Source organism: Pantherophis guttatus, chromosome 5, assembly GCF_059756535.1.
Source record: "Pantherophis guttatus breed Tessera chromosome 5, ASM5975653v1, whole genome shotgun sequence".
Taxonomy (NCBI): domain Eukaryota; kingdom Metazoa; phylum Chordata; class Lepidosauria; order Squamata; family Colubridae; genus Pantherophis; species Pantherophis guttatus.
The window spans coordinates 88,763,301-89,051,658 of NC_142067.1; the positions used below are offsets into that span (position 1 = coordinate 88,763,301).

At 37.7% G+C, this 288,358-nt stretch overlaps 1 protein-coding gene, 1 long non-coding RNA gene and 1 pseudogene across 8 annotated transcripts; 2 read left to right on the forward strand and 1 right to left on the reverse strand.

Moving 5' to 3' along the window:
• Positions 1-8,761: 8,761 nt before the first annotated feature.
• On the forward strand, positions 8,762-200,951 carry NLGN4X (neuroligin 4 X-linked). Of its 6 annotated transcripts, none has more exons than XM_034431449.3 (7): positions 8,762-9,298; positions 51,596-52,446; positions 119,113-119,172; positions 122,097-122,249; positions 189,219-189,404; positions 191,032-191,821; positions 197,187-200,951. In XM_034431449.3, exons 2-7 carry the CDS (start codon positions 51,975-51,977, stop codon positions 198,028-198,030), a joined length of 2,505 nt encoding a protein of 834 aa, XP_034287340.1. In that variant the 5' UTR covers positions 8,762-9,298; positions 51,596-51,974; the 3' UTR covers positions 198,031-200,951. The 6 variants fall into 6 exon arrangements, with proteins under 6 accessions (XP_034287340.1, XP_034287346.1, XP_060542650.1 ...); XM_034431450.3 differs by having other exon boundaries at positions 8,771-8,965; XM_034431455.3 differs by lacking the exon at positions 119,113-119,172.
• Positions 60,298-63,181, forward strand: LOC148113512 (uncharacterized; annotated as a pseudogene).
• Positions 123,017-159,956, reverse strand: LOC117673811 (uncharacterized). Of its 2 annotated transcripts, none has more exons than XR_004593575.3 (5): positions 159,812-159,956; positions 150,952-151,027; positions 148,857-148,969; positions 148,641-148,772; positions 123,017-123,181 (listed from the first exon to the last, which is right to left on the reverse strand). It is a non-coding gene; the product is annotated as an uncharacterized LOC117673811 (long non-coding RNA). The 2 variants fall into 2 exon arrangements; XR_004593576.3 differs by having other exon boundaries at positions 148,641-148,775.
• Positions 200,952-288,358: the final 87,407 nt, after the last annotated feature.

The following is a 288,358-nucleotide window of genomic DNA, read 5'->3' on the forward strand; positions in this document are numbered from 1 at the left end:
GACAAACCTAATCCAAGAAGTGACCTGAATGCATCAATTCAACAAAGAAGGAATCTGTTACAGCTCCTATAAGAAATCAATGAGAAACCATATGAGTTTGGAGACTGCAGCAATGTTTAGGCTAGTGCACACTGAACAAGGCATTATCTTAAAAGCTAGAAGAGGAAACTACTTTAACTTTAGGTGCAAGTATAGCAGTGATAAGAAACTCTGAACCAATCAAGTTCCAAGCCCTAGACCAAACCACCTTAATGGGACTGCAGTGCAGACAGTTGCTAAAAGTCCCTGCCAGTCAAACAAATCTAGAGAGGGAAAGCAGACAGAAAGCCAAGCTAGATAAACTTTGCCCAATGATTAAAGCAATCAGCTTCAACCCAGCTGGAGTATCACATATATATTTTTATTTTTATTTTATTTATTTTGTCAAGCATATATAAAATAACAGGTAAAAGTATAAACATAATTTGAATACATGAAAAGAGTAAGTAAAAAGGAATATTAGGACAGAGATGGTAGGCACGCTGGTGCACTTTTGCACGCCCCTTACAGACCTCTTAGGAATGGGGTGAGGTCAACAGTAGACAGTTTAAGGTTTTGGGGGTTTGGGGAAGAAACTACAGGGAGTGCATTCCAGGCATTATTTTCTGCAATCGAGTTTGGAGCGGTTTACCTTGAGTTTGTATATATTGTGTGCTTGTGTATTGTTGTGGTTAAAGCTGAAATAGTCATTGACAGGTATGACATTGTGGCAGATAATTTTATGTACTATGTATATTATATTCAGTGTGGAGAGGGCAGAATGTTCTACTAGGATAGCTGGTTGGCATAAATGTAGGAAAGCGGATCATTTTGCAGACATTTGTCATACCGGGAAACAGACAAAGTCAAAAAACCTTCATGGGAAGCATCTTTGCAAAACAATATTTTAAAATGGATAGAGGAGCTGATGCAACTGTTTACAGTATTGTTTACAAAAGCTTCCAGAGCTTGCCTGATTCCAGCAGCTAAATGCATTCCCTACAAGACCTGACAAGAACATATTACATGGTCAAGGTTACTTTATAGCTAAATCACAGTACAGAGTTAGAGAACTTCAAGTATAACTGCATTCTCAAATAAACAATCTTCTGCTTCAAGAGGTGTTTCCACATCGTGTAAAAGAATTAACCGGAAAAACTCACCTGAAAACAGGAAACTTGAAAATGTTTCCAATAAAAATAATGCTTAAGAAAAGAGTTGTTTTGTGTGAAGTCAGAATGATTACAGTCCCACCATTTCCCAAAGAAAAATAAATAAAAACAGAGACCAGGTGCCAGAAACAATGTGACTGAAATAAGCTCTGAGCCAATGTGTCCCAGTGGTGTAAGTAAACAAGGAAAATGGTACAGTTTCCATATGTGTATGAAGAAAGTTATCCTATGGCTAAATAAAGCCATGAAAAGACAAAGGCACGTCCTTCTCCTATTGCTACAGATAACAGTTTTCTATCACTTGCTTGATTATTCATGCTGTTGGGTACAGACAGACACTTTTGGCTGGTCCAGTCAGACTCACATGGTGCCACTTAGTCACCTTATTATATACCATTCGTTTTTTTGTTTTTTTGTTTTTAAGATTAGCTTTTTGAATTTCTGGGGTGCTTAATTTGTTTCAAAGAAAAATGTCTACACTCATTCCCCTGGAAGTTGTTTCACTGAAAATCTTGGTTTATAATCTTTCTGTGGATGAAGATAAATCTGGTTAGAGATTATCTAAATTTCTAGCAACCAAGGCTTTAAGTGTAAAACTGAATAAAAGCAAAAGCCTCTTAAGCCTAAAACAAATATATATCTTGGACATTATGTAAAATGATCATTGACAATCATTGAAAACAGATCCAGAAAAGGTAGAAGCAATTTTAGGAATTAATCCCACTGAATGTTTCTTGAGTTTTTGGTACAGTGCAATATCCTGAAAGATTAATATCACAACTGGGAGCATTCCTTTTTAAATGAACTGCATAAAATATTTGTTATTTTGCAATAGGAATATAATTAGGATGACACTTTCAGAAATATAGAACAGATCTCAATTTATGCTCCACTGCTTACATTTTATAATGTTGTGAATGTTGTTATTAAGATTCACCTAACAATAGTGGAACATAATTCTTCAGTAACAGAAGAATTAAAGCCAATAATCCATGTTCATGATCCAGAAACTTGGCATATTGACACAACAAAAAAGTGTGACAGGCCCGCTGGGGGATGAAAAACACCTCTTGTATGGGTTACTCATCTTATATATATATATATATCATCTTATATATATATTAAGGATGCAATGTAAAGCCAGTCAGTCTTTTACCAGGACAGGGCAGCAGGGCAAGTGGCTGGATGACGGCCGTGGTTCATCAGGACAAGAGACCAAAGACACAACCCATCTAATTATATTATTAAGTGTTGGGTACCAATGCAATAGGCCAAGTAATTCCTATTGGATGCATGTACACAGAGAGCTTTTTCACTGGAGACAGATTCCTTGTGTGTCAAATCACACTTGGCCAATATTCTGTTCTGTTCTGTTCTGTTCTGTTCTGTTCTGTTCTATTGGATTCTAACTGCACTACACTATACTATACTATATAATACTATACTTCAGTACGTCTCTGACAAGTCCCAAGGAGAGGTTAGATGGGGTCAGCAGAGCTTGGAAGCAGGATCCTACAAAGAGGAAAGTTGGCAGAATGAGGATCAATGTCATCAGAAAAACAATAAGGAATTCATCTAACAAGAAGGAAAGAATGACAATGAAAGTCAATGGCTGAATTGATCAGTACAGAAACAGTCAATGCAACAACCAAACATCACACTAGCCAATAATCTGGGAGTAGCCAGGGAGTAACCATAAACCAGGTCAGGAATTGCAGACCCAACGCAGAATTGGCAGTGGTGGCAGAGGCCCCTACAAGGGAGGTGACTGCCTGGTGAGAGAAGGGAAATGGAAAAAATTCAACCACCCACCCCATTCAGACCTTGGGAGAGTATCCAGGCAAAACTAGTTCCATTATAGATTTAAAAAATCTTATAGTAAGTAGGAGGAAATTGAAAGTGAAATAATTGGAAGAGTAGAATTTTAAAGGGGTTATAGTGGTTAGTTTAAAGATATGGAAAACAAAATTAGGAACTAAAACTTTAGAATAAACAATGTCTAAGCACAGGAAATTTAGTTCTAGTCTAATGTCAGACCTGCCTCAGTCTGAGCCTTTAGGAAAGAAAGGGCCCCAACTCCATTTGATTGAAGTGATAGGTTCTTTTACTAAAAAATGCTGGCTGCAGTAAAGTCAGGCTAGAACTAACTTTCCCAAGCTGAAAAGATACAGATGGATTTTCTCATCCCAACCCTCCCACCATGACCAGTTTGTCTTCAGCCAATGAAGATTCACCTAGATCAGTGATGCCTAACCTTTTTGCCATTGTGTGCCAAAAGTGGGGGGAGGGGGGTCACGCGTGCATGTGCCCACACCCATAATTTAATGCGCCCCCACATCTGGCACCCCACGCATGTGCGCATGACCCCCATGCTTCCCCATGCTTTTGGCACATGATGGCATGGTGGGCCCGGTAGGCCTGTTTTTCAGCCTCCCCAAGCTCCAGAGGCTTTCTAGGAGCCTGGGGAGGGTGAAAACAGCATTTCCCCCCCCAGAGACCCCCCAGAGGCCAGAAATGGCCCATTTTCCAACTTCCGATGGGCCCAAAGGCACATTTTTTGCCCTCCCCAGGCTCCAAATGCTTTCTAGGAGCATGGGGAGGGCGAAAATGGCCTTCCCCTCCTCCCCGAGGCTCTCCAGAAGCTGGAAATAGCCTGTTTCCCAATGTCCGGTAGTCCGGAAGGTCCGAAAATCAGCTGGAACTGAGCTAGGGCAACACTCATGTGCCCACATATATGGCTCTGCGTGCCACCTGTGGCACACGTGCCATAGGTTCGCCATCATGGACCTAGATGTTTTGAGAATGCTGAGATGTTTAGGTTCATCCACATTCCTTTTCAGGGTGCATGGCCTAGAGTGCTGGCACAAACTGGTTCTGAGCTTCTCTGTTCTTCATCAAACTGTCATTTCCCCCAATCCCTATTTCCCATAACATAATGACACAGGTTTATAGCCCATTTGTTCATTACTTCGCCCTATGCCCCCTCCCCACTAGCCTTTGACGGCAGGATGCCAGTGAGGCACCAAACCAAAGATGGCAGACCTGACTGTCTTCCTCTCTCTCTCTTTTTTTTATAGAAATAATAGACCAGAGAGAAAGGATTTAATATTTTAACTTGCTTCTTTGTAAAAAAAATAATAATAAAATTTCCCTATGATAATTGATTTCTGTATTGCTTGAGAAATCATCCCTCTGGTGATCAGGTTATCCCTGAGCCTCATGGCCTCTTGGAAGCCCTTGAAAACTTGGTTTTGTGCCTACGTCTGAGGCCTGGTAGACATAAACTCTTGTTTAAGTTAATTGTAATTTTTTTATGATTCTGCTGTGGGTTTTTTAGGTTTTTAAAAAAATTAGGTGTTTTATCCATTTTATCGTAAACCATGTGGGAATTACCTATGTGAGATGAATGGCCATATAAGTTAAATAAATAAATAGCACAGATTTCTAAAGTTAACACTGGGTTTTTGATGTCAAATTTCTTTACTCCAAGTTTGCGATTTTATTTTATTTTTATTTTGGAGATTTCTTTTTAAAAAGGAATAATCTACAATATTTATTACAACATGGCTTCTGTCTTCAATAAACATATTTCTTTGTTCTAAGATTTCTCAACTGCAACACGAAGAAGTTTGTAAGACTAATGGCCCTCTTCTCACATAAATCATTTATTTGGTAACTGATACTCTTCCCATACAAAGCTGATCAATCTATTCCTAATGGGCCAGGAGGAACAACCACAATATGAACGTGTTTCATTCATTGCTGGGGTTTTAGCAGCAGCGCCATTAAAGAAAATTCTAGGACATATGGCTATGTGTCCATGTGTCTTCACAACAGAAGAAAACTATAACTTCTAGGTTGTCTCTGAAGCTTAGAGTAAATGAAGGTATATTTGATAAAATAAGCAGGAAAGTACCAAGCAATATGCAACAATTAGTCAGTAGGTGACAAACCCCTTTAACATAATTTAGGCTCTTTGAACATAATTTTCATTTTTTTGATTTTTTTTTTTGTCCTATTGAATTGAAGTGCATACATCCAACCTTGAGTCAGTGCAAAATGTACTACATTTCATCATATATCATTCATATATCATTGTTCTGCTTCTATTGTATCTATTCCAAGTCACTGCCAAATATTATAGACAAGGTGATTTCCTCTGGCTTTACTGTTGCTCTCCTTTCAAGATATCGCCAGCCAGTAAGTAAAACATTCACTTACAGGGCACTGCGGCGTGATTTGGATGAATCTGATTCTGGGACTTTTCCTGGGCTTCTCTAAGCTGCTTTAACTTCCTCTCCCCTCATCTTCAATCACTAGATTAAAATAAAGTGATATAAAGATACATATGGAAAAAATAGCCCCAGAGAAGAGGAACACTGAAGAGTCATGCCACTATCTAGATGCTATACAGCAGAATAAGTAAAATTGATTAGTTGTTATGCAATTTGATCTGCTACTGAACTGAGAAATATTTTGAAACTGATCTTTGAATTTGTCAATTTGTCAATTTGAAATCGACAAATATGGGAAAACTGACAAAATAAGAAATAACCATCTGTATCCCTCATTATTTTATGGTTTTGCATTTGGCTTCTTGAGTACAATTTACTTTAGTACATTTCATGATGATTTAAGGTTGTTTCACTCATAGGTCGTGATAAGATAAGGACGTATGAGACTGGAGAAAGATTGAGATTGTGAAAGTGCATGGTACCAATGAAATTGCTTGTCTCACATCTGTGTAAAAAGAAAAAGATTTTTTTTAAAAAAAACCTAACTTCCTCTTTTTTATATTATCCTAGATCAGTGATGGCAAACCTTTTAGAGACCGAGTGCCCAAATTGCAACCCAAAACCCACTTATTTATCGCGAAGTGCCAACACGGCAATTTAACCTGAATAATGAGGTTTTAGTTTAGAAAAAACAACTCATACATTGTTTTTGATTAACATCTTTCCTCTAGAAAAAAACACACAATAACAGAGGTTTCAACGAATCAAACAACTTTTTATTGAAAGGTAAAAGTTTGCATTTGGCATGCTTTTGATTAATGTGACTTTTGGTGTTGTATGCATGCTGATAATTTTTCTAACCTTGGCTTATACGTTGTAGGTTTGCGAGCAACACATGCAGCACTCAGGTCATCTGTTAGTCCAGAGTGTCAAACTCAATTTCAATGAGGGCCGCATCAGGATTGTGGTTGACTTCAGGGGCTGGGGTGGGCGTGGCCAGCTCCCACTGCTGCTGTGCTCGCTCTCCTTAGCCAGGTTGCTCATGGTGTGTGTGGGAGGGCAAAGTATGTGGGTCAGAGGAGGCCCACTCCCTCTCCTTATGAGGAGTCCTGGCTTTGTAACCAAAGTATCATCAGTGATAGGATGGGAGACCACCAGGAGGTCAGGAGGATGGGACAAGGGGATAGCAAAAGGCAGCAGGGCTGCTGGTGGTCAAGTGCTAAGGCAGGATTTACCTCAGACTCTCACTCTCCCTCATTATAATCTCCTTCCTTCTTTCCTTCCCTTCTTTTTCCACTCACTTGAGAGAATCCCTGCTTGTGCGTGCCCTCATAGCTCCACAACAGCCGGCCAGGGGGTCGCATGAGGAGGAGGAGGAAGCCACCGCCAGAGTTTGTGCTTGCTCCTCAGCTGTGGGCCTGTCCCCCTTTCCATCATACCCTCCTCCCGGATCCCATTTCCACCATGCCAACCCTCATGTTAGCGAGGTTGCCATCGGCCACAGCCAGGTTGGGCCAATGTCTCGGGGCACAGTGACACATGCCCACAGAGTGAGCTCTGCGTCCCCCTTTGGCATGAGTGCCATAGGTTTGCCATCATAGTCCTAGATGTTACTAGTGATTTCAAAAAAATTCAATAGGTGAAATTATTCAATTATTTTCCAAAGATATCATTTTCAAGATGAATAAATTCAAAATCCATTGCAGAATAGTCATGATAGGTCTATTATGAATTTTGAATTTGCTCCATCTTGAAAATGGTATCATTGGAAAATAATTGAATTTATTTATTTATTTATTTATTTATTTATTTATTTCAATTTATAATTTCACATATTGAATTTTTCTGAAATCTGTGTTTGATGTGATTTGGTATACATAATTTTTATACAGCTTTGCAGTGAAATAAATAGGTAGATGCAAATGAATATTAAAAAACTCTGAACTCTACAAGACATCCTTTTTCTTCCCATGTGTGTCATATTTTCTGAGGATACCTACATTAAAACAGTTTTCTGTTTCATGTTTCCTCACAAGAAACAAGAATCCTGGATCTCTTACATAAACTTCAGAACTGTGGTTCCTATTCTTTCCAAACCATCAAGGCAACGTCCAAAGGCTTGCACCTTTGATAATTATCTGTAATGTTCCACTTACTAGCCATGCTCATGACAGATGTCTCAAGCTATGTGGAACCTGATCCATAGACACAGCAGATTCCCTGATCAATTTTAGATACTTTTAAAGTGATAAAGAAGCTCCAGTGACATGAAGAGTAAGTCAAAGATTTGGTTTTAGAAGAGACCTAAACAAAATACACACACACAAAATACACACACACACACAGAGAATGTTAAAGCAGCTTGGCAACCCCAATTTTATTGATTATATCCATGACACAGGCCATGATTTAAGCATCCTTATCCTGCTCTTTTCTGTACTGCAAAACACCAGCTGGCAGCAAAACACAGAGGTGAGTAATGATAATGAGTAGGACAAATTATACTGGCAGTTTTTTCCCTTGCCACAGCAAGGAGTAAATTCCATGTAGGATTACTATAACCCATGCTGTAGTTCTGCTGGTGCAAACAATGGAACAAAACAAACAAGGTTTATTGATTTGCAGCCTTTATTTAATTGCTTTTTGTGTAACTTACTCCAGCATTTCAAAGAAATCAGGTTTTCTACTTGCTTTTCAGAATGAAACTTTGGTCACATTGCAGAACAAGCATGTGGAAAGCCACCACTTTTTGGGACTTATGGAAACCACTTTTGTACTTCCCATTTGTGAGGTGTGGCATAGAGAAAAGAAAGATACAATATCAAAGCAATGAATGGGGACACAGATCAATGACAATGCACCTGTTTTATAGTCCCACAATCAACCTCCAGCGATTCCAACAATGCCTCCTTGAAATACTGGAACTGCTCCTGGAATGCTGCTCCTGGAACAGCATGATCTTTTTAAATTCCCCCAGTTCAAGAATGGCTTTACTATTTGAGCAAGTTTATTAGCCGGTACACTTTGCTGCTGTGGAAGAGACCATTTTTGAAGTAGCCCTAATGGGTTAAGGGCGTGTATGTGTGCGCGAATGAAGCCAGAGATGTTCCGGGGCAGTAACAGGTGCTTTTCTTTACCTTTCTGTTTCAACATGTGTAGAAATGCCCACCTGTTCAGCCCTCCAGACATTAACCCCGGCTAATTCTCTTCCAGCCGGTTTGGGTTGAGGATGAGAGGCTCTTCGCCTTGGCTTGTAGATGTCGATCTGGTTTCTGTAGCGATGGGCCAGACTGAGGAGATCTATTGGCTGCTGGCTTTGTAAATTTCATTCAGTTTGGTCCAATAGCAGAAGGAGAGAGACTGGTACAGCCTGGACCCTCTCCCTGCTCAATCTCGCTTCTCCTAGCCGAGCAGTCTCTCGCGCGCTCTCCCTCCCTCCTCCCTACCGCTGTCTCCCCGCATCGGCGATCCGAGCTCTTTACTCAGAGACCCAACTCGCCTTCTTCCCGCGCGGTTTGTGCTGAATTTTCTCCTTTGAATGTAGGTCATTGGCAGCGAGGAGCTACGGGTTATTTCAAGCCTAGTGTGGAGGCCAGGTTTTGCGGGGTGCGTGGGTGCGCGTTGTTGTTTGTTTGATCGCCGTTCTTCCCCCCCCACCCCCCTTCCCTGCTTCCGAGGGGGCTGTTGCATTCCTCCGGACGAGAACGATCCTTCTGGTTGGATTTCACGGACACGGAGAGGGGATGGGTGGGGGGGAGAGACGCCGAACTCCGCTCATTCCAGCGGTGTGAGATTCCGACCAAATTTTTTTCGCCGGGGAGAAATCCGCTGGAAGGTCCTGTTCCGTCTAGAACACCAGTTCTTTCGGTAAAGGTAGGTGCATCTGGAAGTCTTTCCTTTCTCTCCCCCTTCTTGTTTTTGGTTTGCAGCCGATACTCCATAGACTAGAGGTATTGCTTTGCTGCAGTCATTTTTGCGCTCGGCCCCCCCTCCCCGCGTCCCGCCGCTTTGCCACCTTCGGGGGGGGGGGATTGGAGGGCAAAGACTTTCTCTTTTCTTTTCCTCTTCTCTCGCCTCCTCCTCTTCCCACCACCGCCACCACCGTTAGAGGATTTCACCCCCCCCGCACACACACACACCGCCCTCTCTTTGCACTCACGCACACACTCACAATCGCCCACACTTGGGCATCCACACATCCTGGACCCTGATTTGGAAGGTGGGGACCACTTTGCTGCAGTCAGCTCTTTGGCGAAGCTCGGGGCTCTATGTGAGATGTTTACAAAGTAGTTCTGCCTTTCGGAGAAATAAAGCCAGTGTGTGTGTGTGGGGGGGGGGGTGATATCTGCAGTACGGAGGGCAGAGAGAAGGTGGGGGGAGAGAGAAGTGCCGCCGCTTCACGGAGATTATGCAGGGAAGCTGGACCTCAGGGGTGGTTCTTGGGAACCGAGCGGGAATGGAGGTGGGGAGAAATGCAAAACAGGCGGCCGGAGCGTTGCTTTAGACCTCCCCCGCTAGAATGGGGAGGGGTTAGGGGCTCTCTGGAACCATTAAGCGGGTCCTCCTCCTCCTCCTCCTCCCCATCTCCGGAGGCTGCTTGGTGTTCTTTTTCTTTTTAATAGATGAGAAAACACACGTGATTTACGGACTGGCATTCGGGGTGGGTTTCCTCCTTATTTATTACTTGTTTATCTGAAAAGAGAAGCTGAATTAAATAGGAAGAACAACGGAAATAGCTTTGAAAAGGGGAGCGGGAGGGAAAGCTGGAGCGTCTTTGCGGGGGTGGAGGTGGGGGGTACGACGACGACAATAGGATTGCTAGATCCGCCGTATGCCCCAAAGTGGGTCTTTTTCTCCCCTTGAATTCTCTGTACCTTCTCCTGGTGGGGAGGGGGAGGAAGAAAACTCCGCTTTGGGCTGGAATGGTTGATCGACGTTCCTAAGGCTCGACTCTCCAGTGGAAAGTTAGCAAACCTAGAACTAAGACTCAAGTGATCGAACAGCCTGCCTTTAATGCCCGACATCAGGGCTGCTTCTACCCTTTTCATCCACCTCTTCCTTCACTGCACTGCAGCTGCCTTCCTTTTCCTATGCACCCCTCCCTTTTGGTCTGCAGGGCGTTGTGAATGATGAACTGTCCCTTCTGCAGCCACCCGTGAAGGGGGTCATAAGATCGGCAGCCTAACACGTTAGTCTCCTCCCTCTCTCATCCTTTTCAAAATTGCCATCTTGCCCTCAGCCCCTTTTCGACCTCAGTTTTCCAGGTCTAGGAGGATGTTTAAGGAAAGGATGATTCTAATTGGGAGGGAGGGGGGAAGAGGAGAGAGAGAAAGAGAGGTGGCTTCATCTTCTTTCCCCACCCCCAAATCACTGCAGGGGCTTGAAAGTTCCAGATGCTTCCAGGTCTCCAGTACAGGCTGCTAACTCTTTGGCACTCAGATGCTCTGGAAAGGTTGAGCAGCTGCAGCTGCCTTGTCCCTCACACCATACCAGGTCCAACTTGTCAGGTAAAATTATCTAGCTCTTCCAATGATTGACAGTATTCTTTATCCTTCACCAATGTCCAAATTCCCAATTTTAGTGTTTCCACTTTACAAAATGTCACCCCCCAAGTTGATTTTCCAATTACTTAACCACAATTTGCAACCATTTCCCTGGTAATCACAGCTGTCAATGTTGAAGCTATGGCCCAAGGATAAACTCAATTGAACTCACTCCCCAGTCCATTGGTACCTTTTTATCACAATAGTTATGGCCCTGCTTGATAGACTTCACCTGAATTTTAACCTGAGCTAGCTGCAAGATACCTGAAAGTTAAGAATATCTATTTTAGGCTTTGAATAGGAGATTAAGCAATATTATGAAGGTATGAGGTAAAAATTCTTCCGAAGTCTTGTTCTTACCATTCTAATCTTGAGTTGCTGCTCAGTTGCTAGTTCACTAGAGATGTTCTTTCCTGAATTTTGTTTTGCTAGAAAGATTTTTGGACTGCTGGGAGAAATTATTTGGAAAGTGGTTATGTTCAGTGCCTGGTTAATTTTAACTTTCAATACTTGGGGTTGGAGAAGTTAGGTATTTCAACAAAAGGCCCCATTAATTGTCTGACCTGTAGGCATTTATAAAATTCTGAGAGCCTACATGAGATTTTGTCTTCTCAGGTACTATGGACATCTATGTATAGTGTGTGGTGTATGTGTATGAAATTAAGAAAATACTATGTAGAAAATACTATATGTAATAGAAACTTTTCTACTTTTGGGTGGGGGGAGGTGATGGGAAAAAGCAGGTGTTCTTGCAAGAAAATTCCACAAGGTGGTAGTGTGGATACTTCTTAATGATGTGCATTTTATTTATTTTGGGGGGAGATTTCGTCAATTGCTTGAATGTTTTTTTCCCCTCTATTTCTTCTTGTATCTTAAAAGACCCATTGTATGTCTGTTCTGCATACAACAAAAGCAGGATTGTTTTGCAAATTGTGGTATATTCATCTAGGCCTGCTTTCCTACCCATCAGTTATGTCTTCTTGGGAAATAGGAGGCCTTCTGAGATTTCAAAGTTCATGTATGAGAATTGCAGGAAGTGTAGGATTTGGCTTGCTTGGAACAAGATATAACAATATGTCAACGGATATGCAGCAGAATGAAGAAAAGAGAGCCCATGCTTTGTTATAGTGTACATCCCCAGAGAAGACTGAACTGTAAAAGTCTATAGGTCTAATAATGAGAGACAAAGATTGATGTATCTGTTGAATCCACTACACTGGTTGTTTTTTATCAAATTCATGTTTTATTCTGTGTTATTGACAGGATTGCAGTAAACTTATTTGGTGTTTATATAAATAAATCAATTGATAAACATTGTCAGAAAGAAGATGATTTTGCTGAAAATACTATTACGAGTAAGAAAAGAAGGAAGGGTGTTTCTGAAATAAAGAAATCTTTTGAACTTGTACATAAGGTGGGGCATACATGTGGGAAGGTACAGAAGGTAAAGCTTTAAAAGATCACATTTGATGGCTTTAAAAATCACATTTGATGGCAAAACTGTCATATGAAAATTGCTTTTTTCCTATAATTTTCAGGAATCCATTCACTAAAAATTTGAAATTCAGATTCATAGAAGGCAGAAATATATTTCTTGCACGAAATGGGTACAAACTACTCTCTTGGTATTAGTGGAGTTAGAATATGGTGGATTGTATCATTCATTTTTATATTATTGTAATATTGTTTCTATCCAGTTATGCTACTCCCTTTGGTGTGTGTGTGTCTCTCTCTGTGTGTGTGTCTTTAGCAGAGATTCACCGGTTATTCTGGAAGAGAAATGTACATTTTTAGTTAGAATTATAGAGATTCTTATACAAGAGTTGCATGCTTTATGTGGCAGTAATTGCATCAGCACAAGTAATTTGACAATACAACAACACAAATAGCAATACAACACAAATAGCAATAAGTAGAATCTTATGCTTGATAAAAATTACCCAGCAAAAAAATTCTTTTGTTTTTTAAATTTTATTTAGTGGATCATGATTGTATGAGGTACTATTGTTTCATACTACTTCTCTCCAAAAATATTTGTTATTTTGTAATGTAGTTAAAATACAATATAGTTCAAGGATATAGTGTATCTCCAAAAGGAAAGTTAGCACTTCATTTCATTGTAAATAGCTACCTCCATATATTGAATTTGGTCAGAATTTCAGCTCCTAAATGACCTGTATAAGTTAAGTGCTTTGTTCTCATTAGTAATATAAAACTGAAATAATGTAAATTAAAACTGAGTTTAGGGTAGATAAAATTAAGGTCATTATTTCTGCATAATTGTGACCTCGTTTTATTATCATCTGAAATAAACTGGCTATTTTGCTTTAGCACAAAATGAAAAAGATCAATAAGACTATAATAATCTTTTATTGGCTGGCTTCATGATGAAAGGTTTCTCAAAAAAGAAATCTTAAAATGTGCATAGACAGTTCATGTTCAGCTGCGAAGCAGAAGGAAGTACTGTTTGAATCCTCTTCAGGATAGGATTTATTTTTTCACATTATCTTTTGCTATAGAAGTACAGTGCCTGGTTCTGATGGATTCTCAACAGAATGACCACATTAAAAGAGGAGAATGTTTTTGATTAGTTGAATTGTTTATTGTGTGGAATACAGTCACCTGTGTGGGACAGTATCATTGTCTTTGAGCCATTGTATGGTCAAGAAGGAAGGGAAGGGAAGGGAAGGAAGGAAGGAAGGAAGGAGGATTTATGCTTTATATTAAATACATTAAAAAAAAACAATAAGAAAAAGTAATATTGTGGGAAACTTACAAAATTTCTGCTATTGATGCTGCACCTATCTAGTTCCTGGAGTTGCAAGTTACCTCTGGGGGACCTGGGCTGGGTCCAGCATCAAGATGAATATACCTGCCTGCAGTACTCAAAAGAATAATGAAAGATGCTTTGTCTACATTATAGTGCTTGTATTCAAAAGATAAATATTTGTGAGGGTCTGGGGGTCGCAGACCCAGCACACTGGTCAGCATTGATTAAATTATGAAAAATCACTGATGTCTGTGTGGTGAGCTTGTGCCCTTGAGTATGTGGGAATTGTGCTTTGCAAGCAGGACAGATGCTTAGCTGCACAATGTGGTGGGCTAAGATGTGGGAAAAGAGGAACTTAAGTTGGTCACATATATAAAAATAGTTATGTTGTGACATTTAGGCTGAAGGAGCTAGCAACTGCCCCTGTTGCTATGGCAGAGTGGCAAATTCCAGAAAGTCATGTGGCTTTGTGGTTTTCAGGTATAAAAGGACTAGGATGATTGGTGGGAGGTTGTCAATCAGTTTCAAGCTGTCCCCTTGACTGCTTGTCACATTGACCCTCATTGCAATGTGATCAATGTAAGTGTTTTATATTTATCATGCTTTAAATGCTAATAAACCTCTGAATCCTAAAGCAAGACTTCTTGTGGTGTGCTGTCTGTTCAATTGTTATTAAGTGCAGCTATGCTCATAATCAGGTTTTTCCCCTGACGATATTAGAAACCTGTATCTTAAACACAGGGCTTACATCAAGCCATTGAAGCCCACAATGAAATTTAAATTCAGACTAAAGCTTTCTTCTATCACTATGCAACTCAGGTGTACTCAAGGTCTGTTTGTAAAGCACGGATATTATGAGCCATTTTGATATCTGAATCTGAGAGGGCTTTGCATTCTGCCTCCCAACCTTTTGATGAGTCTTATTCTGTTTGCTTTAGTAGTCCCCTTGCCTGAATTGCAACAGAAAAAAAAACCACCTTGTCTGATGGAAATGAGATTTCATTGGCAGTTCTGGAAATAATAGATAAAGAAGAAGGAAGAAGAAGTAATTTCCAAATAAAGCATTCTTAACTCCAGTGCTTTGTTTAATTACACATATAAAATAATAAATAGCAGTTTTTTTTAAAAAAAGGAAAACAAAAGTAATACATACAGGCAAATAAAAGCAGTAACTACTGTCTCCTTGAAATCAGCTGTTTTCTTGTAAATGTAAATTTTGATTTTTTAACAATTAGTTTTTCTTATAATTTAATTTTTCATTAAGATTATAAAATAGAGTGGGGCAGACTCAATTTTAATAAAGAGATAAAGTACTGAAGAGCAGTAGGCCACATATGAGAATTCTGCAAAGCAGATATAAGGAATGCAGTGGGAAAGCTAGGCAACAGAGTGCCAATTGAATGAGTGAAAACATGGATGATGTAGGTTTTTCACTATCTTTGCAAGACATGGAGGTATTTCATATATTTTGTAATATTTTACATGTTGCATTTGTCATTGAAAGTTTTCTAGGAAATGACTTCTTCAGTCTTTTGTTTCCTTGAGCATTCTGCTCAAATTATATATATATATAGTTTTCTCAGGTTTTCGCGGGTGTTTGTATGTAGGTCTTTGGTTATTCGGGTCTTCTCCCACGTAAAATTGGAAGTGTCTTGGCGACGTTTCGACGAAGTCTCATTCGTCATCTTCAGGCTGGTGAGATCATCTATGTATTTTTGCTATAACATACATCTGCTCCACCTCTGCTTTTAATGTACGCACATTAAGGTAGCTTCATTTAAGTAATATAGTAGCATTTTCTACCTCTCTCTTTCACATTTCATTTTCAAGACACTCTTCTACTTGACAGAGGTGTTGAAACTTTTAAGAGAGCCAAGCTTTGGAAATTAATGGAGCTTTCATTAGAAGCACATTATAGAAAATCTCACAATGAGCTGATTAAATGACTAGGGTGAAGGATGAGAAAAATGCAGTCATTATTAAAATGACTTTTTAAAAAAGAAACACCACTTTTTTTTGAAATGGAATGAGAGGTTTTCAGGGTTTGGTAATAGCATAAGAGAGGCACACTGAAGTGCAACTGATAGGAAATGGAAAATAGAGCATTTGTAATGTACTGGAATAATAAATATAGGAGAATGTAAATTGTTAAAATGATATGCTTAGGTTGTATATAGGAGTCGTGGTACACAGTGGTTAAAATGCAGTACTGCAGGCTAATTCTGCCTGCAGTTAGATTCCAGCAGTTAGATTTTGACTGGCTCTAGGTTGACTCAGCTTTTCATCCTTCTGAAGTTGGTAAAATGACCCAGATTGTTGGGGGCAATATGCTGACTCTGTAAATCATTTAGAAAGGCCTGTAAAGCACTATGAAGTGGTATATAAGTCTATGTGCTATTGATATATATTAATGTGTTATTTATATACCATCCAAAGCAGATTTGATTTTATATTCTTGGAATAAAATTGCCATAAGGGAAACATTATTAAATATAACTGGAAAGATTCTGGGTACTAAGGAACTCTATGAAATACTTGTTTTGGGACTGTTTATCCCACACATAACAATCAAAAGTTATTGGCAATAAATTTTGGCATTGCGGGATTTAAAAATAATAGGAGAGGATGACCTGGAACATAAAGCAATAATATATTTGAAAGGATAGGAACTTCTGGAGAATTTATGTAATCTATCACTGGTTGACCCAATATCAGGTTTAGGTTGTTTTTGTATTTTTTTACATGATTCAATCATAATTCATTCATCATGATTCCATGTACACCCCTTTGCAGGATGAGGACTATTAGATAGATTTAGTTGATATAAATTAGATAATAATGAAACTGATGAATGAATCAGTCTTCATGTCATAATTCATCATCCAGAAAGAATCAGTCAAGGAATCAAATTATGCCAGACAGTAAAAGCAAGGATGATATGCTTAATAGATATAGGGAAAGGCAAAGTCAAAACTCTACAGTAATGAGCTGAAAAGGAGGTCTTTGGAAAAAGCTGATGGAAGATTAGTTGAAAAATTAAATTAGAAGAACATAAATAATTATTTGAAATGTTGGGAAAAACTAATCTATGATATAAAAATGCTTGCTTATTATGTTGGGAAGACCTTAGGTTTCTCAGAATTTTAATTTAGTAAATAGCACTGTACAATATATAGTATAATGTATGTATAAGGTGTAATTTTAAGTTCTTTTAAAAAATACCCCAAATTTGAAGGATTGACTCAAGCTTTATAGCTATTTCATTTCAGCAACCATGTAGATAGATTTTTTCCATGACAATCTACCCCAAAATCAAATAAATATCCAAATCATTCCATCTCTCAGCTTTCTACCCTTCGGTATAGTAGTACAAAATAGTCAGGAAGACACTTTTTTTGGTTCTACTATTAAGCAATTGAAACTTAAAAATTATTTGGTGATTGACCTTAAAGAATCTACAGCAGATTTTGCAGTAGATGAGGAACATTGCTATCCACTCCTGCCTTTCTTGTTCTTTGAATGTACAGACCTCTGGCTGTTAACATGTCAGTAACACTGAAAATCGTAACTGGGATACAGTAACCCAGTCTCATCACTAATATGGCAAACAAAGTAAAATTTCTTGGTCCTATACTTTTATGTATGATTTGTGTGTATATACACTCATATACATATACTATATACAGTATAAGTGTGTAAGCAGATAGCTATGGATGTGAGATATAGATATAGAAATCTGAGAGCCAGTTTGATCTAGTGGTTAGGGTACCAGACTACAAAATGGGAGACTGTGAGTTCCAATCGTGCCATAGGTATGGGTGACCTTGTGTCAGTCATTCTCTCTCAGCTCAATCTACCTCAAAGGGTTTGTTGTGGAGAAAATAGGAGGTGGAAGATGTGTTGAATATATTCACTGCCTTGAGTTATTTATAAAAATAATAAAGGCTGGATATAAATAAATAAAAATATTGTTCTGAATATTCAAACACCACATTTGATAATAAATTATGTGAGATATATATATATATATATATATATATGTATGTATGTATGTATGTATGTATGTATGTATATGTATATGTATATGTATATGTATATGTATATGTATATGTATATATAGCAGTGTTTTTATATTAATCATGTTTTAGAGATGTTTAGTGAAGGGGGGTCAAAAAATGTCAAGATTCGGTGGGCAACTGTGTAATCAAAACTCCTCTCCTTTTTAAACATGTGTTTATGAATGTCACAAGTAAAAAAAGTGGAATTGCTATCACATAGATGCGCCCACAGTCTTGACTTTTATCAACCCACATCGATGTTCCTGTCATCATCTCTTTTTATAGAATTTCTTATCCACATTGTTGTTCAGAGTTTGTGGTTTGGAACAAAGCTGCATTTTCTGGCATAGGAAGCCATGTATTCTGTTGACACCAATGTTGGAATAAAATGCTTTATATTCTATCAGGAAGAATGATAGATCTCACTATTGAACTTCCCGTAAGATATGTCAGTGGTAATTAGGGATAATTGTGCTTATATGGAGATCTCTTACTTACCTCTTTTCCTCCTGTTTACATCATTCTGGTTCACCTTTGGATAGATAAATGACATAAAACTATTATAGTTGAAAGCTTTTAATGATCAGACTGTGGGCTAAATTAACCTTGCCTAGAGTGTATAATAGACATTTCCCACCTCCTAACAGTAAGTCCTAAGCAAATATAATCCATCAGATGAAATATTGTATCAAGATAAAAACAAAAACAAGTCTTAATCATATTGAATATGTCTTTGAAGAGAGACATGCCATTATGCTTCCTGTCAAATAATTATGTCAGAACAAATTAATTTACTCATATTAGGCAATTTAATGCAAGCTAATATTTGAATACATATTGTGTTTGTGGGGTTTCTTTTGTTTTTTGCTTTTTGATCTATAATTGTATTACATTTTATAAAAGTGTTTTTGTGGGGATAGAACTAGATAAGTGCCAAGAAAGAGTGGTCCATAGGTATATTGATGACTATTAGAGATAGCTTCATCTCAAAGGATATAGTATGTTGCTTTATATCAGCTCATTCATCTCATTCAGTGTTGACTATACTAGCCTTCGCCAATCTGTCTATCAAATTGACTGGAGCAATGAAGGTTAAGAGATCCAATTCCTCCATTTGTTAACAAATGGTTTTGTATATCAAATAGAGGGAAGGGAAGGGAAGAGGGTCACACCTCCAACTGTGAGGGCAAATTACTGTATATAAACAATATGCAAGCGAACTCCACCCTCACTAGTCCTAATGATATTATCTCATTGGGTAATAAAATGTCTGCAAATAAGCAGTCAAGTATCAAGGAATGAGCTGGAAATAGTTGGGTTTTTTTTTTTTTTACAATTTTACAGAGAACTTAAAACATTTTTTTATTTTGTAGGGATTTAAGAAATTCTGTAGTGAAGGTTCATAACTGGACTAAAATATATGCTGCAATTACATCTACTTTATAAAGAAATTTAAGCACTATTTGTGCTTAAATATAAAAGTTGTGTGTTTAAAACAAACTAATAAATGTAATATATATAATCTATACTTAAAACAGTTCATAAACTATGAGGTACACAATTAAATAGGATTATATAAATTTATTTGTGAAATATCCAGGAATAACATAAACCAGCAAAATTGTGTTTAGAGGTTTCATTGCAGACCATGAAATAGTCCCATCTAATTTGTGTGTTGAGTTCAGTATTACTCGCTATTACTATAAAGTGCTTATGTTGAAGATTGTAGTTGGATTTGTTTTTAATGTTGCTTGTATACATAGGCCTGAGAATAAACACTACTGTGGTCAAAGACTATTTCTGTTTTAAACTCTGTCTTTTGCTATGCAATAGAAATATTAGACTTAACTTGATAGATCTTGATTTTTGAGATAACAATAGTTCTGAAGCTGTAAGGTTCAGGAGCAGATCAATAATAATACATTTCTTCCCAATTACCAGGATGATATTCAGCATCAACATGTGTATATTAAAAAGGACCGCAGGTAATTTATCATTTTCAATCAATCATTTTCTCTTCAAATAAAGTTGACATCTTACACTAACACATCATTCCATGCCCTGAATAATATTTACAATGACCCCATGTTTCTTCCTTTCTATAGCAATTCTTAGAATTAATTGAGAGATCATACAATAACAATATAAAGCTCAATCAATTCCATATCCAACCGTTCCATATCTAATTCAAACTATTTCTATCCCAAAGCAACTATTTTGACACCTTCTTGGTATAGCTCAATTCTGGGATCAAAGTTTTATATTCAAAAACAGGACTGTTTCAATATCAGAACACTTCTAGAATGTTGATACAAACAGAAGAATACTTCCTGTAAAGTTGGAGCAATCCATTTTGAACTTTGATAAAAACCCAATTATAACAATGTTAAGATAAGAAAGTGGCATGTTTCTACACAAATTGAAATAGTATAGTAGTAGTTTGTGCTGATAATTTTGAGGCTGGAAAACTAATGGTGCATCATTAACCATAATACTCCCTGTAAGAACTGAAATCCTTTTGTTTACAGGAAATTTCAAGACTTTGGTTATGGAAATTTCAAGACTTCACACATATGACTGTGTGAATTTTCTTATCTTATTTGTTTCTGTTTATAAGTAAATTAACTATAAGCCAGGTATAAATAGACATCAACTGATGTTTGTGTTCAGTATTAGATAATGAGAATATCCCAAAATATGCTGAAATAGTTTAGCATTGTACAAAACATCATCCTTGGTTGCCAACCTGAGAGCATTAAAAAATATCACAATAGTTTAAAATTTTAGTAGAAAGTGAGTACTCAGATGCATAAATTTGATTATAAGCAGTATGTGTGTTTGTGTGTATATCAAAAATCATGATCCATGGGTCAATCACATTATGTTTTATTGGGTTTTTTTTCATAAAAAATTTGCAGTACATAGGATTGTTCAAACTTTGTCTATCTCTAGGAAAAAAAATGGCAACCAATTTTTCTGTCTAATGTAATTTATATAATTATCTATGGGGCATGGCTTTTAGTACTTCTGTAATATCAACTAACAGGGATATTACAATTTTTCATTAAGTAATTATATTGACATAATCTAAAAGAATTTGTAATGTAAAAGATTATATTTGTTTAAGAGATACGAAGTTAAAAATCATGCAGTTGATGAATCTAATAGGACAAGTTATTTAACTTTCCTAAATGATGTAACTTCCCTAGATATTTTTCTTCATTCTACTTAATTTGAGATGATGAAGATAATATAATTCCATTTGATTTCTTCCTACTTATAATTTTAATCCAGACAATTAATTTAAAACATTATTTCTCAACCTTAGCAACTTTAAGACGAGTAGACTTCAACTTTCAAAATTCCACAGCAATCCAACAGGGATATAAAGTATTTACATTTTTTCTTCTGTTAAATGAAATGCTGTTTAAAGCAAAATATGCAAGAAATTGAGATAACATTAATTTAAAAGCTTAATTAAATCAAAAGTTTAATATTTAAAGTTTTCTTTTAAACTGGGTTAACTAGAATTAGACACTAAAATAATTCTGAGAGTGGTTTATGTTTATTTGTTATTTGCAATATAAATAGCAAGAGCAATAGCACTTAGATTTATATACTGCTTTAGAGTGCTTTACAGCCCTCTCTAAGCGGTTTACAGAGTCAGCATATTGCTCCCAACAATCTGGGTCCTCATTTTACCCACCTTGAAAGGATTGGGAGGGCTGAGTGAACCTTGAGCCTGGTGAGATTTGGAGTGTCAAATTGGAGGCAGTTGGCAGGCAGCAGAAGTAGCAAAGAATGACCTACAAAGGTATTTAATTTTTTTCCCCATTCAATCATTTTAGATTCTTGGAGACTGCCTCAATAAGTCCCTCCAGTTTTCTTGGCAATGTTTATCAGAAGTTGTTTGCCATTGCTGCCTTCCTAGGCTGAGAGTGACTGGCCTAAAGTCAACCAGCTGGATTTGTGCCCAGGGCAGGACTAGAATTCTTGGTCTCCCAGTTTCTATCCTGATACCTTACCCTGGCTTTCTTTTTAAAAAAATAATAAGGCCAATTAACACACACTAACATTAATGAATTAATAGCACAGGTAAAAGAATTATTTTATAAAACTCATTACATCAGAATAATGTATAATAATAATGTATAACTTTTTTTAAAAAGTACAGTAATATACAAATTGTAAAAATTTATGAGATAAAAGAATGTTACCTTGTTTTTCTTTGCTATTTCTTTTTTCTTTTTTAAATAATGGGATGATATTATAGTGAAATCTTATAGTTGGTGGAGCTTCACTTATTGCACAATCTGCTATTTTTGTAGAACTTTGTGTGACTGACCCACCCCAAAACAGACTGACTGTTGACTGTTTTTGTAGATACAATCCTATGAAGGGTGAAGACAAGATGATAGGAATGAAATCTCTAATTTGCTTTCAATATAAGGTTCTTCTTAGCTGTTTTTTAGTGGTTGCTTTGTTCTTTAGGAGTAATCAGGTCCCACTCCAGTTGAAAGTGGCTCCTTCCTATCTTTCAGAGACTGGTGATCCTGGTAGGATAAAAAGAACAACAATGGAAGATGTTTTTATCTGCATGGTTTGTAATGAGAGATCAGGACTTTTCAACACTGCCTTTGAAGAGTTCTGGTCAATGTGGCATTGAGTTCTGCCCAAAAAGACCTTTTAAGTCCACCATAAATGGATTTCATGTTGTTTTCTTCTCCCCCAGGTCACTTATGTACTGTTGTTGCTAAATAAAAAAAAATGCTGATTGGTCCAATTGCTTTTGCCATAGGAAATGCTGGTGTGAGCATGATTGTCAAACATTGATCTTCCTGTAGCTCTAAGCCAGAAGAGATGTTGCTATTAGATGTCCTAAAATGCATCTTGACTACCACCTGCAAATAATGCTTGGAAGTAAAAAAATTGTCTAGCCAAGAGGAAGATGTTGAGAATACAGGATCATATTATGTTTGGAGATAATCTACTGGAAAAACAATCATGCCTTCCTGAAAGCTATAGCTAACTAAACCTACTGCTTGTTGTAGTTTTTAAAAACAAGTATTCTTAAACAATCATTTGTAATCAGCAGGATTAGTGATACCCAATAATTCTCTGCATTGGATCTGGTTAAATTACCTTGTACTAACCTTTCAAGAATATGAATATTCCATTTTCATGCACTGGGATTTGTTTTGTGGAAGACAAAAGTAATTGTTTTTCAGATTGTAGAATGCTAATGGAATGCTCTTTGAATGGACACAACAAAGAGCTATGACTAATGGAGATTAGCTATATTGTCATTAAATAGGGAAAAGAATAGAAGAGGCTTCTTCCTTTGCTGTACTAACTGTGTCTAAATTTTCTTAGTATCAGAATTTGGGGTTCCAACTCGACTTGGGGTTGCACAAGAATAAATAAAAATGGGATCCAGACAGCTGTGAGGAATGAAGAAATATTTATTCCTGTAAGCAAAACAGTTTGCCCTGGTGTGAAGAAGTGTCTATGTGCTAAGGTGTGTGTATATGTGTGTTCTTATGAACATACAGTTCTGATGGGAGACTTAATTTAATTAACTCTATTTGTGTTTGCAGACCTTATCTTTTGATATGTGGATTAGGTCTGAGTAACTTATTTCAGGGTTTGAGGACGTTTGCTAATTTGATTAACATGGAGACACTGATTGAGATCACTGTGGATTCTGTTAATATTTAAGGAAAGATGGAAATAGTATAAAAATAAAATATATTTGGATATAAAACTTCTCACCCTAGGGATTGAAAGAATGGCAGCAGCAAAGAAAAGCAAGTAAGCCTAAGGATCATGCCCACAAACTCTGAGTCTGCTTTAGTTTATTTATATAAACTAAATAAAACAGGTTTGTGACCTACATTTGAAATACTGGTTGTATTTGTACTGTGTTTGTATTTGTAATTTGTACCTTCAGTTGTACAAGTTGTATAAGTTTAACATGATTTTTTTCATGCAATCTTCATCCCAAAAATTTGAAAGATTCTGAAACTGCAATATTTTTTATCATTACATGTAGCAAAATTTAATATTGATTTCATACAAAATACAAAATAACATTGTGTGAAGATGTCCTTTTAAAATTTGTTTTTAAATAAATTGCCGCATCGGCATGATTATGCGATCAGAATTCAAATGCTTGGCAACTGGTTCATATTTACTGTATGACCATTGCTGTGTCTCAGGGTCATGTGATCACCTCTTGCAATCTTCTGACAAGCCTTCTGTCAATGGGGAAGCCACATCCACTTAACAACCAGATTATTGATTTATCAACTGCATTGATTCACTTAACAACTGTGGCAAGAAAGATCGTAAAATGGGGCAAAATTCACTTAACAAATGTCTCAACAACAGAAATTTTGGGCTCAATTGTGGTCATAAGTTGAGGACTATCTGTATACAGATTCTCTTTCATTTTTGTTTCTATTTAAGAATTCTATTTAACAAAAATCTGCCAAAAACTATCCTCAAAATAACAATACAGAGCAATTTATTGAAAATTGTATGCTAAATACTGGAATTTGGCAATAAAATCATCTTAGCCTTTTTTATATTTTGGGTTGTTTTTATTTAAATATGGGTTGTTTTTATTTAAATATGAAAAATGTTGAGAAAATGGATTTTTCCTTAGTTTTCCATTAACTCTTCCAAATCTTTCTCTTTATATGATTCGTTATATTGTAGCCTTTTTTAGACTTTTCACGGGGAACAGACAAATGAAATATTTCTACTTATCATAAGTTGAATGAACCTAAAAGAATAGCTGTAAGAATGTTAGAATTAGCACTTGGATGCAGTTGTGAATGTAACTTTAATTTTGATAGCTTTGTAGGTAGAAGACACAAATGGGAGTTATCTTTCCTAAAATATAGCAGTTTTTACTGCTACTAACAATGTTTCCTTTAAAAAATGTAATGGCTCAAGGGCGTGAACATGAAATTATCATATCTAAGTGAAAAGATAGTTGGAAGCTTAATTATATATTTAAAAGGTGAGGGAAAAGATATACTGTATCTTCAAATAGATTTTGAGTCCTGGAAACTACATAGAAATACCCATGTAATTTTCTTGGCAGCAGTTAGATTTGTTACTGCCCTTTTTTGAACTTTCTTCAGCTTTCCTGCATCGTCTACAGCCATAATATTTCCTGGAAATCTTCCACCCAAATATTAAGAAGTTCCATGTTCTGAGCTCAAGGAAAGTCAGGTATTGCCACCTCTACTTGGTTATTAAACAATCAGACTGGGACTTAAATCATGAACTCTTTCTACAAAAGCATGAATAATTGTGAAAAAATATATATTGCTGTTCCCACAGAACAAATTGTGAATTTATATTAATAGGACTTTTTAAAATTTCTGTATAAATTACCAAAACACACAGACATGCATTAGTACACTGACTTTTGAAGCAAGTTTTTAAAGATTTGAAAAGCATGAGCATTGGTATGCATGTTTATATTTTACCTCCTTTTCAAGATCCCATTAGGAAAAAAATTGTTTATAATAACCAAATTTTCTTTTATGAAAATAGTATTGGTTGAGGGGAATAATAAGAATAATGTAACCTTCAATATACTTACGATGTTCAGAAACATTGATTTGTTACATCATGTTTGACAAATTGTTCTTCGATTTCAAAACTTGGGTGCTGCTAGAACGGAGTGGTGAAATAAAAGGATTTTTAACTGATGAAACATAACTGTATCAGTGTATTTCCATGCCAAATGTAAGCAATCCACCTCAATTATGCTAATTGGTGCCCTAGAAGAAAATGATACAGCTGTTTAGTGAATTAGCAAAGTAGAGATATTTTCCTTTTCAGTAGAATAAATTTCAGAATATTCTTGCCAGAAGGAAATCTGTTGTGCACACAATTTTTTAAAAGACCAAATTATGGTTCATATTTTGACACCAAAAATTCATTGTTTCTATTATGTATTGAATATATTTTATGTTCTTGGTTACTCTGACCATCTATATTCACTATGTTTAAATAATTGTCTTTTATCTATTTGTGTAATTTTCCAAACTATTAGCATAAAAATTGGAGGAACATAAGATGGAAATTATAACCAGAATTTGCTCTTTAATTTTATTATTGAAATAGAATTTATATGTTGCTTTTCAGAATAGGCTCTCAGACAAGCTAGAATCTTATAAAATAAAATACAATATATTAACAACTGAATTAATAAAGTATACACTTGGGAAAGATATTTAAATAATAGTATGTGTAATGGAAAATATTATTTAGTTTGCAGTTCAGAACAAAGCAGCTCCCACAGTTGAAATATTTTGTCTGACTAAAAAAAATGTTCTTGTAAAATTTTTTAAACATTTCTAATGTTCTAGCCAGTGGAAACAATAAGTACCCAGAATAAATTTGTTCTCTTTTTCTCTTTATAGGCCACAAGGATACTGTGCCTGTTCATGCTGATTGCTATTAAGTAGTCTTCTTGCAAAAAATATATATCATTTTTTTTAAAAAAATAGGCATTGGTCACGTGGTGTGGCAGCCACTTGAAAAGGGCAGATTAGTGGAGCTGTGATTGGTTGAGGTAGATTGATATATTGGGATAGGTGGAGTCTGACCAGATGCTGTCTCCCTCCATCTCTGTTTCACAATCCACTGTTGAGAGACAGTGCAGGACCAGAACTCAGCTGAATGGTTCATCATTCCATTTGCATGATGTAGCCATTCATTTGCATGATGGCACACATCAAGCTTGGTCTCAAATGTATGCTTTAGTATAAGCATCTGTCTTTTCTTTAGCGCAGGAATCTAGCTGCTAGCTGATAACACAGATTACCTACTGCTACCAGAGCTGATAAACACCCTTGGATGATGATGTCTTAGCAAATCCTTATATTACTCCCAAAATTAAAGGAAACTTCTTATTCTTGACATTATTATTTGTACTTTAAACTGATAGCAGGCAGCATAGAATTGGTTTTTAAGCTTGTGCCTGAATCCTATACTTTGTGCACCTATTTTGGCAGTAGCTTTTAATAGCTTTCTGCCTTTATTAGGAATGAAGAAATAAGACATGATTCTGCCAAAAAGATGTAGACTTAGACTCAGATTTCTTATACTTCATTGTTATTTACTAAGTGTGCTTTTATTGACTGATTAAATCTGCCGATGCTTGGTTATATAGTTATCACACATACTGTATTTACCTTATGTGACATCAATTTGTTTTGATTGTGTCACAAAACAGGATTGTCTTGCCCTTTAGAGAAGAGTAGTTCAAAGAAAAGCAATTAGAACAATAAAATGTTATTGCAGTTATCCTTGGGGCTATATTGTTTTCCTGTAGCTCATTTGTATTCTACCCAGTGATGCTTGAAACTCTTGTGTGCTATCTTACTCAGGCAGAAAGTTTTCTTAGATAATTTTTATTTGTACCCATCCCTGGGGAAAGACCAAGTTGTATTCTGCTAATATTAATAAGCATAGGAATATGATATGGTGGGTATATTTGGAATGGGAGACCTGAGTTTAAATGCCCATTGTTTATTAGATGATTATGGTCTATTTACTGTTTTTGGCTCAACAAATTAACAAGACTATAATGGTAAATGTTTCCCTGTCCAGTTGTGTCTGACTCTGGGGGGCAATCCTCATCTCTGTTGCCTATTCTAGGGAGCCAGGTTGGTCTGAAGATACTTCTGTGGTTATGTGGCCGCAGTGACTATACATAGTACATCTAAAATGAGGAAGTTGTGAGACCTTGGAACAAGTAGGATAGATCAATATTGTATGCAAACTAACAATAGAAAATTCAGTTCCAAAGTATTTACAAATCTTTCATATTTAACTTTATGAACCTCTGTAAAACAGTTTCACTAAATAAGTCTAACTTTTCTCTAAACATACAAAATTACTTGCATGATGGTGTTGTAATGCACCAAATATATTGATGTGATTGTCACGTCTATTAAATGCCTAACATATTTGGTTTGGTAGCTTACAACAATGCACAAACTGCTTTTATTCCGTACATCCTTAAAATTCATTTATTCCATATAACAGCTATTGATCATTTTACCTGCATTCTGCTTGCGTAAATGAAAGGTTAAGAATAACATTTTGTATAATCAGAATATACCTGTCAACATGAATTCATTTATCCAAAATGTTAGAGGTGAAAGTCTAGGCATGTGACCATGGTTTAAAAGAAGTCTTAGGTTTATTTGTGCATGTATTTTTAATCAATACTTGATAACATTTAAACATAAAAGGAATAAAATATTTATAGGACTGGGGGCAATGGGAATTTAACTGTTATGCTCTATTGAGTCTTATTTTATCCAAATCAATCACAGCTCAGGAAAAAAGGTGTAGACAGCTTATCAAAACACCATAAGGATGTTGGATCCTTGTGAAGGATTCCAAGATAATAACATGGACAAGATTTTTGGATTCAGAGCCAATAGGCAAAAGAAATGCAGATAGCCCTTGACTTACAACCGCAATTGAGCCCAAAATGTATGTTGCTAAGTGAGACATTTGTTAAGTGAGTTTTTGCTCATTTTATGACCTTTCTTGCCACCCTTGATAAGTAAATAACTACAGTTGTTAAGTTAATAACATGATTAAGTGATTCTGGCTTGTGAATTTTGGTCACATGACCTTGGAGATGCTGCAGTGATCATAAGTGTAAAGTATGATCATAAATCACTTTTTTCAGTGCTGTTGTAATTTTGAATGATTACTAAATGTATATTGGAAGTCAAGGACTACCTATTAATTTACCACACCCAATTTAATACCTTGCCCCAATTATACTAACCATGGTAAAACATGGCCCAGCAGCTTCATTTTTTTTCTGCCATTTCCTTAACATATTGCCTCATCCCATCCTCAATCTCAAAATCATTCTTAGCTGTTTATTTATTTATTTATTTCATGTATTTGTATGCCACCCTTCTCCAGAAGGACTCAGGGCGACGAACACAAGTTAAAAACATGTACAACAAAATCCCATTTTAAACCAAATTAACTAATAAATAATAAAACCCAGAATCAGAGTCAGCCTATTTGCTTGAACAGCCAAGTCTTCAGGTCCCGACGGAAGGAGCGGAGATCAGGAGCCGTCCGGAGCTCAGTAGGCAACTCATTCCAGAGGGTGGGAGCACCCACAGAGAACGCCCTACCCCTGGGTGCCGCCAGACGACATTGGCTCGCCTTCGGAACCCTGAGGAGAGCAGCCCTATGTGAGCGAACAGGACGGTGAGAGGCAGGCAGGAGACGGTCCTGCAAATATCCCGGACCTAAGTCATGTAGGGCCTTATAGGTGAGAACCAGCACCTTGAAGCGGACCCAGAGAACCACTGGTAACCAGTGCAGCTCACGCAGGAGAGGTGTTATATGGGAGTAACGAGGGGCTCCCGTAACAACCCGTGCGGCTGCATTCTGGATCAGCTGGAGTCTCCGGGTGCATCTCAGGGGCAGGCCCATGTAGAGGGAATTGCAGTAATCCAAGCGGGAAGTAACCAGGGCATGAGTAATAGTGCGAAGGTCATCTCGGTCCAGGAAAGGGCGCAACTGGTGCACCAGGCGAACCTGTGCGAAGGGCCCCCTGGTCACGGCCGTCAGGTGGTCTTCTAGGGACAGCCGAGCATCCAGGAGGACACCCAAGTTGCGAGCCCTATCAATGGGGACAAGTTTTTCCCCACCCATCAAAAGTGATGGGGTCTCTGAAACCGGAGATGCCGGCATCCACAGCCACTCAATCTTGGAGGGGTTGAGTCTGAGTCTGTTTCTACCCATCCAGGCCCGCACCACCTCCAGGCAACGGGACATCACGGAAAGGGTATCTCAGGGGTGGTGATATATAACTGGGTATCATCAGCATATTGATGATATCTCACCCCGAAGCTACGAATGATCTCACCCAGTGGCTTCATATAGATGTTAAAGAGTAGGGGGGAGAGAACCAACCCCTGGGGCACCCCACAATTTAGGGGCCTCGGGGTGGACCTCTGCCCCCCCCACCCATACAAACTGCAAGCAACCTGAGAGATAGGAGGAGAACCACTGTAAAACAGTACCTCCCACCCCCAACCTCACAAGTTGCTGCAGTAGGATACCATGGTCGATGGTATCAAAAGCCACTGAGAGGTCAAGTAGGACCAGGATGGAGAAACAACCACCATCCCAAGCTACAGTTAGTTTTTAAGCAATACTTATTCCTTGTCTTAATCATGGATACTTAAATCAGTATCTAGGTGGTCATTAGGAGCTGAAAGCAACTTGATGGCACATATTCAATCAATCAATATTCCTGTAAGCATATGTCAAGTCATTTCAGCTTAATTTACTTCATTAACAATTTAGTTGATGTCAAGTATCCCCGAGGGTGAGGTTAGTCTGGTACTGCTTAGTGCAGAGGTGTCACATTGTTATCACATGACGTATTGTGATTTTGTCCCCTTTGCTAAAATGGGGGAGGGCATAGCCAGCGCATGATGCATCTGGCCAATGGGCCACAAGTTTGATACCCCTGTCTTAGCCACTTTAAGCTGTAGCAGGCGTGCTTCTTCCATCCAGCCCCTAGGCATTAGTTCCAGAGCCATTCTGTTTGGGACAGTTTAAAAATTCATGTTTCAATCTGGAGTTTCCTTGTGTGCCCATCATATCTTTAAACTGCTTTCTAGCTGAAAGGTCTGGATTGACTTGAATGTCATTTAACCAATGTAACAGAAAGGCTTCTTCCTGTGACTGTTAATTCTTTGTGTTGTTTTTATTATTTATTTATTTATTTATTTATTTATTTATTTATTTATTTATTTATTTATTTATTATTTAAATTTGTATACCGCCCTTCTCCCGAAGGACTCAGGGTGGTGAACAGCCAAAATTAAAATACATACAATATAAAATTTAAAATAATTTAAAAGCAGAATTAAATCGAAATTGGTTTCCCAAAAATTAAAACCCATTACCCTTAAAATAACTCATTAAAAATTTCAAGCCAGCCCAGCTTGCTGAAATAGGAAGGTCTTCAAAGCTCGACGGAAGGTCCGGAGGCCCGGGATTAGTCGTATTCCTGGGGGTAGCTCATTCCAGAGGGCGAGTGCCCCCACAGAGAAGGCTCTCCCCCTGGGGGTCGTCAGTCGACATTGCTTGATCGACGGCACCCTAAGGAGGCCCTCTCTGTGGGACCGAATTGGCCAGTGGGAGGTTATCGGTGGCAGAAGGTGGTCTCGTAAATAACCGGGCCCTAAGCCATGGAGCGCTTTAAAGGTGAGAACCAATACCTTGAAGCGCACCCGGAAGACCACCGGAAGCCAGTGCAGCTCACGCAGGCAAGGTGTCACATGCGCTGCTTAGGTAATTCAAGCGTGGGTTTTCTCTCGTCTGCTTGCTAGGGACTGAGTGTAGTATTTCTTTAAATCTGTTGTGACCATGCCTCCTCTGCTCTGCTGACCCTCAGTTGTTTCGCTCAGTCTAGCAATAGGGACATGTGTAAAACTGCTCTTGCAGCTAGTGTAGTTAATTGGTTTTCTTTAATTTTTCAAAACCAAAAACTTTTTCCTTTAAGAGTTGTTTAGGAGGGAGTAGAAGAGGAGTTGTTGCAGGGACCAGCTTGCGGCTGCAGCTGGTTTGCCTTTGCTGCAGAGTGGGCAGATTGTCTCTGGGGCTCCAGGTCAACTGCCCACAGAGAGAATTAATTTGCAACAGACGGGGTTTTGTCCTTTGTGGGCATACCCGTTGGGCTATTACTGCCCTGGAATTTGCCACCAGCGGTTGAGCTGGTTACCCGCTCTGCCGGCATAACTGCCTCCGCCATTGCTCCCACGTTGTCGGACGGCTCCAGAGTCTCTGCTTAGCATGCTAAAGCAGGCTCTGAGGATTTCTGGCCGTGCAGCGCCTTTTCGGAGCGGTTTTTCTTCACTCTGGCGCAATGGAAGACAGCCTTTGTGGACGGCAAGAAGGAGAGTCGCCGGAAGGTCCAGATTGCCGCGGAGGAGCATCAGAGGCTTGGAGATCGGCGTCGTGCCATTTTTGTGAGGTTTGCGAGCAGGCTGGGGGTGCAGAGATTTGAATCTCCACCCATTCGTTCTGACGGGCTGTTCAGCGAGATGGCTACTTGGAAGGTAAAAACCTCTTCCAAAGCCCAATTTACTCAGCGGTGAGCGGGGGTGCTGGGAAGAAGCTGGTCCTTGTGCCTTTTTTGGAGTGTGGAGGAGCTGCCTGATATTGTACTTCCACACCATTTTGAAATGGCTGGAGAGGTCCTGGGATTGTTTCTGTAAATCTGCAACCTGTGTGGTGATATAATTGCTTGTTTTGTGACCAATTCAGCTAGTTTAAAATTACTATGGGGGATCAGGAATTCTCTTCGGATATAGAGCAGCCTATTACCCCACCCCCAGAGCTAGAAGAAATAGATTTACTTCCAAAAGTAAATCTAAAAGCTCTGCTCCATTGTGCAGGAAGGAATCGTGGGACAACAGACCAGCTACACCCCTGTCTTTATCGAAATCCTCCGTTGGGGACAAGGATGCCCAAAGGAAACATGATGCTTTGGAAAAACATTTTGCTAGAGCACAGCAGAAGGCATAATCTTCCAGTGCTATTGTTTCCTTTTAGCCAGAAGTTCTGGACTCTTCTGTTCAGTCCAATGTACCCCTGTCTCAGCCCAGGGCAGATTTGCCAATCCCTGAGGTTCAGGATTCTTCTTCAGATTCCCACAAGGTTAACCCAGGAGGGATGCAGGTGGGATAGGCTTCAGGGCGATTGGCTCCAGAAGCTACATTTACCCCAACAGCAGCAGGGTTGTAGGGGGAGCAGGGATCTGCCCAACCTTTGGATTTTCAAACCTTGTTCACTAACGCCTTAGCTCAGGCTCTGGCTTCTGGTTTACACCAAGGGGCCCATATGCAGGCAGTAGTGTCAGGGTGGCAACCACAGCCTCAGGTCCAATTTGTTCCTAGACCGGTGTCACCTGTACAGCAGGAATCTATCTGTAGGGAGGAGGCTTGGATGGAGGAAGATAGCAGGGATCCTGAGTTTTCAAAGGATGAAGGGGGTGTTGCCAGACAAACCGGCTTTCACCACGCTCTTTCGTTCTTCAATGTTTAAACCTTACTTAGGAAAGCCAAGATGGCCACTAATATGGGTACTATTATTAATCCAAAGGATCGGGTCTCTGAAACAGTTAAACCTCATGAAGAGTTGTTTGCAATCCCTACTCCAGATCAGGAATTTATTCCTTGCCCAGAATTGTTTTCAGCAGTTATCAAGAGACAGTGGGATTAGCCGGGTGCTTTATCCGTGGTCATGATAAAAAGTTATATTGTGCTGATCCTGTATTGGACATCCTGCTCAATCTCCCCACAGTTGACCCACCTGTAGACAAAAGCCGTGACAGCGGCCTCCTTTTTCAAACATGCCACTCTGATTTGGCTGCAATAGTTGAGGGAACATCTTCCTCCAGAGGATGCCAGGATCCAGCAGGATATTAATAAGATGGTGGTGGCCACCGAGTAGTCAGCTGACGCCTGTTTAGATGTGGCCAAATTTGCATCTCATGCTTTGGCTTCTACTGTAACTTCCCATAGGCTTCTTTGGCTGCGCCCTTGGAGGGCGGATTTAAAGTCTAAATGGAAGTTGGCTTCAGCCCCTTATAAGGGATCTGACCTTTTTGGGCCAGCCCTTGACCCAATTTTAGTAGAAGGAAAGGACAAGAGGAAGGTGCTGCCTACTTCTTATAGGAGGCCGGACCATAGATTCTCTCCATATTCCCAGTGGCAGCCCTTTCGGCAGGAGACTGGACTCAGTGAGTCCTACTCGAACAGGCCTTATTCCCAGGGATTTGAGACAGGGGCAGATACAACCCTTCTGCCAAGAGACCATATAGAGGAGCTGGGCAGAGGCCCACTAAAAGGGGTAAATGACTCTCTGTCACATCTTCCCATTGGCAGTCGTTTAAGTAATTTCCTAGGCCAATGGGAAGTCACATCGTCTGACGCTTGGGTTCTTCGAACGGTGGGGCAGGGACTCACCCTAGAATTTCAGTCCAGTCCTCCAGACCATTATATCCAATGTCCAATTTCCCGTCAGCAGGAGAAAAGTCAATTTATAGATGCAGAAATCCAACATTTGTTAGACATACAGGCCTTAGAGCCTGTTCCTCCAGGGCAGGAAAGAACAGGGGTGTACTCAATTCTTTTTCTGGTGCCCACGTCTTCAGGGGGCTGGAGGGGGATTTTGAACCTCAAATCCCTCAACAACTTTGTCCAACACCGATGGTTCAAGATGCAATCCCTCAGGATTATCTTGGGATGGATACGGGATGGCGATGTAATGACATCAGTAGACCTACAGGAGGCGTACCTCCATGTTTCAATCCATCCAGCACATTGAAAGTTCCTTCGATTCGCTTATGCCAACCGTCATTATCAATATCGGGCTATGCTGTTCGGCTTCTCATCAGCTCCAAGAACATTCACCAACTTGTTGGCGGTGGTGGTGGCATCCATCAGATTGGTTCCAGTACACATTTTATGCTATCTGGACAATGTCTTAATTCTCTCAACCTCCCATCAGCAGGCCAGGCAGGACTTGAACACTGTTTGCCACATGCTCAACCTTCACAGCTTTTCTATCAACCTAAAGAAAAGTCATCTACAACCCACCACGTGTATCAACCATCTGGGGGCGTTGATAGACTCAGTGAAGGGTCAAATTTTTCTGTCATCCAACCAACAGAGGGACATCAGGGACACGGTGGCTCGCATATTGGCACAGAGACAAGTAACAGCTTGTCTCAGTTGCTAGGAAAATTTATCTCATGTATTTCCATCGTGCCCTGGGCACGCAGACATGTGAGGCCACTCCAATGGTTCCTGCTTCCATTCCAGAGGATCGGGCAGAGCAACTCCCGATCCAAGATAGCTCTTCCAACCAAGGTTCATGTTTCCCTCAATTGGTGGGCCTCAGGGGCCATTCTGAAAGGGTATGTGTTTCAGGACCCCAATTGCATCATGGTAACAACAGATGCGAGCCTTTTCAGATGCGGAGCTCACCTGGGAACCCAAGTGGTCCAAGGATAATGGTCCAGGCAGAGTGCAAAAACAGCATCAATTGGTTGGGAGTTGAGAGCTGTACACCTGGCCCTTCGCCATTTTCAGCCCACTCTTTTACATCATGTCCTTGTCTCGACCGACAATATAGCCATGAAAGCCCACATAAATTGGGAGGGGACACTCACTCTCGATCTCTGATGACAGAGACAGAGAGTTTGTTGAGCTGGGCGGAGACTCACACATTGTCACTGAAAGCAGAGCACATCTCCAGAACATCCAACCTCTGTGCGGACTGGCTGAGCAGGATGAGGCTGGATCCATCGGAATGGAGACTTCATCCAGACTTGTTTCAGGAACTGGTTCGCAGGTTCGGTCAGCCAACCGTTGATCTATTTGCCCAGCCAGAAATCGCGCAGCTTCCAAAGTTTGTTTCCCAGTATCCTTGCCAGGGGGCTCTGGATTGCAATGCTCTATGATGCACGTGGCCTCCAGGTCTTCTTTATGCCTTTCCTCCAATTTCCCTCATCCCGAGGGTAATTTGAAAACTGTTAACAGAACAGGCAGAACTACTTCTAGTTGCCCCTCATTGGCCAAGGTGCTCCTGGTATGCCAACTTCATGAGCCTCTCAGTGTCCCATCCTTGGAGGACTCCTCAGGACAGGATCTCTCTCAGCCAGGGGGTCGTGCTTCATCCAGACCCCAATGGCTCCAGTTAACCATATGGCACTTGAGAGGATCTTCCTGAGGAAAGGCAGTCTTTCAGGGAAGGTGATAAACACCATCCAGGCCACTAGGCGGCCTTCCACTACCAGGATTTATGACGCATCGTGGAGGACCTTCTGTCTTTGGTGTTTGCAACATCATGTGGATCCAACGACGGCGTCTAATTCTGACATTTTAGACTTTTTACAGTCAGGACTGGAGAAAGGGTTGGCCCCAGTTACGCTATGACGACAGGTTGCAGCCTTGTCGACAGTGCTAGCCCACGATGTTCCCCACTCTCTTGCACAACATCCGAGGATCAGGGGGTTCCTTCAGGGGGCCACCAATCTCAGGCCTCCTATGATACATCAATATCCTATGTGGGATCTGCCCTTAGTCCTTCAAGCCCTTACGGCTTCTCCATTTGAACCGCTGGCATCCACTAGTCTATGCCTTTTGTCATTTAAAATGGCCTTTCTCCTAGCTATTACTTCGGCAAGGAGAATATCTGAACTGGCGGCCTTGTCCATCAGAAGTGACTTATTCCATCCAAACACAGCAGTCCTGTGGATGGATCCCTCTTTCCTACTAAAGGTGAATTCTAGTTTTCACTGTGCCCAAGAAATAATGTTGCCTGATTTTTGTCTGGTGTCCAAACATCCGTTAGAAGTAGAGTGGCACACATTAGATGTCAGGAGGGCCCTCCGTAGGTACATTGCAAGGACTGCCTCATTTTGGAAAATGGAGGCACTTTTGGTCTCCTTTCACCCATCTTCCATGGGGAAGAAAGTTTCATCCACGACTATAGCTCGCTGGATTAAGGCATGCATTTCATTAACATACAGCAGCAAGGATAAGCCTTTATCTGGGAGGATGTTGGCCCACTCTACATGGACTACGGCTACGTCTGTGGCCTGGGCCACCCAGGCCTTAGTAGTTGACATTTATAGAGCAGCCATGTGAATATCATTAACACCATTTATGAGGCATTATAGGTTGGATAGCTATGCCTCGGCTGAGGCATCATTTGGGCATAGGGTGTTACAGAGTGTCCACTCATCTAGGACCCCGGGAGCCAGCCAGCCTCCCTCCCACTTAGTTTGAGCTTGGGTATATCCCACACTTGAATTGCCTAAGCAGTGCAATGGAAAATGGACATTGGCTTACCTGAATGTCCCTTTTCGTTGCGATGTGTGGCAATTCAACCCGCCTGTCAGGCTATCTGGTCTGTTCTGGCCCGGAGAGGGTTGTTTTCTGTTTGCTTCGTAGGACACATTGGTGGACGACGCCTTCGCAAAACAACTGAGGTTCAGCAGAGCAGAGGAGGCGTGGTCACAACAGATTTAAAGAAATACTACACTCAGTCCCTAGCAAGCAGATGAGAGAAAACCCATGCTTGAATTGCTACGCATCACAATGAAAAGGCATGTTCAGGTAAGCCAACATCCATTTCATGTCTTTAAAAGGTGAACATGGGTCTAGTTATCTGTCAAATATTGCTTCTGGACAATGAATGGTGGTTTTTTTTCCTACCAGCTGCTGAACTGGTTGGAAGAGAAGAAAACAAAATAAGTTAAATAACACCCATACCCTATAAATAAAGACATTATTTGGATGTTCTGTGACAGAATAGGCATTGCCAGTGGAAGCAGATCAACTGGTGGATATTAATTTAGCCTGGGAAAATACTTTTAATGCAATTATCTGGATTTTATTGTATGGCTGTGATCTTCCCTCTAGTGCATAATGTATTTCAGGTTCTGAACTCCTTCTTTTCCAAAGAATCAGTTCTGTTTACTGTAGTTCTTTTATTATTTTTATTATTATTTCTTTGTAAGTGTGTGGATATGAAGACATTGTTGTTTATCATAGCTGTCTGGATCACTGGTTGAATTTTAAATCTTTCCCTCAAAATCTGAGCACACATTCTAGAGATAGGGAATAGTCTTGATTTCACCTCTTCCTCATGTTCATGTTATGTTCTTGGAACATGAAATCATAAGATTATTAGCAGAACATTTACTTTCATGAACTATGCAATATTTTGTGTCTGAATATTGTTTTGTTCTCAAGTCTTTTTAAAAGAGATAAAATTAAAGGCTACTTAGATGTTAGGCATTCCAGAAATTCTCGTATCTAATATCTGACAGAATAATGGCAACATACAACTGAATAAGCTTTCATCTGAATGTCCAAAGTATTGTAGTGGTGATATAAAAAAAAAAAAACAATTCCTTAAACACACTAGCAATATGAATAGCATGTTTAGATCTCTGCTTTTTAGGTTTTCCATAAGGGTTTAACATAATTGATCAATAATAAAAATTCTGATGTTTAGGAGCAAACTTGAACATCAGGTTATATACCTTTTTGAGAGAAAATATTAATATGTGAATATGTAATTATCAGATTTAGCTGACCATATCTTAAAAGTAAAAGAGAAAGATGAAAAGAAAAATCTATTGATATGAATGTATAAAGGAACTAGGCATCCAGTGACCTATTGGGTCATCCTTTCAGAGATGTTCCCGTACGTAAATAGAGAAGCAAATGACTACACATGGGCAAAACAAAACAAAAAAATGGATGAGGGAGCAACTTCCTCATAATTAAAATTCCTTTTTAATTAGCAATTTTATGATGTTTGTGTATCTATATTTTTCTTGACTGTACACCGCCTTGAGTCCTACAGGAGAAAGGCGGTATAGAAATATAATAAATAAATAAATAAACTTCCAATTTCTTGCCAGCTTCCTCATTGATGTGGTTTGTGGGAAGCTGGCAGGGAGCTTCCTCCTCCTCCCTTTGGAACTGCCTGCCACTGTGCTGAGGGGAAGGGAAACAAAGGGAGCCACTTAGTGTGACGGAAACTGCATCTTCACTTTCCATCCTGGTGTGTTTCCAAGGGTCCCTTCCAGGAAAGAAGGAAGAAGTTCACCTGTTGACTGCCAGCACTTCCCCAGCCAGTTCTATTTCACATATAGGCGTGCAAATTTCATGCTTCCCTTGCTTTCCACTGCTGTTAAGAAATTTAAAATTTCAGCTTTTGTTCAAAAGCAGCCAATCACAGTGCATCTCTCAGGCCTTTCCACCAGCTTGATTGCCTGCAGGGGTCAGAAGAAGGTGGGAAAGAGGACAAGAATATGACCGTACCATCTTTTCTTGTACCATACAAACTTATATGTTTCTGGGAAGTATAATAGGAAGACATGTTGGATGAAGTGATCATAACTTTCCAAAATTTTATTCCCACAAGAATCAAGGGTCCCAATATTCTGCAACTTAGTCCATTTGAGTTACCTTGATTCAGTAATTGTTGCTTTATACCTTCTAATTTTGCCCAGTTGAAGGTGACAAATAAACATACTTAAGAGTTTTAGTAATATATATTTAGTTTTTCTACATGTGATCATTACTTTTCATGCATGTGGTCAGACTTGACCTTGAAAGGAACATTTCATAGTTCATTCTGCATAAGAATGGTTATCCTTAAAAATAACTATGGATATGTGTTCAGGATAGTAAGACAAAGCATAGTTACTTTTTTCTGCAGAACTGAAAGCTGTATTTGAACAAAGACTTCAGTTTCGGAGGTGAAAATGAACTGATAACCCTGTGAAGTGAAAATATGACTCTGCTTCAGGGAAAATAAAATATGGAGTAATACTTTCAAAAATAACACCAGGGGGCTGACAGAGATAGGAAATTTAGTAGTGAAAGTGAAAAATGACCAACCTCAGAGATTATTTAAAGGTCACAGGAAAGATTTCTCTCTCTCCCATCTCCCTCTTTATCCATCCCTTCCCCTGTCTTAACCAATCAATGAACCAACCAATCAACCATTTCCTGATAAGTGTCTATTGGTTCCATTATTGAAAGTCAAATAATATTAAGAGAACAAGATGAAACATGCTGAGGCATTTCAGAAATAATGCTAACAGAACTTACATTGTAATATAACCAGGTTAGCAAACGGGCTACTCATACTATACATAGTTCCAATTTTAACCCTAAAGCTGATCCTGAGTGAGGAGCTGATCTCCTAGCAGAATGCCTTCAGGTTTAACCCAATCCAAAACCTGTTGTGAAGTCCCAACTAGAGATGGAGGGTCAAAAAAGGGCACTTTTTGATCTTTCCTCTTGACTCCAGTAAGAAAACTATAAACTACTAGTTAGACAAAACACAAAACAAAGCAGTCTTCTTTTACTATTTCCTCCAGGAAAATAATAACCATACAAATAAAAAGAAAATAGCATAAGCTATTGAGCTATTGTTTGCATGGTGTGGGTTTCCTTGTGCCCTAAGAGACTTATTCAGAGTTGGCAATTCATGTGGACACAACAAAGCAGTCTCTTTAAAGTTACAGTAAAGCTTGTCTTCTTATTTCCTTCTGAATACTTGTCAGCATGAAAGACTCAGTAACGGATGGTTTTCCACACTGTGTGTGTGTCTGGTATATGATATATATGGTATAAATTATTTAAATTATAATGTTTATATAACATATAATACATAATGAACATATAATATAATTTGCTATAAAACTATTAAGGTGATTATATATTTTTTTAAAAATTAAATATACATTTTAATCTATATCATAATAAAACACAGATACCTGCAAATAGAAATAAAATGACTATGGCAAAAGAAAGCAAAGGTAGTACCAATAGTAATAGGTGCCCTGGCTTCAATCCCAAAACAAATGGAGTGCTATTTAAACATCATCAACATTGAGAAATTCACCATCAGTCAATTGCAAAAGGCAGCTTTACTCAGAACAGTTTACATCCTGCAAGGATACTTCTGACACCATTAAATATGAACATCTGCCTATTACAGGTCATTGGAAAGGACTCAATTGGGGGATAAAATCCAGTCAACATCTGGCTGACTCTGCAACGAACCACAATATATAAAATCAGTGACCCGAGTAGCAACATGTTGTGGGCTTGTTTATTTTAAGAATATAAATGCAAGTCCCTCTAATTTTCATTATTGATAGTCTTCACAATATATCTCTTTGTTAAAATATTTTTGCAGTATTAAGATTAACATAAAGTATATAATAATAGCAATGATGGTACTAATGGCATATTGATGGTCAGGAGAGTTAATGTGTGGGCTTTTTTCTTACAATTGTTATGGTGTTTAGGAGTTTAGGTTACACCTTTTCAATGGAGTGTTGTAGTTCAAAAAGAGCACTTCTGTAATATTTTTTCTTCAAAGAAAATGCAATTTACAATCCTTAAGAAGTTTGGAAATGTGCATAGGATTTTCAATTATTGGTTAAATTTTCAGCATTGCAACACATGTATTATAATATAAAACCGGGCTTGTTTCTAGCATGGAAAATACACCATATTTATTGTATAAAATGGTAAAAATGTTGAAATAGGGAGAAAAATCAAGTCTTTAGAAATACCATTCTGATTTTAAGTTGGAACACTTGCCAGACTTGTATAATAGAATCACTTTGTTTTATTGGCCATTGTTCCATCCTCACTACACGTTAGCCTGTTTGTAGCTCGTCATGCAGCTAAACCCTCCTATCCTTTAATAAATCAGAGGAAAAATGTAAATCTTGATACCTTATTAAAGAACAGGGTAAGGAAAAACAGTGGTGCTGGATATGGGATATAGATTTTGTCTTCAGAAGAACAGGTGTCACAGACCAAATTGGATTCCTCTGTTATCTCAGAATGTCACAAAATGGAGTCTGGCTTCTAAGAATGTAAGGGTCCTCCTCAGTAGGAGGTCAAAAATTTTACCAAACCAATGTTCTAAACTTTTAAAGTTTTGTCCATAGCCAGTAGATGTGGCTCAATGCATGCCAGAGAACAACAATAGCAATAAAATACACAAACTATATACACAAATTTTATGCTGAAAACAAAGACATTGCAATCACTGTCATATGTTTTGGATTATTAGTAAGTATATCTAAAGGCTATTAGGTGGCTTGGCTTTAACTCCAGATGTTTATGATTTGGAATAGTGGGGAGGAAACACAGAATATATCAATATGATAAAAACATTTGATAATGTTGCATATTGATTCCCTTAGTAAAAATGCTCAGGATAGTAGCATTACAAACTCTCTGCCTAATAGCACTTTTAGCACATTGCCTTAACAATGTCTTATAATAGTTGAAAACGTTCAGCAAAGAGAATAATGTGTGTGAGGTGGGAAATAATATATATTCTACTAAAATTATTTTTTTTTGTTTTTGTTTCTTGAGTCTCTCTTCTCCTGGAACAAAGATGCTGAATTGAGTTAAAATTTTTGAAAGTTCACTGATGTACAAAATGTAATTAAACACGGGGTGACATTTTTAAATTTTATGTGTTTGGCTGGATGATAAGGGCTGTCAAGCAAATCATTTTAACAGGTTTTGCTCTGTTATTACAGAAAAGCACTGAGACAGCATGTTTTCTTACCAGGGACTTGCCATGAATAATAAAATATTCTGTTTCTTTTCTTCATTATCGGTATTCCTTTCCTGCAAGGGTATAAAGATTTTAGGTCTCTATTTATCTAATTAAATAACATTTATACAGTGTTTTAGTTTTGCTACTTTGTGCTAAATATATCATAAGAGAAAATATTATTATTATTGTCATTTGTCCCACAGTCAGCCAAATGTTTAGACCAGGGGGACATTCAATTTTTTCCCTACGGGTTCTGTGTGTGTGGCTTGGTTGCAAGGGGAGTGGGTTCCTGTGACTGAGTGGGTGTGGCCAACTCGATGTCACTCATGCCCACACCCACTCAGTCAAATGACCCCCACCAAGCCACGCCCACCAAGCCCCGCCCTGAATAAATTTCTACCTACCTATTTTCTGCCCAGGCCTGGCCTAATTTGTTAAAGGCCTCCTGCTCTCCCTTCGCCAGTTCTGTTTCCCCTCCTTCAGAGGCCCCGTCCTTAGCCCTGCTTCCACCCCTACGGCTGCCTCTTTCTTTGGGCTTACCTTCCTCCCATGCTGGCTGGTGGCAGGCAGAGGGGTAGGCAAGCCAGGACTGAGCCGTCACCGCTGGGCTCTCCGCCAGCCCGCATCTTGTCCCTTGTTGTGAGATGCCTGCAGCCTCCACCTCTTTTTTTTCAGTGTGGCTGGATGCTTCTTGTGCCAAAAAAGAGATGGCGGCTGCAGTCTTGTTGCAGCGAAAAAAAATTACTGACCTCCATCCGCTCTGCTTCTCAAATGTGCCACCATTGTTGCCCTGTTATATGCACTGGCCATGCACCCCATTCCCTGCTGTGACTTGCAACAATTTTGGATATAATCTATTGTATACTTTCTCAGAATTAAAATGAACAAACTGACATTTTGCATTGTCATGCCATTTCAAGAGGATTTTGGAAAGGAAACAGATTTTTGCAAGCAGCAAGTTTTAGCCTTTTTTATAGTAAGACCAGCTGAAATGTCATACTTTTTCTAACATATGCTGTGAAGCCATATGTAATTTGGTGCTTCAATAAAGGAATTATCTTAATCACTTTTAATTTAATAAATAATTTAATAAATGCAAAGTTGCATGTATGACACACACATACCAGGGGTGGATTCTACTTACCACTACTACCGGTTCGCAATTATTTCTGATTCTGGATGTTGTTCTTTCCAGAACTGGTGCATTCATTTCAAATATCCTCTTGTTGGACTTGATATAGAATAAGAGATAATTTTTTCTTTGTTTTCAATCATTATGTATCGGTGACAGGTAAACACCTTTCCTCCAGTAGTTCTGTAGCTGCTGGTTCTAGTTATTCAGCCAACAGTCCTGAGTCTGCCTATTTTTCATCAGATTTCCAGGAACTCCAATACCCAGCATGGTCTTTTGTTGACCTGGGCAACAACCGAGCCAATATGGGTTTCTGTAATTTATATCTCACCATATTTTTTAAGGGACAGACATTCTTTGCCTGGCTCCTCTTGTTCTGTCCCCCTTCCTCACACAGGCAAATGTAATACCAAGCACGTCTGCCAATATTTTATTAGGTAAACAGATTAGAATTCTTGGCAGACCAAGGTTTTGGCAGCAAACTGCCGAATGCCTGCCAAGACCGTTTTCACTCCCATAAAGCAGAAGAGGACTTATCTTCAGTCCGTTCCAGGAGCAACAAATTATCCACGAGACAAAAGTTTAGTCAATGTTCAGTCCAAAATATATCCAAGCCAAATTTCAGAGATCACGATGTGACTTTCAGGGTTTAACTTTGTCCGTCACAAAGCCTGAAGAGCAATCCCACCCATTTTTATTCCTGGTGGGCTGTGGCTCTGTGACTCAGCTCAATCTCTGGCCCTCCCAAGCCTCTTCTGTTGCTGCGCATGCTTCTCCCTCCGACGTTGCCTGGGATCAAGCCAGGATTCATCATCCTTGCTCCCTATCAATTGATGCTCCGATAGGCCTTCCTCCTGGCACATCCCAGGCTGTTCTTCCTGGTCTTCGGATGGAACCTGAGGCATTGCCAGAAAGGAGGGTCCTGGAGAGGGAGGCCTTGTCAGTTCCTCCCCGTCACCTTCTGAGTCCTCTTCCTCTGTTAGGACAGGCTCGGGAGTCGGGGTCACAACACCTCTGATGAAAACTGTACAGTACGGTTGAACTCTGACATCTCATCTTGCTCAGAAGACACAAGCGCCACAGCCACATGAAGATGGTGCCTTATTGGGGGATAATTATTTTATTATTTTATTGCTTTTATCATTAGTACATTAAATCCCTTACAATATTTGCAATCTTCTGGTGAGGCATGCTCTTAGGTGGTTTCTTTTTTTTTTGAACTTCTTAACAGTACTCATAAAGTTTGATCGTAACAGCCATTTCTCAGATACCAAATTATCACTTCTGAATTTATATTTTGTATATTTTATTTTTTATTTTTATATTTTTTATTGTTTTGTATTTCCTATCACAAAATTCAAAGACATCAAATCAAATTGCTAGTTAATAAATCTGTGTTAAAAGCAGATGATCAAAAATAAGCAGGATAACTTCATGGCATGATTAAAGGTTCATTATAGAGGTGAAGATATTGTATGAAATAGAATCTCAAGCTATTTCATTCATAATGCCCTAATTGCTTTAAAAATTGAGTCCCTGTAATAGATGGGCAAATTGACATGGATGGTGTTGTCTTTTTAAATAACACAAATATAAACTATTGGAATCTTTAAAAGCCAAGGCTAATACATTAAACTGACCCTGGAAATATATGGCCCACTAATATATCCAACTGTGTGAGATCTAAGGAATATTAACAACAGTCATATTTTATACTAAGTGAATTCATCTAAGTGAAATCACCTTTCAAATCAATTTTCAAACCATCCCTGCACAAATCACTTTAGAGAAAGCCATTTCATCTGTAAATGGCCATATAGATAGCTGGATAAAAGGCTACCATGTCCATAAAAAATTATAAATGGCCAAACATTTGTGGCCACCATGAATATTTGAGCTTCCATTTGGCCATTAGGTAGAATAAAGTTTGTCCTAAATTTATCATGAGCTTCTGTCTCCAATGTAAATTTTAGTGTTGCTGATAAACTACTTTTAATTATTGGATGAAGAGTTCAACAGTGTTCCTGAAATCTGTACATGGTAATTAAAATGTTGAGTATAAGTTGAGACAAATTCTGATTGTTTCTCTGATCAATAATCATCTCTGATTATTTTCTTCATAGGTTTGGTATCAGCACAAAAAAAAAAGCATTGGCAAAGACACAGGTTCTGTGGCATTTCATAAAGTATTAACAGTTGAGGCAACTATAGAAGATACTGTAGATGTTTATCCATGTCAGTTCTTCAAGATAGTCATGAAAAGAAGCACAAGTCATGAGTACTAACACTGAGCATGCTGTTAAGGTTACAGTAACAGAAAGTTGCAAGTCTGAAAGCATTTCTCCCTTCCATTATTTTTACTTTCCATAAAACTATGATGAGTCCCTCTCTAAGAGGCTTCTCATGCCTCTTTTCCTTCTGTGGGCTGAGATTTCTTTTTTATGATGATTGTTCAGTCTGCAGCTCTTCCTCCTGTCTCCCAAGATTATTCCTTCATGTTATTCCAAAGCATTCTTCCTTCTCCATATGCCAATCAGAAAATTATTGTCTGCAAAATTACTTACACAAAGTCAATGTTTTCATTTCAAATTTTATAGTCTGACTATAAAACATTTCGAAGTAGTTTTAGTATGGTTTGTTACCATAATGTAAAGTAAATAAATACCACAATACAGCTACAAAAGCTTGATATATTCACAGATTGTTGGAGATGACTTAGACACCTTGTACTCAAAGTCAACCGATGGCAATAAATCTGAATCCTGGAGCCTCTTTTTAGAAGCTTCAGCTGAATGATTATATCACAAAAAGAGTAAAAGTTCAGTGACAAATTACTTATTTCACATGTACCAGAGTTTTTAGGCATTTCCAGGAAGAATTATAAGTCTGTCTGAGTCACATTTAAAATATTGCCAGCCATTGCAGGCCATCTAAATAAATAACAACAAAAACAGCAAACTATTATTTTCTTCTCCTCCCTTTTCCCTTGTGAAATAAACTACTGAAGGGAAATGTGAAGGAATGCTTCAAAACCACTATTTTATTGAAAGTATTACTTTTCCATGGGATTAACACTTATCTAGTTGTGAAAGCCACATTGGATAAAGCACTTTGCAATTCATCATCTTAGTTAACATAGTCAAAAGCTTTTTGGTGTTTGAAAAAAGAATATGCTTTCTGTCTTCATAAATTTTGAAATTTTGCTGGTGCCTAGAATTGTTGAGATTCTAGATTACAATGAAACAATAGCTGAGGCAAGTGCCTATCTGTTTGAATTCTAAAGTCCAGAGCACATTAGTTCTTCATTTTCTGTCTATTTTGTGGTCCCACTAGTTCTTGCTTGCAGGCAAATGATATTTCTTCTACATTTTCCTGTGTGCCATTGTTGCTACTTTATCACACTGTTGTTGGTAATCAGTCTATGTTACTTCTTGCAGCTAACAAGGTGTGGTCCACTGTCTCTTTAGCTTCTTTACAGAAGTGGAATTTGTTATCTGTTGCTGCCTTCTCAATTCTGGCTTTGCATGCATTTGTTCTTAAGGGTTGGTTTTGTGCTGGCAGAATTAGCTCCTTTGTCTCTTTTTTCAACTTTCCTGCTCTTAGCCATTGCCATGTCTTGTTATCTACTTTGCCTATTTTTTTTTAATGCATTGGTCATGTAACAGTTTGCCCTGCCATGTTTCTTTTCTATTATTCATTTGCTCTTCCTTGTAGGCCAAGGAAGAGCAAATGTATTTAATAAGTCTTTCTTGTATTTAATAAGTCTTCATGATATACTAGCTTCAGTGCATCTTCATTATTCTTCAGATATTCTTCCGATGTCTTTCTTTTTCATCTGTTTGATATACTTGTAACATTCCATACCTACCTATGGTCCTTGATACATAGAAGCTGTCAATGCCAGTGCATCGATGAAAGGTATGATTCATTTTATCCTTTTTCTGGTCTTTCTTTATATAGAGCTTTTAGTTTTGCTTCAGTCCAGTCAACTGTTCCAGCTGTCAGCTGCTCATCTTCACTTTCTTTGAAGCTTGCAAGCAACTGCCATCACCAGGGGGTTGGGGGCATCTGTGAGGGGAAACATGCTGGAGTTATGAAAGAATGCTATTGGGGAGTATGGATATAACAGGAACCATAGATGCCAAACTGAGCCATCTGCCGACCTTCAAGGGCGTCAGTCCTGGGAAAGGAATTTTCACTGGGCACCTGAGGCACTGAGTTCCCAAAACATTGGAATGAGACCTGATTGGACTACTCTCACTGGAGGGAGGATTTTGGACATTGGGGATTGCTTTTAATATATAGTTTTCATGCAGTTTTTCCTCGAGCTTGCCTCATCCATGCTGCACTCAACATCTCTAGTAAAATACCTTTTTTCTAACACCTATGGAATCGAGGATCATTCTTTCTTAGGGAATAGCTGGGGCCAGTCTCAAAATAGGGAAGCTCTGCTGTAGCAGTCAAACAGGAGACCGATGTCTACTGAGGGAACTGAGTAAAAGAAGACAAGCTATGAAAGTGGCCTGGAGGAGGCTGGAGCTTGTGGAGTCCCCCCCCCCCCGCCAAACTGCATCACCTCAAAGAGGAGCTCGAATGGCTGGGAAATGTGAGCATCTGTGAGGAGGCCCCGAAGCCCTGGTAGTTGCTCACACTGAGCGTGAAGGAGGAAGATATGGAAGAGAAAATCCTCAGTGTAACATACACCGTGGAGCCAGGAGATGGGAGCTTGATGGAGATCAGGGCAAAGACGAGCTCCCAAGGGAACTGGATGAACAAAAAGACCTGGTGGAGCAAGTGTGAAGGGTGTTGAGACATGCCTTTGGGAACTGGCAGACCAAATAACTATTTGCCCATCTAGCAGACCCTTGACTCCCACCAGGGCTGGCAGGAGATAGCATTGCAGCACAGGTGGCCACAATGGGGGGAGCAGCAGTCTCAGCTGGACCTAGCCTGGCCCAGGCAGTTGGGCCACCAGCTGTTCAGGCAGTGCAGCCCCTTCCTCGAGGGGGGCTGTCTTCCCAGATGAGGGATGCTAAGACTAGACTTCCTGCCCTGGCCTTGAAATATGCAGGAGAACCAAAACAACTGAGATTTTTCCTCACCCAGGTGTGGAATTATAAGTAGGAGTACAGAGTAGACATGGCCACCAAAGCAGCTCAGGTCTGGTGCATGACCATGGTCCTGGAAGGCACCACTGCAGAGTGGATGGTCTCTATCCACAATGATGATGTACAGACACTGAAGCTTAGACCGATTCATGATGGCCTCGCGTAAGCAGATCGAAGACCCACTCACCCAACACAAGGCCTGAACCCACATCAAAAACATCAATCAGCCACAGGGGATTGGCAGTGTACAACCAAGAGTTTTGCAAGCTGGTGTGCCAGCTGACCAATTGGCCAGAGGACATCCTAATAGAATGCTTCCAAGATGGGCTCAGTGATAATGTATGCAACACCTGCATCTCACAGCCCGCCCTGCATTTTCCACCAGTGGTATGTGCTAGCTAAACAAGTTGAGATAGCAACCCCTGGCTAGGTCCAAAGCCAAAACGCCCGTGGCTGGCAACATTCTCAACCAGTGGCCCAAAATCAACCAAGGCAGTATCCAAAAATTCCCAGGGAATATTGGGACCTAAACAACCTTTTTAGCGAGAAAGGGTCCAGTGCGCTTCCACCACACTGGTCAACTGACTGCGCCATTGTGCAACTGCCATAACCAGGGGGGAGGGGGCAACTGGGAGGAGAAACATCTGGAGATGTGAAAGAATGCTATGGGAAATTGGGGAGTATGAACACTAACAGGAGCCAGAAGTGCCAAACTGAGCCATCTGCCGAGCTTTAAGGATGCCAGTCCTGGGAAAGAAATTTACACTCGTGTCTGAGGCACTGAGTTCCCAAAACATCAGAATGAGACCTTATTGGACTGCTCTCACAGGGGGGAGGGGATTGCTTTCAATATACAATTTTCACATGGTTTTTCCTCAGAGCTTGCCTCATTCATGCTGCACTTGGCATCTCTAGTAAAAGTAGCTTTTCTCTAACACTTATGAAATCAAGGGTCATTCTTTCCTAGGGAGTAGCTGGGGTATAATCTGTTGTTGAGAATGACATAGTAGTAGTAGGTGGGACTAGAAGCAATATTAGGTAGATTGCTCCACTTCCCTCATCTATGGAAAGTCAAAACATTTTACAGATGTCAAAATATATTCTGCAGAAATAAATTAACACTTATTAATTATTGGTGCCTTTCATATTTTGAAAATAGTTTGAAACAAATGATTTGGTCCTCACATGATTATAAGCTAACAAAAAAAACTACAGTTGCTTTGAAACCACATTAAATATGTATTGGGTTTATTTACTTCTGAGTCATTTTTTGAAGCTTGTACAGTCGTGATAGCTCTACTCTTAAATATGGTTAATGGAAATGAGAAGGGGGACTGTGGCTTGGTATAAATGAGTCTATTTTTATTTTGTTTGTAAGGAAGAATAATATTTTCATGAATGAAAATTCACATGTAATTTTTGTTTGTTCTTTCTCTATCCAACCTTAATAAAAAGGCAAATTTGATTCTGCTTACTTGCTACGAATCAGGATTCTGTGGAAACCACTAGCTAATGGTGAATATAAAGAGCCATGTTAAAAATAGACTATACTCTCGGGACAAACTGGAAATACCTAGCCTGATAACATTTAGTGTTTATTTCTTCAAGATCCCCTGGAAATTTCATTTGCTGTATGTTTAGGTTCTGATGTAGAAAATTACTTGGACTGACACTTCTTATTCTTACTGCAAATAGAATATAATTAAAAAGATCAGTATTTTGCTTACAGGCAAAGATTAGGCTCAAATTACTTTTAGATACAGCAGGCTGAGGGATGGGCAATATATAAAAATGTGCATTGGATCAATAAAAGTGATAAGATGCCCAGAAGTAATAGAATAACCGTTGGCAGAGAGGATGTTAAGTATACAAAAATCTTCAGGTTAATCCTTGAACTGTTGTACTGGGCTGCAAAGATTCTTTACCTGAATTTTGGAAATAAGCTATTAGAAGACAAGCTAGATTTTTATAGATTTTGTAGGAGGAGAGCTGTTTCATTAGTCTAGAATGGTATAAAATGAGGAGGAGTCTGGAAGCACCCTTATCTGACTAGAAGATTTTATTTAAAATCATAAAGTCATTTCATGGACTGTGGCTCATTTCATTAGGATTCATAGAGTCCATGACTGATATAGACAGTTCTTGAGATATTTTGCATTGCAACTCCTATCCTCTCTATATGGTACAAACAGGAGTCTAAGTTACTGGACTACATATTTGTCAGAGCTTCATTAGCATACTGAACTATAAGTAGTTCTTGACTTTTGACCGCAATTGAACCCCACATTTCTGTTGCTAAGTGAGACAATTGTTAAGTGAGTTTTGCCCCATTTTACAACCTTTCTTCCCACAGTTGTTAAGTGAATCACTGCAGTTGTTAAGTTAGTAACATAGTTGTTAAGTGAATCTGGCTTTCCTCTTTGACTTTGTCAGAAGATTATAAAAGATGATAACATGACCCTGGGACACTGCAACTGTTATAATGGTAAACCATTACCATGGAGATGCTGCAACAGTCATAAGTATGAAAAATAGTTATAGGTCACTTTTTCACTGCCATTGTAACTTTGGACAGTCACTAAATGAACTATTGTAAGTCAAGGACCATCTGTATACAGTTGGTATAAGAGAGTTTCTATGCTCCTGTTAAACATTAAATAATGCATTTCACAAAAAAGGAAAGTCTCCTTGTCCTGATATGTTTTCAAGTAAAGAAGACTCACATCCAATATTTCTGAAAACTGTTCAACTATGTGTTTGATTTTCCAGAATAAAAGACAAATACAGTCAGTTTAAATATAGAAAAATATTTTGTACTTATTTTTCTGCTTATGAGAATGCATGCTTATGCATAATCTTTATCCTAAAGACGTTCAGGTTTTTTTTTTAATGCTCAAGGAGTATAGTTTGTATTTATATACTCCTTCAACTACAAAAGAGTAAATACTCTACCTTACAGGTTCACTGCAAATTCAAAATGCCTCAGATTAATTATATAAATTTGGTTTTGTTGAATTCCTTCCAACTTTTCTTTAAGTTTAAGTAAATTGGTAATGACATTGGGTTTCATTATTAGATTTAGGTTTTGTACATGGCACTTCTTTTCCAACGGACATGGTAGCTTATGTTTAGTATGATTATTAAAGCATGGCTGTTAGTGACCTACTGGAGAGGGATAGAGTATTCCAATATGATTCATGAATGAGCTATTCTTGCATCCTGATGCTTATTTCACAGTAATTGATAGAGGGAATAAAATTGTGGCAAAACAATACAACTGTATTTTTTTAAAGAACTATTTTAGTAAAATATAATTCTTTGTTTCTCTCCATTTCTTCCCTGACAGGGTTCTCCATCAAGATGGAATTAACTCAAATGGATTTGCATAGTAGGCTCTAAGTATCTGGGCATCTTATCTTCTTGGATAAGTGATATCAGCATTGAATACAAGAATCAAGGGATGGGCTGCAGCCAGAAGAAGTCAATTGCTGTTTGTGTTTCTGGGAACTGTCTATGTTTAATCTGCTGAGATACCTACCACATTTAAATTGGGTTTTCTCTGCTTGACCAAGAATACTTTACATTTTTGTTGGTAAATTATTCTTTTCCTCATACACCTCATACACTTTTCTAATTTTCACTGTTGTTTCTGTCTTTTTCTGCAAAATTTGTTTTTCTGCCTGGCTGTGAACGTCTTCAGGACCTGCTAATGCTGATGTGAAACCATGTCAAAGCCAGTGGGACTCTTATGGCTGTCTTTGATTTTTACTCCTATTTGTGTCATGCTGAATTCTAATTTCCTCCTTTGGATAACTGCCCTAGCAATACGTTTTACACTTATTGAGGGACAAGCACAATACCCAATTGTAACTACAAATTATGGCAAAATCCGTGGTGTAAGAACACCTTTGCCCAATGAAATCCTTGGTCCTGTGGAACAGTATTTGGGAGTCCCTTACGCTTCTCCTCCAACTGGAGAGAGACGTTTCCAACCCCCAGAACCTCCTTCTTCATGGACTGGTATACGGAATGCCACACAATTTGCTGCTGTTTGCCCACAGTATCTGGATGAGAGATCACTGCTTAATGATATGCTACCAGTTTGGTTTACTGCCAACTTGGATACTGTAATGACCTATGTGCAAGATCAGAATGAAGACTGCCTTTATCTGAACATCTACGTACCAACTGAGGATGGTAAGTACATTCACTAACCATGAACCGGCCAGTTGGCCAGTTTGCACAATTTATTGCAGCGTATGTTGTAGGAATTCTTCAGTGATCTGTGTGATGAACTATAAAAAAGTTATTGGTTCTTATTAGATTAAAAACATTATAAGAATAGCCTGTATTACTTGTTCATGCATTTATGATCACAGCCCAATTTTCCTTTCAAAGAGTGCATTATGTCAATGTCTGGTTGTTGATAGAGAAAAAGTCAAGATATACAATTAAAAAAATATAAATAGTTTTGTGACTATTTAAACAAAAAAAAATAAGGAAATTGTAATATTTTAAGAATCTATAGTAATATATTATGTAAGCCTTAAAAAGAACAAAAATGTCTATAGTTTATTTTAATAGAAAACTTTTTAATGATCATTGACTTTTTAGAAGTGCCTGACTTTTTATTATTTATTTAGAATAAATAATATATCTATATGGCATAACAATATTTTGATTTTTAAGCTGTCAGAATTTTAGTAGCTCTCACTGTGTATGTGTATAGATAGATAGATAGATAGGTAGATAGATAGATAGATAGATATAGATATATAATTCTTAATTCAGACAATTGCAAATAAGCCAATCAATAACTATAACAAAATAGCCAGGAGTTATTAATTGTTTCAAATAAATATCCTTCCCTAATTATTTTTCTATGGATTATTTCTATTACAAAAATTTATGTTTTTTCATATGATTATAATTGTGAATAATCCCTCATTAACATTCTTAGCAATAGCCTTAGTTTTGATCTTTATTCCTTACCCAAAGATAGTGATTTACATAGCACATAGCTTTTTGGCTGTATTATACAGAATAATATAAAATTGTCCTTTAGATGTGTATTAGTAAAATATTTAAAACGGATCATTTCAATTCACTTTTGTTCATAACTATAGATTTATCACCATCTATGTATCCTGCATAATTTGTTTATTTAATATAGCAAAGCACTTGAGGCCTCTGAGTATCACCATTCTGGTTTTGTTTTGTTTTGCTTTGCTTTTTTGCTTTGATATGTGCTTTTATTTAAGATTCTGTTGAGTGTTGGCAGTGCTGCTAGTATAATTAATTCTTACTTCATACCTTTAAAAAAGGAAAATGAAACATTACTATTACTACTGCTGCTACTCCTACCAATAATGTAAAAAAAAAACAACCCACTTAAGCTATGAAGTCTTAGCACCTTTTCCATCCCTATTCCCATTAGCATATTACAATGCATCCATTTATTTTTCTCTGTTTCATCTGAAGGAGTTAGTGGTTCAGTCTTTCCAAGGTCCTTGCTAAATGATGTTCCTCTTGTTGATGGAAAAGAACTTATTGGCCAAGATTGATTCAAGATGGATTATGGAGAAGTATGACCGATCATTTCACAGCAAGTGAAAAGAAGAGCAAACTGGCATGATTTTAATGGAGAGCTATGGTGCTGCATAAATAAAGAAAGGAAGAGTTCAGTTGTGACATTATATAAAGGAAAATAAAACACTTTCAGTCAGACTCCAATTTCCTTTTTTATTTTGTACAAAAAAACAGAGGCAATTTTACCAGCTTGTTCTTGAACATGAAGAGTTTTTATAAACAGCCTTTTTTTCAATTTACTGCATTTCATGCAAGAAAAATAAGCCGAAGGTGTACCTCCTATCTCATACAGATGCACAAAGCAAATGAAACCTGCGTGCATTCAAGCTGTTCAAGAAGTTCATACTAAAAATACTGTTTGTTTAATTTAATCTAGGGGAATCTTCTATTTTCACTATCATTTTGATACCAAGATTAAGGGACTCACTTTATATAAATATTAATATAAAATCAGCTAATTTATAGATAATTAAAAATAATCCAGAGGAAGAAAAGATTATAGAAAGAATTTATTTATTTTGTCTCTAACTTGAAGTGGGTTGATATCAAATTCGTCTAATTTTTGGAAATTTATGATCTCTGGCATGAATTTATGGAATGTACTGTAATTGCCAGAATTTTTGTGCTAGAGCCTACTTTCATGGCATTCTACTTTCATGAGAGCTTCTGCACTGGAGACAAAAGCCTTATGTGTATAATCACACTTGGCCAAAAAAAGTAATCAATTCAATTCAATTTTGTCTCTGATACTTATTTTATAGAAAAGGAGAGCATTGAAAAAAATTTCACTTATATATTTTTGGAGAGTTATCTAAACATCACTGCGCCAAAGTAATAGTATATAAGGCGATCCCATTTAAGTGATGACTGGGTGATGCTATGCGGATGCTATATCACTGAGGGAAATTGCCTCAAGTGGTTCAGAAGCTTGGAAAGCTTTCTAAACCATTAGTTTACAAATGCCCATTGAAATTGCCGCCTGAAAACTAAAATATCCTAATTGTTTTTATTTTGCTAGGCATATATTGGAGTTGCACAAAAATACTAAGAGGGAGGGAGATATTTGAAATTTGTTTTCTAAGATTTTTTTTTTTTTGGATAATTGTTTTCTGGGAATTTATTTGAGGTATCATCAATACTGGTGAGGACAGGGCAGCATTTTTCTTGGTCTGTCTTCCTGTCTTATTTTTTTCATATGGAAAACACTGGATAATTATGCAGTTGAAGTTGTTCTTACAATACATCAAGAAACACACCTTCAAGAAGGGATTGTCAAGATTGGGGAAATGTCAGTTATTGATGGCGAGACAGGACTACGTTGATTGAGCCAAGATGCCTCAGACAATAGTTCAGCAGAGTTCTCTTGATCGTGCCAATTGTTATACATGAAATTATATAATACAAAATATGCATTTATATAGGATAAAAAAGTGAGAAAACTCCTAATTGAGAAGAGAAAAAGATACTCTTGGGTTTGCCAATTATAAGAACAGTCAAGGATATGATGTAATAAATTCATTTTGTCAACAATGGTGGTTGATGACATCAGCAGGATTCAACTGGACAAGACTATACTTCTTATAGATGAAAGTTACTGCAATCTATGAGCAAAGACAAAGTTATACAAGTCTAGACATTTTAAACCAGTAGTTGAGGTCCAATATGATATTAATGAAGATCATGACATTCTTTTGGTTTCAGGATTCACATCTGATGAACCCATACATTTTTATAGTTAGCTTTTTAAAATCTATACAGTATTGAAATTCAGGTGAACATTGATTGCTTTTTCTGGGGATGAAGGTTTGTCTACAAGTAAAGACATTTTCATATTTTTAAACTACATTTTGAATTGTCTCCATTTTGGGAGTTCTAGAATATTTATTTTTCACTGTCCTAGAACATTTTACAGTTTTCTCAGTTTGGTGAACTGCCCGAGTTTGTTTATACTGTGATCTGTATTATATGGTAGCTCAGATATTTTCCTTAGTTTGGGAATAAATTTTGCTTTTATTACTTTCACCTCATGCAATTTGGGATTTAGGGTTTTTTAGTTTCTGGTATTCTCTTCTCTGGCAAGAATCATTTGACCGTTGAAGCAAACCAAGAGAGCAACCATCATAATTAATGATGGTTCTCACTATTCATAGTATGAGTATCAGAAGTGGGTTTCAGCAGGTTCTGACCAGTTCTGGAGAACTGGTAGCGGAAATTTTGAGTAGTTCGGAGAACTGATAGTAAAAATTCTGACTGGCCCTGCCCCCATCTATTCTCTTGCCTCCCAAGTCCCAGCTGATCGGGAGGAAATGGGGATTTTGCAGTAACCTTCCCCTGGATTGGGGAGGGAATGGGCATTTTACAGTATCCTTCCCCTGGAGTGGGGTGGGAATGGAGATTTTACAATATCCTTCCCCTGCCACGCCCACTAAGCCATGTCACACCCACCAAGCCACACCCACAGAACCAATAGTAAAACATTTTGAAACCCACCACTGATGAGCATACTGTAATCTAAAAACTAAAATTCAGAATGCAATTAATGAATGGAACATTAGACGGAGAGCCAGTTTAATGTAGTGGTTAAGGCCTCAGGATAGGAACCAGGAGACTGTAAGTTCTAGTGAATCTGAGCTACTCACTTTCTCTCAGTTCTAGGAAAGAGATAATGGCAAACCACTTCCCCCCAAAAAACCTGACAAGGAAATTTCAGGGACTTATTCAGGCAGTCAACGGTAGTCACCACTGAAAAAAAAAGGTTTGAATTTATAAACATTACAATATAACTTGGTTTGTCCATGTGGTAGATGTGAAATACCAATCTGTTCCAGTAGGCCCATTCTGGATAAACTGTTAGGATTTGAAATAATTCAGATTGAAAGAATCCTCCAACAATAATAGAAAACATTAATTATAGAATACATTTGTCTAAAATAGGTGCCTACTTTAGGTATAATTATAGAGAAAAATCAAAAGTCCAAATTTTGTTTCCATGGAATGGCTATATGAATGTTTTTAGTGACCCTGTCTGGTATGGCTGAAAAATAGACAGTTAAATTTATAAAAGAAGATTCAAGCTTGCAGAGAACCAGTATAGGAAGAGGTGATTTCTATTTAATATATCATTGGAACATTAAGTTATTTGTTGATCCTGATCAACTCAAGGTTGACTCAGCCTTCCATCCTTCTGAGGTTGGTAAAATGAGGAACCAGATTGTTAGGTGCTGACTGCTGACTCTGTAAACCACTTAGAGAGAGCTGTAAAGCACTATGAAGTAGTATATACAGTAAATCTAAGTGCTATTGCTTTAAGCATAAACACAAGCTACTCCGGCAATGTTTGTATATGGTTTGTAGGTTTGTATATGAAAATGTAACCATGCTTTAAAGAGACTAATTTCAACACTGTGTCACCTGTTCTCCAAAGTTAGTTTATATAAATAATGAAAACAAAGTTGAAGGTAAAAAATACAGACCATCCAAAACATATTTCAGGATTTTAATGAGCTCATTTTATCCTGGAAACTCTTGATCTCTCCCAATCACATATTTGATTATAATGATTGATTTAATGATCAACATTAGCTTTCTTGTGAATACAGACAATTCCCAATCAAGAGAACTAATTATGCTACTCTACTATGTATTGTCAGATTACATTTGCCATACTATATCCAGTCTGGACACTACTCATTAAAAAGTACAGTGAGAAGCTTGAACAATTCTATAAGATGTTCAAGATGACAGAGAGTCTCATATCTCTGTGAGAAATGGTTAAATGTTCTAGGAGGGTTTAGCCTGTGGGAAATACAGTAACAATTTCTAAAAGTCAGAAGGGAGTCTGCATAGAAGATGCAGTGAACCTAGTTTCTATCTTTCTAGCTTCAAAAAGTAGGAATGAGACTGTTTTTTTTTTTAAATTTATTTTTATATGCCGCCCTTCTCCGGAGACTCAGGGCGGCTTACAATGCATTAAGCAATAGCCTTCATACTTTTGTATATTTTATACAAAGTCAGCTTATTGCCCCCACAAACTGGGTCCTCATTTTATCCACCTTAGAAAGGATGGAAGGCTGAGTCGACCTTGAGCCTGGTGAGAATTGAACTCGCAGTAATTGCAGGCAGCTGGATGTTAAATGCTGCCTTAGTAGGAGGCATTAACCTCCTACGCCACTCAGGCTTTTTATTGAAGTTGTTTAAAACTTCAATAAAAAGGCTCAGGCTAAATATTAGGAAGAACTTAGCGGCTAATAAATGGACTAGGTATGGACTAAAATACTGAAAGTATTTTAACCCAGGATGGAATGATCATCTTCAGAGGTGCCCAGTGGATTTGCACTAAATATTGGGTTGAACTAAATGACCTTCTATGGTCATTTCTATCTCTTTATGTCTCCTGAGTAGACTACTTCCCATATAATTATTACTACTATTACTGTTATTATAGTACTGTCTCTATATTATGGCTTTTATGGTCCTTGTTCAGAAGTCAGTCAAATATTCACATCTTTCTGGAAGATGGAAAGATCTTTCAAAAGAACCTATAGCTTTCTGAAATGAGAGGAAGGAATTGCTGGCTATCAGAGTAACAAACAGGCTGGCACTTGGTCACTCTGCTGCACAATGCAGAATCAGCAATGTTCTTGTGAACTTCACAATTATGGTCCTGTTTCAGACCCTAAATTCTGTTCAGAATTTAAAAGTTAATTGCTCCAGTTTTCTAGGTTTTAGTTCACCAGTTTTTGTTCTTATTGCCCTTGTTTTGCTTTTCTTCCTCCTCTTCCTCCTCCTCTTCTTCCAGAAAAATATTAGTTTGAGATTTCAGTGACATTAAATGATGCTACTCCCTCTCTTCTAGATAATGGAGAATCTGTCTGTAAAAAACAGTTCAAATGATAAGCTTCCTTAGCACAATTTTTCAATATTTGGGAGATGAATTTGGAAATGTATGCAAACTGAGTCTTTGTTATTATTTTGGCTCTTAGACTCTGGAGGATTAATTTAAAAAATGAATGCATTTTTTTATAGTCACAGTTCAGTTTTGTTTTTTAAAAAGCACAGCTAGAGCTACATCAAAATCATTCTGATTGTGAACATGACAGTGAGGTGCAGATGCTATTTTTCCCCCAACGCTTCATTTGAAAGGGTAACAAATAATTCCTTAGAGTTTACTTTGCTCATCTGGTGCTAAAAAACTAAGAAAACATCTGGTGAATACTAAGAAATGTAAAAATATCTCTGTAATGTGATTGTACAAAACAAGGATGGAGAGAACAGTATGGGTAGGTGTTTTTCCCCCATTTAGTCACATAAGGTAGACAACAAAGAAACAACAAAGTTTCTGACAACAGAGTCCCCTGCCATGCCACTGAATAAAGTTATCAGATATATCTCACAATTAGATTATTAAACATTTATTACTTTTTTAATTACTACTTCTAAAATATATTATATTTAAAGAAGTTTGTTTAGAACTACTAAATATGGGTTCCAGAATTCAAATTCTGAACCAAGATCCAGTTTGGTGTAGTGGTTCAAGTGCTGGCCTAGAAACCAGGAGACTGTGAATTCTAATCCTATTTTAGACATAGAAGTAATCTAGGTGAATTTGGGCTAGTTACTCTCTCTCAGCCAAAACCAGTGGTGAAATCTAAAATTTGTTACCATGTTCTGTGGACATGGCTTGGTGGGGTGGTGGTGGTGGTAATGTGACTGGATGGGTGTGGCCATTTTTTTTAACTTTTAAAACCATTTTTTCTTTTAAATGCCTCTGACAATCCCAGCGAATTGCCTGATCGGCAGAGGTTTTTTAAAAAGCCTCTGCCGATCAGGCAACTCAGCTTGGATCGTCAGAGGCATTTAAAAGAAAAAAAGGTTTTTTTTCTTTTAAAAGCCTTTGACAATCCCAGCTGAGCTGCGCGATCATCAGAGCCTTTTTTTTTTAATTTAAAAGCATTTTTTGCCCGAAGAGGTTGTAGAAAAAATGCTTTTAAAAGTAAAAAAAAGCCTGATGATTGTGCGGCTCAGCTGGGCATTGGGGGGGGGGGCAGGGATTTTTGCTACCAGTTCTCCGAACCACCCGCCTCCATTGCTACTGGATCGGGTGATCCGGTCCGAACCAGAAGCATTTCACCCCTGGCCAAAACCACAGGGTTGTTGTTAGGAAAATAGGAGGAGGAAGGAGCATTTTGTATGCACTTATAAAGTAACAAAGGCAAAATAAAAATCTAATTGAGATAGATGGATGGATGGATGGATGGATGGATGGATGGATGGATAGTGTCAGACCTGCCACAAACCTAAATCTCTAAATAAAAGTGATATATATACCTTACAATTAGATAATTAAACATTGATTACATCTTTAATTACTACGTCTAAAATATATTATATTTGGACTTCCGGTTGGTTCTGCGTGCTTCGAGACGCTCCTCCGTGAGCGCCCGATCCCTGGCACTGTAAAAGCCTCCAGAACAGCAAAAAAACAGCTGTCTGGAGGCTGGAAACCGTCTCCCTGGGCAAAGGGGAGAGAGGAAAGCCGACAGACAGAGGTAGAGCCCACCAAGTGCCCTAGGAGAAATTCTGGGGCGCGAAGGGTGAGAGCTACCTAGAAGCCTGTCAATCCGCTCTGGACCTGGGTCAACTCTGCTAATTAGCGGAGCAAGAAGCCGCGACCAATTCTGCTAAATACAAATGAGGGGAACATCCTGAATTGCTGCAGGAAGAACAAGCCAGGAAAAGTCAGACTGCAAGTATTTAACTTAACTCCAATGTTTATTGCCTCCTTCGGAAGTAACAATTTAGTAAATTTGCAACAAAATGGCGATTGAAGCTTGAAAAGGGCGTGGAAAGTGAAAGTTAAAGAAAAGTTTCGTTTCGCTGTAAGCCTCTTGCCTGAAAAGAGCTTTTGTAATGAGAGAAGGAGGATTTTAAGACGTCAATTTAAGATTGGGGAAAACTTTTGACTTTGATGAACTTTTCCTTTTGGCTTCTGACTAAAATATAAAGATTAATTTAACCTAAACTGAGAATGGCCTCAAAACCTGTAAAGACTGTTTCCACTAAAGGAACTGGGAGTGCTGGAAGTTCCCCAGCTCACACTTTTAAAATGCAAGCCTCTGCACCCCCAACAGACCCACAGACTTTAACGATTGAAATGATTCAAGAAGCCCTAATAGCTACACAGACTAAACTTGCCACTGTGATTAACGAAAAAATTAATGAAACTAATGAAAAAATACAGGCAGTTTCAGAGGACATTTCAATTCGGAATCAGGAAATTAGGGAAGATATATTATTGGCATTTAAAGGTCTGGCAGGCAATATTGAAATATTGGATGACAAAGTTGAAGAAATTAAGCAATCTACAGAAATTTTGGATAATAAAGTAGCAGAGACTCAGAATAGAATTGAAAGGGCTGAAGCTGATGTAATCATGATTCAATACAGGGATATGGAATTTGCTTTAAGAATAAGAGGGGTGAAGGAAAATAAACAAGAGAATTTGAAAGAAATGATGTCAGAGGCATTGGCAGAGATGTTAGGGGAGAAGAAAGTGGAGTTAGGCTGGCAGATTGACAAGATATATCGTGTCAATTCATGGGTGGCCAGACAGAAACATCTACCAAGAGACATTGTAATATATTTTACTACAAGGAGATTATGCAATGAAATTTTACAGGCTACCTTCAAAAACAAGCTTCAGGCCAGGAGGTGATGACAATGAAAGAAATTCCTCCCAAAATGTTGAGAGCTAGAAGGGATTATGCCTTTCTGGTGGATGAACTGAAAAAGCGTGAGATACAGTATAGATGGGAAGTGCCAGCTGGCTTAGTGGTGACATATTCGGGAAAGAGATATCGCCTTAATACAATATGGAAAGCAAGAGTTTTTTACGTCAATGTGTTAAAGGCTGGGACATCCAAATCACCAGAAGGAAAAAGAAAGAAGGAAGTAATGGAAGGAGAGAGAAAAGAGCTGATGACAGTAGTCCAGGGGGGAGTTTCAATGTGTCAAGAAGAATTGTTACAGATTGCTGTTCAAGATTTGGATTTAATTGATATATCAGAAGAACCGAAGGATCAAAGACAGACTAGAGCAGCAACAGCTAAACGCAGGGAAGAATTAAGGCAGCAACAACTTCAGATGGCAACTCAAGAAACTACCAAAACAGAAGCTGTGGGAGGAGCCAGACCTAAAGGTCAAATGAGGCAAGACCATCAGAAAATGCTCCAGATGCTTCAGAGCCCCAGAGATGGGAACTAGATTTTTAACCTGGAATGTCAACAGTTTGAATTCGCCACAGAAGAGGAGGAAAATATTTCACTATCTTAAACAATTTAAGAATAATGTAATTTGTTTACAAGAGACTCATATTAGGATACAAGATCAAAAATATTTGACAAATACAAGATTAGGTACACATTATGTAGCAGCAGCACCAGAGAAGAAAAACGGTATAGTCATATATTTTATTTTATTTATTTTTATTTTATTTTTCAATTTATATACCGCCCTTCTCCCTGAGGACTCAGGGCGGTGCACAGCCAGAATTAAAAACATGAAATACAAATATTAAAAACAATTAAAATCTATATAAATTTGGCCCAAAATTTAAAAAACCACAAACCAATTAAACATTTAAAAATTTTTAAAAAATTTCTTCCTAAGCCAGCCCGGCTTGCTGGAAAAAGTGGGTTTTAAGGGCACGGCGGAAGGCACTGAGGTCTTGGATTCTCCTTATCTCTGGGGGCAGCTGAATTTGAAAAGAGACTTAATTGCCAAATTAATTGAAGCAGATGATCAAGGAAGGTTTTTAGCGATTGAACTTTTAATAAAAGGAGAAAAGTTACTGGTAATTGGAGTATATGCCCCGAACCAACAACAGGAAAATTTTTTATAATCTTCTACATTCAAAGTTGATACAATGGGGATACAAGACTTGTATCCTATTGGGTGACTGGAATGGTGTTTTGGACGTAAAAAAGGATAAGAAATGTAAGGCAAGTTGTTAACTTACTAGAGTGTTTAGGAAGGAACAACCAGGTCCCCGCAGTGCTAGTATTTTTGGATGCTGAGAAAGCCTTTGATAGATTGAATTGGCATTTTTTTATTAAAATTAATAGAAAGGATGCAACTTGGAGAACATTTTATACAATCTATTAAGGCAATATATCAAAAACAAACAGCGCAAATAATAATCAATGGTGGTTTAACAGATATTTTTAATATAGAATAAGGAACAAGGCAAGGTTGTCCCCTGTCTCCATTATTGTTTATTTTGACGCTGGAAATTTTACTGAGTAAAATACGTGGGACGGATACAATAAAGGGAATTAAAATTAGATAGCATGAGTATAAGCTACGGGCATTTGCGGATGACCTGGTTGTTACCTTAGCCCAACCGGTACAATCGATTACAGCCTTGATGGATATAATTAACTTATATGGACAAGTATCTGGTTTTAAAATAAATACAGCTAAAACAAAGATAATAGCTAAAATATATGACTAGAAGCCAAAAAGAAGAGATAGAATGGGTAACAGAATTTGAGATAGTTAAGAAGGTTAAATATTTAGGGGTTTATATTATGACCACAAATACGAAATTAAATCAGCACAACTATGAACCGTTATGGCAAAAAATACAGAAAGAGATGGAAAATTGGAAAAAACTACAACTGTCTTTGCTGGGAAGGATAGCCGCAGTAAAAATGAATGTTTTACCAAGGTTTTTATTTCTTTTTCAAATGATACCTATACTTAAAAAAGATGAAAATTTGAAGGAATGGCAGAAGGGCATAAATAAATTTGTTTGGGCAGGGAAAAAACCGTGAGTAAATCAAAAGATAATGCAAGATACACGAGAAAGAGGAGGTCTTAAAATGCCCAATTTAAGATTGTACTACGAAGCCGCTGCCCTCTCAGCAATTATTGATTGGATAAATTTAACGGAGGAAAGGATATTAAATATTGAAGGATATGGTCCGGTCTGCGGCTGGCATGCTTATTTATTGTATGATAAGAAAGTAAATAAGACTTTTAAAAGTCATATATTAAGAAATGCTCTATTACATGTCTGGAAAAAGTATAAATATAAATTAAATGATAAGTTACCAATATGGACAGTACCCAGACACGCGATAGACAATATAAATTTGGAGCAAAAGCAAGATAAGACGACATACAAAGAACTCCTTTATAAAGAAGGAGTCAGACTACAATTAAAACCTATGGAGCAATTAAGAGAAGAAGGAATAATTAGAACTTGGTTTCAATATGGGCAGCTGCAGGCCAGATGGAGAGAAGATCAAAAAATTTGTATTTCGCAACAGGATGAGAATTTGATAAAACAAATAAGAGACAAAAGTCAAATGCATATAAAAAGGTTGTATAATGTGTTAGTGGAAATAGATTCAGAAACAGAGCTAGTCAAGGACTGTATGATAAAATGTGCACAAAATGTAGGTGAACCAATAATGATGGAAACATGGGAAAAGATATGGGTTAGAAATGTAAGATTTACACAAGCTCAAAATTTAAGAGAGAACTTTTATAAAATGTTTTATAGATGGCATTTAGATCCAAAAAAACTAGCCTGTATGTATCCAAACTTACAACCTAAGTGTTGGAGATGTAGATGTGAAGATGCTACGTATTTTCATATATGGTGGACATGTAAAAAAATTAAGGCTTTTTGGATAAAAATATGGTGGATTATGCAAAATATTTTAAAGAAAAAGATTAAATTTACACCACAGTTTTTTTTGTTGGGAATAGTTACGGATTGTACTGTAATAGAAACTAAGTTGGTTTTGAATTTAATAACAGCTGCCAGGTTACTGGTGGCACAGTATTGGAAGAAGGAAGATCCACCTACTATTGAGGAATGGACACTAAAAGTCGTGAATTTGGCAGAGATGGCAACAATTTCAGCATATCTTAAAGATCTTTCAAATGAAAGATACATAACGGAATGGAGAAGATGGATTGACTATATTCAAAGCAAGTATCAGACTAAGAAGATTCATATAGTTTATGAGTGAAACATTTTTAACTTTTAGCTTATGTTTATAGTGTTTTGAGTTATAAGGAGTTAAAGACCTAGAAAGAATTTGAAGTCAACAATTTGTTAGCATATTTTAGTTTTATGTTTGTGGATGCTATACCCTGTGCTTGTTCTGGGAAGTCAAGGGAGGGGGATGGGGGGGAGGGCAAGGGGGGAGGGAAGGGCTGAGGGGGGAAGGGCGGGAGGGAGAAAATGTTTGTATTTCTTATAAAACTTTTCAATAAAAAAAAGAAAGAAAGAAAAATAAAATATATTATATTTTATTTTATTAAACAAACAAAGAAGTTTGTTTAGGACTACTGATTTATGCATAAAACTGAATTTCATTGCTGCCATCTGATAATTATCCATAACTTTGCAACTCCAATATAACAGTCCTAAACTTGGTTCTTATGCTTCTGGAAAAACCCCAGTGGAATCTGGTCCATAACCAATACCTTCCCGTAATAGCATAATAACTTCCTCCTCTTGCTTCTATTGTGGCCTTTACAATTCTAATGTGTAGAAATTTGTTCAGAATATTCATAAACATTTCTAACAATATTTTAATGACATTATTTCATCCTTAGTATGAACTGCCTGATGAAGACAAATCCCAACTTTCCTGCATGGGCATGGGGAAATGACTTGCTAGAGATGAGCTCCTAAATACTTTTGGTATTTATTTGAGAATTTTTGAAACAAGAGAATATGCCTTTTTAATAGAAAGTTGAAGTGTTAATTACACAATGTTTCTGTTAAAGGATCTTATTTGTGGTCCCTAATATTTACATAGTCTTTCATTGCTACATAAGTACTCAGTACCAGTTGTTTCTGGAACATTTTTTTCTTAACCCAATTCAGAAACTGTATAACTATTGCTTCCTCTATTCTGTACCTAGAAGAACATTGCCTCACCGTATGACTTCTTTTCAGAGCTTTTCAGAGTCTTCTTACCACAGAATAATTTGAAATCTAGGAGGCTGAACTCTTTCCTCTTTTGATTACCCATTCTAGTTCTTCTCCAAATGAAAAGGAACAATCTATAAATGGCTCATCCCTAATCATGTTTAAGGAGTTAATTTGAAACCACCCTCCCATAGCAAATTATTGGAGACTAGGGGGGTTTACTTAAATTAGGCAGCAACTGATTCCAGTTTCTCTTCTCTTATCCCTTGCTAGCAATGAAAGCATACTACAGTATTTCACCTCAGCATGCATCCACAGTTAATATGATCCTGTCCCTTCTCTCTCAAATCTGCCTCTAAGCACAGGACACTGCTTAGATCCATCTATCCTTTCATCCTTCATTTAATTACTTTTAAAGGTTTTTTTTTTTTTTTTTTACAATGAGTAACAGCATTATTTATCCAAACTGCTTGGTGTATTGCTTGAAGTATTCTCCTGCAAGAAGTAGCTCAGGAGATGCAGGCCTTGGGCAGCCTGGAAAGAGTAAACAGATTTGTAATGGATCTAAAATGAATGCACTCAAGAATAAGCACAGGAAAGAAAGAAAGAAAAGGAGAAAGAAAGAAAGAAAGAAAGAAAGAAAGAGTTAGTTTGTTGTTCTCATCAAAACAATGTTTTATCTGCTAAATCCAGTTAATGAAGGCCTAATTTAGCCCTAAGTTATTTGAGAATATTGTTATAAGCTGGGACTTTATGTACTATAAATAATGATAAAATAAGTGAGTTGTTGCTAGCTTTTGCAGAAGAACCCAGCCCAAAACAAAAACGTTAACCTCCCATAGGCCAAAAAGGAAGAAAAGGAAGGCATTTCATCTTTTCTTAGCACTGTTCTGAAATAGAGAGCATCTACTTCTTTTATCTGAGTTATTAAATCATAAGAGGTTCTGGTTTGTATCATGGCTTCTACCTTTACATTTTATCGGAACTCGGGCACATTCCTATGTCAAACTAGGTAAACATTAATCATGAGAAATTACCAGAGATTTGCATTAAAAATGATACTTTGAAAAAGAAAACTAGTGTTTCCAAACACTGTCAAGCAAATTATTTTAGCAATGTAATTGGCATTTTCATTTATTAAAATGTCTACATTTAAAATAAAGCCTATTTCTATAACTCTAATTCAAACATTTTCATAAAAACATTACAGCTGCTTTCAAAAGAGAGAGAAAAGATCCCTTTCTCAGTGTTTAGTTTTTATTTTTTCATTATTGGTGCATACATTTTAAAAACAAAAACAATTCCTTCTTCTTAGTTTCTAAATATTTCAATTATCTGCTAGTCAGGTGCCTAAGTATTTGAACAATGATATCTTTGTTTATAGTTCTAACCAAACACCTATCACCTTTAAAGCGCTCCATGGCATCGGGCCTAGCTATCTTCGAGACCGCCTGCCGCTACCGACGACCTCCCATCGTCCCGTGCGCTCCCACAGAGAGGGCCTCCTCAGGGTGCCATCAGCCAATCAATGTAGGCTGGTGACCCCCAGGGGGAGGGCCTTCTCTGTGGGGGCACCTACCCTCTGGAATCAGTTGCCCCCAGAGATAAGGAGAATCGAAGACCTTAGTGCCTTCCGCCATGCCCTTAAAACCCACTTTTTCCAGCAAGCCGGGCTGGCTTAAGAAGAAATTTTAAATGTTTTAATTGGTTTGTATTTTTAATTTTGGGCCAAATTTATATATATTTTAATTGTTTTTTAATATTTGTATTTTATGTTTTTTAATTCTGGCTGTACACTGCCCTGAGTCCTCAGGGAGAAGGGCGGTATATAAATTTAAAATAAATAAATAAATAAAATAAAATTATTTTTCCCATCTTAAATATATATGTTAAAATAAGTCAACAATAACAATATTTAGTTTAAATCAAGTAAGTGTTTGGTAATAAGCGATAATATCTTTCTGAAGGCTACTAGAGTAATTAGACATTATCTCCAGATGTTAAATAAAATTTTAACATTCATAATTTAGCAGTCAGAGTGGGTAAGCAAAAATACCGAGTTGGTTTTTATATCATCTAGTCACATTATATATGCAGTACATTCAGAAAGTATTCAGACCCCCTTCACTTTTGTCAATTTTGTTATGCTGCAGCCTGATTCTACAGTTGTTGAAATTCATTTTTTTCTCATTAATCTAACTCAATCCCATAATGACAAAGTGAAAACAGAATTTTAGAAATGTCTGTAAAATTATTAAAAATAAAAAAACTGAAATATAATATTGGCATAAGTATTCAGACCCTTTGTAGTAAAACATGAAATTTAGCTCTGGTGCCTCCCATTTCTTTTGGTCGTTGCTGATACGTTTCTACACCTTGATTGGAGTCTACCTGTGGTAAATTAAATTGATTGGATATGATTAGGAAAGACACACATGTATCTACAGAAAGCCTCACAGCTGACAATGCATACTGTAGCAGAGCAAAAGCCACGAGGTCAAAGGAACTGCTTGCAGAGCTCAGAGATAGGATTATTGCAATGCCAGATCTGGAGAAGGCTCCAATAAAATTTCTGCTGCACTGAAGGTTCCTAAAAGTACAGTGGCCTCCATAATTCCCAAATAGAAGAAATTTGACACAATCAGGTCTTTTTAAAGAGCTGTTTGCCCAGTCAAACTGAGCAATCGGAGAAGAAGGGCCTTAATAAGAGAGATGACCAAGAAGCTCTGACTGAGTGACCTGTGAGATCCTGTGTGGAAATGGGACAGAGTACCAGAAGAATAACCATCACTGCAGCCCTTCACTGATCTGGGTTTTATGGCAGTGTGGCTAGACAGAATCTTACCCTCAGTGCAAAACACATGAAAGTCCATTTGGACTTTGCAAAAAAGCACCTGAAGTACTTCAGACTATGAGGAACAAGATTTGCTGGTCTGATGAAACCGCAATTGAACTATTTGGCCTCAATTCTAAATGTTATGTCTGGAGGAAACCAGATACCTGCCCAATACCATCCCAACAGTGAAGCATGGTGGTGGTAGCATCATGCTGTGGGGGTATTTTTTAAGCAGCAGGGACTGGGAGAGTGATCTGGGTTGAAGGAAAGCTGAATGGAGCAAAGTACAGGGATATCCTCAATGAAAACCTGTTCCACAGTGCTCAGGACCTCAGACTGGGCTTAGGGACAATTCTGTGTATGTCCTAGTATGGCCCAGCCAGAGCCCTGACTTGAACCATATTGAACATCTCTGGAGGGACCTGAAAATGGCTGTCAACTGATGGTTGCCATCCAATCTGACTGAGCTTGAGAGGATTTGCAAGGAAGAATGGCTGAAAATTCCCCAATGAAGATGTGCAAAGCTTGTCATGTCATTCCCCAAAAGACTCAAGGCTATAATAGCTGCCATAGGTGCTTCAACAAAATACTGAATACTTATGCCGATGTGATATTTCAGTTTTTTTCTTTTTAATAAATTTACAGACATTTCTAAAATTCTGTTTTCACTTTGTCATTATGGGGTACTGAGTGTAGATTAATGGGAAAAGAATGAATTTCAACAACTATAGAATCAGGCTGCATCATAACAAATTTGACAAAAGTCACTTAGGAGGTCTGAATACTTTCTGAATGCACTGTGGATATTTTTTTCCTTGGATCAGGTACATGTGTGGGTGTGTGACATGATGAAAGCAGTATTGCACAACTGTTTCTGCAAGCTTCACTCATTTGGGATATGCATGCACATACAGAAGGGGTAGCAGTCGTGTTGACAGAGTTTTTCTTCTTCCATATCTAGATCAAACTTTAAACTGCCAGAATGAAGTCACCTTGGTTTTGTCAAAAATAAATTTATTGTCATTATCAATAAATGTTTCTGATAGTAACTGCCATACCAGCAGATGGTCTGGGCTTTGTGTCTTTCCACATTCACATACCATTTTATTATCTGCTAAGATCCTCCACTTGAGCATATTGGTTTTACATTTAGGCGCTCCAACTTTCAACCCTCTTCAGGATGCTCCAAGTAGTTTAAGGGAAATTAGATCCTTTAGCCATATCCTCCTTTAATGTTATTCCCTGCTGGATGGTCTGCTTCATCCATCTTTTAATTTGATTTTGTTCTTTTGTAGCTCAAGAATGTTTGTTCTTGCTACAAAGTTGTTCTTAGATCTGAGCCAGCAGGCTTGGGGCACATGCCTGTTCAGAGAATGTCGAGGATCATTCTCTTGCTGATAGGGTGTGCCAATACATTCATCATTCTGACACTTCTTACCCTTCACTACCCCATGTACTACTAGTAGCAGTCTTTGCAGAAATAAATGCATAAGCATAAATGGCATGGGATGCCTTCAAAGCAACCATGCTAAGCAGTTTAAATGACTTAGTGTTAGTCTTTTTCACTCAACTATTTGGAATAGCTTAGTATTCACTGCCTATTTATGAACAATGGACAAATAGTTTCACCTGGGCTTTCTGATACATTTGTTCATTTTTTTCTGTTTAGTACCTAAAAAGAAAATTGATTATTTTAATTTTCTCTATTTCACATAGATGCATGATCACTTGTTCATAACTCTGCATAATGACTTGTTTTCCTCCTTGTGTGATGGTTTTCTGTTTGGAAAATTTTCAGTTTTCAACCAGCTACATATTCTTTTTGGATTATTTTTCCTTTGGATATGTAATATTTATTATATTCAACCATGAAAGTAATAGCAGGAGAAGCTATTCTGGCTACTGTATTCAAACATTAGGCCTTATTTCATTAGATAATGCACTATAGTGGCACCTAGTGATACCATGTAGACATTTCTCAGTGATAAACTAGAAATCCACAAAGGGGACAGTTCATTCTTTTTCTATCCCAAAGAAATGCACATTTATATATAAAAAAGAAATTACAGGTGCTTATTCAGGTAACCAGTCAAACAAAAGAACCAATGCTGATGTTATAAATATTGAGTTCTTTGAAAATATTATTATAAAACTCAGGCCATGTGAAAGCAGTACGTTTTTGAACATGAAGAAAATTGAACTGAAAAGTACTATTCTAACCATGTGAGGAAGTAAAAATGCCCAACTCATTCTAGGGCCTAATTTAGATCTCATCGGCCAAAGAATTTCAGCTGGGGTGGGGTTCAGGAGTAGAACCTTTTCTGCTGTGGCTCCTGCTCTCTGGAATATTCTTCTGTCAGAAGTGAAATTCACTCCCACACTCCTGGCCTTCTGGAAAAGCCTAAAATATTGGCCCTGCCTGTCCTGGGGTCCTAACAGGACCCTGCTATTTTGGGGATGGCTAAGTGTAGTGATGGCAGAAGATGCTCACCTCCAATTTTAACAAAAAGGTAAAATTAAAATAAAGCTACCAAACATCTTGGTTTTTAATTTTAATTTTAACTTTTTGTTCTATTATAGCTGTTTTTGCACTTTTAATTTTTATTGCATTGTAACTTGCCCATCAGTGTGATGGGCAGCATAGAAATCCAATCAATCAATCAATCAATCAATCAATCAAATCTATAGATTGTGTTAAGTATCCATTGGTTTATAGAGTGTGGTTTATTTAAGTATTATGGACATTGTTTATATCAGATCTGTGGTTTTTCTATAAAGAACATTTCCTGTTCTATATATGTTTGATAAAATCAGTTTGGAAGATGGTTTAGAGCTGGCTAACCTTTTTGCCATCACATGCCAGGAGTGGGAGGAGCGTGGGTGGGGGTTGCACACATGTGCCCACTCCCATAATTCTATACGCCCCCCCACGCATGCGTGCGTGAACCCCCTGCTCCTGGCATGTGATGGCCCGGTGGGCCCATTTTTCTCTCCCCAGGCTCCAGAGCCTTTCTAGGAGTCTGGGGAGGGCAAAAACGGCCTTCCCCACTCCCCCGGAGTCCCTCTGGAGGCTGAAAATGGCCCATTTGCCAACTTCTGGTCCCACCCTAGGATTCATAACCCTAGGATTGGTAGGAGTGAATCATGTAACTTAAAGTGATCTCTCCCTGCTTTTGTCCATGCATTCGCTAATACAGTGTTTCCCAAACTTTTGACATATGTGTACCCCTTCTATAATTTTCGTAACATTGAGTACCCCTCATAAAAAACATATGCTTTAACTCTAACCGTTAGATAACACTGCAATTCTCCGGTGTTTAAACAGCTCCGCGGCTCAACGTCAACTGTTAATGTTCCCGCAGTTTAAAAATGGCCGAACCCGAGCTGTGCAAAGGATGCACAGAAGTTCCCGCCATAATGAGTTGCGATACGATGTACGATGGCCCCAGTTCCCGTGTAAAAACTGCGATACGCGCCTATTTCTTTCCTTGTTCTTTGGGCGCAGCTAAGCACGGCACAGTGGATATTCCCACGTGATCCCCACCAAACTCCGGTGCAACGCGTACCCCCACCAAACTCTTCCCGTACCCCTGGGGGTACGCGTACCACACTTTGGGAAACACTGCGCTAATAGAATGTTTGAGTTGTTAACTGAACATGAGGTATCTCAGGGTAGGAAAGGCCATGGAGGGCCTAGTGATTTCCTCCACCCACTGAGCTATCTTATGCTCCTCCCCCCCATTTTGCCCGAACGGGTCACTTACCTTATGTAGATCTTGATGATCAATGGAACTGTTTCCTATCCAGCCTGTCTGCCGCAGTTTCGCCTAGGCCTACAGGGATGAGAGATTGCAGTCCTATAGGCTCCTGTCATTTTTGCAAAAAGTCTTTGTTGACAAGAATGAAGCCTAAGACAGTTATATATGTTCCCCTGGGCCTCCATTCTCATTGGCAAAGGCTTCCTCAAGCCCTTTGCTGATGAGAACGGAGCCCTGGATGACCATGTGCATCCCTCTGGGCCTCCATTCTCATTGGCCAAGGCCTCCTCAAGTCCTTTGCTGATAGGAACAGAGGCCGGGATGGCGACATGCATCCCTCCAGGGCTCCGTTCTCATTGGCAAAGGGGTTGAGGAAGCCTTCGCCGATGAGTACAGAGGCCCGGAGGGATGCACATGCCCCTCCATTCTTGTCAGCAAAGGGTTTTACAAGTACAGCAAAAGGCTTTGCAAATGGAGGGAAGGTTTAGGTGCTTCAGGCCTGTCCTCTTTGCAAAGCCTTTCGCTGCATTTGCAGAGAACAGAGACCTAAAATACCGTGAGATCAGGTGAGATCTCGTGCTATTGATCTCGTGTGATCTTGCTTTACTTTAGGCCTTCATTCTCTCCAAACACACCAAAGGCCTGAAGCACTGAAGAGCTCCCTAGATCTTCGAAAGGTGAGTATCCGCAGGCCTAGAGCCTGTAGAGACCCAGCTGGGGAGAGGGGGAATAGGCGAATGTTGCAGAACTTCTGTATTCATTCATGAGTGTGAATGACTGCTGTGGCGCTGCAATATTCATACTTTCGGGACCATGTCATAAGTACTTGGGGGGAATTAGGTCATAACTTTGAAAGGTTGCTAAGTGAACTGTCATAACTTGGAGATTACCTGTATTTCAGTGGAAAGTTAATAGCACTCCATGACATCATGCTGGCCACATGACCATGGAAATATGTTCAGACAGTGCTGGCTCAATGGCCTTGAAATAGAGATAAGCACTGACCTCTATAGTCAGCAATGACTAACAGAGTCCACAGGGACTCCTTTACATTTACCATTGATTTCTTATTCTCCCCCAAATTCTAGATCTTTCCACTATTAATAGGTTCTTTAACATAGTTATTATCCTAATAGTATTTATTACTTAATTCTCTGGTTGTCAATCAATATATCCAGGTATTAAATTAAATCTTTACTAATTTAACACAGGGGTGTCAAAATCAAGACCTGCAAGCTGGGATCAACCCATAATTTGGTTAGATCTGGCCCACGGAGCCACCCTGGTAACAGTGAAGGACCGGCCCACAGCGCCTTGGCCCAGCCCAGGCCAACGGGCCCTGACCCACAACCCAGTAGTGGCCATTCAGACCAGAATGAGTCAGCCTTAGATCCATGGGGCTGCCCTGGAAACAGCAAGGGGCTGCCCTGCCCAGCCCCCTAGGGGCACAGACAAGAAACGGCAAGCGCACATGGGGTCTGGCATCCCTGGGACTATCTTCTCCCACAGGCTTGTAATTGTGTTCTGAGCATCTCCCTTGCCATCTCTTGTTTGTATGCCTAGATGGTGGGGCCAAGGCAGCTGGGTGGTCCCTCACTGGCTCCAGAGTGGCTGTGCATGTCGGATCTAAGGCCAGGTGCAGGAACAAACAACATCCGTGGCTAGGGTGTGCTGCTCGCTCACGTGCTCAGGCCTTACTGTTTGAAGGCAGGAATTAAGCCTTCTGCTGAGCAAGGAGGCACCACAGGACCAGGCCCCTCACAACTATATCCAGGTCGCCAGAGTTTGCTACGCCAGGGGAGGAATGAGATCCCATTGTTCCACAGAGCCCGCTAGCATTCAAATGGGGCATCTGTGTGCAAATGGGCATTTGGAAATGGAGTGATCTTTGAGTGCAATCCTGCTGCTGCGTCTCTGCTTTCTTCAGATGCTTTCTTCAGATCGGACATAGCCAGGGCACCCAAGCTCCTGGCAGTGGTGGCGGAAGCCACCTGAGCAGCCATGATTCCCCCCTCCCCAGCCAGCCAGTCAGCCCTGCCTTACCTACTCCTTGCCTGGCCAGCCAGCCAGCACAAAGCCTTGTTGCTCTTATCCTCCTCATCCTCCCTGCTCGAGTGGCAGGGGGCTCCGTAGGACAACGGGGTGTCTCATTGCTTCCGTGGTGTGGTGAGCTCCAGCAGGCTGGACGTGCATGTGAGAAGCCTGGCCCCGCAGTGCCTCCTCCCTCAATTGAAGGCTTCATTCCTGCATTCAAACAATAAGTCTGGCACATGCAAGCGAACAACGCACCCAGGCCATGGATATAATTAGTTCCTGTGCAAGGCCAATTCTGATTCAATGGCTACCTTACTGTTTGAGTCCCTACCACAGCAGTGGCAGAAAGGAGTTGATGAGCAGGAGACAGGCACCACAAACACTTTTCATGCAGAGAATGAAAGTTTCTGGGTCCCTGATTCTCTGCAAAAGGGGATGGTGCCTGAACCCACATGATATTATGGCACCAAGAAGCACCCATTCTCAGCGTGAAAAGCATTTCCAAGCCAACTCTCCTCTCCTTCTCCCAAAGGCAAAGAAACAGTGGCAGAGAAGAGACAGATCTTTGCAAGGTAAGTGAGTCCAGTGTGGCAGGAAGGGATGGAGAAGCATAATGCATCTTAGTGGGCCGGGGAAGCTTTGGGGGCCTATTCCATCACTACCCCCCCCCATGGCCTTCCCCACCCTTAGATACCTCAGGGTGCACTTAATGAAAGATGCATTAGATTAGCAAATGCATGTACGTTGATATTCTTAAATTGTGAGTTCTTAGGAAAGTATCCCCTCCTTGTGTGTTGCAAACAGCCATTTCCAGTAGGGAAAATAGGACAAAGCAGAGTGGGAAAAAATATTTTCCTTTGCTGTATTTCCAGTCTGAATTAGACCATGACAGGGTCCCTAGAGGAGAGTTCTTTTAAGGATTATGTATTAATAGAAAAGCAACTGACTTACCTCTGTTCCTAAGTGCTAAAGCTGTTTGCTGTACTGTTGTCTGTGGATGCCCCCACTAAATGCAAGCATGGGATAAACTGAGCCTGGTTTGTTCTCAGTCTTTTAAGTAGCCACAAACTACTAGCAAAAGTGACATTTGATCACAAGGCAAGGAGGCATCGAGAAATGTTTCCCCTTTTGCATTTGAGCATCCAAGAAGGGACAGGAAAGAAAAAAGGGAAAGAGGAAAGACAAAGGAAAGGAAGGAAAGAGGGGAAGAGCAAGGAAGGAAAAAGAAGAAAAAGGGAAAAGGAAGGAAGGAAGGAGGGAGGGAGGGAGGGAGGGAAGAAGGGAGGGAGGGATGGAGATTATAATGAGAGGGAGGGAGGGTCCAAGGGAAGTTCTGCCTTAGCACTTGGCCACTAGCAGATCTACTGCCCTTTCACCATCCCCTTGTCCCCTCCTCCTGACCTTTCCTGGTGATCTCCCATTCTATTGCTAAGGATGCTTTGGTTACAAAACTGGGCCTCCCTCTGACCCACACACTTTGCCCTCCTGCACACATCATGAGCAACTAGCCAAGGAGAGCGAGCACAGCAGCAGTAGCCTTGAGGAGGAGGTAAGTGCAGCCAGGCACCCCCTTGGGGAAGGGGCTGGGCTGGGCTGTGGGGTCCCAGTTCCCTGGGAGCTTGATGGCTGACTGGGTGCTTACCCTCTGTGCTGCCATACGAGGTTCCTCCGCATGGCCTGAGACGGACAGCGAGTTTCCACTGGTGTACAAAGGTTTGGTGCTCGCCCTACTCTAGTTTTCCTCCCCTGGAGACAATGGATCTCCCCAGCCCTACCCAGGTCACCAGAGATGTTCCCCACCACAAGTGATGTTGATCTGGCCCCACCCCCAGCAATGCCCACTCTGGCCACACACAACCCGCCCCCCCAAGGTCAACCACAACTCTGATGTGGCCCTCAATGAAATTGAGTTTGACACCCCTAATTTAACAGATTAAAAAAGTTCTTTAAATTCAAAGAAAAATAGCTTTTTCATGGTGTCCCAAGAATTCAGAATGAATACATTATACTACATTATATGGTTTCTGGCTGTCAGAAATTAGCAATGTTTTCGTAGAGATAGACCATGAAATTAGATTTGAAAGAAGCAACCCTCACAAAATTTACATTTCCCAGCCTTGTTCTAATACAGATCTGACCACATCTTCTCTAACTGAAGATAAGAACAGCATTTCACAGCAGCATTAATGATATAATTTTAAAACCATATCAATAATCTTAAAGTTTCTTTTTCTAAAAGAGTAATGCATTGCTTAGGATGTTCTAGCCAGTGCTTGTCAAATTTGCTTTCCTTTAAGTGCACTCTAACTCATATCATTATATAACTTGGCTATAATAGTTGTACATTGCTACCAATGCTGCTTTTGCCTTAGCATAGATTTCAAGGTTTTGTCTCCATTGCAGCAACAGGTTTGGAATCACAAATGAGAAGCTTTGCATAGAAGGAAAGAATTGGAAGCTATCTCTTGCAAATTCTCCAGCATCTATTCTGTTCTCTAAAATAAATACTTTAAAGTTTCTAGTATCTCTTGTGGAATTCCAAGGGCAAAGGAATATGTCAGTGATCGCTAACCTTTTTGTTGCGTGTTGAATGCCCATGCATGCATGCGCACATAACCCCCCTGCCCTTCCCTTCCCCATACACATGACCCCCGTGCTCCCCACTGCCCTGCACATGTGCACGTGACCCCCCGCACATGCGTGTGTGTCACCCGCATGTTCCCAGCATCCCGCACATGCGCAGCAAAGACCTGAAAATCAGCTGGCTGGCGGGAGGCATGCACGCATGCGCGATGGAACTGAGCTGTGGTGATGGCTCAGGTGTCCACAGAGAGAGCTCTGTGTGCCACAGTTCACCATCATGGGCATATGTGATTCAGTCAGCTACTAAGGTCACTGGATCAGTCTTTTCAAAACATGATTACTAATTTCACACTGTAAGCACTGAGAAGGTCAGCTCTTATGTTCTCATTTGGCCATATAAACTAAAGGTTCTGTGTTGAAAGGCAGTATCAGATTCAAACAAGTAAAATTGTATGTAGTGAAGAACAGAAAATAGGGCTATGTTATCGCTGTGCTATATGAAAATATCACAATTATCCCACCAGGCAATGCTACAAACAAAACACTTATGTAGGAGTTTTCTTGATCTGATGATGGTTGAATTTCAAACCTCATCTTCCCTGGCAATTGGCAATGCTGTCCATGGCTAATACTAAATAATAACAACAGAACTGCATTCCCCAGCTTTGCTTTAAAATATTTTATCTGATTGAATAATAACCTATTGAAGAAAATGGAGGCAAAGCATTTACTAAAAGGCAACTTCATTTGTTTTTTCACCAATTTTAATTAAAAAAAAATAGAGCTTAATTTTTGTTAGGATCCCTGAAAAATATGAATACATTTTCATTAGAAAGAATCTTCATTAAACAAACTTTTATAAATGGGCATGTGACTTAGATGTTATTGCCACTGAAATGTAGTGTTACAGAAAATTGAGATGATTTTAGATAACACAAAAACAAATCATTCAGAGCTAGATGGTAATATTGGAGGAAGACACATCAATAATCTGTGCTATGTTGATGGTACTGCTCTGGGAGTTAAAATATAAAATATAAATGATCTAGCATTAAAAGTCAAGATACACAGTGAAAAAAATGGGATTGAAATTAAATATAAATGCAACAACTATAATAAAAAACCTTAAAATTGGCGATGAAGATATTGAAATAGTGGATAGTTTTGCTATCAACAGTAAAAAAAAAAAAGACTCATAAAAAGGACTTCCCAGTCTCATAAAAAACTAATCTATGGAGTGAAAGTTGGACATTAAAGAAGCATATGTTGGGTTAGCAATGAAGTCCTGGGGAAGGTATTTAGACACTGTTACATATCTACAGATAGTATTGTGACCAGTTGCTTAATGATCATTTGAAGTGATGATCAAACAGATTCAAAGTTGCAAATGGTCTGACCCCCTTTGTGGTCATGTGAATCAACTACAGGCACTTGGCAACACGGCTGCATTTACAGCAGCATTTTATAATGGATTTGCCAAAAACTGGCACTTCTACATTTGCTATGACATTTGCTTAACAACCATAGTATTCACTTAATGATTGAAATGTAAAAGTGTAAAATCATTTTATAACTATCACGGCTTATGACTGTAATGGGAAAATTCCATTACAGTCATATTGAAGATTACCTGTATACCTACAAAAACCAAAATTCTGCAGGCAATTTCCCAATTTATGGAGGTAAAAGTTGGACATTAAAAAAGCAGAATAGAAACATTAATAATACAATAATGTATTGTAAAATATTCCTGAGAATACTTTGGATAGTCAGAAAAACAAAAAAGAATGAGAAACATTAGCCAATTTCTAAAGTTTATACAGTAAATTCAAATAGAGTTGATAGGCATATAGGAACATCACATCAGCAGGTTTTTCCCTATAATGAGATGAATATTAAGTTGTTTTTTTTTTTTTAAAAAAAAAACATTTTGGCTGGTACAACTGTGTGTGCCAATCCCTCTTTTGTCAAAGTATGAGAAATCTGTTTATTCAGAGTCCTGGAATGTGTAGAAAAAAACTCTCCATTCATTCAGCTGGGTTTGTAGCTCTTTTTTTTCAGATAATAAGGATGAACATATTACATATGACTATGTTTATTACACTCTAAAAAAATCTGTGAAAAAAGCCTTGAAATCTCTGACACTGACATTTCAGAATTATAATTAACGCTATATAATTCAAAATCAAATTCCTGCTTCTCAATCACACACAAGAATGTATTTATGAATAAACTAGGCATAAACTTTATGCGTTAGATAATTTTTTGTACAACTACAAAATCAGCTTTAAGAAAAGATTATTTTGATAATGAAGGACAGAATAGCTATATGTGAGAACACTATATTTATGAATTGATAATAACGACAGGTCTAATTTGTTTTTCTTCCATCAGATTGACACAAGATTCAAGATTATAAAATCTCATTTGTTTCAGGTGAGATTTAGATATGGCAGCCAGATATAAAGTAATATATGAATAGGAGCCAGCTGCTGTTATCTCCTTGAACAGTAAGACATATATTGACATGATTAAATACAATAAATACAAAATAATATTTGAATTATTACATATTAGATATTCTTCCAGTTTGGGAACAGGTAAGCCTGTCAGTTGTTGCTATCCAAAAATTAGAATGAAGTCAATCTTTCAATTGACTGCAAATCATCCAGCAATCCACTAAACTGTAGCAAATACCATTTTTTTGCTTGCACTGTAATGCAGGGGTGTCAAACTCACATCATCACGGCATCTTTACGTGATGTATCATGACTTTTTCCCCTTCACTAAACCAGGCATGGCCAGCACATGATGCATCTGGCCCACAGGCCATGATTTGACAGCCCTGCTGTAATGTTACTACATGTATTCATGGATTGACTGAATAAGGTAATTTGTGATTATTTTATTTTATCTTATGCATGTTATTTTTGCATGAGAAATAATACAAAATCGTTTCTCAAATAGCATGTTAATGCTGCCAATAAATCAAACATGTTTTCATTAGAAAATCATTTAAAATGTGCTGTGAAATTCTATATTGTCGATACTCTAGTTAACGTAAGTTTTAAGTTTTTGTCTTTAATTTACTAGTAGTGGGATTTTATATACAGAATAAATCACTCATCAGGGTTTGCAGGATATGATAAGTTGCTATCACTTTCTCTAAATACCCTATAAATCAGTTGGGGAGTGGATGCTAACCTGTTTTATAATTCTGATGAGGATTAGGGGTTTACTAACCCAGCTGATTGTGATGAGTTGCTTCCACATACTGTACTTAATACTAGTCCTTGAAACCTTTTCATAATTGAAAACTGAATAATAATTTTCAGCATGAAAAAATCAGGAATTTTCACACTTGTTTGCCCCATCGTCTCATTTTGAGCTGAGGGGAGCTAGGAAGTCTAGTTTCTTTGTTCAAATTAATTCAGCCTTCCCATCAGTGTTCAGATCTCTTGAATATTCAAATGAATATCTCTACATTGTTCACAGTTTTAAATTTAAGCAATTAATTGTAATTAAAAATTTGCATTTGAAATATTTGTCACACATCCTAATTTACACATGACACCTTTTTAACAATTTTACATGTTGTTCTACTTACTATTGCATGTAATGGAGTCATAAAAGAAGCAAAACTTTTTCTAAAGAAGAAGGCACAAATGAAATGTTTCTACAATTAAGATATAAAATATTGAATCTATCCACCCAGCTGCCTGAAGTCATTTGACAGTGAGATGGGTGGCATATAAATTTAATAACTAAATCAATAAAATATCCCAATTTTTTAAAAATATCACAGAATTGCACTAAGTTATTTTGAATTACAGCACTCTATTTTAGGACATGAGATATGATAATACTTTTTGTGCTCATAAAATGTTATGCCCAGTTGGGAAAAAAAAAAAACATTTTGTATTGTCCTACAATAAATGATAAGTTTTGCTTAAGGTAATCTCTGGAACCTCTAAATTGATTATATTCAATCTATTTTATACACCATTTCTGTACTCTAGCACAGGAGTCCCCAACCTGTGGACCATGAAAGGTTTGCAACTGGGCTGTAGAAATAGTTGGTGAGCACGTGTGTGCACATGGTCACTTGTGAAAGCAGCGGGCAAGCACGTGTGTACACATTCCATTTGCGTGAGTGGCAGGCAGCGTGCATGCCACTTGTGCAAATGGAGCTGGGAGCACATGTGCTTGTTGACTGCTTGTACAAACCATCCCCTCCCCCCCCCATGGTCCACAAAGCCGGAAATGTTGGGAACTCTGCTCTAGCAAGTAGTCTAAGTGATCAACATTTTTCTTTACCTTTTTCTCAATCTTAAATCTTGTTTCTTTCATCAATTCTGTTTCAGCCTCTATTTTCATGTTTTTATTAACAATCTTGCTTTCTGATTATTAATTTTAAAATCTGCTAGCATCAAATTCTTTTAATTTTTTCATCAATAATTCTATTTCCTCTAGTGGATCCTCCAGAACCAACAACAAGTCATCAGTCAATGTCCTTAACTTATAAATTCCTTTTTAAAATATTTATTAAATTGTTTCATCTTGTATCTTTATGTAATATTTCAAGAACTAGAATAAGCAGGAGAGAAGACAATGAGCATTCCTAACTTGTTCATTTTGTATATCACACAGTGTTTTGTTACATCACCAGTAACAAACAGTTCTGCTTTCTATAAAGAATAAATCTATCTTACCCACTTAATAAAATTCTCTCCAAAATCATATATTCCAAAACGTCAAATAGGAGGCACCAATTCAAATTGTCAAAGGCTTTCTCTGCATCTGAGAAAAATCAAAGTGGCTTGCGGTTTTTCATTATGTTTATACAAGTATTCCAACATGTCCAACACATTTCTTATGTTATCCTTTTATTGTCTTTTATGTAAAAGCCCACATTGATCATTATATATAAATTCTTGCAAAATTATTTTCAACTTCTGAGCCAAAATTATTGTCACCAACTTACAGTTGCTATTCAATAATAATATCAGTAGTTTCTTGTTAAAATCAAATCTTGTCTCTTTTTAAGTGTTAATGCTACATTAGCCTCTTTCCCACTTTTCAGCATTTTCCCCCTTTGTAAAAGAAAAATTGTCATTTTTTTGTAAAGATTGTAAACGTTCATCTTCAAAACATTTATAGTAAGAAGCTGGTAGCCCATCTGGTCCAGACAGCTTTCCTGTTTTCCTTTTTTTTTAAATAGCTTTGCAAACTTTCCTTATTATTATAGGTACATTCATAATCTCTCTTGGTTTCTCTGTAATCTTTGGTTAATTTAAATATTAAATAGTTGAATATTTAAATATTCAGCTATTTTCTCCAGGGAAATTTCTTGCTCTTTATATAAATTGGAATAACCGATGAAATAGATTTTCATAGCCACTTTATCTGGTATTATAATATCTCCTTCTTGTAATTTCAATATCACTTTCTTTTCTTTTCTTTTCTTTTCTTTTCTTTTCTTTTCTTTTCTTTTCTTTTTCTTTTCATAATTTGTACGTCAACCACTGGTTTATTTGTAGACTAATTTTTTATTTTGCATAATTCATTTGTATTTCCATTTCTCCTACTTGAACATAGATAATTGTTGCTGTAGAAGCTTAATTTGTCGAGTAATATTGGTTTTGTCTTTTTTAATTCTCTTTCTATCTCATGAAAAATAACTTGTGTTTTCTTTTGCCTCTTTCTTTTAAGCTCACTATTAAAGTAATTGCTCATGAAAGCTTTGCTTGTGTCCCAAATCATTCTTATGTCAGTAATTTTATTAAGACTTTTTTTTAAAAAAAAAACCCATCAATTTCTTTTTATAGTCTTCTGCTATTGCTTCTTTTTATAACACCATTTCATATATAATCCATCTAAAAGAACTGGGTTTTACTTTAAAAACCAAACCCCCTGGATTATGCTCTTTGGTAAATATCACTATTTTATGAATCTTGGTAGTCAAATTCTTTGAAATCCAAACCATGTCTCTTCTTGAAAAAGATTTATAAATTTCAGAAAATAAGTATACTCCCTTGAATTGCCATTTTATGTTTCTATGCATTAATAAACTCTAAATTGTCCATCACATTTTTTGGTAATTTATCTTATTTAATTTTAATATTTTTCTCAAAAGTTCTGTCTTCTCTAACGTCTTCACCAGAATCATGTCACATTGCTTTTAATCTCAAGCAAAATTCTTTCTCTCTCAACTTCAAAATGCCACACTATTTACATGTTTTTCCATTTGTCTATTTATAACATCTGTCTTACTTTCCAAAATTTCTATTTTGTTGTTCATTTGTTTTACAACTCCAGACACTTTATTTATAGAGTTTTCTATCTTAACCCTTTCTTTCATATCCTTTTTCATCTTTATAAGTTTTTCATCCATTCTGTCTTCAAAAGCTGTTAATTTAATATTAACTGATTCAGACATCTTTTTCCCCAACTATTCATACAGTGCCTGAAGGAGCTCTAAAGTGAATGTTCTTTCTGCAGGTTGCTCTATTATGCTCTCCTATCTTTTCATTTTTACTTCTCTGGTAATTTCCATTCTAATATTGTAATCCAAAAGTGAAAGTGTATCAATTACAAGAAGGAAAGTAAAAGGCAGGCTCCCCCCACTTTCCCTTATTTTTTCTTTGTGTCCTAATTACTTTCATCTGAAATGACATGAAATACTTTGTTACAATCACTGTTACAATCTGGTCCATATTACATTTATCTTTCCTTTGTAAATTGTCTATTCTCACAAAGTTAGGTCTGCTTGTCTGTTTAGTTCCAATATTTTCAAAAGCATTTTCATCAAAATATGATCTTTCAAAATTACTGGTCCACTTTATCCTTTATCCTTTATCCTCACATCCAATTCTTGTTAGGTGCTGAAAAAAAGAGGAGCAGCATTGTGTGTATATAAGAGACTGAACCAGCCAGAATTCAATATCTGGCCATTGATCTGTGTTGCAGCGCTTCCCTATTCCTTGAGGACATCTATTATGCCATAGAATCTTACTCAGATGCCTGTAGATTAAACTTTTTCTGATATCTTTACAGAATGAATGCTTAAATTTTACTCTGGATCATAAAATACTATAGTTTTTCTACCTAATTTAAATTTGTTTTGATTAAAAAAATCTAGTGAATTTTGTATTCTGTATCTGTTTTATTAAGAGTTAGCTTAGTGTAGTAGTTAAGGGACCCCACTGGAAAGAATGAGAGCATGAGTTCTATTTCTTCCTTAAACACAAAATCAGCTGGGTGACTTTGGGCCAGTCTCTCTCTCTCAGCTTTAGGAAGAAGACCAGGACAAACCATTTCCAAAATTTTGCCAGGAAAACTATAATATTACTAGTCCAGTGTGTAAACAGAAATCAAAAAGGGACTCCAGGGCATCAAAACAAAACAAATCCAAGCAACCAACCAACCAACCAAACAAAAATACCTGTTAGGCCAATAGAAGAGCTTTCTAAAAATATAAAGAATCACCTTATAGATTATGAAGATACTTAAATCTTACTAAAACCACTTCAGTAGTAGGTTTCAATTTCATTCGCTACTGGTTCGCTCATGGGTGCACGCACGCATACATGATGCTTCTGCACATGCACAGAGATTTCTGGGCCATTGGGTGGAGCCTCCTGCCACCACGGCTACTGGTTCGCCCGATCCAGGGGGAACTGGTAGCAACCCACCACTGAACCACTTGTATTTATTTCGTAAATCACACATTTTACAACATATCAAGAGTAAGTGTGCTATGCTAGGATATCTACAACATATTTCTTTTTAAAGTGTTTTAGCTTATTTCTCTTATACTGCTCTGCTACTTCATGATGGTATTGTCTGACTCTCTACCTATGGACATGCTTTCATATTATAATCTAAATTTTACCTCAATGGAAAGCAAAGTCTGTGCTGGTATCTCTCATACTTAATAATGTTACATCATTACCTTTGAATCCTGCCTGACTGGGATTCTTACTTTGTTCCATTCATTTATGAGTTAAATCTTTTCTTAATCTCAAAGTTCTGGGGTTTTCTTGGTACAACCCAACTTGCATTTTCCTTAACATTTGGATTATCTTCATCATTTCAGGGTATCCTGTCCATCTGACAACTTGCCATGTTATAAATGAGGTGTGTTTCAAATTTTCAGATGTCACAAGCTTTGAAGAGGTCTTTACACAAGCTCTTACAAAAAAAGAGCTTTCTGTAGATCTTTTTGGTCTGCCACAGCCATACTCAGATCAGGGCCATCAAACTTGCCGCCTGCAGGCTGAATGTGTCACATTCTGGCTATGCCCATGTCCGGTTTAGTGAAGGGGGGGGAGGGAAAGCCCTGATACATCACGTGATGTCCCCATGACCTCTGCTCTAGATGTTCTGACATTGCCTTGAGGCTCCTTAGATTTTATTGGATTTTACATTAAATATAAACTATTTAAGCAAAAGTTTTGTGGTGATTTGTGCCTATTTTCCATTTGACAGAAAATTAAGCTCATACTATGACGGTATCAGTTTATGATTTAAAGATGAAATGATCAACAGTAATTTTTACTCCTTTCAAAATACATATCTTTGTTTATAGTCATAACCCAATTCTGGTTTCCCAATACCAGTTATACAAAATTTATTTATTTGCTTGTTTGTTTGTTTAGGAAAATTTATATAGCTGCCTACTTGCTCACACCAACTCTAGGCGGCTTATAGAAGATAAAAACAGAATGTAGAAGGAATAAAAATAATAAATAATAAAAAAATAACCTCCACCCTGCCCCACAGGAATAACAAACACTCATTCCAGCCATTTAATGGATTCCATTCCACTCTGGGTTCCCCAAGCTCACTGGAAAAGCCACATGTTCAAGTGGGGGCCAGTCTAATTTCTGGAGAGAAGTTCCAGAGAGAGGGAGCCACCATGGAGAAAGTCCTTTTTCTGGATCCCATCAGATTTACCTCTTTAGGGGACAGGATCCACAACATTCCTTGCCTCTCTGCTTTAGTGGGCCGGGTGTATGTGTTTGGCAAGAGATAGTCCCTCAGATAACCTGGTCTCAAGCCATGAAGGGCTTTATAGGTGATAACTAGCACCTTGAATTGCATCTGGAAGCAAAATGGCAACTAATGCAGCTCCCACAGTAGAGGCGACACCTATACACATCAAGGTTTGCACAAAACCATGTGGGCCACTGCATTTTGAGCCAACTGGAGCTTCTGGATGCTTTTCAAGGGCAGTCCCATGTAGAGTGCATTGCAGTAGTCAAGATGGGAGGTGACTAGGGCATAGGTGACTGTGAGTAGAGATTGCTGGTCCAGGAAAGGGCATAACTGGTGCACAACCCATAGTTGCACAAAGGCCCACCTGATCATGACTGCCACCTTCTCTTTGATCAGGAGTAGCAAGTCCAGGAGAATCCCCAGATAATGCATTGGGTCTGCTTGGGATAGTGCCACCCCATCCAAGACCAAAGGTGGCAATTCTCCATGAACCAAAGAATCCCAAATCCCAAAATATATTTTAATGGTAAAAATTAAATTCACATTAGCTTAAATTCCTTCCCCACCTCCTGGTGGGGAAACAAAAATATATTATCTGTCAAGAAGTAGGCTTTTTAGACATTCTTAGGCTTCTTATGCTTAAGTGATAAACAATAATTCTTTTGCTATTTCCAGTACAACTTCTATACATGAGCTATATTTTATATGAAACTTCACAGTAGTAAGAGGCAAGATCGTATCCTGTGTCAGGACTGAAACAGGTGAATTTTCATTGCCTTTATATCTGATAGATTAAAAGAAAGATTTCAGTCAAGAAAGAGCTGTCACTGTGACATGCTTTAACGAGTTCTAAATGCCCTTAAAGCAGTTTAAATCAGAAGAGCAGTTACCATAGCAGCCATAATAATATGTTGGAATTAAGAAGTTTGTTACTATTTTCTTTTCCTTGGCTAATTTCAGAAAAAGCAATTTTCTTGGATTACTATTTTCTGGTGTCTTTACTTTCTAAGATACTAGAACATGAACATTTGTATTGTTTCTTCAACTCTGAATTCTTTTATGAGTAATGTGCATAATGTTTTAATAGATAATAATATAAATGGGCTACAGAAATAGCTGCAGAAATTTGCTACATGAAATGTGAGAGGTGTATTGTAAACAGTGCATTAATAGTACAGTGAAAAAAGGGAAAAATAATTGTTATAGTTTGTAGAACTAAGAGAAGAGAAAGTTTATATTGGGGTGAGTTGATAAATACATTAATCAACTTTCATGTTTGTGAAAGTGTAGGATTATTTATGAATGGAAAATCTTAATATATGTTAGAATATGAACTACACTGGAATGTTGGTACTCAAATGCTTTGAAACTCATCAAATTTGGTACTCAAAGCAATTTCATGTGAAAATTTTCATCATTTGTTTGGTTTTCAACAATATTGTCTACCTTGTGACTCACTACATTATTCCTTATGGGAAAAATTCGTTTGGTACTCATTGGTTTTGTTACTCATCGTGCCTCCCAGAACAAATTGATGAGTACCAAGTTACACTATAATGTACTTACATTATTGAGGATACTATGGATGTAACAATTCATAACTTGATGAGAATTGCAGACTATATTCCAATGCACAGTGATAATGAAAGAAACGGATGGGTTTTGGAGGAAAACATACACAATCAATGAATGGATGAAATCTATGGAAAATGTTGTTTTGTTATGTGACATAAATAGAAGGCAGAAAAAATATGATTATATAACTCAAGAATGAGTGTGTGTATGTGTGTGTATTAGTATTTGCTAAAGAAAAACAGTTTTGAATGCAGAGTTTAAGCATAAATTTATTCATGCATTCATATGGCAGTGGAACTCATCCAATAGCACACTGTTAATGGAAAGAATAAAAAAGATGATTTTATTTAAAATTACAAAATGAAACATGCTGTGAAAAAATTGCATATAGTGAATAAGAATAATGGAATGCATAAATAGTAAAAAATATTTAAAGCAAGGAACATTTAAAATTTTAAGAAGAGGAGGAAATCCAGAGCAGACACTCTCCCTTATGCTGTCTTTCACAGGCATTGGGAAAAATATATATCATGATACCATCATACAAATGGTTTGAACTCTGTAATTCATGTCATTTGCATCATGTTGTCAAAATATACACAATATGTACATGCCCCCTGGCAGATGCCCATATTCTCTTTTACCATCTTTATCATTTTCTTTAAGTCTTGTCTTTAAAGACTGAAATTTTAAAACATGAAATAGTTTGCCCTTAAGCTGTTCTTCCATCTTCTTTTCCTAAAGCGAACTACCCTACATTTTCTTAGGTTTGGCTGAAATACCTGTGAAAGATTTATGATTTACAAAACAGTTCTAGCCTTTGTTTAGTTTTAGGTTCAGAGCAGAGTTGTTCTTCACTGTAATGGTAATACTATCTACTTACTTCCCAATGGTTTTGTCACTCTAATTGTCCTCACAATAGAATAGAATAGAATAGAATAGAATAGAATAGAATAGAATAGAATAGAATAGAATAGAATAGAATAGAATAGAACAGAACAGAACAGAACAGAACAGAACAGAACAGAACAGAATTCTTTATTGGCCAAGTGTGATTGGACACACAAGGAATTTGTCTTGATGCATACGTTCTCAGTGTATATAAAAGAAAAGATACATTAGTCAAGAATCAATAGTAAATGTAGTATCTGATTTCCTTATGGATGATGTAATGGATAATGTAATGTATTTCGCAGAAAAAGGAAGAAAAGCAATCTATTATGGCTTTAAATGGTTTTTAAATAGTTGTATAGATGTGAACATTAAAAAATGTGTACATGAGAGAGACTGTGCATGAAATAATTGCATTCCAAGAGAAATTTAAAAAGTTTGTTTTGCCATTTTAATCCACTAGTTATTAAAGTTGAAATACTTACGTATTATTTTCTTTCTATACTACTAGATTTTTGTCTAAACGAAACTGTCCTTTATTTAAGCTGTACGAAAATCACTGCTAGTTAACAACCTGAGCTATGTATGTTTATTCCATCAGGTCTATGACTGGGAGAATGGTATGCAAAATTTTAATTAGAGTTTCATGTTTCATGAATTTTCATTAAAGACATTGTAGAAATGCAGTCATGTAAGTCTATGGAAACTAAACATCAACATCAGCCTGATACCAACTTTTGAGATCCACAGATTTTATTAAGAGGCACAAGCTTTTGTGATCTGTAGTTCATGTTATCAGATTTATGATGTGACTGAATTTATGCGGGATTTAAATTGGCATGAGGGGGTAGAAAGGGATGGAAGATAAGATGATTGTTAAAAATCTATTGTGGTTGTGGAGACCTTGTAAGAATGTTTTGATATGGGTGGATCTTGGTCTGATATTACTTTGTCCTTGTTCTGAATGCTCATGTCAAAATTTGTGCCCATTAATTTTTGAATTTGGTCTGTTTATAGAATTCATATTGGCAGATAATAGCTTATATCACATTAGAGGAAGAAACTATGACGGTGCCTATATCCATCCAATGAGATTTATAAACAAAAATCAATATAGTCAAATGTATTCCAGAGAGAACTCAACTACACTTCAAAAATAAATCAACAGAACACAACTGTTTGTCATCTAAAAATTCACAACCCAAGCAACTTAAATGCATTATTCATAAGCTACAACCCTTCCTGAAAAGTGGCATTGCATTTTCTCAGACTCTATACAGTAGGCTTATATATGCATACCAACAATGGTTCTTCCTGAAACATACAGAAAAAGCAACAGAATAATGATGCTAACTGGCAACCCAATGCTATAACAAGCCCAGATATCTATTTTGGCACCACATGTACACCAACAAAACTATCACACACCCCGATCACTACATATTCAATATTAGAAGTTGCTTGGGTAGTTTCATTGAAATATATTTAGCCATTTATTTTTTAAAAAAAACCTAATATGGCTTTATTGAAATCATACACATAGTTTTCCACTGTAAAATGCAAACTATAATGGTGTTGAAGACTGGAATGTTAAACACAAAGCCTCTATTAGTTTGGAAGATTATACTTCAGATATATAACTTTTAATATATTTTGTATATGTCTCTGCATATTGTATGGATATGCAAATAACACACACACTCCACTCCACTTTATAATGTGTCTAAAATATGATAATTTGAGCCTGATTAGTTGTACCTAAAATGAGAACTCAATGTTAATTTATCTGATGATTCATTTGTTTGCTTACCTGGCTATTAGTATTCTTTCTATACTGCCTGTTTAAAAATATTTGCTTCCATACATCACAGGGAAAAACCATTTACTGTATGATTCTCATCCTTGTAGATATAGATCTATCCCAGCATCTGAGTATCATCATCAAACCCTTCCTGGCTACTCTAGCAAGTGATAAGCTTAGTGGTGGGGTTCAGCCGGTTCGCCTAAACCGGTAGCTAACCACACTTGGCCACGCCCCTTGCCCCTCCCAGCCAGTCACTCAGATGAAGCTGATATGTAATGCCTTTTCTCTTGCCGCACTGCCCTCCCAATCAGCAGAGGTTTCCTAAATGAGAAAGCTGGCTGTGGTCAGTCCTAGCTTTGCTATCCATCGCAGCTAAGAATCTCAAATAAAGTCGAGAATAAATACTTGTGTTGCAGCCAATTTGGGTGCTAGCTAGGCAGGCGGCCTGCAAACTCCGTGGCCCGGCCAAAGTTTCACTCGCTGAGGCACCAGGACTCCTGATGACGGGATGGGATCCTTTGGGCACTTAGTTTGGCTACCTATTAGCTCCAGCCCCACCCTCCGCCTCAGCGAGTGGCGCGCAAAAGTTCGGCCGGGCTCCTTGAGAGACAGAGTTTGCAGGAGGCTGATCTAGGGGCTGGTTGTAGCACAAATGTTCATTCTTGGCTTTGAGATTCCTGTCTGCAATGGGCAGCAAAGCTAGGTTCGTCTCTCTGATCCAGCAGCTGGAAAAAGGGGTGGAGAGAAACAGTCCCATTGCCAAGGTACGCGTGGGTCGGAGTGGGGAAGAAATGCAAACTTCAGCCTCCTGGTGCAGCGCGGGGCTTTGGGCAAAGGCTGGAGGGAAGGGCCTCTGGCTCGCTCACGCTCTCTCCCTCCCCAGTCTAGGTTGACGCAGGTAGAAGTTCACATTGCCATTTCCAAGCCTGCTGTCGGTGTAGCTGGATGCTGGTGAGGGCTGGCTTTTTGCTTAGCTTTGTCCAGCTGTCTGGGGGGAAATGGACAGGGGCCTAGGGAGGAAGCCATGCCTCCCCGACAGCTGGACAAAGCTAGGCAAAAAGCCAGCTCTCACCGGCACGCAGCTTCTCCAACAACAGGCTTGCAAAAGGCAACGTGGCTCCATCTGCAATCAAGCTAGAGTGGGGAGGGGGAACACGAGCAAACACTGAGGAGACAGCAGGAGGAGGGAAGCCAGGCATGGGTGAGCAAGGGCATCTGCAGCATGCTGTAGCACATGCACTTTTCCTCAGCCCCCTTCTTTCGGAGGGCTCCGATCGGCTCCCCCACCTCTCCTCACCCCATTAGCCAGCCTGCCAGCAGGAGGTGAATTGGTGGGCTTTATTGCATTCCAGGCATTTCCCACCCAAATGGCATGCCACATTTGCAATGGGGGGAGGTGTTTGGGGAAGGCAGCGGGGGAATGGGGGGGGCAGAGGAGTCGCTTTCAAGCCATTGGTTTTTTGTGGGGTGGAGAGTCTCCCCCCCATAGAGAAAATACTTTTTTAAAAAACCCCATGGCTCGAGCTGGGCTGCCAGGCTAGCGGCAGAACTTCTGTGCCCTGGATGGACCTGCCCATGTCACCCATAGCATGTATCCACCGGCAACAGATGGTTTGTACAAAATGAGATACTTTGCCTCCCCTGGGCAGTAGAACTGCATCTCTCATTAGTACTGAGAGGCTGAGGAGAAGGCATTGCGTGCCTGCCAAAAAGTCTTTCTGAGAGCCTCACCTGTAGCAGAGATCAGAATGTCAACTGTCTCTAGCCCCTAATTCTCCTTAAGCATTGCCAAATGAGGAGCAGCACTGGCAGACTTTCTACGCCTAAAGCAGAGAGGGAAGGAGGGTGGGAGAGAGATATCCAATCCAACCTCTGTGTGTGTGTGTGTGTGTGTGTGTGAGGGAGAGGGAGAAGGAGAGGGAGAGGGAGAGAGATGTGGTTTCTTGAGGGTGCATTTTGGAGAAGTGTCAAGAGAAATGCTAAAAGAGCTATCAGTTTGGGATTAAATTCCAAATGAAATTGGGTCTTCAGGGTAAGGAGACATGAATTTTGAACTTCAGGTTTCTAAAAATCTTATTAAAAGGAATGTCTAGAGGCAGCTCTCTAACTCATTAGTCCAGAGGGAGCAAAAGAGATAGGGTCCCACCCTCCCAGTGGTGGGTTCTAACGGTATTACCACTGGTTCACTTTGTGCATGCACTTTGAGCACAATCTCTCCGAAGTGGGGAGAACCGGTAGCAACCCACCACTGGTCTTAGCTATTTATTTTAGGAATAACAGAATAACAGAGCTTAAAGGGACTTTGGAGGTCTTCTAGTCCAGGGGCCCCCAAACTTGGCAGCTTTAAGCTGGCTGAAGAATTCTGGGAGTTGAAGTCCACAAGTCTTAAAGCTGCCAAGTTTGAAGACCTCTGTTCTAGTCCAACCCCCTGTTCAGGCAGGAAAATTGAGGATGCCAAATCTGAGTGGAGGGCCTGGGAAAGGTGTCAGAATAATAGTTAGAAGTGACCTTGGAGGGGACCCTATACCATTTCAGAGAAATGGCTGTCCAGTCTCTTCTTGAAAACCTCCAGCATTGGAGCGCCCAGAACTTCTGAAGACAAGCAGTTCCATTTGTTAATTGTTCTCACTGTCAGGAAATTTCTCCTTAGTTTTAGGTTGCTTCTCTCTTTGTTCAGTTTCCATCCATTGCTTCTTGTTTTGCCTTCCGCCGCTTTGGAAAATACATTGCCCCCACATTCTTTGTGGCAGCCCCTTAAAAGCCTGTCACACTCTTGGGCAAAGCATGTGAGCCATTTCCTCCTTTCAATGGCCCATGAAAGTACATCTATAGTATGTAGATGCAGATAATAAAGTTGAAAAAAGTGAACAACATTTTACAGAACTATAGATACATTGAGGCCGGGGGTGACAAGGAGTGGCTGGGAGGGGAGGGGCTAGGCAAAGCGCCCCTTGACATGATTGATGTTGAGTTGGCCACGCCCACCCAGTCACATGACCACCTGGCCACGCCCACCCAATCACATGACCACCCAGCCATGACCACCAAGCCACGCCCACAGAACTGGTTATTAAAAAATTTGAATCCTACCACTGGATAAGCTGCAATGCATTTCTTAACCTCCGATTCTAAATAGTCTAATTTTGTAATGGAAAGGCATAAATCAGTGCAGTCTGAGAAATAACACAATTGTTGCAATATTCAAAGCTGGGCAATGTCCAGCAGATTTATGGCAGTTTAGAATTTCTAGCCATAGGACTTCAATTGTATAGAACTATTGACTCAAAATTTTATTATAAACATCCCTTCTTATAACCTCAATTCTAGCACAAACTGCTGAGAGGAATCCACAGTCAATCACACTGTTTCCCCCCAATGTGACAAAAAGCAATGTATTATTAGAAATGTGTCATTGTCCTCGCGTTCTAGTAAGACTATTTATTCAAGTGAGCATGAAAAATAAACTGAGATAAACAGAATTATTCAAGCATCTTTCTTCCATATAGTGTTACTGTTTCTGTAGTGCTTGAGTGAATGTAGCTTGTCACTGAAGGGATAAGACTTAAAATTCCAAATTTTTGTTTGTTATTTTTAATCTATGCTAGAATCATAATCAGAGTTTATGGACATTTCTGGCTCATTCATCCTGTGATCACCCTTTTTATGATGGTTACTGTTGTTTAAATAGCAATTAGTACATATCATAAAAATCAGGTTGACAGTTCCAATGTCTTGCCTTGTTGCTCTTGTGGAAGAATCATTAAACTAGCAGACTTTTTTTTTTTAAGCCTGGGGTTTGCAGGCTTAAAAGCAGACCAAAGCGTCGCGACCACACCAGCAAAGCAACTAGAAACATTATAAAGAATTTGGATTCTGGATTTTGGATGCTGGCAGAGTTAATCCAGGAGACTAAAAATGCAAGTATTGTATGTTAACTCCGTTTAAAAAGGGAAAGATGGCAACTTAGGGTGTGAAAATGAAACTTATAAGTGAAAGTCCTTGTTAACGTCAGTAACATTGTTAAAGCTATCGGGCTATTCAAGAAAAAGATTTAAAGTGGAAGTGGAATGGAAAAGACTGTGGTACTGATTTTAACTAACTTACATTTTTAATTTGCGTGGAAAATAATTGGATTTAATGACCTGATAGCCGAATTAATACAAACATAAAGAGACAATTGAAAAATGGCTGAAATTAAAGATGGATTATGTGAGTCAGCAAACTCACAAGTGGTGACTGCGAAGAATTTAAAAGACTTTTTAAAATCTTTTACTGTTGAGATAAGACAGCTAATTAAAAGAACTATTCAAGATTTTAAATTGGGGAATAATAATGACTTGCTGGCTGGAAAAGAGGAAGAAACTAATCAGGATAATGTGACTTTGGAGGATAAAAGAGACACTGTTGGGGCTAAAATGGAGGTTATTATACCAAAAACAGAGGTTCTGGAAGAGGCTTCCATTCAACTAATTGAGAAACAGCAAGAAGACTTTTTACTGCAGGTTGATAAATATTTTGACAAGTTTTGGCTCTATAGACAGAATCAATATTTAAGGAACGAACTGATGGATTACAAATACAGGAAGAGTTGAAATGGGGGCTTCAAATTAAAGGAAACAACCCCAAGAAGAGAACGAATTCCAAAGACACACCAACTACAATTTCAAACCCAAAAATTTTTGAAAATAAAAGCAGGGGGAGGAGCAATGCCGAAGAAGAAAGTATTATTGAAGAAGGACTGGAAAAAATATAGACAGAAAGAAAGACTGGTCATATTTTGGAGATTGTCTCATGATGTTAAAAGATTTAATTAAAGTTGGATAACTTTTTGAATTTTACTGTAGTTTTAAAGTATTGAAGTTTAAAGGTAGATAACTTAAAATTTAATGGATAACTTTTCAAAGTTTTGAAACTTATATTTTGGAGAATGTTCTGCTAATGTATTAAGAGATTTTAAAATGTTTAAAATAAGATGGGGTTTTTTTCTTTCTTTCTTTTTTTACAAATGTGAAATGTGATAAGAGAATTTATAAAAGGAAGGTTGAAGTATAATTTTTAAAAGGGGAGTTAACAAGTGTGAGAGAGTTTTGAGTTCTGTAATAGTTAGCATATTTTAGCTTATGTTTGTTAAATGCTATATCCTGTTTTTGCTCTGGGAAGTCGGGGGGGAATTGGGGAGGGGGGATTGCGTGTGGATAAAATGATGTATGATAATTGCTTTTGTAGTGTTTGGTTGTTTGAATATAAAAAATAATTTTTTTTGTTTAAAAAAAAATAGCAGACTCCAATAAGCAATTTAGGCTAGTGCAAGTGTAAAAAGATCTGATGGCCAGTCAATATCCCCATCAATAAAAATTAAAGCTGATGGGAAGTTGTTCAAAAGTAAGATAAAACACCTGAACAACTAGGAGATGAATGAAGAGCTAAGTTAACTTTCCTGTTTTTTTTTATTATTATTATTATTTAGTATATAATGGGAATATTGACAAATAGAAGTAAACATATACACACAATCCATGTAATTATATAAAAAACTTCTCCTGTGCACTGCTTGGAGAGTCCAAGCATAGGTTAATTTCAGTCTGTTCTAATATCACTGAGTTGGAATTTCTGTGGCCACACCTTCCTCTTCCGGCCGATCCTCAGTTTTTCAACTCAGTCTATCAGAAAGACTTATTTGAGTTGGTTCTTCAAATTAAATTGAATAAAAATTAATAAAATTAGAAAAATTGACTATTTCAAACAATAACTAAATTCTTACAAACAATAAAATTAGAGCCTCAGGGATTTAGCTTGGAGTGGTGAAAATGGAGCGCAGAGAGTGATGAGTGCTGCAAATTCTGCAAACTTGCCGCGTGGCTCCCGATCGTGCCAGAGATCGCACAGACCCAGCAGGCAGGCATTGTTGGCGCTGGGGAGGACCGAGGCTTCGGTTTTCCTTCCTTTCTGGCCCCTGGGGAGCAGCAGATCGGAGGAAAAGCGTGCTGACCGCTCGGCCATTAGCAGCCATTTTGCTGGCGGTGGTCATTTTGTTGCAGCCCACAACGCAACAAATTATTGTCGTTTGAGCAGCTGGACAGTTATTGGAGCAAGGGATCTTCTTTGGAGACCTGATCATGGCAGGGAATCATGGCCACACAAGTGAAAACCATTTTGCTGTTTTATAAAGTGTTGTTTGGGGTGTTTGGCTGCCAGGTTACTGGGATCAAGCCCTGCTAACACCTGAGCTGCCGGGTCATTGCTGCTGCTGCCTATACATGCTAATAAACCGTTTTGCCGGTTTGGCGTGTTTTGAACTCTGAACTGCGCAGTGAGTAAATCTTTCAGCTTCTAATTATTATTGGGGATTCTGAACCGTGTCTTCTGGGTTACATATGGCAAATAGTAGTGATTCTGAAGAGTCTTCACCCTCCCATCATCGGGCTGATTGTCCTGTAATTAAAAAGCCCAGATTGAGATCTAACAAGAATTCTTCTAGCACTCAAGCCAAATCTTCTAAATCTTCATCTGTAGCTGCTGAGAAAGATGCATTGAGGAGACAAAAAGCCTTAGAAAAGCACTTTGCAAAGGCCCAGCAACAGGCTGCAGTTTCTAAATCCCCTGAGGATTTTAAGGATCTGGGTGAACCTTCTAATACCTTAACTTCAGACTCACAGCTACAGGAAGTGTAGGAGGATCAGCCTAACTGGTCTCCCATTGTAGCTCAGGAATCACATGGATTTCATGCAGTTCCTTTTCAAGAAGGATTTGTCCCTGACCCTCCTCAGCCCCTTTCTGATTCCTCTCAGGTGCCTGGCAGGAAGCGTTCTGCACCATCAGCCATGTTTATGTCTACAGCAGCAGGCTGTGCCCCCCTAGAGGTGACACAACAAGGTTTATCCTCAGAGTTACGTTATGCCATTGTGCAAACCATTACTCAAGGTATTGATGAGGTGCTGGTACAAAGAGGATTGTTGGCTCCCTTACATCCAGAGCCTTCAAGATCAGATCCTATGCATCAACATTCACATAGGCACAGAGACTATAGGGAGGGATCACGTCATGCATCTCCATCACTTCACAGCGAGGCTTCTCTAGAAGGAAAGGAGGAATTAGGTGAATTTGAAATGTCTGGGGACAAAGGGCTTGCACAGGACAAACCTGCTTACACAGGCTTATTCCGTCCCCACCTTTTAAAGACATTATTACTCAAAGCTTAAATGACTGCTAATATGGGTCAAATAGAGAGATCTACTGCAGACCCTAAGGACTCCCAGGATCTTTGTGCTAGTCTCTTTACGGAGCAGGTTACTACTCAGGAAGTTTTTCCCTCCCCAAAATTTTTTGTAGATGTAATTCAGAGACAATGGGAACAACCTATCTCAATTCCAACACCTAGTGGAATGGACAAAAAGATGTATACTGTGGAAAAGGAGCTTGAGGAGCTCCTCCAGATTCCCACAGTTGATTCTCCCTTGACTAATTTGGCTTCAACAGCCATTCTTCCTTTTGATAAAGCAGAGGGATTGAAGACTTAGGATAGGAAGGTGGATTTGGCTGCACACAAAACCCACCAGTCAGCGGCTTGGGCAATTAGGTCTGCTACAGCAGCTTCATTCATTTCTCGAACATCACTTATATGGTTAAAACAGATGCAGGCCAAGATCTCCCCAGAGGATGTACGTCTTCAACAAGACATCAGTAAGCTAATAGCTGCAACACAGAGTACACAGCTGATGCTACTATTAACGTGGATAAATTTGCCTCTAGGGCTCTAGCGTCTAATGTAGCATCCAGGCACTTGTTATGGCTGTGCAAGTGGTAAGCAGTCGCAAGGTCCAAGTGGTGCTTGGCTGCAGCCCCCTTTAAGGGACGTCAACTGTTTGGAGAAGCACTAGATCCCATCCTAGTGGAAGGGAAGGATAAGAGGAAAGTTCTTCCACAGCTGACTAGGAGACCTGACAGAAGACCTACCCCTTATTACTGTAGGCAGCCCTTTTGGAACACTGAGGCGGGTTTTTCTGCCTCCCAATTCCATAGACAGTATTCCCATGGGGGGGACAGATCACAGGACAGGTCAGGATTTCAAGACAGATCTCGACAATCACAGTCCAGGCAGCCTTACAGGGGTTCAGGGGACGCCCCTACTGCAGTTCCAAATGACTCATGGACTCAGATCCCGATTGGTGGCAGGCTAAAACTGTTTGCCGACCAGTGGAGGGATACCACCACAGATGTGTGGGTATTACAAACACTAACTCTCGGACTGGCCTTAGAATTTTGTTCCAAACCCCCTCATCGATTCATTCAGTGTCTGGTATCCAGGGAACCCACCAAAAAAGCCATGATGGAGTCCGAGATTCAGCATTTGCTGGACATCAAGGCCATCAAACCGGTACCAATTGGACAAAGAGGTTTGGGGTTTTACTCCGTACTCTTTCTAGTTCCCAAGAGCTCGGGAGGCCAAAGGGCGATATTGAATCTAAAGGACCTAAATGTTCACATAAGATACAAGAGGTTCAAAATCACTTTATTCAATTCTGGGTTGCCTCAAACAAGATTATCTAACATCAATAGATCTCAAGGAGGCTTACCTCCATGTCCCCATATGGGTATCTCACAGGAGGTTCCTCAGATTTGCATTTGCAGGCCACCACTGGCAATATCGGGCACTTCCCTTTGGCCTATCCTCAGCCCCAAATACCTTCACCAAATTACTAGACGTGGTAGCAGCACATCTGAGGTCACATCCCATCCGCCTACAGTGTTATCTGGATGATGTGCTGATCCAATCATCGTCTCTCAGGCAGGCAGAACTAGATCTTCAACTCACGATCCAGTCACTGCAGGATCACAGTTTCTCAGTCAATTGGGAGAAAAGCTGTCTGACACTGTCCACCAGGCTTACTCATCTGGGGGCTTAGCAATAGTTCCCTGGGCCTGTTTACACACCAGGCCCTTGCAGTGGCTTCTTCTCCCCAGTCAGAGGTCAGGGCGTAGCAACTCACTGTGCAGGATCAGAGTTCCTCAACAGGTGCTTCAATCCCTGAATTGGTAGATGTCGACGGCCATGGAGGAGGGTTGCCTGTTTCACGATCCTCCCAGACTGGTCTTAACATCGGATACAAATCTCTTCGGCTGGGGAGCGTACCTGAGGACCCAAGTGACTCAAGGCAGGTGGTCTCAGCAAGATCTCCACAACGACATCAATTGGCTAGAGCTGAGAGCAGCTCATCTGACGCTCCGACATTTTCAGACCGAGTTATCGAATCAGCATGTTCTCCTGTTAATGGACAATGTCACAGCCAAGGCACATATCAACTGCCAAGGGGGCACTCTCTCCAAACTCCTTATGTGTGAGGTGAAGAAATTGTGTCTCTGGGCAGAACGACATCTACTGTCCTTGTGGGCGGAACACATTGCTGGGACATCCAACTCTATAGCGGATTGGTTGAGCTGAATGACAATAGACCAGTCTGAATGGTGACTTCATCCAGATCTATTCTACCTCATCACAGCTCGATTTGGGACTCCAACCTTGGACTTGTTTGCCACACCTCAAAACACTCACCTGCCTCAGTTCTTCACCCGGTTCTGGACTCCAGCAGCTGAGGGTATCAATGCCCTTCGTTGTCCATGGCCGGCCAAACTCCTATACGCCTTTCCTCTCATTCCGTTATTCCAGAGGGTGATCAGGAAGATTCTGGAGGAGGAGGCGGAGGTGTTGTAAGTAGCACCGTATTGGCTGAGAAGTCCATGGTTTGCAGACCTGATGTCGCTGTCGATAGCATGTCCCTGGATTTTACCACCGCACAAGGTCTCCCTCAGCCAAGGGGCCTTCAACATCTGGACCCCAGTGGCTCAAGTTGGCCGCTTGGCACTTGAACTGGAGATCCTCAGGAAGGGACACTATTCACCTGAAGTGTTTTCTACCATCCTTGCATCTAATAAAGCATCGACGACCAGGATTTATGACATCACCTCATTCTGTCATTGGTGCACCAAGGTGCATCTGGTACTGACCTCTGCCACAGTTCCACAGGTCCTGGAGTTCCTGCAACGACATCTGGAGAAGAAGTTATCGACTAATACACTTCAGCGACAAGTTGCAGCATTGGCTGCCATCTTGCCAGGTGAAGGACCTATTTTTCTCTCTCTCAACATCCCAAGGTCCATAGCTTTTTAAAGGGAGCTGCCAACCTATTACCACCAACAGTACATAGATACCCGACCTGGGATCTATCCTTGGTTTTACAAGTGCTCACCTTGCCTTCTTTTGAACCACTGTGGACTACGACACTTAGACTGTTTACGTTTAAAGTTGTGTTCTTAGTTGCGATTACATCCGCACGCAGGATATCGGAGTTAGCTGCCCTCTCAGCGTGCCAGGATTTATGCATATTTCACCCGGACAGAGTCATTCTTTGATTGGACCCTACCTTTGTGCCAAAAATAAATTCCTGGTTCCACAGGGCACAGGAGGTTATGTTGCCAGACTTTGCCCCAATCCAAAACATCCAAGGGAAAAGTGCTGGCATACATTGGATGTACACCGAGCCTTGAAGAAGTATATTAAATGCACTGCCTCCTTTAGGAGGATGGAGGCTTTATTCATGTCATTCCATCCCACCTTGATGGGGAAGAAGGTGTCTCCATCCACCTTGGATGTTGGCTCAAGGCATGTATTGCCTTAGCTTATGAACAATAAGCTCGTCCCATGCCACGTCGCATCATGGTGTACTCTACTTGTAGTGCTGCCACCTCGGCGGCCTGGGCTACACAAGCATCAATTTTGGAAATCTGCAGGGCTGCCACTTGGGCTTCCCCTTCACCATTCGTGAGGAACTACAAGCTGGATCAGTACGCATTGGCTGAAGCAGCGTTTGGGAGACCAGAGAATCCTCCAGCCAAGGGAACCCTGGACCAATCTGCTTCCTGCCCTACAACAATTTAGCTTGGGTATATCCCATGCTTGGACTCTCCAAGCAGTGCACAGGACAATGAACCTTAGACTTACCTTGAACATTCTTTCTATGTGCATTGCAGGAGAGTCCAATCCCATCCTGGCTTGTACTGGTCCGGGGTCCAGGAGTGGTCGGTTCTTCGAATGGATTGCATCTTCCCTGCTTCCGGTTTCGTTGAAAAAAACTGAGGCTCAGCCAGAAGAGGAAGGCGTGGCCAAAGAAATTCCAACTCAGTGATGTCAGAACAGACTGAAATTAACCCATGCTTGGACTCTCCTACAGTGCACATAGAAAGAACGTTCAAGGTAAGTCCAACGTTCATTCTATGGGGGTACTGCAGTGACATCATAACTGGATGTTCAATTTAGTTGAATCTATCCAGGCAATCACTTCTTCTTGCTTCCTGTGTTGCTTCCTGCAGATCATCTAAGATCTTTGTTTTTCTGATGCTATTTGATAGGAGAATGTGCTGGAGTCCATTAATTTACAATTAATTTAAATTTGGACAGTATTACAATTTAATTCACTATTTGGAACATACATGATGGGACAATTTGTTTTCTTAATTTCCAGAATGTTGTTTTCATATCTATCTTTATCCATCAGAATGTTCCAACCACTCCTTACAGCCCATTACTTCCCAATTTTAATACAATAGAAGTCATCTAACATCAAATGTTTTCCTGTTTCATTATTGGAAATAAATTATTAGTATAATTTAATCATTAGTTTGTAATAAATGACCATTGAATGTGTTCACTGGGGTTACTTTTTGTTAAAACATGCACACACTCTTAAGATTTGTTCAAGTCTCCATTCCCATTCATTTTTTTTCTCATGGTCTATATACAGATGCAATAGATTTGCAATACTTTTAGGAATATGTTATGTTGCCATCTATCTGTCTTTGGCATTATGTATATCATCACCATATTTAATTAGAAATATTGGTGAAGTATCCAGGACTAAATAGCAGAGGGATGGTCTATCAAACCTCTGAAGGGTACACTGGAACAGCGGTCACCAACTGGTGGTCCGTGGATCACTGATGGTCCGTGAGAAAATTTTGGTGGTCGCCAGAAAAATTATTTGCATTTTTTATATTGCACTAAATCAGGGGTCCTCAAACTACAGCCCCTGGGACGGATACATGCAATGAATGTTTGTGTTGCTGCAGAGAGACTCCCCCTTTGGGGTCTTTTTGTGTGGGTCAGAAGGGGCAGAAATTCTGACTTGGGGTCTGCTTCAGCCTCCTGGTGCGGGGCTTTGGGTGAAGGCTGGAGGGAAGCGCCACTGCTGGCGAAGAGCCGGAGGACCTTATTCCAGTGGGACTGCATCATGGCTTGGAACTGGCTGACTATCTCAGCCTGCTGAGCCTCCAGGTGCTGGTACCTGGCCTTGCACTCCCACAGGTCTTCCCTCTGTTTGGAAAGCCTATGGTTGTAGTCCTCAGTGAGGTGCTTCTGCTAAGCCACCTTCTCAGTCAGATCCAATTTGAACTGAGCCAGCTGTTTTGCCAACTCTTTCTCATGGTGGCTGCTTAGATCCAGCAACTGCTTCCTGTTGGGGCCCTAAAGAGCCTAGGCAGGCAGGCGAGGAATAGTGAGTAGAGGCTGGCAAGGTGCCCGTCGATGTGAGTGACATTGAGTTGGCCACACCCACCCAGTCACATGACCACCTTGCCACGCCCACCCAGCCAGTCATTAGGCAGTTCAAATTAGTGGTCCGCGGGATTTATGAATTTAGTGGTCCCTGACGTCTGAAAGGTTGGTGACCCCTGCACTGGAAAATCCTTAGCATACAAATAATTGATCAGCTACAAAGAAAGGAATAGAGTACATACTGCAAAGTATTGGACCAATATCTGAGATTCATGAGACTATGATAAGGAAGGAGAAAGATATTGGATAGCCAAACAAACAAACAAACAAACAAAAAACCCAATAGTATACTTTAATGACAGACATTCTTACACCAAAATTATTTATAACCTATAAATATTTTTCTTCTTATCTCAGCTGGGCCTTTCTTTTATTTATTTATTTATTCAATTTATATACTGCCCTTCTCCTAGTGGACTCAGGGCGGTGCACAGCCAAAACTAAAATACATAACAATACAAAATTTAAAATTAATTAAAAGAATTATATACTTTGGCCCAAATTAAAACAATGTGAATTAAATTTTAAATTCATTGCCAGAATTTTAACTACTGTATACAGCACAAATTAGTATTATTTATTATTTATTTATTATTTATTAATCAAATTTCTATACTGCCCTACTCCCGAAGGACTCAGGGCAGTGAACAGCCAAGATAAATACATATAATACAAATATTAAAAATCCCTTAAAATTATTAAATATTTTGGCCGAAACACAGATTAAAACATCCAATTTATAAAATCACGAATTAAAAATTTAAAAGAGGAGAGTTAGGCCAGGCCAGCCTGCTGAAATAAAAAAGTTTTGAGAGCACAACGAAACGTGCACAGGTCCGGGATCCTCCGTATCTCTGGGGGGAGCTCATTCCAGATGGTAGGTGCCCCCACAGAGAAGGCTCTCCCCCTGGGGGCCGCTAGTCAACACTGTTTGGCCGACGGCACCCTGAGGAGCCCCTCTCTATGGGAGCATACTGGTCGGTGAGAGGCTATTGGTAGCAGAAGGCGGTCTTGTAAATACCCCGGTCCAATGCCATGGAGCACTCTAAAGGTGGTAACCAAAACCTTGAAGCGCACCCGGAAGACCACTGGGAGCCAGTGCAGCTCGCGCAGGAGGGGGGTCACATGGGAGCGCCACATCGCTCCCATAACCACCCGTGCGGCTGCATTCTGGACCAGCTGGAGCCTCTGGGTGCTCCTCAAGGGGAGTCCCATGTAGACAGCATTGCAGTAGTCCAGGCGGGAAATAACGAGAGCATGAGTGACCTTATTTAACGAGTCCCAATCCAGAAAGGGACGCAACTGGCAAATCAGGCGAACCTGATGAAAAGTCCCCCTGGCCACGGCCGTCATGTGCTCTTCTAAAGACAGCCGTGAGTCCAGGAGGACACCCAAGTTGCGAACCCTCTCCATGGGGGCCAATGATTCGCCCCCAATAGTCAGTGATGGCTCCAACTGACTATATCGGGATGTCAGAAACCACAGCCACTCGGTCTTGGATGGGTTGAGCCTGAGTCTGTTTCTCCCCATCCAGATCCGCACGGCCTCCAGGCACCGGGACATCACTTCAAGGGCATCATTGGGGTGGTCCGGGGTGGAGATGTACAGCTGAGTGTCGTCAGCGTACTGATGGTACTTCACCCTGAAACCACGGATGATCTCACCCAGCGGCTTCACATAAATGTTGAACAGAAGGGGCGAGAGGATCGACCCTTGTGGCACCCCACATACAAGGGGCCTCGGGGTCGACCTCTGTCCCCCTGTCAACACAGACTGCGACCGGTCAGAGAGAAAGGAAGAGAACCACCGTAGGACGGTGCCCCCCACCCCTAACTCCTCTAGCCGGTGCAGCATGATACCATGGTCGATGGTATCAAAAGCCGCTGAGAGGTCTAATAGGACTAGGACAGAGGAACAACCCCTGTCACGAGCCCTCCAGAGATCATCAACCAACGTGACCAATGTCGTTATTATTATAGTAGGGTAAAAGAATATTTCTTTGCATTTATTTTTCATTATTATATGCTAAGAATCCAGGAGCTAAATTTGTTTGTAATGATGTTAATATTGTACATAGGCAACAAAATGCAACAATTTTCCCCAATTTATAATAAAATAAAAAATTATAGAAGAGATATGATTCCTAAGAATTTAATGAAATCCTACACATATTTTTATTGAGTTAGAACAGTTTAGTGCCTTTTCTTTAGTGTTTTTAATTCATCATGCACAAAGGTTCATGAAGCCACTCAGTCACCTGAATTACAAGATATGTGGGAAATAAATTTGATAGAGATAGATAGATAGATAGATAGATAGATAGATAGATAGATAGATAGATAGATAGATAGATAGATAGATAGATAGATAGATAGATAGGCAGGCAGGCAGGCAGGCAGGCAGGCAGGCAGGCAGGCAGGCAGGCAGGCAGGCGGACAGACACAGACAGACAGATATGGATAGATGATAGAATTAAAATTTAATTAAATAAATGAAATCAGTTTGATTTTGATGTAACTGTCTTTAAATATACATAATGAATCATAATTAATTTCTTTCTTTTTCTCTCCTGCTATCCTGACTTTTTGCTCATTAATTATGTACCTAAGGTTTACTTTATCAACATATTTAAGCAACAGTACTTTTTCTAAATCATTATTCCAAATTCTAAATTCTAAAAAGCTATCATGTTTAGTTAAATGTCTTCATGTACCTTCATATACCTATTTTTTTCTAGAAACAAACTCTTTCTTGGTTTCCTGGCAGAAATATCAATTCTTTTAGTTTATATCCCACAACAGTATTTTATACAGTATATGACTAATTTTATACTAAGATTTAGGAAATGTATTCTTTTTCTTTGTTTTCCCATTATTGCAGCATCATGCTAATGTAGTTCCGTGTATGTATTTATTTGGCCCTCCAATATTAAAACAGTAAGATGTTCATGGTGCATAATGTCCCTAATTTATAATAATATTAACTCTTGCTCTTTGTAACAGACTAGGATCCTTTCATATCTATTAAATCCATTAAAATGGAAATACTGTTGGAGTCAATTGAAGGTTATTGAAAGGCATCTTATTTTACTTGCGTACTGTTCCACAATTTATTTATTTATCAATGAGCAGCAACATAAAATAACAATCAAAAGTACATTAGGGAGAGAGAGTTTAAGTATTAATTACCAGTTGGGAGGAGGAGAAGAAAAAGGAGAGGGGTAAATATTAAACGACATTTAATATTAAACGTCGTTTAATATTTAGTAAGGCCACATTTGGAATACTGCATCCAGTTTGGGTCACCACATTACAAAAAAGATGTTGAGACTTTGGAAAAAGTGCAAAGAAGAACAGCCAAGATGATTAAAGTCCTGGAGAAAAAACATATGAAGAACAGTTGCAGAAATTGGATATGGCTAGTCTAGCAAAAAGAAGGACTAGAAGTGACATGATAGCAGTATTCCAGTATTTGAGGGGCTGCCACAAAGAAGAGGGGCCAACTTATTTTCCAAAGCACCAGAAGGCAAGACAAGAAACAATGGATGGAAACTAATCAAGGAGAGAAGCAAGCTGGAATTAAGGATAAACTTTCCAACAGTGAGAACAATTAACCAGTGGAACAGCTTGCCTTCAGAATTGGTAGGGCTTTCATCACTGAAGGTTTTTAAGAGAAGACTGGACAGTCACCTGTCTGAAATGGTATAGGGTCTCCTACTTGAGTGAGAGGTTGGATAGAAGACTTCCAAGGTCCCTTCCAGCTTTGTTCTGATTGAAATAAATGTGCAAATTTCTATATTTAAATCCAGATGATTGATTAGGCCAGAGAAGATCTGAATACAATCTAGCTAACATTATTTTTTAAGGATTTGAAGTTTAATTCTTTTTTTAAAAAAACTTAATTCTATCTTCACCCTAGATATATTGAACATTCTATTTTTACAATTTCAAGTTAATGTTCTTTAAGTTATGAAAAATGATATTAGCTAACTAGATTTACAGAAAGTTATTATCCAAGACACCCCAAATAGTAATATATATATGATGGATGGATAGATCAGTATCACAATGATACAACCACTCTACAACTGCTGTCACAGAGCTAAATTATTTTTCTAAATTTCTTCTGTAAACATTCATGTTATCCTGTGGAGTGCTGATTTACCACCAGCTTAACAGGTATTTAGGAGCTAAGGACTTGGGAAGGAAACAATAGCCAATGGCTTAATACCCAGCCATCAACACCCCAATCAACCAATAAGAAGCTACACCCAACTTGGCACCACAGAAATACAAGAAGTAGAATAGTCACACATTTCAGTAAACAGAAGTTCTCTGAGGATGGGCTCAAGCGTGAATCCAAAAGCTTAGAAGAACAAACTTCTTGTCTGGGTGACCGAACAAGATTATCCTGGGATACATATATTTGCTTTTAAACTTCTTCTAAACCACTCTCTAGAGAGCAATAATCAGAGAGCATGCACGTTCAATTTGGATCAAAAGTGTCAACTTTTATTTGTGTGTTGATTTCGTGAAGTGTAGTGTTTTATACATTTCAGAATGGATCGTCACTCTTTCTTTGAAATTAGGGCATTTTATATATGATTTTCCTATGTTGGCTGAAATTTAATTTTCATCCATAAAGCACATCGGTACCCACTTATTGATAAGCTTAGATTTTCCAGGTGGACTAATGCCGACCACTTAGCATCAAAACTTAGCCAGAATTTAGCTATTCCATAACTATATAACCCTAACTCTAAAATCAAATATAATATTCCGATGACTGATAAAATCAGTTCAAATAAACTAATTAACAAATCAACAAAAGGGTGCCCATAAAATAAGTTATTTCAATTATTCATATAATATTTTATCCCAACCTTTCTTAAAAGAACTCGAGCTAGATTTTGTTTTCTTCTATCCTCCTAAGAGCCTTTTGAAGCAGCTTTATTATTATGTTACTATATTAAAAAATCTAAATTACAGAGGCAGCCTTGTAGCTGAAAAGGAATTTGAACCCTATACTCTTTTAATGTTGAATATTCCAACCATTATAAACTTTTTCTTCTTAAAAACTTCACCCTCTGATCTTTCATATGAATAGTACGATTACAGAAATAACAATTGTAATTAATATACAGAGTGCTTATGGTGGGCGGGGTTGTCTTAAACGTTTTGGTTGCTGCTGGAAAAATGTGCCTTTCAGTGTATATTTCCACACTAATTATGTGTAAAATTGAATAAGACACTGTTTCGGCACTTTGGTTGTATGTCTCAAGAAGGTACCAGTTTGTATTTTGAGACTTAGAAGGAGTGTATTCTACCTTATGGCAGTGTCCCTCTAGTCAGGTCAACAACATCCTAATATTCTAACTTACTGACAAAATGCGATGTGTGCATTGCATTGCGACGGGTTACATCACTGGTCATAACATGATGTAACCCAACGCAGCATGATGTAAGCATCGTGATACATTGGAGGTTTAACGAAACAATTAAAATGTAACATTTAAATTGTAGCTTAGGAAACTTTATTTCTTTTTGTTATTATTGGCATGAGAAGCTTTAACAAATACGGAGCATTTAATAATGCAGTTCTGAAAGTGATTATAAATACATGTTTTATTTCAGAAATTATGAAAAATTATTCTTAATGGTTAGAATAATGGTTATCAGTGAGAACTGATGAACTATACTGAAGTGTATTACAATGCCTCTAATAGTGGATATTGTTATTTAAATAACCAACTTGCTTTATAAAGTAGATTATCAGATGGAATTAATGTTTTTATGATTGTAATCATCATATGACTGAATGTGCTGCTTGTCATACAATTGAATGTCAAGGCACTGCTTTTTACTAGTGGTAATGTACCCTAAAGCTCTTCTCCAGTTCAATTAAGCCATGTTGAGTTGATCTCAATAGGCCTCAATCATGTTTCAGAGTCACTCACAGAAGGGTCTGGGACAATTCTTCATGGCTACATGACCCTGTCCATTTCACCCTGGATTTTCCAGCATGGCTGACCCACCATGGTTCTTTGTCCATGGCTGGTCCTCCACCGCTGATATACTGCTGCCACAACATCTCTTCTGCTTCTCTGAGGCTGCCTAATCGTGGCTGATGCAGCGCAACCCAATTCTTCACGGCCAATTCCTTCCATAGACGATTAAATGTGCCTCTGGTGCTTCTAGTTTCTGGCATGCTTTTGGTGCACTCCCAGTGGTGTTAGGCACACTGGTGCTGGAAAGCAGCAGTAGTATAGGAGGGGCTGGGGGGGCTGCAGTCTCACATTCGCCAGCAGCATTTGGATGGCAACGGGAGGGGATGACAGAGGGGCTTTGCCAGCAGCCTTTGGATAGTGTGTGTGTGTGTGGGGAGGGGGTTTACAGAGAGGCTTTGCCAGTAGCATTCGGATAGTGCATGGTGGGACATGAAGAGAATGACTGAAATGTACTATTCTTATTACCAGGATCTGTTACCTACTTTTCTAGTGAGAGACACACACCAACATGCACACCACTTCTGTGGGTTTCAGTTAAACATTAATGTTTAATCACATTTCATTCATTGGTTTGCTGGGGTGAATTTTACGGTTGGCCATAGAAGTGTGCGTGCGTGTGCGTGTGTGTGTGTGTGTGTGTGTGTGTATGTATGTTGGTGTGTGTTTCTTGCTGGAAAAGTAGGTTTCAGGTTGCTGCTGAGTTACTTTAAAATGATTCCCAACTTCCCTTTTTTCTTTTTCTTTCTGGTTTCCTTTTCATCAAAGTTCAGCAGCTGTGACCACGTCAATCTATCAGATTCTGGTAGCCAAGCAACTGGGATGATCTCTCTCTCTCTCTCACTCTCCCTTTCCCTCTCCCTGTCCCTCTCCCTGTCCCTCTCCCTCCCTCTGTCTCTCTCTCTCACACACACACCATTTTGGAGCTGTGGCTGCTTTCCTGTCAACCCTCACACCCGTCTTTTAATCTCCTCTTGATTTAGCACAACAAGGGTGGTCCCCTTTTTTCTCCCATTCCCTGCCACTTCTCAAAAGCATTTTCCCTTTCTTTTTGTTCTTCTTCCACCTGGGCAATATCAAAAGATCACTGAAATGCTTGGTGCATCTTCCGGAGTTCTGTAGATCTCTATTGTTTGGCGCTTTTGCTGTGTCTTTACATAATGATGTGTTTAGTTTTGCATGCTTGGTTGTCTTGGGAAGTTTTGCTTGGTTGTGGGCAACCCTTTGGCTGGGAGGGCAAGGAGGAAAATTTTTTGCTGGGATGGTGATCCAACAACTTCACCCTCTCTTTTTAAGGGAAGCTATCAAAATCCCCCTCCCCCGGTGCAAAGAACTTCACAATACAAGGAAAAACAAGTGCAAGAGATATTTGGGGTGTGTAAAATAAAAGGAGGGGCAGTTTCTGAATGAAGAGATGTACTGGGTCGGGAGAAGAGGCATATGACATAAGACAACCAAGCATGCAAAACTAAGCACATCATTATGTAAAGACACAACAGTTTATTTTACGTTTACATTTACAAAAATGTAAACAAAGTGAACAAAAGAGAAATCCAAATCAAATCAATATTTGGTGAGACCACCCTTTGTCTTCAAAAATAGCATCAATTCTTCTAGGTACACTTCCACACAGTTTTTGAAGGAACTTGGAAGGTTCCTTCAAGGTTATTCCAGACATCTTTGGGAACTAACCACAGATCTTCTGTGTATATAGGCTGCCTCAAATCCTTCTCCTTATGTTATCCCAAACAAACTCAATGATGTTGAGATCAGAATTCTGTGGGGAAGAAACCATCACTTCCAGGACTTCTTGTTCTTCTTTATGCTGAAGATAGCTCTTAATGACATTGGGTATATCTTTGGGCCATTGTCCTGCTGCAGAATAAATTTGGGGCTAGTCACACATCTCTCTGATGGTATGGCATGATGGATAAGTATTTGTCTATATTTCTCAGCATTGAGGACACCATTTATCCTGTCCAAATCTTCATTTGCAGAAATGCAGCTGCAAACTTGCAAGGAACGTCCACCATGCTTCACTGTTGCTTGCAGACACTCACTATTGTACTTCTCCCCAGCCCTTTGGTGAACAGACTTGCTCCTGCTGCAGCCAAATATCTCAAACTTTGACACATCAGTTCAGAGCACCTTCTGCCATTTTTTGCATTCCAATTCCTATGTTTTCATGCATAGTTGAGTCGCTTAGCCTTGTTTCCATGTCAGAGGTATAGCTTTTAGGTCACAATTCTTCTATGTAGACCACTTCTGGCCAGACTTCTCCAGACAATAGATGGGTGTACCTGGCTCCCACTGGTTTATACCAATTCTCTGCTGATGGCACTGCTGGACATCTTATGATGTCAAAGGGAAGTAAGCATGATATGTCTTTCATCTGTTGCATTAAGTTTCCTTGGCCTATCACTGTGTCTGTGGTTCTCAACATTGCCTGTTTCTTTGTGCAATCTCTATCTTAAGATGTGCTGTTCAAAAGAGCTTGAACAGCATATCTTGAAACCCCAGTCTGCTTTGAAATCTTTGCCTGAAAGAAAACTTGCTAATGCGGTATAGCCACCTTTTGTCTTTTCCTGTGCTCAGTTTTGCTATGGTGTATGACTTGTGACATGAAACTGTCTTCCATAACCTCACCTTAGCAGCAGAGTTTGGTTGTTCCTCATCCAGTTTTAAGACTCCTACACAGTTGTTTCAGTTAATGACTGTGTTCAACCTACATATGAAATTGATGTCTATTAGCACCTTCTTGGTATAATGGTTTAATCATACACCTGACTCTAATCCTACAGTATTCCTGACTTTGTGCAAATGTGCAAGTATAAGAATTGATGCTATTTTGAAGGCAAAGGATAATCACACCAAATATTGGCTTTATTTAAATTTCTCTTCTGTCACTTACTTAATAAACTATTAACACTTCAATTTCTGAAAACATTCTTTTTTTTTATTGAAAAGTTTTATGAAAAGTACAAACATTTTCACCCCCCTTCCCCCCTCACCCCCTCCCCTTCCCACCCTTCCTTCCACTTCCTCCCCCCACCCCCCTCCCTAGACTTCCCAGAACGAGCACAGGGTATAGCATTCACAAACCAAGAACTAAAATGTGCTAACAAATTATTACATTTCATGTTCTCCCTAGGTCCTTAACTCCTTATAACTCAGAAAAAACAAACATAAACTACTTAATATTATTTCATTCATAAGCTATATGAATCTTCTTATACGGATACTTCTTCTGTATGTAATCAATCCATTTTGTCCATTCCGATATATATCTCTCATTTGAATGGTCTTTAAGGTATGATGAAATTTTTGCCATTTCCGCCAAATGCACAACTTTTAATGTCCATTCCTCAATAGTAGGTGGATCTTCCTTCTTCCAGTACTGTGCCACCAGTAACCTGGCAGCCGTTATTAAGTTCAAAACCAGCTTAGTCTCTATTACAGTACAATCCGTAACTATTCCCAACAGAAAAAACTGTGGTGTAAATTTAATTTTTTTCTTCAAAATATTTTGAATAATCCACCATATTTTTATCCAAAAAGCCTTAATCTTTTTGCATGTCCACCATATATGGAAATACGTAGCATCTTCACACTCACATCGCCAACACTTGGGTTGTAAATTCGGATACATACAAGCCAGTTTTTTTGGGTCTAAATGCCATCTATAAAACATTTTGTAAAAATTCTCCCTTAAATTTTGTGCTTGTGTAAATCTTACATTTCTAACCCATATCTTTTCCCATGTTTCCATCATTATTGGTTCACCTACATTTTGTGCCCATTTTATCATACAATCCTTGACTAACTCTGTTTCTGAATCTATTTCCAGTAATGCATTGTACAACCTTTTTATGTGCATTTGACCTTCATCTCTTATTTGCTTTATCAAATTCTCATCCTGCTGCAAAATACCAATTTTTTGATCTTCTCTCCATCTGGCCAGCAGCCATACTGTCCATACTGAAACCAAGTCTTAATAATCCCTTCTTCTTTTAGTTGTTCCATGGATTTTAACTGTAGTCTGACTCCTTCCTTATAAAGGAGTTCCTTATATGTAATCTTATCTTGCTTTTGCTCTAAATTTATGTTCTCTATCGCGTGTCTGGGTACTGTCCATATTGGTAACCTATCATTTAGTTTATATTTATACTTTTTCCAGACACGCAATAGAGCATTTCTCAATATATGACTTTTAAAAGTCTTATCTACTTTCTTATCATACACTAAGTAAGCATGCCAGCCATAAACCACGCCATATCCTTCAATATTCAATATCTTTTCTTCCGTTAAGTTTATCCAATCTGTGATTGCTGAGAGGGCAGCAGCTTCATAGTACAATCTTAAATTGGGCATCTTAAGACCACCTCTTTCTCTAGTATCTTGCAATATCTTTTGTTTAACTCATGGTTTCTTCCCTGCCCACACAAATTTGTTTATGCCCTTCTGCCATTCCTTCAAGTTCTCATCTTTTTTAAGTATAGGTATCATTTGAAAAAGAAATAGAAATTTTGGTAAAATATTCATTTTTACAGCGGCTATCCTTCCCAGCAAAGACAGTTGTAGTTTTTCCAGTTGTCCAACTCTTTCTGTATTTTATGCCATAATGGTTCATAGTTGTACTGATATAATTTCGTATTTGCAGTCATAATATAAACCCCCAAATATTTAACCTTCTTAACTACTTCAAATCCTGTTAACCTTTCTATCTCTTCTTTTTGGCTCCTAACCATATTTTTAGCTATTATTTTTGTTTTAGCTGCATTTATTTTAAAGCCAGATACTTGTCCATATAAGCAGGTTATATCCATCAAGGCTGTAATCGATTGTACCGGTTGGGTTAAGGTAACAACCAGGTCATCCGCAAATGCTCGTACCTTGTATTCATGCTGTCTAATTTTAATTCCCTTAATTGTATTCATCTCGCGTATCTTGTTTAATAAAATTTCCAGTGTCAAAATAAACAATAACGGGGACAAAGGACAGCCTTGCCTTGTTCCTTTTTCTATGTTAAAAGCATCTGTTAAACCACCATTAACTATTATTTGCGCTGTTTGTTTTTGATATATTGCCTTAATAGATTGTACAAATTGTTCTCCAAATTGCATCCTTTCTATTAGTTTTAATAAAAATTGCCAATTCAATCTATCAAAGGCTTTCTCAGCATCCAAGAACACAAGCACTGTGGGGACCTGGTTGTTCCTTCCCAAATACTCTAATAGGTTAACAATATGCCTTACATTACTCTTCATTTGTCTACCATTTATAAAGCCAATTTCTGAAAACATTCTTAATTTACAGCATTTTTGCACAACTGCCTAACACTTTTGCACAGTACTGTATCTATGTTACACACACACATACACACAGACACTCAGAGTGGTACCTCAATACTCAAGGGCTTCAAAACTCATCGGATTTGGTACTTGATGCATTTTGAGGCAAAAATATCCTGAAACTTCTCATTTCTTGGTACTCAACACACTGTAATAGGAAGAGGGGGATGGCCACGGAGAATGGACAGGAAGTTAGCCAAGCCAGGAAGATCACTATAAAAAGAGGTGGGGATTGGCTGTAGAGCGTGGACAGGAATTTGGACATGTTGGGAAGATTTCTGCCATAGAGAAGGGCAGATAGGAAGTCTTTTCTGGCCAAAAAAAATAAATAAAATAAAATCACATGTTAAGTCACATGGTTTGTTTTATACTCATCTTTTTTAGTACTCGTCATGCTTCCTGGTATCAATTAACATTGAATACCAAGACACCATTGTGAATACACACACACACACACACATTTATAATAACATAATCCTACTTACATTGGATTTCATGTGCTTATTAATATTATTAACTAAGAATAGGGTTGCAAAATAATTATATTAATATTATATGAAATTTATCATGTATTCTGAACAATAAGCAGTATAGAAATGTACACATTTCTTAAGCCTGTCTTTTTAAAATACAGAGGCATTGGAAAGGGGATGACAAAGATATGATAAATAACAGAGAAATCATTGTATTTTCTTTCTGTAAAATGATATGGTTATGAGAATTTGAAAACAAATTAGAAATTTAATTAAATATGTGAACAGTGAGGTCTAACCAAACAATAACAATATAACCACATTAAGAATAATTATTAGATCCACAAAAATAGAATGCAGATAAATTAACAGTAATGAGAAAATGATCTCACTGTCAAAGGTTACTTTGGGAATAAAAATGAAATGAGAGAAGTAGTAAAAATTAAAAATTAAATATTAGTTATACTGAATAACTGCCCAATGCATTGATTACTAAACAGTACTAATAAAAAGCTATGCAATCTCTGATTCTTGAGCAATAAATAGTATATAACAAAAGATAAATAAGCATTATCAGGCTATTAAAACACAATTAAAAATGCTGTAATAGCATGTTTGGCACACATATTAATAGAAACTGCTTAAGACACCCATTATGGTTGGTTTATTTGTTTGAGTATTATTGTATTTTCTACAGAAATTCACACTATAATTTTATCAACAGGGTAATTTAAAATGTATCTCATTTTATAACAAATTTATATAGACAGAAAGAGACAGACAGACCAACCAACAAAAAGACACACACTCATTTTTCATTTTCCTAAAAGAAGTTCCACATGACTACGCAAAGAAAAGCAGCAAAGAAATGATAAATTAATGTAAAAATTGTAAAAATAAATTGTTCCTGTAATGTTAAATTTTGAAGTGTTGGCTCCCAATGCAACAATGCATATATACCACCCAAAAACAGTAGCTACATCACACTAAGATGGTAGATTAGAAAACATGACTTTAGTTGGGGGTGTACTAGTTTCCTGGACTAAGCTTTCTTAATATCGAATGCAATTACTTCTCAACTTTAGCTTTGATCCTGATATTCCATATCCTTCTATTTATAAAAAGCAACTGGGATCTTTAGAACAAAGGAGTCGGTTGACTTTTCCCTGCAGTTTCTGGTTTGTCTCTCCTGTCACTTTATAGGCTTTTTCAACCCCAGTTCTAAGCGGCTTATTTAGCTTTGTCAGATTCACTCTATGATAAAAGCATACACACAAAACAGTATTGAAACTGGAGTGCCTTATCTCACTCAATAAAAGAAGGATAATCCATCATAGACAATCTTCACTTAAGAAAAAAGCACAATAGCTGTAGTCTCCTAGTAGTCCACAAATTTCCTGAAGGTCCTTTTAATAGCTTGCTTGCTTATTGATTTGTTTGTTTGTTCGACTAATATTAGCTGCCCATCTTATGCACCATATCCATGGGTGGCTTTCAAACAACAATTAGAACAAAAGAAAAAGTAAAATCAGGAGTATCCAATGACATACATATTAAATAATACTGGTGTCTATATATCCATCCTATTTTAGCCATATTAATGAAGTGAAAGTTCTTTATAAGCAAGTATTTCTGACTGAGCTGCTATTTATTGGGGAAATGTTTCTCAGTAATGCTACAGAAGATAATGAATGTATGCTGGCATGTCACTATTCCCACTGCCAGCTTCCTCTGAGCAGATCTGAAGGTGCTCTGTCTGATTCTGGTAATCAGGGCTGGACTGGATTGTACCTAAAAATCCTCAAACCGACATTGCAATCCCCATGATTTAAAAAAATGCTTCAGTCCCATATTGCGTTATCCTGTTATTTGGATTTGTTTTTAAAGTGAATGTTTTTACTTCCCTTTTGCTATGCACATATTTAATATATATTTTCATAATGATCCAAAGACTTAAACTGTTTCAGCAAGAATTTTTTTTTCTGATCAGAGGTAAACTCAAAATACCTTTATGAATGGCAAAAATAAAATTATGATTGAACACAATGCTATATCTGAACAAATTGGTTTTGATTTTTATATATTGGATTATATTTTTATTTCAGTATAAAATATTTGGAAATCTTCAGAGGTTGAATACTGTTGCCAATTTATACAACAAAAATATTATACAATGCCTATCTTCTACATAAGACAAAAGCATTGTATATTATTAAAAATAATAGCAATAGCACTTAGACATATATATATATATATATATATATATATATATATATATATATATATATATATATATATATATATATATATATATATATATATATATATATATATATATATATATATATATATATATATATATATATATATATATATATATATATATATATATATATATATATATATATATATATATATATATATATATATAAAATATATATCACCCCATAGTGCTTTACAGCATTCTCTGGATGGTCTACAAAGTCAGCATATTACCCCCAACAATCTGGGTCCTCATTTTACCAACCTCGGAAGGATGGAAAGCTGAGTCAACTTTGAACTCCATCAGGATTGAACTCCAGGATGTAGGCAGAGTTTGCCTGCAATTCTGCATTCTAAGCATTGCATCCCCAGTAAATTATATACCTGTTTGTATATTCCACATTCATGTTCCTTTTCAGGTTTTTAATGTTGGCATTGTAGGTTGATGTGTGGCACTAAAGCAGTCCATTCATGTCATCTCTTTGATAATATAGAAATGAAATTCCATTAAAAGAGCCTTGATAGTACAGTGGTCTACACACCCTGTTATTAACACAGCTGCCTGCAATTTACTACTGGTTCGAATCTCTCCAAGGCTCAAGGTTGACTCAGCCTTCCATCCTTTCTAAGGTAGGTAAATTGAGGACCCAGTTGTGGGGGCAATAAGCTGACTTTGTATAAATATACAAAAGTATGAAGGCTATTGCTTAACGCATTGTAAGCCGCCCTGAGTCTCCGGAGAAGGGCGGCATATAAATCAAATTAAAAAAAAAAAAAAAGGCTATATGAGGCAGATAGATTTCAGTTTTTTTGCTACATAAAAGTCTGTTTGGTTCAAGATTAAAGTTTAAAATGTACACACAGATAAATCCATCTATAAGAAGAGAGAGTAAGGCTGGGTGTTTCTTATGGAAAGCTTTAACAAAGATATAAAGCATTAGATTGGAAGAAATTGTCATAATTGTCTATCAAGGACTATAGTTTCTTTTTGAAATGTTTCAATGCAATAGAATTATACAAAATTCTCCACCTTATATAAGGTGCTGTTTTTAGGGGATTGGGTGCATGTGATTAATTGTGTTTTGGTTGTCATGGTTAATTCACATCTTTTCAAAATGCAGTGTGTTAATCATGTGAATACTATTTGTTCATATTCAGATGTGTTTTTGTCTGAAATCAGCTTTGTAAAATAGATTTTGACCTACAAGTTGTCGATTGTATAAAGTGCTAATTGACTATATGTTCATATTGATCTATTAGCAATTATTATGATAACAAAAGCCACTTTGCTATAGTGGCATCAGGCTAGGATCTAAGAATCTGTCCTAATCTCATGTTGGCCACAAAGCCAGCTGGGTGACCTTGGGCCAGTCACTTTCTCTCAGTCCTAGGAAGGTGGCAATGGCAAGCAACTTCTGAAAAAGCTTTGCCAAGAAACCTACAGGGATTTGTCCATGCAGTCTCTGAGAATCAGACTGAACAGAACAACAACAAAAAATCAGTCTTAAGGATAATGTATGGAATTTGTTGGAGAACATTATTCAATTCTAATTGTTGATTCACACAGTAGAATTTTCCCCTTTGAACAGCAAACCCAAATAATACCTAATAAACTGTCTATGAAATTTTTCTTATTTTCAAATACTGTAGGTTTGCCATGAAATATTGATGGCAACTTCTTGTATTTCTTGGGATCCAGGTTCAGTGTGGTTAGGGTTAAAATATATCTTGAATAACTTATATTGAATTTCATAGTTGTTTTCATCATGTCTCCATTTCTTAAACAGCTTTCATAAAAGTCCATTTGATCTAGCATGTACTGAAAATGGAACTCTCAATGTAAAAAAGAAATATATACATATCAATTTCATTTTTTACCAATCAAATTTAGTCAAACTAACAGCATTAACACAAGATAACAGTTTTTTCCCCACTAGCATTTTTAAAAAAATGTTGGAATATTTTTAAATTTATGTTTCTATGGAATTTGCAACCTTTATTTTTCCAGTACAAATGTTGACTTTTTTGTGTGTATTACATTTTTTTTTCTTTTGCAATTTCCGGATCGTTTTCTTTAAATTTTGGGGAATTTGTCATTTTCAAATTATCTTTTTTCCCTTTATTCTTCTGCTCCCTTTGAACCTAGGAGCCAACACAAAGAAAAGCGCAGATGATATAACCAGTACTGATCGTGGGGAAGATGAAGGTATTTTTGTTGTTGTTTTCCCCCCCAAAAAAACCCGCAGTCCTGATATGCATGAACATAAAAATTTTCCTCTCCTTTATTTAATCACACACGTTTTGGTGTGGTGTTTTATTTTTGTCTTATCTAAAATCCACCTTCCTTTTTTTCTAAAACACAAATTAGCATTTAGATTACTGCAATTCCTATTTGAGATAAGAGTTCAAATTATCTATAATATCTGTGAAGTGAGTAACATAAATGTTATTTACAATCAGATGCTTATTCCAATTCCCAACTTTTAAGTGGGAAGAAAAGAAATGGAACCGAAACCTTGCATGTTCTGTATATTTTCTTTTTCTTTTCTCTTTTAGTAGTTTGTAAATTCACCTTCACATTATTTTTCTTCTCTTTCCCTTATACTGGATGCAATTTCACCCCTCTTGGGTTTCTTTTTTCTTTTTTTCTTACCTTCAATATGTAACAAGTCAAGGAAATTCACTGATGCTTTTAACTTGCTTTGTTTTATTTTTTGAAGCTTCCTTCTTTTGCATGTAATTGGGGCAAAATTGCCTCCACCATTTATTCCCGCATTTCTCTTGAAAAGCTATTTTGTGAGTTTATACAATAGTCAACAAATGATATCTGTCCTATATGGAATTCTATAACTTGCACGTTATTGTAAAATTACAAGGAAACCTATTTCTGTAAATATTTTAATAGCATCCGTGGGATGTTATGATTACAGCTGCTCAGGCAGTATCAGCTATGACAAACTGGTAGGTATATATTTTTAATTTTTAGGGATATTCTTTAAATTACTTGATAATTATCAAATGCAAGGGATTTGGAACTTTCCTATGGATTTAGTTAATTCTTGCAGACCATTATATTGTACTATGCAAAAATGCCTTTCTCTAAGTAAAATAAGTCAGAAAGATATATACATTATAGTAGACTAGTCTTATTTTTTTTACCTGCATACTTTTTCAAATTTCTGTAAAAAAAAGCAATTCAGCCAGAACCTTTTTAAAATATATGTCTTTGATATATTGTGATGGTTTTACAGATTTAAAACAAACACAGCCAACATTACATTTCATGATAGAAGTTTGCACTGAGTGGCATTGTAAAAGTACCAGTATTTTCTATCTATGGTTACCTTTCCGTGGGATGATATGATGAGCTATGAAGCCTGCAGAGGATCCATGTGAAATTAGGGTGGAAACTTATGCCATAAATGTAAAATTAATTGAAATACCCATTTGTTTTAGGAATGTGTACTTTTGACAGCTTCTCTTGGTATGGTCTTGTTTTAGGACTCTCATCTGATTTTTCATATCAATTTTCATATCTAATACATTCTACACATATTTTACCAATTTGTCTTTTATTCAATTCCATTCAGAAATGTGTATAGTATGGTGGGATCACCTTTTAATATCCTACTTCTCAAGATTCAGGATGATTTCTATTTTTTAGAAATGTAGCTGCTAAAATATCTGCTTCTTGGGTAATGCAACAGTTATCTTATTTTTCCTTGCAGTCTTCAACTATTTTCAAATATAATGAAACTAGGTGTTTATTCCATATTCAAATATAGGATTGTGGGATCCCAGAAACAACTTAATTCTAGTTATAAGACTATTTCACCTCCCACTGAAAATTCTTACATAAATATAATAACAGCATATTACAATATGTGATATTTCTGAAAAAAAACATTATTTCAATCTGTAGCTAAGTAAAGATATCAGATCTGAACAATTATCTGGTGATATATTATCCAGACAAATACATCTTCGTTCCTTTTGATTGTGATCCAAAGTTACTTCTAGTTAATAAGTTCATCAATTGCAAAAGCAAATAAATCTTCAAAGAAAGATGTTCAAACCAGCAAAGCCAACTCTTTGCAGTGCTTAGCAATCAGTTGTATGGTTATTTGGAATAGATTGTGAAATGTGTCTTGATCTTGATTTATTATGCTGCTCTTTGTAGTATAATATAGTCATTCAAACCAATGGCAGTACATTTGAATGATACCAGGGCTTGCTTGATCTAGCATGATTGTGCCTGGTACATTGGGAGACGTTAATGGTCAAGAATATGTAAGAGAAATTGTTCTGTAAAGGCAACTCGGGGAATAAGTGCTGTTTAAATTGGTATTTTTTAATTGGCACAAATCATTTTGCTGACTATGTGATTCATTGCATTAATTGCCAATGGTAGTAGAGATGGAAAAGCTAAGCAGGGTTGGATATGGTTAGTTGTTGGATGGAGGATTACCAGTAAAGTAGAGTTAGAAGTTGAAAAGAACATTCTAAAAGAAGTCAATGGCAAAACATATTTATTACACAATGTACTGTTGAACTCCTGGGTGTCTCTAAGTAGCTTATGTTACATGGACATATAATGTGCTTTGAAAGAAGGAATAAAGTATCTGTCAAAAAAATTATATTCTGCCTAGATTTTTTTGTACTTTGAATGTTAGTTGATGGTGAGAGGGGTAGTAAGAATGTCAGTTTGTTGTGTTCAAACTACATACATTCTTTATTTCATAAATTGCAGAAAACCTTGTTTAATAAGCTAACTGAATATTGGAAATGAATATTGCACTGTGGATTTTCTAACAGCTAAAAAATCTATTTTTATGTTGTTTGCGTATTTGAGTATTGGGCATATTCTGTTACCTTTTCAGTCCTACAATCAACTGTATTCTGTATAAATGATACTTTAAGTATTTTTTTCCAAAGTTCTTCCAGAAATCATATTTGCTTTATGTTATTGTTTATAACCAAAGAGAAATAGAGGTGATCATATAAGAAATACATTTGAAATGAAAAAATATGCAAAATTAGCTCTTTGGAAGTAAAAATAAAAAGACTATGATTTTTAAATTTAATACTTGTATTACTTTCTTGTGTTTTCCTTACTTGTATTCTTTTCAGATATACATGATCAGAACAGCAAGAAACCAGTGATGGTCTATATTCATGGTGGATCATATATGGAAGGTACAGGGAATATAGTTGATGGCAGCATACTGGCAAGCTACGGAAATGTCATTGTTGTAACCATCAACTACAGGCTAGGGGTTCTAGGTAAGTGATTGTTTTCCCCTCTTATTCCTCTTTCCCCAGCAACTTCTCTCCTTCTCTCTCTTTAAAAATCATTAGTTCCTGATTTCATTTATACTTACCATTACTGAGAGGTTTTTTCTGATAGTAAAAAAAAAATGTGTTTGGCTATTCATTCAGCAAATGAGCTTCACTGGATTAAATGAGACTTATTTTCAAGTATCTGCCTACAACCTTAAACCATTAAACCTATATGAGGTATTTTAACTTTTATTTTTTTTGCATTGATTTAAGTATAGGGACCCTTTTTATGACAGTTAATGTGGTTTGGTGAAGATAATGCTTTGTCATGTTGGAACATTTCGGAGTCTAAGATTCAAAATTATGACTATACCTTTTTATGACTGCACCACTTCGTTACTCTTGTATTCTAAGGAATAAAGACTTGATCCATGTTTTGTAAAGTCAACTAAATAATCTTGTTGGAATCCAGTTTTGCTCAACTTCTTTTCCTGTAATTTTCCACTTTACTTCCATAATTCCAAGATACAATGGCTCAAGAAGTTAACACCAAAATACTTTAAGGAATTGTGGAAGGTTAATATAGCTTCTTTGTGACTTTTTTTGTTTTTTTAAAGTTAGAAAATTGATTATGAAACCAATTCATATTGTTAAGCATAGTGTCTTTTTGTGGCTGTTTTGGTGCAGAACTCACAGGCTATGTGGTGTAATAAAGGTTATCTTGACCATTCATTTAGCAATCATTTGAAGTTGCCATTGCACTAAAAAGGTAACTTACAACCAGTCCTCACATTTATGATAGTCAAAGTTTTCCTGCAGTAATGTGACTGCAATTCTGAGATTTGGCAATCAGCATGAATTTATGATGGCTGTAGTGTTCCAGGGTCAAATTATTGCTTTTTGAGACCTTCCCAGCCAACTTCTGATATCAATATCTATGAAGAAACCAACAGGAAAGTTAAGAATGGCAATACTGTGATGTCTCGCTTAATGAACATGATGATTTACTTAACTACCACAACAGAAAAAGGTGTAAGATCAGATAGCTTTACTTAATAATCCCACCACTTAACAACAAATGTTCTGTTTCCAATTGTAAGTAAAACACAATTTGTAATATCAATTCAAGATGGCTGCACTAAGTTTTATTGTAACTCAGTGACTTCTATATTTCCCCCCAGTAGAAAGCTTCCTTATAATCACTCTTTATAATTAATTCATCCCAATGACTTGCACTAAATAAAACTTTACTGGAATATTTCTTCTTATATTTGTAAATGTGTTAACATATACAGTTGTATTTGTATTTTGAACGAAAGGAAGGAAGATAAAATGTAAGATATACTACTACTTAGAAAAATGCACCTCTTGCTACAATTGAATTATATTTCTAGATTTTGAACACTATGAACGAGTGTGTTTGCTAGTCTCTGAAGGTCAGCATGATTTCTCACTGCTTTTAAGCTTTTTCAGAAGTGTTAAACAGCCCTGTTAAAACTTGCAAAACATTAGACACTAACTAGTTGCTTCTTGCTAATATACTGATCAATTTGTAAGATAAATATCTATATGCATGAACTCATACACACATAGGTGGTATCTATGTCTCTTTATTTCTTTTCATGATTAAAAAAATATCACAGTGATCTGTTTTCTTCAATTAGCTGAAATACATTTTCCATTAGCATATGACTAAGATTATATATACATATATAAATATAGTCTAGCTTCTGTTAAGAGTTTTTTTTGTGTGTGTGAGATACCAGTTATGGTTTTATTTTTAATGAAATTCCACCCAAAAGAAATATATTCAGTATATTGCAAATGCACTTGGTTTCAAGACTTTACTTAGAGCAGATAGTTGGCCTGTTGTTGTAATTTTTCATATTTTCTATATGTGCATCATTGTGAAATATTTTTCCAAATTTTATATACATAACAATGCACATAATGTCACATATTATTTGATGGATATGATAAAATTTGGATTTAATTCATGTTTGCTACAACTATAGTTTTCTGATGTGACAAAATAATATCACGATGGCTTTATCTTTACTGTTAAGAATCTTGAACTAGTCTAATGCAAGGAATACCTTTACACAAAACAATTAATATTTTGGTTTCATTCTCTGAATTTTAATGCTGATGACTGAGGCAATTCTCAGAATTGGAATGCTAGGAAAATATTTGCTAATAAATACAACCTGATACTGAATTTTAGAGATTCAACATTACAGTAATGTTCATATTTTGTTACTAAAGTGGGCAGTGTTGTTGTGTTAGTAAAGGCCCTCATTTTCAACCGATCCTATTCTATCCAGGTTATTCTTTATCAGAAGTCAAATTCCAGGAGAGCAGTGGGTAACAGTGAATTCTGTGAACATATTGTGTAGTCATTAAATTTGGACTTGGAATATCTAGATCTAAATCCCCACTTCATCACAAAACTCATTGTTTGTTTTTTTTTCATCTCTGTTGTACCTAAAATTCTGTTTCAAAGATCAAGTTATGCAAGAATTTCATATCTCACCCTCACCTCCTAGAGAAAAACTGTGATGTAAATGCTATAAATATATGGATTTGTCAATATAGTAATTATGGCTTAGAGTCTAGAACATAATTTGTATCCCAAAGGTATCATTTAATTGTGTCTAATTAAAAAAAACTGTGCCATCAGATATTTATAAAACTCACATATATGTTCTTAAATGCAAAGATACATTCACATATGCTTCCAAGTTTTATCTATAACATGCAACAGGAAAGTAAAAATGTCACAAAATGGAAGAAACGCAGGTCTGAATTATTCCGTAGTCAGTATCTATGGCTTCAAAAACTGAAGGATCTATGAAAGCATTATGACTATCTTTTAAGTACAAAAAAGTGTTGTATACGTGAGACAATATATTCAAGAAAGGCCCAGTGGATGTAGAAGAGGGAATAGTTAAAGTTAGTAAATCTCAAATCTCCCAACATTATGATTTAATTCAACTCCTCATCTTAATTCAGCAGAAGACTCATAGACATAGATAGGTTAAATTCAAATCTTCATTATATATGACAAAGAAGCAATACCCATCAATTGATTTCCCACTGCTAGTGCAAAAATGTAAAAAAAATGTTTATTATCCCATTCTTCTAAATTAATACTTGGTATGGAGCTTAGTGTTTTGAAGCTGAGCACCTATATGTTTTCATATCTACTCTAGCTAGGTCTTCCCTTACTGTAGTATATTAATCTCAATTTTGTTTTTTGTTGTTGTGGTTTATTAAGTAAAAAATGGAAATACAGAGATGAGGGTTGCTTTTTTTTCTACCATATTGGCAATAATTATAACATTTTATGTGCTTTTTTCCCTTTCACGCAATTTTATATTAAACAGAGAGTAGATTGTCTTTAAGGCTAAAACATAAATGTTTTAATAATTTAACCTAATGTAAACCCAATTGCTTCCATTCCTGATATTATGAAAGTATTAAACATTGATATATGCTTTTCATTGCTTCTATATTTTGTTGTGTCAAAACATACATGGATTATATTACTTACTTGATATTAGATGTGTGCTTAGGTAGCATAAGGTTTGATTAAACCCGCATGTAAATTCTGGGCAGAATGCCCTTTATTCCATACATTTATAAAACATTATCTATAGTCATTCATCCAATATACAGTAATATGAATTATATCTAGTAAAAGTTGCAGTTCATCATAGTGGCCAATGTATGATGTTCTTTGACAAATGAAGCTTTTCATATACTCTTTAAATGTAAGAATTTATATTCAAGAAATTTGGATCACCCATTTACCTATAGAAATCAATGTATCCATTAACAAATTAAATTCATCCACCAAAGACAACAGTTAATGTCATCATACTAAAAATTACATTGAGGAGTCCTTTTAATCCATTTTGATTTCAACTTCATAAGCATTAATCTTCCCTACCTACTTACTAGTGAAAGTTGATTTTTTGAATCAAATTACTATGATTACATTGTAATTGTAAAATTTAACCATATTTTATCATTTCCATAAAATTGCTCATTAAAAATTGTAAATGTTTAAGCTGCTCAGTGTTAGTAATGAAAGATACACAGCACGTTCAGAAAGTATTCAGACCTCCTTCATTTTTTTCAATTTTGTTATGCTGCAGCCTGATTCTACAGTTGTTGAAATTCATCTTTTCTCATTGATCTATACTCAGTACCCCATAATGACAAAGTGAAAAGAAAATTTTAGAAATGTCTGCAAATTTACTAAAAAGAAAAAAACTGAACTATCATATAGGCATAAGTATTCAGACCCTTTACTCAGTACTTTGTTGAAACACGTTTGGCAGCATACCCAAGTCCTTTTGGGTATGATGCAACAAACTTTGCACACCTGGATTGGAGAATTTTCTGTTATTCTTCCTTGCAAATCTTCTCAAGCTCAGTCAGGTTGGATGGTGACCATTGGTGGACAACAGTGGTGAAATCCAATTTTTTTTACTACCGGTTCTGTGGGCGTGGCTTGGTGGGCATGGTATGGCTTGGTGGGCGTGGCAGGGGAAGGATACTGCAAAATTTCCATTCCCACCCCACTCCAGGGGAAGGATACTACAAAATCTCCATTCCCACCCCACTCTGGGGCCAACCAGAGGTGGTATTTGCTGGTTCTCTGAACTACTCAAAATTTCCACTACTAGTTCTCCAGAACCTGTCAGAACCTGTTGGATTTCACCCCTGGTGGACAACCATTTTCAGGTCCCTTCAGAGATGTTCAATAGGGTTCAAGGCAGGGCTCTGGCTGGGCCACCCTAGGACATTCACAGAGTTGTCCCTAAGCCACTCCAATATCTTCTTGGCTTATGCTTAGGATCATTGTCATGTTGGAAAGTGACCTTCTGCCCAGTCTGAAGTCCTGAGCACTGTGGAATTGGTTTTCATTGAGGATATCCCTGTACTTTGCTCCATACAGCTTTCATTCAACCCTGACCAGTCTCCCAGTCCCTGCTGCTGAAAAACAGTCCCACAGCATGATGCTGCCACCACCATGGTTCACTTTTGGCTTGATATTGGGCAGGTGATAAGCAGTGCCAGGTTTCCTCCGGATACAATATTTAGAATTGAGGCCAATTGATTTCATTCGACCAAAGAATCTTGTTGCTCACAAGGACTTGAGAGTCCTTCAAGTTCTTTTTTACAAACTCAAAGTGGGCTTTCATACATTTTGCACTGAGGAGAGGTTTCTGTCTAGCCACTCTTCCATAAAGCCCAGACTGGTGGAGGGTTACAAAAATGGTTGTCCTTCTGGAATTCTGTTCCATCTCCACACAGGATCTCTGGAGCTCAGTCAGACAGACAAAAGTAAATTGGGTTTGAATACTTCCTGAATGCACTGTTTACTATACACTGAATATATTATTCCTGCAAATCCAATCATAACATCTAATCTGTCTTTAATGTGTGCATCCATGTATTTTACAAAAATGCATCCATGTTCACTAGATGTTAAAAACTGCCAAATTTCTAAAAAAAAAAAAAAAACAGCTGCTGGAAGAAAATAATACATTTGAAAACACATTAGCCTGTAATCTTCATTTCCTCAGCCCTTCCACTTGTAATGTGTTTAAAGCTTCACATCCATCTTCATTCTCTTTGTCTAGACATTCTTTAATTGTGTTTTCAAAATGTCTAAGAAACTGTGCAGCATATATGACTGATGGAGAAAAATATCTTTATCTTCTCTACATTTTGCAGTACTACTTTCACAGGCCAGGCTTTTGAGGGATCATAAATACTAAATGCTCTAAACCATAACCGTATTAAGAGACTTGTAGTGGGAGCTGCTTAGCCGTATAGCTCAGTCATATACTGAGCTATTGCACTGACATGACTTACATTGTACAACCAATCCCCAGACTGTTTGAGAAGCTTAGATAGCTGGACTACTGAAGAAGATAAAGGGGGAATTAAGAGGTCTTTTATTTCCATGTTATGCCAGAAAGAAAAGACCATATTAAAAACATCAATGCAGGTGATGCACATTAAAAATACCAATAAAGCACTAAATTGAAATTCAATGCACATTTGCACTACAGTATAAATCCTTATCAGACTGAATGTCAAGGCTTACTCAAATAAGTTTATGTGGAGTGCAAATTTCAAACTAATTCACATTAATGATTATAAAATAAGTTGGAAAATAGTTTCCAGGATTAATTATTATTTAAGATTTTTATAGATTTAGGCAAATCCATGCTATCATTTTATCCCAGTGCAAAGATAGTCCACTAAACGTTTCATAAATATGTTTGAATGCCTTTGCTGTATCTCAGTATTGTAAAGCTTAGACAGGCTCAAAATGTCTTAAGTTAACATAATGTGAATTGATGTTTTCCTTAATATCCCAAATCAAGATACTGTGTACAGAAATTGTACTCATAGTAATATGCATCAAGGAAGTGGTGTAAATAATGACTTTTGTGCTGGTAGTCTTCGGAATTCAATTTGTTCTGCCAGATTCCTTTACAACCATCTCCTTTAGTCTTGCCCTGGTCTATTTGCCTAACTTGAGCTTCTTTTGGGTGAAAGGAAGACAAGAACTTTGATTCCTGCAACCATTTTTAGTAGGTTGGTCAACTGGTTGACCTAGGAAGTCAACACCTAGGCCTTGAAACTGATTCAAGCATCCTAATTTAACACATTAGCTGAAAAAAGTCAGCTTTTAAATTTATGAAGTCTATTTAAAGAATTATTTCCCAGTAGTCATTACTCCCACAGATGCCCTGGTTTCTTGTTTCCTCTTCTTATGGTAAGTATCTTATTAGGTGGTTTATCGCTCCCATGCTGTTCCTTACAGCTATATTCTTTTCTCAATTTCCAGTTCTTCAGTAGCACTTCCCATCACTTGCATCACTTGCATTTTATAGACACAAATTATGAACAACCACTAGATAGCTATTGAGAGATACAACCCTCTTCCTCCAACTCTTTGATGCCAGCCATGATATTAAATTGGTCAATTATGAAACTGGAAAGAAAAAAAAAAGAGCATAACCAAAGTGCATATATCAACTGGAAGTACTTGGTTAAACTCATATTATCTGTTAAATCTGAATGTATGTAATGCACATTATTTTAGTTCTTTGTTTAATAATAAAAATTGCATTGATTTATGTAAGTCAAATGCCATGAATTGACACAAATGATAAAAAAAGTGAGCATTGCTGAGCAGGGCCTACTTTTAACCTTTACATCAGGAATATTGATCTCCAATAATGTTATACATCAACCTGTATGGATTGTTTTCCATTAGGACCTTTAATAACATGAAGGATATGCTGGGTTTCTGAACAATTTAATTAAAAGCCAAGTCATGCTGTGTTTTTTCAGATCTATCTTCTCTGCTTTGGACATTTACAGAGTATGCCATACATACCCAATAATCAACTCTACTCCTGCAGAGCTAAACTATTATATCACTAAATCATGTAAAATTATTCTGCAATGTCTCTCATATGGAACACCTAAGATGTATTACTCCTATTCTTAATCAGTTCTTTGACTGGCATCTAATTTTCCTGATGTTAACGGAAACATAGTTTTTATTGAAGCCAAATTCTTCTGTTTAGTAACACAGGTTCATAAAAGCATGTTGCATAGTTAATTTGTCATCCCCCACACTCTATTTTGCACTTTGTTTTACCTTTAATTAAAATTATGTACTACAATTATGTACTTTGGTAATTTTATTGATTGAGGAAGAGCATACACCCTATTTAAGAAATAGATTACATCCCAAGCAGTTGTTTGTAAGTCTGTTTTGTCTAACAAGCATAAATCTATGCCCAGTGTAGAGCCTGCCTTGCCCGGGTAGCACTCCAGTGGGCTTTGGGTCATGGCAGGAGAGGGCATAAGGGGGGAATGCAGGAGAGGGTGGGAGGAAGTTGGTTTCTGGAGTGTTGCATACACACACATATGCAGTATGTAGGAAGCTGTTCCTTTCCTGTCATCTCCCAATTTCTTTTCCTGCCTTCTCCCACTGTTTCCCAGCATTCACTGGATCTGTGAGGTTTTGCTGAAATGGTTCCACTTTGTGTGGGGTGGGGGTGGGGAGAAGTGTGTTTTACCTGTCAACAGCTCCAGCCTAGAAGGAACCAGGGTTTGGAAGAGGATGACAGAATTCCACATATGTATTTTGCCAATATAAACAAACCTGTCTGCCCTATCTTGACTTGTTCATGTGGGACAGGTTTGTTCACATCAGCAAAAGTTTGAAATTTGAAAGTTATTAGAGTAATGTATAGGGCTTTAACTAAATTGAAATCTTAGGAACTGAACAGAATTATCTAAAATATTAATTCCTAACCCCACTCCCAAACCAATTTTTAAAAATAGTTTGGACCATATCAGACTCCCAAGGGCATCACTAAAATTAGTTATAAAGCCCTGAACTACAATTGTATTGTTTATTTTTTTTTTCCAGTAGCTTGATAATTATAAAATCCTATGAATCTGATAATTGATTGATACATGAATCAGAACATTGTACTATGAAAAAGTTGCCTTTTCCCATAAATATTTCCCCTATTCCCCTATTTTTAGCAAAACAATCACTTTGAGTTTGCTGGAATCTTTTTGGCCTTTATGCATTAAACCAAAAGGAAACCTTACTCTATTTTTTAGGTTTGACAGAACCAGATCAATGTGCTATTTTGAGAAATTGTGATGGGTATGTAAATTACATGTCTACAAAGATTTTAAAAATAGCTTATGGTAAAAAAAGAAAGAAAGAAAAGAACATATAGATTGATTAACTAGGGTTTCCCAGATTTTCACTGATCAAGTTAACATAGTTTAACCTCCAGTTCTCAGTGTTCTTAACTGTGCGGTTACATTTTGTAAAATGAGAAATTATACTTTGACTCCAATATAAATAGGTTTTAAACTATAAGAAGTCTATTGAGAAGAATGCTGATTGATTTTACTGATTAGTGCTATGTGCTATTGATGAAACAACATAATTTAAAATAGTAAGATCATCAAAAAATGCAGTATTTGTGCTCATGGTGTAAATTACCAAATATAAGATCTAATCAGCTTTCTAGAAGTAAATTGAAGTTTTATGGAACAAATTTTCTTTATAAAAGTGCAAGATCAGCTTCAATTAGAAAGTATTCATATAATATGCATGATGGTATGTTTTTACTGCACATTGTGTATTAAAATACATAATATATCCTGCATATTATTAAGCATTTCATATTGCCTCAATGTATATAATAAAGAAAAACATTCAGAGTATAGAAGGAAGCATTAAAAATTCATAAATTAATACTCATTTAATCAGGACATTAAATATAAAATGAGATACGTTTCCAGTAGAAAACATAACATAAGGAGGAAAGTATTCTATACAGCAAAATTATTACTGTCATTAAAATCAGTCATTACCAATTCATTAAATGAAATTCTTCAGAATGTGATGGTACAAGTCAAATATGTTTGGATAGCCATAAGAATCTAATAGACATATAGTATAAATGGGACAGTGATATTTCACATTTGTCTTTCTTGACTGTTTATGGATATACAGTATGTGCTAATATGATAAACATAGTTTGGTACAAAATAGTCATCATGCAGTTCCTTGAATCCAGCTATATGACCAAGTGGCCTATCAACAGTCATGCCATTTCATTAGTTCCAATCTAAAGAAAAGCCTGTTGAGAGCTTTGAAGTCTATGTTAAGTCAAATTTTAAGGATATCATTTTGAGGTTATTTATAATTTATCTAATTAACATAGTGCCATCTAGTGTATCATTATCTCAGAAAGAGCATAGTTTACATACAAAATTAACTTTAACCTTCTTATGAAAGTTATCTCCATCAATTATTTATTTATTTATTTGTTTATTTATTTATTAGTTTGATTTAAATGCCGCCCTTCTCTGGAGACTCAGGGTGGCTTACAATGCTTTTAAGCAATAGCCTTCATACTTTTGTATATACCTGCTTAGTAGGGCTTTTTGGCCTCCCCTAAGCGGTGTTCTATTTTATACAAAGTCAGCCTATTGCCCCACAAATCGGGTCCTCATTTTACCTACCTCAGAAGGATGGAAGGCTGAGTCAACCTTGAGCCTGGTGAAAATTGAACTCACAGTAATTGCAGATTTTTTTGATTTAAATCGGAGTTTTTTGATTTTTATCGAATTTATTTTAATAAAAAACTTTTCGGGTAAAAATCTATCGTAAGATAGTTTTTTATTTAAGATACATAAATAATTTAGTTTATTAAGCATGAAATGGAGCTTTGTTATGTAGCATGAGGCTGTATATTCTGCAACACTGGGACTATCGGTGATTCAACAGTGGGTCAAAGGAGTAGCAGAGATGACAGTTGCTCTTTAAAAATTATGATTTAAATTGAGTTGATTTAAATCAAGCCTTTTTACTAGTGATTTAAATCATGATTTAAATTATGATTTAAATCAACTCGATTTAAATCAAATCCACCCTGTTGATAAGTAAAGTGCTTTACCCAGAAATGAAAAGACTAACTTGCAGGCATATTGGAATTCAGACTCAGCCAGTTCTCATTAAGCATCATTTTCTGCAAGCATGGGATCAAGAGGTGACGTAGAAATCACATCATGACAATTCCCAAAAGATTCATACAAGCATTTGATGCATTGGAAACTGAATTTTACTTGGTGGCAGTCTGAATTACAACTGCCAACATGTCCGGATGAAAATGTATCCAGGATTTCCAGTTTAATATTTGTGGGAGGAGAGATTTTACAAAGCCAGTATACCTGATGAAGCTAATCCATTGAAAGTTATGCATGATGACAAGCTAGTCATAGTGGTCAACCCTTTAGTGACATCTTGGTTCACTTTATTGTTTATCTTTATTCTTTGGAGAAATATTTTTTATTTCCTTGTTGATTTTAATTCTTATTATTGGACCTGAATAGTGCATTAAAAAGATCAATATGGTGAGGCCCGCATATTAGATATATGTAGCCTGTATGTGTTACTGATTGTATTAGAAATATGTGGTTTTTCTAAATGCAATTTTGAAATGTACAGTTTCAGGATTAGTCTTGTCTTTTATTTCTATTTTATTGCAATATTTTTCAGAATGATTTAATATACAATTAGTTAACTTTAAAATAATTAACATTTAACTTCATATTAAATCAGGCAATCTATGGATGTACACATATTTGTTTTATTAGTTACAGAAAAATCTTATTATTGGAAGTAACTCCTGAATAGGAGTTCAAGAAATGTGCCATATTAAGGAGACTGACTCTTTATACCAGGCAGAAATGAAGATTCTTCGACTCTATTGTTGAAGAATATAAATATCAGCATAAGTGTTTTGGAGTCTGTGAAGTGAACAGACATTTTTGTTAGAATTGTAGTTTGATGAAGTCAATGTTAGATGGCAGATTAATTTCTGCTTTCCACTAATATATTCAAGTACTCTTTTTGAATGAATAGGGCATATAGCATTTGGGATTTCATTTTCAAATTGAATAAGGTGGTTAAAAAAGTTTTCAGCATAGAACTAATAAATTTATTTGCTTAATTGATTTTTGAGATTTTGTACATTTGTCTATTTAAAGATCACAGCACCATAAATTATATACCAGATAATTATATAACTCATAACCCATAATAATTTCAGTACAGTATCATCACTAATCTTCTTTCATGGCCAAGTCAATACATTATTAATCAAGTCCTTAGGATTCTCAAAACCAACTGTCAATAATTCCTACATCCTTTGATTTTCATTTAATATGAAAATAGAGGCAATTATGTAGTTTTTTTCTTCCCCTGAAGGTTGCAACAATGAGGATTAACTAAATCAATATTTTTAATAAGCCAAATTGAATAATTGAAATATCTCAGGACAATTTGTTATAGCTACTGAAAATAAATAAAAAGCAAGACTAAGAAAAATTACATTTCCCATCCCGATATTTTCAGAGAAAAGGAATTATTTTTCAACTGAATTATGATTATTTTTCCTTTGGCTCAACCCTGGAGATGTTTGGCCAATAAATGTTCATAATTATAATGATGAAAGGTCATATAGCTTAGATCACAAAACTATAATTACTACATTATTTTATCATCCAATACCAAGTAAGGAAGGAAGTTAAGCTGAAAGCCACTTTACTGGTAGTAGTTAAGGCTAGAAACCAGAAGCCTATGAGACTCAAGTCCAGTCTTAGCCATGAAAGCCAGCTTGAGTGACTTTATGCTAGTCACTCTTTATCAGTCCAACCCACCTCACAGAGGAGTTGTTCTGGAGAAAACAGGAAAAGGGAAATGTTGCATATGTTCACTGCCTTGAATTATGAATGAATGAATGAATGAATGAATGAATGAATGAATGAATGAATGAATGAATGAATGAATGTTAGACAAAAAACCATTACAGATGCGAAGACAACTATGTTGCCTATTTATTAATTATCTCATACAGAAACTTTCCAAAGAGAAAAAAAGGAAGGCTACTATTCTAGAAGCCTGCACAGCTGAATTTTTTACTCCTTCACACACCTACTCATATTTGCCATTTTGGTGGAAAATAGAACCTGTCTTTTCATTATATGCTGTCCAGAATCACACACTGTGACATGGGCAGCTGTATAAATATTTATAAAAACAAAAACTCCAAACATTCCTCTAACTGACTGCTTCCATACTTTGTTGTTCATATTGGTAAATCAAGTTGAAAAGATTGTTATTCTGAAAGAAAAGCTATAAATAATTGACATGAAAAAGGATGTATCTCATCTAATGATATTTCCCTAGATTCAGAAGAAAAGGCAATCCCTTTAAATCATAACATTTAGTCAAATGATGGTTTGGAGTTGTTGGTATTCTCTGAGGTTGGTTATATACTTAGAGATGTTTCATTACCCAACTAGGTAACATCATGATGCATTTATAATGAAACATCTGCAAGCAAATGACCAAGCTCAGAGTCTGTCAAGAATTTCACAGTTCAACCCTGAGCTACATATACTTTCTTCTATTGGAATGGTAAAGCTTAGAATACTTCTATTCTAAATAACAGAAGTCACCATGCCTTTTCGTCCATTCCATTTCCAAGATATTCTGATCCTTTCTGTATGCTCTTTCAGCAAACTAAGTTTAGTCCTTATCTAAAGTAGTAGTTTGCTCATTGCATATGTGTGTCTGTATGTGTATGAGTTAACACTACCAAGAGAATTTAATATATTTTGACTATATATTTTGTCTAGTTTAGGAAACTCTTTACTCTCTGAAAAAAGTTGTTTTATACATCTTTCATATTTGTATGTGTTTGGCATTTACCATAATACAATTATAAGGAGGTAGCAATAGCACCTAGATTTATATACCATTTCATAGTGCTTTATAAATCACTCTAAGTGGTTTACAGAGTCAGCATATTGCCCCCAACAATCTGGGTCCTAATTTTACCGACCTCAGAAGGATGGAAAGCTGAGTCAACCTTGAACCAGTCAGGATTGAATTCCTGGCAGTGAACAGTATCAGCCTGCAATACTGCATTCCAACCACTGTGCCACCAAGGCTCTTAGGTAACAGATAATTGTATTCATGGTTTTTTTTCTAAAACTATTTTTTGTCTGTTGAACATTCCAAGAAGTTTATTAGTTAACTCTCATGTGATTTATACCCCACCTTCAAATTGTTTGGATAATTCCTTACAATTTGGTTAGGATTTGCAACTATTCAGCATCTATTAAAATAAAGATATACTCTATTTATTTATTTTTTTACTAGATGACCCTCCATAGCAGTTTCCCAGTTTGCATAATGCCTGAACACATCAGAATCTAAAGCTGCAGGATACCATAAAACTGTGTGGGATGGAGGGTATTATCTTTTTCTTAATAATAATCACTCACTAATTCCCTTCATGCTCAAATGTAATCATTATGCCCTTTAACTATCAACTGGCCAAAGCCAGGGGAAAGAAACATAAAATGATGAAAAATGTTTCTTATAACATTAACATATGTGCAAAACACAACTAGAATGATACCAGAAAATTAATTATACTTTTTAAATATGTATTTATTTATTTATTTTATTTTATTTATTAGATTTCTATACCGCCCTTCTCCCGAAGGACTCAGGGCAATGTACAGCCATATGGTATCACTACCTTTGTACAAAGAAATATGTTAGGTTCCTAAAAATAGCATTGATTCTCATATAACAATGATCAAAACATTTTAAAAAGCATTTAAGTATAATGCTTGTTTCTTTTGCCTAACTCCAAAAAAGTCATACAATCCCCAATCAAAAATTCTGGTTTTTTTTTATGTTGACAACAATGAAAAGTCAAAGTGGAATAAAACCACTTTCTTACTAATCAATTATAATAATTTGAAACACTGTTTTGAGTTTGAAATATTTATCATTTATCACTTGATCATTTATTGATTTGTTGCATTACAAATATCACAATGTTTACAATATGTTTTCATTATTGTTTTTCATAGTGCTCTTATAAATGGTATACAGATTTTTTTTCCTCTTAGTTTTTAATGCCTGCTAGTCCTTTTCACTACTTCTAGGATTTACAGTAGTCCTCAAGTTACAACATTCCTGTCAACTGTCCATTTGGCAAATCCAGAAAAAGAAACTCCTGGGACATTATTTTACCAAGAATACAAACTTTACTGAATAAATCCATATTGGCAGAGAAGAAGCAAAACCAGCTCCGGGCTTCCCACTCAAAAGAAGGCATAGTTCATTCCCCCTTTTCTCCACAGGCCACCAATAGTCCTTTACTTCCACCAATCACTTCTGTTCGTTTTGTTATGGGAATCGGCCAGCCATGCTGGGACATCTGTTCGGGGTGTCCTTGAGGTGACAGCAATGTCTCATGGGAACTGATGATGCTTGGATGCCATTCCCCCCACTCTTGCATTCCAATCCCCCCACCCACCCTCTTCTTTGTCAAGCTGTGAGTAAAGCAGAATATAGGTGAAAGTTCGAGTCAGTCTTGACAAGTTCATTTAGTGACCGTTCAAAGTTACAATGGCACTGAAAAAAGTGACTTACAACCATTTTTCACACTTACGACTGTTGCAGCATCCTCATGGTCATGTGACTAAAATTCAGATGCTTGGCAACTGACTCATATTTATGACAATTGCATTGTCACAGAGTCATATGATCACTTTTTGTGGCCTTCTGATAAGCAAAATTGATAGAGAAGCCAGATTCACTTAACAACTGTATCACTAACTTAACAACTGCACTGATCCACTTAACAACTATGGCAAGAAAAATCATAAAATGGGACAAAATTCACTTAACAAATGTCTCACTTAGCAACAGGAATTTTGGGCTCAGTTGTAAATCAAGGACTACCTATATAGACTAATTTATTTTAAACCAATTTACGGGCTGAGAGGACAGATAGGACAAAATATTCTTCCTTTTTGTTTTTGTCCATCAGTATCATGGAATGGAAGGAGCCATGGTAGCCTCACTCTACATGTCATTCTTTCAAATTTCAAATCCCCAGTTTATTGTGAATTCAAATTTAGCAAAATGTATTGGCAATCAAAAATAGTATTTGCTATTGACATAAAGTTGGATAGTGCTTTGATTAGGACATTATCGACATATGGGCTTGCAAATATACACATTTATTCAATTGATATTTGGGGGGTGGGGAAAAAAGCATCTTTAATTGTATATATTGGTGCTGTTTCAGTAAGTCCCATTTATAATAGAAAATCCATAATGGAATCCTTTCTCTCTTAAAATACATATGACACATGTATTTCATTCCCAGAGGCATAGTGCAATTGAAGATTGTCTTCTGAAGACAAAAATTAGACAACATTCCATACAGTATATTTAGTAATAAATATATATTTCTATGGAGGGTTTCATGAAGAATCACCTACAGTTTTAGAGCTGGTGACCTTTCTCAATTTATTTTAAAATATGTAATATTTAATCTAGAAGAGTTACTTTTCCATCCAGAGAGTACCTGGTTTTCCATAGTTTGGCTTTGCTTCCGTAGTTACATTGAAGGGATATGTAAATATTATTTTAAGGACAGATAGAATTTCTGTAGAATATGGACTAATCTATAATATTATTTACATATCTAATTCTAATCATAATATAACTATAATAAGATATCTTATTAAAACTTATCAAGCTGGGCTAATATTACATTCAATTAATCATAGATTAGAGTCTTTTTATTTGTTAAACTATAATTTTGTATATATGTAGTACTATAATTACACTAAACTGTACTTTTAGTTATTCAAGCCCCTATAAGCCCCTAAGAAAATTCAGGAATAAAGCTTAGATCTTTCTATTTCCCTAGCTGTGCAATTTTTTCAAAATTTTTGCAAAAGGATTTTAAGCATATGTAGGTAAATCCTTCCTTGAATATGTTTTATGCATAATATACCAAGAAATTTCATATAGATGTTGAATATAAACAGTGTAATGGCTGTAATTCATTCACTCATCCATCCATCCATCCACCTACCCATTCATTAAACATGAAATAAACAGTAGCAATTCCACTTCAGAGATTATGAAATTGACCAAATGACAGGCTCAATAAATTCAGTGAACTTGACACCATTGCCGGCAGATTAGTTTCTATTCATCACATTCAAATTGAAAAGTAGAAGGCTGAAACTAAAATTAATCCACATGCCTTTAACTTTAAGACAAGTTTAGGTATTATATGATCACATTCCTCCACCTCACAAAGCACTTTAGATACTGGGGAAAAACACTGGATTTTCAAAAAAACAAAACAAATCTGAGAATATTGATATGTGCAGAGTAAAATAATAAGAAAGAAAGATCCAATACCATTTCAGACAAGTGACTGTCCAGTCTCTTTTTAAAAACCTCCAGTGATGAAGCACCCATAACTTTTGAAGGCAAGCTCTTCCACTGGTTAATTGTCCTGACTGTTAGGAAGTTTCTCCTTAATTCCAGGTTACTTTACTTCATTAGTTTCAATCCATTGTTTCTTGGCCTGCCCTCTGGCACTTTGGAAAATAAATTGAACCCCTAGTCCAATGATGGCTAACCTTTTTGCCATCGCGTGCCAGGAGAGGGGGGGCGGGGGAGGGTTGTGCACATGCATGCCCACACCGATAATTCTATGCGCCCTGCCCTGCACATGCATGTGCAACACACACACACCCGCTCCTGGCATGTGATGGCCTGGTAGGCCTGTTTTTCTTTCTTACCTGGCTCCAGATCCTTTCTATTTATCTGGGAAAGGTGAAAACAGCCTTTCTCTCTCCCTCAGAGGCCCTCCAAAGGCCTGAAATGGCCCATTTCCCAACTCCTGGTAGGACAGGAAGTGATGTTTTTTGCTGTCCCCAGCCTCCAGAACATCTCTAGGAGTCTCTAGGAGCCCCTCTAGGAGTCTCTAGGAGCCTCTCGGAGTCTCTTGGAGCCTCTCTAGGAGTCTCTGGAGGCTGGGACAGCAAAAAACGTCACTTCCTGTCCCACCGGAAGTTGGGAAATAGGCCGTTTCAGGCCTTTGGAGGGCTTCTGAGAGAGTGAGAAAGGCTGTTTTCGCACTTCCCAGATAAATAGAGAGGCTCTGAAGCCAGGTAAGAAAGAAAAATGGGCCTCCCCCCCCCAGGCCCTCCGGAAGCAGGAAACAGCCTGTTTCCCTACTTCTGGTGGGCCCAGAAGGCCCAAAAATCAGCTGGCCAGCGCACGCATGCACGCCAGAGCTAAGCTGGCATGCCCACTGATATGGTGGCATGCATGCCATAGGTTCGCCATCACGGCCCTAGTCCTTCTTTTCTCTAGAGTAGCCAAACCCAAATCCTGCAATGGTTCTTCATATATTTTGGTTTCCAGGCCTTTAATCATCTTAATTGCTCTTCTCTGTGCTTTTTCCAAGGTTTCGACATCTTTTTTGTAATGTGGTAACCAAAACTAGATGCAGTATTCCAGATGTGGTCTTACTAGGGCTTTATAAAGTGGTGCTAACAGTTCATATGATTTTTATTCTATGCCTCTGTTTATACAATCAAGGATTGTATTAGTTTTTTTTGGCTGCTGCCGCACCCTTCTCACTCATGTTTAACTGATCATCCACTCCAAGGTCTCTCTCACAATTACTGTTTTTGAGCCAGATTTTGCCTAATCTGTATTTTTACCTTTGGTTTTTCCTGCCCAGGGGTAAAACATTAAACATTTTGTTGGCTAAGGCCCTTTTTTCAAGTCTGTCAAGGTCTTTTTGGATCCTGGGGTGTTGACTATTCCTGCCTGTTTTGTGTCCTCTGCAAATTTGGTGAGTTCCCCTTCTATTTCCTCATCTAAGTCATTTATGAAGATATTGAAGAGTACTGGGCCTAAGATGGAACCTTGTGGTACCCCACTGCTTACTTCCCTCCATATAGATGTAGTACCATTAAGGACTACTCATTGAAGATGGTTTGTCAGCCAGTTACAAATCCATCCAGTGGTGATACTGTCTATCCCACATTTTTCTAGTTTACCAAGAAATAGGTTGTGGTTGACTTTGTCAAATGCCTTGCTAAATCTAAGTACACTATGTCCACAGCATTTCGCTGGTCTACTAATTTAGTCACTTTTTCAAAGAATGAAATAAGATTGGTTTGGCATGATCTGTTTTTAACAAACCCATGCTGGTTACTAGTTAGAACTTTATTTGTTTCTAGATGTTCACAGATCTGGTTTTTTTTTATTATTATTATTATTTTCCAGTATCTTCCCATGTATTGATGTTAGGCTGATTGGTTTGTAGTTTCCTGTGACTGTTCCCCCCCCCCCCCTTTTCCAATTCTCTAGTAGTTCCCTGGTCCTCCAAGATTTTTTAAAGATACGATACAATGGTTCTGAGATAACACCTGCCAGCTCTTTCAGAACTCTGGGATGTAATGCATCAAGTCCCAGTGATTTATCTTCATCAAGGTCAGACAGGTCTTCTATTACCATTTTCTTGTTTATTTTAATTTTTATTTCTAGTCTGTCTTTTACAGTTATGTTTTTGATAGGTTGGGCTATAGTTCCTTTTTGTGTGAAGACTGATGCAAAGAAGTTAAGCAGCTCTGCTTTTTCTCTACTGCCTGTTACTTCCTTGCCCTCTTCTCTCTTTAGTGGACCAACTGTTTCCTTGACTTTTTTCTTGTTATTTATATTTTGAAAGAAACTGTATTTATTATCTTTGACTTTTGTTGCAAGTGTTTGTTGATTCTGAGCCTTTGCTTTCCTGACGTCATCCTTGCAGATATTTGCTGATATTCTGGCTTAGTTACTTATCCTTTTTGTCTTTCAGTTTATCAGAGAGATCTTTGTGTAATCATGCTGGTTTCTTCTTGGATTTTTTGTTTTTCATTTTCAGTAGTATTGTGTTTGGACTGGCCTTTTATGATCTTATTTTTCAGTGTTTCCCACACTTTTTGAGTTGTTTTCCCCTTCAGGATTTTTATGCATGAAATTTTGCTTAGGCGCTCTCTGAGTTTGTTAAAATAAGCTGTTTTAAAGTTTAAGACACTGGTTGAATTATATCTATTGCTTATGTTTGCATTATATTGAATTCCAGTATGACATGGTCACTCTCGCCAAAGTTCTGGCAACTTCAACTCCCTCTATCAGTTCTTCTTTCATAGTAAGAATTTGGTCCAGTATAGTTTTTCATTTAGTTCCCTCCTTTTGGATGACAAAGTTGTCAGCTAAGTAAGTTAGGAATCTGTTCATCTCCCACTTGTTGCAAAGTTGGTCTCCCAGTTGATATCAGGCTAGTTAAAGTGTCCCATTACACTGGGGAATGTTTCCTACATACATTTGTCAAATGATTAGCAAAGAGTTCGACTATTTCTTCTGCTTGGTTGGGTGTCCTGTAGTATATGCCTATAGCAATGTCATTTTTTTTCTTCTTTTATATTTACCCATATAGCCAACCATCCTTGGTTTTCTGTATTTCTGTAGAGCTGTAGTGATCTTTTATATATAATGCAACTCCACCTCCTCATTTGTTAGATCTGTTTCTTTTGAATAGTTTGTGTCCTTCAATCAGTACATTCCAGCCATGAGTTTCATCCCACCAAGTTTCAGTAATGGCAACTATATCATATCTGCCTTCATGTACTAATACTTCAAGTTCACCCTGTTTGTCCCTAAACTTTGAATGTTAATGTATAGGCATTTGAGTCCGACTTTGTAACTGGGTTTTCCATCCTTTCCATCACTCTCTACTTCATTATGGGGGTTTTTTTATTTTATTTTTTTCTCTTTACTTCCTTCCTCCTTATGTGATTGGTTATCTAGTGGTTTTTGCTTGGAATTAGGTTCTAAAGATCGCAAAGATTGTCCCCCTCTCCCTCCTCAATTTTAGTTTAAACTCTTTTGATAAGATGAGCCTGTTGTTTTCTGAATATATTGTTTCCAGTTCTTGTGATGATTACTCCATCTCTTGCCGGTAGCCCTTCATCTAGGTAATACAGGCCATGGTCTATGAAGCCTAAATTACAGTATCTTGACAACACCAATTTTTAAGCCAATGGTTCATTTCTAAACATATAAGATGACTAAACAACATATAAGATGACTTAACAATATGAAAAATATTAGAGGACTGTCCTTAGAGTAACTATTATAAAAAGTTATTATGGAGTAGTTATTATTAGAAATAGCTATATAGTGGTAGAATTTAAGTTCAACTTAATGGCTCTTAATTAACATAGTTGCATCTACTTAATTACTAATATTGATAGGTTATATTTAAATCCACAAAATATTATATTTGGCAATTCTTTTTTCAGTTTCAATAATACTTGAATAAAAACTAGTCAATTACTGTAACCAAAATCAAAATTAAGTGCTGTAACTAAGTACAGTAAACACAATTACTCACTGCCTTTATTTTCATTTTCCTAGTGGGTACTTGCATGATCATCCCTGAGTAAATTTGTTACAATATTGTAGTGGCACTAAGAACTGTTAAATTGCAACTTTAAATTTTAAATTGCAACTCCATAGCTGGCAATTCTACTAAGACATCCAAAGAACAAAAGACAATATATGAAGTGGTATATGAATATGAATGTGATGAAACTAATAATGTATTGCAAGGCTAACAGACAGGTATAATAAATAGGGTGGGTTTAAGCTAGTTTTAGTTATGTTTCATTCTTTTTTATCTTATGATTTTAATGTATTTGGCATTTTATTTTTATTTACTTTCTCTGTTTGGCGTGACACAATAATTTGATCGATATGGTTATGGATTCTTGCACTTGAGAAGGTAAATTGAGGAACAAAAATAATTCTATAGTATGCCTTTGATAATATTTTATCTCTAAATTTTATATATCAGCAAATTTTAAGAAAATAATTAAAGTAATTCTTTTCTAAGAAATAAATTTGCTCAATTTTACCATAGAATATAATATCCAGTAATCAATAACTATCACTGTATGAAATTAAGCACTTTAACATGGATATAGAAACTTGGAGTCTTCCTACATATGCCGTGTACTTATTGTTGACAATCCAGTTCTTTGATTGATAGCTATACTTTAGAATGTGGTTATTAATCTATTTCAGGTCAAGCAGAAATTTGATTTGAATATACTGAATCTGTAATGTCTTCTACTGATTAATAAGTTGTTAATTATATTTTCTTACTAAATCTTGAAATAATGCTTGTTGATAATCCCCATCGGTCAGGAATAAGGATTTGTAAAATCAAAACCAAAGTATTACTAAACAAAATGGACTGCTGGGAATTAGGTCAGCATACAAAAAAAATCATTAAAATTAAACTAGAAAAACTTGTTTTATACATATACTCAGGACTGAATATCAGAGTCTCATGAGCTAAATCTAAATGGCCAGATATTGCCCCAACACTTGACAGTGACCTTCTTGCAGTAAAATAAGCTTTGGGAAGTCTGTGAAATCTCTCTGCAGCTATTAGTGGAGCCATTTAGGGAGGCAAAAATAGGCCATGTATTGCAAGATTAGATTGTGATTATTACATTGAAATAAAGCCCAAGAGAAATAAACTGGCTGAAATTTAATGTGTATTATACAATACATTAAAGAAGTAATTTTAATGAAAATTGGCATACACTAAGTGATACAATTCCAATAATATATGAAGTATTTGAATCTACTAGTAATTTTACACTTAATATTTAAAACAAAATATCTCAAAATTTAAGATGACTTCTGTAGCAAAGATGAAACCATCTTTTAAGGTGAGAATAACAAATCTTCCCCAAATTTGCTAAAACCAATTAAGATAAAGGCTTATCAAACTATAGAAACATAATCAATAATCAATGCATAAATCATCATTTATTAATAAATAAATAAATAATTATTTATTAATTAATAATAAATTATTAATGCATTCAGTTTTGTTCCATGTTCTTTTAGAAGACATAATTTTCCACCAAATCAAATTTACCTAAGGCATTAAATGGAAAGGACTACTTCAATACACTTCATGAACAGTACATATAGTGGAAAATATTAATTATGATACAAATTTTGCAAGATGAAGAAAAATACCATCTCAGACCAGAGGCAATTCACATAACGTATTCTAGAAGCTGCATCTGATGCTCAAAAACATGAAAGAGTTCTTATTTATATGTGTTTATTTTATTTTTGATTGTTTTAGATTGTTAGGAAGTTTTTCATTATTGTTGTATACAATGCCCAGAGTCACATTACTGTGAGATGAGCAGCTATATAAATATGATACATTAATAAATAAAACTAATGGAATTGACAGTAAAAAGTAGATTTTCTATCCTACTAGACTTTTAACATTTGCAGAGGACAATATGTGACTATTAAAAACACTAAACATTAGAGATCAGACAACACAGTTCAAATGCACTAATACTAATTTGAAAGAAATGGATTTTATATGGCTACAATATATATATTGTAGCCACACACACACACACACACACACACACACACACACACACACACACAGTACCTTCCAAATTCCATACAGAGAATGGAAAATTAGAAGAGAGGAAATCAGGTTTTATTGCTGTGAGTTTTACACTCCAACCAGGAAGTAAGTTTAGCAGGATTTTTCCTTAACAGTACCTTTGAAAGGAATGTAGCAGACATTTATGAGGAGGCCAGACTTTCCAGATACTGTATATCTTTAAGATATTTAATTGACAGATGCCTAAGACAACTAACTACTCATTTGATAGTTATTACCAAAACCAAGTCAGTAAGATTATTTCTTGAGAAGGCCAATGCTGTACAGCTCAATTTTTGTTCTCACATTTTCTATTCTCTACTTTCACTGATTCCCCACTTTTTTCATTTCTTACTTCTGCACTACTGATCTGCTCAGAAGAGACTGCCAGAAGAAAATGCCATTCGTATGGATCAGTTCCCGATAGATTTGAGCATTAGTGAAAAATAACTGACTTGCTGAAAGAAACTAATCTAGTGGATTCAATTGGATATTCTATGTGGATCACTACCTAAATTAATTTTCAGATCTGCTGATCTAAAAACTGCCATATTCCATTTCACTGCTGTTTTCAGACTTCCAAGGTAATCTCTAATTAAAGAGAAACAAACCAAGCAATTACTCCAATTTTAAAAAATAACGGAACTCATTTTCCATGGCCCACCGTACTTCATCCTGTAATCTGTTTTATAGTGAGGCCAGTCCAATTACAATTGTTTGCCTCCTTTTAAAAATATACCTGTATAATATATACTGCTCAAAAAAATAAAGGGAACACAAGCAGAAGACATCCAAGATCTGAATGAATGAAATAGCCTTATTAAATACTTTGTTCTTTACATACAGTAGTTTATACACTGCTCAAACAACTAAAGGGAACACAAAACTACTGTATGTAACGAACAAAGTATTTAATAAGGCTATTTCATTCATTCAGATCTCAGATGTCTTCTGCTTGTGTTCCCTTTATTTTTTTGAGCAGTGTAGATTTTCAACCCACATCACTGCTATAGTTTTGGGTTTTTTTTAATGTTCAGAATCACATTTTAAGTGACATTAAGTATTGAAATCATAGGGAAGCGAGAAAGGAGTGAAAATCCACCCTTTATTAATCTGGTTAATAAAAGCCTTGCTGCCTGTAAGGAGTTTCTAACGCACACTTTATGCAGAGCTTCAAAGGGGTACTTTGACTCCATGAAGTTCTGATTAAAGCAGTGTTTCTCAGCCTTGGCAGTTTGGAGATGTGTGGACTTCAACTCCCAGAATTTCCCAGCCAAATATGTTGGCTAAGGAATTCTGGGAGTTGAATTCCACATTTCTTCAAACTGCCAAGGTTGAGAAACACTGAATGAAAGAATTCCCTCAAATTCAGCACTGACTCAAAGTAGCACGTTAATACAACACTTAAGTAAGCTGCCAGTGAGTCAGGATCCCAGCTACAAATGTCCCTTTCCACCAGAATGAAATGGTGAGCTCCATTGCATTTCAAGGAATTAAGGTTAAATAATTTCAATTTTTTGAACATTGCTGTATCTCATGCTGGATTATTCTATGGCCTGAACCTGAATGAGGCCGCAAGGTAGAATTGACCCATTTAGTACAGGCCTCGTTTCTATAAAATTGAAGCAGTTGCCAGAATCAAGATGACATGCTTTAATTCAATGCCAATTTCATTTATTAAAATACCAATGACATTGTAACAATTCCCTTTTTTTTTTTGTCAACATGTATCTTACTATTTATCTTTTGTACATGGGTTTGCTGTTCTCTTTTCTGTATTTCAGCATCCCACAGTTTGCATAGGTTTGGAATGTGAGAAATTTTAAGTGAGAAGTTCCCACTTAAAAATAAATGGCATCATCTCTTTTTAAGTTTCTGAACAAATGTTTCCAGGTTATAGGAAGATTTTTGTAGCATTTTATAACTGTAGAAATGGGTTAGAAAATATGTGATCTGGATTTTTTCTATAGTCTATATGTCTTTGTAGAATCATCTTATTCTTAATTGAATTAGCATGACTTTGGAGGTCAAGCCTTTATCTTGATATTCTTGAAGAAGGTTACAAAACATAATTATTGCATTTCTTACTCATCTTACTAACATGCAACAGAAAGAACCTCAAACATTTTCATTACAAACACCTCTTCTATTTAAGTATCTGACATGTGTATGCACATAAATTTGTCAAATTACTTGAATTCAGATTACACAAATTACAAAAGAGTTATAGCCAAGAATATTCAGGAGCAGAATGGAGATGTTTATATCTAATTTTGAGTCAAAATACAATAGGATAAAATAGAGATATGGGCATGCCAATACATCCTGATTTCAAGTTATGCTCTGCAAATGGAATTCGGCAACACTGTGACTAGGCTAAATTTCATTTCAGTTGTAATATACTTTAATATTAGCTTCTTTCAGTTTAATCCAATTTACTATCATAATGGATAATTCAAACAATTAGATTGAGTGCCTTTTACACCAATGAGCCCTTAATCTGTTTAAAATTGCAGAATTTCTCATTTTGTAATAAATTAGGACATAATTAAGACTATTTTAATATACAGGTTTTTGTTTAATTTAAATAAGCACAAATCTGTATAGTTTCATTTCTCTTCCCCAGCCCATCACTATTATATTATGCAGGTAGTCCTCAACAGTTCATTTAGTGACCTTTCAAAGTTACAATGGCACTGAAACAAGTGACTTATGACCATTGCAGTATCCCCCTAGTCATGTGATCCAAATTCAACCACCTGTCAACTGACTCATATTTATGTCAGTTGCAGTGTCCTGGGGTCATGTAATCCCCTTTTGCAGCCTTCTGAGAAGCAAAGTCAATAGGGAAGCCAAATTCACTTAACAACCTATGTTATTAAACTAAATAATTGCAGTGATTCACTTAACTGTGGCAAGGAAAGTCACAAAATGGGACAAAATTCACAACAAATGTCTCAGTAGCAGAAATTTTGGGACTCGGTTGCGGTTGTATGTCAAAGTCTACCTGTATTACTCATAAAATAAAAGGAAGATATTTTTTTTATGGACTGAGTTTTCTAGAGTTGACCAAAATGTGGCATTTTGTAACTGCAACAACCTTTCTGAAACACAGTAACCAGAAATCCAGATTGGAGACAATATTGAAAAGAGAAACAAATGTACAGTATACTTCAGCTTGATAGCTGCTGACAGCAGCACATTTTGCCAAAGCATTTTCAGCTATGCAGAATTGCCTCATCATACCTTATCATTTGACTAAGATAACATACATTGTCAAAGGCCACTAAACATTTCTACATATGGTGAAGAAAAATCAAGGCAGTTGCAAAAGCCAATATAAATGTTTACTCCTTTTTGAGAATCTTACCTTACTTCTTCGTATAATAGTTTTGCCTTAGAAATCATGTTATCCCTTTTGGGAAGGAATTTGTACCATATTTTTAATTGTTCTCATTTAGCTTAATGTGGGGAAGGATGCTTTTCTTTCTAGTGCCATTTGCTGCTGGAAAGATATAAATTAACTAAACGTAAATGCATTTTCTGATTAAATTAGTGAGGCAATTTTTTTTTTCTTTGCACCTACCACAGTTATATGTGACCTTTTATCGTATAATTAAATTTTCTTCCTGGATGAATCTGAATAAATTAAAAATAAGGTAAAATAATTCCTTTGTGGGAATTCTTTCTATTAGATGCCTGGAAGAAATAGAAAAAAACTACATTTAATAGTAATACAGTATGATCAAGAATATTGCTGAAATGCATTCTAAAATCCTTTAAATTTAGGCATAAAGTGGAAGTTTTTATAATATGAAGACAAAAATAAAAGTTAATTGAGATTTCAAAATGTACTGCAACAAGTTATTTTTCTGTTCTAATTTTGTTAGCCTTCAGAACCATTCCCTTAACATATATTTAGTTCAGAAATCAATGTGGTACAAAATTGTATGAATAAAGAAAAATATATAGTAGTACTTTATACAGATAATTCTCAAGTTATGACAGTTCACTTAGCGACCGTTCAAAGTTATGACATACCCCCCTGTACTTACAACACAGTCCTATGCAGCACCATAGAAGTTGTTAACATTTAGGAATGACCATAGAGGCTCTGTAACATTCACCCTGCCTATTCCTCCCTCTGCCCAGCTGGGACTCCACAAGCACTAGGCATGTGGATATTTATTTTATGAAGATCTAGTGAGCCTTCGGTTTCTTGGCCTGTTTCAGTGCTGCAGGCCTTCAGTGCATTCACAGAGAATGGAGGCCTAAAGTACTGCAATATCACATGAAATCAGTAGTGTGAGATCTCATGCTACTGATCTCATGTGATCTCACAGTACTTTAGGCCTGTTCTCTGCAAATGGAGCCCTGAACGAGATGTGGCAAAAGGCTTTGCAAACGGAGGGAAGGCCTGCAGGACCGAAGCCTTCCCTCCATTTGCAAAGCCTTTTGCCATCTTTGCAAAAAGCCTTTGCTGCCAAAAATGGAGGACTTTGGGCCTCTGTTCTCATTGCCAAGGGCCTTTCCTCAAGTTCTTTCCTGAAGAGAACAAAGCCCATGAGGGGTGTGCGCGTCTGTCTGGGCCTCCGTTCTCAGCGGCAAAGGACTTGAGGAAAGGCCCTTGGTGATAAGAATGGAGCCCCAATGCCTCTGTTCTCAGTGGCAAAGGCTTTTTTCAAAGACAACTGGAGCCTATAGGGATGCAATCTCTTCTCCCTGCAGGCCTCAGCAAAGCTTTTCTCAAGACAAAACCATGGCAGAGAGGCTGGAGAGGAGACAGTTCCATTAATCATTGAAATCTACATAATATAAGTGACCGGGTTTTGACAGGATGGAGGAGGAAAGCATGAGATATCTCAGTGGGTTAGGGGAGGCCTTGGGTGATCGGAAGCACTACCCTCCCCCCATGGCCTTCCCCATCCTGAGATATGAGTGCACTTAACAACCTGTGCATTCAATTAGCAAATGGGAGGGCAAAAGCAGGGAGTGATCATGTTCACGTTACATGATTTACTCCTATGAATCCTCGGGTTATGAATATAATTGGGAAGTTCCATTACATTCGTAACTCAAGGATTACCTGTAATGCTTTGGTGTTAAGAGGATGTAGGGCACATTAGTTCTGTAATCTGTAGGCCATAGAAGCTGAAGTTGCTTTATTATACCCAAATTAAGTTGACTTTGCTTAGGTGTTAAAAAGTAGATCTTGATTCTTTTCTCAGATTCAGAATATAAAATCCTCATCATATCTGGCTTGGTATCTAGCACCCCAGTTTGCCACTTGCCAGCACTTTAATTTGGCTGAAAAAAACTACTGTCTAGAAGCATGATAAGTATATTGAACTGCAACAGATTCAGTTTATTAATCACAATACACTAAAGGCTGTTTTCATTTAATCACACTGCACTGAAAGTAGTATTGGAAATGTGAGGTAATTACTTGATGAGAATTCTTAGGGCTCCCAGACAAAACCATAATTAAGGCAATTAATACCATGTGATTACTATCCATTCTAATTCATACACTTTTCAGAAAAGAGATTCACCATCTGGATTTCACCATAAATACTGTAGCAGGAAAAAAATGGAAGTTAAGCATAAAGGTTATAAACTTTTTAAAATGATATGGTAATTCCATTTCAGAAGGTATTTATAATGCCAAAAGTACTACTTACCTCTGACTAGTCAAGATAGTGTAGAACTAGTTATCCATGTAACAAATCTTCATTTTTCTGGACATTGCCAGAATCGCTAAATAAAAAATAAGGAAATGCATTGATTAGCTAATGCTAATTTTCCCAAATAGTTATAATTAAGAAACTTTGAAAAAAATTAAAAACTCCAAGATAAATAGCCTAGAGATATATGTTTAGAAAAGAATTCACAAACTATATACATTGGAAAATTATGCACAGAAGTACCTATAAATTTTGCTTATTTTTAGTGAATCTTGAAACTGAAAATCCAAATGAAAATAATTTTGTTTCAGGATCCAATCTGAGTTAGCCACTGGGACCAAAGGTTTGTTATTCCAAGCTTTCAGACTCATGCTGGAGCCCATCCTCAGGGAATTTCTTTCTCTCCAAGATGTGTACACTGGGCTGTTCTTTGCATAATATTTATGTGGGGCCTGGTTGGGTGTGGCTTTGAATTGTTGATGGTGTTGATGGCCAGCTATTAAATTGTTGTTTTTCAAATACAAGTTTTTCCCCCTTTTCCTCCCTTCTTCCCTAACCCCCCCTCACCACCCATCCCCCCCTGTGACTTCTTCTTCACAACAATCAGCTAATTCATAATTAATTACATAATATTTTACCATGCCCTTACTCACTCCTCAAAGTACTGACCCTTAGCAAAGTATTCTTATAACTCCGCTTTTCTCCGCTTTTCACAATCTACCCTTTTTCTCCTCCCCCAAACTTATAAAATATTATTATTATTACAACAACATAACCTTTACTTTTATATATATTATATATATTAATTTAACATTTCAAAGCAGCCTTCTCCAAATTTAACATTTGTTCAGTTCTATCCGATTCTTCCACTCCCCAAAATATATGTCTTAAAAATCCTTTTTCTTAAACTAATCAATCACTAAACTAGCCTATTTCAACCCAGTTTCCTGCAAGATTACCATACACTACAATTCTAAATATAATCCACTGCCCACTCTACTAAAATATACATATGTCTATATATACATTCCATTTTATAAAAAAAGACAATAACTTTAAATTTATAATTCATTTAGTATCTTCTTTGATGTCTTTCCACTAGATTGTTAAATCCATCATCCATAATAGGGTAACATAGCATCCTGGTGCAACAGTTTATTCAAAATCTTCAGTCATCTTCTGCCCCCATCAATAATAAATATCCTCATGTATATATAAAAATAAAAACAACCACCCGAGTGACATTATAATTATATTCCATATAGTTGTAATTGTGGTTTTCATCAGGATTATAAATCCCCATCATCTTTGTGGGTAACAGCCAGATCTTCTGCATGCCCCAGCATGACTCTCTTGCCTTGTAACTCAAAATAGATATAATATATTTATCGGTAAAAGAAATCCAAAATAGATAGTTCAAATCCAACAATGTAAGGCTCTTTCCACATCCCAAAATCACGGCATTGCAGAGATCTGCCACTTTCCTCAAGATAGTATTAAACGATAATTCGCCTCCAATATCTTTTCACATGTTCATTTATTTTTTTAAAATCCCTGGCTTCACTGTTGCTTGATTTAGAAACTACTATTTCTACGAAATCTGTTTCTTTTCTTTTTCTTTTGCGGGTTGCATTTCCATCCAGATTTCCTTCCTACAAGTTGTGTATCAGCTGATCGGTTGTCATTCTGCTTTGTAAATTGATCTTGTTGGTTTTGTTTTATTATCCCATATGTCTTTTCCTTCACTTGTATATCAACTGGTTGATTTACGCACTTGTTTGTAAGTTGATAGTTAATCACATTAGAATCAGATGACACTGCTCTCAAATTTATAGACAGTCCAGCTGGGGTATCCAAGGAGTCCAAAGACAGTTTATCTACCACAGCCTCTGTAATTTGATGTTTTCCCTTTATTTCCAACTCCTTTTGCTTGTCCTGTGTTATGCCTAAAGATGTTAAATTTATTTTTAAAATTTTTTGATAAAATTCTTCCGCTTTTTCGACAGTATCCAGTTGGTATCTTACTCCTTGGTGTCTCAATATTAAACCAACTGGGACGTCCCACCTAAATAGAATATTCCTTTTTTTTAACTCATTCACTAGAAAACCAAATTTCTTCCTCTCCATTAACATCTTGGGCGGGAGTTCCTTAAAAATCCAAATCTTTCTTCCACGAAATTGCAAAGCAGAATCATAAGAATTCTGGACAATATTATTTCTAATTTCTTTGTCTGTAAAATAAATCACCACATCTCTAGGCAATTGCCTTTGTTTTGCCAACCAGGAGTTTATTCTATAAATTCTGTCAATCCTGCAAAACACTTCATCAGGTTGAACCTTTAAAATCCCAGCCAGAATTTCAGAAGATATCTTCCTTAAATCATCTCTGTCATCTTCCTGCAAACCTCTCAGTCTAATTGCATATTCTGTAAAATTGTATTGGATCATTAAAACTTCTCTTTCAATCCTCTGTTGTACATTTTCTTCAATAACAGTCTTTTTATCAGCCTCCATTTTAAGTTTGTCTTCTGAACTATTATCCTGAATGTTTGCCAAATCCTTTTTAATTTTTTGGATCTTGTCATCCAAATTCTCCCCAGTTTCTTTCATTTTAGAGTTAGTATTTGCTTCCAACTGAGTCATAAAGTCTGCTAAGCCATTAGCTACTTTTAAAATCTTTCGATCCAGAAAGCCAAACTTAGATTTCACCAATTCACCAATTTCTTTGATTTCCAACTTAAATTTTTCAAGTTGCTGATTCACAATCTCATCCCTTCTTACAATCTCCTCAAGAAGAAATTCTATTATATTAAAGTCAGGTTTCTGTGACTGGAGAGTTAAAACTTGTTGATGTAATTTATTAATGGGGGAATCCCCCCCACTGCCTGTTTGTCTAGTTTTATAAGTCTCAGTGCCATTTTTCCACGCAGACAAAATTTACTGGAAAAGAGAGAAAAAAAAACTTTTTTCCAACCAAGATCAATATCAGATCCTCAAAAAGAAAAGAAAAAAAAAGAAAAAAAAACCGAAATGAGAGTGAGATTTTGCCTTCAGTTACAGCCAAAAGTATTCATTCCGCTACTTTGTAATTAAAAACGGAAGGAGTTTCCCTTTCAGCCTCTCTTCAAGCCGCAGCAGCAATCGCCATTTTAAAAAAAACTTTTTTCCCTTCACTTCACTTCTTAGGCAAAATAGAATAAAAAGAATACTTGCGCTTCAGGATCAAAGGTCCAGCTCATATCTTCTTTAATTAATTTATTTGACAGATTTACAGGCTTGCTTTTGCCCCCTAGCTCTGCGTGTAGCAGAGATTTCCCAGAGCCCGGAGCATCGGCTGGGGATACGGGGAGTCTCTTCCACTCCCTCCCAAAAGTAAATAAAAAACTTTTGGGATTAGGCAGAGGACTCTACCCACCCCAGCCGGCTCTATCTCCGTTTCCTAATGGAAATGGAGTTTTTTCGAGCTGCCATTCCGCTGAAAAAGGCGGCTCTTACAGGCAGTGGGTTCGACGATCCCGGAGGAGTGTCGCCAGCTATTAAATTGTTGATTGTTGTTTCCTTTTTCTGCCTGCCCAAGTTCCTAAGTACTTGTTGGTGGTAAATTAGCAATCCTGTTGACTGACAAGGGGCCTATTTCTCAGGCTTCAATCATTTCTCTAATGATTTTTGTCCCTGTTTGGCCAACAATCTTAGTAGCTGCAAAATTGAATGCATGTCCTTGTTCATTGCAGGCTACCAATAAGAGTCTCCTCTTCTAAAAACTTGCTTGTGTTCTTGTAACCTTGTTAAATAATAATAATAATAATAATAATAATAATAATAATAATAATAATAATAATAATAATAATAATGGAACATCGTATATCTTAAGAAGGTACTTGGTTGATACCTAGGACGCTGGCAGCAACCCGTATCAACCATTAGCACCCATCAATGGTATTTGTGACACATGATGATGATGATGATGATGATGATGATGATAATGATAATAATAATAATAATAATAATAATAATAATAATAATAATAATAATAATAATAATAATAATAATAATTTAATAATAATTGAAAATTGTCATTCGAAGTGAGAGGGGCTAAGGGCACAGAGAAAAAATAGAATATTTTTCAACCATTATTCTGTAAAAGCCAGGTCATGGACTCAGACTTAAAGAGGCCTGAATTCCAACTGTAGTGCCAGCACTAAGCAAACATGAGAATTATTGAGACGATAGCCTGGAGAAATTTTGACTGAATCTTTTCCAACTTGCTACAATTGCTTAAATGTAAGTCTAAAAGCCATATAGCATTTGGGCTACACCTTTACTTTCAAAGCCTTTGAAAGCTAATGGAATATAAGGTCCAAAATGAAAAAAAAAAAAGTAGGTCTACATAGCTGAATAGCTGATATTTATGACTTGAAACTATTACATTAGTATCTATTCACCATTTATATTTCAAAGATCTTTTAGCAAACACTTGTCACTTGATCTTGCAATAATTGATGGTCAGAAATTCCTGCCAGCTGTTAGAAGCAAATTGTAAAGAGCTCTTCTCAGCCCTATTAGAGTTCACAATACAAACGCTGCATTGTCAGCATGAAGTAAGATAATGACATGCCTCTTGTATAATTTAGGAGGATGGAAGTCTGGATTGTCCAAACAATCCACTAATGAATTAATATAAAGATTAAATAGTGTTGGAGCTAAGATAATGGTATTTTCTTGTGGCTTGTAATGAATTTGACAGCAGGCCCTAAGCTATGTATCTAACCCCAAAGATATGACTGTAAAGCTAGCAAATGAGCAAAAGAAATCATGAGTCAACAGAGAAGCCTAGAGACAGAATTAAATGCAGATTTATATTCTATAGAAATGGCATGAGGAAGGAATGTTGAAACTTTATCCAAGATAGACCAGTCCATTCTAAATCTTGTTTCTTTCTTGTCCAGGAGACAACCGGGAATCAATTATGTAATAGTATTTACAGAGTGAATATGCCTGAAAAAAATGCATACTTTTTAAAAAAATAAAATGCAATTATGGTGGGTAGATTCTGATCCATGGTCACATTAATGGTTTGATCGGTGCATGCGCTGAGCTTAGCTAACACTAATGCCTAACAATATAAGATACTAAGATATAACTTACTAAGATATAATATGACAATACAATACAATACAATACAATACAATACAATACAATACAATACAATACATAATAATTCTTCTTTCAGAAGTCACCAATAATTGCTCACTCTTCAAGGATAATATAATTTATATTTATGTTATCATCATTCTAGTCTTTGTCTATCCACTGCAGGATGAAGTCCTCTTCCGCATGTTTCCAACCAATACGGCCCTGAGCATTCTTTTGCCAATTGGGTCCATAATACTTGCTGATATCATTGATCCATCTTGTTTTAGGTCTCTTTTGTGGATGCTTTTTATCAAGTGGAATTCATTCTATGACTGCCTTGGTCTACCTGCTTTCAGTTCTTCTTGCTATTTTACCAATCAATTTGCATTTCAATTCTCTTACTCTCTTGATGATATTGTATACTAATACTATACCCATGATGGTGAACCTATCGCACGTGTGCCACAGGTGGCATGCGTAGCCATATCAGTGGGCACACCAGCTTAGCTCTGACATGCATGCATGCGCCGGTCAGCTGATTTTTGGGCCTTCTGGGCCCACCAGAAGTAGTGAAACAGGCTGTTTCCTGCCTCCAGAGGGCCTGGGGTGGGTGGGGAAGGCCTGTTTTTCTTTCTTACCTGGCTCCAGATCCTCTCTATGCATCTAGGAAGGGCAAAAACAGCCTTTCCCACTCCCTTGGAGGCGTTCCGGAGGCCTGAAATGGCCCATTTCCCAACTCCCGGTGGGACAGGAAGTGACTTTTTTGCTGTCCCCAGCCTCCAGAGTCTCTGATCAGAGTCTCTGGAGGCTGGGACAGCAAAAAAATCACTTCCTGTCCCACCGGGAGTTGGGAAATGGCCCGTTTCAGGCCTCCAGAGGGCCTCTGAGGGAGTGGGAAAGGCTGTTTTCGCCCTTCCCAGATGCATAGAGAGTATCTGGAGCCAGGTGAGAAAGAAAAATGGGCCTACCGGGCCATCGCGTGCCAGGAACAGGGGGGAAGGGGGAGTTGCACGTGCATTATGGGTGTGGGCATGCACACATGTGAACCTCCCCCGCCCCCCTCCTGGCATGCGATAACAAAAAGGTTAGCCATCACTGTACCATACCATACCATACCATACCATACCATACCATACCATACCATACCATACCATACCATACCATACCATACCATACCATACCATACCATACCATACCATTACATTACATTACATTACATTATATTATATTATATATTATTACATTATTATTACACTATATATTATATTATAATATTGTCCCTGAATTTAGGGCAATTATCTTAGTGACTTCTGAAAGAAGAACCATGAGCCACTCCAGGAGAGAATTAATACAAGATGAAAACAAAAAGGGATGATTAATATCTACAGTATTTGTCTATTTAATATGACCACCCAATCATCTGATGGCATGTAACATCCCAGAAAATTTTCAGAAAATATACTGTATATGACACAGCTTGCCCAAAGGCAGATTCCCAATGGCAAATGTGTATGTCCAGGATCCCTGAATTGTTGACTTCTTTTTTTTAACCTGCTTAGGATGACCTAACTACCTTTTTTGTGTCAGAAATTTACATTGAAACCCTAAGTTAATAGATTTATAAGCTCTTTAAATTTTGAATCATATGCTTTTTTCTGTGATGCAAAAATTCCCTACAATTGACACGGTTTCTCTATACTTCATGTATCAACATATAGCTCAGAGAGTTTATTGGCTTTGATCAGCCAATCAAAAGAAAATGGTGGACTGACAGATGACCTTCACAGATATCCCTTTAAGAATATTTCAGAATCAGAAATAAATCACTGTTTAACAGTTATTAGTTATTAGATGATTAACCAGTAAATCATCTAATAAAGCTGATACTATAAAATAATAATATATTTTAGAATATTTGCTTAATCTTCTATCCAATTAGTAAGGACACCTGAAGTATGCCATTAAGCAAAGAACTGTCCAGGCTGCTCAATAATGAGGCCTACCTACAATAAAATGACCAAATAATATTTGAGGTACATCTCTGTAATGAGGCAGAATATACAGTATAATCTTGGGGGAAGACATCTGTGATGGTAAGAAGACACCAGGTTATCATTAGACTTTATATAACTTCTAATAATATTATTGAAATTTTGGAAGGCAGCTACATATTCCAAATTATGTTATTTTTGTGTTATATAAGGGCAGCATTTAAGCAATTGTGGCCGGGGGGGGGGGGTTGTTACATGTTGATGATGAGAGAATAAATAGGACTCTAAATCCAGACTGCAACAGAACACCAAATGTCACAATGTGTCATCTTGGTCCTTTTTTGGTATAGTCCAGTAACACAATTCTTGTTTGTGTTTAATTTTCTTAATACTCTAGTTAAAGGGAGAAAATCTATTAACATAAACATAAACCTTCTGGGTGAGCATAATATTAAAATTGGAAGTATTTATTTTTTTTCCAAATCAAAGTGTTCTATTAAGGAATGAAACATTACCTTAAATGGTGTGAGTTAATTCATAAGATTTGCCCCCAGCAATATCTTAGCAGAAAGATCTAATGACACTGTCAGTAGGATCAGCTGGGTAGAATGCTCTAAGGGAGCAAGTGAGCTACTGAGCCAATGATATTATGTGAAAAGTTTCATTTGGACTCAACCAGACATATTCACAGAAACAGCTGGAATACTGTAGCTCAAAGGAAGATCATCTGGAAAATATAGAGATACTACTTCTTGCTGCAAAAGTTTTATCCTAACAGATCTGCTTATAATATGTGGCATAAAATAAACTTAGGTCTTAGGATACTCTATTTCTATCATTTTCCAGGGTTAAGCCTGGAAAACTTTGATCTTTCATTTTGTTAAAGACCAGGATAGCCATTAGAGGTTTGGCTACTTCCTGTGGTATAGTCATTTTATTGGAAATGTCTTTTAGCCTTCCAGTTACAATCACCCACTTTTTAGTGTATTGAAATATCTCTATTTGAGATAATAGTAGTAGTTGAATACTTTTGATTCAACCCACATGAATTAATGATTGGGCTAAATGTGAATGACAAAATGACTGTCTTGGAATAAGGGGAAAAAGAAAACCTTGAGAAAAATATGCAAGTTCTTTTAACTAAAGCAAAGAGGGCTGAAACATTCTTTAAATCCTAAGAAGCAAGATAGTATTTAAAAGTGACTCAGCAGGCTCCTCACTGATTTATTGGGATATAAGGAGGAGAGAGGTAAAACACAACCAGACTTGCGGGATTATGATATTATAGCCAATCTCAATAAAATATTGTTCTAGTTCTTAAGTTGATTTTCCATTCTGTTCAGTGGGGCTGACACATTTAGAGAGTGCCTTCCGAAGAACAGCTTTCCCAACTTGACATTCTTTAGCTGTATTGGAGTTCAATTTTGATAATGACCGTTCATCAGACCATAATGATGGCTGTTTAATACTGGAGTTGAAGTCCAGTAATTTGGCAATGAGACAGATGATCATTTTTTTAATAGTATGCAGTCATTATAAAAGTAAGCCTTCCTAATTATTGCCAATAATATTTATAGAGAAGAACTGAATTATCAAACATCAGATGGATGGGGAAATATTGATGGGTTTTACTGAAGTCATTATGAATAAAAAGATTTTTCTGATCAAACACATATTGCATATATTAAAAGCATCTTCATAATTGTTGTTCAGCTATTGTATGATATACTTACCAAACATTTTTATTATTACATCTTCAGTGAAATATTATAATCAATATTTTCATAATGTGCATAGATTATTTTATATATTCATAAATTCAGTTTGTAGTTCTACATAATCTTCAGTACCAGCAGCAATAGAGACCCTTAATACTGAATGTTGGTATCAGGCAGAGTTCTCAAGAGAGATTTTGCTGATGTAATATGATCTAACCATTATGACAGCAATAGGATCACTTAATATTATTCTGTCCTCATAAAGTATTATCCTCAGCTCCAGTCTTGTGTATGTATGCATAAAAACTTACCGTCTTTCATGACCTTATGGATTTTGAAAAAGAAGAAGTTTTCATTTTTGTTTTAAAAACTGAGGAAGAACACTGGAGTAATTCACACATCATTTTTTCTAAAGTCTTGAGTCTAATGAAAATACTAGAGCTCCATTGATCAAAATAAAAATGTACCAGTAGCCTTTTAAATGGTCCAAATAGATCAGCTACTGTACTTCCAATTCTAATATTCTATTTTTAGATTGTTTGTATATATGAGCATTGCAAAAATAATATTCAGCCTCAAATCCTCCATCAACTTGCATTATTTTTTCTTTAAAAAATGAATTCTTGATGATTTAGGAAGGCTTTACAGCCCTTGTAGCAAAAATGAGCAATAGCGGCCGAAAACCTGGAGAAAAATAAATAAATAAAGTGATCTTTTAAAAAAGAGAAATTGATACATAATATATTAAAGATACATAATATATTATTTTCCACCCAATACTTTTATTTTAAATGACATATCATAGAAATTAATTTTAATATATTAATTTTTGACACTAAAAAGATTCTTTACTCACAAAGTATAGAATTCCTTGCCAAGTACTATACTTTCTGAACAATGCGCCAATATTTAGTGTATAATTTACCGTTCCCCATTTATTTTGGAAGATGTTCCTTAAAACTGAATGGTGTTTATTTCTGAAAACATTGAGAATAAAATCAATATGTATGCCATAAACTGTCCTAATGTTACTCTCTTTTATGAACCCTTCAATTCCCACTAAAGAATTTTGAAAAGTTCATCATCTAGACCAGAGGTCTTGAAATTTGGCAGCTTTAAGACTTGTGGACTTCAACTCCCAGAATTCTCTAGCCAGCATAGCTAGTCCACAAGTCTTAAAGCTGCCAAGTTTGAAGACCTCTGAGCTAGCCTTTAATTAAGGTATGCATTTTAATTTAGAATAGATTTTTCACAATATCAGTAGCTTTGCTTCAGAACTCACTCCCAAGTGAGTTCCCATCCCAGGGAGGAATAATAATTTTCATTGACTTCCCTGACAAAGACGTCAGGGAGTTTGAGCTTTTTACTTTTTTGTCTTATTTTTTTAAAAATTTGACCAAAAAGTGCCATACTGAAAATACTGAATACATACAAATCAAGATTCTGCATGAAAATTTGATAGAAAAGAAACAGTAGCAAAGATAGACCATTAACGTATAGAGAGCTGTTAGAAAAAGACATGGAGAATGTAAGATAAGAAATCAAAAAAAGAATTGACTGTAGAGGTAACAGGACCTTTGGAATTCAACAGCATGTGATATAATCTGTAATTGAATTAAGTACAAGTGATTGATTTAATTGCTAAAATATATAAACTTTTGATTAAATTTGAAACAAGAAAAAAATGAAAGGGAGTATGACAAAATGGGCTAAGTACTTTGGACTTAGGTACTTTGGACTAAGTACTTTGGACTGATGGAACGGTGGGAGAATATGTAGTTGAAAGTTTTGAAATCTACATTATGTTATAGAGAATTATAAAGAGAATTATATAGAGAACTTAAAAGATAATTTTTTATAAAGTGATTTACCATTAACACATGACTCCAGAGAAATAATCTAAAATGTATAAATTTAAAAGCTATGTGGAAAATGTGGAAAACAGGAAGGGTCATTTTATAATGTCTGATGTACCTCTAAAACTGAAAATTTAGGGATTCAAAGAATGTTATATAAAGAATTTTAAAGATTAATATTCCATTGAAACCACTTTTTTCTTCCTAGGACTAATTGATAGACAATTAGAAAAGAGTTGTGAAACATTGTTATATATATATTTAACCTCTGAAAGATTATATGTACAGAAATGGAAAATTCTTAAATTTACACAATGAAGGAATGGCTGGTGAAGATGACAGAATTAGCAGAGATGACAAAACTGATTTCTCTGATTAGAGAAAGGGTTTATTTACTAGTAACTGGAAACCCATTATGGACCTTTGCTGAAAAAAGAAAAATATGAGTGTGTGATTTATGGGTTTGATTATTTGAAAAGGTAGATTAGGAAAAAAAAGGAAATTCTGTTGTAATCTTAGAGAGAGAAAAATATAAATGAACTTGTAATTACTGCTAACTTTTAAAAGTTTTAAAAGTTTTTTTAAAGTAGATTATGTATAAATAAAATCAAAAAGAAATATTTTGTAGGAAAATTTGCTTTTATGGCTAACTATTTTGTGCAGAATGTTATAGCTTTTCCATTTATATATTCATTTCTAGATATGATTCTTGTAGTATTAATATTGTATGCATGTGCGTGCATGCGTGCATGCATGCAGGCATACACACAATGTTTCACAATATTGAAACAAATTTAAGTAGAATCAAATAGGGCCTTTTTGTGTACCAATATGTTAATAATTTGATAAATCTGTAAAAAAAATGTGGCCCAATAAATTTCTTCTCCATTTCTGTAATAATGAAGGCAGTTTCAGGAGGCTTGGTAATTAACAGTGAGCCTCATTTTAATCAGGAAGATTCATTGTGCTGATTCCAATTATGATTATGGTTGTGCAGCTTAAGCTTAATGACATAGCAATGTCAGAAAAAAGTGAGGAGAGTATTCCCTAACTGTTCTCTAGGACTGGGGAAAAGTACCCGAGGCCCAGGTCATATATACCCAACAAAGCCTTCTTAAAGTTTCTAATTATATTAGTAAAAGAAATATATATTATGTTCTTGACAAAGCCATTCTACCATGTTTCTCCAAAAAGACGACCCACCTTGAAAATAAGCCCTATCATGTTTTTGAGCGCATGTGATCAAATTAAGCCCCACCCAGAAAATTAGCCTTATTTAAGACCCCGCCCACCCTGGGGTGTAGGGGTGGGGCGAGGCACACTGGTAAAAAATAAGCTAGGATGGAGTAGAGCTGCCCTAACTTACCAGGCCTCGCACACCCCAACACCTGTCTCACCTTCTTCTGTGGCCACTTCTTCTGCAGCCGCTTGCCGCCACTCATATGCATTGGCCCAGCCACCATTTTGCCTTCAGATGCCTGCGGGAAGGCATCTGCAGCCAATAACAGAGCTCCAGATCAATCCTTTAGTTGTTGCTTCTTGATTTATGATTTGTTAACATAACATATGTAAAGGTTAGTGAATTCATCAGTTATTTTATTCAGTACTCTATGATGCAATTGATCTTGTCTTGAAGATTTTAACCTAGTCAAAGTAAGTAGTATTTCCTGACTGTTTCTATCAGTCTGAAGCTACAATCCTGCTCACCAGTCAGATCTTTACAATTTCTTGATACAATACAGATTCTTCATCCATAGAAAATTGGAACAAAATAATGGTTATAATAGTTGAAAAGTTCTTCCTTCATTTCTCCATTTTTGTCTGTGTGCATATGCATCAGGGGTGGTATTCACTTACCTTTGCTACCAGTTTGCAAATTTGAGCGCGTCTTCCATGCATGCACAGAGCGTCAAAAATAGAACATGATGAAGTGCAGGCTTCTAGCAGCCACAGCTACCGGTTTGCCCGAACCGGATAGAACCAGCTGAATACCACCACTGATATACATATTTCTGTGTGTGTGTGTGTGTGTGGCGCATCAGCAATGATGCGCCTTGGATAAACATGCTGCACAAACATCTTGGCCAGATTCTGGGCTGAAAGAACCTTCGGACACACAAAGAAGTGTGCTTGCTTTGAAAATAGGTCAACCACTGTCCAAATCATGGTACTCTCATTACTCTCAGGCAATTCTACTATAAAGTCCATGGCAGTTTCTTCCCATGGTCTGCTGGGGTTGGCCATAGGCTGTAGAAGCCCAGGAGTCTTTCCTGGCAATTGTTTCATGGACATGCACACCGGGCAGCTGGTAACATAGTTTTCTATGTCTTTCTTCATCTTATGCCACCAGAACTATCTGAGCCAGGTAAAGAGTCTTTATGAACCTGAAGTGCCTGCTTGCTTTACATCATGGCTTCTTGTAGGATCCAGGTTCTCTGGCTGGCTGGATCATTCCATGCCAGGTCCTCCCTCATCGTCAGCTCATCTTTGTGGTCCTTGAACCATGCATCTTCTTTCAGGGCTTCCTTTAACTACTGGGTCAGAGCACTATCAGCTGGCTGAGGAGTGGCTAGTGGCTGCCACTTTACTGAGACCTGTGCTGCCAATTGCCGGGAGGGGATAATGGAGTTGACTATTTCCTCCCAGGTCCTTTTGTATTGGAGCATCCGAGAAAACATATTGGCGAGGAAATTATTTCACCCTAGCATGTACTGAAGGGTAAAGTTGAACTGATTAAAGTACTACCATCGTACTTGCTTAGGGGATAGTTTACTTGGGGGTTTTAGGACTTCTACATTCTTGCGGTCAGTCCACACTTTGAAAGGGATCTTACACTATGAACTGCCTCCAAGTCATCATTGCCCATTGAACGGCAGAAGTCTCCTTTTCCCACACCACCCAATGTCTTTCAATGTCAGTCAGTTTCCGGGAAGTGTACGTGCAGGATTGCAGCATCCCCTTCACATTTCTTGTGATTAGGACAGCCCCCACCACCACATCGCTAGCATCGGCTTGTATTATGAACGGTGCCTTTGGGTTCGGGTGTTTAAGAGTTGGCTCCCCCACAAAAAGCCATATGGGCTTTTCAAAAGCCACTTGGCATTCCATAGTCCAGTTAAGCAGCTGGCTCCGCTTGGACTTCACCCACCCCCTCTGCCCATCTTTAGTAATTCAGTGATGGGCAGAGCTATTGGTGCGAATGAGGGGATGAAGTGGTGGTAAAAAGTTGGCAAAGCCCAAGAAACTCTGTAGTTGCTTTCTGTTCTGGGGGGTTTCCTACTCTAGTATTGCTTTCACCTTTCCGGAGTCAATCTCCTCTTCCTCACTGGACATGCAGTACCCCAAGTAATCCAGATTAGTTTTGTGGAAGTCACAATTGGGTAGTTTGGCATAGAGTTTGGCTTTTAATGGTTTACTTAGCACTTCCCACACCAACTTTACATGTTCTTCCATCATTTCAGAATAAATGAGGATGTCATCAGGTACACCAACACCTCTTTATGCAGGTACTCATGCAGCACATTGTTTATTAGTTGCATGAACACCACAGATGCTCCCTGCAGTCTGAAAGGTATTACCCATAATTGGTAACACTCAGGGGCAATTGAAACCTGTTTTCCATTCGTCGCCTTCCTTAATCCTCACTTGATAGTATGCTTCTCTAAGGTCCAACTTAGAGAACTCCTTTCCTTTGGACAGGTATCCCAGCATGTCCTTCATAAGGGGGAGGGCTCCATGTTTTCCATGGAGATCCCAATAATTCCTGGAAAATCCATGCATAATCTCAAAGAACCATCTTTCTTTTCTTTGAAGAATACCAGAGTTGCCATCCTAGATTTTGCTGGTTGTATAAAGCCCTTAGCTAGATTTTTATCCATGTTCCGGCAGCCTGTGGAACTGCTTCAGCATGAGTTCTGCCACTGCAGAGACATCACCTTGAGCTTGTCCCATGGCTGCCAGAGAGAAGGCAGTCACCCCTTGAGGTGCTCCTTGCCCCACATTCCCTGACCAAGTCAGTTAGGGTGGAGACGGGGACAGGGTTGTCAATGCTTGGCCAGTCCCAAGCCCTGCTCCCAGGACTGACAATTTCATCAACGCTGCTCCCTGCATCTCCATTCTGGCAAATCTTTCATGCAGCTGCTCCACTGTACGGTTACAGCATGCAGTCAGGAATTTCCAATCCACTGATTCTTCCCAGTCCACAACCGTCCTGGCCATCTATTTGCTTCCTCAAGTCATGGCAACCCCATGCAGGATCAAGGGGGATTCTACTTTGGCTGCCTTCACTACTCTGCTCGGCCATCACATCTTCGGGTCAGGGCATCAACTTTCCACTCTGTACCGGACATCATTATTTCACAGTTCTCTCAGAGGCATTCAAGTAGGCTGCGTTAGGTTAATGGAGAGCTGGTTTAATGTCAACTATCCGACTAATGGACCCAAAACAAGGAAACACTCTTGGGAGCTTTGAATTCCCAAAAGTAAAACTTTATTGACATTTTGGTACTGAAGAATCAAAACCAGCTATGGTTTTCCCATGCAAATGCTTTGCTTAGTTAAACAACAGCTTCCCTTCCTCCCCAGCCGTGGCTGATCACATTGTCAAATTATGACATGTCATTTTGTTATGGAAACAGTCCATCTCCTCCTCATGCACCTGCAGTGGTGACTTTGATGGTTTCCAGGCTCTAAATTTGTGCATAACTACTCAGCATTCCATTCCATTCCACCTTTCCCTTCCTCCAGTTATTAGCAAGTTGAATAGCGATAGGCTTTGAAAGAAGCAAAGTGGTTCAATATTGACATCACCCTTCTTGATTGGCTGCACCAGAAGCTGGCTATTTAGCACAGCAGATAGATGGAGTGGATGCTGGGAACAATGTGTTTGTATCCTAGCCCTGTGTTTTCTGGTTTTCGTGATTTCAAGCTCGCATTGGATTGACACTGTGCCTTGACTTGGAATGTGCCTTGGAAACACTGGACTTTTCTTGCCTCGTGAACTCTTTTATGTTGTGGATTTAAGTTTGCCTGGTAGATTTATTTTGATTGAGAAACTTTCAAGTGCCTTGTGGACTCTTTGGCCATTGCTTTGTGGACCAGCATTGTTCTGCTCATGGCTAGACTTAATTGGGTCAGTCCTGGGTTTTTTTGAAAAGGGAATTGCTAGGGAATAATAAACTCACTAAACCACAGTAATGTATGTTTGTGTGAGAGAGAGTCAGCAGGATAGCTAAGATACTGCACAGCAACCTCCCACTTCCAAACTCTTTTAGAGGACCTGTGTTTGAGGAAGACAGAGGTGAGAAGGGAAATTTTATATATAAAATTGAACAGCTAGTATTTTCTTTTCTTTTCTTTTAAACATACTTAATAAATCCTTTTTCTTGTTGTCTATGGAGAGTCTCAGTCATCCAGGTCATGGTTGTCTCAAAGGTGCTTTTTCAAAAAAAGCAACTGGACTATGTTTTTTTTCCTTAATGAAGAAGTTTCACTTCTCATTCAAAAATCTTCTTTAGTTCTGACTGGATGTGTCTGTGTGGGTGGTGGGTAGGTGGGGGGTTATATTCCTGTGCAGTCATCTGGTTGTTAGCACTCTCTCTGAAAGCTGTTGAGGCTTTCTTGGTATTACTGTTTATCTTTGCCCTCAGGGTCACCTGCATCAGAGTGCAAATGGTTATGGAATCTTCTTGGAATTGCTGAAAGGTCTGTGTTGTAAACAGGAGATAGTTGGTGTCATATATCTTTACCTCTGTTGAGAAAGGATTATTCAATTTTAATGAAGATGGACTATTTTACCCCTCTTTCAAACCAGTGGTCCTCTCTATCCAGAATGTGGTCTTTGCTGTCTTCAAAAGAGTTACCTTTGTCTTTCAAATGCAGCTAGACTACTGAATATTGTCCTGGTGGGTTTGTTCTCCTATGTTATGCCATGCATTTGTGAAGTAATTGTTTTGTTTCTCCAATGTACAGATTATATCTCACTGGAATGTATTGTATATATCACATTGCTCAGTTTGTGTCTGCGTGTTTTATCCTTGAGGTGGACAAGCTTCTGCCAGTGTATTCTTATGTTTGAAGTGTGCATGTATGTTACGTTGGTTGAAAATCTTTCTGAACTTTTCAGCTATTCCTCCAACGTATGGAATGACACCGTTGCTTCATTTGTTATTCTCTTCTTTGTCTGTTATGGAGGAGTTCATGCTTGCATCTTTTTCTGGATTTGATGAAGGCCCACTTGGGATAGCCACAAGTTCTGAGTTCTGTCTCTTGTTCTTAACATCTTTTTAAACTCTCCTTTACAAAACTGGGCTATATATAGCTAGACATGTTTTGGGGGATTTTCAAAAACTATTTCGAGGTTTTCCTTCAGGACTTTTTTTTTTTCATTTTGCCTTTGTTAACCATTTAAGGTAGGCAAGATTAAAAAACAGGCACAACAGGGATTCCAGGAATATTCTTATTGTAAAAAAATAGAAGAACAGAACATTGAAAAACTGCTAAATCTCTCTTTCTGCCTTGCTTATACCAAACACAATCAAGGCAAGAGTATTTTAAATTTCATTTGCACATTTTCTCCATTTAGGGGGATTGAGTAAAAAAGCTAGCTCTACATTCTATCACAGACTTTGATTGTCTCACCCTAATCTCCAAGCTTGCAACCAATTTCTTGGATATTTCATTCTGTCCCAGGTCTCCATACCATGGTCCTTTCCCCATTAGTTTCTCAGCTAAAATTAAATTATAATAGCTCTAAATTTATTATTCTTCACTTGTTGTATTCTAATCATGTGAGTAATCCTATCCATTCTCCAATCTTATTAAATCTGTCCTGTTTGTTTGTTTGTTTTAAAAAAAGGATTGAAAAACTTTAAAAAGACAGTGGAAACTATAAACAGAAAAGGAAAGAGAAGAGAAGAAAAGAGAAGAAAAGAGGAAAAAAAGAAAGTACAGGAAAAAAAGAAGAAAATAAATATTCAAGTGATTTTTGATTTTCTTTGTTTCCTATCAGGTTACATCTACTACGTTTTATTGCAATAGCTCATCCCTTATGCATACATAATTCCATAAATTTTTTCTGTCCCAGTGTCAGAATACAGTCCATAAAGTCTCTGAATCTTGTAGCTTACTTGGTGAAACAAATCAACCTTGCACTTGCTTTTGTTTCTAGGAATCTGAATTTCATACAGATATTGTAGGACTTGATCTCTCTTTGAATTTTCTGTCACAAAGACTTTCTAAGCTTTAGCCAACCTCTTTTGTAAATCCAGTAGGAAGTCCCTGTCCTTCTCATTCATTTTTATTTCCACTTTAACTATCTGTTTTATCATTCTCATTTTTTCATTTTCTGGCATTTCAACAATTGTTGTCTAGTTTTCTGCATCACATAAGGCATTTTTTAGCTCCTTATTCTGTAGATTTTAGAAGAAGGTATAGATAATCTTCGACTTTCGACCACAACTGAACACAAAATTTCTGTTGCTGAGACAGTTATTAAGTGAGTTTTACCTCATTTTATGACCTTTCCTGCCACAGTTGTTAAGTGAATCATTGCAGTTGTTAAGTTAGTAACATGGTTGTTAAATTAATCTGGCTTCCCCATTGACTTTGCTTGTCAGAAGGTTGCGAAAGGTGATTACATGACTCTGGGACACTGCAACCATCATAAATATGAGTCAGTTGCCAAGCATCTGAATTTTGATCACATAACCATAGGGATGCTGCATCAATTGTAAATATGAAAAACGGTCATAGGTCACTTTTTCCAGTGCCGTTGTAATTTTGAACAGTCACTAAATGAATTGTTATAGTTGAAGACTACCTGTATTCTTTTTCAGATCTGTCATTTCTTTTTTAATAGTTTTGGACATAGAATATCAATAGAAGTATTTCTACTATTTTACTACTTTATGTCATTTTGTCCCAATGCTCACAAAAAGGTAAGTTCTTCCCCGGCCTCTTTTCTTTTGTTATTTATTTCAAATTCTTTAAATTCCTAAGCTTATATTCATGTTCAAATTCTTTAAATTCCTATGTTTATATTCATGTTTGTTCTAAATGAATGAAAAATCACCAGCTGGTTTTGCAAACATGCTATTTTGAAGACCTCTATTAGCCTCAACCTAGTAAAATAGATAATTTCTGAATCTTCTGTCCTCTCCTTATCCAGAAGCATTCCATGAGGCTGATCTATTCATCATTCCTTTTGTTACAGTCACATTTACTCATTTGGAGATTTGATAGCTCACCATTCTTCACCCAAAAAACAAGTCTTTTATATTTTCATGTACTAGAGGTCAGGTTCATCTTACTGATTTCTTATATTTTGATATGAGCAAATGGTCATTTTGACTTTTCATTTACTATTTTAATGGTATGAGGTTTCTACTGTCTTTTATTTACTTCAGTCTATAGGATGCATTTTAAAATCTTGCTGTAAAGTGCACAATCTTGACTAAACACATTTTTATTTTTCATTATGAACTGCAATGTGTCTTGTACCAACTGTCCATCATCCAGGTAAACCAATAATGTTCTCAGACATCAAATCTCTTCCATTAACATGATTATATATCATTTACTTGCAATATTTCTATTTTCCTTTCCTTCTTTCCATGGGTGTATATAGAGATGAGAATACATCTGAACTGCCAGCCATCCCAATGGTTTCCCATTTTCCTTCTCAGATCTTTTGTAGTTTTCAATACTATCATTGGCTCTAATATAAAATAAAGATGAATAAATCATTCTTAGAAATTCTCAATAATAATAACCCCATAAAAACTAACAAGAAGGAATAATTAATTAACCTGATCACTCTTTGAAGTTGCTGTCTTATCTAGATACTGTACAACTCATAGTGTATAACCACTAATTCCTTACAGCTTTTCTTGCAGACCTTAGTTATCTGCCTTAGAAACTACCTTCTTGTTTAAAGCATCATCTTTTCTTCTCCTAAAGCCTTCAGAAGTTTTCTTTTGTGAGTATAAAAGCTATTCTGAATATCAATTGTAGAGAATATCTTTGAGATTTCTTTTTTTTTCCACCCATGAATCATGCTCATAAATTGGATAGAAGGCTAGTTCCTTCTTTACTGGATTTTTCTTTTCGAATGTTGTTTCTTCTGCCAGTTTCTGCTGAATGTCTCAATTATTTGTTCTGATAAATCTTTATCTTTACCCTTTCATGAACCTCTGGAAATTGTGCTACACTCATCAGTGGTATCATTAGTTCCTAAAAGCCTTGTTCTCTATTACCAAATGTCACCCTCCATCCCCAATCTGCAGCATGAAACTAATGTGATGAAATTAGAGAAAGCTTTTGGTTCTCCCCTATTAAAATACAATTTTGATTTCTTTTTTTTAACTGGAAGCATTCCTTTCTCTCACTAACTAATCCCAATGCCGGTGTAGCATCAAAACACTGCTAGTAGATGTTCATGTAATGATAACCTTACACTTGACTGCTTCTTTACACACTTGATTACACTGGCTTTAGGGAAGTTTTTGCCAAGTCTGTCTTCAAATAGTATCACAGTTGAGACATGGTGTTTTAAACATTCCATTTCAAATGGGAGTTATTTTTAAGCTTGTCTGAAAACATGATTATGAATTATTAGGTATTAACATAATGCTTTAGAAAAAAAGCAGTTTGGACAGATGTTGATTTTTAAAAATACCATATGGAAAACTATTGTCTAAAGGTTATATTTAGCAATATAGAAAGATATTTGTCTATTTGTCTATTCTGTCCAATAGCAATTCCCCAGTGTCTCAAGAAGCTATTTTTCCATGACGTGTCACCTAGTTGAAGTCACTCAAGCAGAGCAGTTAAAGGTCTTTCTGTGAAATACAACTAAAACCTGAAATTATTATTTAAATACTTGCTTTTTTTCTCTTGTGTTGGTATTAAAGATCAATGTTTCTGGCAATTCTTGTAGCAAAATTGTATGCTTCCCTCAGTAAAATGGCATTGTTGATCTGAAGGTCATCTTTGTTAACCTTTTCATCTGAGGCATGTTCAATTCAGTTAGGTTAATTTGTAAGGAAAAAGATGTCCAATTTTTTTCAGTGCGATAAGTATGCCAAATCAGGATTTCATTACTGATGTACATTTTGGAGTGTAACACTTTTATTTGGATTACCACTTTTGGCTAACTATCAGTTCTGAATACCTAATCATCAGTTTTGATGCAGGGGAACAAGGGAATTGGCTCCTACAAAATTGAAGCATTGTGTATAAATCACAGACATTGGCCCTCCAAAGGATTCTTGCTCAGCCCTATTTGGAGATTAGGGACTGGAGGTAGGATATTTTGTATGACACAAACATATTTTGGTGCAAAGATTTTGGTATCTTTGGAGGAAGAATTATTGTTGTTGTTATCATCCTTATCCTCATTGTCATACAAGCCACTATTCAATAAATCTTCAGTTAAAGGTAAAGGTTTTCCTGTCCTGCCATGCCTGACTCCAGGGGGCGGTGCTCATCTCTTTTTCTTAACTGAGGGAGTCAGCATTGTCCAAACACATTTCTGTGGTCATATGGCCAGCATGACTATACGCCGAGGTGCATAGAAAGCTTTATTCTATTGATTAAGTATCAGCTTTACCTGTCAATAGTTATTAATGTTTAGCTTTGCTTTTCTTGTCTATAAAAGAACCCTGCCATTTGGCAATGTGATTAATCTCCATAATCTTTTAATTTATAAGATCCTTTCCATGAATAAAACTCTGAATTAAGCTTAAAATCTCCCATTTCATTGGATCTGCAGCAATTGCTGCATGGGTGTGTGTGTGTATGCATATGTGGATATGTCTGTTTCTGTACAGAACATTATTTTTTATTAAGTTGATTATATATGAACAGTTCAGGATAGCACAAGTGAAGAATTTATTTAATCATGTAGCTTTATTCTTTTATTATAGGAAGATGCCATGTTAGTCTAGGCTAGAAAAAATATCAGAATGTTTCTAATGACATTGTTTCTGCCTAATAACAATTATTAAAAGTTATAAGCTTTTGTGAGCTTTATCAGCTCCACAGAATGGCTAGACTGGGGGAGTGTAGGATTTAAATTGATGAGGCAGAAAGAAACAAAAGGGCAAGAAACAAAGATTACATGAGAGACAGGTTATAAGTAATTTACCAATTAATCTTTGTAATGCATTAAGAATACTTCGTGTTTATTGAGATTTTCTGAGATTGCCTTTTGATGCATATGAATTCATCAACCTGTGTTTCAGGGTTCAAGTTCTGTTTTTCAAAAACAGTTCTGATATAGAGTATTTTGAAAAGTTGAAAGTTGAAATACTGCAATACCTCTTTATTCTTGTTTTGCACTTTGATACTGTATCAGATTTGCATTTATACATACTTTTGTGCAAAGTTATTCCATTTGTTCCATGCAGAATCCAGAGGGGCATTCCTGGCAGATGGTGGCATTAGGAAAGAAACATGTGAAGGCAGCTGTAATCTTGTCTGTATACTTGCTAGACTCTATGATGTTATTGTTGGGGTACATATGGGGCCTAAGTTGACATCTGGATTTGTTACATGCCTATTTAAGAGCTGTGGTGGTGCAATGGTTAGAATGCAGTACTGCCGGCTATGTCTGCTGACTGCCAGCTGCCAGAAGTTTGGCAGTTCAAATCTCACCAGCTCAAGGTTGACTCAGGCTTCCATCCTTCCGAGGTCTGTAAAATCTGGATCCTGTAAAATGAGGACCCAGATTGTCGGGGTCAATATGCTGACTTTGTAAACCACTTAGAGAGGGCTGCAAAGCACTGTGAAGTGGTATATAAGTCTAAGAAGAGCCTTGGTGGTGCAGCAGACTAAAGCACTGTTAAGTAACACCAGCTGCCTGCAATTACTGCAAGTTCAAATCTCCGCAGGCTCAAGGTTGACTCAGCCTTCCATCCTTCTGAGGTAGGTAAAATGAGGACATCGCTTGGGGGGGGGGGGGGGCAAAAGTCCTACTAAGCAGGTATATACAAAAGTATGAAGGCTATTGCTTGATGCATTGTAAGCCGCCATGAGTCTCCGGAAAAGGGCGGCATATAAATTGAACCAATAAATAAATAAATAAATAAGTGCTATTGCTATTTCCATTTTGCATACTTTTCTGTGCTGTCAAAGTTCTATTCACTAGGAAAAGGAAAAGGAAAAAGTTTCCCAATCTTTTTAGGAACTTAAGTTTTGACCCAACTTGAAAACAACTTTCTTAATTGTCTAAATTGCAAGCCCTTCAATCAATGAATGGATTCCACTTTTCTAAACTAAGACCTTACCACTGTTTTGTTAATAGCACAAATAATTTAAGATGAAAGGAAAATATACCTTATTTCTTTTTCTTTTTAATAAATATTTTAATAATATAGATATGGAGAGAGATAGGTAGATTACCACCTCTAAAGTCATCCCATGTTTTGCAATCTTTTCCTTTTTACAGTCTTTTATTTTATTTTTAGTGAACATAGTAGTAATCTTAAAACATTAAAAATAAATATTATCTAAAGCATTGAGAAAAGAAAATGACTGATTACAGACTCTTCATTCAATTCACTGAGATATGCACCTGTCAATCAAACTGAAATTTAGAGAAAGATTGTTTTGTATGATAACTATTGAAAGCCAAGTAATTTTGAAACTCTTCTGATTACATTTGATAAAGGCAGCTTTATGTAGTATCAACTTTTCTTCATACAGCCAAGGATTGAGTAAGAGCTCCATTGAATTATATATAGTATACTTTAATAGAATAGTATTTACAATGATATATAATTATTATGCATTTCAAAATCTTTCAAATTATTAATATAAGTAGAAATAGTTATAGTTTACTGAATTTGAATTTGAATACATAATCTTACCCTGGCTCTTAATGTTCTTTTTTTATATAAATATGATTTTGTATTCAACCCACGAAATGCTATAGAACCTCATCCAGAGGAGAAATATTTGTTTATTCATTTGGTGTCAGATGAGACTGACTCTTTGCTTTGATGATTAGTTTTTAAATTAAGAAGACTTATTCTTGCAGTTAATGAAGATCAGCACAGAGCTACTGAAGGGAAAAAAACTCATTTGTTAAACATGAAGTAGTTATTAATGGGGGTCTTGCACAAATTTAATATGAAAGAAACTGAAAAATTGAAACTAGAAATGTATCCCTAGCAGTTAATTCCATCACTGCTTTAACAGTATCTTTCAAAAAGTTTCTTTGATGATAATTCTGGGAATGTTAGTTTAAAGTATATCTTGGATGGACCAATTCAATTTAAACCTTTATTGTCAATGCACAACATGTATACAATGAGATTGGATGAGCCTTCCTTAGTGCTGCCCCCCCAAACACAAAATACTTCTCAATAACTCATAAGTGAAAGGGGGGAAAAAACCCTAACCCAATAGATCATACTAAAAGACACACAATCCTATCTACATATATGTGCATTACATTACATTACATTACATTACATTACATTACATTACATTACATTACATTATATTGCACCAGTGTAGACATGTTGCACGTTGTGCTGGCCCTACAAATCTATCATACTAAATAGTTATGGTTTATGTTGCATTCAGAAATCTCACAGCCCATGGATAGAAGCTATTTTTCAGCCTGTTCATTTGACTGGCTATGCTTCTATATCTCCTGCCCGATGGTAGGAGAATAAAGACGTGCTGACCAGGGTGTGAATCATCCCTAAGGATTTTCCTCACCCTGCTAAGACATCAGGTTCTAGCAATTTCATCTAGTGAGGTCAGGGGACAGCCCATGATATTTTTTTTTTGAATTTTTTTTTTTTTTAAACAAAACTTAAAACAACGATCATCCATTACAATTACAGAAAGTGTATCGATCGGTTACAAATCTTTGGTGCTTAATCCCATATCCAAAGTTCTATTATTTGACAATTTATTATATCCCTTTGTATTATTATTCTCATTTATCAATTATTTAACAGTTTTATCTCCCATTAAAAAAAACCGCTTTATATATTTTATTATTAGATCCATTTCGTATTTCATATTTCATTTCCATGCTTTATTATCTAGCCATTGATAAAATAAATCCCATATCAAGTAATATTGTTTATCTTCCTGTTCTCTAATTTCAAATGTCAGTTTGCTCATTTCAGCACATTCCAAAATTTTCTTAATAACTTCATCATCAGTATGTATCTTCTCTCCTTTCCAGTTTTTAGCAAATACAGTTCTAGCTGATGATAAAACATTCACAATTAAGTATCTCAGTTTTCTGTTATATGTTTCTGGTAAAATCCCTAATAAAAATATCTCTGGTTTAAAATCAATATGTTTCTTTATCATTTTTCCAACCATGTGTGGATTTTAGTCCAATATCTTTTAGCTTCTGCACATGTCCACTACGTATGGTAGTATGAACCCGGAGTCTGATGACACTTCCAACACTTCTCTGATTTGTTCTTAAACATTCTGGCTATTCTCGCCCGGGATAGATGCCACCTGTAAAATATCGTATACAGATTCTCCTTGTATGCTGTTGACATTGTCGTTTTATAATTATGCAACCACAAATTCTGTCATTTCTCTAAATCAATCCCATGACCAAAATTTTTCCCCCATGCAATCATTGTTTCTTTAACTTATTCTTCTTCCAGTTTTACTTCTAATAGGTAACTATATAACTTTTTAATAACATAGTCATCAGAACCTGTTAAGATTTTATCTAAATTCATCAAATTGCTGTAAAAACCCTCAGTCTTAGCATCTTCATTATATCTAGACTGTATTTGCATATATGAAAACCAATCCATTTCTATCTCTAGTTCTTCTAATTCTTGCTTCAATTTAAGCTCACCCTTTTCATTCAATAATTCACCATATCTAACAATTTGTTCCTTTCTAAATATTATTGAGTATGAGAATGCTTCAGTAGAAGATAACCAGACTGGAATTTTTAAGTAATGATATTTTTTGATCTTCTCCCAATTTAACAACAAAGACTCTTGTATAATATGTTTCTAAAATAACCCTGTGTTTTTGTATTTTTATACCATAAAAAAGCATGCCAGCCCAGCAACAAGTCATGTCCTTCTAAAGTCAACAATCTAATATTTCTTAACATTATCCATTCTTTAATCCACATCAAATTACAAGCTTGATAATATAGTTCCCAATCCGGCAAACCAAAGCCTCCTCTTGATCTAACATCTTCCAACAATTTTAATTTTATCCTCGCCTTTTTGCCCTGCCAAATATATTTTAACACAATTTTATTTAGATCTTCAAAATATTCTTTCCCCAACTTAATTGGAATTGTCTGGAATAAATATAAGATTCTAGGCAATATATTCATTTTAATAGTTGATATCCTCCCTATCAATGATAACTGCAAGGTCTCCCATTTTGCCAAATCTGCCACTATCTGCTGTTTAAGATTATTATAGTTATTCTCCTTAAGTGTACTGCATCTTGCTGTCAAATATATCCCCAAGTACTTAACCTTGTTCATGACCTGCATCCTTAATATTTCCGCCAGCTCTTCTTTTTGTTTTTTTAACATATTTTTTGTCAAAATCTTTGTTTTATCTTTATTTATTTTCAGGCCTGCCACCTTACCAAATTCTCCTATTTTATCTATCAGTTTATTTATTGATTCAAGTGGATCTTCCAGAATAAACACCAGGTCATCCGCAAATGCCTGCAATTTATATTCTTGGTTTTGAATTTTCATTCCTTTTATTTCTTTTTCTTCTCTAATATTTCTATTTAGTACTTCTAGTGTTAACACAAACAACAGTGGTGGCAGTGGGCAACCTTGTCTCGTTCCTTTTTGTATTTCAATAAATTCTGTCAATTCTCCATTTATCATTACTTTTGCTATTTGTTTATGATATATAGCTTCTATGGCTTGAATAAATTTCTCCCCAAAGCCCATCTGTTTCAATTGTAATATCATAAATCACCAGTTCACATTGTCAAAGGCTTTCTGTGCATCTAAAAACATCAAAGCCATTTACTTTTCTGAGTGTGCCTCATAATATTCCAAAGTGTCCAGAATTATCCTCAAATTGTCTCTAATCTGCCTTTTTGGCAGAAATCCATTTTGATCCGAATGTATAAAGTTATTTAAATATCTTTTAAGTCTTTCTGCTAATATTGTAGCAAAGATTTTATAATCTGGATTTAGCAGAGATATAGGCCTATAGTTCTTGACTTATTGTGGGTCAGTATCCTCCTTTGGGATAAGTGTAATATATGCTTCTAACCATGATTTGGGTATTTCCTTCTTTGACATTACTTTATTCATAACTTCTAACAGTGGGAGACTCAGTGATTCCTGTAAAGTCTTATAATATTCCGCTGGCAATCCATTTGGGAGCCCATGATATTTTGTGCTGTACTCATCACTCTTTGCAATGTCTTTCTATCCATGGCTGTCAAGCCAGCATACCATACCGTAACACAATATGTGAGGACGCTTTCTATGGTAGACCAGTAGAAGGAGATCATCAGTCATTGTTTCACTTTGTTTTTCCTCAAGATCCTGAGGAAATTGAGTGTCTGTTGAGCCTTCCTGACCACCTGGATAGTATTATTTTTCCAAGTGAGATTTTCACTAAGATGGACTCCCAGGAGTTTGAAAGAGGAGACCCTCTCCACACAGCCCCCCTTGATGTAAAGTGGGGCAGGTTTCTCTCTTTTCTTTCGGAAGTCTAGCACCATTTCCTTGGTCTTGCTGTTAGGTGCAAGTTGTTTCCTGAGCACCATGTAGATAACTTCTGGACCTCTTCCCTGTATGCTAATTCGTCACCTCAACGACCAGTTGAGAAAACAAAATTAAAAGCTTTGAATTCTCCAAAATAAAAGAATCAGAAGTTACCTTACACAAAGAATCTATAGATCGAGTGCAAAGACAAAGTCTATTCTTCCTTCCTCCCTCCCTCCCTCCCTCTCTTCTTTCTTTACCAAACAATTATTATCACATTACAATTAGGATAATTTTTCAAAATTTGAATGATGTAATCAATTTATTGATTGACAAAACCAGTTAAATTCTTTATACAAACTGAAACTGAAACAATGTTCACTGAATTATTTAAATCTATTGTCATATGATAACAGAGCACTAGTGCCCATGCTGCAAATTTTAAGCCTTTGGCTGAAGTTTCATATATGTTCCAATTCCAGAGTAAAAATTAGAACTCTCAGAAAATTGTCTTTGCTGCTAGTTAGTGGATTTTTATAGTTCATATAAGGTAATGCCAAATATTTGGAGATTTAAACCAGCAGCTGGATAGAAGGCAGTCAGATACAGATTATTATATGAAATGAATAGCCTTACTTGCATAAAACTGGAAGTTTGACATTAATTTCATTGTATTCCAATATTATTCTATTCATATATTTCTTTTCTTTATTATTTATGTTAATTTGCATTACTATTAATACGATAGATAAAATTCAAAGTATTATTTATGTTCTAGCAATATTGATGATGATCATATTATTAAAATAATTGGTTTTTATTTATTTAATTAATTAATTAGTTAAATAAATAAATTTCAACAAAAGATAAAATAGAAGAAATCAGAAAAAAAATTTTAAAGGGGAAAGATAGGGGAGAAAAGTGCAAGGGATAAAAAGAAGGGGGGGGCAGGAAAAGGATAACTTCCACATTTTCCCCATCTAGTTCCAATTACAAAATACCTTAACCTTTTGCTTTAAAATTCAATAATACACAGTATTTCTATAACTATAAACGACTCTAATTGTCAGATACCAAGATTAAAGTTTCATTTCTTTCAGGTTCAAGTAAAGTATCCAACATGAGTTTCCAAGTAGAAACAAAGCTACACAAGTATTTTGTTTAATCAAAGTAGTCAGTTTCATGATCTCCACCAATTTCATTGACTTCACCATCCATATTTGCATTGTGGGAATCTGTATATCCTTCCATGTCTGTCCATACAAAAGTCTTGCTGCTGTTAACATATATAGAAATGAAGTCCTATGTTGTCCAAAAAGTGTTTTTTCAAAAGGCAAGTGTACTTCCTTTGTTTTTTCTTTAAGACATTTCACTTCTCATCTAAGAAGCTTCTTCAGTCCCCAGATTCTTTTTTTCAAGCTGCTAATCCATCAAATTTAAAAAAAAACCTTGGATTTCAGTTGTACATTTCTATAAAGATTTCTCTGAGGTAAAATACATATATCATCCCAATAATACTTAGCTTTCTTACATGTCTATCAAAGATGATAAAAAGTATCTTCAGACTGATTAAGTTTCCAGCATATATTTTACACACCATTAAAGATCTTTGCTAATTTATCAGGTGTTAAAGACCAATCTTATAAAAACTATCTTTCAAGTTATAATTTAATATGAATTTCAATTCCTTACTCCACATATACTCATATTGATCAAACATTATATTATGTCCATTTTTACCCATTTAGTGTTACAGTATTTAACATATTCTTCTTCCATATTCATTTTCAATAAAAGTTTATACATCTTAGCAATAGCATGTTCATAATTGGTTCACAGATCCAGGTCAGAATCGGGGTGGTTTCCCATTTGTAAAGTCAAAATTCTTCTTAACCAATTTAAATCTTTCTGTCAACTGAGCATAAACAAACCATGGACAAAGTAAAAGTAAAGTAAAAGCCTCCTTTTCCAATGCTTTTCTAAGTTCTCCATAAAAAAAAAAATCAATTAATCAGTGTAGGTCAACCAAGTCTGTGTAATTATCATTTCTCCAGTGTGATAGTGGGAGGGTCCAAGAATGGGTTCTATGATGTCCTTTCTGCCCAGAGACTGAGTGAAACTTTGAAGCCACACCCAGGTGCCTCTCTCTCTGGCCCCAGTTTCAACTCAGTCTTGCTCTAGAGAGATGTCTTTGGACAGTTGGGACATCTGGAATTCCATTCTTGGACAGGATCAGGTTCTATCCTACATTTTGGCTTCTCTAACTGTTGCAGCATTGCAGAGGCAGCAGGAGATCTCACCCTGTGTTCTCTGCCGGAGCTGAGCTCCATGCGCTAGGTCGTGCTGGCCAATCCAGTTTTTCTGGCAATGCTGCCGACCTGAATCTCTTTGGACTGGGACCAGTGGGAACATGCTGGCTAGCCCAGTTCATCTAGTAAGCCCAACGACCCATGAGAGCACTGGGATCATGCTGTTCTTGCTGCTGAGGCTTTCGGAGCCACGTAAGCCGGTTTTAAAAAGCTGTCAAACCGCTTTGCGTTGCTGAGCTGGGTTTTTGACAGCACTGCTGAGGATGCAGTCAAATTGGACCCTTTACTTACTGTGGTGTGTGCGCTGGCTTGTCAGGTGTTGTCAGAGCCGCCGCCACCTTTCCTGTCAGCATAGAGGAGCCTGTCATCTTGCCCTTAATTGTTTCTTAGGCTTCCCTGTCAGACCAGAGCTGTCCAAATGGCCAACAGCTCCCCCGAAGACAGGAATGGAGCTAACGGTTGCTCTTCTGCTTCTATAGAGCATGGCAACAAGGACTCTGCCAAAGCCAGGTCAGCTTCTAAAAGGGCAGCTGCTAGGATTAAATCTAAGGGTCTCAGGTCCTCTAGAAACTCCAGCGCAGAGGAGAAGGATGCTAAGAGGCGCTTAAAAGCCCTAGAAAAACAATTTTCAAGGGCTGCAAAGAAACATGGCAAACTGCCAGCTTCTCCCTTGACAGCTCAAAGCACTTCCCACTCTTTTCTGTCAGAGCTGTTCTGGTAGCTTACCAGATGCAGTTCTGCTGGAGGAACCACTAGAGGGAGCAGGAGGGTTTTCTCCTTCTGATTCCATTCAGCTTGACAGCAGAGAAAAAAAATTGGATCCCTTTGCTTACATAGCAACTGGAAGGCAGGAAAATTCTGACAAGTTGGTTCCTGTTGCTACATTTACTCCCACTTCAGTGGGGCTCCGCCCAGTGGACAGTCAGGGGCCTGATATATGTCAGGATATGAGACTTATAATCGCTCAAGCCATATCCCAAGATATTGCTGCAGGCTTGCAGCAAACCTACTGCCCTAACTCCTTTGCACAGGAGAGCATGTCATGTGTTCCTCCTTCTTTGCATTCAGCCAGCAGACCTGACTATCAGGAACATCATTCCCACAATCCTTCCGTGGGAAGTCAGGACTCCCTTTGGGGTGATGACGGGCAAAGAGATCTAGAGCTCTCAGAGGATATGACACCGGATCCTCCGGCCTTTACTGGGCTCTTCCCTCCAGCCCTTTTCAAGCCTTTACTTCACAAAGGCTAAGTCCACTACCAAACTGTGAATCCTGGCAATGTCTTCAGAGGCTCCTCTAGACCCTGCGGAAGGTCTCTTTTACGAGCCTAAGTCAGCACAGTTTTGGACATTATCCAAAAACAATGGGATCACTCTGGAATCTTTCCTACCCCAATAGGCAATGACAGGCGTTTTTACAATGCTGGTCCCGATTTGGCTGAACTTTTACAGCTGCCTGTGGTGGATGAACCTGTGCCGAACCTCGCCTCCTCATCCTCAATTGTGGCTGGGGATTTGGCCAACAACTTAAGAGCCAAGGACAAGAAAGCAGAACTTGTCCTCTGTAAGACCTACCAAACTGCAGCATGGGCGGTGAAGGCGGCTATGGCCACATCCTTTTTAAACTGCACTTCCTTGCTCTGTCTCAGCCAGTTACAAGCGAAGTTGCCAGCACAGGATGCACACCTCCACCAAGATCTAAACAAATTGGTGGCCGCCACCCAATTTTCCATGGACCCAACCTTAAATGTGGCAAAATTTGCCTCCTGCGCTCTCTCCTCCTCTGTCACTTCGAGGAGATTGTTGTGGCTCCACAATTGGCAAGCGGATGCCAGATCAAAGTGGAGACTGGCATCTGGAGTTAGGCTGTTTGGGGATGCCCTTGATCCAATATTGATTGAGAACAAGAATAGGAGGAAGGTTATGCCGGGCATATCCCAATGAGCAGACTGCAAGCCTTCTCCCTATTACTGAAGACCAGCATTCTGGACTCCTGAGGTGGACAGTTCCTCTCATCAACGTTTGGGGCCACAGAGGTAGGATCGCCAACCGGAGAGGTCCTGCTTTTGTGACCATAGGCAGGGTTTTCAGTCCCATCAGCCCTTTTGAGGAGGAGGAGGCCGTCCATTCCACAGGCCTAAGTGACTGTCAGACCAACCCTCCCATTGGGGCAGATTGGCTCTCTTTGCCCCCCAATGGGAGGAGATCACCACAGACAATTGGGTGCTCAATATGGAGAGGCTAGGCCTCTCTCTGAAGTTCCTCTCCACGCCTCCGAATCACTTTGTACGGTGCCCTGCCTCCAACAACATCAAAAAATGGGGTCTAATGGAAAGGGCCATCCAATACTTGTTGTATATTTAGGCCATAGAGCCGGTCCCACAGGACCAAAGGAGACAGGGGTTTTATTCCATCCTGTTCACCATGCCAAAGCCTTTGGGGGGGGGGGGTTGTAGAGCAATTCTGGACCTGAAACATCTGAACACCCACTTGATCTACAGGAAATTCAAGATTTGCTCCTTACAATCCATCTTGGAGGGCATACAGATGGGGGACTTCCTGGCCACAATAGATCTCAGAGAGGCCTACCTCGATGTGCTGATTCTGCTGGCACATTGTCGGTTCCTGACAGTTTCACTATGGAACAAGTCACTATAAGTACCGGACCTTGCCCTTCGGGCTGGCTTCAGCCCCCCACTACCGGTGTTTTACTAAGATTCTGGCAGCACTGGCAGTTCACCTGACATCCGTCCCAGTCAGGCTCCAGTGCTACCTTGACAACATCTTTGTCTAGGCCTCATCTCCATCACTAGCAGCAGAGGATGTTCGTATGACAGTTCAAGTATTACAAGCCCATGGCTTCTGTGTAAATTTCAAAAAGAGCCATCTGGTTCCAACAACACGAATTCTGCATCTCGGGGCAGTGATCGACACCTCCCTGTGTGAGGTGTATCTGTCTCAAGAGTGCAGGGACAGCTTGACGGCTCTGGTGAATCAGGTGTGGGAGAGGTGCATGGTGCCCATGGCCCTGCTCAGCTGTTGGGGAAGATGGCTTTGTGCATTTCCATTGTTCCCTGGTCATGGCTGCACACCCGCTCACTGCAGTGGCTCCTGCTTCCCTTCCAGCGGTCCGGGAGAAGCAACACACGGGTCAGGATTCTGGTGTCATTGTCGGTTCTTCACTCACTTCAATGCTAGACGTCTCCAGCTTTGGCCAAGGGCCGTCTCTTCCAGGAGCCCGACAGATTGGTGATTACATCAGATGCCAGCCTGGTCAGCTGGGGCACCCATTTACTAACCCATATGGTGCAGGGGTGTTGAACACCGGCAGAGTTCACCTACAACATAAATTGGCTGGAGCTCCGGGCAGCACATCTGGCCCTTCACCACTTTCAGAGTCTAGCCAGGGAGCATCATGTCCTGATTATGACCAACAATGTGGCAGCGAAAGCCCACATAAATCGGCAAGGGGGCACCCACTCAAGGATGCTCATGGATGAGGCGAATCACCTGGGGACTTGGGCGGAGGCTCATCTCCTCTCCCTGAAGGCAGAGCACATCGCCGGGCCTACAAATGTGCAGGCAGACTCCTTGAGCAGGCACACAATCAACCATTCTGAATGGAGGTTTCACCTGGACATCTTCCAGGAGATGTCACAGAGATTCGGTTGGCCGATCGTGGACCTATTTGCCTCCCCAGTGAATGCCCAAGTACCATGCTTCTTCACCAGATTCATGACCTCAGGATTGGAAGGGACCAATGCCCTGTGTTGCTCTTGGCCAAGCGGGCTTCTGTATGCCTTTCCACACCTTCCACTTATTCCCACTGTCATCAGGAAGGTCCTAGTGGAAAGGGCAGAGGTCCTGCTGGTAGCCCCTCACTGGCTCAGGTGTCTGTGGTACGTGGACCTGGTGAATCTCTCAGTGTCGCAGCCCTGGAGGATCCCTTGGGACAAAGTTTCCCTCAGGCAAGGGGTCCTGGTCCACCCAGAGCCTCAGTGGCTCCAGTTGACTGTCTGGCACTTGAGGAGAATCTCTTGAGGGAGGACAAATATTTCTCCAGGGTCATACAGACTATTCAGGCCTCCAGGAGGCCATCAACTACCCGGATTTACAGCGCCACCTGGAAGGCATTTGCCACTTGGTGCTTGACTAAGACCATTGACCCTATTGCAACTTTTGTGCCACAAGTCCTAGACTTTCTCCAGGACAGGCTGGATAGGGGTCTCTCACACCACACCATCTGCAGACAAGTGGTGTCCCTCTCCATGGTGTTGACTGATGGGGAACAGGACCCCCTATCTCATCATCTGATGATTCAACAATTCATCAGAGGGGCAGCTAACTTGCGTCCAGGCCTGTGGTCCACTTGGCATCTGGCTCTGGTGCTGCCAGGCACTTACGTCTGCAGCACTTTTGCTTTTGAGCCGCTAAGGACTACTACTCTCCATTATATGATGCTTAAAGTTGTATTCCTAGTGGCCATAACATTGGCCAGATGTATTTTGGAGCTAATGGCCCTGTCAGTCAGAGACGACCTCTGCATATTCCATTCAGACAGAGTGGTTCTCAGATTAGACCCCTCTTTCATTCCGAAAATTAATACCTGGTTCCATCGGGGCCAGGAGATTGTCTTACCTAACTTTTGTCCAGGGCCTTCCCATGCCTTGAAAAGACAATGGCATACATTAGATGTTTGGAAGGCTCTACATATCTACATCAGGAGGGCAGCCAAAAATAGGAAAACAGAGCCCCTCTTTGTATCCTTTCAGCCTTCCTCCGTAGGCTCTAGAGCAGGGGTGAAATGCTCCTGGTTCGGACCGGATCGCCCAATCCGGTAGCGATGGCATTGGGTGGTTCGGAGAACCAGTAGCAGAAATCCCTGCCCCCCCCATGCCCAGCTGAGCCATGTGATCATCAGAGGTTTTTTTTTTTAACTTTTAAAAGCATTTTTTCTACAAATGCTTTTAAAGGTTAAAAAAAAAAAAAGCCTCTCATGATCGTGCGGCTCAGTTGGGATCATCAGAGCCTTTTAAAAGCATTTTTTTTCTACAACTTCTTTGGCTGAAGAGGTTGTAGAAAAAATGCTTTTAAAAGTAAAAAAACAAAAAAAAGTTGGCCATGCCCACCCAGTCACATTACCCCCCACCAACCCATGCCCACAGAACCGGTAGTAACAAATTTTACATTTCACCACTGCTCTAGAGTCACCCCATTGACTGTTGGCAGATGGTTAAGAGCCTGCAAAGCCACAGCCTACCAGTCTAAGGCTCTCCCTTTACCTGGACAGGTAACAGCACACTCAACTAGGAGTGCAGCCACTACGGCGGCTTGGGCTACCCAAACCTCCATTGAGGAAATTTGCAGGGTGGCTACCTGGGCTTCTCCTTCGCCATTTATTAGGCACTATAAGTTAGACTCCTTTGCATTTGTCCACACAGCCTTCAAGAGAAGGGTCTTTCAAAAGGTGCATTCCATAGGGAGGACTCCGACCCAGACGTCTTCCCGTCCTTGAGACAGTAGGCTTTGGTAAATCCCATCTTGGACTCTCCCACTATCACACTGGAGAAGGAACATTGGTCTTACCTGAGATGTTCCTTCTCTGTGGGATAGTGGGAAGGTCCTAACCCACCCTTACTGACTGACTGGGTGGGGGTCAAGGGTGATTAATCCCTCTTTTCACAGCCACGCCATTGTTGAAACTGGAGCCAGAGAGAGAGAGGCACCTGGGTGTGGCTTCAAAGTTTCACTCAGTCTCTGGGCAGAAAGGACATCATAGAACCCATTCTTGGACCCTCCCACTATCCCACAGAGAAGGAACATCTCAGGTAAGACCGTCCCTTCTCTTCTAAAAAAGGTACTTGGAATGACAATCATAGAATAATCTTGGGATTCTATCTTGCTTTAAACCAGTGGTGAAATCTAAAATTTGTTACTACCGGTTCTGTGGGCGTGGCTTGGGGGGGTAATGTGACTGGGTAGGTGTGGCCAATTTTTTTTTTTTTACTTTTAAAACCATTTTTTCTACAACCGCTTCAGCGAAGAGGTTGTAAAAAAATGCTTTCAAAAAGCTCTGACGATCCCAGCTTGAGTTGCCTGCTCAGCTTGGATCATGAGAGGGTTTTTTTTCTTTTAAATGCCTCTGACGATCCCAGCTGATCTGCACAATCATCAGAGGTTGTTTTTTTTTTTACTTTTAAAAGCATTTTTCCACCAAAGAGTTTGTAGAAAAAATGCTTTTAAAAGTAAAAAAAAAAAAAAAAAAAGCCTCTGATGATTGTGCGGCTCAGCTGGGCATGGGGGGGGGCAGGGATTTTTGCTACCGATTATCTGAACCACCTGCCTCCATCGCTACCAGATCAGGCGATCCAGTCCGAACCAGGAGCATTTCACCCATGCTTTAAACCTGTTCCAAACCTTCAATATGGCATGCCTAACAAAATGATTTTGAAAATGTATATATATTAGTCTTAACTTTGTGTTACATTAGATAGACAGGCCACCTAAATCTCAAATAATGTCCTTTCAACTCAAATAATCTCCTATTTCTCAGAGTCACCAATCTTCCATCCATATCAAACCACAAGAAATAACATTAAAATATTTCTGTGGAACAGAAAGCTCTCAAAAATCTCTTCAGCTTCCAGTTGACAGCTTGCTCTATATTTACAGTTATGATAATTTACAAATGCTAATGGATGACACCTTTTCAACTATTGGGTGCCTACAAGTGTTCCAAGTGGGAGTGATGAAGTCTGAATTTTCCATCAGTTACATTACATTTTACATTAATGCAGCAATTCTGAAAGGGCTTGTAGAAATAACGCCTGTGAAGTAAAAAAAAAAGTTTTTTAAAAAATAAAACTTGAGAATTTGATAATAAAAATGATAAATTAGGACTTAGAGAACTATATACTGTGGAATTCAAACTGTTCCAAGTGAATTGCTTTCAGCAAATCAAAGAAAATCTGAAGCTTATAAATTTGACAGCTTTCTGAATTACAAGGCCACCTGCAAACATGGCTCATTTCCATTTTCAGAATCTGATAACAAGATAAAAGTGTAAATGGGGTTTGCATGACAGGAAGCCAGATGCTTTTTTACATCTTTTCCCCATCCTTTGGAAGAAAAAATAAACCCTCTGGTTTGGATCTCTGAAGTCTGAGTACCCAAAGTGAAAAAGTTAGCTTCACCTACATTCTTGCCCAAAATCTTGTCCTATTAAATTAACTGTGCAGTACTTTGCAGGTCTCTTCATCATTATTTACCTCTTACTAAGTCCATAAAGAATTTTTATTTTGTACATTATTGAAGAGGATAGAGAATCAAATGAATTTATGAATTATTATTCTTAGCAGCTAGTTTTGCGTTCATTCTGTCAGTTTTCTATGCTTTTAAAGACTGGGAACAGGCTACAATTAGCAATATAAAATGAAAACATAAAAATCAATAACATCCCTATAAGAAGAAGATGATGTCACAAAATAGGCAGCAAAATGATCAAGTCTCCCCTAGTAGCTCATAACTTTTCAAAAATATAATACCTGGGGTTTTAATGTTCCAAGGCAGAAGACCCCTACTAAGAACTTTGAGTATAGAGCCTCTTTACATGGCTCCATTGTTGTTAACTAGTGTTACATCTACTACTGTGTGTTGAATCAAAAGGTTTCCATACAATTTTCAAGGGCTGACTGACATAAAACAAACTTTGGTGGTCTAGTCATTAGATGACAAGATCACAACCTAGAGAAAACTTTTTTTTTCATAGTCACAACTGATACACAACATGTGACTGTGAAAAGATCAAAGTCTCTATCTGCTATTCATGCATAAATTGTGAGTCCAGGGGGATACTCAGATGTTTCATTAAAGTTCATTTAATGTCCAACATTAAATGACTTTTGGAAATAGTTGCTGTGCTTACTATATGGAATTAAGTCTATGCTTGTTTCTCCCTGTCTGGACCTAAAGATCTCCAGGCATTGGATCAGGGCTTCCAAATGCTCCTCTTGCCCATCCCATATTGATAATACTTCATTCCATCCCAACAGCTGTGTGATGGAAAGTGTAGCTGAAGAAGGAATGGGAGCAGGAGGAAGTTGCCAGTAGCACCGTGGCTTCCAAGGCAGGAGATAGCACATTCCAGAGATTATTCCAAGACAAGAGACTGTGCAGTTGTGAACTGGATGGGGAGGGAGGAATAATTTCAGGGTAGTTGCACCTGTTTCCCAAAGTATGTATGTATGTATGGCCAGATCAGTTAATTCTACTTTATTGTAAAGCAATTTTTTTATTAAAAAAAGACTGTTTTTAATCTTGTAATTGCTATACGAGAATAAATGTAAAAGAAATAAAAATTGTCACACTTCATGCATTTTTCTATGACATAAAAATAATTGGATCATTAAAGTTTATATTAATTACATTTAAGTAGAACCGTAAATTTTTGAAAATCGGAAAAAGAAAAGATTTTATGTGCACGTCCTGTAACTCATTCCTTGACCAGTGAGGTTAATATATTCTTTCCTTCCTTTTTTTCTTTCTTTTTTTAATTTGTAGGTTTCCTAAGTACTGGAGACCAAGCAGCAAAAGGCAATTATGGATTACTTGACCAAATTCAAGCTCTGAGATGGATTGAAGAAAATATTGGATCATTTGGAGGAGACCCCAAAAGAGTTACTATTTTTGGATCAGGAGCTGGAGCATCTTGTGTTAGTCTCTTGACATTATCGCACTATTCAGAAGGTAACCATTCTCCATAAATAATATAATTTTAATAGTCATAAAGTAAGAATGGATTGCAAAAACAGTAGGAATTAGTTCCAGAAATTACTACAGGTAATGCTCAATTTACAATCACAATTGAGCCAAAAATTTCTGTTGTTAATTGAAACATTTTTAAGTGAATTTTACCTTATTTTACAACTTTTCTTGCCACAGTTGTTAAGTGAAATGCTACAGTTGTTAAGTTAGTAATGCAGTTGTTAAGTGAATTGACTTTGCTTATCAGAAGGTCGCTAAAAGCGATCCCATGACTCCCAAAACACTGCAACTTTCATAAATACATGCCAATTGCCAAGTGTCCCAATTTTTATCATATGATCATAGAATTGTGCTGGGTCATAAGTAAAAAACAGTCATAATTCATTTTTTTCAGTGTGTCTATAACTTCTAATAGTCAAAAATGGTTGAAAGTCAAGGACTACCTGTAGGATATCAGCATCTTAGGAATTAGTATTATATCAATTGTACTAGGTTTTCAGTTCCAATTTTTAAAATAAAAACAGATAGCTTTTATGTAATACTAGACACACATGGCCTGATTGGTCATTGTTTCAGAGACATTTCCTTATCTAAACAAAGAAACAGAATGACCAAGGATGGACAAAAAAAAAAAAAAAGCAGTGGGAGCAGAAGCAACCTATAGTAATGAAGCAGCCGTAACCTTTCCAAATTTCATTCCCACGGGAGTCATGGGTCACAGATTTTGAATGCATTTTGCAAGTTAGTTCATTTGAGGTCCCTTGGCTCAAAAATTGTTGCCCTATGATGCACTATTTGCCCAGTTAAAGGTCATGATAATAAGTGTTTTTGTAATATATGGATTAAATCAATAAACTAATCAGGACCAAATGATCTTCATAATTACTAAGTAATTATGTCACATAGTAAAATTCCATTTTAAAAAATACAGCATCCAAAAATCTTTTACCACAATTAGATTGGTCAACCATGCATATTGCAAAAGAAAAAAGAAGATATAAATTTGTGCTAGACTGCACAATATTCTATTGAAATATTCTACTCCACTATTCTGTTTGAAATTGAGTTGATTGAATCACCCCTTTGAATAAAATCTTCAGACTCGATTGTCAAATCAGTTCTCTGTTTTGAAGTAACTTATGTATAAGAGATTTTGTGAAGTTTAGCAAAGCCCAGATATAAATGTCAAAAGCATTACAGGGTTTTTTAAAAAAAATAAATAAAAAAGTTATTGTTGCCAGATAACAATTGCTATCAACATGTATCTATGTTAGGCAGAGACAGTAACATCTGGCTCCATAGATGGACTCGGTGAAAATTGGAATCAATTATTTCGATGTACTGTACATTTCAGAAATAATTTCACCTTCACCTAGATATTCACATTGGATTTTTCATTTTTTTATATAATGAACATTGAATATGAGAGGAAATACAGCTACCATTTGGCAAGAGGACTGCAATAATGTTGTGCTGTCGTTGTTCTAAGCAAACTGAATTGTGCTTTCTCTTAATCAGTACTTCTTGATATCATAAATATTCCTTTTGCTTTGTCAATTGTGTGTATGTGTGTTTTTTTTTTTTTTAATTTTCACTTTTGCACCTGCAGGTCTATTCCAAAAAGCAATCATACAAAGTGGAACAGCCCTGTCCAGCTGGGCAGTGAATTACCAGCCTGCCAAGTACACTGCAATTTTGGCAGAAAAAGTAGGCTGCAACACTTTGGATACTACAGACTTAGTTGAATGCTTTCGGAACAAGAACTACAAAGAACTCATTCAGCAAACAATCACACCAGCTACATACCACATTGCCTTTGGGCCTGTGATTGATGGGGATGTAATTCCAGATGATCCACAGATTCTAATGGAACAGGGAGAATTTCTCAACTATGATATAATGCTAGGTGTAAACCAAGGAGAAGGTTTAAAATTTGTAGATGGAATTGTGGATAATGAAGAAGGCATATCTCCGAATGATTTTGATTTCTCCGTATCTAATTTTGTGGACAATCTATATGGTTATCCAGAAGGGAAAGATACTCTAAGAGAAACCATTAAATTCATGTACACAGATTGGGCAGACAAGGAGAATCCTGAAACACGAAGGAAGACCCTGGTAGCACTTTTTACTGACCACCAGTGGGTTGCACCAGCTGTTGCCACAGCAGACCTCCATGCTCAATATGGTTCTCCAACATACTTCTATGCATTTTATCACCATTGCCAAAGTGAAATGAAACCCAGTTGGGCTGATTCTGCACATGGTGATGAAGTTCCTTATGTATTTGGTATCCCCATGATCGGTCCTACTGAATTATTCAACTGCAACTTTTCAAAGAATGATGTCATGCTTAGTGCGGTTGTTATGACCTATTGGACAAACTTCGCCAAAACAGGGTAGGATGACACCTAACATTTTAAGCATATCATTCCTTTATAATGATATAATTATAATGATAACATCTTCTCTTTTGATATTCTTATAAAAGCCTTCTCATTGGACCTGCCCTTGTTTCACAGTGGGCACCCTTCTATAGAAGGAAAGCAGTATTTTCCAAATATAATGTTCAAGCAAGGCTAGCTTAAAAGAACATATTGTAGATTTTTGGGACTATGACCTCTATATATGTAAAAGGATTAGCATTCATTATTCTGTCTTTTTACAAATTATTCTGAATAGCTTTCAGGACCTTGGAAGGTATAGTCCACACATGTATACAATCAAATTTAATCCTCTTTATTGAAAATAGGCCTTGTCCCACTAACCCAGTTTAGAAGAGGCAAGGCAATAAAGCAAATTCACGATTCATAGGTATTATCAGGACTACAGCTCACATTTCTTGCCATCCAACTTCTGGCATTAAAAGTACATTTATTTGGAAGAATTGCAATACAAAATATAATTCAGTAATCAAGCACATTTGATTTCTGTCTACATATATTTATGGCTAAGAGATACCTTTGTCACATTAAATTGTTTCATAAATAGCAACAATGTGGTTAGTTTGTCTATTTCAGACCTGTTTTCTCACCATTTCATACTCCCATAACACTTAGGGCATAATGTATTACAAAGAAAAGGGGGGAAAAAAAGATAAAATGATTTAATCAAGACTGCCACTGTGGTTTCTTTATAGAATTAATTGGTTGCCTTTTAAAATTAAAGGGTAAAAGATGTAATAGAAGTAATTATATATGTTTGTTTCTTCATATGATTAATTTTAAAATTAATATTTAGTTTCGTAAATGTGAAAGCTCCAAATATATTTTTGAAGCATATGAAAGGAACATAATGCTACAATAGGTCAGAGGAACTTACTGGTAAAGCTAACAGAAAACATTTTATATAAATATCTTAATTAATAATGCAGTATTTTCCCCTCTAGATAGCAGTGATGGTTGTTGTTTTGTTTCAGGTTTTGAAACTTTCTTTTTCGTTCTCTTTTCTTGTCTTAGTATTGAATTTTAAGAAAGGTCCTTGCAGTGCACCAAGGGCCCATAAATCTTTCCAATGAACCTTTATGGCAAATCCGAGCTTTCAGAACCGCAGCTCTACTGCAGTGCAGAAAATGGTATGCAGCAATATTGGACAGTTCAGAGAAAAACATAGTGTCCTGATTCATTCAGGAGCTTAAGTGGATTTTATAGGATTTAAGAAAGTCAGACTGGCATAGTACATATCATCACAAAAAGCAAACAATTGTTTCTGTTCCACCAAGAAACCAGAAGAGAACATATCCTTCTCTACACTAAAAAATGATATATACTTCTTCTTCCTTGACTGCTAAATTTAAACAGCATTCTTACATTTTGGATGGATGGGAAAATGGATGTATGGATGAATGGACAGATAGATTAATCCCACTTTGGCCTCCAACCATTTTTCCCATAAAAATAATATATGGAGATATTACATTTTTTCAGAATCTTCTGAATTTGACTGGCTGCTTCCACCTAGCACAGAAGGGATACCAACTGTGCTTGTAGAATGTGTATAATTACTTGAGTTAGAACAAAGTGAGTGTTTTTCCAAAAGAAATAGAATTCTTTCTTTAGAAACATATACACTGTTTACATATTTTTAAAGCAAAATACATAGATTAAATGAATTGTCTTATGCAGGTAGCTCTCAGCCTATGACCACAATTGAGGCCAAAATTTATGTTGCTAAGCAAAACTTTTGTTAAGTGAATTTTGCCTCATTGTATGACCTTCCTTGTCACAGTTGTTAAGTGAATCACTGCAGATGTTAAGTTAGTTACATGATTGTTAAGTGAATCTGGCTTCCCCATTTACTTTGCTTATCAGAAGGTCACAAAAGGTGATCACATGACCTGGAGACAGTGTGATATCATAAATACATGTCAGTTGCCAAGCATCTGAATTTTGATCATGTGACTATAGGAACAGTCGTAAATGTGAAAAACAGTCATAAGTCAGTGTTTGCAGTGCTGTTGTAACTTCAAACGATTACTAAATGAACTTTTGTAAGTGGAGAACTACCTGTAGTGAGTAACTCAGATATAAGCATGATGAGTTACTTTTGAATGCTAGGAGATCTTACTTAAAAGGAAAAAATTATTAAGTTAATATAAAATATTACTAAGATTAAATTATAGTTTTAATAGTAGTAAACAATAAAAAACCTTGGGAGAATTTTATGGTAGTTATGGATATTTCAAACCACAAGTACATTTTACATATACAGAAGAAAGAGAGAGGAGGAAGAGAGAACGAGAACACTCAAGGCAATTCAATGTAATACATTATGCATCTTACTGCCTTATTTAAAAAGCATTTACATGTCAAGAGAAACCAGAGGAAAAAATAATAAAGCCTATAACAGAAGACAGAATGCTGCACAATAGTTGCAATGCACCAAATATATTCCACATATTTGTCCAATTTTGAAGAAGAATCTGTAATTGTTGCCTCAGCAACAGTTTAGTATTTTATAAAAAATGGGGTATTTTTTATAAAATACTAATACAATACAATAAAAATTATTTTGCTTCAGTTCTTCAGAAACAGGGTGAAGCTATTGTTACTGTGGCTAATAAAAGACATCATAATGAATCCAACTGATCTACTTCATGGAATTTTCTTCAATTTATGTAGAAGAACTTAGCAGGAGAACTTTTACTGTTTCCCTTTCATCTCTTTTACTCAACTTCTAACTAAAGCTGACAGCACTTTGTATCTAAGTGAAATCATTCAAACATACTAGGAGTTCTATCTTGTTTCCAGAATGCATTTTCAGTTCCTATTACAAGCTGCTTCTTAAGTAAACAAGATGGGGAAACCCCAATGTAAGAACTTTCAAGACATCCCTAACAATGATAGAGCCACAAGTTGAAGTTGAAATATTCCTTCCTCTCTTTGGGAAAAAGATAGAAACTTTGGTATCAGAGGGAATGTTTTGTTACCTTTAAATTTTGGTCCACCCATTTGTATCAACCCTTTGTCTTTCTCTCTGAGAGGAAGAACTTGATTTGAGCAAGAGCCATTTTGTCCAGCTGAAGCTGAATTAAATTCTAGGGATTAATCAAAATGCCAAAATCCACGACTATTTTATAGCAAAACCTTGCTATATAGCAAAATTAGTATTATGCATTTGTGTGTGTGCTTGTTAGGTAGTAGGTTGGCAGATAGATGCCATTTCTTTATTTATTGTGTATAGTCAAAATATGGAAATCAAAGCAAGGAACTTGAAACCTGTTTAACAATTAATAAAAACCGTACAAAACCCTTTTATATTGAGCAGAGAGACCACTGTAAAAATATTTAGGATGGTATGAGAATATCCCATCCATGTTTCTCATAACTGTTTTTGTCTATGAATATGTAAACCAAGCACTTTTTATATCACATCATCCATACTTTCTACTGGATCCAATTAAAGTAGAGAGTGATAGTCCATAGTGGCGAGTTCAGAAGGTAGAATGTGATTTATATATCTACCAGAAATCTAAAAACCTAGATCTAAAAATCTATAAATCTAAAACAGAAATTCACATACACTGCATTTTTTTTCTCAACATGAAATCCCACTGGCAAAATCTAATACAGATAGATATCTACAATGTACAATCCAATTTCAGAAGGGTAACTGAATGGAAAATGTACAATGTAGCCTGAATAATTTCAAATGAAGTTATATTTACATTGTTGGTGATTTGCATTATAGCAAGTTTGATACCTTTGCTTGAAACAGTTCGTTGCAGAAATATAGTTGTAGCTTTTATACCAATTATACTTGCAGGTCTAATTATTAACATTGGAAACATGTTCTGTTTCAGTAGCCATTAATACAAATTACTGCTGTTCCAACAAAAGCAGTAGTGAACATAGCAAAAAAAGACTTGATACTTATTATGATTTGCCTTAACAGCCCTCTATAATTAAAATGAAACTCCATGGGGTGGAACTAGTTTTCCTATGACAAGGAAATGAATGACGACTACTGTATGTATAGAGAAGATAGAAAAAAAATCAAAATTCTTAGTTCTTACAGAGAGATATACAACTTTCAAGATTTGACATTTTTAGCCTTTTTTAAAAAAAAAAAAAAAGATTTCTGTGTTCATAGGTAGTTGATGTAAGCCATAGTAATAACTGAATGAGTTTACCTTTAAAAATGTACTTGAAGCTTCATTTAGTATAGACTGGATACTTATCAGTAGTTATTGTTGGGAGCATATTATACCTGTACTGTGAGCCCTGTATTAGCTGCCTGTTAGCTTCTATGTAAAATTTAAATTGCTGATGTTAATGCTTTATGGCTTAGTGCCAAGCTATCTAGAGAGATGCATCTTCCATTGGCCCACCTGTTACAATCATGTTTAGGAGAAGCAGCAAATAGTTCTCCACTTTCAAGAGGTCGTGGAGAGTTTTCAGAAGTAATGTTTTTCAGTGGCAGTTCTGGCCCTTTGGAATGACCTCTTCCATGAGGAGGTGGATATGCCATCTTCTGGAATACGTTGCAAACTGGGCTCTTTCAGAGAGAACATTTAAATCATGATATCTCCTTGACATTATGTGTTTTATGATTATTTGTAAACATATTTTTAATTGGATACATGAGAATCTGTTAGATTGTGATGAGATAAGAAATAATTTTGAGGAAACATACCACTCAACCTCATGAAATAGCCCCTTTTCATACTAGTATCCCAAATCAGATTCAAGTTGCCAAGTCATGAAGTTTGTTCAGTGATGTCACAATTCATAGTTCATCCCTTTATGTAGGAGAAAGGATGGCAAAACCTGGGGTGGAGTAAAAAGGGGAAACGGCCTAGAATCCCTACATACCCATAAAGAAACTAAGTCCAATTTCTTTTGAGTGTTGTTTAACCTTATCTAACTCTAAGCAGGTGCATAAGCTTTTACCAATAAATTAGTTTAATTGAGCCTTCAGTGTAGACCTGGTCTTTCACACCTGACACTTTATCCACTTTCTGAATGCCTGTGTCCATGCCTATTATTGAAATCTGCATTTGTGAGCTATTATTGAAAATCCCTGAAAAGTTGCCTTTTTTAAAAAAGTAACTTAGAGTATTACTTTCATATATACAAGTATTATAAAATGTATCCAGAGCATATATTTTGTGCAAGTATTCTGATCTAAACAGACTATTAGTCATAACCTTGAAACTCAAAATATCATCAGGTAACGACTGCAAGGAAATTGACTTTAGCTTTTGTAATACTTTTGAGTATGTAAATTGATTGTTTTTAATATTATTTATTTGTATACTTTTAGGGATCCAAACCAGCCTGTTCCCCAAGATACAAAATTCATCCATACAAAGCCTAATCGTTTTGAGGAAGTTGCTTGGTCTAAATACAACCCAAAAGACCAACTTTATTTGCACATTGGTTTGAAACCCAGAGTTCGAGATCACTACCGAGCAACAAAAGTCGCTTTCTGGTTAGAACTTGTACCACACTTGCACAATTTGAATGAAATATTTCAGTATGTTTCCACTACAACTAAGGTGCCACCGCCTGATATGACATCGTTCCCTTATGTTACCCGACGTTCTCCTGGGAAATTTACCACCAAACGCCCGTTAATGACTCCAAGCAACAATCCAAAGCATTCAAAAGATACCCAGAAAACCTCTCCAGAGGATACAAGTGTTCTGATAGAAAACAAGAGAGATTATTCTACAGAGCTAAGCGTTACTATTGCTGTAGGAGCATCATTATTATTCCTCAACATTTTGGCATTTGCGGCTTTGTACTATAAGAAAGACAAGCGACGTCATGAGACACACAGACGCCCCAGTCCCCAAAGGAACACAACCAATGATATTGCCCATATACAGAATGAAGAAATTATGTCACTGCAGATGAAACAGCTGGAGCATGATCATGACTGTGAGTCACTACAAGCTCATGATACCCTGAGACTCACCTGTCCACCTGATTACACCCTGACTCTTAGAAGATCTCCAGATGATATTCCACTCATGACACCCAATACCATAACCATGATTCCAAATACATTAACAGGAATGCAACCTTTGCATACTTTCAACACTTTCAGTGGAGGACAGAACAGTACTAATTTGCCTCATGGACATTCCACCACTAGAGTATAGCTCAGTCATGCACCCATCACATATCACCCGGAAGATTAACCATAAGAAAAAAAGGGGGGAAATTCATATTCTCCATCAAGAAATTTTGTGGAAATGAAAAGTTAAAAGGTGAAAGAGCAGAACAGTCATAATTTTCTTCAGATCCTTTCCATAGGAACTCTGATATTCAAGAAAGATCACCCTCTCAAACCCTGTGAAATGTGAAATGTGTACATTGCTATTAGGATTCCGCTTTAATATCTCAACCACTTTGATTGAAAATAAGAGTTGAGGCCTGAAGAAAGTCTCCTAGAAAAGGATATATATTGAGTGTAACAAACAGAAACAGAACTTTTGAAACACAGAGCCAGTGACTGTATAGGGTTTCTTCTTCTTCTTCTTTTTTTCTTTGAATAAATAAAATTTAAAAAAAAAAGATGTTCTATATGTGCCATACCATGAATGGCCCTTGTTATACAAAAGACGTCATCATGGGCTTTTACCCATCCTAAGAAGCTGTAATCCAGAATGGGGAAATAAGATTTTATTATTATTAAAAAAAACCTAGGACTGACTATGCAGTAAATATGTATAGTTCTGTGCAAAGAGATGACTTGCCAGCCTGAACTATATTTAAGGAACTTTGTATAAAAACAAAAAGTGTACATAGCTGTGAGTTTTAAAAAAGAAGCTTTTATTGATGTTTTCAGTTTGAAAAAAGCTTTTAGAAAGATTGTGCTTTCAGTTGTGATCTATGTGTATAAGCATTAATCATACCACCTATGTTTCCTCCCAGACCTAAAGGAGGGTGTTCTTCTTAATTACTACTGATGATCCAAACATGAAAGTTTTTTCCTAATATTTCATTTCTGGGAAAACATGTTGTATCATACAAAGGACACAGATGACTGTGTGGCCTGCTAGATTTTCCTTTACAGGCTGAATAGATGCATGTTAAGGCATCCATAGATAGGAAACAGGATTTTATTTTTCCTTCCTTAAAGGAAAGAAACCTCTCCTGCTACCCCACCCCACCCCACCCCACCATTTCCTTCCTCTTTGTGTTAGCGTCCGTTATATTGCAACACAGCGACAAATTGGAAGAATTTCAACAAGCTTGTTCAGTTGATCTAGGAACTTTGTTGTTGGTATCCTATGTACCATGAATCTTTGCTTCTTTCAGACAGCCTACTTTCTAAAGCAGGTTTTTTTTTTCTTTGATAAGATTCTGCCTGCTCTAATGGGTAGCAGAAAAGGTTATGCAAAGAAGGGAAATTGCTATAGCTATGTTGAACAGGGAGATCACACAAGTTAGACAAAGGGCGATATTATTTTCCCATTAATTAAGTTCTTACTGGATCAGTAGCGAAAACTTTTGACCTATTTTAATCAAGCTTAAGCTTGATACCATGGAAAGCAAGTGAGAAACCATATTAATGTATAATGGGTGAGTTGTTTTGAAGAAGTTGGATCATTTCATAATTCATCATTATTAATTCTATAAGAAAATATTATTATTCACATCATCTACAAATGCAGGGAAGTGTGATGCGAAATGCAGCTGTTCCAACAATATACCTGGCATCTCTGTATAGAGTTGAAAAACAATTCTAAAGAAAATCAATCAAAATAAATCAGACATCATAAAAGTAGAAATTGTTATTAGTGAGTTACAAATGGTTTATAAAGGTAGAAACCAAAGATATTTGAACAGAGTTGCTCTGCACAAGATCACATCTTTCCTGGGGTGTACATTCTATTTTTTCTCTTTTATTGAGGAAGGCACAATACTGCTATACTATCATCTTTGTAATAATAAATATAAATGTGATGTGATGTCACATAATGTAACACAGGATGCCTTCTGCTTTAAAATAGATAGTTTGAGCTATTCTAACTTATAGCTACTTTGATGTTTTGCTGGGTATGGAGTATGGAATATATGTACAGCTTCATGCTGATTCTGAGAGAGAAAACAGGTTCCTAGAGTAGCAAACAACTGCTGGAGATCCAATAGAATTGTTAACATGATCTTCCATCTTAGAAAATGAAATTAGTACATTCTTTCCTTTTCTTTCCAGGTAAAATTTTAACAGTTCCAATTTTTACCCAACAGTCAAAGGAAGTCAATGCATTCCTTGATTTTTTTAAAATGTAATTGTAATGTATTTATTTTGTTAGTTTTATATTTCACTTTCCCTCTAGGAGCTCATGGCAGAATACATAACATTCCCTCCTCCAGCTTTTCCCCATGAAAACAACCCTGTGAAATTGATTGGTCTTAAAAGTAGAGATTGGCACAAAGTCACCTAGTGAGCTTTCCTAGCTGAAAGCAGACTAGAAATTGGGTCTTCTCAATCCTTGCCCAGTATCTTAATCACTTCATGACACTGGCTGTCTAAAGCTAGATCTTTGCCATCATGACTAAAACATAACACTTCTTCATGACTCAGTGGGGAATAATAAGGAAAACGATGGCATCTTATTCAGATGGGTATGTTTGTTATGTGAATTATGGTATTTGTTTAGTACTTCCAGTTGTTTTCTGCTAGCAATATGTACAGTAATGTGTCAGGCTTGTGACATTTGGATAAAACCATTTCTGTAAGTGAATGATTTTAGCTTTTAAAAATCAATGAAGATGATGTCACTTTAATAATTTAATACATCAGGACAGATGTATGATTTATAAATGGAAATTTTTAGGCTCTTCAAAGGATTGTATAATAATAACAACAAAAGATACTTTAAAGAATAGGAAAAAAAATCCCAGACTTTTCTTCTTAACCTTAAGAGGCACGCAGGGTTTCTTTTGTTATTATTTCTTCATTTTTTTCTTTTTGGTTTGCCTTAAGTAAGGACAGAAGATATATATGGCTGGACACATATGTATAAACTTTTCAGCAGCATTTTTAATAATAAAATATCACAGTATTTTCTAATGCTTTGTGCAAAGAATTACGTGTTTATCATTTTTGTAAAACTATCATTTTGAAAATCTCTTGTGTGAGCGTGCACATGTATGTGAGCATATGGATGTAATATGTAGTCCATAATGAGCCTTGTCAACACTTGAAAAGTGTTGAAATGATAAACCTAGATAAGTGTTGAAATGATAACCTTGATAAAGATAAATACTGTAACCAATCTTGCTAAGAGTTTGCAGATAACTTTATGGAATGCCAGTTGCTGACATTCGAACCACTGAATACAACAAATACTATCTATAATTAATGAATTTTCCTTTCCTAGCAGAAGGTAGACTAGAAGTTGGGCCTTCTCAGTCCTTGCCTAGTATTTTACAGATTAATATAGTTGGAAGGTCATCTAGTCCAACACCCACCCCACCCCACCCAAGCAGACCCTACACCATTTTTGACAGATGGCAATCCAGTCTCTTCTTGAAAGCTTCCAGTGATGAAGCTCCCACAATTTCTGGAGGCAAGCTATTCCCTTGGTTGATTGTTCTCACTGTCAGAAAATGTCTCCTTATTTCCAGGTTGAATCTCTCCTTGTTCACTTTCCATCCATTATTCCTTGTCTGGCCTTCAGGTGTTTTGGTAAATAGTTTGACCCTCTCCTCTCCTCCTCTTAATCACTTTGTGACATTGGCTGTCTAAAGCTGGATCTTTGCCATCATGACTAAAACATAACACTTCATTTTTTAAAAAAAAAAATTGATTTATATGCCGCCCTTCTCCGGAGACTCAGGGCGGCTTACAGTGCGTTAAGCAATAGCCTTCATACTTTTGTATATTTATACAAAGTCAGCTTATTTCCCCCACAAACTGGGTTCTCAATTTACCTACCTTAGAAAGGATGGAAGGCTGAGTCACCTTGAACCTGGTGAGATTCGATCTTACTTTAATTGCAGACAGCTGGTGTTAAATTACAGTGCTTCTGTCTGTCGAGCTAAACCAGGCTCTATTATTTTCCTTAGTTACAGTCTGTCATGTGAAAAGGGATACCCATACTAAATATTTGTTAACCAGAATGCTAGCCCTCACCAGGTTAAGGTAGTAATGACCTTACAATTAAACATAATAATTAATTCAAATGAAAACTTCTTGAATCTCTTGAACCAATAATTTTCTTAGTCTTATTTTTGATATTTAATTACTAGGCTATAATATGCAACTTTATATAAATATATGAAAACCATATACCAATTGGTTTCTTTCTACTCCATTTTCAGTTCCATTATTTCAACCCCCTTCTTCAATCTTACTGAAAAACCTCAAAGACTGATCACATGCAAAGAATGTGTTCTACCATAGAGTACAATGAGATGCTATAGAAGAGCCTATAGAAGAGTCTAAAAGCCATGGGACTTCATATAACAAACTAATTTCAGGCAGAGTTCCACAGTTAATAAGTTTTCTGCATATATCACTAGGTCTGCAAAGTTGGATATTCAATGAGTATTTTTTTTTATTTTTTTTTTTATTTTTATATGCTGCCCTTCTCCGGAGACTCAGGGCAGCTTACAATGCGTTAAGCAATAGCCTTCATACTTTTGTATATTTTATACAAAGCTTATTGCCCCCACAAACCGGGTCCTCATTTTACCCACCTTAGAAAGGATGGAAGGCTGAGTCGACCTTGAGTTTGGTGAGAATTGAACTCACAGTAATTGCAGGTAGCTGGATGTTAAATGCTGCCTTAGTAGGAGGCATTGGCCTCCTACGCCACTCAGGCGTAGGAGGTGTATGTACAAATGATACTAATGGTACTAAATGGTACTGTGGTGTATGTACAAATTATACTAATTATTATTTCTTAGAAAAGCATATATGAAATATAAAATATGACTGAAACGTTCTTTTCTTTTGGGAGAGCAACTGGATCTAAAGGAAGCAATCAGAAAACTATTTCTTTGAATTAAGAATTTTTAATTTAATAATGATTAACTTATTTTGAAAATTCTGATCTTTTTCTATGTATATACTAGCTGTACCCGGCCAAGCGTTGCTGTGGCCCAGTCTGGTGCTTCTGCTGGGCTAAAAGAGCGAGGCTGAAGTTCCAAACTTTCCACGAACATTTGGTGGGCGTGGCCAACTCGACGTCACTCACTTTCATCAGTCACATGACAGCCCCAGAGCCATGCCTACCCAGCTGGTAATTAGGGCAGAGAACTGGTTGCTAAAAAAACAATGGGAACCACAAAATCCTCCCTCTCTGTCTCCCCCTCTCTCTTTGTATCTCTCTATGTCTCTCTCTCTCCCCCATCTGTATCTCTCCCCCCCTCTGTATCTCTCTGTGTGTCTCTCTTTCCCCCTCTTTCTGTAGCTCTATGTCTCTCTCTCTCCCCTCTCTGTATCTCTGTATCTCTCTCTCTCCCCCTCTGTATCTCTCTATGTCTCTCTCTCCCCCCTGTATCTCTCTATGTCTCTCTCTCCCCCCCTCTGTATCTCTGTGTCTCTCTCTCCCCCTCTCTCTGTATCTCTATGTCTCTCTCTCCCCCCTCTGTATCTCTCTCTGTCTCTCTCCCACCCTCTCTCTCTGTATCTCTGTATGTGTCTCTCTCTCCCCCCTCATCTCTCTGTATTTTTCTATGTCTCCCTCTCCCTCTCTCTCTGTTTATCTCTGTCTCTGGCCTGGCCTCTTCTGCATCCCCCACCATCCCCCTGACCTTTTCAGGCCAGGCCTTCGCAGCTCTCCGCACCACAGCAGAAACTCGGGCCCCCCTCTGTCCTCCCTACACAGATGTTCTCTGGGGGCTTGATGGGGAGACGCATAGCAGGGAAGGGAGGGAGGGGGTGTGGTGGGGGTTCGAAGCTGGCTTGGGGCTTCCTGCCCGAAGGAAGAAAGCGGCAAAGCCAGGAGCCACGCACACCCCACTGGACCCCTGCTGCACAGTTCTCCCCCCTTGCCTGCCAAGGGCAGGGGAATGATTAAATCCCCCGCTCTTCCAGGCAAAAGAAGAAGGGCCGGCCATCCTCCCTCCTGCCCGTTTCCGCCCCCCGAAGCCTCCCCAGAGCCCCTTTTCTGCCAGAAGCCGAAATTTTCATGTAGGCTCCGTGAACTGCCAGAGCGCCCACCTGGGAATCAAAGGCAGCGCTGGTCAAAGGCGACCCCAAAGCTCCAGTTGCCTCCAACTCCCGCTCACTGACCGGATTCGCATAGCGCCGGTTAGCGGCTGGTCTTTCTGACCTCGGGGCCCGTGATAGCGCTGGGCCAGGAACGATTTGGGCCAGGCGAGGGATGGAGGGTTCCCGCTCAGCGGACCCAGGCAGCCTCATTGCCAGGTGTTCTTTGGAGGGAGCCCCGAGAGCGGCTGGCAAGGGGGATGGGCAGCAGCAGCGGGCGAATCTAGTTCGTGGAGTGGCTGGGGGAGGGGGAGGTCAGAGCCAGGCTTGGGTGGACCCTGGCCAGCCCTAGAAGTGCCAGCTGCGAGGGCTTCCTGGCGGGGAGCCGGCTGCCTACCTGCCGAGCCTGGTGGCAGGATATGGCCCTCGGGTGTCTCTGCCTTCCAAATGCGCAGTTTCTTGGAAGCAATATGGAGAGTCTAAATATAAGGAGCAGAAATCTGTTGAGCATAATCAGGGCTGGGAGGCTGCCATGTTGGTTTTACATCCAGCAGATGGCGCTGTTTTTCAATGTTTTTCAATGTTTGTCAATGTCTTTCAATGTTTTCCAATGTTTTTCATGTTTTTACCTGTCACAGGTGTGACATATATATAATATAGATATATAGAAACATGCCCGTAGTCGAATGCAATGTTGTGTCAAAATTTGAAAGCAATTGGTGAAGAACTTTCGGAGATGTGCGGTTATGTACAAACGGACATTTACATTTTTATTTATATAGATAGAGGGTTTTTTTTGCTGTGCATGTCTGATCTTCAGAGGTAAATCTCTGGGTCAGAGGTACACATATTACATATTTTGTTGCTATGCAATTCACAACATTGTATATGAACGTGTGGGCTTTTGCGCATGTTTAGGAAAGTACTTTTATTCTTGATAGTCATTTTCAGGCTGGATTAATTAATAAGTTATAAGGCAACTTTTTTTTTTTTTTAAAAAATACACATCTAACCAAATATACGAGTAGTGGTAATTTTACACCAAATTTTTTCTTACACAAATTTTATAGTTGGGCACACTGTAAAAACAAACCAAAATTTCACTGTATTTTCTGAGATAAATCTTTGAATTAAATTTATATGCCAAATTTACTATGGGAAAAACAGTACCTCATGTAGTCATAGGGTAATACAAAATTAAGCTCAGACCCACATGATTTTTAAAAAAATCTGTTAAAATGTACTTAGTAACTTTCAAGTTTCATAATTATATATGTGTGTGTGTGTACACGCATGTATGTATGTTTACCCACACACACACACACACATATAGTTTAAAAAGCAATAATAGGCTCAAAAACTAATATGTAACAACTTCTGGGGAGGCATGGTTAACTAAACATATTTCTGAAAGAGTAGAGATGGTGACCACTGCAAAGAGCAGGAAGTAGGACAAGAAGAGCACAGGAAAATAACCACATGTCCTCTGGATGGTTGATGCCCACAAGAAAACTGCAAGACAGCAATCTCCCATGCACTTCAGGGCCAGGAGATGAAGGGAAACCATTGCATTCTCAACTATGGCAGAGCCTCTTTAAGGACACTTGAGTTCATTAATCTCACTTATTAGGGGATGAAATTGCTTATCTAACTATTCTAAGGCTATTCAAGTTCTTTAGAACAAGAAGTTTTAGTTTACCTTCTTTCTTGAACAAAAGATAAAAACTCTTAATTAGCCTACCAATAAATTATAATGCTTGTAAATTTATTTGATAGACATCAATGAACTTTAGTATCATTAAAAAAAGCAATATTTCTACCTTATGTTACATTCAAACAGTATGGTCAAAAGTTCTCTGATCTTTTATATAAAAAACAATTACAGTTCAGAAAGACATATTTTTACTCTTAAATACAGAGCATGTACTCATACTGTGTTTCCCCCAAAATAAGACCTGGTCTTATATTTTTTGACTCCAAAATAAGCACTAGGGCTTATTTTCACAATTTCAGGGTGATCAGCTAGGTGGCCCACACCCTGGCATGCGCACAAAAGGTGGTGCCGGGGCTGACGGTGTCCAGCAGCTGCAGTCCATGCAGCACAGGTGAGTTGATTACCTATCCAAGCAGCAGATGGCAGAAGCATGGGGAGACACACAATCTGGATGTGCCACACAGGCTGTGGCAAAGCGGAGAGTTGGTGGGCCAGAATGGGCAGGCGGCCATAGGATGCTCATCTTCGCACAGTGCCACAGTAGCAGACAGAGCCAGAGGCGTAGGGGATAGCACAATCTGGATGTGCCATGTGGGTCACAAGCAAGCCAAAAGACGGAGGGCCAGAGTGGGTAGCCGTCCATGGGAGACTTGTCTTTGCATCTCTTGGCTTACCTGTGGCCCATGTGGCATGTCTGAATTGCTGGCCTCCCCACGCCTCTGCTTCCGCCAGCTGCTCAGACAGATAATCAATTCACCTGTGCTGCACAGGCTGTGGCTGCTGCTGGACATCATTGGCCCTTGCAACCTTGCCACCTCCATTGCTGGCCATGCCCACCCACCCATGGGTTGATGACGATCTTCACTCAGGCTTATTTTTTGGTAGGACTTACAACAGGTGCATTCTTAAAAACCAATCTAGGGCTTATGTTCAGGGTATGGCTTATTTTTGGGAAAACACACTAGAACCTTGTTTATTTTCAATGAATATAAGATGAGGAATTGCGAAGCTACATTTAGCACATGAGCTGCCTATGTCATATTTATTATAGAGTGGGGTTTGCCTTGTGGCTGCCTGTTTTAAAGTTCTGCAACATTTCAGATTTTAAGAGAAAAAAGTGCATAAAAATCATTAAAAATCTGGAGAATTTCAGAGTTGGAAAGGCTATTCAAACATATAAACATTTTATAACTTTAAGTTATACTCAATTGCTACCTGATAAATTTAAAAATTTAAAACTCAAAAGCTTAGGTGCTGGAAAATTACACAAATTTTGAAATTATAGCACTAGTAAAGTACTGCATTGTTATGTATCTAAGGGAATACAAAGTTTCAGATACGCAATGTTTGAATGAAAATAATTTTATTCACAATTGGCATGTAGCTCAGGAGAATGAGTCCCAAAGTCCACACTTTCCCACCATAATCCTATTCACTGATCTACTGTCTGTTCACATAGACATACAGGAAGTCTTTCCAAATCTCTGCTAAATAACTTTCAAATTTTGGAGTTTGGAGTTTCAAAACTTCATATTATTGGAAAGATATGTCACCATAGAATGGATAATCTCAAATTTTCGAGCTTTCTTTGTGCATTATAGAAGTGAAGAAAGTCCTTGTGAAAATTTGTAAATATAAAATTGAAACTACTGGAGCCATTTCATTCATCATGAAAGCTGCTTATGGAGATTCTCAGTCATCCAAATCATGGTTGTCCCAAAGGTGCTTTTTCAAGAGGTAACTGGTCATTCTGGGGGTTTTTTTCTTTGAAGATATTTCACTTCTCATCCAAGAAGCTTCTTCAGCTCTGACTTGATCGTGGGGAATGGAAGGATTTATACTACTTGCAGACAGCTGGTCATTTGCATTCTTTTAGCAGGTCATTAAGGTCACCTGGAGGTTTATCTGTGTCATCAGGTTCATCTAAGTGGTGCAAATTGGTGTGATGCCTTCTTGGAACTGTTGAAAGGACTGTGTTATGGATTGGAGATAGATGATGTCATATCCCTCCCCTTCTGTTGAGAGAGGGCTGTTCAATTTTGACATAGATAGCCTCCTTAACCCCTCTTTCAAACCAGCAATCTTCTCTGTCCAAAATATGGACTTTGTTGTCTTCAAAAGAGCGGCCTCTGTCTTTTAAATGCAGATGGACTGCTGAATCTAGTCCTGATGTGTTTGTTCTCCTATGTTGTGCCATGCGTTTATGAAGTGGTTGTTTCATTTCCCCAATGTACAGATCTGCACATGGCTCACTGCACTGTACTGCATATACCACATTGGTCAGTTTCTGTCTGGGTGCTTTGTCCTTGGGGTGGACAAGTTTCTGCCTTAGTGTATTCTTGGGTTTGAAGTGTGCATGTATGTTATATTGGCTGAAGATCCTCCTGAGCTTTTCTGATATGCCTGCAATGTACAGAATAACAATGTTGCTTTGTTTATTGTTCTCATCATTGTCTGTTACAGAAGAGCTCCTGTAGGATCTTTTTTGAGATTTGATGAAGGCCCACTTGGGATAACCATGTTCTGATGGCTCCTTGATGTGTTTACATTCTTTTTCTTTCCCATATTTGCTGGTAGTCAGGTCTTCAGCTTCGTGGTGTAGAGTTCTGATGACTCCAATTTTGTGCTCCAGTGGATGGTGGGAATCAAAATGTAAATATTGATCTGTGTGAGTGGGTTTTCTGTGAACTTCAATGTTAAGGCTTCTGTCTTCCTTAATATGGACTGCCCAGTCCAGGAAGGCTAGACTATTTTCCTTAACATCTTTCTGTGTGAATTTGATGTATCTGCCCTAAGAGTTAATATGTTTGATGAATGTTTCCAATTCCTGTGGCTGATATCATCCACATACCTATATTAGTGAATGGGTGGAATTCCTGTTAAGGAGTCTAGGGCTTTGGTTTCTACCTCTTCCATGTAGAGATTGGCTACAATGGGGGACACTAGTGAACCTATGGCGCAGCCGTGGTTTTTTTCCATAGAAACTGTCTTTTGGGAGGGTTTGTATTTTTTTTTTTACTTGTTTTTATAGGAACAAGTGTTGCATAATAACTTGGTGCAGTCCTCTGGGGAAAGAGGATATATTGGTTCATAAAATTGTTCTTAATAATTTGTGAGATTATTTTAATTATTCAGTATGGGTTTGTTCTAAGTTGTAATGTGTGCATTCCTTTAAACAAGTCTTTACCCATGTTTTGGAAATACTGTATATACATACATACAAGTCTTCAGAAGCTGGGGTCGTGAATGCTGTAGCTACCACATCTTTGCTCTCTGTTCAGAGAACAGGAACATTAGCTTTTTTCTTGACAAATCCATCATTCCAAATTTCCCTCCTGAGCAGAAGATAGAAAACTGAAGTGTTCAGATGTTGTAATATTATTAAAAATTATTGATTTTAAAATAACAGAAAAAATCAAAAGAGGAAAATAAAAGATAACAGAAAGGAAATTTACAAGCATCATAAAAATGTTATATAATTTCAAAATAATAATGGTTTGATCTACATATTAAAATATTTTATATACATATGAATATTTAAGAAGTATGAAAGGATGTCTGAAAGCTCATTTGTTGTAGTGATTAAGAAACCAAAAGACCGTAAATTCTCTCTCTGTCTTAAGCAGAAAGGCAGCTCAGTGACTCTGGCTTAGCCCTAAGATGGAGACAATGGAAAACCACTTCTGAAATATTGCTTAGAAAATTACAAGGACCTGTCCAGAAGTCACTATGAATTAATACTGATTCAAAGATACAAATAAAGTAAAGTAATTAACTGTAGACAGTATTATTCAAATTACAAATTACAAACTGAGATAAAAGAACTCTAATAATTTTGACAATCTGAAAAATCAACAAAGTTAAGAAATTATTTTGAGAAAAATGGGTACTACAATCTATATCAGAAAAAAATCCAAACTAAGAAAATCCTTAAAAGTAGAGGATAATGAAATTTTATTAGACACAGTTTCATGTATTTCTGGAACTTACTCTGGGCCACATGAAGATCTTTATCAAACTTACAAGTGCAAATTAAAGGGATAGCAATCCAACTGGATTTTGTTTGTTAGTGTTTTTCTGCTTAGAAAAATTGACATGATCTTGAAGAGTCAAGTGACAAAGCCTTGAAATCATCTGCAGCAGTAACCCAAAGTGTAACATTATGAAGCCTGCTTCTGGGATGTCCATGTTACCTCAGTCATCAAGTGCTGAATTATGTGTTGATTTGGTAAAATATAAATCCTGCTCACAGAACACACCTAAACAAGTCAATAATGGATTAAGGTTTTTTTTGTGAGAACATCTAAAAAAAGATTAATTGGTGTAGTCAACTAATCTTGGGGAATAGATTAAATTCAGACTGTGATAGCTTCATCTATTCATCAGATATATCAAGGGAATAGCTGGATAGAATAAACAAGTACGTTTTGGATCAATTAGCAACATTTTTTCTACTATAACAGGGTCTTAGCTTGTAAATACTTGGCAAATGCTGTTGACTGTAATTGTAATCAATTAAATTGTTACCTGCCATACATGTTGGACCACAGATGATCCAAGTCATATAGGTAGTTATATGGGAACATTATAACAATACCTTTCCTAGTAAAATGTGATGACTCATAGTGGCCAGGTTAATGTGGATGGGTGGGTGTGGCCAGGTCAGCAGGGATAGGTAGGCATAGTCAGATTGGTATGAATGAGTGGGTGTGCCTGGGTCAGCATGAATGACTCAGTGTGGATGACTTGGTGTGGCCAGGTCAGCATGGCTGGGTGGCTGTGGCTGGGTGAGTGCACCTTGGTGGATGCAGCTGGGTTGATGCAGAACAAGTCGACCTGGCCAACTGAACCCATGGAAAACTCAGTGCCCCACCTGAAGAAACATCAACCCCTAATGCTCCAGCCAATGGGATGCAGGGATGGAGACAACTTGCAGTGAGGGAAATCACCAGCGTGGGACAATTCAAACCAAGCAGGGAAGGGAAGAGGCATTCCCCCACACACACCAGAAGAAACACTGTCCTATTCCAGGCCCAAGATGCAATGCAGCAATGTGCTCATAATTAGAGCTGACCTGTCCTGGCAGGTGCCTTCCTAACTCCCAGGATGGGAAACATGCACCTGGACTGGGTGCCATGACAAGCCTCCATCCTCTGTCCAGATTGTGGTCCTGCTGCTGCCGTTTTAGAGATAACAGCTTGGGATGTCAGCCAGAGTGCTCCACAAAAGAGCTGGCCCTCTGCCTGCAGCTTTCCTTACAAAGAAGGGATGGAGGAAGCTCAGAAACATGCTTCTGCAGGGGGAAAGGCAGCAGTAGTTCAAGAGAGGCTGGGCAACACAGCAAGGATCCTAACAAATCCTCCTGCCATCCCCCCCCCCATTCTGTTCTCTCATTCTGAGAATTGCAACTTTGCACTGTCACTGCTCCCTGCCTGCCCAAACTGCTGGCAGCCAAGTGCAGAGTGGCACTATTTGTCCCACCCCTGTGCCACAGCCTTAAAAGGAGAGAAATCCATGAAGCCTCCTGGAGCCTGCACTGAAGCCCAGCAGGGGTCAATCCACTATCCCCAAGTACTACTTCCCTGTTGCCCGCCTCCTCCTTCTTTGTGCCCAAGATGGGACTACAATTCACCGTCTCCTGATTTCAAGCCTGGCTGAACTTAGTGAAATGAGAAATTTGCAAGTAAATGAGAGAAGAAACTATGTTGAGTTGTCAGTCATATCTTAACAACATGCACTCACAACACACTTCAGAGATATTCGAGATATGCAGGAGTTGGAAGATAGAGATTAATTTGGCTCATTTCTTAAGAAAATTTGGAAATTGGTCAGTTTTTGACAAATGTTAGTGCCCCCCCCCCCCCGAGCATGACTGCAAAGCAGGAAGAGTTCCCTCTTGTATCCTATCCTATCCTACACTCCCATGCCCAAGAACACAGCAGTGTGATCTTGGAGTCCTGAGATCCTAACTTGCATTTGCACATACAAGAAACTGCAGAGCTCTGAGAGGGAATACCTAATGGTTGAGCCTCCCAATTGGGGCAGAGCCTTAAAGTTGGAGTGGAGTTTCTTCTGTGAAGTAACTGCAGTTTTCTTAGTGTGATTTGCCATTGCCTGCTTCTTAGGGCTGAGAGGGAGTGATTGCCCCAAGTCCACCAAGATGGCTTTCTGCCTAGAGGTGGAAAAAAGAAGACACAAGAGGAGAGAAAGAGGGAGGGGGGAGGGAGGGAGGGAGGGAGGAAGGAAGGGAAGGAAGGAAGGAAGGAAGGAAGGAAGGAAGGAAGGAAGGAAGGAAGGAAGGAAGGCCACCCTTCATTCTTATTGGAAGACTAGAACCCACTGTCTCCTGGACATTGGCCCAAAGTCATTGCCTACTACAGGACTCAAACTCACCATTTCCTGGTAATTGGCCCAAAGTTAAGCAGCTGGCTTTCATTTCAAAGGTTTGACCAGAACTCACCATCTCCTGCTGATTGCTCAGATATTGTAGGCTAGAAATCGCTGTGCCATTTGCAGGACTAGAACTCATCATCTTTGGGTTATTGGCCCAAAGACACAAAGCTAGCTTTCATGTATAAGGTGTGTCTGGAACTCGTGGTCTACTTGTGATTGGTACAAAATCACACAGCTGGCTTCCATGGCAAAGATTTGACTATAACTCACCAACTCCTGATGATTGTCCCAAAGTCACTCCTCCAGCTGTCATCCATATTGGAGGACTAGAACTCACAATGTCTACTGCAGGACTAGAATTCATCGTTTCTGGGTTACTGGTCAAAAGTCACTCAGCTGCTTGTCATCCGTATTGCAGGATGAGAACCTACCATGCCTATTGCAGGACTAGAAGTCACATTCTCCTGGTGATTGTCCCAAGGTCATTCTGCCACCGTGCATATTGGAGCATTAGAACTTACTGTGACTATTGCAGGACTAGAAGTTACCATCTCCTGGTTAATGGCCCAAAATAATACAGTTGGCTTTAAGGGGAAGATTCCCCTAGAAGTCATCATCTCCTGGGGATTGGCCCAAAATCATTCAGCCTTCTGTCATATGTATTGCAGGACTACAACTCACTGTCTCATATTGGACCAACATCACACACAGCCATTGTTTATTTTTTATTTATTTATATTTGAATTTATATACCGCCCTTCTCCCCCTAGGGACTCAGGGCGGTGAGCAGCCAAAATTAAAATACATACAATATAAAAGTTAAGATAGCTAAAATAAATTAAATCAATCGGCCCCCAATTTAAAACCCCAAAGCTATACAATTAAAAACTAACCCATAAAAAACCTAATTAGGCTAGGCTGGCTTGCTGAAATAAAAAAGTCTTCAGGGCCTTACGGAAAGTGCGGAGATCCAGGATCAGTCGTATTCCGGGAGGAAGCTCATTCCAATGGGCGGGTGCCCCCACAGAGAAGGCTCTCCCCCTGGGTGCTGCCAGCCGACATTGCTTGCTCAACGGCACCCTGAGGAGGCTTTCTTTGTGAGAGCGTATTGGCCAGTGGGAGGTTATCGGTAGCAGAAGGAGGTCTCGTAAATACCCTGGCCCTAAGCCATGGAGCACTTTAAAGGTTAGGACCAACACCTTGAAGCGCACCCAGAAGACCACTGGGAGCCAGTGCTGCTTGCGCAGAAGAGGTGTTATATGGGAGCGACATGGCGCGCGGCTGCATTCTTGACCAGTTGGAGCCTCCGGGTGCTCCTCAAGGGGAGCCCCATGTAGAGAGCATTACAGTAGTCCAGGCGGGAAGTGACGAGAGCATGAGTGACTGTGCATAAGGAATCCCAATCCAGAAAGGGACACAACTGGTGGATCAAGCGAACATGATAAAAAGCCCCCTTGGCCACAGCTGTCATATGCTCTTCCAAAGACAGCCGTGTATCCAGGAGGACACCCAAGTTGCGAGCACTCTCTATGGGGGCCAACAACTTGCCCCCAAAAGTCAGTGATGGTACCAACTGACTATATTGGGATGCTGGAAGCCACAGCCACTCGGTCTTGGAAGGGTTGAGTCGGAGCCTGTTTCTCCCCATCCAGACCCGCACGGCCTCCAGACACTGGGACATCACTTCAAGGGCATCATTGGGGTGGTTTGGGGTTGAGATGTACAGCTGAGTATCATCAGCATACAGATGACACCGCACCCCAAATCCACGGATGATCTCACCCAGCGGCTTCACATAAATGTTGAACAGGAGTGGCGAGAGGACGACCCTTGCGGCACTCCACAAACAAGGCACCTTGAGGTCGACCTCTGCCCCCCTGCCAACACAGACTGCGACCGGTCAGAGAGATAGGAAGAGAACCACTGCAAGACGGTGTCTCTCACCCCCAATCCCTCCAGCCGGTGCAGCATGATACCATGGTCGATGGTATCAAAAGCCGCTGAGAGGTCTAATAGGACCAGAACAGAGGAGCAACCCCTGTCCCGAGCCCTCCAGAGATCATCAACCAACGCGACCAATGCCATTTCCGTGCTGTACCCAGGCCTGAAGCTGGACTGGCATAGATCTAGATAGACGGTTTCATCCAGGTACTGCGGGAGATGTTGCACAACCACACTCTCAACAACCTTCGCAATAAAGCGAAGGTTGGAGACAGGACGGTAATTTGCCAAAACAGCCGTGTCCAGAGAAGGCTTCTTGAGAAGGGGCCTCACCACCGCCTCTTTCAAGGTGGATGGCAAGAAACCTTTTGAGTCTTGCAGGAGTAGAACTAACCATGCCTATTGCAGGACTAGAACTTGCCATCTGGAGATTGTCCCAAAGTCACTCACTGCCTGTTGTATGTATTGTAGAACTAGAATTTACCATGCAAATTACAGAACTAGAACTCATCTGCTTCTGATGATTGGCCTAAAGTCACTTAGCCACCTGTCATCTGTATTGCAGGACTAGAACTTACCATGATTAAAAGTCACTGTCTCCTGGTGATTGGCCCAATGTTGCTCAGCCGCCTATTGCACATATTGCAGGACTAGAACTCACTGGTGATTGGCACAAAGTCATTCAGTGGCCAGCCCTGTGTATTGCTAGTCTAGAATTCACCATGTTTTTTTTCAGGACTAGAATTTACCTCCTCCTGATGATTGTCCCAACTTCACTCTGCTGGTTGTTATTCATATTGAAGGACTAGAACATACGATGTCTACTGTAAGACTAGAAGTCACTATCTCCTGGTTATTGGCCCAAAGTCATGCAGTTGGATTTTGTGCCTAAGTTGGACTAGAACTTACCATCATCACATGATTGGCCCAATGTCACCCAGCTGCCTGTCATGTATATTGTAGGACTAGAAGTTACCGTGCCTATTGCAGGACTAAAACTCACCATCTTCTGGTTATTGGTCCAAGATGACTCAGTTGCCTGTCATGCATATTGCAGGACTAGAACTCATGTTCTCCTGATGATTGGCCCAAGGTCACTCAGCTGCACATCATGGGTATTGCAGTACTAGAACTTACCATGCCTATTGCAGGACTAGAACTCATCATCTCCTTGTGATTGGACCAAACTCAGAGAGTTGCCTTTCATGGCTAAGGTTTGACTAGAATTTACCACTACCTCATGGTTGGCTAAATGTCATTCAGTCACCTGTCATGCAGTACTAGAACTCGCCATCTCCTGGTTATTGGTCCAAAGACATGCAGCTAGCTTTCCTGTATAAAGTTCGATTTGAACTCACCATCTACTGTTGATTGGCCCAAAGTCACTCTCTGGCCTGTCGTGTGTATTGCAGGTCAAGAACTCACTATGCTGTTTGCAGGACTGGAATTAACCTTCTCCTAGCGATTGGCCTAAAATCACTCAGGCAGCTGTTGTACATACAATATTGCAGGGCTTGAACTTAATATGCCTATTGCAGGAATAGAACTCACCATCTCCTGGTTATTAGTCCAAAGTCACTTTGCTGCCTGTCATGCATATTGCAGGATGAGAATTTACCATGCCTATTGCGGGACTAGAAGTCATGGTCTCTTGGTTATTGGGCCACAGGTTTGCAGCTGGCTTTCATGCCTTTGGCTCAACTGGAACTCACCTTCTCCTGAAAATTGGTCAAATGTCACTCAGCTGCCTGTCATGTGTACTGCAGGATTAGAACATAGTGTGCCTATTATAGGATTAAAACTCACCATCTCCTGGTGATTGGTCCAAAGTCACTCAACCACCATTGGTGCATATTACAGGACTAGACCTTACCATGCCTATTGCAGGCTTAGAACTCAGTCTACTTTTTAATTGGTCCAAAGTCACACAGCTAGCTTTCATGCCTAAGGTTCAACTAGAACTCACTTTCTCTTGGTGATTGGCCCAAAGTCACTCATCTGATTGTCATGCATATTGCAGGACTAGACCTCACCATGGCTTTAAGCAGGAGTAGATGTCACTTTCTCCTGGTGATTGGTCCAAGTTTCTCAGATGGCTGCTGTGCATATTGCAGTACTAGAACCCATAGCACCTCTTGCAAGACAAGAATTTACCATCTCCTGGTGAGTAGCCCAAAGTCAGCAGCCTTTTATGCCTATTGCAGGAATAATGTCATTTCCTGATGATTGATTCAAAGTCACTGAGACAACTGTTGTGTGGTTGCAGGAGTGGAACTCACAATAATCTGTGATTGGCCCTAAGTCACCCAGTCAGCTTTGATGCTTATTGCAAGGCTAGAACTCACCGTCTCCGGATCATTACCTTGACCTCTAAATATAGCATGCCTCTAAACATAATTGACTGTCATTCTGGGACATTGTTTGTGCCAACCTCTCCCAACTGGCTGAGTAACTCAGCACTTGACACTTGCTGGCAACCTCTTTGAAGAGGATTGTCTCCCTACCTGAGGGGCTAGTGATTATGCAAGTGAAGTGTGTGGGGCAAACTCTTCTATGATGCCACAATGAAGGGAGGGGCAGGGATGAAGCAGAGGTTCTTTGACTGGCAGGGAAGACCAAGCCTTCACCACTCAGGCCATCTCCCTGCAGGAGTATTGGAGGACCAGCATCACCATGCCTATTGCAAGACAAGAACTTACTATCTCCTGGTGATTGGTACAAGTCACTCAAATGTCTGTCATGCATATTGTAGGATTAGAACTCACTGGGTTTGTTGCAGGCCTCTAACTCACTGTGCCTATTGCAGCAATAAAACTAAATGTCTTCTGTTAATTGGCATAAGTAACCCAGCTGCCTTTCTTGTCTCAGGTGGGAGTAGAACTCACCATCTCCTGGTGATTGGTCCAAAGTCACCCAGTTGGCTCTCCTGCCTATTACAGGTTCAGAACTGCCCATCTCCTAGTTTCTAGCCCACTACCTTGACCGCTAAACAAAACTGAGATTGTGTGTGCCAACCTCCCCATGGCCTGAAGCATTCTCTTCATAGTCTATAATGTAGGCCAGCAGAAGGGGGGAGGGGAGAGACTGTCCCAGATCCCTGGTGCCCAGGAGAAGGAGCAGAAGGAGAGGGGGCAGACAGATGAGCCTTGGTGGGAGGGATTGGAAGGCATCTTGTGGGCAAAGAAGAGAGACTTAAGTATCCAGGGTCTCCCTGAATCCAAGAGGAGGAGGAACTGATCATCACCCAAGACAAGTTCATATATATACTGAACCCTATTCCCAGCCAAAAAATCTATCCTGGCTGCATTTACGGTATATGGCAGTCCCAGAGAGGTAAACCTTATTGCTATAAAAGAAGCCTAGGGGCTATCAAATAAATGCAAAAATAGTAAGAAACAGATTTATTTATTTCTTTACTTTAGATTAAAAGGTTACAATAAAATTAACATGTCACAAGTCCCATAAGATCATCAACTTAAAAAATGGACATACACAAACACACATACACAAATACTCATGCAAAAGTAAATCAGGTAGAAAAACTGATTTTTTTATGGCCTGATAACATATGTGCGTAATAACATTGAAAATGCATATCTATTAGAAACAAGCAGTGAGGATAACATCTACACCATCACAACTAAGATTGGAGATACCCAAGTCATGAACCTCTATAAGCCCCCTACTATCTCCTGGCCTAACTCAGTTCTCCCAAGGATTTCACATCCAGGCATCTACATAGGAGATTTTAATAGCCACCATACTCAATGGAGATATACGCTTAACGATACTAATGGCGAGACCCTCTGCGAATGGGCAGAGCAGAACAATCTATACTTAGTTTTTGATGCTAAAGATCGAGGCACTTTTAAATCAGCTGCATGGAAGAAAGAGTACAACCCAGACCTATGTTTCGTTACACAAGATAATACCAAACCTATACCTGCCTCCCGACAAGTGCTACCAATGTTCCCCCATAGCCAACATAGACCTGTCATCATTAAAACAGGAATAAAGATACCTATTATTAGATCTATACCTTGACCAAGATGGAAGTTGAAGAAGGCTAACTGGGAAAAGTACATGATGGATCTTGAGAACACAATAGGACGTATTCCAGCAATTAGTAACAGCTACTATCGCTTTAGCCGATGACAATTATGTCATCCGCTAAAAAATACATTCCACGTGGCTTCCGCAAGGAATATATCCTAGGATGGAATGAAACTTGCGAAAACCTGTACCAAAAACTTTTAGAGGATGATGATGCTGAGATAGCTGATGAACTTCTTCATAATCTTGACCTGGCGCACAGGCAAAAATGGGAGCACACTGCGTCTGGATTAGATTTTAAACACTCAAGCAGGAAGGCATGGAGCCTACTGAGAAAACTGGGAGGAGACCAACCAGCTCAATGTAAACAACAAGAGGTTACTCCAGATCAAGTAACAACTCGCATTGTCAACTTAACTAAGTACCCCATGATAAGAAACATACTAAACTAGTGAAAAGAGAACTAAAGCATCTAAAAACTCTGGGATTGCCTTACCAGGAATACGCTTGACCCTTCCAAGCAGCTGAAATAGACACTGCCCTGAAGAATGTCAAAGCTGGAAAATCTCCTGGTTTTGATGGAGTAATGCCAGAATTTATCTTCCATTCTGGACCTCGCACAAGAGAATGGCTGGCAAAATTCTATACAGATATCCTAACTTCCAGTAGGCTCCCTCCAGAATTTAAAAGAACCAAGGTAATCGGCATATTAAAACCCGGAAAAGAAAGCAATAAGCCAGAAAACTATCGCCCCATTGCTCTGTTAAGTGTCTGTTATAAACTAGTTGAAAGATTGATACTTAACAGAATCGGATGAAAATTAACGAACAAATACCGATTGAACAGGCTGGGTTTAGATCTTATCGGAGCTGTGTTGACCAGGTACTTAGTCTTACAAGCCATATTGAAAGCAGCTATCAGAATAAATTGAAAACATCTGTTGTATTTGTGGATCTCACAGCAGCATACGACACAGTATGGAAGGAGGGCTTATTAAAGAAATTACTACACGCTGTCCCCTATAGGACTATGGGCCGCCTAATAAATAACATGCTTTCAGCAAGGACCTTTCAAGTCATCATGGGTGACAAAATCAGTAAGCAAAGACACCTGAATAACGGACTCCCTCAGGGCTCCGTGCTGGCTCATCTTTATTTAATCTATACATTTCTGATATACCACCCATGATATCAAAAAAGTTCTCTTATGCTGATGACCTGGCATTAGCATATAGCCACAAGGACATCGAAGCTACAGAAGGCGTACTTACAGCTGACCTTACAACTTTGAGCACATACTTCCACCAATGGAGGTTAATCCCAAGTGTAAGTAAAACAGTTACATCATGTTTTCACCTCAACAACAAATTGGCAAAAAGAGAACTCAATGTATACCTAAATAACAAACTGCTCCCATACGAGGCAACACCAAAATACCTGGGGGTCACCTTAGACAGGACCCTGTCCTTTAAGAAACATATCCAGAATATGGCTGCCAAGGTTAACAGCAGAAATAACATCCTACAAAAACTATGCGGAAAAACTTGGGGAGCTTCAGCCCCAACTCTCCGATGTGCAGCCCTCGGGCTTTGCTACTCTGCAGTGGAATACTGTGCACCTGTATGGATAAACAGCTCACATACAGGACTTATTGATGTTCAACTTAACCGTATGATGAGGCTAATTACTGGGTGCATAAAATCTACACCTAGTTACTGGTTACCAGTTCTTAGTCACATACTCCCCCCGCACTTACGACGACAAGAAGCTCTCATTCGGGAGTATAGTAAAATTCTGTTAAATTCTTCTCTACCCATACATGGATACATTCCTGATCTCTTAAGATGCCGATTAAAGTCAAGAAATCCACCAATCTTGACAGCGCGTAAGTTGATGGCCGATCATCAGAACACCACACAAAAGTGGATGGAGGAGTGGAATAGCTGTTCCCCCCAAGATGTCTCCGAGCATATCAGTCCTAGTAGTATACCTCCAGGATTTAGCCTACCCCGACACATATGGGTGACATATAATAGAATTAGAACAACTCATGGGATGTGTGCTGACTCCCTGTATAAATGGGGAAAGACACCTTCAGCACAATGTGATTGTGGGGCCCCTCGACAGACTATCCAGCACATAGTGAGGGAATGCCCTAACAGAAGGTATCCAGGAGATTCTAGGGACTTCCTCTGCATAACAACGGCAGCTACTGACTGGATCTCCAAACTCGACATTAAACTTTGAAATGTTATTTCTGTTTTCCTTTTAGGTTTTCTTACTGCTTTTTTATTGTTTTTATTGTTTTTAACCTGTAAAAATGAAGTGTTTTAATGCTGTGTGTGACCAGCCATACGCTAAATAAATAAATAAATACTGATTTTTTATTTATTTATTTATTTATTTTGGACAGAGAATAACAGAATAACCAGATTGGAAGGGAACTTGGAGATTGTCTAGTCCAGGGGTGTCAAACTCGATTTCACTGAGGGCCGCATCAGGGTTTTGTTTGACCTCAGAGGGCCAGGATGGGCATGGCCAGCTTGATGTCATTCGTGTCAGGGGTGCTGGTGATGGCTCGAGTGCTTTGCCAGCAAAATGGGGTCCCAAGCTCTGTTTTTGGCTGCGACGGCCTCCTGCAAGCCTCTACCAGCAACAATGGAGCTTGGGAGATTCATATGCGACCCTCCTGAGCTCCATTTTCTCTGGCAGAGGCACCATGGGCCAGTCCTTTGCTGTTTCCAGGGCATCCCCCAGGCCAGATCTAAGTACCCCATAGTCCGGATCTGGCCCCTGGGCCTTGAGTTTGACACCCCTGGACTAGTCCATCCCTCTCCTCCTCAAGCAGGAGACACTGTACCATTTGAGACAAATAGCTGTTCTATCTCTTTTTAAAATCTTCCCGTGATGGAGCATCCATAACTTCTGGAGACAAGCTATTCCACTGATTCATTATTCTCACTGTCAGGAAATTTCACCTTAGTTCTAGGTTGAATCACTCCTTGATAAATTTCCATTCATTGCTTCTTGTTTTGGAGAATAAGTTGATCCCATCAACTTGTGGCAGCCCCTCAAATATTGAAACACTGCTATCATGTTATCCTGGTCCTTTTCACTAGACATACAAAATTTCTGCAACTTAAAATGCTTATATGAAGAGAATAATTTATATGATTAGGAAATAACTAAGGAATTTTAACTGCTTCAGTTTAACTGCTTTAATTTAATTTAATGCTACCTTCCTTCCCTAGAACTATTTAGCCCAGCATATAAAAGACCTTCAATGAATTGGGCAGATTTTCTCAACTGCAGCAACTTTTAAGATGACTGGACTTCAATTCATGAAATTGCCCATCTAATATGCTTGCTGGAGAATTCTGGGAGTTGAAGTCCACCTATCTTAAAGCATGCTGCATGGTGAATTCTGGGAAGACCACCAAAAGGCTGTCCTTCAAAATCCCTAAGTGTGGCTTCTTTTCTTCCACCAACAGGCACCCCCAAAGGAGACAAAAGTGGACAGTAATCTGCCAGAAAGTAAAAACTCAAAAGAATTGCTTGGGACTCCTCTGGAGACAAAGGGATCTAGAGAATGAATTAAGTTGGATCGAAAAGGATCCCAAGAGGTGATTGGGAATTCCTAGCAAAGTGAAGAAAGCAAGGGATCCAAGGAGGAAAATTGAAAATCTAATGGAAATCCAAAGATCCGGAGAGGCGATTGAGAACAATCGAAGGAGGAAAGAAGGGGATCCCTGGAGGGGATTGGCTCCCCTTTCCTGCACGTGGAAAATGATCCAACCAGGTGGAAGATCAGCCATGTGGGAAGCTCTGGAGCACTGTGGAGAAGGAACTGAAAATGCTGCTGTTCTTTTGCTGGTCCTCTGGGCCAGGTCCCCTGTGGAGGGGTTCCTGGTCCCTGCAGTTGAGGAGGTCATGCCCCCTCCAGCCACAGAACTCCCCCCAACCCTGCAATAGAAGAGACCCCACTTCCCACCCTGGTACAAGAGCCACTGACCATCCCAGCCAAGGAGACCACAAGGCTGCCAAGCTCTGGACAGAGTCCAGTTATGATGCACCTCATCATCTACAAGCTTCCCAGCAGCTCACATCCCAAACAAGGGTTGAAGAAGGTGGGGCAGGAGCAGACTGCACAAATAAACTCTGTGCATGATCAGAGCTTTCCACAACTGCTTTCCACAACTGGTTGGGAATCATAGGAATGGCCATACCATGCCAAGTGTGGCAAGTGAGTGGCAGCCAGCAACTGGCCTCTAAGAAAATTGGGCTGAATTGATTATGGAAGGGACAGGAGACCACAAAGAGCTCTCCAGTCTGCCTAAAAGAAGCAAAGATGAACAATTTCTACATTGTGGCCTAATAAATTATGAACAGGGTCCCAAGGACTGCAGGTCATTTGCCATTTAACCTTTCTCATCAAGTGATTTGCTCTAAATTAGATTCCAAGTAGTGTGTTAATGATTTGAAGGCTAGTGACTCAGATGGGTAGTTTTGATAATCCTTGGTTATATTTGCTATTCTGAGGACTACAATAGTTTCTGACATACTGGTCATTAAACAGTATCCTCACATGAATTTGGACAACTATAGGATTTGTAATAGAAATTCTCTTAGTCTTGCATTTAGCTTCGGTGAACATAATTAGAAAAGCAACATTGGCACTACTGAACCATTCAGAAAGTTCCTGACTTTCGGATATCAGCCCCTAATTGCATTTCTCCAGCAGAAAATGTAGAATGCTACAGTTGGTAACCATGCTTGTTTGACATTAAATAGCAATCTGCCTATAGTACAGATATAGCAGATAAAATGGGTTTAAAATGTTGTTATATCTAAAATTGTTTGGTGAACTACAGTTCAACAAAAACTATTAGGTGGAAATCTTTGAGTCATTTATCATACCTATCATTTATAAATATATTTTTAAGTAAGTGCAATATTAGAATAGCTTCAATATCTCCCAGTTTGAAGTAAGTAAGCATTACATGACAGGACTGAGAAAGCAAAGTATATTATTATTTAGCCATGAGAAAAGACAGCTGAGAAAAGATATGAGATCAGTCACCCAATATTTAACTTCTATTATTTGTCCTTTATCATCCCATAATCTGCAGCAGAGTGGCTGAATTTGGTAAAATGCTAGCGAAAAAGAGCCCCTGATTAGTAAAAACAGTTAAACAGTAGAACCAATAACTAAGGGAGATGGTGAATTCTCCTGAACTGCATATAGTCAAAGAGGCTGGATCAACATTTTTGACAGCAATAAAGGAGAATATTTGTAGTTCAGGGTTGAAGTGAGGGGTCCTTGGTGCTCTTTATCAAAAAGTCCCTGATCACTCAACCCAATACAGCACTATCAATGCAAACCCTAAAAAGAATTACACTGCCATACATCAAGAATATCTCAGAAACCACCAACAGACTACTACAGCCACATGGAATCAGCGTAGCACACACGTCAACTAAAGCCCTTCAAAACATCCTAAGCAGACCAAAAGACCCAACAACTACAGAAGAAAAAACAGGAGTCATCTACAGCATACAATGTAAGGACTGCAACAACCACTATGTAGGACAAATAGGTAGAAGACTGGCAGAACACATCCACGAACACCAGCTAGCAATCAGAAGACATGTTGAAAATTGTTTAATTTCACAACATATAGACAGATTTAACCATAATTTCAATTGGGAAGATGTGATCATCCTAGACCAAGCAGAGTCCAAAAATGCCAAAGAATTTCTAGAAGCCTTGCACTCTGACAAATCAGCCATCAATAGACACATAAACATTAACAATATCTATAGAATATGCAGAAGAGACTATCATCCAGCCCAAAAAGGAACAAAAAGAACCAAGCATTTTTCCACCAACCATCAGCATCCAAATCAGCATAGATTAACTCGAAGGTTAACTTCAGACCAACAATCAAATAAACAGCATCCCAATCAAGAAACTGCAGAAGAAACCAACAGCAAACAGCCCAATCAAAGAATCTCTACGACCACCAACCTCAACACTGACAGGCAAGTCACCAGAATATAAACTGACAGCAAACTGCACTCCTTACTAGCACTGATGATGTTACCTAATTTAGGTAATGAAATGTCTGCAAGAAAACAAGCAAGCTTAGAGAAACACCAAGGACCCCTCATTTCTGAAACTTTTATATATTGATTCCTATACTTCAGGGTTTGTCAAACTCGATTTCATTGAGGGAAATATCAGGCTTGTGTTTCATCTTGAGGGACGGGGTGGGCATGGCCAGCTTGACATCACTTGTGTTGGGGTCACCTGTGGTGGCCCAAGTGCTCTGCCAGTGAAACAGTCTCCTGATGTCTGTTTTCAACTGGGACAGCCTCCTGCAACCTTCTGCCAGCGAAAACAGAGCTCAGGAGAGCCACATGCGGCCCTCCCGAGCTCCATTTTCACTGGCAGAGGCACTGCAGGCTGGTCGTTTGCTGTTTCCAGGGTTGCCCCATGGGCCAGAAATAAGCCACCCCATGGGCAGGATCTGGTGCACAGGCCTTGAGTTTGACACCCCTGCTATACTGAATACATGGTTGAACTTGATGGTTGAATAAATTCCTTTGTGGATTAGTTCCTAGATATCATTGGGATTGTCTCTTCCAGGTAGAATTGATCCACCTGGTGTGTTCATTCTGAGAAGGTTTGCTGAAGGAGGTGATGAAAGCAGTGCATTTCAGGTGCAGCCACTGGAATACTTTCTTTCAGGTTTGATGTTAATCAAATCAACAATTTGTGACAGAAAGCCGATGGATGGATGGATGGACGGACAGATGGACGGACAGATGGATGGATGGATGGAAGATAGATAGATAGATACATTTGATATCAATAAATTGTCAAAACTATGATGTAAATGTGTGCATTCCAAAAATAGCAAATACAATATTAAAAATTGGTTTGCAACTGCTAACAATATTATCAATAATATAATCTCATGCATGGGGAGGGGAAAGGGAAAGGAAGGAAGGAAATTTTATTAGTTACTTTTTAAAAAATATCTTTGGAAAATGGCAATTGCAAAAGATACTGTGGTCTGTATTACACTAAGGGATTTAATTCCTTTAATACTTGTCTTTCTAATGGATTTGTGTTTGTTTAATAGAATTGTTTCTGTGTTTCTCTTGCTGTAAACTGCCCTGGGATTTGCATAAATTTAAAGTGGGAAATCAATATTTTAAATAAACAAGCAGATCATCTGTCATCATTTTGTAGCTAGAAGGAAAATTCAGTTTAAAAGTGAATGGGCTTTTTCACTGGTATTTTTTTTTAATACTGTCATTTAAAAATTATGTAATTAGGATTAGAATTCTGCTGCACTCTGCAGACTAGCAAGATGCAGGATCTTCTTAAACTACAGCATGGAATACAGGTTAGGTGGGGATCCCCAGATTCCCAGAAAGCACTTCATGATTATTCTCTGTGCTAGCCATGTTGATGCAATTACACCATTACAAAAGGGGGAAAAAAACATAACATATTTTTCAAAACAGTAGCAATCTGAGCTGATTGTGGAATATGAGATTCTGGATACCATCATATATATGACAAAATCATGCAGCTCCAATTTTAACAGGTTCACCAACACAGATTTTTCTGGAGGTAGTAACAGTCATGGAAGAGATAGAAAACAAGACACTAGAGGCAGAGAGAAATCTGTAGGAGAAGATGTGCATTAACAAAGGTTGGATGGAGAAGAATAGGCAGCAGTGGTTGTGCCCATGGGGAGGAAGAGAAGAAACAGATGGGGATCCTACAAGCCACTTTATTTCCCTGCTCCAAGAACTGACAGCTTCAGTATTCAACATCATTATACTTGCTATAGCTGTATATATCTGGACCACTCTCCATATTTCATTTTCTTTACCATCCACAATGTTTTATCCATGGAAATGTCTTCGTGCTTTGTGTCACATTAATCTTGTTTGCTAGTTGCTATAGTTTTTGCACTTTTTACTTGGCTCACTTGCTTTTGTGAGCTTTTCTTGTCAATCATTTTGGTAGAGGGAGTCACAAGCACCTTTTCTGTAAATCTACTGAGAGTTTTGGTTCACCTCAGTTACAGTGATCTCAAGTAAGAGAGGATTAGATAGATGGCACAGAATCAAGAAGAAAAGTATTCAGTAGAAAATATATGAATGAGCTGAGTAAGATTTTATGCCCTTTCTTAGTTGTTTTCTACATTTTAAAGAATTCTAAAATATTTTGTTTCTATCTGATGCAAAAGTCCAAGGGTATTTGATTCTCCTCCACCTTTACTATTCCTCTATATTTAGCACAGCTAGATGGGAATATGCCACAAAGTATTCCTTTGCCCCCGAGCTAGTTTTAAAATGATCAGGGTAATCATTCATTTCAGCTCCTGCTGCCATTCTTTATGGCTCTGTCAAGTCTTGCAGCATGGCAGGTTTTGAATGATTGAGATCTGCTATGCTTAGAAATTCATCTGTATAGGTTTCACATCCTTTATGTCTATTTTCTATTATGTCTATTATGTCTATTTTATGTCTATTTTCTCTCTATAGTTTCCCCTCCCACCTTTTTACCTACCAAGGGCGGCTGTGACAGGCATTGATCTGCCTGCCTTTCCTTCATTTTATCTTGCCAATAGCCAAACCTTGCTAGCTGTACTATTGCACATTCAATGCTTGTTTGCTTACTGATCTTTGGTAATGCAGTTAGTGGCAAGAAGCTGCCATGTGCTCTTGGCACATAGCTTATTGAAGTTCAGTTTCATATATGCAGTTGCTTAACCTTATATATTTGATCTTACCTATTTCTTCCTGAATGTATCTGTTTAGCAAATGCCACTTTGGATGAAATAAGCAATATTAGTAACAGTAACAATTAAGCTCAAGTATTTTACTCCTTAATAGTCTTTAGTGATTAGGACAGCAAGACATGAGTTACTGAAGAGAATGATATCTTATTCAGCTCCTAAACATTCATGCAGTGGCTTTTTGGACTCCAAAAGAATTATAGTCCTTGTTTAGCAACTACAATTGGGATTGGCAACTTGGTTGATAACTGAAGCAGTTGCTAAGTGAAACTGCAACTGTGCTAATAATCTTAGTTCAGCTTTCCTTTGCTTCACAGAATGCAAAGGTTGAAAATGTAAGGTTTTGTTACAAAGTTACTTTTTTATCACTGTCATAACTGCAAAAATTAGTTAAATAAGGCAGTCACTAAACAGGAACATAGGAACACCCCATATGCTGCATTTAGGAAGGGATCTTGGAGGGCTTCTAGTCCAACCCTCTATTTAGGCAGGAAACCCTACATCACATCAGACAAATGGTTATCCAATATATTCTTAAAAACTTGCAGTGTTGGAGCATTCACAATTTCTGGAGGCAAGTTGTTTCACTGATTAATTGTTCTAATTGTCAGGAAATTTCTCCTTAGTTCTAGGTTGCTTCTCTCCTTGATTAGTTTCCATCCATTGCTTCTTGTCCTGCCCTCAGGTGCTTGGGAGAATAGCTTGACTCCCTCTTCTTTGTGGCAGCTCCTGAGGTATTGGAACACTGCTATCATGTCACCCCTACTCTTTTCATTAAACTAAACATACCCATATGTTTAGCCTCCAGTCCCCTAATCATCTTTGTTGCTCTTCTCTGCATTCTTTCTAGAGTCTCCACATCTTTTTTACATTGTGGCAACTAAAACTGGATGCAGTATTCCAAGTGTGGCCTTACCAAGGCATTATAAAGTGGTATTAACACTTTACGTGATCTTGATTTTATCCCTCTGTTTATGCAGCCTAGAACTGTGTTGGCTTTTTTAGCAGCTGCTGCACATTGCTGGCTCATATTTAAATGGTTGTCCACTGGGACTCCAAGATCCCTCTCACAGTTACTACTATTGAGCAAGGTACCACATATACTGTACCTCTGCATTTTATTTTTCTTGCCTAAATGTAGAGCCTTACTTTTTTCACCAATGAATTTAATTTGGTAGATAGCGCCCAATGTTCAAGTCTGTCAAGATCCTACAAGATCAAGATTCCACAGGATGTGTTGATTTACCACCAGCTTATCAGGTACTTAGAAGCTGAGGGCTTGACAGCACAAGGAAACAACAGCTAATCGCCAGCCATCAACACACCAATCAACCAACAGGAAGGCACCACATAAATACTACTCATAGAATAGCCCAACACACAAACTCCAGTAGAGAGAAGTTTCCTGAGGATGGGATCCAGCACAAATTCAAAAGCTCAGAAAACTAAACCTCTGGTCCCCATGACCAATTCAAATTGGATCTTACAACATTCTCGTGGGACATGTATATTTGCCTTCATTTGTAAGATGGAACTTATCTCAAGTAAATCTTGTAGGAGTGCATATCTATTTTAAAAAAGTGAAAGACAGAAGATCATTATATGAAAGTTAAATATACTGTAAGTGCTTGCAGTAAGGTCAGAAACTGAAAGTGGCAAAAGGTAAGTATGAATTGTGAAACAATTTATATATGATTTATGAAAGGACGTCTGGTTTTATTTGACATTTCTCCAAAGTTTTGCTTAAAGAGGTATACTTTTGCATTCACTTTGATTTATTGAAAGTCTAGTGAAAAAGCAGGAGTCTGGCTAAAGCCAGGAGTCTTACCATGGCTTTTATGAACCACCTCAACATTTCTCTGATTTTTCTAGGCAAAAAGAAAAGAAAACATCAGTGGCAACTATAGAAAGAACAACAAAAAGCATTACTACATGGCAATATCTAACCCTGTGCTTATTTATCATGAACATAATCTGGATTCTTGTTGAAAAACCTCAGCATGTATGCATGAACATTTTTTAGAATTTTGTGTTTGAAATGATATACCTGAGAATATTCAAAAAGAACATTTTCATGTGCTACTATAATAATTTTCCTATCCAGATTCTAGCAGTTAAGATTTCTGCCCTTGAGCATGTATTTGATGAAGCATTATTTCAATATACCATCAGTTATCTCCCAGGACTAAACATGTTGTCGCCTAAGGCAAAACAGCACATGGTGTGCTCTATGTTGTCAAGATGGATAGTACCAAAGACTAACTGTAATATTTTTGTAGCTCAGAAAGAAAACACAAAAGTATCTTTCTCTAGGAATAATGTAATTATAATGAATCATATAAGTAACCATTAACTATCTTTCAGTTCACCAAACTTAACTGCTATTGCAGACACCTTGCTTTTTGTTGCTGAATCCATATTCCAGTACCTAGATCCATTTTTTTCGGTATGAGGAATGCCCTAGGTTCAATTCTCAGGATCCCCAATAAAATTGAAGAAAAAACAACATTATCTGAAATTCTGGAGGTCTAGTCAACAATGCTGACTAGGTGGCTAAATAAATGTAATAAAACAACTTCCTAGAACAGTGTTTCTTTTACAATTGTGTTTGTTTGCTTGCTTGTTTGTTTGTTAAATTAGGTATGCATTTCAAAACATTCACTCATCCATCTAAGTAGACACCACCAAATTACACTTAGAGCTAATAAGGTAGCATTGGTTTGTATAACTGATATTTTTCATTGCAAACCTAAAGCCAGATACATAAACACAATGTAAAGGATTTATGTTTGTGTTTTTATTTTTATAGTTATAATGTACACTGAAGATGGCATTTAATTTCATTGTACTATGTGCAATGACAATAAAGTAAACTAAACATGGTCAAACCAATCTGACCATTGTACATGGTCAGATTTGTTACTAATTATTGGCATAAGCTGTTGTGTTTGCTACTCAAGATACTGCTCTTTATTATGGCAGATTATTTGGTTGCATTAACCAACACAGCTCTAGAAGTGATATTCTAAAACATATTTCAGTTCATTAAACTATATGAAATTCACACTTAAAATATTAGTAAATTATACTGGAAAACCTATGTAGAAATCCAGTTAAAATGATATTGAAAATATGAATAAAAGCTGTCTAAAGGGTGGTATCAAGAGGCACAGTTGAAGCAGCATAATTCATTTTATATTTTAAATTGCTTAGAACTTGTTAACCCTAACTGTGAAGCCAAATTTAAACAATGCAATAACTACTATTTTTTTAAAAAAGCCTACATTTTTTCATCTACTTAAGCAACATTTTGTGATTAAAATCATTTAAAGTTCTTTTTTGTGTAAATCAGCATATGCAGATTTTGGATTGACTGTAAGATGTTTGATTTGCTGGTGAAATTCAGCTGGATTTCCAGTTACATAGAAAGTATACTATAATGTAAAGTACACTTTGTAAAAAAATCATTTTATGAAGATTGCATAATTCTGATAGTTTTACAGGCAGTAGTTAGGGAAGAATCAGTCTCCTAGTATAATATGATATCTCAGTGCTTTTACTGTATCTAATAGTTTATTGTAATGCAGGAACCAAGAAGAACTAACTGTATGCTGCTAAGAGGAGAATGTAATCAAGACAACTGAAGTATTAAATAATGAGAATTCCTGTCTGCATGATATTAAAATGAAATATAAGAAAGATGAAATCCATACAGTAGTTTACTGTAGTGGTTAAGGTATTAGCCTAGAAACCATATATATATATGCACTATATAAAAGTGAGATAAAAATTAGAATACTAATTTTAAAAACCTGAGAGGTTTGTGGAGTCAAAGCATCAGATGCACAAGATAAATCTTGTAGAAGATTAAGAGTGCCCATCTTCATCAATGATTGAACTGAACAGTGAAATCAAACTATAGTGAAATATCCCTGAATTTCTTTGGTGATGGGAACCAGTTTCTTAGTGCTTATCCAAAGAGACGTGGTGACCTACAGCTGCTATTGGAAGGGACAACAATATTCACCAGTTAACCACAGTAATAAGGGTTAGAATTAAGATAGAGAAGGTGCAGAATTTTTGACCCATGGGAATTTTGTGTGTGTGTGTGTGTTTGTGTGTGTGTGAGTGTGTGCATTCATCTGATACCAGTTTTTCAAGCAACATAAACTATATATCCAGGACTGTAGGGAAAAGTTCCTTTTTTAAAACTTCATCACCTGTGGATTTTAATAACTTACTACTTTCCTTTACATACTGGTTACATTTTAATTGAAAGCCAACATGCTGTAGAAAGAGTTTAGATTGCATTGTAGGGTTTCTTTGAAACTGCATCATAACTTGGACGTCACTTGTCTTTTCTGGTTTTAAAATAATGTAACAAAAATTTTAAAAAACCCATATTTGCCTAACTATGACTGGCAGAAAGCTGAGATGGAGAAATGAGGACTTCAACAAGGGCAAGCCATTGTGGTGCCATGGTTAGAATGCAGTACAGCAAGCTAACTCATTGCTCATTCCAGGAGTTTGATTCTGAATGGCTCAAGGTTTACTTAGCCCTCCATCCTTCTGAGGTCAGTAAAATGAGGACCCAGATTGTTGGGGGGAATATGTTGACTCTGTAAACTGCTTAGAGAGGGCTGTAAAGCACTAGCAAGCAGTATATAAGTCTAAGTGCTATTGCTAAGAGTAGGGAAGAAGCTGAGCTTTGCACAGGACTCTGTGCACACATATATAATGTTTCTAAACTTTTCCTTTTCTTGGAGAAAGAATGCCCCAGAACCAGGTTGTGAATTTTCCCTTTTGGAATTAAAAAACAACAACATATGAATATATCTTGAAGACTGCAGACTAGAAAGGGAGACAGTGCCATTATGATCATCTCCCAGTGACAGAAGATGTTTCAATCTCATGATTCCAAAGAATGTAGAGGTTGATGGATTTGTTTTTATTTCATGTATCTAGTCACAGGCTTTGTTAGAATTTTTTACTTCTGCGTTGGTGATATTCTATGTAATCATATTGGATAAATGCTCTTCAGTATGTGATATTTCAACTGTTGCCTAGGAACCAAAACCTTTTGATGTGGTAGATCTGGAACCATTAAACATGAGTTTTGGGAGATAGATATCTATAGGAATGAGTGCATGAAATATTAAGCATGGGGATTTTATTTTATGTCATTAAATATGGAACTCACATAGCATGGCAATTTTATCTTTCAGGGAAAAAACAGAATAAACAGCTGGCCTGTTGCAGTAGGGAAATAGAACAAAAACAAAAACAGCAACAGAAAACCTGTTATACTTCCAGGCTGGCTGAAAGGTCAAAGCAAAATTTTAAGAAGCTATATTTGAAAAGTCACAATGCACTAAAGGAGTGCAATAATATTACAAAGCAACAGAGGAGCACCATTCATTTAAACTGAGCTCTAAGAGGAGATTGATTGATCCAGTGGCAGCCTGCTAAAAAAAGAAGCAAGAATTTGAAAAGGGAATTATAAGAAGATTTATCTCATATTTTGCATTTTCAGCTAGAGAGAGATACAAAGTGAGACAACCTCACTTATAAGCATCTGTAACTGCCCAGGCAGGATAAGAATTAAAGTACAGTACATAGAAAATTATAGGAATTAATGATAATTGGAGAGGTGCAGCAGACTCCAATTTCTCTTTCCTATATTGCCAGTTTATGTAAAATATCAAATGACTTTTACTTGGGACTAAGTATTATCATTTCTGGGCACCTTTAGGGGACAAGGGGGATGAACGTGGACAAACACACACAAAGACACTTATGGATGTCAAGTTGAAATTGTATGTTTTTTTCTTTTAAAGAAACAGTTCTGTTTCTCATAACTAGCTCATCTATTTTGTTAAGCAAAAAAATAAAAAGCTTTTGAATAATGGGTGATGCTATATAATATGCCAGAATTCTTAAAGACAATCCATTCTAGTCATTTGTGATATTAGTTTTGAATATACTGTACATAACAGACTCAGCTGGAATTTCCTTGCTTTTCTTCTCTGATTTTCTGCCTCTTCTTTAAGAACCCAGACAAGGCAACTTTTGAAATTCACTGAGGCTCCTGACATTCCTGAAAATAAACTGTTCTGAATTTAGTGCACTGGGTTAGCTTGTGAGTTTCAAGCAAGGTCATCGGTGTACCTGTATGAACATTTGAGACAGCTGTGAAGTCAAACAGCGTTTGTAAACAGCCATTATGAAAAAGGTCCATGCATGGATGTTTAGATCATGCAGAAAAAACCGTAAAACACAGTATCACATAAATCATTGCTTCCGTTTTTTAGGTTCCATGGAAATTATTTCAAAAAGTTGAGATAACAGGCCATCAGTCCCATATATTTACAAAATTGAAATGCCACTCATCAGAGCCATGGTTTGTAGAATCAAATGGCACAATGAACTGATCCTCATAGGCAACTTTGCAGAATCTAGCAAGAGAAATCAATTATAATTTTTACTTCATTGTGACTAATATGCATGGTGTATACCTAAATAAATATATTCTCAGTAACAATATTTATTTTCACTGTTTTAATTCCATTTTTTAGATGTAGCTCTCCTTTTCCCATTCTGCTTATGTATGTAATTAATATTTCACATCTCTTAATTTCTTTCCTGGATTTCTTTCCTTGAGTAATTTAGTCCCAGTAACACTTCAGGAGTGGAAAAAGCATAAACTCTGAAAAGATTGCTTAATTGCATAAGTAGTTAATTTGCTATTACTGCAAAGCTCATAATAGTGAGCAGACTTTTAAAACCCATCAGAAGGTTTATGAAGATTAGGCCACCGAAGTATTGGCTGTCTTTTAATGCCAATTGTTTGCTATGAAATGCATGAAAGAAAGAGGTAACTCATGTATTTATATACTTTAGTTTCAGCTTTATGTACTGCTAATATGCAACAGCTCCCTAAAGGCAGCACTTTTTCGTCTAATATACTTGGAAATCATAGCTATCTATCAAAATCTTAGTTTGACAAAAAAACAAACAAAAAACCTCTGCATAGCCATTCATGGGCAATTCATAAGCACAGCAGTACCCATTCTATACCTCCTGGGAAGAACCCTGTCAGATGTTTAATCTGTATAATAAATTACAAGTTGCTTTTTTCTTTTTCCTTTCCTTTTCAAGCTTTTCTCTTCATCAAAGATTGATCTTAACTTTGTAACTGCAGCATGATAAAAGTCTGCCAAATTACCCATTTTTACTTCACCAATAAAAGCACAGAAACTGACTTCCTTTGCATTTCTCCAATAGGCCTTTTAAATAAGGGGGTTGTTTTCTTATTGCCACATGACTACCAGGAATGAACCAAATGTTGCATTCTAGTCAACAAAAATTCAAAGTACCTATATTCTGCATTGTTTGCTCCCATTATACCATGTTTCCCTGAAAATAAGACCCTGTCTTATATTTTTTTGAACCCCGAAATAAGGGCTTGGCCTTATTATCAGGGGGGTCTTATTATTTTGGGGGTGCAAGAGACAACAAACGTGGCCACCTCATGGCTTCTGCTGTTTTGCGCTGCTGTGGCAGCGCAATACAGCCGCTCATCAGTTGTTCGCTGGGCATTTGCCTGCTTCCAATCCATCCATCCATCCCCCTCGCCTGCAAACTCCCACCCCGCTCCCACCTCTCTGCTGGGCAACCCCCGGCAGCCCCAGATGCCCAAAGCCTGCGCCCAAAAAACCAAACTTCTCGTGAGTTTGAGAAGTTTGATTGAACTCACGAGGTTTCTTTTACCCTACAACATGTTTGCCTGCAGACAATGGCAAGACATGCGATGGAGCTACAAGGCAGGTAAGAGACATTTCATGTTTCCCCAGCCCCACCCACCCCCATTTGCCATCCCCAAATTGCATCCAATTGGGGTAGGGACAGGAAGCCCTGCCATGCCCGGTGAGAGTGGGGGAAGAGACGGGAAGAAGAGCGAGCCCTGTCTCGCTCCATGCCTCTCACTTCTCCCCCACCCCCCTTAATAAAGAGCCGGGCACTGTGAAAAACGGAGCCAGGCAGGCATGGGCTTTAGGCATCTGGGGCTGCTGGGAGTCGCTCAGCGGAGAGGCAGGAGCAGGGCAGGAGTTTGCAAGACTCCCTTCCCCTTTGCCTTCTCTCCCAAAAGTGCTCCTTGGGCACAGCCACTTCTGCAGCAGGAGACTCGCACCTCGCGGCTGCCTTCTGAAGGGTACCATAGCAGCAGCTATCCACAATTTGTTAACCCTTATTTCGTCCTGACCCACGTGGCCCAATATAGTCAGGATGAAATAAGGGTAAAAAAATTGTGGATAACTGCTGCTACAGTACTCTTCAGATGGCCGCTGCGAGGCACATGAGGCGCATCGCTTGGCCTCCTTCTGCAGAAGTGGCCACAATCCATGGCAAAAACGGCCGCTCTTGCTGAAGGGCTTATTTTCGGGGGAGGGTGTATATTTATGCCCACTCAAAAATCAAGCTTGGCCTTATTTTCGGGACATGTCCTATTTTCGGGGAAACAGAGTATTAACTGGTTATATAAGTTGTCCTGTACATATAATGTGCTCCTCTGTTCCACATTACTGCATGTTTTTATATGAACTATTTTAATTCAAAGTGATATCTTTCTTATGTATTAATCATTTTAAAGTTCTTACTCATGCAGGTCTTCAAGCTGATTTTACACAAATCTGTATACAGTATACATATTTTAAGTATACTGAAGGTGTATATATTGAGGCTTCTGTTTAATTATTCCCCCAGATGCTTCCCCAGCTACCTCTCCAGAAATCTGCTCAGAGGAGGATGAACCAGGAGGGGAGTTGTTCAATGGCTCCAAGCAGCCATCTGAGAGGGATTTGGCTGAAGCACAGGGAATTGCTAGGGAATTTTAATGAACCCATTAAATCACTATTACATATGCACCTGTGTGAGCAGAACAGCGCACCTGATCCAGTGGTGGGTTGCTACCAGTTCATCCCGGTTCAGGCGAACCGGTAGCAGTGGCTGCGGGAGGCTCTGCCCACCCGTTTGATGTCCATCAAATACGCTCTGTGCACGCACAAACTGGTAACAAAGGTAAGTAAAATCCACCACTGACCTGATCTAACATAGTGGGTATGGTCCAGGTTCCCTCTATTAAATAATACCATTGTGTGGGACTGAGAATCTTCTCTGTGGCAGCACCTGTCCTATGGAACAGCCTTCCCCCTAAGTGCCAGAAGGTACTGAACCTTTTAGTCTCCTTGAAAGCTATGAGGACCTGGCCAAAAGCTGGTTCATGATGTAAGTGAATCCATATATGGTGCCTTGTTTATTGTTCTATGGTAATTTAAATTCTATTTTGGGGGTGGGGGGGTTATTTGATTTGTAGAAGTTTTCTATATTGTTCTCAATGTTTATTCTTAACTGTCCAAAGGTCATATGTAAGATGGGGAGCTATGAGAGTCTTCATAGCATTCTTTAAGCAGTTTTGAATCAGCCTATTGCCCACAACAAACTGGGTCCTCATTTTACCAACCTTGGAAGGATGGAAGGCTGAGTCAACCTTGAATGGATTGAACTCCTGGCAGTGAGCTCAATTAGCCTGCAATACTGCATTCTAATCAATATATACATACATATGTACATACATACATACATACACACAGCTATTTTAGGGCCCTTTTCTGTACATGTATGCATCACAACCCTATAGGACAGTAATGGTTAACTGTTTCAGCAGTAAGTGCCAAAACTGGAGCGTGTGCATGTGCCAGAACGCCAAAACCCAGAAGAGAGCAGCTGGCTGGTGCGCATGCACACAGCAGCCAGCTGCTCTTCCAGATTCTGTTGTGCTCATGTGTGCCAGACAACTGGTCTGGCACACACATGCACGAGTAAGCTGCTCTCTTCCTGGTTCAGGCACATGCATGCACACTGGACCAGCTGGTCTTTGAAGACCAGCTGGCTGGCATGCATGCATGCGTGCGCCCAAACCCAGAAGAGAACAGCTGGCTGGTGCGCATATGTGCCGGAATCTGGAAGAACAGCTGGCGACAGTGCGCGTGCTCACAGAGAGTGAGCCATAGGTTCGCCATCACGCCTATAGGATCTTGAAGCTTTGCCTTGATTCAGTAACCCCATCAGTGTGGCACCTTGAGCCAGCCATTCAGTCTTCAACTCATTATTTATTCATTTAACTATTTTCTCTTGGATAGCCAACTCAAAAATGTATCTAGGCGACTTCACAAAATCCAAATAATTAAAAAAATAACAACCCTGAGAGAAAAATATATCAATCTTTCACACACATAAGCACAACCAACTACAAAGGATCTGCCTGAAATGTCTCAACCAAAGACAAAGGGGTGGAGTGGGGAAAGCAGATTTGAAAAGATCACCTGAAGGCAGAAAGAGAAAACCCATACATCTCTCCAGGGGAAGGCACAGCAATGTAAAATACTTGTTTCCTAAGTCCTATGTAACATTGCTTTTAATTGACGGACCAAAGCAAGCCATCTCTGTCGAAATGCACAGGGCATTCAGATAGTCATGTGGTCCATCAAATAATTTTACTTTTATATCTTTAGATATTTTAGTCAGAAAGTTCATTTAATTAGTGCAATTTTTACTTCTTTTCTTTGGGTTGAATGAAATCAGGAATTCATAAACAGGAATGTGAGATAAAATGCAAAATAATAAACTAACTCTAAGCATTATGTTTTGACTGTTAATATTAATTACTTCCATTAGTGAAAAGGACTGATCCAGGGGGTCACTTTCTATGCTATCTTTAGAAAGACCCTCTCTTAGGTGGGGACACATGTTGAGCAATTAACAAAGAATCTGCTGACAAGCAAGCATAAAGGGCTTTAATCTAGATTGGGTCCATCCTATAAATAAAAGAATAAATTAAATGTTTCTTGCTCTATTCTGTCCCAGGACTACCTCTTAGCTGGGCTCCATAAAATAATAATTAAAAGAGGGATTGCTACAGTACTTTTCCTTTCACTAATTCTAAATTAGTGACAAGAATTACCTGAAAAATGAACATTTTCCGAGTTTCTATAAAGCAGGGGTGTCAAAGTCGCATCATCACATATCGTGACTTTTTTCCCCTTCACTAAACTGGGTGTGGGTGTGGCCAGCGCGTGACACACCTGGCCCATGGGATGTGAGTTTGACAGTCCTGCTCTAAAGGCATCAAAACTACATTTTGAAAGAAAATGATTAAAATAAATTTAAAAAATGTTGCTAAGGGAAAACAAATTAGAATTTTTTCCAAGGTCCAATCTGATGTTGATTAAGAGTTGATTAAACGCTGCTGGCTGGGGGATTCTGGGAGTTAAAGTCCACCCATCTTCAAGCTACCAAGGTTGAGAAACACTCTTTAAAGTGATAGAAATAGAGATAGGCAGAGATAGAGGCATTCTTTTTGTATCGTATATGCTTGGCTTATATATTTATGAATATACGTCTGTATACAGTATATATTTACAGGAAGTTAATATTGCTGGTTTACTGGTTGGCTTCTTTATGGAATCCTAAATGCATATAATTAAATCTTGCCTACTACTGAAGCTCTCTAGAAAACTGAAGATTAATGTTCTACGTTCATCAGTTCCAACAGGATTTCCTAAATAGTTTCTAATTGCTAATTTCCCAGCAGACAATTATTTACTATGTTTGTTTAATAGTCCCATTGTCCTCTATTATAAAATAAACTGTACTCAACCTATTAGTGTTTGAGAGATAACATACTTTCACATAATATTTTCTAACATTTTGAGGAAATATGTGACTTTTTTCTCAAGTTACTAGTTCTGAAATTATTAATTATTTTGATTTGTTTTGTTATAATTTTTCAAATAGGATTCCACTCCAAAGTCTCCATGAATACCAAGTGCAGGTCACCCTCGACTTACAACAGTTCATTTAGTGACTATTCAAAGTTACAATGGCACTGAAAAGGTGACGTATGACCATTTTTCACACTTATGACTGTTGCAGCATCCCCATGGTCACGTGATCAAAATTCAGATACTTGGCAACTGGTTCATATCCATGACAGTTGCAGTGTCCTGGGGTCATGTGATCAACTTTTGTAATCATCTGACAAGCAAAGCCAATGAGAAATGGTGTTATCAACTTAACAACTGCAGTGATTCACATAACAATTGTGGCTAGAAAGGTCACAAAATGGGGCAAAACTCATTTAACAAATGTCTCACTTAGTCACATAAATTTTGGGCTCAGTTGTGAGGACTACGTAAGCTGAGGACTACCCGTGTTTGCCTGCATATTTCTCCTAATATTGCTATATTATTTTCTACTCCTTTTGTAGATGCTTCTTGCAACCAGCTCTACTCTTTGAATATCTTCTAACATATTTCCATCAAATATATACATCGGTAGGATTTTTTAAAATGCATATTTTAAATCAATTTATTGAGTTGCTTATCCTGAATTTTTCTGCTGCTTTGGTATTTTCTCAAGAATCTGCTCCAATCTCTTGTACTCTTGCACTTGGCTCTGGTTCATGAATTATGCCTGAATGAATTTTGCATCCCTGTAATGAAAACTCTGAAGGGGACTAAGCCATGATCAGGAATTTAAAGCTGTGGTTTAATAAGCCTCATGCCCTTACTTACTTACTTACTTACTTACTTATTGAAGGGGAGAGGTGCAGTTTGTAGCAAAAAATGTATGTAAATATACTTATATTTCTGTCTTCTTTGAGTGTCAGTGAATCATTGGATATATATATACATGACAGGAATTATGCTACATCACAATGGATTTATGAAAAATTATTAGATTATAGTCCTTTCTACTTTTACTGGAAAAAAGTTCTATTAAACTCAGAGGAACTAATTCTGAGTAAATATACATAGAACTGTCTCCTTAAAAGATATAATATAATCTCAAGGGGAAAGTTGAAGATAATTTCAGATGTAATATATTGTATGGTCAATATGATCTATCTAGTCTTACAATAGATTCCTGTGCATGTTTCTTGAGAAATAAACATCACTGAATTCAGTGGAATTTACCAAAAATCAATTAATATAGGAACCATTCTAAAGATACCCCTGATTTTTGCAACCTTAATAGCAGCTATTTATTATCTAATTTATGCAATACAGATTTGGCACAGTTTATAAACCCTTGCATAACCCTTTTTTTTTTTTGTTACAAGAACCTATTGGCTGAAGTTATAGTTGTTTATTTTTTAATAATATTTATGAGTTTTTATAATATTATAATATTTAATAATATTTATGAGTTTATCTGCTGATTTGTAATTCCCCCTTTATTTATTATAGTTCTATGCAAAAAAACAACCACCCTATTCTGACAATTTCAACCATTCTCACTCAATTAAGAAGAGAAGCACTGACTTTTTTCTTCTTTTAAGTACAACGTAATTTCAGTGGGAATAAGTCATATAGCTGAGTTATGATCCACCATATCCGACCAGCTTATTAAAGAGCACACTGTTTTAAAGCTGAATTTCTAAACATTCCAAAAAACAATCAATTTTATTTATGAAATTTAAAAAATGGCATGGAGTCTACAAAATCTTCTCAGAATGCTTCAGGCAAGTAGATCAGTCACTGAGCTTTATACAGAAAAGATTGTAAAACTATTAGCCTGCTTATTCCAAAGGACTAGCCTTTGAAATGTGGCGATTTTAATGGATGGAGGAGAGAGACAGAGAGACTAGAAAATTAGGCAGTGTATTGCTCAATGTAAATCCATCCTATTTTTTTTTCCTTATATGGCTTTTTCATAATTACTTTTTATGATCTTTTCAGATTCTATATATAGAAGCCAGGCCCACTTCTTTATGCTTCCATATTGCATATTTCAAAATGTTGTCATAAAAATTTCACAGTCCCTCTCCTTTAGTGAACGAATTAATTGCTTGGCCTGCTTCCTATTTTAGCATGACTCATGTTTTCTAATAACATTTTTGGCTTCAGCTATACAAAGAAATAGGTTGGAGCATTTTTAAGGTTTACTCTGTGGCAGCTAATTGGAATTCTTCTAAAAGAAAACGAAAAATCCATCACATATTTTCTCTTCTTAATCTGAGATAACAAAGAGTTAGGAGTGAAGTTTTCAGTTTCTGTCAGCTTCGGTATATCTCATTGATTTGTTGCTATTAATTGCTATTACTAATTGCTACTAAGTTAATTATTGTTCCTACTACTAGCAATAGTAATAATATTAACTTCATTGATTTTTGCCAACGTGGCTATATTTCCAGACCTATCTGCATTTATTTACTGACAAATAAGTAGAAGATATGCTATTTATTTCATAATTTCTCACTGACACTGAATACTTTGTAGATGTTGTAAGAGGAGAGACATGGTAGCCTATGGTAGCAAAAAACAGGAATCTTATAGCTATTCTATACATTTAATGAAATGTGATCTATTATAACGTTTAACAAAATATGCTAGTTGAAGAAGGACCTATGAGACTTCCTGATTTTTATTTTTTTTTTAAAAAAATTGTTAGTTTGCTGTTTATTCATGTCCTTATTCATTCCTCTTTCATTGCTCCAATCCTTTCTCTTTCTTGACCTTTAGTATCTTCATCTGGATATCATTAATTAACACTAATAGGCAATAAATAATCCTAGCTATACAGCATTGTATCAGTTAGACAGATAGAGACACATTTCCTCCACTATTGATGGGCATTTGGTCACTGGCTGGACAGAAAACTATGTTCTTTACTATCAAGAACCTCCCCTTATATGAACCTAAATAGCCAAAAGGCTTCATTGCATGGATGTTGGGACTGGAGGAAATTCAAAAGATTCAACTTTAAAAAATGCAGCACATATTCCATGACAGAAATAGTACTTGCCAGAGTCCAGATGTAAAGAAAGCTTTACATATAGAAGGAACACTGGTGCCACCTCCTGGTTCTACTTCCCAACACTGATTTGCCTGACTGGCTGAATTTCTAGAATTCTGCATAAATCTCCTAGCAATTTATGTTATACACTTAGATTTTGAAAATAAGTATTGGGGGAAAAAATGGTGAGATTCCTCAATACCTCTTCTGTATGTACTGCTTCCTGTATCTGGCTAATACAAAGCATTCTACTACATCACAACTACCATCACCATCATCATCATGGGACTACAAAAGAGATACAGTAATAGAGGCTAAAGTGCTCTGGGAGTTTAGAATTCCAACAGACAAAGTATTTGCTACAAAACATTCCAGATTTAGTAATTCCTAATAAGAAAGACAAAAAAAGTCTTCAGTGAATGTTACAATACCTGGAAACATAAGAATAGAAGAGAAAGAGAAAATCTGGAGAAATTAACAAAATATGAAACCTGCAAATGCAAGCAGAATGACTATGACAAAAGTAGTACCAATAGTAATGGTATCTTGGGTGCAATTCTATAACATTTGGAGCACCACTTGAACATCATTGAAAATGATAAAATTACCATCAGTCAGTTGCAAAAGGCAGTTTTACTTGAAAAGCTTACATCTTGTGATGATACCTTTAGTATTATTAAATTAGGATCTGCCTACCTCAGGACTCTGGGAAGGACTAAATAGGAGGACAAAATCCCCAATCCAGTATAAACATTTGACTGACTGTGCAAGCAACCATAATAAATGATGGTTACAAAGTAAGAACATTGATTCACTCTATTATCTTGTCTGGTTTGTTATGGAGCCTGTAAAATGATTAAAGGAAATCCACCTTGTCTTGGGGAGGGGGGGAATAGAGAGATGAGATGAGATGAGATGATAGATAGATGATAGATAGATGGATAGATGGATAGATAGATAGATAGATAGATAGATAGATAGATAGATAGAGAAAGATAGAGAAAGAGTGATTGAGAGATAGAAAATAGATCACATTCTTTGAATAAAATTAAACAAGTCAAGCATATCTGACATTTCTCAATATTGGTCATGGTATTTCTGATTTACTGTATTTAATAGCCATTCATCCATGCTTTCAAACTGATTCCTAGTTCATAGCTTTGCATTTCAGATTGTGTAAACAAGCGAAGTAACAAGAGCTATTCTTTCCATTTTTTGCTGTTGATATCCTCAAAGGAAAATCCACAAGTTCAAATTTAACATGTTTTCAATATATGCATTTTAAGGATATCTCTTAATTTCATGCTATATCAAAATTTGATGTTTCATGGGCTAGAAATTTAGACATAACAAATCTTATTTAAAAATGTAATTACTGAAATAGTGGGAGCTACACTCCACTTACTAAATGTCTTTTTAATATCTCTTAAAGTTGGTGTTGTGCTGGTATTTCTTATGTCTCCTGATAGAGAAGTGTATTATATAATTTTACTAGTAGATCACAATTTATCAGACATATTATATCTAGACTGCAAACATCCTGATGGCCACTTGATGGCAGCAAATAATTAGAGTTTGGTTCTCCTATAAGGTAGAAAAGAAAACTGCAAACTATTATAGGGAAAGTTTATTGGTTTGGTTTTGTTCCCATTCATTTATCACCCAAATCCTACAGTGTCTAATTATGATATCTGGTTCTTTGCCTAAATAAACTACAAATACAAAACCATCCTTAGGGATATATTGGGTTCATACCAATGGTGGATTGCCCCCATTTCAGTCCGGTTCTATAGAACTGGTAGTAAAGGTAAGTAGAAGCCACTCCTGGTTCATACAGTATACCAGTGGTGAACAGAGACAAAAGTAGACATGGTCACCTCACCTATTTACTTATCTGTAAATAAGTATAGATATATAAATAATTATAGGGGTGTGCATAAGTGCACTAGCATGCCTACCATCCCTGTCCTAATATTCCTTTTTACTTACTTTTTTCATGTATTCAAATTATGTTTATACTTTTACCTGTTATCTTATATATGCTTGACAAAAATAAACTAAACTGAACTATGTATAAATATAATATACAGAATAATGTATTATATACATTAATTATCCATTTCCTCTCTTTCCTCTCAATCCTACACATACTTACACACTTTTTGCTTTCCATTTGTTCCCCTGCAGTTCCTATATAGGGATAGCTGTGCCTTCCATTTACATTGCAAAGAAACGTAGGGTTTCTAACTTTTATGCAAATTCAGAGCACCAGGCAACATGTCAGACCAATCGAGATCGGGATGAAAACTTCTTTGCTTTTACCTTTAACACCTTTAATTTAGTTTCTGTGCTAGGTGGGGGGAAAAGAGGAGCAATTCTTTTCACAACTAGCAGAGAGTTGGGGAAGAAAAGGCAAGGGATGTAGAGCAGGGCTGTCCAAGTCGAGGCCCGTGGGCCAGATGAATCATGTGCTGGCCATGCCCACACCTGGTTTAGCAAAGGGGAAAACAGTCCCAATACGTCACATGATGCCGCCATGACAATGTAAGTTTGACACCCCTGATGCAGAGGAAAGGCAGTATGTAAATCACTTAGATAATTTTATCCAAACCATGAAGGTTCCTAATTGCAGATACATAGCATTAGGCTAAAAAGCTTAGAATGGGAAAACCAGGCTGAAATTCCCACCCATTCACCCACCCATCCATGCAAAGTCAATTTCATTTTTTTAAGGCACATTTTTTTTTCACAGATGCAGTTTGCAATAAGAAGGTGGTCTAGTCATTAAAGTGTTAGGTTATGACCAAAAAGACCCAGGTTAATTCCACCCTTAGCCATGGATTTGGGAAAATAAATTGGATTAAGACCAATCTGCCTCAAAAGGTTGTTGAGGAAAAAAATGGAGAAAGTTCATGCCTCTTTTGTTTTCCATAGAAATATGACTTGAATATGATTTATAACCTTCTCATAGTCATTGACTGCAAATGAATTTCACTTTTCGTACGCAGAAAATGATTAGAATAATCTTAATTAGTGAAGTGCAAAACATCTCAAAATAATCTGAATAATCAATGTCTTGCATTTGCTGCACCCATGAAATATATGAATAATTCAAACTTCACACCTTGTCTTGAATTCTTCAGATTTAGAGAAGATAATAGCACTCTGCTATGTGTGATCATCACTTCTTATATTAGAAGTGGCCTCTGCTTTAAATGAATGGGTCATTTTGCACTGTTTCTGTGCAAAAAAGGAAACTACTTTAGACGGTATTAGTGCTGAGTTATAGATAGGAAGGTGTCATTTTTTGTGTCATTTGAAATTTTAATGCTATTCTCGTGATAAATGTGAAAATCAGCTGTGGTTAGAATGACTCATATTTGCATAATTCAATCATCTAAAAGCAGTTTTCTGTTACAGAATTTCTTTGCTTAGAGTTGGACTTTTCATCTCAGCTTTAAATATTCATTGAGCAACATCGTTCCAATGCAGCAAAGGACCATAATATCAGTATAATTTTACATAAACATTGCAGGATGTTCATATAAGAATGACATTCTGCATATTTTCAGATCAACAATTTGCTTTCAAAGGACAAAGTTAAATGGTTAATTCAGTAAAATTATTTACAAAATACTTATATTCAATTGATTCTTTAAGATTCATTACCTATGAAATTTGGGTGTATGTAGTCAAGATGTGCAATACAAGTACTAAATAATCATAATGCTCATCTAAGAATCTTCCCTGAAGTTCCTTTCTGCCTTAAATACTAAAACATGGAGAAGTGTCTCCATCCCCAATTCCTGCTTATTCCATTTATCAGGTTGGCAGTGGCTTTACTAGGGCAAAATAAATTTCAGGGATAAGCAATGAAAAAAGAGGAAGTGTTTTTTTCCCCCTTAGTAGCCTGGGATAATTACATTTCTCAAAGACTACTTCTGAACTGTTGTATATTAGGCCATGGCATGATCTGTGAGTAATATGGATAATCTTTTTTTCTTCTTCTTTCTCTATCAGATGTTTTGAAAAGTGATGATGTCATTCAGCCTAAAAAAAAAAAGAAACATCTATTAAACTTTAATAATAACACACACTTTTATGCCCTTTAAAGTATGAGATATTGAGGAGGATCACAAGATATTCTGTAAAATATTAATTTGTGTATCTGACAGAGGAATCAAAAGAGCTGTTGATAAGAAAGTCAAAAGAATCTGGAAATGAATGAAGGTTGGCTGCTGAAAAGCAGAGATGCATTTATAGTGGAAGATAGAATAGAATAGAATAGAATAGAATTCTTTATTGGCCAAGTGTGATTGGATACACAAGGAATTTGTCTTGGTGCATATGCTCTCGGAGTGCATAAAAGAAAAGATACATTCGTCAAGAATCATAAGGTACAATAATTAATGATAGTCATAGGGAAACAGTCAATATAAATCTTAAGGATACCAGCAACAAGATTACAGTCATACAATCATTAGTGGGAGGAGATGGCTGATAGGAACAATGAGAAGATTAATAGTAATGCAGACTTAGTAACTAGTTTGACCGTGTTGAGGGAACTATTTGTTTAGCAGAATGATGATATTCGGGAAAAAACTGTTCTTGTGTCTAGTTGTTCTGGTTGTGCAGTGCTCTATAGCGTCGTTTTGAGATAAGATAAGCACCAGATTAGCAACTGCTAGTGAAATGATGCTTCACTAACTATTTTTTGTAATGTCCCAAGGGAGCTTCTCTCTTCTTTTGTATTTCACTATCTGATCTGGTTACTTCTTCCCTTCTGACCTTTAATCGCAATTGATTTATATTATTGAAACCTCTTTTCAGTTCCCTCAGCATTTTTTCCCTTTCACATTATTTTCCTCTTTCTCAATGCATTTAGTGCTTCTTTTCCTTCACTTCTGCATGTTGGGTATTTCCCCTGGAAGAAGTAAGAGGTGTCTCATTTACTTGTTTACGTATCTGTGTGTGGAAAGTTTGTCTATATGAGTGTGCTTTACTTGTGGAGAGCATCTGCACGAATCCTGGAAAATTGCAAGTGTTTTAAGGACTTGCACATAAGTGCTATATATTTCAAGTAACTTTTTGCCTTCAGACCTAAACTACACATACATACATACATACATACATACATACATACATATCCATATACAAGTCAATCACATGCATACATTTTGGGAGGTTAGGGAGTTAAGGGAGGGAAGTTAGGGAGTTTGTTTCACTTGGTTTTGGAAACATAGTTGACAAATGGGGAAACTGAGTACGCAAGATGATGGTTTCTTGGCATGCCTGCCTAGCTCTCTCTATCTAACAACCAACTTGGTAAAAATTCTTATTGATCAAAAGTAACATTATTTTATCCTAAAACAGTAGAAATATTTAAACTGGCAGAAAATTTTTTAGCTAGAATTATTTTTTTTAAATAAATAACAAATATTTGGAATGTTTGAAAATTATATCTTTCCTTCTCCAAGTAATGTTCCTTGTTGCTAATAGTCTTCCTGTCCTTTTTTCTAGTGCTTTCTTCTGCCAATGTATTGTATCCTTTGATTTAATGTTACTGATTATTATTTCCTGTTGATTAATAGAAGACAAAGAGAATCAAAACATGAACTTCAAACAAAAACAGCATTCTTGACGTCTCATCAATGAAGGCCTCAATATCTTCAATTTGTTTTTATATACTAATATTCTTTTCTGAAATGGTTAGAAAATAATGTTTATTTAAACTAGAAATAGCCTTCAAATAAGACTTCTGAGAATATGTTATTCCTAGGAATTCTACTTCAAGAAGTCTGGTTATCTTATATACAGATTATATACAGATTTCATATGTATATCCTAGACTAATTGAAGTAAAAACTATGTATACCTCAGATGTACTGCATTATAGTCAACAGTATTCCTGAAAGTGTTTTTGGTCAGTTTTAAAATGCCCTTTTGCTTTTCATGTTTGCTGAGCTTGACATTTAAATAGTGCATCATTGGCTAGATTTATTATATTAATCAAAGAAAGCAAACACCAATCAATAATGGAGGATTTTTGCAGTAATAATAATTGATCCCACATACTGTAATAAAGCTTGGCTCTTTCTAGGTCTCCTAACACCAACACTTACTTTTGATGCACAACAAAATGCAAATTAAGTATTTTTGCTATAGTTAAAAAGAAGTTTGGAAAATATATGTATACTATGCTCAAAAATGTTTTGATTTGAGAGTCGTGTTTGCCTACTTAAACAATAACACCATTTTCTATCTGAACAGTTTAAATATATACATTTCATTATGTAAACATTGAGATTAATATGAGTTATATTATATATTGAGATATATTGAGATTAATATGAATTATATTATAGTTACTTTATATTTATGAAAATATTGACCAGATGTCTATATATAGATTACAAATATCAATTTAAATAATTGATTATTGTGCTGGGACAGTTTTGTTATCTATAGTTGACCAAGCTCTCATAGGTAAGGTTGATGACATGACATTTTACTGGTATAAGCCTAGTATTGATCCTGAAGTTCTATTGTTTTTGTGGAATATCTCTATTCTGCCCATAGCAGAAACTGACAATGTTCTATATATCTCAGCATTTCAGAGACATCCATGAACATAATGTTGATGGTTTCCAAGTATTAAGACAGCTACTGTATATGAAAGCCTTACGACAGAAGTCTTTATGAATCCATGATAGAATAGCGGAGAAAATCATTAACAAAGGATGTAACAATAAAAATCAATTCAAATGTCTTTTGAGGGGTGCTAGAGAAAGGCATGAAATTATTGGGCAGTTAAAAGCAAAAATAGACAACTGGAAATGATGTGGCACATGTAACATAACAACTATCAAGTAAACTGGTTAAGGAATAAAGAAACATTTGGGAATCTTGTTCTTCTCTAAAAAGAAAGAAAGAAAAATACTGTAGCAGGGGATAAGATTTGGAAGAGAGCAATAACTCTAAAAGACTTATAAAGCTTTTATTGCATCTTGAATGTGAGCAGTGTATATAAGGCTGACACTGGTAGAGCAAGGATAACCCATTATTTTGTTCTCTTGTTTTGTTCTTAAATACCACATTTTCCCAAGAGAATTCAACTAGGAGGTACATTTCTTAAAAGTGATGGGTTGGGATGAAATACAATGTCATGTATATCAATGCTGTCTTTCTTTTTTTCTGATGATATTTTTCTACCCACAAATAAGAAACTGGGTAGAGATTGAGAGGGTCGGGTAAAGACATTGTTGTCTAGATTGTATGGAAATCTACTTTTCTAACATATCTGCTAAAATAATATGGCATTAAAACAAATCTGAGAACATTTCTGCTTCTCCAGTATAATTCTACTGTGGAATTGTATTGCTTTAGAAAGCACCTGAAAATCCACTGCCTCATAGGCTAAGATTTCTCTCAGCATGAGAGATAGTTGATCTCTGCAAATCCTCTTATCATAGCAATGAACAGCTGTTTAAAGATTTCATACTTTTTCACCTTCTTGTATTTCGTTTTGTGAGGAGATTTAGTATGGAAAGTTGGGTGTTAAGGTGCTTCCTTCAGCCCAGCCAGAAAATTTTGGCTGCTTGGAGGAAAATTATACAGATAAAACAGAGCATCTCTTATCTAAAAGCTACTTTTCAGTAATTAAATATTCAGCATTAAATTCAGTTTTGAAATAAGCTAGAGCTGGGAACATTTGGAAAAGACAAAAACAAGTTGATTAACACAAAGATTGTAGGATATCAATAAAGACAACACCTGAAACTCATTATTGAGTCCCTGGAATTCTCCCAATGACCAGAGATGATATACATGTAACTTTATGAGACTAATCCTGTACAAGTTACCAAACAATGACATACTGTATACTAATATTGTTTCTGTATATATTATTATATCACATGGTTACTTTAGCAACTATAACAATATAATTAAAGCAGTATTGTTTTTTCATATCTATGTGAATCAAGATTTAAAAGTTGGCCTAATATGGAGAAATTAGATTAAAACTGACTATAAATGAGAGAATTTAGTCTGAATAAATTCATGTTTATAATTAAAACAAGCACATTTCCAGGGATATAGTAATCAAAGAGAGAAGCAATCTGGAATTAAATAGAAACTTTCTAACAGTGAGGACAATTAACCAGCGGAACAGTTTGCCTTCAGAAATTGTGGGTACTCCATCACTGGAGGTTTTTAAGAAGAGACTGGACAGTCACTTGTCTGAGATGGTATAGGTCATGGGTGTCAAACCTGCCACGTCACGTTGCTGTCACGTGATGTTTTGTGATGTTTTTCCCCTTCGCGGAACTAGGGTGGGTATGGCCTACCCACACATCTGACCTGCAGGCCGTCAATTTGACATCCCTGGTATAGGCTCTCCTGCTTGAGCAGGGGGCTGGACTAGAAGACCTCCAAGGTCCCTTCCAGCTCTGTTCTGTTCTGTTCTGTTTTATTCTTGTTGTTGCTAGTTGTCCGACCTATCGCGACCCCATGGACAACGTTCCTCCACGCCTTCCTGTCCTCTACCATCCTCTGGAGTCCACTTAAGCTCACGCCTACTGCTTCAGTGACTCCATCCAGCCACTTCATTCTCTGTTGTCCCTTTCTTCTTTTGACCTCAATCTTTCCCAGCATTATGTTCTTCTCCAGTGAGTCCTTCCTTCTCATTAGGTGGCCAGAGTATTTGAGTTTCATCTTCAGGATCTGGCCTTCTAAAGAGCAGTCAGGGTTGATCTCCTCTAGGACTGACCGGTTTGATCGCCTTTTAGTCCAAGGGACTCGCAGGAGTCTTCTCCAGCACGATAGTTCAAAGGCCTCAATTCTTTGGCGCTCAGCCTTTCTTATGGTCCAACTTTCACAGCCATACATTGCAACTGGGAAAACCATAGCCTTGACTATACACACTTTTGTTGGCAGGGGGTGATGTCTCTGCTTTTTAGAATGTTATCTAGATTTGCCATAGCTTTCCTCCCCAGGAGCAAGCGTCTTTTAATTTCTACAGTCCCCATCTGCAATGATCTTGGAGCACAGGAAAATAAAATCTGTCATTACCTTCATTTCTTCCCTATCTATTTGCCAGGATGCCATGATCTTAGTTTTCTTAATATTGAGTTTCAAACCAACTTTTGCACTCTCCTTCTTCACCCGCATCAAGAGGCTCTTTTAGTTCCACTTCACTTTCTGCCTTTAGAGTGGTATCATCTGCGTATTTGAGATTGTTGATATTTCTCCCGGCAATCTTAATTCCAACTTTTGATTTATCTAGCCCCACCTTTCTCATGATGTGTTCTGCATATAAGTTAAATAGGCAAGGTGACAGTATACAGCCTTGCTGGACTCCTTTCCCAATTTTGAACCAATCAGTGGTTCCGTGTTCAGTTCTCACTGTTGCTTCTTGACCCGCATTTACTGTAGGTTTCTCAAGAGACAAATAAGATGGTCTGGTATTCCCATCTCTTTAAGAACTTGCCACAATTTGTTGTGATCCACACAAACAAAGGCTTTAGCATAGTCAATGAAGCAGAAGTAGATGTTTTTCTGGGACCCCCTAGCTTTCTCTATGATCCAGCGTATATTGGCAATTTGATCTCTAGTTCCTCTGCCTCTTTGAAATCCTGCCTGTACTTCTGGTAGTTCTCTATCCACATATTGCTGAAGCCTAGCTTGTAGGATTTTAAGCATAACTTTACTAGCATGTGAAATGAGTGCAATGGTGCGATAGTGTAGAGGTTGAAGGTCATGAGATTGAGCTGTGTATCAGCAAACTGCCTTGCTTCTGGTGTCATGTATCTTGTTTCCTGTATGATCGCATTCTGGCTCTGGTGTGTATTATCTCACCTTCCTTCTGAGTGGGAGAACAGGGAGGAGTATCTGCCAATTAGAGCCCTGTTGCTGTCTTGCCTTTTGTCTGCTTGTAAAAAAAAACTGTATAAAAAATAAAATACAATATATATTTTTTATAAAATAATAAAATAAAATAAAATAAAAGTGAAAAAAAAGAGAAGAAAGAAAGAAAAATTAAATAAAAGAAAAGATATCAATAGAGTAAAATAAATTTTTACATCAAATGAAATTTAAGAAAGAGACACCAGATATCAATAAAATAATATCATTATATAAGGTGAGAGAAATAATGTATATTGAAGAATATAGGATATTGATATTGTAACAATTCAGATATTATAGGTAGATGTTATTAAGATAATGCTTGTTGTAAATTGTTTTACTTGCATTTATAAATTTATTATGTGGTTTCTTAAATTAATAAAAGTTTAAAAATAAAAAAAAAATACTCTGCTAAAGCGGAGGGAGACATCTTAGCAGAGAGCAAAAGCCTGGACCCTGATTTCTACATGATAGTTTGAACATTCTTTGGCATTGCCTTTCTTTGGAATTGGAATGTAAACTGACCTATTCCAATCCTGTGGCCACTGTTGAGTTTTCCAAATTTTCTGGCAAATTGAGTGTAACACTTTTACTGCATCGTCTTTTAAGATTTTGAATAGCTCAGCTGGAATACTGTCACCTCTACTAGCTTTGTTGTTGCTCAGATTTCCTAAGGCCCATTTGATTTCACATTCTAGGATGTCTGGCTCGAGGTCAGTGACCACCCCATCTTGGTTATCAGTGACGTTAAGTTCGTTCTTGTATAGTTCTTTTGTGTAATTTTGCCACCTCTTCTTAATCTCTTCTGCCTCTGTTAGGTCCTTTTGGACTCATTTTGGTCCTTTATCATGCCCATCTTTGCATGAAATCTTCCCTTCGTATCTCCAGTTTTCTTGAAGAGATCTCTGGTACTCCCTTTTCTATTGTTTTCTTCTATTTCTTTGCACTGTTCATTTAAGAAGGCATTCTTATCTCTTCTAGCTATTCTCTGGAATTCTGCATTCAATTGGGTGTATCTTTCTCTTTCTCCCTTACCTTTCGCTTCCCTTCTTTCCTCAATTATTTGCAAAGCTTCCTCAGACAACCATTTTGCTTTCTTTCTTTTCTTTTTCTTTGGGATGGTTTTAGTTGCTACCTCTTGTACAATGTTGCAAACCTCCATCCATAGTTTTTCAGGCACTCTGTCTATCAGATCTAATTCCTTAAATCTATTTGTCACCTCTACTGTATATTTCTCAGGGATATGATTTAGTTCATACTTGAGTGGCTTAGTGCTTTTCCCTACTTTCTTCAATTTAAGCCTACATTTTGCAACGAGAAGCTCATGATCTGAGCCACAGTCAGCTCCTGGTCTTGTTTCTACTGACTGTATAGAGCTTCTCCATCTTTGGCTGCAGAGCACATAGTCAATTTGGTTTCTGTGTTGACCATCTGGTGATGTCCATGTGTAGAGTCATCTCTTGGGTTGTTGGAAAAGAATGTTTGCTATGACCATCATATTATCTTGACAGAATTCTATCAGCATGTACCCTGCTTCATTTTGTACTCCAAGGCCAAACTTGCCTGTTATTCTGGTTATCTTTTAGCTTCCTACTTTAACATTCCAATCCCCCATGATGATAAGGACATCATTTTTTGGTGTTAATTTTATAAGGTGCTGTAGAGCTTCATAGAACTGGTCAATTTCATCCTCTTCAGCACCAGTGGTTGTGGCGTAGACTTGGATTACTGTGATATTGAATCGTTTGCCTTGGATTCAAACTGAGATCGTTCTGTCATTTTGGGAATTGTATCCCAGCATTGCTTTTCCTACTCTTTTATTGATTATGAAGGCTACTCCATTTCTTCTGAGGGATTCTTGCCTGCAGTAGTATACCTGATGGTCATCTGAATTAAATTCACTCATTCCTGTCCATTTTAGTTCGCTGACTCCTAAGATGTTGATGTTCAGTCTTGTCATCTCTTGTTTGACCACGTCCAGCTTGCCTTGATTCATGGATCTTACATTCCAGGTTCCTATGGAGAAAAAATCTTTACAGCATTGGACTTTCCTTTCACTACCAGATACATCCACAGCTGAGCGTCCTTTTGGCTTTGGCCCAGTTGCTTCACTCTTTCTGGCACTACTAGTGCCACTACTAGCTCTCTGCTCTTCCCCAATAGCATATTGGACACCTTCCGACCTGAGGGGCCCATCTTCCAGCGTCCATGGGGTTTTCATGGCAAAGATACTGGAGTGGGTTGCCATTTCCTTCTCCAGTGGATCACGTTTTCTCCAAACTCTCTGCTATGACCTGTCTGTCTTGGGTATCCCTGCACGGCATAGCTCATAGCTTCATTGAGCTATGCAAACCCCTACACCACAACAAGGCAGTAATCCATGAAGGGGATTCTGTTCTGTTCTGTTCTGTTCTGTTCTAATTTGGAATCAATGATATTGTTTATTTGTTATGGTGTCTGTAAGTTTATCCTTTAGGGCATCTTCTAGATAATTTTCTATTGGTGTGATGTTCTTTGTTACACAGCTGGATGCAGTTACAATATAAAGAGGTCTCCTAGTCATGCTAGAAATTCATAATGCTAGATATAGCTGAGCTGAAAAGTTATTTGATCATACTGTCTAATAGATAATGTGGCAATCAGATCTAAGGATGGATCTATTGTAAAGCAGATGTATGTCCAATTCAATAGTACTGGAAATCTGAGAGAATGAGTTCAGAGAATATTTCTCTTTCCAGAATAATAGTAAAGTAGAAATGCTAGATCTTCCTTAATACAATAGCTTTTTATTATATCCAATAATAATAACAAAGTATCAGATGCCTTTTAAATGTTATTCCTTTGCAATTAATTGTTGAATTTTGCGAACTTGCAATGGCAAGTATGCAACCAACTGTGACATATTCATGACACATAGGATGGCATGGAAAAAGAGACTGTCATAGCTGCATCTCACCTATCCAAACTTCATGAGCTGGCAGCCAGACATTAGTATATGTGTGTACGTGTGTGTGTGTGTGCGTGGGAGAAGATTGGAATGTGAAAAAAGGGAGGTATGGTAGCCCAGCTGAGCCGTGTGACAAAGTCCTTCTAGCCAAGGTCATTATGCAAAGCTGGGAACGTAGCACCTGTTTCCTGAACAATATACAAGCACCTCATTGGGCATTTGCAAATAACTGCTGGCGGGGGGCGGGATAGGCTAGAGGGGACTTTCCTTTGTGTTTTATGCATAGGAAAAAAACTTCAGATTCGACTTACGCTACTTCTATAACCATTTAATCTTCAGTAAAATATACTCTTGGCAAAGCTAAATGGCCAGGAGTCTGTCTTCACTAGATGACCAAGTGTGACAGGCAGATAAAGCTGTAAAGGACATATTCTTCTTCTTCTTCTTTTTTTTAAAGCCAGACAGATTCTTAGTGATTGCACGTTGCCAGAGCTAGCAATCTGGAGAAAAAAACTGTATCTGTTGATTGTGATTTTGGCAGGCCTTGTTAGATGATTAGTGAATATACAAAGCTTGAATTTATCTTGGCAGTATACCTGAATTAGATATATCTCAGACATGAAGGCATCAATTGAGTTTTTATTTTGGTGGTAGCAGTCAAATAACCATCACTGGCACAGGACACCTGATTTGCTTTTGATCTCTGTTTGGCTTGATATAATTTGGATGAGCTGGGTTAGTCTGGGAGACTGATTTGTGACATGGATATTGTTCAATCAATGCATGTGGGATCTTGTATTTGGAAAGAAATATTATAACAGATTATATCTGGATCCCAACCAGACTGATATTTTAAAAATGTTCTAGGAAAACCAAAAGAAACAAAATTAAATGCAAAAATCTATTTGTTTCTAGTTTCAGGAATAAAAAAAAGCTAATGAATATTTTTAGAGGATTTAATATGGATTTTCAATTTTCAACAATTATACTTTATAATTAAATTGCAATTTCAAAATATAGTTGAAGGGATCTTTTTGTAGTCTACTGCACTGAAAAAAGTTGAAAGACATTACTTTTCTTTCTTTTAATCTGTTTTTACACCTCTTTCTCTCTCTTTTTAACTTTTTTTACTTTGCCTTGTATTTCTATTTTGCCTTATAATAAATTTTAATAAAAATTAAAAATATAAGTTAAGGGAAATTATAACATAATTATAATTTATAAAGTTATAAAATTATAACTAGGTGGATTTTCACTAGAAATACTCTGTGATTAACAGCTACTTTTTGTCTTGTAAAAATGAATGCCATTTACAGCAGATTTACAGTTATTTTGTGTATGTAACCATAGAAAATGATTAATGTGCAATGAGATGATTTTAATAAAACAAATATCGAAATAATATCCTCAACCTTGTACATATAACCTAAACACAAGTCTATTTAAAAGAAATAACTAAGAAAAAGCAAGAGAAAGGAGATGCAGAAAGCAATAGAAGGAACAAAAATATAGATTTAAAAAAAAGAATAGAAGGGAACATACTAGTCATATAAAATTAGGTCTGATAAAGAGTGAATGGTAAGGATATTTTCTCCTTGTCTTATAATACCAGAATCAAGGACAACCAGTGAAACTGGATGATAGAAGTGCTTAGGAAAGCTTAAAGCTTAGTTGTAGAGGATAAAGTCACTGAAAGCTAGTATACATGATGCTTATATATTGCCATTGGTATTTTCTGTTATAGTCACTGAGAACCTAACCATGGGCTTTCCTCAAGAAGAGAGGGTCAAATTATTCTCCAAAGCACCAGAGGGCAGAACAAGAAACAATGGTTGGAAACTAATCAAAGACAGAAGCAACTGGAATTAAGAAGAAACTTCCCAACAGTGAGGACAATTAACCAGTGGAACAGCTTGCCTTTAGAGATCATGGGCGCTTTATCACTGGAGGTTTTAAAAAGAGACTGGACAGCCACTTGTCTGAAATGGTATAGGATCTCCTGCCAGAGCAGGGGCTGGATTAGAAAACTTCCAAGATCCCTTCCAGCTCTATTTTATTCTACATCATTGAACACTGCTGAAATACATAGAATACCGGATTAGCTGGGCCTTGGCCTTAGTATGGCTCTCTTTGTGTCTTTATTGACATGTAAACATGATCACAAGCCAAGTAGATCTCATCAGAAAAGTTTCTCTACCCCACTGACTTTCATAATTTACAGGAATTCTAGGATTTTACATATATATTTTTTACTCATAAACTTGTTTGTTTTCAGTTAAGCGCAGCCTTGAACAAATCATAGATAGACAATGATAGTTGCTTGGTAGATTATATACTAAAAAAAGATAGATGTGATTTGTATAGGTGAATATGGTTATAAATGCTTTATTTGGAAAATTTTATAACATTCAAGTGGAATATCATAATTCCAAGGGTATTTACTTTTGAAGCTGATAAAGACAATATTTCTATAAATGATCAGTTTATTTTAAAGAATAGCCAAAGTGTAGAAATATTGATCAAAGGGAAACACTGGAAATAATTCAAAATATTCCCAAAGTTATCTCAGAAAATGTCTCCTATTTTCTATAGTTGGTTTATCTTCAATACTTTAGCTAAATTACTGTCTTGGAAGAACAAGATTGTCATATTTAAATGTGTTTGTATATAAGTAGCTTGGGTTGGTAGTTGGGCTGTTGGTCTGAGCTCCGAGCTTGGCAATTTGCTAACAAATGTCTAATCACCATTCGAGGACACCGCCAAAGAGCCTTGGTGGCGCAGTGGTTAGAGTGCAGTACTGCAGGCTACTTCAGCTAACTGCTAGCTGCTAGTTCAGCAGTTCAGATCTCACCAGGCTCAAGGTTGACTCAGCCTTCCATCCTTCCTTCCGAGGTGGGTAAAATGAGGACCCAGATTGTTGGGGGCAATATGCTGACTCTGTAAACCGCTTAGAGAGGGCTGCAAAAGCACTATGAAGCGGTATACAAGTCTAAGTGCTATTGCTATTTTCATCTGCATTTAGGACTACAACTTCAGAAGGAAGTCACATGGGAAATGAAGGTAACATTGTGAATACTGTACTGCTATCAGGGCAAATAGTGACATAGTTTCTGATTTCCCTTCATGCTTTGTTGAATATTCTCAGCAATAAATTATGTCACATTGTTGAAAGAAAAAGAAGTGAAAATGTGCCTTTATAAAGAAGAAAATCTGACATGCTATATCTCAATCCTCCAAGTATCAAAAATTACAGATGAAAATATCCCTCAAAAATGGACTTATTTGACACCTCCTAGTTGCTTTTTTTGCTTTCTTTTCATGCTGTGGTATTATAACATTCACATGCCTATGGCTCCTGCTTGTTAGTCATTATGTGAACTGCCTTTAAGGCAAAAATAAGTGCTAAGAAAGAAGAGGGAATAACATAGCAGTTTCCTTTTCAGTTTTCCATTCTCTCTGAGCTGTTCTCAGTAAACCTTAGGGCTGTGGAAAGTTTTATTTCTTTCAGGGAATGTACATCAGATAAACTCCAGTTTCTGGCAATAATGTCTGCTACAGCTTCATTCTAAAGCCCGGGGAAAAAAATCTCAGTTATCTGAACAAGTAGAGCCTTTGTTATTTCTGCTTTTAAAATTTGATACCTTGATTTTAGGCACTGACAAGAAAAGAGTAGTTCCAGGCAAAGAAGAAAAACAAAATAAAAAATAAAATAAAATAAAACATTGAAACCAGGGCAAGACACCTTATGTTACATCTGTGAGGCTAATCTTCCATTCTGATCTTGGTCATGTCAACATAAAAGTTTAGCTTTTCATCTGTGGTTTTTAATGATATAAATTAATATGTTCTACCCACAGTTCCTTCATAACATCTCCATCCCTTGTATATATGCAAGGATTTCTTTAAAATGTATGATGTTCATATGCAAATATTGGATACTGTATGAACATCATACATTTTAAAGAAATCATTGCATATATACTATGTGTGTGCTTGTAATTCCTATATATTATATAATAAATCTTTTAATGTCTCCCATATATGTGATAATGATATAGATCAACCAAATCTAGTTCCAAAGGAATGACAGAATAAGATTAGAAATAATACTGCAGCTAGCCTAAGAAATTAAACAGGTCTTACCTTGATTACACATGTACAGTAGAAGAGATAACGTAGGAATGTCAGGATTGTTAGATTAATTATTTGTTTATTAAATTTGAATATATATAAAACCTGGCTAGAAGAAAAACACACATAAACCCTACGAAGAAGTAAGAAAATTGATATTGTACCTTTACAGGGAGGATACATAAGATATGGGTGTGGCCTACTGATGACAGCTAACGAGCTAGAAATGGATCTATTTAGGTCTCCCACCTAGCAGTTAGAGCTTGCTAGGTGTTAGAAAAGAAAAAAGCCCAGAACCGAGTAGATGTGATTCTACTGAGCTGGAGCTACAAAAAAAACCTTGGCTACGTAGGGAAAACCTGGCTAGAAGAAAAACATATATATATATCCTGCCAAGAAAACTACATAGCTATGTAATCATCAGGAGACAAGATGAGCTTGGGGTGTTTTTACCTTTTTCTCCTTGCTTAGCATTCAGTTTTATGTACAGTAATAACTTGAGATGATGGAGGTTTTCATGAATACTAGAACTATAACTTGAGGGGTTTTTTCCCTTCTGGTTTCATTCTTTTTCTCTACCTCCTGATAATACAGAGTATGTTAATATGGCTTTTATATTTGGGGCATGGCTTCTGTAAGATGCCAAGAGGCACCATGGATGAGTTGGGCAGCCATATAAATTTTCTTAATAAATCAATGTAAAAAATATTAGTCTGGAGGAAATATGACTAGGAAGATTTGAGGACAAATGGGGAAAGCAAATATTGCTCACATAAATATTCCTAATGTGGAGACTGTTTTCCATTGCAAACCATATGATTTATAACAACAATCCTAAACCTAGAATCTATTGTCCCTAGTTAAAAAGATCAAGTGGCAAAGAACATGACAGATGTTTCTTTATGCTTTCAAAAGCTGCTGTCAATAAGAATAGGTGGATGGACAAATAGACTGATTTGATGTATAAATCACAGAAGAGTTTCTTTGGTAACTGCTTCAGTACCTCAGTAAAGTTAATACATGGTTTCAAGTAACCCTATGATCTGGCATGACAAAGATTTAAGTTCTTCCCTGCATTCCAGTCTATTGGTTGGCATTTTGGAAAGAGAATTTAGAGCATGACAATATAAAATGCTGGCTGCCAGCTTCAACTGGATCAACAGTTCTCCTACAATTTGGAGTCTGGTTTTAGTATGACCAATTCTACTTTCTCTTTTTCATTATGGAGCATAACTAAGGGTACTATAACAAATGGAATTTGCAAAGTGTGATGAGATTTGGGATTGAGTAGGATTGAATTACTACAAACAAAGCCTTCTGGTTCAATTTAATAAATAAATATTAAAGCTCAATGGCTGCTAGCATAGGAAAGGGAAAAAAGAAAATATCTTAGTTGTTTGCTATATTAATGTGCTAATACAACTCTTCACACTTTCTGTAAGGCAAATGCTTCCAAATCAGTGGAGGTATTATAATCATCTCAGCCAATTATCAGCTAACTAAAGTGTATTATGTAACCTGATGGTAGAGTATTGAGGGTAGAATACATAACAGGTGCACTAAGAGTAAAATGTTGCACTTGTTAGCAAGATTAAAACATGAAAGATAAATATATTACAGTACATAAAACCAATGATTCACACACACACACACACATACACAAACACACAAAGTTTGTATTTAGGAACACACATATGGAGATATGATGAGGAACCAGTTTCTGATAGCTTTTCCTATCTTTCAAGAATAATCCTTGAATTCAAGGATAACCTGCATAAATGTGTTAAACCTCAATATATACTGTACATATATACATATTACATCTGACACATAGGAATCAAAATTTAAAAATATCAAGTTTTGCAATTGGTAAAACATAAAAATGCACTTAGATAATTCTGAAAAGAGATAAGGAATGAAACTGTGTAAGAAAATCTCTCTCCCCCTCTTCCCAATGACCTATACTGAGGTAGTCTTTTCATTTTAAGATGCATGATTCTTTCTTCTTTTTGAAATGTCAGTTCTCTAACTACAACAGTAGATATTCTCTAGTTATTCAACACTTTCCTCCTTCCCATTTTTCTCACACACACACACACACACACACACACAGAGAGAGAGAGAGAGAGAGAGAGAGAGAGGGAGGGAGGGAGGGAGGGAGGGAGGGAGGGAGGGAGGGAGGAGAGAGTAAGCTTCTGTTGCCACTGCCTATGGCAACTTTCCTGTTTTTTCTTTTAGGATTGCATTCTGACATGAAAGCATTTCCAGGGTATTTAGAGGAGTCAGAGAAGCAGAGAATTACTAAGAGTAACCATCATTGATTCTTCACTATTCTCCCAAAGTTGTGACTTGTTTAATAGTGCTTTATTCCATTTATTTCCAGTTGTTTGATTTTTTTAAAAAATACTTTATTGAATTTTTCCAAAATATAAAAATAGTATACAATCTCTAACTTGATCAGAGGTACAGTGTTTATACAATTTGGTGCATCATACGTTGGATAAGTTCATCTTTAGCTATACAATGTTCTACGCAATTAAGTCCAATTCAAGTGCATAACAAGTCATATCCTATAATCATAATTTTATTTTGTTCTTCAACCAGTTGTACCAATTTCCCCATACTTCATAATATTTAGAATACTCCTCATTTTTTAACTCGCTCGTCAATTTTGCCATTTCTGCGCACTCTAGAATTTTATTTATTAATATTTCTTCTGAGGGTGTAGATTTATTTTTCCAGAGTTTCACAAAGGCTAGCCTAGCCGCGGTTGTAATCTGAATTATGAGTTGCGTTTTGTTATTATTGAGGCCGTCTTCAGTCATACCCAAGAGGAATGATTCTGGGGCTAGGGCTATCTCCTGTCCCGTTATTTCAGAGAGCCAGAATCGGATCTTTAACCAGAACTTTTTGGTCTCAGGGCAGGTCCACCATAGATGATAGAAGGTGCCGACCGTTTTTCCACATTTCCAACATGTGGCTGGGAGATTTGGGAATATTTTCGCTAACCTAGCCGGGGCTAGGTACCATCTGTGTAACATTTTATAGTGGTTTTCTCTGAATGTTGCCAATTTCGTTATTTTGTAGTTCCTATTCCAGGCCATCTCCCAGTCGTTGAAATTAAGTCTATATCCTAATTTTTTTCCCCAGATGCTTAACTGATTTTTTGCTATGGTCTCTGCTCTATCCTCATCTAATAGGAAATTGTAGATTTTCGATAGCATTTTCTTGTCTGTTCCCCAAATAATTTTATCAAAATGTCCGTGTTTCGCTTCAATACCAAATTTATCTCTATCTTTTTGAAATCTGGAATTTATCTGGAGGTAGTTCCACCAATCCAAGTTGAACCCCTGGTCCCTCAATACATCCAAAGGTTTGAGCTTCCCTTCTTCATCCAAAATGTCCTTATATGTGCCCAATTTATAATCATCTCTCCTGTTGGGGGCCACTAAAGCTTCCATGATAGACAACCAGCTAAGTACCTTGGTGTAGATCCTCTGTCTAATTTCCTCCCACGTACGGATAAGTGTCTCCCTAATTTTATGTTTATGAAAATAAGTTTTCCTTCTATTCTTTGTATCCCACAAATGAGCATGCCATCCTTCAAGGAGATCATGTCCTTCTAATGTCAAAATTCTCCCGTCTTGTAGCTTGATCCACTCCTTTATCCAGATTATTTTTGCCGCCTTTTGATATAGTTCCCAGTCAGGGAGCCCAAACCCTCCCAAATTTCTTTTCCCTTGAAGTGTCTTAAAAGAAATCCTCAATTTCTTGCCCTCCCACAGAAAGTTCCTAATATGTTTGTTCAAGTCCAAAAAGAATTTTTTATCTAGTGGTATCGGAATGTTTTGGAATAGAAACAAAATTTTAGGTAGGATGTTCATTTTGATCGCTGCAATTTTGCCAATCAGGGACAATTTGAGCCTTTTCCATCTATCAAGGTCTTGATAAGTTTTCTGCAATAGGGGGGTATAGTTATCGTCTTTTAATGAGGAGAATCTTGCAGTAATCCATATTCCCAAATATTTTATTTTCTTAACTGCCTGGAGGCCTAATAAATCTTCTAATTCTTTCTTTTGTAGATCTGTCATATTTTTCACTATTATTTTAGTTTTGTCCTTATTGAGTTTAAGGCCCGCCACTTCTCCATAATCCTGTATTTCATGCATTAATTTTAAACCGGTTTCTAATGGATCTTCTATTATGAGGGCAATGTCGTCCACAAAAGCTTGGGTTTTGAATGTTTCCTTCCTAATCTTTAGACCTTTAATATCTTTATTAGCTCTAATCTTTCTAAGTAGCACCTCTAGCACCAAGATATAAAGTAAGGGCGATAGGGGGCATCCCTGCCTCACTCCTTTTTGGATCTGAAATACCTGGGTTCTGTCTCCATTCACTAATATGTTTGCCCTCTGATTTTGGTAAATATTCTCTATCATCTTCCTAAAGTTGGTCCCGAATCCCATTAGGTCAATTTGGTTTATCATAAAGATCCAATTCAAATTGTCGAATGCCTTTTGGGCATCGACGAACATTAAGGCCAGCTGTTTTTCAGGGTGTTGTTCATAATATTCTATGGTGTTAAGGACTGTTCTCAAATTATCTCTAATCTGTCTCTCTGGGAGAAAACCATTTTGATCTTTATGTATCCATCGATTTAAAATTTTTTTGAGCCTCTCCGCAATTATATTCATAAATAATTTGTAATCTGCATTCAGCAATGAGATGGGTCTATAATTTGATATCTGCTTCGGGTCGGCACCTTCTTTCGGTATGAGCGTCAAATACGCTTCCCTCCAAGAGTCTGGGATTGTTATACCAGCAAGAGCATCATTTAGTATTTCTAGCAATTCTAATTTCAGGACATCATCGAATTTTTGATATAATTCCCCGGGGAGACCATCTGGGCCTGGGGTTTTGTTCTTCTTTATTTTAGATAGGGCAGTTTTTAGCTCCTCAATAGTGATCTTTTCATTTAACATTTCCTTTTCTTCTTCGGAGATTGGAGGTACTTTGGCTTCCAGCAAATACTGTTCTACCTTAGTTAACTCAATTCCTTCATTTTTGTATAAACATTCATAAAATTTTCTTATGCTTTCTAATTTGTCTTCTTCCTTCATCAGCAGGTTACCCTGAGGGTCTTCTAACACTAATATTTGGTTTTTTTTTCCTTCTCTTTCTTTAATTTATACGCCAGCCATCTCCCCCGACTTGTTAGCGTTCTCAAAACAATAATGCTTGGATCTTTTTATTTTTTGCGGCATCTCCTCCTGGTCCAATAAATTCAATCTATGTCTCATCATCAACCACTGTTGTTTAATCGCCTCATCTCCTGGGCATTGCTGGAGTTCATCATCAACTTGTAATAGCTTTTGAATGAGTTCTTCTCTAATCTTTCTTTTTCCCTTATTTTTGAAGGCGGTATATGAGATGGCTACCCCTCTCACATAAGCCTTCATGGTGTCCCACGCAATTTCTTTGGCTGTCTCTCGATTCCCATTTTCTATGAAGAAGCGTTTGACTTCTTCATTCAATTTAAGTGTAAACTCTTTTTCATTTAACAAATTAATCCTTAAACTCCATCTCTGGTGTATTTTCTTGGTGTCATGAAGCCAACTGATTTCAAGGAGCTTATGGTCTGCCCAAGTATTCGTGCACATGTTAACCTTTTTAATTTCTAGAGCCAATTTTCTGGTAGCCCAAACCATATCTATTCTGGACCAAGAGTTCTGTGGCATTGAATAAAAAGTAAATTGTCTATCCTGGGGGTCTACAGTACGCCACATGTCTGTTAAATTTATCTCGTCTACCAAATCAAAAAAGGTCTTTGGTAAGGGAGATCTTTTATTCTTTTTAGTTATGTCACACTTATAATCGTACTTTGGATCCACAATTCCATTGAAATCTCCTAGCATACATATTTCAATGTGTGCCCATTTTGCCAGCTGTTCATGGAGTTTCCGGTAGAATTTCCCTTGTTTTTTATTCGGGGCATAGACCCCTACCAATAACACCTTAGAATTGCCTCTCGTTATTTCTACTATAAGTATTCTCCCTTTTTCATCTTTGTATTTACATTCTGCCTCTATTCCTTTCTTGACATAGATAGCAACCCCCCTTTTTCTTTTCTCGGCTAATGAAGAAAATACTTTACCAAATTTAGCATAATTTAGATAGTTGGCTTCATCTTTTTTTATATGGACCTCTTGAATACAAATTATATCGGGGTTTTGTTTCACCAGTTTCGACAATATTATCCTTCTTTTTTTATAATCATTTAAGCCATTCACGTTCAGCGATATGATCTTAGTATCGTTCATTCCTGTAATTGGTTTCTGGTCTCTTGTTCTTATTTACCTTTTAAAGTTACTGCTCTCACTGGTCTAGATTTTTTCCCTTTTTCTTCTGTGTCTTCCTTTTTCTTCTCCTCTTCTATGTCTTCCCTTGTGATTTGTTCTTGGGATGTCTCTTCTTCTGTGTTTACTATCTCGTTTTCCTCCTTACTAGTTTGTTCCTCTTCTCCTCCCCTTAGTTGGTCTAGGAAATCTTGAGCATCACTTAAACAGTCAATTCTAATTTTCCTCCCTTGCCAAGAAATTAGCATTCCTTCTGGCAAAAGCCACCTAAATATTATGCTTCTCCTGTTTAATTGGTTTGTCAAGAATCTATAGTTTTTCCTCCTTTCCCTCACTCTCCTTGGAATTTGTTTCAAAATATTCACTTCTTTTTCCCCATAGATAATTTTTTCCTCCCGGGCTATATTGTACAGAATTTCTCTAACTTTTTTTCTAGCAAAGCGAACATGGACCTCTCTAGGGAGCCTATTTCTTCTTACGTAATTCGTTTGGACTCTGTACACCTCGTCAATCTCTTGAATTATGTCCTGCTTGTCTTACTGAAGGGTCTCTGCGATCAGCTCAGCCATCTTATCTCCTAAGTCCTCTTCCTTATCTTCCAAGATGTTTTGGAATCGCAGGTAAAACGAGGCCTTATCCATCTCAAGTTGTATCAAGGCGTCTTCTGTTTCTTTATTCTGTGCCGACAGCGTTTGGTCCACTATATCTATTTTTTTCTCATTTTTTTCAATCCTTTGTTCTGCTTTTTGAATTCTATTTTCGTTGCTGGCAATAGCAGTTTGGATCTCATTCATTTTGGAGTCAAGAGCTTGGATGTCTGATTTTAGTTCGGAGTGACTGTTCAAAAGTTTCTCTTGCATCGCAAGCATAGTTTCTTGTATTGATAGCAGAGACGATTGTACCGTTTGCAACGTAGGGGTTACAGGGGGTTTGTCTGTTTTCTGGAGACCTTCTACTGATTTCTGGATGGCTGGGGAAGACATTGCTAAGGTGGGGATAGATGGCACTTTTTTACCAGTTTTTGCAATTGTTGATGTCAAACTTGCCATTTCTTTCAAAACCGATTTTTGATCTCTTATTATCTCCTCTATCTTTCTCCAAATTATCATCCAGTGGCACTTGCCACATTTTCTCCGGGATACTTTCTTAAATCCTTATTTAGCTCCTATATTGGTTCTCAATACGCTCTCAATAGATTCCAGTTAATGCTTAATTTCTAAATTTCTAACTTACTATAATAGGATAAGTAAACGTTTCCAGCAAACAACAATCACTGATTATATGAATCTTCTCTAGTTAAATTAAGCGTTAATAACAATAAATTAATCAATTAATAAATTCTAGATTCAAATCTTAATATAAAGTAATGATATACTTTATATTAAGATTTGAATCTAGAATTTATTAATTGATTAATTGATATTATTGATATAAATAAGTTGCTAAATGCTACCAGTAGAGATAATTATTCTAAATTAGATAAATTAATAATGATAAATTGATAAATTAATAAATTCTAAATTCAGGTCTCAATAAAAAGTTTTGATATAAATAGGTTACTGTGAGTATAATATACAATATAATAAGTTAATTAATTAAATACAAATCTAGGTTCTTATTTGTAATCAGTGCTTAGTACCTAATTTTTGTATATCTATATTCTATATTCTTAACAATCAACTAGTCTAGTTGATGACAGTTATAAAGTGATATAAAGAACAGAGTTTAAATATTAAAGTCACAGATACTCAAAAGGAGGATGGGGGAGAGTACATATGAGTAGGTATATTGTTTTATAGTATTTACAAGATTATAAGTTATAAATCTTCAGCTCGCCGCTCTGGTGGGCTCCGACGCACCTCGATGGTAAATCTCTCTGCTAGAACGTCTTCTTGTTCGTCCTCTGCTGTTTCTCTCTTCCGGTTCAATGGGCGCACTTCCTGTTTCACTGAAGGTCTCAATAAGCTAATCACTATGTTTCTCCTGCTTCCTCTCCACTCATTCAAAAACCACAAAACCAGCCACACCGATGGTCTTTTCTTTCTTTCTCTTCCCTCTCACTGCATCCGCCGGGACTCTTTACAAATGCAATCCACTCCCTCCGTTTCTCTCGTCCGCTCGTCGGCTTGTCGGGTCTCCGCGAATTCAATCTGCTCTATCCTCTTCATCGCCACCTCTCACCAATCCGAGCACTCCTCTCCCGACTCCACCGAACTCCTCTCTCAGCGCTCAATCACTTCAGGTATAGGGAAAAGGGTTTTAAATCTGCCACGGCACCTCCGATCTTCTTCTTAGCTTCCCGTCTTTTGTTGGCTATTGCAGCTTCAAGCCCGCTATCAATGGCCGGCTCACCACGTTGGATTGACAGAGCCGCCTGGTCCAGCGAGAGGTGGTCGCACCCCACGTTCCCACTCGCCTGGCTTCCTCTTTTGTCCGCAGGACTCTCCGGGTCCCGCGCCCCCCAAGGGATTCCCAGAACACGGTGAAAAGAAGTGTTGAGGAGCAGTGAGCACTCACTCAACACCCTGTCACTGCAAATCACCAACCGGAAGTCCCATTTATTTCCAGTTGTATGCAAGACAGAGTTTTCCTCCCATTACTAAGGACTTTATTGTCAGACCAGCCCCAATCCAATCCCTTAAGAAAGAAGAGCCTTTAATTCTTTTACTAAGAGTGTTGGTTGCAGTAAAGTCAAGCCAGCTCTGAAACTACCGCGCTTGCTGGATACAAAAATAAAGTGTAAGCTTGCTCCCAGCCCATTAGTCTCCCCCATGACCAGTCTGTTTCCAGCCAACCAGAGTTCACCAAGATGTTTTGAGAACTCTGAATTTTTTGGGGTGTAATCCACATATTTCTCAGGGTGCCTGACTGTGGGATGCTGGTACAAACAGGATCCGGCTATTCTGGTCCTTATCACCTGTCATTCCCCCCTCCCAACTTCCTATCATGTACACACAATTTTTTATTGCCCTTTCATTCTTTTCCCTTTTATCCTTTCTCCTGTTCTTCCCCCTTTCATCCCCCCCCTTTCTTTTTTTGATGGCAGGATGCCTGTGAGGACTCAAGCCAAGCCAGGCAGCGCTGACACTTATTACTTCTATCTCTAAGCAAAGACTCAGGGAAATGAATGTGAAGTAATGGCTGAAATGCAAATAGTAAGGATTCTGTTCTGCCATCCATTGAAAACTACAGGTAAAAAATTATATGTTTGTCATTTTAATCTGAATTCCTGATTTTAGTGTGTAATTAGATTTGTTACAGTGCAAGTTGTTGAATATAGCAGTTTAACTGAATCCTATAAACTAAGGGCTAATTCCTTTGTAAAAACTCATGGGTTAGATCAAATTAAAACTCTGCATAGTTTGATGCCCAACAACCACACATGTCTAGATGTAGTTTATATAGTCCATGAGATTTTCATTCTTTGCTTGTTTCTATTTTCTTTGCATCAGTAAACCTTGTATTTACTTTGGAGTCAAGTAAAGTTTGCCAAGTACATAATTTATGACATACAATACCTTCATTCACATTTGACTCACAGTATTTTCTCCTACTCAGCAAGTAAATCTCTTTTCTCTCTGCTGTTTTTGTTTTACTTTAAAATCTTTTAAGAGAAAAAATTTATAATTATCATTATAATATTGTTATTATTATCATTCTAGTATTTTGCTTCTTTGGAAGTAAATTTTGTTATACTAATGAAATATATTTCCTAGGAACTATATGTAAGCCTTCTGCTTAGTCACAATATTCTCCTTCAGTTCCATTCCAAATTTTAGATTAAATTAAATCCTTTTAAATATTTGGGAATCTAGACATTGCTTTTTGTAGTTTTGAGTCCTTTCTCATTAGCATAATGCCAAAATGAGATGAATTAAATGCTTATTCTAAGTGTAGGCAGAAGATACATTATTTGTATGTAGCAGCAGATATCTGAATAATTGAATTTGAAAAGTACCCTCATATAGTAGGAAGAGCAGAAGAGTAGCACATTCTGTCATTAAAAATAACACCCATTGAAATTTGGAGATATACAGGTAGTCTTTGATTTATGGCCACAATTGAGCCCAAAATTTCTATTGCTAAGCAAGACAGTTTTGCCCTATTTTACAAAAAAGGTTACAATTGTGACCTTTTATTGTCACAATTGTTAAGTGAATCACTGCCATTGTTAAGTAAGTAACCCAGTTGTTAAGTGAATCTTGCTTTATTATTGACTTTCCTTGTCAGAAGATCGCAAAAGGTGATTACATTGGGACATTGCAACTATCATAAATACATGCCTGCTGCCAATTGTCCAAGTTTTGATCACATGACTATATGTGTCATATATGTCATATATGTGAAAAGTGGTCATTAATCAGTTTTTCAGTGCCGTTATAACTTTGAACAGTCAGTAAATGAAAGGAGTACCTATACTTGCAAATATTGAGGTAAAAGTAAAGGATGTGTATGGACAGTTTAAAAAGAACATTGGGCTAGTTGTAAGTCATGGATTTCAAAATCATGGTGCCATGTTACTGCCATGTGACATTTTGTGATGTTTTTTCCATTTGCGGAGCTGAGGTGGGCGTGGCTTGCACATGACCTATCTGGCCTGCGGGCTGCCAGTTTGACATCCCTGTTGTAGATCCATCTTCCAATTATACTACTTCCTTGCCCCATAGCAAAATAGAAATACCCATTTCAATCCAGAAAAAAAGATATAAATGGAAAGTTGGAGGAATACATTCTGAAGTATTTTGGATGAAAAGAGTACAGAAAAAGTTTAATGTTACTTTTTACAAAGTCTAGAATACAGAAGAACAATTGAAATAGTAAAGTTTTAAAGTTTTATTAAATTTCTATACTGCCCTTCTCCCGAGGGACTCAGGGTGGTGTACAGCCATATTAAAACACATGAATTTATAAAATTTAAAACCAATTAAAATCAGATATATAAAATTTGGCCATCAATTTAAAACACACATATACCCATTTAAAATTCATATTAGGACAGTCCGGCTTGCTGAAACAGAAGGGTCTTAAGGGCACGGTGAAAAGTGTGCAGGTCGGGGCTAAGACGAAGCTCTAGGGGCAGCTCATTCCAAAGGGCTGGTGCCTGCATAGAGAAGGCTCTCCCCCTGGGTGTCGCCAGTTGGCATTATTTGGCCAACGGCACCCTGAGGAGCCCCTCTCTGTGGGAGTGTATTGGCCGATGGGAGGTTGTTGCTGGCAGAGGGCGGTCTCATAGATACCCCGGTCCTAAGCCATGGAGCACTTTAAAGGTGGTAACCAACACCTTGAATCGCACTCGGAAGACCAGCGGAAGCCAGTGCAGCTCACATAGGAGGGGTGTTACATGGGTACGCCAAGTTGCACCCATAACCACCCGCACGGCTGCATTCTGGACCAGCTGGAGCCTCCAAGTGCTTTTCAAGGGGAGCCCCATGTAGAGAGCGTTGCAGTAGTCCAGACGTGACGTAACGAGGGCATGAGTGACTGTGCGCAAGGCATCCTGGTCCAGAAAGGGATGCAACTGGTGTATCAGGCGAACCTGACAAAAAGCTCCCCTGGCCACGGCTGTCATATGAGCTTCCAAAGACAGCCTTGCATCCAGGAGAACACCCAAGTTGCGAGCCGTCTCTGTGGGGGCCAAGGTTTCACCCCCAATAGTCAGCGATGGTGACAGCTGACTATACTGGGCCGCCGGAAGCCACAGCCACTCAGTCTTGGAGGGGTTGAGTTTGAGCCTGTTTCCCCCCATCCAGATCCGCACAGCATCCAGGCACTGGGACATCACATCAAGGGCATCATTGGGGTGGTTCGGGGTGGAGATGTACAGCTGAGTATCATCAGCATACTGATGGAATCTCACCCCGAAACCACGGATGATCTCACCCAGTGGCTTCACATAAATGTTGAACAGAAGGGGTGTGAGGACTGACACTTGCGGCACCCCGCATACAAGGAGCCTCAGGGTCGATCTCTGCCCCCCTGCCAACACAAACTGCACACAGTCGGAGAGGAAGGAGGAGAACCACCGCAACATGGTGCCCCCCACTCCCAACCCCTCCAATCATCGCAGCATGATACCATGGTCGATGGTATCAAAAGCCGCTGAGAGATCTAATAGGACCAGGACAGAGGAGCAACCCCTGTCCTGAGCCCTCCAGAGATCATTGACCAATGCGACCAATGCCATTTCAGTGCTGTGCCCTGGCCTGAAGCCCGACTGGAACGGGTCTAGATAATCGGCTTCATCCAGGTACTGGGGAAGTTGTCGCGCCACCACACTCTCAACAACCTTCGCAACGAAGTGAAGGTTTGAGACTGGGTGATAATTCGCTAATACAGCTGGATCCAGGGAAGGCTTCTTGAGGAGAGGCCTCACCACCACCTCTTTCAAAGAGGGGGTGGGAAGTATCCCTCACTCAAAGAAGTGTTAATAATCCCCTGGAGCCAGCCTCGTGTAATCTCCTTGAGGCCAGCACCAACCAGGAAGGACACGGATCCAATAAATATGTGGCAGCACTAAGCCTCCCCAGAATCCTGTCCATGTCCTCGGGAGTGACAGGGTCAAACCTCTCCCAGATAACATTCTCAAGATTCCCCTCCATCAGTCCATCCGGATTTACCTAGTCGGAGTCCAGACCTTCAGAAATAGTAAAGGTGCACACAAATATGCATTACTGTAGTTTGTGAACAAAATAATCGCAGCAGTATTTTTGACTAATATTCTCTTTGGTGGATTAGTTAAATCTGGTACAGATAATTTGGTCCTTCTCAGTTATGTGGGAAAAAATTATAAGGGGAAGACCTGTAGAAGCATTAGCTGGTAACAGATCTCCTTTGATATGAGTGAGGAAAAAGCCCCACAGTCTTTTAGCTGATGCAATTGAAAAAAAAAAGAAAGCTGAAAAACAAAGATAAATGCTTTCAGATTTCCATTATGTGCAGGCTTCATAGAAGTTACATTTATTAAAGAAAATGAGCTGGTAGAAAGCCATGGTCTTCAAGAATACGTTAAGGATATTTTAGTATAGCATTCCTAGCAGTACCCCATATAATCTAATGTTATTCAGAAAGATAACTTCAACAGAATTCAAATTCAAAAAAGGAACTTGCTACAGCAACATATACTATACAAACATTCATATATTTAACTGATATAAAATATTACAGTAGAGTTCACTCATAGTCTTATCACAGTTAGCTTGTCAATTTTCAAATTTATTTACTTCTAAACAAGCAAATATTTGATTGTTAAATAATCTTTTTGTATATGGCATTTGGAACATTTGGAATTTATAGAAAAAACTAGGACATGTTGGAAGTTGTCTCTCAAAATGGTGAGAAGTTTGGCCCCAACTGAAAATTTGAGCGCCATGTCCAGCATCACCATCAAAAAAAAAAAGAAAGAAAGAAAGAAAGAAAGAAAGAAAGAAAAGAAAAGAAAAGAAAAGAAAAGAGAAGAGAAGAGAAGAGAAGAGAAGAAAAGCCGTTTGGACCATATTTTTCCCTAATGCAGAAATAGACACAAAATTGAGATAAAAAATGCCAAAATTTAATCCTTCAACCAGACCACACTACTTTGCCAACTCTGTGCTTCTTCCATGTCAAACATTATGATATAGGTCAGTGATGGATAATCTTTTCCGGATTCAGTGCCCAAAGCACGCATGCACATGTGCGAATGTACACACCCGACCCTCCCAAAATGCAATGCATGTGTGCCGCTGCATGCACCCTGTCTCCCCACATATGCGTAAAGCTCCCCACAGGTGCCCTCCCTCCTGCGCATGCGCGCACAGCCCCCATGCATGTATATGTGGCTCCCGCAGGCCATCCCTACATGCATGGCGGAGACTCGCTGACCAACTGGCTGGCAGGAAGCGCGCATGCATGTGTGACAGAGGTGAACTGGGGCTACGGTTCGTATGCCCACAGAGAGGGTGCTATGTGCCACCTGTGGCATGTGTGCCATAGGTTCGCCATCATGGATATAGGTGATCTTCAAGAAATGCCACTTTATCATAATTCTTTTTCTCTCTCTAGGAATAGAATAGAGTAGAGTAGAGTAGAGTAGAGTAGAGTAGAGTAGAGTAGAGTAGAGTAGAGTAGAATAGAATAGAATAGAATAGAATAGAATAGAATAGAATAGAATAGAATAGAATAGAATAGAATAGAATAGAATAGAATAGAATAGAATAGTATGATTGGACACACAAGGAATTTGTCTTGGTGCTTACGCTCTCAGTGTACATAAAAGAAAAGATACATTCATCAAGAATCATAAGGTACAACACTTAATGATAGTCATAGGGAACAAATAAGCAATCAAATCATATTAGGAAACAGTCAATATAAATCATAAGGATACCAGCAACAACATTACAGTCATGCAGTCATAAGTGGGAGGTGATAGGTGATAGGAATGATGAGAAGATTAATAGTAATGCAGACTTAATAACTAGTTTAACAGTGTTGAGGGAATTATTTGTTTAGCAGAGTGATGGCGTTCGGGAAAAAACTCTTATTGTGTCTAGTTGTTCTGTGTGCAGTGCTCTATAGTGTCGTTTTGAGGGTAGGCATTGAAACAGTTTATGTCCAGGATGCGAGGGGTCTGTAAATATTTTCACAGCCCTCTTTTTGACTTGTGCAGTATACAGGTCCTCAGTGGAAGGCAGGTTGGTAGCAATTGCTTTTTCTGCAGTTCTAAGTATCTGTTGAAGTCTGTGTCTGTCTTGTTTGGTTGCAGAGCCAAACCAGACAGTTATGGAGGTACAGATAACAGACTCAATAATTCCTCTGTAGAACTGTACAAGCAGCTCCTTGGGCAGTTTGAGCTTTCAGAGTTGGCGCAGAAAGAACATTCTTTGTTGTGCTTTTTTGATGACTTTTTGATGTTAAGTATCCATTTTAGGCCATGAGATATGGTAGAACCTAGATATTTGAAGGTCTCTACTGTTGATACTCTGTTGTCTAGTATTGTGAGAGGTATGGGAGGGTATGGGAGGGTTTCTCCTAAAGTCCACCACCATTTCTACAGTTTTGAGTGTGTTCAGTTCCAGTTGGTCTGGTCGCACACGAGGCTAGTTGTTCAACCTCCTTTCTGTATACGGATTTATCCTTGTCTCGACTGAGACCGATCACTGTTGTGTCATCTGTGAACTTTAGTAGTTTAACAGATGGATCGTCTGAGATGCAGTCATTGGTATACAGAGAGAAGAGAAGCGGGGAGAGCACACAGCCTTGGGGGGCCCCTGTGCTAATTGTACAGGTATCTGATGTGATTCTGCTTAGCTTCCCTGCTGCTTCCTGTCTGTTAGGAAGCACATTTACAAGTGTGTTCAGATACCGCTAACTGATTTAATTTAGTTAGAAGAATGTCTGGAATGATGGTGTTGAATGCTGAACTAAAGTCTACAAAGAGGACCCTTGCGTAAGTCTTTGGAGATTCAGGATGTTGTAGGATGTAGTGCAGAGCCATATTAACAGCATCATCTGTTGATCTATTTGCTCGGTATACAAATTGCAGGGGGTCTAACGGCGGATCCGTGATGGTTTTCAAGTGGGACAGCTCTAGCCTTTCAAAGGTTTTCATAACTACAGATGTTAGAGCAACTGTTCTGTAGTCGTTCAGTTCCTTGATGGTGGGCTTCTTCGGCACTGGGATGATAGTAGAGGGTTTGAAGCAAGAAGGAACATAGCACATCTCTAGCGATTTATTGAAGATACGGGTGAAGATGGGGGCTAATTGGTCAGCACAGACTTTTAAGCAAGAAGGAGTTATCTTGTCTGGGCCTGGAGTTTTTTCTGGCTTTTGTCTGTGAAATAGGTCTTGCACTTCCTTTTCTGTGATCACTAGGGGTTGTGAACTGTAGGATGATGATTCTAATGAGATGGGCTCAGTTGTAGGAGGTTTGGCTGTTGTTAGTATGTCTGAGATGGGAGTGGTGAAGATAGGTGGCTGTAGTTTCCTTTCAAATCTGCAGTAAAACACATTCGGGTCATCTGCCAGTTGTTGTTTTCCTTCAGCCTGGCAAGGAGGTTTGCCGTAACCGGTGATATTTTTAGGAGTTTTTCACATGTTTGCTGGTTCATTTGTTGAGAACTGATTCCTTAGCTTTTCAGAATAGCTTCTTTTTGCTGCTCTGATCTCCCTTGTTAATACATTTCTGGCCTGATTGTACAACATTTTATCACCTTTTCTGTAGGCTTCCTCTTTGGAATGATGCAGCTGCTTAAATTTAGCTATGAACCAAGGTTTGTTGTTACTGTATATTCGCAAGGAATCCTGTTATTATCTAGATAGCAACTATCATCTATCCACAAAGTAATTAAGTTTATTTTAATAATGATTCCAAATCTTAAAAGAAAAACAAAACAAAAAAGAATCCAGTCATGCTTTTGGAGCATACTTGAAACTCAAAGGGTACAAGCAAAGAAAAAGAAGGTAAAATCTTACAGTGCAAATGTGAACAGAATTTTACTTCTACTGAACTGATGCAGCCCAAACAAACTTTGCATTCACGTTCCATCATCTTCCATATGGAAGCCATAACTTCTCTCTAAAATGTAGTCAGAATAACAATGTTCTTCTTTATAGCAGTCAGATGCAAAGAAAAGGGAAGGAAAGCAGCTGCTGCCTGAAATAATGTCTTCCCAGTTTCCTTCCCCTGCACTCCGTTCCTAGTGGAGGGAAAAAACAATTGGAGGAGAGAAAATGAAGGAGGAAGCTATAAACCTATATTCACTGATTTGGGATGGGAATAAATGTCATTAAATTACTCTTATCTGAGTGCATTTCATTGTAAGGTTACAAACCAATAGAAACTGACTAGAAGTAAGTTCCACTGAATTTTAATGGGAGTTATTTCTGAATAAGCATGGCTAGTATTACTTTCCTTTTCTTCAAGGAAACTTTCAAGAATAACCATCAAATGATTTATTATAATTCAGATTTGGTCATTTCAATCTTCTTCCACAATAGTCCAGCATAATACATGTTATATATATTTAACCCTGCCCTGTTGAATCCCACCTTCTAATTTTTAGCTTTTTTTTCTTTCCACAAGCAAGTGGGAATATTGCACTTTGAAAAAAAACCTTAACATTTTAATTGTGAAATAAAATACCATTAGCTATACAATATTTTTTGCTTAGAGATGATGGCAAGGCAGAGGAGATTATTTGGTAGTCAACAATATTTTTTGCCTTCTTTAAGGACAATGAAGTCATTATAAACCAATTGATATAATTAATCAGTAATGCAATGCTCTCCCATGTTCCCAACTTAAGCTATATTTAATGAAGAAATGTCGGCTGTAAAATTATGACACAACCTTTCTCATTATACCTGCATAGTTTTGAATGTGGTAAAATACATTTAGATTTCTGTTTTTAATATCTGATTTAACCTTTTAAACTGCATTAACTTTTGTATCATTATTAGTGATACCAGGCTGTATTACATTTTGATATTCATAAATTCCTCTTCTGTACTTGATACATTTAATAGCAGTTATGGGTTACTGCCACTATAAAGAATTATAAGATACTGTGTTCCCCTTTTTAAATAATTTATTCCCTCTCTCCCTCCTCCCCATTTCAAGTCATGCAGTCAGGCTGAAATTGTGGTTTTTGTCATTCTAATTTGAATACTGAATTTTACTGAAAATCTTTGTGTGATGTTACATGTACATTGGCAATAGAAAACTGACAAGATTTCTAATAAGCAAATTTAAGGTGCAAAATTATCTATGATCTATTTTTCTATCTATCTATCTATCTATCTATCTATCTATCTATCTATCTATCTATCTATCTATCTATCTATCATCTGTCTGTCTATCTATCGATATCTATCTATCTATCTATCTATCTATCTATCTATCTATCTATCTATCTATCATCTATCTGTCTATCTATCTATCTATCTATCTATCTATCTATCTATCGCTATATCATAAAAGAAAAAAACATTGCTCTTCTGTAGCAAGCCATTAGCATTATGGGTAGGACATTGTTAACAAAATTGTTAGTAGTTTAACAGCTAAAAGATAAATCTTCTGTTTTTGGAGAACAAAATAGATAATTCAATTACAGAATACAGTAGGTTGATTTCTAAGTAAATATTTTGTACACTGAATAAAAACAGAATTAAATTTAATTGGTAAAACTGAAATCATTCAAGTGTTTGTTGGTGTAAGTAGTTTTGATTAAATAAAGTATTCACCTGTACTTTGCTTTGCACAATGAAGCTGCTCATCCACTTTTTTGTTTTGTTTTTTTAAAAAATCATTGTGACAATTACCCCTTCAGTTGATTGTACAAGTTTGCAGGCATTTCTTCTGTCTGCTAAATTTGGTCTCATGAGGATCTAAGGAGAATCGTTACTGAAGCTATAAAAACATTGTTTATTCACATTTTGTATAATACATAGTATACCAATAAACTTACTACTAAAACTATCCATTACCTGTCCCAGCTCCTGCCAACCTAGCAGTTTGAAAGCATGTAAATATGAGTAGATAAATAGGTACCACATCAGTGGAATGTAACAACATTCCATGTGCCTCGGCATACAATCATAATGGCCACATGACTACAGAAAGATCTTAGGACAACGCTGGCTCTCTTGGCTAAGAAATGGAGATGAGCAACAATCCCTAGAGTTGGACATGACTGGATAGGGGAAACATTTACCTTTACCTTTACTAGGAAAATATCGCTCATACTAAAATGCAATCTTTTGCCAAAGATACAAAGTCTTCAAAGCAGTAACCTTTCGGTATGACCAAGTCACTGCTGAATTATATACCCTTATATGCATTAGGATTTGATTTGAATTTTCAAAATGCTCCCGTCTGACCTTTTCATGCAAGATAAGTCAAATTCAGTTATTACACTGAATATTCATATATATATATATATATATATATATATATATATATATATATATATATATATATATATATATATATATATATATATATATATATATATATATATATATGAATACACACACACACACACACACACACAGTGGTTATTGTAACTCAGTAGGAAATATTATTATAATATCTTCAATTGCAGTAAAGTATTATTTTCAAACCTTCTACACAATATTATTTTTCTTTCACAGAGTATATTTCTAAAAGATAGACGTTAGCTAACAAGGCAATTCATTTTCTTCATTTCTTTTCTCTTCAAAGGAGGCTAACAAAACTGGGTCTTGTTTTTTAAAGTTTCAGTCTCTAAAGAGGGAGCCAGTTTGGTCTAGTAGCTAAGGCACCAGGCTTAACTACTCTTTCTCTGCCCAATCATAAGGTGGTGGTTGTGGGGGAAAATAGGAGGATGAAAGTATGTTGCATATATTCACCACCTTGAGTTATTTGTAAAAATTATAAAAGCAGGATACAAATAAATCAGAAATGAAGCTATTGGGAGTAAATACCAATGCAATTAGTATCAATATACATCTAGTTTTATTATTTATTTAGCCTTTCATCTCACATACCCTGATTCTGGTGGTTTACAATAAGACTATAAAATAGGAATATAAGTAGCAACCAACCGTTAAAAGCAATAATATATGATTAAACCAGCAAGGAAGGTGCATTACATCTTATAGAAAATGGAACCATTTTATGACAATTGCAGATATATTATACAAACAGAGATAATTTGTCTTCATCTGCTGCATCCAATGCCATTGAATCTGATCTTTGAGTGTCCTAACTCAGTAGATATAACACAGCCATTATATTCACTTCCCAAAGCTCTCCTAAATTCTGTTAATCAGTTTCATAATGTGTTGTAATTGTACTGGCATCTTTCCTCTATTGAGTAAGCTGCTCCATTATTCTTTTCTATTGAATATTTGGTGGGAGAAGGAAGCACTGAGGCATGCTGTAAAGGTTGTCTCTCTTCTAAGTAGGAATGTGATGCAAGGGCCCAGTAGCTCAATGCCATGATAGCAGCTGCTGAAAAGTGATAAAGCAAAAAAATCAGGAGGTGAAGTCAAGCATGGATCCCTACTGATACTGCCCTGAAACTTTACAGAGCCATAGGATGATCAGATCAAAACCAGAAGTTGTTACTCCTCCTAAGACATAGATGTGGTGGAAGTAAATTGGCTGACCTGTTCAATGGCAACCAACAGATTGGATAGATGGAGCCTGGTGCTGACTCAGGATCAGCACTGAACAGCAGGTAGTCCTCAACCTATACCAGTTAATTTAGTGACCGTTCGAAGTTACAACAGCACTGAAAAAAGTGACATGACCATTTTTCACACTTATGACCAATGCAGCATCCCCATGGTCACATGATCAAAATTCAGACACTTGGCAACTGGTTCATATTTATGATGGTTGCAGTGTCCCTGGGTCATGTGATCACCATTTGTGACCTCCTAACGAGCAAAATCAATGGGGAAGCCAGATTCCCTTAACAATCATATTAGTAACTTAACAACTGCAGTGATTCACTTAACTTGGCAAGAAAGATTGTAACATGGGACAAAATTCACTTAACAACTGTCTCACTTAGCAACAGAAATTTTGGGTTCAGTAGTGGTCATAAATTGAGGATTACTGTTGTGGCTCCGTTACCTGAGCCTGTGTCATCGGCAAGAGAGAACTCCGAGAGTGAAGGAGAGGAATTGGCAAGGCCTCCCTCTCCAGGACCCTCCTCTCTGGCAATGCCTTTGGTGTCCGCCGAAGGGCAAGAGATAGGCCCGGGGCCAAGCACATCCATGCAGCCACAGGTGGACAGTAATGAGGGAGATGAGTCTTGGCTGGATCCTCGGCAGCGTCGCAGAGATAAGCACGTGCAACAGAAGAAGAGGCGTGCCAGAGATTAAGCTGAGTCACTGGACCACACCCCACAGGGTATAAAAGGGGGTGAGATGGCCATTCAGACTCTGTGACGGACAAAACTAACTACTATCGAGTCACATTGCATCTTTGGAAACAACATTATCTGCCTTGAATTTATTTTACGAACTGGACAATTCTTGAACTGTGTGTATTTTGTTTATGAGTAAAGTTCTTGGCAAGCAGCTACTGGGTTGCTGCCAAGCCTCTTATCAGAAGAATTGGTTGTCTGCCAGTTTATTTAACCCCCGGCTGTCTGTTTGTGTGCGTGTGTGAGACGGGGACAGAACAATTACCTGGAAAAATGCTATCATTCCCTTTTAGTCTCAGGAAGATTAGCGCTTCTGCTGTAACTGTGATGCTTTCTTTGACTGATTGGGGTACATAGATAATTCTGGGAATGAAGTTTCTTTTCTTCACTTTCTTTCTTTTTCTTTTCTTTTCCTTTCTTTTTTCACAAAGAAGCCCTTTATTCTGTCTTCCTTTTTTAGCCTAGCATTTTTCTGCAAGCGCAGGGTCCAGTTTTTTTTTTTTAAAATAAACCAAATGTTGATCTATTGCTATTGACCAGTCATTTTTATCAACTGGATGTGACATCACGGGTTGAAAGAGAGCGACTGGCCCAAGCCTACCCAGCCTACTTTCAGGCCTAAAGTGGGCTTAGACCAGGGGTGAAATGCTCCCGGTTCGGACCGGCTTGGGCGAGTAAGTAGCGATGGTGGCAGGCAGATCTGAGAACCTGTAGCAAAAATCCCTGCCCCCGCCCCCCATGCCCAGCTGAGCCGTGCGATCATCAGAGCCTTTTTTTTCTTTTAAATGGGTCTGACCAGCCAAGCTCTGACAATCCCAGCTGAGTTGCCTGCTAATCAGATACACCAGAGCCATGTAAAAGAAAAAAACTTTTTTCCTTTTAAATGGCTTGTAGCAAAAATCCCTCCCCCTCCCCCCTCAGCTTGCTTACCTTAGCTGCTGGTTGCAATGCCTTGCTGTAATCCGATTGCAAATCCATTGCATCAGCAAGCAACTGAATCTCCCTGCCTCCAATCAAGCAGGCAGGGAGTTGTGGACTTCACCTCCCAGAATTGCTCAGCCAGCAAAGCAAAGCTGGCTAAGGAATTCTGGGAGTTGAAGTCTACAAGTCTTAAAGTTGCCAAGGTTGGAGACCCCTGTTCTATTGGGTAAGTTTTTTTCCCCCTTTGGGAGCTTTAAAAAAATAGTTAATTGGGGTTTTTTTTAGTTGTTCTTTTTTTAGACCTAGCCATTTAAAGTTTAGGAAGTTTTAAATTTAGCTGCTTTTATATAAAAATAAAAATAAATTAAAATAAAATAAAATAATATTTGTGCAGCTTTCTGAGATTTAGTGTGTTTCTGTAGTGTTTCACTCTAACTACACAAATACACAAAATCTCACAAACCTGTATGTGGAATTTTGTGTGTGTAAAGTGTGAAAGTTGGTTTTTTGGGCTTTTTGTGGCTGTGTGAGGTTCCTGCTTGTTGCAGGGGCCATTTTGGGTCTAGCACAGCTGCTTTTATATTGTGGGTGAGCCAGTTGTGTTGTGTTGTATTTTGTAGGTTAAAAAAGGGCAAAGAAGTGACATTGACTTGGCCACACCCACCTGACCAACAAACCACGCCCTCCCAGTCACTTTACCACCAAGCTCCGCCTACTAATTAAGCCACACCCACAGAACCGGTAGCAAAAAAATTGAGATTCACCCCTGGCTTAGACATCAGTTTCCTGGTTTCTAGCCTGGTGCCTTTTATCATTAGGCCAATCTGGCTCTCAGCATTCTGTTTTTTTACAGAAAGACAGAAAGAAAAAACCTGCTTTATGGTGAAGATATTTGGCAATTTAATAAACAAATGTTCAATTGTTGAAAGAGGCTGAACACTAGCTTTTCTCTCTTTCATGATTAAACAATTTTTAAGAAAATTGAATATAGACATAAATGAAAGTACTATTCACACGATTAATTAAAGAAGTGAAATGAGATGCATAGCACACCTAAGTATATGAAAAGAACCAAAATTATAGCAAATGAGGTATTTCATGAGCTACATAATTAATGGTGAATTAGGACTTTCTCTTTGCTTTTTAACAGAGATAGGCTGCAGTCACTATAAATAAAAGTCATTCATGACACTTGGCACTCTATTTAGGTTTATGTGGGTTGTGACATTTCTTTCTGTGACTCAGAACTTTCCTGTTTATCTGCAACAATGCTTACAGATGAAATAAATGTATGTTGCTATGATGTGGATGCCTTACAAATTCATCCATTATAGGGTTTTATTGTATGTGTGTGTGTGTTTGTGTGTGTGAGAGAGAGACAGAGAGAAAGAGAGAGAGGAGGAGGGAAGCATGAACCTTCAATGTTATCTGAATAAATTGGCTTGGGTCAAATCCAACAGGATATTATTTATCCTAACACTAGGGTATTGTCCAGTTTGGCTACCAATTATGGAAAACATAGTTAAATAACTTCTAGAAGATCATATTTTTCAGCTGCAGAGGGAATTTCAGTGAATAACACAATAGAACAATAAACAACAAAAAGAAGGATTTTAAGAAATATGGGATAGGGAAGAGAAAGAAAAAGAAAGGAAGAAATGCTGTTTAGTTGGTTAACGACTAGCCAAATTTGAAAAAATGCAATACGAAATAAAAATAAATACAGAAGAAGTCATATCATACTATCATAACAAAGATTAAATAATATAAACATGTATCATATATTTTGGAAATGTATAAATTAGGAAAAGAAAGTAAAATAAGTGTACATTTTTTAAATGAGGTCCCCAAATAGCAAAATGGGAAGAAATAAAATGCAATAAATGGGTTCTCAGATCTCAGGATTTGTCATTCACTGCAGTGGTGAAATCCAATTTTTTTTACTACCGGTTCTGTGGGTGTGGCTTGGTGGGCGTGGTGTGCTTGGTGGGCGTGGCTTTGTGGGCATGGCAGGGGAAGGATACTGCAAAATCTCCATTCCCACCCCACTCCTGGGGCAAGGATATTGCAAAATCTCCATTCCCACTCTGGGGCCAGCTAGAGGTGGTATTTGCCAGTTCTCCAAACTGCTCAAAATTTCTGCTACCGGTTCTCCAGAACCTGTCAGCACCTGCTGGATTTCACCCCTGATTGACCGGCTATAGAGCTGTTGTTGTGCAACCTGTGGGCAGAAGACTTTCTCCATGGTGTTTTGGGGATATGTATATTTTTCCGTAGACTGATGTACTCAGATTCTTTAATTACATCTCCAGAACTTCCCAAGAATATCTTCACAGTCTTGAGATCAGGAGCATCCATGAGGAAGGGAAGGATTATCCAAACAACCAAAAATCTGGTCTCAACTATGTAGTTGCAGCTGCCAATTCTAATTCTAATTCTTGAGGATACCCTCACTCAGAAGTTGTATAACTTAAACCTTGAAAATAGTCAAGGTTGTTTTCAGGAATATTTATTTTACTTATGTTTCTGTTTCTGTCACAATAGCTATAAATTTGTGGGCACAAATTTCTGCGCACCTTCCGCCACGCCTTAAAGACCTTACTATTTCACCAGGCCGGTCTGGCCTAATTTTCCCCCTCTTTTATAAAAGATTTTTAAAATTTTAAATATCTTTTAGTATTTATATATTCAATTTTAAATTGGTTTTAAAAGTTTGGGGTTTTAAATTTGTCGGGGCCAAAATTATTTAATTTGATTTTATTCTATTTTTTAAATTTTGTATTGTATGTGTTTTTATTGTTTGGCTGTGCACCGCCCTGAGTCCTTCGGGAGTAGGGCGGTATAGAAATCTAATAAATAAAATAATAAATAAATCATGCAGGAATGATAAAAGTCCTTTTCCTTTCAAACAGGAAAATCTATTACACATTTCCCCTTTCTACCTTCCCTTTCTGCCAGTTTCTGTGGCTATTCTTTCTGATGTTTGTAAAATCTAAATCCTGGAAAATATAAAAAGGGCGAGAAATTGTTGGTATTGTTGGGCTGCAACTATTCACAGTCACTATCAAGAATAAAGGCAATCAACATAAAAACAAAATTATAAAAAGCAAGCAATTGAAACCCAAATTATATACTGTAGCTAGCACTTTGAATTCTGTTAGAAAACAGATAGGTATGCTATGAAGCTATGAATCCTGCCTTGAAACCAATCAGTAGCTAATGGAAGGAATTACATGTTCAAGGCTGTCAATAGTGTAACTACAATGTTCTGGAAAAAAAATCCTACTTGAGGCATGCAATACAGTCCAAACCAAATGTAAATTCAGCAAGTTTACCATGGCTTGATTAGGAAAAAATGTTGAATTGATTGCACTAGCATTTAGCTTATAAATATATTCCTAATCAATACCCAAACCTGAACATTTCAAATACATAATTGGTTCCCAGTCCACATGCAGCCTGAAAATCTTGCGTCTGAGTCTTTAGTCATATTGCCCACCAGTAAATGCTATGTCTCCATTTACTGAACCGCCTTTTGGCTGACAATCAACATTTTTATTTTGCTTGTATTTCAGTTGCAAAAGAAACAGCATTGGCTTTCATTCCTTTCATAGTAGGAATAAAACTGAACACCCAAATAGCAGCCAACATTCCCCAGTAGTTTTATTCCTTTGGTAAATAACTGGGGATTAGAAAGACCTTTGCAAGATACCAAAACCACGATGCACTATAGAACCAGGAACATGTGTTGAAATAGGTATCTGAGGATGTCCAGAACAGCCAGGATTCCTCTAGCAAAAAATGACTCAGAAGAGTATTGTAACCAATGAAATCGAAAACCATAATAGGACCAGCATAAAAAAATGGTCCAGCAAAGATCATCTGCTGGTCAGAGATCTCAAAAATATTATTTTCTTATAACCAGACTTCAAGCTCTATTGAAATGAAAAAGATTTTATAAATCCATATACATTATTTGGTTTTCTGGAAATTAAATATTCAAGCCTTGATATCACAAAAGGGAACAATTGTAATTTAGTAAGAATTAACCCTATAAAGATACAAATTTCTTTGTGTGCAATAGATGTGAGTGCTGTACTAAATTATTTTTTTCTTGGCATCCATAGACAGTTGCTTAAGGCTGGGAATCATGAAAGAGATATCTGGTGGAATCTAAACTTATACTTTCTATTTATATTTTACCTTCCATTCTTGAACTTAAAATCGGATATTTGTAAACCTACTTGCCATTTTAAATTTCTTCTAATGACTTTCTTTAGTAATTTAAATGGTGGCAACATTAGTAATCGATCAACAGTGCATTTCTGCCAGGAAACAATATATCTCTAAAGGCTTTCCTCAAACTTGATATCAGTTCTGACAATGGACATTCGTATGTTTATTGTGTAGCTTAAATGTTATATGTAACTAGATCAAACTGAGTTTATAATTAATGACTAAACAACCCATTGACCCCTTGGCTTATCATTTCAGAGAAATTTCCTTACTAGATTCCCCAATGCCTTCAACAATGGTGGAGCTCTCATGTACCTGAAAACTTTTTAATAATCTAGGGAGGTATTCTGTACTGTATCTGCCTTGAAACTAATTCACGATGACCAGTTAAACATCAGCATAGGAAATGTTTTATGACGTGTTGTATTATGTAAAATGCAAGATAATTTTTGTGTCATAAAATGTTTTATAAAATTTGCCTAATTTCAGTTCCACAGGAATCATGGATGCCAGATTTGTATGCATTCTTGTAAATTAGCTCCATTTGAAGTACCTTGATTCAAAATGTTTTGTCATATGACACACTATTTCATCCAATTAAAGGTTACAAACACAAGAGCTTTAGTAGTATATATATAACAGTCAGATATTGGTATTAATTTAGACTCTGTTTTATCATTAAATAGAATATTTAATTTAGAATCTGTTTTAACATCCTAGACTCAAATTTGGATTATTCCAGATTTTAATGGAACTCATTCAGTTTCTGGACCTGAAGCAAATGCCATGGTGAAAGAACATTCGTTTTGCAGTGCCTAGAATTAATCATGCTCAAATAAAATACAAAGCCCACAAAAAGTTTTTTCTTCTTCTGAGAAATATACTGTATATAATGGTTGATATTAGCTAAAAATGTCACAATTCATAAAACTAATACAATGTTTTTTAAGTTACATATATTTGTCTACCTTTTGCTCTAACATGACAGTATTTGATGAAATGTGTATGCAGTTATGAAAAAGTCTATATCAAATTAGGGAAAGGTGTATTGTGATAGCCTTTCCCAACTACAGTCAAGGATTGAGTCAGATGTAAAAGAGATTAAGTCATTGTTTTTCCCCAAAATAAATTAGTTTGTATGCCTGATGAGATAGCAAATATAGTTAACATAGTAGAGTGATAAATCATTCAGGGTAAGAACCAGATTAAAATGAGATAGAGCAAATAATAAAACTAAGGGATTCTCTCAGCACAAGGATTTGTGGGATCAGATTGCAGGGTTGAGGCCAGACGTATTGATCAATGAATCCAATATTCTTCCCTTCTCTCCTATGTACCATAGCATTTTATAACATTGATTTCTTTTTAAGCATTTGCTAAGGTGTTGCTGTTTGTAGCATGACAACCCACTGGGGAAACAAATCAGGAATCAAGGTTTGTGAAAGTCCAGAACTGAAATAAGAACTTTGGGTTCGGTTTGCTTCATCCCAGGTAAATAAAAATTTTGTCTAAATCATTAAGTTTACTTCATGATATAGACTACAGTCAAATCCTAATTTATAACCTATATACTATAAAGACAAACACAAAATCTTTGGTTAGGATTTGTGCTAAAGCAAAGTGATGGGGCATATATGTCCATATATATATGGAAGAAGCCTGGAAGAAGCCTGATGATTGATTGAATGAAAGAAAGGAGAAGAATCTGGACAACCCATTGAACTAAGCAGCTGTGCCAAGTCTTTAGACAAACACAATTCTTTAAATGCTTCAAGGAGGGTATGTCTGAAAAATTGATTAGTGAATTATGCATAATGTTATCAAATAATTATTTTCTCTCCTTTCTTATTTTTAGTACAAGTAGCCTATCAATTTAGCACAATCATCACCTTAAACTTTTGTAATTTTGACTGTTGTAGTTCTTCCCTGCCCCAAAGTGAAAATATGGTCCTCAAATGTAGGTGTGCCTATGGGTTCCCTTATGAGTAGACTAGCAAATTATTCCTTCTTCAGGACTTCCTGCCCCCTCATGTTGCTTCACAATGTTTAGAAGCTTTCTTCCCGCAAATCTTTTATCATCTGGTCTAGGAAATCAGGCTAATTAACAAAGCAATCAACAGCTCGCTTTGTGATTCCAGAGTTGATTTAGGAAGTAGGAAAAAGAGCAGAAAGGGAGGGACGGAGAGAACTCATCCACAATAAAGCTTCAAAGAGTGTTTTGATGAAAACGAGCTTCTTTCTCATTTGCAGCTGCAAAAAGAGCTGGCAAGTAAGGCACAGGCTCCCTGCCAGCACTAAACAAGAAGGCGGGGGAAGTTGAGAAAAACAAGGTAATGGTGGGGATTTCAGGGCAGGTGTCCCATTAGTCCTTTCCAAATGGTTACATCTGAGACATTATCTGCAAAAATGAGGCTGCCTTGTTCTGCTTCTGTGGGTTGGTTCTGTTTTTGAAGCTGAACTGGGAGAAAACATTCACAATAGCCAAACAGAGGGAAGAAGCTTCAAGTGAGTAAAGTCACCAGCCAGAAGGAAGAGCAAAAAAAATCTGCTGAGATTTCATACTCTAGAATTTTAAATCCAATTCACATGCTTTTTGGCAAAACCTCAAGTGACGTTTTCAGTATATACGTTTCTGTTTCTTTTTCTTTTTTTTCTTTTTCTTTTTCTTTTTCTTTTCCTTTCCTTTCCTTTTTTGCTGCTATCTCCTCCTCCATCATTTTACCTACAAATCTCTTTTACCAAGTACCTCTGCTGGGTTACAGATGGTAAAACATAAGTGATATTAGCATGGGGAAATCTAAGAGTATTATGCAACTCTGATGGCTTGAGGGCATTCCTTCTGCCTTGTTAACCTTTTATCCTTCTGAATTTTTCAACTTTGATTTTCACTTTTAACTTGCACATTTTAAACTTGTTTAATTTTGTTTTAATTGTACTTTTAGTCATGCTTTATATTGTTTTATAATGTTGTTTGTAAACTGATCAGAGTCATTTAGCTGAAATAGATGATGTAGAAATTTAAATAAATAAATAAATAAACAAATAATAGATAGATAGATAAATACATACATATACACATACAAACAGCTATAAATAGGATGCACAAAATGACAGCCATGTTTTTATCAACTAATTAATAGGGTGGTTTGG

Bases quoted from the DNA above. Each gene is read 5' to 3' on its own strand.
- NLGN4X (XM_034431449.3), top strand. From the start codon at position 51,975: ATGTCAAAGCCAGTGGGACTCTTATGGCTGTCTTTGATTTTTACTCCT. The intron at 119,173-122,096 runs GTATTTTTGTTG...TATTCTTTTCAG, and splicing joins TGATCGTGGGGAAGATGAAG to ATATACATGATCAGAACAGC. The intron at 191,822-197,186 runs GTAGGATGACAC...GTATACTTTTAG, and splicing joins ACAAACTTCGCCAAAACAGG to GGATCCAAACCAGCCTGTTC.